The sequence below is a fragment of the Cervus canadensis genome, chromosome 12 (assembly GCF_019320065.1).
Source record: "Cervus canadensis isolate Bull #8, Minnesota chromosome 12, ASM1932006v1, whole genome shotgun sequence".
Lineage (NCBI taxonomy): Eukaryota > Metazoa > Chordata > Mammalia > Artiodactyla > Cervidae > Cervus > Cervus canadensis.
This window is the reverse complement of record NC_057397.1, coordinates 12,540,205-12,828,562: the sequence shown is the minus strand read 5'-3', so window position 1 is coordinate 12,828,562 and position 288,358 is coordinate 12,540,205. Positions and strand designations below refer to the sequence as shown.

At 41.5% G+C, this 288,358-nt stretch overlaps 6 protein-coding genes, 1 long non-coding RNA gene and 2 other non-coding genes across 26 annotated transcripts; 6 read left to right on the top strand and 3 right to left on the bottom strand.

Moving 5' to 3' along the window:
• The first annotated feature begins 9,649 nt into the window (after positions 1-9,649).
• On the top strand, positions 9,650-73,689 carry ATAD2 (ATPase family AAA domain containing 2). Its single transcript, XM_043483447.1, has 28 exons — positions 9,650-10,188; positions 18,776-18,924; positions 24,990-25,039; positions 26,528-26,693; positions 27,055-27,136; positions 27,413-27,500; positions 28,279-28,485; positions 29,703-29,820; positions 35,053-35,160; positions 39,419-39,527; positions 39,779-39,894; positions 44,140-44,314; positions 45,283-45,371; positions 47,435-47,594; positions 48,399-48,489; positions 49,175-49,489; positions 49,818-49,950; positions 50,292-50,478; positions 51,157-51,342; positions 57,967-58,102; positions 63,187-63,383; positions 63,907-64,066; positions 66,177-66,299; positions 66,417-66,560; positions 67,876-68,268; positions 70,198-70,331; positions 71,189-71,317; positions 72,319-73,689. The coding sequence occupies exons 1-28, from the start codon at positions 10,021-10,023 to the stop codon at positions 72,361-72,363; spliced, it is 4,158 nt and encodes a 1,385-aa protein (XP_043339382.1). The 5' UTR covers positions 9,650-10,020; the 3' UTR covers positions 72,364-73,689.
• A 15,025-nt stretch (positions 73,690-88,714) lies between these two features.
• On the top strand, positions 88,715-112,207 carry ZHX1 (zinc fingers and homeoboxes 1). 4 transcript variants are annotated; one of them, XM_043483524.1, is made up of 5 exons: positions 88,715-89,123; positions 95,578-95,694; positions 99,565-99,614; positions 104,684-107,535; positions 110,316-112,207. In XM_043483524.1, the coding sequence occupies exon 4, from the start codon at positions 104,911-104,913 to the stop codon at positions 107,530-107,532; it is 2,622 nt and encodes an 873-aa protein (XP_043339459.1). In that variant the 5' UTR covers positions 88,715-89,123; positions 95,578-95,694; positions 99,565-99,614; positions 104,684-104,910; the 3' UTR covers positions 107,533-107,535; positions 110,316-112,207. The 4 variants fall into 4 exon arrangements, with proteins under 4 accessions (XP_043339459.1, XP_043339460.1, XP_043339458.1 ...); XM_043483525.1 differs by lacking the exon at positions 99,565-99,614 and having other exon boundaries at positions 88,715-89,036; XM_043483523.1 differs by lacking the exon at positions 99,565-99,614.
• LOC122451542 lies at positions 109,913-110,044 on the bottom strand. Its single transcript, XR_006272440.1, has one exon. It is a non-coding gene; the product is annotated as a small nucleolar RNA SNORA31 (small nucleolar RNA).
• A 9,188-nt stretch (positions 112,208-121,395) lies between the features above and the next one.
• Positions 121,396-136,206, top strand: LOC122451379 (uncharacterized protein C8orf76-like). The gene is made up of 6 exons (XM_043484168.1): positions 121,396-121,918; positions 124,692-124,787; positions 125,507-125,650; positions 129,634-130,082; positions 131,976-132,108; positions 135,888-136,206. The coding sequence occupies exons 1-6, from the start codon at positions 121,676-121,678 to the stop codon at positions 136,083-136,085; spliced, it is 1,263 nt and encodes a 420-aa protein (XP_043340103.1). The 5' UTR covers positions 121,396-121,675; the 3' UTR covers positions 136,086-136,206.
• Positions 136,207-144,119: 7,913 nt separating this feature from the next.
• Positions 144,120-162,419, bottom strand: FAM83A (family with sequence similarity 83 member A). Its single transcript, XM_043484167.1, has 4 exons — positions 161,499-162,419; positions 152,322-152,489; positions 151,276-151,400; positions 144,120-145,882 (listed from the first exon to the last, which is right to left on the bottom strand). Exons 1-4 carry the CDS (start codon positions 161,976-161,978, stop codon positions 145,348-145,350), a joined length of 1,308 nt encoding a protein of 435 aa, XP_043340102.1. The 5' UTR covers positions 161,979-162,419; the 3' UTR covers positions 144,120-145,347.
• An 11,801-nt stretch (positions 162,420-174,220) lies between these two features.
• Positions 174,221-174,293, top strand: TRNAM-CAU. The gene has a single exon. It is a non-coding gene; the product is annotated as a tRNA-Met (tRNA).
• Positions 174,294-175,427: 1,134 nt separating this feature from the next.
• LOC122451381 lies at positions 175,428-187,485 on the top strand. Of its 2 annotated transcripts, XR_006272394.1 has the most exons (4): positions 175,428-175,720; positions 178,585-178,829; positions 183,242-183,350; positions 187,353-187,485. It is a non-coding gene; the product is annotated as an uncharacterized LOC122451381 (long non-coding RNA). The 2 variants fall into 2 exon arrangements; XR_006272395.1 differs by lacking the exon at positions 178,585-178,829.
• Positions 183,592-262,580, bottom strand: TBC1D31 (TBC1 domain family member 31). 12 transcript variants are annotated; one of them, XM_043484160.1, is made up of 25 exons: positions 247,492-247,917; positions 244,797-244,893; positions 242,698-242,844; positions 240,518-240,615; positions 239,127-239,200; positions 238,830-238,945; positions 235,229-235,407; positions 227,023-227,174; positions 223,621-223,780; positions 221,040-221,240; positions 216,941-217,117; positions 211,986-212,065; positions 211,761-211,907; positions 211,286-211,419; positions 206,881-207,014; positions 206,381-206,560; positions 205,141-205,373; positions 204,741-204,893; positions 203,403-203,538; positions 199,387-199,479; positions 196,702-196,842; positions 195,412-195,606; positions 194,105-194,231; positions 185,891-185,986; positions 183,592-183,940 (listed from the first exon to the last, which is right to left on the bottom strand). In XM_043484160.1, the coding sequence occupies exons 7-25, from the start codon at positions 235,382-235,384 to the stop codon at positions 183,807-183,809; spliced, it is 2,829 nt and encodes a 942-aa protein (XP_043340095.1). In that variant the 5' UTR covers positions 235,385-235,407; positions 238,830-238,945; positions 239,127-239,200; positions 240,518-240,615; positions 242,698-242,844; positions 244,797-244,893; positions 247,492-247,917; the 3' UTR covers positions 183,592-183,806. The 12 variants fall into 12 exon arrangements, with proteins under 12 accessions (XP_043340095.1, XP_043340097.1, XP_043340096.1 ...); XM_043484162.1 differs by lacking the exon at positions 239,127-239,200; XM_043484161.1 differs by lacking the exon at positions 240,518-240,615.
• Positions 262,581-262,721: 141 nt separating this feature from the next.
• DERL1 (derlin 1) lies at positions 262,722-287,596 on the top strand. Of its 3 annotated transcripts, none has more exons than XM_043484169.1 (8): positions 262,722-262,874; positions 272,515-272,626; positions 276,416-276,480; positions 277,520-277,546; positions 278,142-278,237; positions 279,724-279,776; positions 281,208-281,318; positions 285,270-287,596. In XM_043484169.1, exons 1-8 carry the CDS (start codon positions 262,722-262,724, stop codon positions 285,406-285,408), a joined length of 756 nt encoding a protein of 251 aa, XP_043340104.1. In that variant the 3' UTR covers positions 285,409-287,596. The 3 variants fall into 3 exon arrangements, with proteins under 3 accessions (XP_043340104.1, XP_043340105.1, XP_043340106.1); XM_043484171.1 differs by lacking the exon at positions 262,722-262,874 and adding an exon at positions 263,045-263,195; XM_043484170.1 differs by lacking the exon at positions 272,515-272,626 and having other exon boundaries at positions 262,785-262,874.
• The last annotated feature ends 762 nt before the right edge of the window (positions 287,597-288,358 follow it).

The following is a 288,358-nucleotide window of genomic DNA, read 5'->3' as shown; positions in this document are numbered from 1 at the left end:
CTCAGATGAGTTACATTCCAGTATACTTAAAGTGCTTTAGTTTATGACCCCAAAGCCTTTCTTATGGATCTTTGAGAAAATATGTTGGAAAAGATGACATAAGACTAAATATGAATAGTTGCTGTCTTCAGATTCATAAAAGGAAAAAATATATATATGTATTCCAGACACTACACCCTGATGAACTTGATGTCTATTCCCGGGATGATTTGTGACCATGAAAAAAAAAAAAAAAACGGTTATTATTTAGAGGCCTCTACTGATTTGCCAAGCCCACTTCATGCCAAATGGAGCTCATTTCATGTTGTTGGAAGAATTAATTGATCATTAGAAGAGGATTATAGCACAAACAGAATATAATTTGATTCCAGCGCAGCAGCTGTCCCTATTGTATTAGTCATGACTCAGTCAGTTAAAAGTCAAGGCAGGGAGGCTGTTTATTAGTCTGTTGAACAGGAAGGACACTGAAGTGGCTCTCACAGTTGAAAGATGAGCTGCAGAAACCAGGGTCTCAAAGGACGAGAAGTGGCACTCACTTCCCCCAGGCCTTCTTGCTCCCCATCTCTGTCTGCTCAGTGCTTGGCTTCATCCTGACGTGACTTCACTTCTTGCTGTAGGAGGATGGCCACTGGCAACCCCCTATTCATATTTTCCAAGCTTGGCAACCCTTGTGGAAAGAGAAAACTTCTTTTTCCTCATGGCAATCACACAGAGTGACTTGTACCTTTATTTTTCACATTTCTGTACTGAATGAATTTTTCAGATGGCATACTTTTTTAATAAATTTTTTAATACGTTTCTAAAATATCAAAGTTATCAACATCAATATAAAAAGCTACATGGACAGACTATTGTTTACTTAGCTCTTCCCCTTGTTGTTGAGTTGCTCAGTCGTGTCTGACTCTGTGACCCCACCGACTGTGACCCATGAGGCACCTCTGTCCATGGGATTTCCCAGGCAAGAATACTGGAGGGGGTTGCCATTTCCTTCTCCAGGGGATCTTCCCGACCCTGGGATTGAACCTGCATTCCTGCAGAGGCAGGCAGATTCTTTACCACTGAGCCACCTGTGCAGCTTCAACTTTCCCCCTATTGTTGTACCTTTAGTTTGTTTTCAGGTCTTACTATTATAAATAAAGCTGCACTCAACATCTTTGCACATAAACCTTCATCCTCACCTCTGAGCCTCTGATTATTTATGTTTGGAAGGAGTCCTAGAAGTAGAATTCCTGGATTAACAGCTTTAAATATTTTCCAGGTCCCTTAATATATGTGGCTATGTTACTTTTAAGAAACAAACCTCTACCTCAATATCACATTGAGTATGTTTATTAAAAAAATAAAAATATAGGTAAAATATGGCATTCCTATTGTCATTTCTTTTGCCTTTATCTGATTACGACTTTTCCATGTTATGGAGAAGGAAATGGCAACCCACTCCAGTATTCTTGCCTGGAAAATCCCATGGACAGAGGAGCCTGGCATGCTACAGTCCATGGGGTCTCGAAGAGTCGGACACGACTGAGCTACTTCACTTTCAGTTTTCCCATGTTAAAGGATAATTTTAACATAAAGCGATAAATGCTAAGGCAGCCATGTGCTATGTGAGCTCTGGGCAGGGGTGTAGCACCTCATCATTGAGGGTGGGGAGTTGGGCTGGGTTGGAATGCAATACTATTATTACCAATCTTACTTAGAATGGGGTGGAAAGGAAACAATAGTACCAGGACCCGTGCTTCTGCCTCAGGGCTGTGTACCACACCTTACATGGGCAAACTGAGAAACTGAAGTATATTCAGAGGAGGCTGATAAAGACAGAATGTCTGAAAACCACATCCTAGAATTATGACATGTCTTTCTGGCTCACTTCACATCCTCTCTCCTGGCCCTCCCTCCTCCACATCTGATAGGGGTGTCTGTCTCATGCTGTGCCCCTTATAGGAAACCACTGGTAAAAGTCCCTGTTCTGACCTGAAGCGTCTGTACCAGAGTTCTTTTTTTTAAAAAAAATTTTGGCCATGCTACAAGGCATGTGAGATTTTAGTTCCCTGACCAGGGATTGAACCTGTACCCCTGGCATTGGAAGCACGAGGTCTTAACCACTGGACTACCAGGAAAGTCCCCACAAACCATCTCTGGCTGACTTAAACAGGAAATCAAATTTACTAGAAGAATGGGGAGGAGAGTGGGGTGGGCTTGGGGAAGCACAGCCAGATCACACTGATAAAATGCTCCAAGGATCCAAGAATGGTGGTGGTGAATAATCTCTGTCCCTGAATCTTTGGGTCACTTCTTCAAGATGTGATGAATGTCTCAGGCAGGAGAGGCTTAGTAATTGAGATGAGATAACATGCCTGAGCCCTGGAGGGCAGGGCAACAGGGAAATGAAGTATCAATCCCTGTGGGGTTCCCATCGAAGGAGGTGGGCCCTCCTCACCCAAACCCACCCAAAGAGAAAATCTCTCATGTAGGAGAGATGTTTAAATTTGGAGTAGCTGAAAAATGGACAATGTCAACTGCAGCCGCCACCCCACATGATTAATGATTTTCTCCTCTTTTGTGGGAAATCACTGAAATTAGCTATCAAATTTAAGTAAGGTCAGATTTATAACACTGAGAGAAATCCCTCTTCAAACTGATATTTGCTTTCTAATTGTTACTGAAGAACAGAAAGGGTCCCACCTCTGACCTCATCTCAAGTGAAGTAATGGAATTATGATTAACTCTGACTTCAGCCCTCTTTTCTGTCTCATGTGAGCTAAGAACACTGACCCTGTTTAGGAAGTGCCGGGGGGGAGGAAAGAACCTGAGTTTCTGCTCCCCCTCCTCTTTTCCTAAAGACATTCCTATTAACCATAGCTAAGACTTCAGCAAAAGAAAGAAATATGACTTGATAAATACCAGTTCCAGGCAATCCACCTGTAACACAGGAGATTTGGTTAGATCCTTGGGTGGGGAAGATCCCTTGGAGTAGGAAATGGCAACCCACTGCAGTGTTCTTAGCTGGGAAAATTCCATGGACATGAGTCTGGCAGGCTACAGTCCATGGGGTCGCAAGAGTTGGACTAGATAGCCACTCAGCAAGAATAAAGACCAATTCCAGACCAATTCTGTTTCCTAAGGCTGCTGTAACAAATTACCACAAATCATGTGCCTTAAACACACACACACACACACGGAGACATTTATTCTCACAGTTCAGGAGGCCAGAAGCCTAAAATCAAGGTGTCAGTACCACTGGTTCTGTCCGCAGGCTCTTAGAGAGAATGCCCTGTACTTCTCTCTGAGCTTCTGGTGGTTGCTGGCAGTCCTTGGTGTTCCTGGGCTTACAGAGGCACCACTCCAATTTCTGCCTCCATCTTCACATCACCTTCTTCCCTACGTGTGTCTCTGTGTCAAAGCTTCCTTTCCTTTCTGTTAGGACACCAGACTTGGATTTAGGGTCCACCATATATCCTCCTCCTCCTCCTGACCAGGTTCAAGGTCAGGAGGGGCGGCCGTGAGGAGATACCCCTCATCCAAGGTAAGGAGCAGCGGCTGCACTTTGCTGGAGCAGCCGTAAAGAGAGATACCCCACGTCCGAAGTAAGAGAAACCCAAGTAAGACGGTAGGTGTTGCGAGAGGGCATCAGAGGGCAGACACACTGAAACCATAATCACAGAAAACTAGCCAATCTGATCACATGGATCACAGCCTTGTCTAACTCAGTGAAACTAAGCCATGCCATGTGGGGCCACCCAAGACGGTCAGGTCATGGTGGAGAGGTCTGACAGAATGTGGTCCCCTGGAGAAGGGAATGGAAAACCACTTCAGTATTCTTGCCTTGAGAACCCCATGAACAGTATGAAAAGGCAAAAAGATAGGATACTGAGAGGAACTCCCCAGGTTGGTAGGTGCCCAATATGCTACTGGAGATCAGTGGAGAAATAACTCCAGAAAGAATAAAGGGATGGAGCCAAAGCAAAAACAATACCCAGTTATGGATGTGACTGGTGATAGAAGCAAGGTCTGATGCTGTAAAGAGCAATATTGCATAGGCACCTAGAATGTTAGGTCCATGAATCAAGGCAAATTGGAAGTAGTCAAACAAGAGATGGCAAGAGTGAACGTCGACATTCTAGGAATCAGTGAACTAAAATGGACTGGAATGGGTGAATTTAACTCAGATGACCATTATATCTACTACTGTGGGCAGGAATCCCTTAGAAGAAATGGAGTAGCCATCATGGTCAACAAAAGAGTCCAAAATGCAGTACTTAGATGCAGTCTCAAAAATGACAGAATGATCGCTGTTCATTTCCAAGGCAAACCATTCACTATCATGGTAATCCAAGCCTATGCCCCGACCAGTAACACTGAAGAAGCTGAAGTCGAACGGTTCTATGAAGACCTACAAGACCTTTTAGAACTAACACCCAATAAAGATGTCCTTTTCATTATAGGGGACTGGAATGCAAAAGTAGGAAGTCAAGAAACACCTGGAATAACAGGCAAATTTGGCCTTGGAGTACAGAATGAAGCAGGGCAAAGGCTAATAGAGTTCTGCCAAGAGAATGCACTGGTCATAGCAAACACCCTCTTCCAACAACACAAGAGAAGACTCTACACGTGGACATCACCAGATGGTCAACACCGAAATCAGATTGATTATATTCTTTGCAGCCAAAGATGGAGAAGCTCTATACAGTCAGCAAAAACAAGACCGGGGAGCTGACTGTGGCTCAGATCATGAACTCCTTATTGCCAAATTCAGACTTAAATTGAAGAAAGTAGGGAAAACCACTAGACCACTCAGGTATGACCTAAATCAAGTCCCTTATGATTATACAATGGAAATGAGAAATAGACTTAAGGGACTAGATCTGATAGACAGAGTGCCTGATGAACTATGGACAGAGTTTTGTGACATTGTACAGGAGACAGGGATTAAGACCATCAGCATGGAAAAGAAATGCAAAAAAGCAAAATGGTTGTCTGAGGAGGCCTTACAAATAGCTGTGAAAAGAAGAGAAGCGAAAAGCAAAGGAGAAAAGGAAAGATATTCCCATTTGAATGCAGAGTTCCAAAGAATAGCCAGGAGAGATAAGAAAGCCTTCCTCAGTGATCAGTGCAAAGAAATAGAGGAAAACAACAGAATGGGAAAGACTAGAGATCTCTTCAAGAAAATTAGACATAGCAAGGGAACATTTCATGTAAAGATGGGTTTGATAAAGGACAGAAATGGTATGGACCTAACAGAAACAGAAGATATTAAGAAGAGGTGGCAAGAAAACACAGAGGAACTGTACAAAAAAGATCTTCACGACACAGATAATCACGATGGTGTGATCACTCACCTAGAGCCAGACATCCTGGAATGTGAAGTCAAGTGGGCCTTAGAAAGCATCACTACGAACAAAGGTAGTGGATGTGATGGAATTCCAGTTGAGCTATTTCAAATCCTGAAAGATGATGCTGAGAAAGTGCTGCAGAGCAAATTTGGAAAACTCAGCAGTGGCCACAGGACTGGAAAAGGTCAGTTTTCATTCCAATCCCAAAGAAAGGCAATGCCAAAGAATGCTCCAACTACCACACAATTGCACTCATCTCACACACTAGTAAAGTAAAGCTCAAAATTCTCCAAGCCAGGCTTCAGCAATATGTGAACCGTGAACTTCCAGATGTTCAATCTGGTTTTAGAAAAGGCAGAGGAACCAGAGATCAAATTGCCAACATCTTCTGGATCATCAAAAAAGCAAGAGAGTTCCAGAAAAACATCTATTTCTGCTTTATTGACTATGCCAAAGCCATTGTCTGTGTGGATCACAATAAACTGTGGAAAATTCTGAAAGAGATGGAACTACCAGACCACCTGATCTGCCTCTTGAGAAATCTGTGTGCAGGTCAGGAAGCAACAGTTAGAATTGGACATGGAACAACAGACTGGTTCCAAATAGGAAAAGGAGTAAGTCAAGGCTGTGTATTGTCACCCTGCTTATTTAACTTATATGCAGAGTACATCATGAGAAATGCTGGGCTGGAAGAAGCACAAGCTGGAATCAAGATTGCTGGGAGAAATATCAATAACCTCAGATATGCAGATGACACCACCCTTATGGCAGGAAGTGAAGAAGAACTAAAAAGCCTCTTGATGAAAGTGAAAGAGGAGAGTGAAAAAGTTGGCTTAAAGCTCAACATTCAGAAAACTAAGATCATGGCATCTGGTCCCATGACTTCATTGGAAATAGATGGGGAAACAGTGAAAATAGTGTCAGACTTTATTTTGGGGGGGCTCCAAAATCACTACAGATGGTGATTGCAGCCATGAAATTAAAAGATGCTTACTCCTTGGAAGGAAAGTTATGACCAATCTAGATAGCATATTAAAAAGCAGAGACATTACTTTGCTAACAAAGGTCCATCTAGTCAAGGCCACGGTTTTTCCAGTGGTCATGTATGGATGTGAGAGTTGGACTGTGAAGAAAGCTGAGCGCCAAAGAATTGATGCTTTTGAACTGTGGTGTTGGAGAAGACTCTTGAGAGTCCCTTGGATTGCAAGGAGATCCAACCAGTCCATCCTAAAGGAGATCAGTCCTGGGTGTTCATTGGAAGGACTGATGCTGAAGCTGAAACTCCAATACTTTGGCCACATCATGTGAAGAGTTGACTCATTGGAAAAGACCCTGATGCTGGGAGGGATTAGGGGCAGGAGGAGAAGGGGACGACAGAGGATGAGATGGCTGGATGGCATCACTGACTCAATGGACATAAGTTTGAGTAAACTCTGGGAGTTGGTGATGGACAGGGAGGCCTGGCATGCTGCGATTCATGGGATCGCAAAGAGTCGGATTGAGTGACTGAACTGAACTGATATATCCAGGATGACCTCATTTCAAGATCCTAATTACAGCTGCAAAAGCCCTATTTCAAATTAGGTCATGTTTTCAGATGCCAGAGTTTAGGACTTGGATGTATCCTGTGGGGTACACATATCACCCACTACATCAACTAAAGGCTAAAGCAAGTGTGATATTTCTTAATGTTGAACAGAGAAAACCATTTGGCTGCCTCTGTCTCTTGGTGTTCTGAAATTTTTATTCATTGCTTATTTAAAACAAAACTAAAACCTAAAATGACAACTTCTGTGGAGGTCAATTTGGTAGTATCAAACAAAATCATAAATGCGCATGTTTTGGGGGTGGAAGTTCTTTTTATAAATGCTTATCGAGGTATAAGGGCTTCCCTGGTGACTCAGTGGTAAAGAACCTATCTGCCAATGCAGGAGACACAGTTTAGATCCCTGGTCCAGGAAGATCCCCTGAAGAAGGAAATGGCAACTTATTCCAGTATTCTTTCCTGGGAAATCCCTAGGACAAAGGAGCCTGGCAGGCTACAGTCCTTGGGGTTGGAAAAGAGTCAGACAGGACTTAGGGGCTCTTAACAACAATCAAGGTACAGCAATGCATAAAGAAAAGGGAACAGACTAGGCTGATTTAAATATTTTTCTTTTTTGCTTTCATTTATATTGGGTAAACAATCATCTGAAAGCTTTTTTTTTTTTTCTGTTGTAAAAGTAATACATATTTAGTGCAAAAAAAATCAGAAAAATTGATAAAAGTACAAAGAAACTACACAACCACCATAATATTGCCATCCAGAAACTAACCATTAATATTTTGTTGTAGTTTCTTTTGGACTTTTTCCAATGCAAATATATGAATATACACATATCCTTTTTTTAAACAAAGATGGAATTGTATGATACATAAGTCTTTGTACTTTCTTAACAAGTTACAATGCATTATGCACAACTTTCCATGTAATTAAAACAGCTGGTCATAATTTTTAAAAATGTTTATTTATGTGGCTGTACCAAGTCTTAGTTATGGCATACAGGATCTTTAGTCGTGGCATGTGGGATCTATAGCCCTAACAAAGGATCGAACCTGGGCCCCCTGCATTGAGGACACAGTCTTAGCCATTGGACCACCAGGGAAGTCCTGCATTGTAATTCTACTGTATCGCAGTCTTCTCAAGGATCCTCTGAGGGCCATTCAAGTTGTTCTTTGCTTTTTGACATTATAAATAATGCCGTGGTAGGTAAATATCACGGTGCATACATTTCTAAAATCTCTTAAAAGGTCAAATTTTAAGTGCTGAATATTTAATAACCTCTGTATCTTAGGTGTGAATGGAAAGGAATTTCAGATATTCCCTCCAAACTTGGTTTAGCCATAGCTTTCTCTAAGTTAAGTACAGCTTCATCTTGCCATTAGCTGAAGCAAACAAGCAACCAGATACTGGGGTAATCTTCTTCGACTCCTCTCTTTCCCTCATGCCTAAATCCAATTAATGAGCAAATTCAGTTGGCTCTTTCTTCCAAACATGCCTAGTATTTGACCATGTCTCATTACCTCCACGGCTCTCATTCTGGTCTGTGTCACTTCATCTGTTGCCTGGATAATCCTGGTGCCCTCCTAGGTATAATTGCCAGATTTACCAAAAAAAATACAGGAGACCCAGTTAAAACTGAGTTTCATTTTTTTTTTTTTTTAAAAACCATAAGTTTGTCCCCAGTATTGCATTCTCAAGGCAGCAGCGAAAGGGATTCTTTCCAAAAGTCCGAATAGGTCACTCCTCTGTTCAAACCCTGTGATGTCTTTTCATCTCACTTATAATAAAAAGCAAAAAAACCTTTGAGGCCTTGCAGGATCTGCTTCTAGCAGCATTTTCCTCTTTGATCTCACTGGCCCGCTGTACCCACCCCCCCCCCCTTCTGCTTACATCTCTCTTCTCCCAGATATACATAACCTCCCTTAGATCTCTGCTTAAACTTCATGAAACTCTCTCTAATCGCTATTTAAAATCTCAGCTTCCGTTCACCTTCCCTACTTCACATTTCTGTGTTAACACTTACTACCTTGTAACAAACATATCATGTATTTAGTCTTCCTTTCACCAGAATTTAAGTTCCACGAGGGCATTTTTGCTTTTTGTTAACACCTGCATTCCGACTGCTTAGAATACTGCCTGGCACGTAATAGGTGCTCAATAAATATTTAATACACCTCGAGTTAACGAAACGCAGACGTCCAAATCAATAAATAGTTTTTGTTTCTGTTTTGCTAGGGCTCCACTCACATTCTGATCATTCAGCGTGCTATTATCAAAGTAGTCGTGTAACTGCTTTATTTTCAGATAAGTTATTGTCTTCGGGAATAGTAGCCAACATTTATATATAAGGCATAATAATATCTTAGAACCTTAGGTGTTAAAAATTAGAGTTAATTTACAGATTAGGAGATTTAAGACCAGGCGGGGCGAATCGTTTGCTCAAGATCGCGGGAACCGGTGGCGCTGGGTTACAGAACTTGCTTTTAACTATAATACTCTACCCGCTCGCTTCTAACTCTGTCTCTTAAACTCGTCTGGGTCATCAGTAAGAGTCCTTAAGAAGCAAAGTCAAAACCTGCCAAAGTCAAGTGCATTCTCCCGCCCCAGTCAAGGACTCCGCATTTTTCCATTTGAATCCCGCGTGGCGGGAAGCGGAGGGCGGGTGTCGGAAGGGGCGGGGAGGGGCCGGGAGGGGCCACCAGGCCCCGCCAGCCAATCAGAAAGGCCGGGATCCTCCCTTTCCCTCCCCCCCCCCCCGCCGGCGTCCACGCGCCAAAATTCCAAACAGAATGTCGCTTCGCTACCCGCAGTGTCCCTCCGCAGAGCTCAGCGAGCCGAAATTATCTAAGAAAAAGGAGTGAACAGTCTCCTGTCACCATCGCCTCGGGCCCCTGATACCGTCGGTGTGGGTCCTGCTCAAATTCGGCCCAAAGCCCTCCGCGCTACGGAAAGGAAAGTTTCGAGCCGGCCGTAGCAGGGGTGGCGGCGTGGGCGGGACTGGTGGCGGAGGGATTCCGGGCGCGCGCGCTGCGGCGGCGGCGCGGCGCGAGTGGCGCCAGAATTCGGAGCGCGGAAGCGCGTGAGCGGCTGTTGCCCGAAATCTGGTCCGTCTCCCGCCGCGGACGGCTGGGCGAGAAGGGAGAGAAGATGGTGGTCCTTCGCAGCAGCCTAGAACTGCAGAGCCACCCCGCCGCCTCGGCCACGGACTCTCTGGACCTGTCCAGCGAATTTCTCAGTTTGGAGCAGATCGGCCGGAGGCGGCTCCGCTCGGCCGGCGCCGCTGAGCAGTCTGCCGTCACCGCGGCCGCCGCGGGCGTGAGTACGGGCCTGGGGCGGGCCCCTGGGGCCGGGCCTGGGGGACTGCCCGCTGCCCGCTACCCGGCAGGGCCTTGGGAGATGGGGGTGGGCGGTGGGATCCGAGTGACAGTTGGCTGGCGGTGGGGCGGGGCGGGGGGGGGGGTAGGTTGGGAGAAGTATTTGTCAAGGACGCGTAAAATGGAAGGCTTCTCAGGATCGGAGCCCGAAGGGGTGTGTGGGTCGGGTGGAGAGAAGAGCTGACTGTTGAGAGGGCGTGTTAACCTGATTTGACTCAAGAGGAAACCGGAGGTCTCAGCAGCCGAAGTGCAGATCGGGGCCCCACCTTGGTTAGCGGCTTGCCCCGCCCCCCACCTCGCACACCTCAGGGACCGATGGCCCAGGCTGCCGCCCTAGGTTCGCAGCGATCGCGAGCCACGCGCGTTAACCGAGCGCTTACTTGTGTGCATAACGAGTGTCTTAGGAGCTGCGAGGGCATAGAAAGATTGTGACTCAGGTTCCCTGACCTGCGTTTACGATCCAGAGAAGTTCGTTACTCCGAACGCCGTGAATAACACCAGGTTGCATAACGTGGAGGGTTGGAGAGCGACGTTTCATTTACGTCTTCTTCACTTAAGCCTCATAACAGCACCATGAGAATGGATACTTACGTATCTTACCGATGGAAAAAACGGACTCGAGAAGTGGTAGATCGAAAGTTGGAACTTGGATCTTCCGCTTCCACAACCGGTTCCCTTTCCCTTATTTTCATGTTAAACAGCTATAAACAAGGTCTGTAGGTTTCCATGGAGCTGGAGCAGCATAGTCTTGAAAGAAGTTCTTCTCCTAGGTCTGATGTACAGGTGGGATGTTTGATTGGTAGATTTAATTAAGTCCGAGGGAGAGAGTCCCTCCACCTTCCCTCCGCCACCCCCAGCTGCTGAAAGAGACACAGATGGAGGAGACCGCGTTCACAAAATGTTAAGAGTAATTGAGGAAGCAACAGTACATAGCAAAGTTAAGGCAGCAGGAAGTAATCTAGTTCTGCTGAAGCGAAGGGTAGTCATGGGGGTAGGAAAAACAGGACGGGAAATAGGGTTAGAACTGGTAAATCAGACTGAAGCTGAGGCGAAGTGTGTACGGTGGGAGAGAGTGAAAAACACAGGTAAGGGAGAGATCGCGATATGAAATTGTCAGAATCTCTTGTAGAGGCCTCATCAGAGTTATTTCTTAACCGAGGGGAATGAAAGAGCCCATTCAGTCTCTGACATTGTGATTCTGAATTGAAAAACCAAACAGTTTCCTGACCTTCAGGATCTGTTTCCCAGTCACAGGCTGAAGTTGTTAGAGATCTAGGGATGCTGGACACTTCTTCAATGAACTTGGTCACTTGACTTACTAACCTTTGTTCAGAAGAACTAATTAATTTCAGTAAATATTGAGTGTTTATTATCTTCAGGACAGTGCCAGTTCCTGTGACCATAATGATGTATTGAGTAGTGGTTAAGTAATATAGGCGCTTAAAACAACTGTTAGTTCTTCCTGTGATAAACCATAATGGAAAATAATATGAAGAAGAATGTGTATGTTTATGTATAACTGAGTCACTTTGCAGCAGTAATTAACACAACGCTGTAAATCAACTATACTTAAGCAATTAAGAAGTTAATTTTTTAAAAATGTTCTTTGTTTACCAATCAGCTTACCATCAGCTTACCAATATCAGCAGGTTTCTGTACTTTTTGAAAGGGAGTGAAACCCACCACATGGATAATGAGAATTAAATGTGATCATGTATGTAAGGTGATTACCTGAACACTTGGCTGATACATAGGGCTCAGTTATTGTCAGCTGTTAAGATCTCAGTCAACTTTAATGGGCACTTTTTTTTCCTTTGAAGTTTCTCAGGCTGAAAACCTTAGAGTCATCCTTTACTCTTCTCTCAGTTCATATTAGCAAATTCTGTTGGCTTCACTTTCAGAATATATTCAGAATCTGACGACTTCTCAACTGCTCTAGTGTTGCCTTGCTGATTCAAGCTGTTATCTTTTGCCTGGATTATTAAAATAGATTTTTTTTTTTTGGTCACATTGGGTGGCTTGTGGCATCTTAGAACCAGGGATTGAAACTAGGCCCTGGCACAGAGTCCTAACCACTGCACCACCAGTGAATTCCCGTGGGTTATTAACATAGATTCTTGACTAGCCTCCCTATTTGCCATCCTTACATATAATGCCCTCCTCCCTTGAAAGTCTGAGTTCTCAGTATAGTTTACAGAGGGATCTTTTTAAAAGTCGTAACAGTTTATCACTCTGCTCAAAAATCCCTATCTAAATAGAATAAAAGTTGAGAAGCAGCCCTATATACATCCTTGCCCCTTCCCTTTATGATGACATCCTCTTCCATTCTTTTGAAAAACGCAGTCTATTCCAGCCACTTTGGCCTAGCTGCTCATTGAATCCCAGAGCCTTTGCACTTGCTCTACCTTGGGTTGGGAATACTCTTTCCCTGGATATCTGTATCAGATGTTCCTTTACCTTTTACATTTTTTAAAATTAAAAGCAACAACAACAACTCAGAACTCAGTGCTTAACGTGTTCCAAGAATCTTGCAAATATTAACTCACTCCTCATAACTTTATAAGATAGGCATCCTTGTTTAACAGGGAAGAGGACTGCGGCACAGACTTTAAATAACTTGCTCAGTTCACCTTTATATGAAGAAGTAGAGCTTCGAGTCCCACGTAGAACCTGGATGAAGTAGCCTGTTGGAAGTGTTTGCTAACTACCTTGTCCTAACAACCCTACTGAAAATTGCAAACTGCTCATTGGCAGGCCGCTCTGCTCTGTTGTATGTTCCCTAGCTCTTACCACCTTCTAAATATTGTATAATTTCCTACTTTTAAAATATTCTTTTCTCTCCCCAGATCAGAATGGAACTCCATAGGGATTTGGATTTTGAACTTTTGCTCAGCAGTATATACTCCTAGAACCTAGAGCATATTAGGTGCACAATAAATATTTTGTTGTTGATTATCTTTCAGTATCAGTGGTATGTGGTGTTCGAGCAGTTAGCAGTTAGGCTGGTTATCATAGGGTAGAAAAGATCTGTTCTCCAGGCTAGAATTTCCAGTAGGGATTATTACACCTTTTTGAAACATAGTATTCCTCGGTAGGATAGATTGTAACCAGAGGGTTATTTAGTGAGCATGGGATTGGGTCTTGAGGAAGTTCATGCTGAGGAAGTTCACCAGTACAAAAAAATGAAACATACCCTTGTGATTGAAATATTTTCTATTTATAGGACTTTACATTCAATGGATTTGATTTGATTTGATTATAGCTTGCTTTTTACATCAGTCATGCAATTCAGAAACTTCCTTGATCCACTCTCATTGTACTTGAGTATTTCTTAGTCTCATTCATGCTTTTATTGACAGAGCATTTCTTGGAGGAGATTTCTTTTTGAAGATAGTTGGATTTTTTTTTCTTCTTTTTTTTCATGAAGATAGTTGGATTTATTCATGTTCATTAACTTATATTTTTCTTCATCTGAGCTTGGAGGTTGACATTCAGGTTCTAAAGATAAAGTTACCTATTAACCACGTTTTGCTTTTATGATCTCACTCAACTGGGCTTAAGGATTTTTTTCCCCCTGACCTGTATGGGTTCCTGGAAAATATTTTGTTGTTGTTTTAAATCTGTTTTTTTTTATTTTATTTTCTTAAACTATAAGTTTGGATGCCCCTTTCTTTTGGAGTCAGGCTAGCCATTGTCCTTCTGGGCTTTCACAGATCTGAGTCTCTTCAGTTCGTTAAAGTTAGGATTATTTCTCATGCTGAAGAAACATTTAAGGATGGGCAGTAGGGTTAGGTTGTGTACATTTTATTCTGTATGTTATTAGGTAAAATAAACACACTATGGTATGTAGAAGGTACTTGGTTGTTGTTGTTTTTTTAATTGTACATTTATTTAGAAGTCTGGAAAGATAACCCAAACTTGACACTGATATATATATACAACCCATGGGAGATTTTTTAAAACTTGAAGCATGTCACAACATAATGGAAAATGCACAACTCAGTGAAGTATCTCGAAGCATGGATAGATTTTGACATGTAGTGAATGTTACTCCCTGGCATTGACTACTCTGCATTTGAGAGAGTATACTTGTTTTGTGACAATAATAGATAGTCCATTTTTATCAGTTTTGGGCTGGCTCTTGATTTTAGGCTTAGAAGTTGCAACTTTTAGATCAGGGATCTGATAAGATAGTGTTTAAGATGAGGTATAGACAACAAATCTGGGAGTTTGGAAGACCAGTTAAAAGATTATAATACTGATAGCTACAAGGTATATAGCACTTGCTGTGTGCCAGATTTCCCCTGTAAAGTAACTACTATGCATTTTGTTAAATAGATTCATATAATGGCTGGATTACTATTCATTCATCTAAAAAGATTTTTAGAATAATACTTCATGACTTGGGAAAATGATCGTATCACTAGAAAAAAGTTACAAAGCATAAATAATATTAGCTCAATTTTAAAATTGTGTGAATGTGTATGCATAGGAAAAGAATGGTTTTTGTATCCAAAGGTTAACCCATTTCTATCTGTGGATAACTGAAATTGAGGGTGATAGTTTTATTGTTGTATATTTCTTAATTTTCCCATTTGTAATGGGCACATATTACTTTTATTTTTATATTGCTTTTATAAAGAACATTTTTGAAAGTTATACTTTTAAATTCCCCAGTGTATGCCCAGGTACAGATGATTCTCAAAACACTTGTTTTGTTTTTTTCTCCATGCTGTTAAGGAGAGCCTTTCTTGATGCTTAGTACTTAGGGACGATGAACTAAGCCAATTTCTGCAAATCACAGATTCACTTAGACCGCTTAAAGGTTAAGTCTTCTGAGTTTCTCAGGAAATCTTTTTTTCCCAGTATTTAGCACTCCCCTGCTTTTTTTCTGTAGAAACAAACCTTTTTTTTTTTTATTCCCAGGAATATGGTGACATTTACTTTTTTTTATTGTAATAAAATATAAATAACAAAATTTATCATTTTAGCCATTTTAAGTATATGGTTTTGTAACATTAAGTACAGTAACATTATTCAGTAACCCATCACCACTCTCTTATCTTCAGAATTTTTCATCTTCCAAAACAAACTCTGTACTTAGTACTAACCCTCCCTGGAATTCCCTGGTGGTCCAGTGGTTTGAACTCAGCGCTTTCACTGCAGTGGCCCAGGTTGAATTCCTGGTCAGAGAACTGAGATCCCGCCCAAGTGGACAGAAAATACACACACACACTCTAACTCTCCATTTTCCCTCTTCTGAGCCCCTGGCAAGGAGCCGCGTAAGAAGAAACCTACAGTATTTGTTCTTTTGTGACTCACTTATTTCACTTAGCATAGAGTATTCATTTGTGTTATTTCAATATGTTAAAATTTCCTTTGTTTTTGACTGTATAATATTTCATTGTGTGTACTAGCTATTGTTTTTTGGTTTTTTTTTTTCCCTATCGTTTTAATCCATTCACGTGTTGATGAGCTCTGCTTTCACCGTTTGGCTATTGTGAATATGCTGCTATGGACAGGAGCATTCAGATATCTCTTCAGGCCCCTGCTTTCACTTTTTTTGAGTATTATGCCCAAAAGCAACATTGCTGGATGATGTGGTAATTCTGTGTTTAATTTTTTTTGAAGAATTGCCATATGAGTTTCCACAGTATACACACGGGTTCCAGTTTCTTCACTTTCTTGCCAATGCTTACTTTGTCTCTCTCTTTTTTTTTTTTTTCCTGGTAATAGCCTTCCTAATTAGTGTGATCCCTCATTGAGTTTGATTTCCATTTCCTTATGACTAGTTATGTTGAGCATCTTTTCATGTGTACATGGGCTGTTTGTGTATATTCTTTGAAGAAATGTCCATTCAAGTCCTTTGCCTGTTTTTAACTTTTTGTTGTTGTGACAGTACAGAATTTCTTTATATATTGTGGGTATCAGTCCTTTCTCATTGTCATGATTTGCAGATACGTTCTCCAGTTCCAGGGGTTTCCATTTTACTTTTTGATAATGTCCTTCGTAAAAAAGCTTTTTAATTTTGATGAAGTCCAACTTACCTTTTTCTTTCGTTGTCTGTGCTTTTGGTGTCCTAAGAAATCGTTGCCAAATCCAATATCATGAAAGTTTTCCGTATGTTTTCTTCTGAGTTTTTAAATTTTTTTTAGCTTTATAATCTCTTACATTTTTAAGCTGCCATCTAAGGTCCTCCCCATCCCCCACACCAGTTTAAATAGTTAAAAGGAGATAATTTCTGTCATTTTTTTTAAAGTTGACATTAAAAAATAAAACTATTACATCACACTTTTATAAGTAACCCCTGGAATCTAAAAATCATAGTTATTTGATACCTGTCTTGAAACATTAAAAGTTAACACATAAATAAGCTCTTTTAACAGCCAGAAATTTTACCTTGATTCTTTTCTTTTTTAATGTTTATTTCCCATCCACTTAACCAACAGCATTTTATCTTGATATGTTTTCATGCTTGAAAGTCATTTGTTAATTATCCTTTCACACTTGTAAAAACAAAATTTGGATTTTTTCCACTTTTCCATGACAGAGCTCCAAGAAATAAAATTTTTGTGTATTGAATTATCATAATTATTAATACTCAACTGATCAAAACAACAAAAAATATTTTGATTAAAATGATTGAACATAGGAAGTAATTTTTTATTAGGATTTCATGTGGTTGAAGTCTCCCTACCCACCCAGTTAGCTTATGTATCTGTGGCTAGATCTTATTTATTGTTGAGGACAGTGTTTTGGCATCTTGTTTAATTGTTTTTGTAAAGGTAAGTGCTGAGAAACATTGTTCATATAAATAAATAGATAGTAATGAAAGGAGTTTTGTTAGCAGTGCCACTCAGTGTTTCTGGCTTATGTGCAGAAAATCACTTGCCAAACATTTTTAATGGTCTCTTAGCTTGATTAGGTCTCCTTTCAATTTTGTTAAAAGCGAAGAATTGGGAATCATCTAACAAAGGAAAGGATTTGTTGCCTAGCATAGTCATTCATTTTCTTAACACCTACATTAGTGTTTTTCTTTGTTTGGCTCTTCAAAGATTTTTAATGCCTTGAAGCAGCCCATAACAGAAAGATTCAGAATGAGTGAGAGATACGATTTTCTTTTGTAAAATGGGAGAAAGGTAAATTTAAGAGGATGCCTTGTGTTAGGATGTCTTCTTAGATCCATTTTAAGAAAAAGTACATGTGGAAGTTGAGAAACTGAAAATAGATACCCTTAAACAATTTTTTTGGAGTCTTATGTTACACCACATCCATATAAGGTGTAGGTATTCATTTTAAAAATAATGCACTTATCTAAATGTATAGGTGTTCTTTTTTCAAACATCTTGAAATACGGGCACATTGATAAAAGTGTGTAACTCAGGCATATCATTTAATATCTTATGAAGAACTTAATTTTTTTTAACTTGTCCTCTCATGCCTTTAAGAGCATGTCAGTTTCTTACACAGGTCCTTATGATATAAATATTCTTACTTGTGAGCCAGTCATATTCTTCCTGAAACAAAATTAAATGACAAAATAGCCTAATAAAACATAATGAAATGACCAGGTAAAGCCAGCCTAAGCAGCATCGGGGGAATGATGTTTCATTTAAAAAAAGAAATGCCTGTTTTTCTAAAATTATAAATTTTTAGAGTAGTAAAGTTTAGGATTATAGAGTTAGGATTATAGACTGTAGCCACCACATGTTCTTAGAGGGAAGTTAGCTTCTCTTCTAATGTGAAAACACCTGTATGTGATTTCTAAGAGGCGTGTATGAAATCTTGAACACTTTATGACAGAACCTCTGTAGCTTATAAAGCCAACCCACTAACTTAGAGAGTATTGAGCAAAAACAAAGTTACGTGGAGCTCTATGGTTTTTACAAGAAATTAGTGTATTTAATGGAGAAGGAAATGGCAGCCCACTCCAGTATTCTTGTCTGGAGAACCTCACGGATAGAGGAACCTGGAGGGTCCATGGGGTCATAAAGAGTCAGACACGACTTAATAACTGAACAACCAACATATGTAAACAGTCTTTAATTCATTTTTACATTATCTGACTGAAACTGTGTGAGATAGTAATGACTCCTTTTTGTCATTGAAGCCAAAATTGCAGTTCTGATTGTCTAGTTATTTTAAAGTTGCCGCCAGTGGTTCCATGGTTTGTGAGTGTATCTTTCTAATTTCTGTAGCCCTAAAAAAGAGGAGTACTTACTGTTGTGAACTATTACAACTTTTTATCAGTGGTAGAAAATTTCACTCTAGACTACTTGTTATGAAATAGAACTATAAACCATTAATAAATCTTATATTAGCCACCATATAGACATTACTCATATTTGTTTATCATAAAATGGTTATTCTAGATATTAACTATTTTAGTTTTCTTGCAGAGATGCAAAAATAATACTGTACCAAAAGCAGTTGTTACAAACTTTTTAATCAAAGAGAAGTCTTAGGAGTTTAACTGGGATATTTGACTGAAGAAAAACTTAAATGGCTTTTTAAATTTTTTTTTGAAGGATGGGTCTACAGTTAAGGAAGTTGAAACCTACCACCAAACACGTACTTTAAGGTCCTTGAGAAAAAATGCACAGAATTCTTCAGATTCTAGTTTTGATAAGAATACGGTGATAACGGAGAAACATGCTAATGGCAGACATTTTACAAGGTAATATAAGATGCTTGAATGTTAATTCAAAATAGTTTCAAAGTATTAATTTAGGATTTGCATTTAATTTTTAAGTGTGTTCTTAACTGATCAAGAGTTCAAGTTATAAAATGTTTATTTGAAATGAAATTGTACTAAATGAATATTATTGAATTAAAAATTTAATATGTACTAGGTTTGTTATTTTCTTATTCAAAGGCAGTATCTATTATGTGTGTGAGTGCAGCTGACAAGGTTGGTTGATACAGGATCAGTTCTGGGTACTTGAGTAATCTAAAGAGACTTTATGACTGTCACTTGCTTATGACATATGCTTCTGCTTCAGAGCCTATGCTTTGCATGCTAAGTTGCTTCAGTCACATCCGACTCTTTATGACCCTTTGGACTGTAGCCCACCAGGCTCTTCTGTCCATGGGATTCTCCAAACAAGAATATTGGGGTGGGTTGCCATGCCCTCCTCCAAGGGATCTTCCCAACCCAGGGATTACACCTGATCTCTTTCAACTCCTGCATTGGCAGGCAGGTTCTTTACCACTAGCGCCACCTGGGAAGCATATATAAAAAGCTTTTATTCAAGATAGTATTTGTATTTCTGATTGCTATCAAGTTTTTCATCAATTGAAAGTCATTTATGAATATCTCTGTTGGTATGCTTCTAAAACTGTCTTCACAAAGGAGGCAGAACATGTTTTTTCTTTGTTTTTGGTTTTTGATTTGTTCTGTGGGACTAGGTGGCTTTATACATATTTAAATTTCATTTCTCAAGAACCCTGAGGTAGACAGCATGAATCCCATTTATTTATTTATTTTTCCATTTATTTTTATTAGTTGGAGGCTAATTATTTTTACAATGAATCCCATTTTAATAGTCAAGGAATTAGTTTCAATGAATTAGGAAGTATGTATTTCATGGAGCTTGGGTTTACTTGGCCCAGGGAAAATTTAAATCTAACTTTAATTAGCTCAGAACCTTCACTTTTCTCCCCATTTTGGTGGGCTTAATACAAATGGGGGGGTGCCAATTAGAATAAAATTTGTTTTGATGAAATAATTATTTTTACATTAATTCTTGTCCTAAAGAATGTAAGCCCGCTTACTCTCAAGTAGAATTTTTTTATTCTTATATTGTGTAACAGATTCTCCAGATAAGTGAGGTTGTGCCCTTTTAAGTTTGTTTCTTTGTTACTGTTATTTTTTTTAATTATTTACTTGGTCTATTATTATATATGTTTAAATCTGCCTCTTATTTCATCTACTGTTCATGGAATTGAAGAAAGAAATGGTAACCCACTCCAGTATTCTTGCCTGGAAAATTCCATGGACAGAAGAGCCTGGTGGCCTACAGTCTATGGGGTCACAAAGAGTTGGACATGACTGAGCACATTCATGCAACACCTACTACTATATTTCATGGAATCCAAGGTAGCAACAATTGAAACATGCAACATTATTTTATGAGACAGTAAGAAAGGAAAAAACACTGAAAATTAAAACTATGACGTGCCATCAGTTATAATATACATCCCAGTTTTGGGGATGTTAAATTGGGGGGAGTTTTACAATTTTTAGAATCAGTGAAACACAATTTAAGTTATCCCATTATTTCTAAAACTTGTCTTCTTAGAGTAAAGTTGGGAGGGGAGGGTCCATAAATTCCCAATGAGAATTTAAAGATTTCTTTCATGATCTGAAGGGGAAAAAAAGTTCTAAATCATCCAACTTGCTGCCTTTTAGATAATAGCCATAAAATTTCAGGCTCTACATTTATGTTTACAATTGGCACCAAGTAGTACTGCTTTAGTTATCTCAGGGTCATGAGATAAGAACCCAGTCTGATCTTGATTCATAAACGATGCATCTGCTTCCAAGAGAAAGCTATGTGATGTGATATCGTAACATGCTGTTCAGATGAAGGTTTGGAGCCCTTTGGATAATAGAAGGTGATGAATCGAGTCATCCAGATACACAACAAGCATGATAGGTAACGTGCTCAACTCAAGAGAAACCCATAGCAATCTGAATTACATTCACACAGCAAATAGAATTTGTGTCAGGAAACCTCCAGTGTATTCTGTTAATATTTTTGTCCATGGTTGCTTTTATAGTTTTATTTGTATAAAACTTAAATGAATTTATATCTAGTTTGGCTTGTACATAATCATAAAAAATTTAATATAGGAAATCCTCAAAATCGTTATAAGGCTCTGTATGTTACTCAGGTTTGTGAAACATTGTGCTCGGTTTTAAAGGAATGTATTAAAATAAATGCTGTTTTAATTTTGATTTAAAGATGAGTGGCTTGGTGTTTTTAAATTAGAATCTTCCTCAAATATATTGAATTCCTGTCTTTTTATTATTTTAAAATGACCATTAAAATATAATTTACATACCATAAAATTCATGATTTTTACGTGTAATGCAGTGGTTTTAGAATATTTAGTGGTATTGTGCAAGTGTTGCTGCTATCTAATTTCAAGTCATTTTCTTCACCCTAAAAAGAAACCCAGTGCCCGTTATCTCTCCATCCCCAGCTCCTTGGGAACTGCAGATCTGCTTTTTAATCTCTATTTAGATTTCTAAATCTACTTTGTATTTGCCTATTTTGGACATTTTGTACAAGCAGAATCATACAATGACCTTTTGTGTCTGGCTTCTTATACTTGATACAGTGTTTTGAAGGTTTATATTGTAGTGTCTATCAGCACTTCATTTTATTGTCAAATAAGATTTCGTTATATGAAATTTTGTTTGTCGACTCATTGGTTGATGCACATCTGAATTATTTACCCTTTTGGGTTATTTTGAATGATATGAACACTGGTGTACAGATATTTGTGTGGACATAGAGTTTTGGTTTTTGGGTATATGCCTTGAAGTGAATTGTTGGCTTGAATGGTCTCGGTTTTAATGTTGAACTGCCAAACTGTTGTCCATAGCAGATGTACCATTTTATATTCTCACCAGCACTGTATGAGGATCTCACTCTCTCTACATCCTCACTAACTCTTGTCACAGTTTGTCTCTTTGATTTTAGCCATTTTAGTGGGTATGAAGTATCTCGTGGTTCTGATTTGCATGTCCTTGATGGTTAATAATGTTGAATAATTTTTCTTGTGCTTGTTGGCTGGCTGTTTATGTGTCTCCTGTGGAGGATAATTCCTATTTTTAAAAGAATTCCCTGTATTCTGATCATTATTACAAAGGCTATAATTTATATAGATAACATCAGGATCTGTTTGTACAAGACTTACATAACGTGGCCTATAGTATTTTTGAATTCTGCTTTATCTAGTTTTCCTATTTCTTACCAGGATGACTGTTTGCTATTGCCAGTTGGCCTGATTATAGTAATTTTTTTACTTTCTGTGTGTTTTTACCCACTACCCCTTTGTTTTCAGTCTATTTGGGACTCAAAGACCAGGGAACCAAGGTTAGAATAATACAGAAAGATTTGAGTAACTATGGCTTGAGGGAAGACTATATATTTGTTTGGTCCTAAACTTCTTAACTAGGGTCCACTAATAGTGTTTTTTCAGGCGGCATATGAAAACTCTGAAATAATGTTTAAACTTACATGTCTGTATGCAGTTTTCTAGGGAGAAAAGACCCATAGCTTTCATCGTATTCTCAGGAGTTGCCAAAAGTCCAGACACCTGTTTTTGTAAATAGTTTCATTGGAACACAGCCATGCCCATTCATTCTGTCTAGGGCTGCATTCCTACTTCAGTTTTAGATTTGTATGAGTAGTTATGACAGAAACTGTACAGCTAACAAGCCAAAAATATTTATTATCTAACTGTGTAAAAAAAGCTATAGCAACCCCTGCAAGTAGGAAATTACTTCCCTTCCCCTACAGACAAAGAAAGAAAAAAGACACTGCTTTAGTCTTTGTATCCCTAGCATCTAGTAGGGGGCCTTGTTTGTAGACGTGTAGACCTACATGATATGGAGAGAGAGGCTCTTCTATGAGGAAACTACATGAACCTGTCAACAAACAAGCCCTTGGTCTGTAAATGGATTGCTGAAAAGTGTTTCTTTTTGTTCTTCATTCTTAACAAGTGTTCCAAAAGAGTTAAGGAAGTGTAATGATGACTTACATTGTTATGAAGATATGCACGAGTTAGCGGGATAGATGGTTTAGAATAAGATGGTTTAGGTTTAAAGTGTCACATTTGAAATTCCACGGGTATAACCAGCCCACTTGCAAATAGCTTGATTTATAGGTTGATTAATGAAAGGGAAAGTCGCACTGTCCCATCTGACTCTTTGCAACCCCTGGACTATACAGTCCATAGAATTCTCCAGGCCAGAATACTAGAGTGGGTAGCCTTTCCCTTCTCCAGGGGATCTTCCTGACCCAGGAAATGAACCGGGGTCTCCTGCCTTACAGGCGGATTCTTTACCAACTGATCTGTCAGGGAATATATAGCCTATCAGGTATGGAAAATTGAATCCCTAAAAGTAAGTGAATGAGACATACTGCTTTGTTTGCTTCAGTGGGTTTAGGGGAAAATGAGAGGAAGATACTTTTTTAAAAAGCCTTTGGAAGATGTTCTTTTCAATCCAGCAGATTCTGTATGTCAGTTTGTAGATGGGATATCTGATTCACAAATGTTACTGTTTCTACCTGTGAATGATAATGCATGTCGTGTGATGACTGTAGCCACCACATGTTCTTAGAGGGAAATTAACATGTCACTAATTTCTGTGATGTGTTCATAGGTCCTCAAGGATGTGGGACTGCTATATTCTTGTATAAAACACCTTGTCTTCTCTTTGCCCACTACTCAGTTCAGTTATACCTAAATACCTAGGATAAGGAACTCTCTTGTTTTTTCTATGAGCCAGTGGGTGTTGGCAGTTTGATCTTTGGTTCCTCTGCCGTTTCTAAATCCGGCTTGAACATCTGGAAGTTCTCGGTTCACAAACTGTTGAAGCCTCGCTTGGAGAATTTTGAGCATTACTTTGCTGGTGTGTGAGATGATTTCAGTTGTGCAATAGTTTGAACATTCTTTGGCATTGGCTTTCTTTGGGATTTGAATGAAAACTAACATTTTCCAGTCCTGTGGCCACTGCTGAGTTTTCCAAATTTGCTGGCATATTGAGTGCAACACTTTCACAGCATCATCTTTCAGGATTTGAAATAGCTCAACTGGAATTACATTACCTCCACTAGCTTTGTTCGTAGTGATGCTTCCTAAGGCCCACTTGACTTTGCATTCTAGGATGTCTGGCTCTAGGTGAGTGATCACACTATCATGGTTATCTGGGTCATTGGAATCTTTTGTATAGTTCCTCTGTATTGTTGCCACCTCTTCTTAACATTTTCTGCTTCTGTTAGGTCCATACCATTTGTGTCCTTTATTGTGCCCATCTTTGCATGAAATGTTCCCTTGATCTCTCTAGTCCTTTGGACTGCAAGGAGATCAAACCAGTCAATCCTAAAGGAAATCAGTCCTGAATATTCATTGGAAGGACTGATGCTGAAGCTCCAATACTTTGGCTACCTGATGGGAAGAACTGACTACTTGGAAAAAACCCTGATGCTGGGAAAGATTGAAGGCGGGAGGAGAAGGGGATGACAGAGGATGAGATGGTTGGATGGCATCACTGACTCAACGGACATGAGTTTGAGCAGGCTCCAGGAGTTGGTGATAGACAGGGAAGCCGCCTGGTGTGCTGCAGTCCATGGGGTCGCAAAGAGTTGGACATGACTGAGCGACTGAACTGAACAACTGTTTATGTAGCATTTACATTGTATTAGGTATTACAAGTAATTTAGAGATGACAGAGTATACAAGAGGATAGACATGGGTTATATGGAAATTATAAGAGATTTAAGCATCATTGGATTTTGGTATCCACGGGGGACCCTAGAACCAATCCCTTCCTTACACTGAGGGACAACTGTATATCATTGAATTTCACAACAGGGTTCTTAGCCTTTGTTTAGCCATAACTTATATTAACATGTTTTTCCATTGTCCTAGTTCATAATATTATGAAATACAGGATTTAAAATTATGTCAATTATCTTGAGTTATTTAATATATTTTTTAATATAGGCAGTTGGCCAGACAGCAGGCTGATAAAAAAAAAGAAGAGTGCAAAGAAGGTAAGTAATGTTAAAGGCATTTAAAGTTTCTTAAACATTCAGTTTTTGTTTACAGGCATACTGAGGTACATACAATAAACTGTCCATATTTAAAGTATACAGTTTGTTTGGTTTTGATGCAAGTGTGTGCTGTCAAACCATCACCATGAAAAGGTAGTAAAGATAACCACTTCCCAGAATTTCCTCAAGCCCCTTTATAATCACTGCTGGCTTCCCCAGCTCCTCTCCATGCCCTCTATGCTCCAGGGTTCCTAAGTGGCCACCAATCTGCTTTCTGCCACTGTAGAGTAGTTTATATTTTCTAGAGTTTTATATCAGTGGGATTATACAATATGTGTTCTTTTTGTCTGGCTTCTTTTACTCAGCATAATTTCTTTGAGAATCATCCACAGAGTTGCTTTCTGTTGCTCAGTAGTATTTCATATGGATATACCACAGTTTTTTCCTTAGCTTTATTTTAATATAATTGATATATATATAACAGTGTGTTAATTTAAGGAGTACAAGAAATGTTGGTTCGATCCTTATATATTACAAAATGATTATTATCATGGTTTTAGCTAACACCTGCATCATGTCACATAATTACCATTTCTCTTATTGCTGAGAATTTCAAGCTGCACTCTCTTAGCAACTTTAAGTATCCACTACAGTATTATCAACTATAATCAGCCTGCTGTACGTTAGAGCTCCAGAACTTCCTCATTTTTGGCTGAAAATTTGTATTCTTTGACCAACAATCTTCCCCTTTCTCTTAATCCCCACCCAGTCCTTTGTAACCATTATTCTAGTCTCTGTTCCTAGATCACACATATAAGTGATGCCATTTAGTATTTGTCTTTCTCTGACTTACTTCATTTAGCATAATGCCCTCAAGGTCCATCCGTGTTACTGCCGATGCCAGGATGTCCTGTTTCTTATGACTGAACACTGTTCTGTTGTGTGTATATTCCACATATTCTGTGGAGGATTTTTGTTTGTTTTTTGGGTTTGTTTTTGTGGGGATAGTGACATGCCACACAGCTTGTGAAATCTTAGCTCCCCAGCCAAGGCCCGGGGATTGAAACCAGACCCTCGCCATAGAAGTGTGGAGTAATAACCACTGGACCACCAGGAGATTGCCAGCTCCACATATTCTTTATCCACTCACCTCCTGGTGGACACTTAGGTTGTTGCTCACAATTGGTTTGTCTGTCATTTGATAGATGTTTGTTTTGGGTTGTTTCCATTTGGGGGGTTGTCACAAAACTGCTTTGAACACTGTATACAAGTTTTTGTATTATTTATATATGTATGTTTTCTCTTGAGAGTGGTATGATTGGACTTATGGTAGGTGTATGTTGTTTATTTTTACATAAGATGGTAAATTCAAGAAACTAAAACTTTGTTACATGAAAGTGTAGCTCTTCAGTTGTTGACTTTAGAATTGTTTTATAAATGCTGTTATTTCAAATCTTTCTGTTTACTTTTATGTACACATCTGTGAAGACAAAGCAATTGCAGTTACTCGGTCATTGAGAACTAGAAACATAATTCAAAAAACAGAACACTTGCATGAAGAGAATGGTGATGTTGAAGTTCGCCGGAGTTGTAGGATCAGAAGCCGCTATGGTAGTGTGAACCAGTCTGTACTGTTTGACAAACTTATAACAAAGTAAGTAAAAATCACTTAGATCAAGATGATTTAGCTGACAAAAATTTTTGAGTTGGGGACTAAATTTTGACTAGCATGAATATTAAATGCATTCCGTTTATGTAAAGTAGAAAGTGATCATTAGAGGACTTTGTAATAATTCTGTATGTGCATTTAACTATATTCGTATTTAAATTCTTATAAAGAATAGCTAAAATTTTTATAGTAGTAAATCAGTGCTGCTTGTAAAGATATTTAAAATTCCAGCAGTTGAAGAATACAATGGAAGAAAAATTAAGTTTTTAAAAATATACTACTCTTTAAAATATATATATACTACTCTTTTACAATTTTAGCTTATGTTTGTATCATTTTTTTTAAGCACTGCTGAAGCTGTGCTTCAAAAAATGGATGATATGAAGAAGCAGCGTAGACGGCGAATGAGAGAATTTGAAGACTTGGAGGTATTTAATGAAACAGAAGAAGTAAATATATTCTTCCATTAAGGGGATGATTTCATAATCTCCAGTTTAACCTTTTTTCTGTAGCCCCTATCCTTTTTTTTTTTGGTTAAATTATTCATTTTGAATTATAATCAGCAATTATTTTATCAGTCACTAGAGTTATTACTGGAGTTGTAAGAGTTATAACTGGAACTATGTTCATTATGATTGAAAGGTCCTACTGTATTTACTTTAAATAAACATACTAAACAATAATGGATTTTTAAACATTTTTAGGGGAATCTTAACATGTACACGAGAGGTAAACAAAAAGATATTCAAAGAACTGATGAAGAAACAACTGACAATCAAGAAGGCAGTGGCGGTTAGTCTTTTCTCTTGTTCTGTCTTCTGGGTTTGAATTTCAATGCTTTTTATTTAGTAGGATATAGTCTTTTTATTCAGAAGCTATAACATGCATGGTAATTTGTGATAAATTAGGGAGTTGGTCATAGTGTCAGAGAAAAAAGTGAAAGGGAGATAAAAGGATAATGTGTATTGTTGGGAATATATTTGAAATAAACAACTCTAAAACAGATGAAACTGGTTTGCTTGTATAATAATATATCTACAGATAACGTATGTCTACCTGTTTTAGTTAAAAACTGATTAAAGTTACGTTTTACTGTTCTGCCATTAAATGCTCTATCGCTGATCTATACCCTCATGCCAGGTTTTACTGTTCTCTTTAGGACTTATTGCTGCAATTTCTTAGAAATTTTCTTGAATGAAAATTTGTTTTCTGAAATGTTTTAAATGTTTGCTGAGGTTATTTTACATTATCTTTAAGTAGACTACATGTCATGTAACTCAGTGACAGAAGTTCATTATATTAATGAATTAGCAGTAATACTTTAAACCTTAGTTTGGTACTTAGTGACAGTGGCCTTTAAACTACTTTTTTCTTTCCTCTAGTTATTTTTAATTCTATAGTTTTTTACTTCATTTTTCAAAATCTTCAATCTTTAATGTTGCAGAATTAAAGATTCTTTGGACAATCTAGAAGTAAATGAGTTTTAAAAGGAGGATCTTTTCTATTCCCCTGTGTTAAAAACTTAACATTTGGATGAGAAACCTGAAAGTAAATGTTTCTTACTTTGTAGAGTCATCTGAAGAGGGTGAAGACCAAGAAGATGAAGATGATGATGGTGAAGATGAAGATGATGAAGAAGAAGAGGAAGATGATGATGAGGAAGATGATGACGAGGAAGATGACGAGGAAGATGAAGAGGATGTTGAAGAAGATAATCAGAAGCGATACTATCTTAGACAAAGAAAGGCTACTGTTTACTATCAGGCTCCATTGGAAAGTAAGACATATCTATTAATGTTTTTTCCAGGAGAAGATATAATTAGGTTACCTTGATTTTTACTGCCTTTCCATTGTCATTCTTATTTTTCAGGTTTTCATTTTACAGAATACTCAGGGCTGTTGTCTTTCATAACTTACCCAAGATGTGTAGGAAGTTATTTCTTTTTCTTTTCCTCCTTGGGGGGGGTGTGTGTGTGTGTGTATATATATATATATTTTTTTTTAATTTTATTGGAATATAGTTGCTTTACAATGTTATGTTTCTTGTGTGTAGCAGAGTGAAGCAGTGGTACATGTACCCCTTCTTTTTTAGACCTCCTTCCCGTGTAGGTCACTACGGAGCCTTGGGTACAGAGTCCCCGTGCTCAGCGTAGTGTCTCATTAGTCATCTATTTTGTGCATAGTCGTGTGCCTGTGCCAATCCCAACCTCCCAGTACACCCCACCATCACCTGCTTACTCCCTCAGTATCCATGAGTTCACTCTCTGCATCTGTTTCTGCTTTGCAAATAAGTTCATCTGTACCATTTTTCTAGATAAACAATAAGCAATTTTACATGGTATTTCTTTTTCTCTTTCCGACTTAAGAAGTTGCATTTAAAAATTAAATGTTAGCCTTGACCAAAGCAAATAAATGGGTGATTTTGAAATTTCATGTCTGTCTTTAGTTATTTTAGCTTTCACAGTTTTGTACTTAATTTATTTTATAAGTTTGTATAAATAGGACCACTTTTGATTTATGTTAAAGTTGTACCTCAACCCTTAAAAGTATATATATATATGTTTATATATGTGTGTGTGTGTGTATGTAGGGCTGATAATCAGCCATTATGCATCAGGATAATCACAGTGGTTGTTGATGGTCAGTGTGTGTTTTCGTTGGTTGTTGTCTGTCCTGCACACATACTTTCAGTAGCAGCCTTGCAGGCATAAATGATTTAAACCACAAACAGTAAAATATACTCTAGTAGATACGTGCTATTAATAGTATTTTCATGGAAGGAAGGGCATGGCAACCCACTCCACTATTCTTGCCTGGAGAATCCCACAGACAGAGGAACCTGGTGGGTTACAGTCCATAGGGTTGCAAAGAGTGGGACATGACTGACGCCACTTGGCATTCGTGCACACACAGCACCTTTGTAAGTATTTAGATGAAGAGCAAAATTGTGTTTATACATATTTACTTGTCATGTACATGTAATTTTTTTCTTAGAACCTCGTCATCAGAGAAAGCCCAAAATATTTTATACTGGCCCAGCTTCTCCTGCGAGACCAAGATATCGATTATCTTCTGCGGGACCAAGAAGTCCTTATTGTAAACGAATGAACAGGTTTGGTTCTGAAATAGTGATTGATTTATGACATGATTGTGGTTGTATTAGAGTAGAATTCTAGAGTCTTAAGATTGGGTTTATCAGGATGGAATTCTAGAATTGTGTATTTTGGAGAGTTAGCTCTGTGTCTTCAGGGCTTTACTGCTTCAGGCTCCCCACAACTACTGACTAGTTTTTGGTTTTGCTTTCACTGATAGGAATTATTAATAACTGCCATGGTAAGGTAGGTAGTTTATTCAACTGTTCTACAGTAATAATAGAGAGCTACTTTTGCTTCAGTGTTTATTGTATTCCTGGCTTGGTATAAGCATTTTACATAGACTGTCTCATTTAATTTTCACATTAAGTTAGAGTATAGGTTTAGTCTTGTGACAGTCTTCACATACTATCCCAGACATACTTTCTTTCTTTTTTTTTCCCAGACATACTTTCTTAACCATGACAAATTCTAAGTTATATAGCTTTTAGACTTCTTACGACTCTGCCTGTCTTTTTTTGGATCTATTTTTCAAATTTGTTTTTCTTACATAGTAGGAAACATTAATTTTCTTTGACTATTAAGATTATTTGTGGGTTTCTTTTCCTTCTGCATCCTAACACTTGTCTGTCTGTCATATTTAAGTCTGAGGAGATAATTCTTATTAATTCTTCATTATTCCGAGTAATAAAAGATTTTCTGATGCATTAGAATTTTCTGGGTGATAGTAGCATTACAGTAGTTCATGAATGAGGAAGCTTATAGGGGAAGCCTAAAAAGGCAGGACACAAGTAGAATTTCATATTCTTCATAATTTCATTTTTAGAGTTTCAAAATCATAAGTGTACATTCTGGATTTCTTGTTTCTTCATCCCTTCTCATACCACCACAGCCCGGAGGATAGAGGATGAGAAAGACAACCTGTCGGGGCTGCCTGAGATAAAGTGCCCATACTGTCGGTACTTTTCATGGGCCCTGTAGGATATTGTTAAAGACCAGTATTTTGATAGTGAAATTTAATGATCCTCAGAAAAGGAGAGTAAAGTGTAGTGTGTACTGGAGTCCTCATTAGCATAGTGCCCAGGGCGGCTGCCTGACTCACGGTACAGGCCTCTGTTTGAGCCAACAGAAGTGAGAGGCTAGCAGTTCCTTTGAAATTTAATTTCTTCTCCCATATTTAATGGGTTTATATTTCTGGGAGTAACATAATTGTTGACTGACAGCCTCTGTAGTCACCAGCTTGCAATGGATAGCAGGTGGGTTTTTCTCTTTTTTTTTTTTGCCACTTTGGTGCTGGAGTTCCCTTATTTGGTTCACAGGGTACACTCTCTCTATGGAGAGTGTCTTGTGTTACTGTGTAACTCCTCAGGTACAGGATTTCCCCTCCTCCTATTACTTAACAAATACTGGAGTACTACTATGTGCCACATACTATGGATATAAAAATGGCTCAGCCAGAAATCCTGCCCTTGGATCTCAGACTAGTGGTGGATTCTGACACATTCGAGGTATGAAGCAAGAGAATTTAACTGTTCCCTGAGTTATATTAGTGACCTTTGTATTGGTTTTGATAACTCCCTTTATACTTTTTCATTTTGATAACAACTTTATTGTGATATAATTCACACACCATATACCTTACCCATTTAAAATGTACAGTTCTTGCCTTAAAAAATAACCCCATAGTCTTTAGTTATCACTCCAATCCCTCCAGCCCTAAGCTACCACTAACCTACTGTCTGTCTGTATAGATTCTGGGTATTTCATATAAGTGGAATTTTTTGTGACTGGCTCTTTTGCTTGTTAAAACATTTTCAGGGTTTATCTACATTGTAAGATATATCAGTACTTCATTCCTTTTTTTAATAAAATTTTTTCCTTTAATTTTTAATTAAAAAAATTTTTTTTTTTTTAAATTTTTGGCCTCACTGGATCTTCGTTACTGCCCGTGGGCTTTCTCTAGTTGTGGCACATGGACTTCTCTTGTTGTGGAGCACAGACTCTGGGCTTACGGGCTTCAGTAGTTGCAGCATGAGGACTCACTAGTTGTGGAGCATGGGCTTTGTTGCTCTGCAGCATGTGGAATCTTCCCAGACCAGGGATCGAACCCATGTCCCCTGAATTGGCAGGTGAATTTTTTTTTTTTAATTGATCTTGTTTATCTCACAAGACCTCGGAAAATTGAAGCAACGCTTATGCTTATCCCCACCTAGGCGAATCTTTGGTCAAAGGCAAAATTCATTTTTAAGAGAAATAGGAATGGCAGGCAAATTCTTAACTACTGGACCATCAGGGAAGTCCCACTTCATCCCTTTTTATTGGCAAATAAGATTCCTTTGTATAAATGTACCATATTTTGTTTATCCCTTTATTAGTTGATGTACATTTGGGTTGCTTCTACTTTTTCGGCTATTATGAGTAATTCTGTTAGGAACATTCATGTGTTAACTTTTTGTGTGGACATGTTTTGGTTTCTCCTGGGTATATACCTGGAAATGAAATTGCTGGATCAGATACTAACTATATTTAATGTTTTGAGGAATTGCCAGATTATTTTTCCAAGATAGTTGCTGCACTTTACATTCCCACAGTGTACTAGAATTTCAGTTTCTCTACACCTTTACCAGATCTTTTGAATGTAGCCCTTTATAAACCTTTTTTTTCCTCTCAATTTTCTTTGCCAGGATGGAGTTAACATCTCATTTCTTCTGACAGCTTTAATGGTAGTCATTTTGCTTAGCCTTTTTACTTCTTCTTGAAGAGATCAGCCTCTGTTTATAGTTCACATCCTGCTTAGGCAGGGAAACAAAACACAAATCCAAAGAATCGTTGGAACTTTGCTCTTAATGAAACTTACAGCCACCATGCAGGATCTTCCAAGGGTCTCTTGGCACACTTACACAGCAGAGCTTCAGAAATGCTGCCTTAAAGTAGGATTTTCTTTCTTCCTTGTGATTGCTAACCTCTCATCATCTAAGGTTTATTCTCTAGCCTCAGTTTGCAGTTTCTGAAACAAACCTAGCACCTTTAAACAAGAAGGTAACATAAATAGCACAATTGCTTCACCAGTGTTTCAAAGTATACCTTACTGGTTGTCAAGGAGCTAGAACTGACCTCTCTACAAGCTCTAGTTGGGTTCATAGTGCAGGCCCAGTGCTGTCTGTGTCAGATTTTCAAAACTTCTTAGTAAAATGGGAAGAAAGAAAAAGTGAACGTGGGTTATATGTATTTAGAATTTTTTTCAACTGAAGTAATAGACTTTCTGTAGTGTAGTTAATTTTGAAGAGCTAGGACTGCCTAGAGTGTGAATTCAGCTCTACCACTTATTAGTGACCTTTTTCAAGTTACTTAACCTATCCATGCTTAACTTTTTGATCTGTAGAATGGAGATAATAGCAACTATTTCATAGTACTGCAGATTAGATGAGTTAATACATGTAAATCACTTAAAATAGTGCCTGGTGTATGTTAAGTACTGGCTGCATTTGTTAATGCACTTTAATGGTTAAAGGTAATCCCTACTTTGCAAATCAGACATTGGAACCTGTCAGTACACAAGATTTTGTGGTTTGCTTATAACTTTTTTGATTTATGAAATAAACAACTGGAGATCATCAGTGTGGTAGTGTATAGAGTGTGAATCATTTTTTTTAAATAGACAAAGGTTTTGAATTCTGACACTGTCATTGACTAATTCTGGTATTTTAAGCAGATTAGTTGAACTGTGAGCCATATTGGCCCTGATTATACAATGAGCCTACTAATATGAACTTGTCAAGAGTTTTAATTGTTTAAATGAGATATGTCAACTGCTGGGTACAAGAAACAGTAAATACTAGTCCTTTTTATTAATTGTTAGTCTTAATTATGTGCATACCTACTGAATTCACAGACAGTTATGTGTACTATGTAGTTGTGAGGGTCTCTTTATAATATTAATTAATGGTAGTATTAAAAAAGTTTTTCATATAAAATTGTAGAATTGTACTAGATATTTTTAGTTTCAGTCAGATGCAAAATTGGTCTTGGGCGTGTTTGAGTGGGTGGATGGTGGAGGAGTATCAAAACCCTGGGGCTGTTTATGTTTCAGAATTCAGATTTGTGGCCAGGGGTAGAGTTACAAAGGTAATAAATATACAACAATCGTAATATGCAACATTAACATTTGTAAGTGTGTCTGGGCCCCCAGTGTATAGTCAAATGTATTAATTTTATAGCAAAACATATGAATAATCATAGTAAGTGGGCAAATAGAGATTGTGAATTGTATTTGTGACATTTCAGGTCATGTTTTGCTGCTAAGTGAATAATGGAAAAACTTGTTTTCAGGGTTTTTCTAGGTACAAGATTCTGGACTTCAATTTTCAGATAATAGATTGTGAACGTCTGTATTTTTGGACATATCTACTTAACCATGATTGTATTCTGACTCAGGAAATGCTGTCCACCCTGAGCCAACAGAATGATTAAAAGTTTTCCCAGCCAGATTTCTTTGCTTTTATTCTGTGAGTCGTTTGCAACTGTCCAAAGGTAGAAGTGATTTAAAAACTTTTTTGAGTTTGTAACACTCAACACTTCATCTGATACTACCAAGCAGGCTAAGATTTTGATTATTTTTATCTTTTTTTTTTTTGTAAGTAGGAAAATACAGGCTTATATGGGTTGAGTAATTCATCCACATTTACACAAGCATTAAATGGCAGTTGTGAATTTAGAGTTGAGGATACACTATAAATAAAGTACCATCTGTTTTCTCACTGTGTCTTACCTTTTTTTGATCCCTCTTGATCCCCTTTGGTTTACATTAAAAATTCTAAAGAAAAAAAGATTATCTTGTTCTCCTTTTAATATTGTTTGACATTTCAAAATAGGTGATTCCCTTCCAAATGTAAATTATATATAGTATAATCTTGAAAATACTTTCTAAAATTACAGTCCCAAAGATTCTAAAACCCTCTTTATCTTACCTTCTCTTTGAGTATACCTGAATTATATTAAGACAAGAAGTCACTCTTCCTGGACCATGTTTTGTCTTAATGATGCCTATAGCCTCCTATCTTTTCCATTCTCAGTTATCCAAGTCTTTTATTTCCTTCAAAAGATTGAACCAACAAAGCTCACTTCATTGATTCAGCAAATGTATTAATTTTGTGATAAACACTTTTGGATCACTAGGTATTTAGGTATTTCTGATATTTGTATTGTATGTTTCTCCTGCCTTCTTCCATTATGATTTCAGTTTCCCTCTTTAGGCGAAGGCATGCAATTCACAGTAGTGACTCTACTTCATCCTCCTCTTCAGAAGATGAACAGCAGTTTGAGAGGAGAAGAAAAAGGAGCCGTAATAGAGCTATCAACAGGTAAGTGCTTGTTGATTCCTTTAAAACTGCCAGCTTTTTTAAGTAGAAAGAAAAATGAATAATTTGGGGATATGTACAGCTTGGCACATATTAAAATATTAGTTAAAAAACTATATACCAGTTTAATATATAAGTCTTAATATATAATACCTCTTGTTTGAAATATCTGCAGTTGAAACTAACTGTGGTTAGAACATACTTTTGTTAATTTATATATTTTTGGCTGCACTGGATCTTTGTTACTGTATGTGGGCTTTCTCTAGCTGTGGTGAGCAGGGTCTTCTCTTCCTTGCAGTACTTCTTACTGCAGTGGCTTCTTTTGTGGAGCACGGGCTGTAGGCACACAGGCTTCAGTGGTTACAGCACATGGGCTTGGTAGGCCCAGCTGCCCCGTGGCATGTGAGATCATCCCAGACTAGGGACTGAACCCATGTCCTCTGCATTGGCAGACAGATTTCTAACCATTGGACCTCCAGCAAAGCCCAGAGCATATGTTTTCTTATAAAACCAAAATGCTGCTTGGTAAACACTGACTTGAGGAAATAACTATTTTTTCACTGAAATTTTTTTTTCTGTTTATAATGATTAAAAAATTCTTACTGTAGAACTCTTCAGGAAAATTGAAAGGTTAATTTATTTCCTTTTTTAAAAATTAATTAATTTATTTATTTTTTGAAAGGTTAACTTATTTCATTAATCATAGAAACAGGGCAAAAATTAATCCCATTTTACGGATATGGGGAGTAAATGAAAAATTCAGTGCTTGGATTCTAACAATACAATATTCGTAGGGTAGAAAACAATGTTTGATAAAGCAACTAGAACATACTGAAGGGCCATCAAACCAATCATTTTTTATATCCTAAGCTCTGTTTTTTAAATCATGTTAGCTCTGTTCTATTCAGTATGCTGGGCTTCCCCTGGTGGCTCAACGGCTAAGAATCTGCCTGTGATGCGCGAGCTGTGCGTTTGATCCCTGGGTCAGGAAGTTCCCCTGGAGGAGGAAATGGCAGTCCTCTCTGGTATTCTTGCCTGGAGAATCCTTGAACAGAGGAGCCTGGTAGGCTACGGTCCACAGGGTCGCAAAGAGTCAGACCTGACTAAAGCAGCTTAGCACAGCATTCAATATGCTGGCTACTAGCCAGCCACATATGACACTTAAAATATATCCATAGCTCATCTGAATTGAGATTTACCATCTGGTTTTGTAAAAAATACACTCTTGGATTTCAAAGACTTAGTACAAAAAAAGAGGATGTAAAATATGTCAGTTTTTAAATATTGATTTTGTGGGATGAAATATTTGGGATATATTGAGACATATTGTTGTCTGAGGAGGCCTTACAAATAGCTATGACTAGAAGAGAAGCGAAAGGCAAAGGAGAAAAGGAAAGATATTTGAATTTAGAGTTCCAAAGAATAGAAAGGAGAGATAAGAAAGCCTTCCTCAGTGATCAGTGCAAAGAAATAGAGAAAACAATAGAATGGGAAAGTCTAGAGATCTCTTCAATAAAATTAGGGATGCCAAGGGAACATTTCATGCCAAGATGAGCATAGTAAAGGACAGAAACGGTATGGACCTAACAGAACCAGAAGATACTAAGAAGAGGTGGCAAGAATACACAGAGGAACTGTACAAAAAAAGATCACAATTACCCAGATAACCACGATGGTGTGATTACTCACCTAAAGCCAGACATCCTGGAATGCAAAGTCAAGTGGGCCTTAGGAAGCATCACTATGAACAAAACTAATGGAGGTGATGGAATTGCAGTTGAGCTATTTCAAATCCTGAAAGATGATGCTGTGGAAATGCTGTACTCAGTATGCCAGCAAATTGGAAAACTCAGCAGTGGCCACAGGACTGGAAAAGGTCAGTTTTTATTCTAGTCCCAAAGAAAGCTAGTGCCAAAGAATGCTCAAACTACCACACAATTGTACTCATCTCACACACTAGTAAAGTAATGCTCAAAATTCTCCAAGCCAGGCTTCAACAGTACATGAACCGTGAACTTCCAGATGTTCAAGCTGGATTTAGAAAAGGCACAAGAACCAGAGATCAAATAGCCAACGTCTGTTGGATCATCGAAAAAGCAAGAGAGTTCCAGAAAAACATCTACTTCTGCCTTTTGGCTATGCCAGAGCCTTTGTGTGGACCACAACAAACTGGAAAGTTCTTAAAAAGATGGGAATATAAGACCACCTGACCTGCCTCTTGAGAAATCTGTATGCAGGTCAGAAAGCAACAGTTAGAACTGGACATGGAACAACAGACTGGTTCCAAATAGGGAAAGGAGTACATCAAGGCTGCATATTGTCAGTCTGCTTATTTAACTGATATGCAGAGTACATCATGAAAAATGCTGGGCTGGATGAAGCACAAGCTGGAATCAAGATTGCTGGGAGAAATATCAATAACCTCAGATATGCAGATATTCTACCCTTATGGCAGAAAGTGAAGAACTCAAGAGCCTCTTGATGAAAGTGAAAGAGGAGAGTGAAAAAGTTGGCTTAAAGCTCAGCATTCAGAAAACTAAGATCATGGCATCCAGTCCCATCACTTCATGGCAAATAGATGGGGAAACAGTGACAGGCTTTATTTTGGGGGGCTCCAAAATGACTGCAGATGGTAACTGCAGCCATGAAATTAAAACACTTGCTCCTTGGAAGAAAAGCTAGGACCAACCTAGACAGCATATTAAAAAGCAGAGACATTCCTTTGCCAACAAAGGTCCGTCTAGTTAAACCTATGGTTTTTCCAGTGGTCATTTATGGATGTGAGAGTTGGATTATAAAGAAAGCCGAGTGTCAAAGAATTGATTCTTTTGAACTGTGGTGTTGGGAGAAGACTCTTGAGCGTCCCTTGGACTGCAAGGAGATCCAACCAGTCCATCCTAAAGGAAATCAGTGCTGAATATTCATTGGAAAGACTGATGCTGAAGCTGAAACTCCAAAACTTTGGCCACCTGGTGCAAAGAACTGACTCATTGGAAAAGACCCTGATGCTGGGAAAGATTGAAGGCAGGAGGAGAAGGGGACAACAGAGGATGAGATGGCTGGATGGCATCACCGACTCAATGGATATGAGTTTGAGTAAACTCTGGGAGTTGGCGATGGACAGGGAGGCCTGGCGTGCTGCAGTCCATGGGGTCGCAGAGAGTTGGACACAACTGAGTGACTGAACTGAGACATATAAAATACATTATTAAAATTAATTGTATACTCTTTAGTGTGGTTAATACATTTTGGTGTGCATTTCATTTCTATTGGACAGCAATGAGTTAGATCATTCCAAAGTTACGTACTTGCCTGCATTTTACAGAAATGTGCATTCAACCCTATGACTTTTATATTATGCAGTTCTATTAAGAATTATTTAAGAAATATCTTTTTAAAAGCCACAATTGAAAACTTTTCCATCTTAGGCTTGGCAGTATAAATTTCTCATGGAATTTGAAACTAGCAAGAATTGTTACTTGGGGAGAAGATGGTGTGCTTTTACTTGTATTTAGTAGTAGCAGGCATTCTTGTACAAGTATCTTAACTTTTAACATGAGCATTTTCATTGTTCCATCTGTAAAACGAGAGCTTTTTCTAGGTATATTTCTTTTGTAACCTACCCTAAATGTTTTTGGAAGTAATTAGGAAAGTAGTGATTCACTCTTGCTTGAAAAGGTTGACATGGATCCAGGTGCTGGTGGGCTCTGCATATTTTGCCGAGAGGTATAATAGCAGGGTACTGGCGGATCTGGAGTCAGGCTGCTTGGGTTTGATTCCTAGATCTGCCACTTACTATCTGTGTGATCCTGGGTAAGAGAGTTAACCTTTTCTGTGCCTTGGCTTTATTTTAAAATGGGAAAAATAATACTTATGTCGTAAGAGTATTGTGAGGATTTAATGACCTTATACTTGTTTAGCACCTAAACTAAAACCGTGTCCAGCAAATGGTAAAGTGTCTGTAGGTCAGAGACTATCATTATAATGTATGTTGATACTTCCTGAATTCTCAACCATGAATTACTTTATGTAGCTGTGGTATCTTGTGGTATTTTCACTAGATTGTATATCTTTAATAATAAGCCTTCAGATGTAAATATTTCTTACACTGAAGTTCTCAACCTGTAAAGAAAAGGAGGAACTCAAAACACATAATCTCATTTGGAATTTTTTTAATTCTTAAGAAAAATGTCTATATTCTAACATGGAATTTGGGGGAGGAAAGTGGTGTTTGATGAATGTTTGGGGTTTGTAATCTTAGGTGCCTCCCACTAAATTTTCGCAAAGATGAATTAAAAGGAATTTATAAAGATCGAATGAAAATCGGAGCAAGCCTTGCCGATGTTGATCCAATGCAACTAGATTCTTCAGTGAGTACAGTCTGAGATGTATTATTTTATTTTAAAATTTAAAAAGAAAACAGTGTTTTATAAGAAATTTTTATCTTTGTAGAACCTTTTATTTTTTTTAATCTTTAGGCCACAACTGTTGCTCAGTTCTTCCTGTTAAGTTACTATTACTCAGTTGACTATGTGTGGCTTGGATATAATTTAAGAATGGAATAAGATTTTAGCTTTGACTCCCAAATCTCAGAATGTCAATGTTTCCCTTCTACTAACAGGTACGATTTGATAGTGTTGGTGGCTTGTCTAATCATATTGCAGCTCTAAAAGAGATGGTAGTATTTCCATTACTTTATCCAGAAGTCTTTGAAAAATTCAAAATTCAACCTCCAAGGTAATTTAATTATACATTTTATTTTCGCTAAAATCTTTCCTGTGCTGTGTCCAGAAACCACCTCTCTCTTGAAAATTTCCGGGTCTAGAGTCATTTGTTATACTTGCCCTTGCAAGGTCCTGGGTGATTTGAGTATTTTTACTTTCTTAATGTTTAAGGTGAAAAATGGCTTCAAAATTGATTCTCCGTTAAAAAATCATTTCCCATGGCTTTTCATACATTTAGTGAAATTCCTGTCTTACATACTCTTTTTTCCTTTCAGCTTTGTGATTTAGTTTTAAATTTATATCAAAGTAATATATGTACATAGTTTTTTAATAGATGTTTTTTTTTTCACAGTAGTAAAAGATGTTTTTCAGTTTTCACAATCAATAGCCAGATAAAAAATAAAAGATAGTTACAATTGCAAGCCATAATGGGAACATTATTAACTTAACAATATAAATTACTATTTTATAATGGCATAAAATAATTACATACAATTGGGAGGTCAAGCAGAGGGATGTAGTAAGTGGAAGTGCATACATGCACATAATTCTTTAATACATGTATTTTTATTTTGAACTGAAGTATATCCATGGACAGAGGAGCCTGGAGGGCTACAGTCTGTGGGGTGGCAAAGATTCAGACACAACTGAGCTCCCATGTGCACAAAGTTGATTGTATATGTATACATACCTTTAAAAGTCAAGTAGCACTCTTAAGTTTCACAAAGAAAAATTTACAAAAGTAGGGTAGGCCCTCTTCAACCCTTCTTCATTTTAATTTTTCTGTTTTTTAGATTTGTTTTCTGTCTTTTGGCCACACGATGCACCACTGGGGAAGTCCCTCATTTTTCTATTTTAGACACAATTTATAGACTTCTAAGGATGAACCACTGGGGAAGTCCCTCATTTTTCTATTTTAGACACAATTTATAGACTTCTAAGGATGAACGGTGGCTATTTGGCTCCTTTACTTTCCCTGCCCTCCATACATAAATATTTATTCCCCTTCCTTAATACTTTCAGTAGTTTATTTGTACACATATAAACTTATTGAATCAATTTCCCATGTTTGCTTTATGTCTGTATATATTTGTTTTTGCAGTCAAGCCATATATAATTGTATTTTCTCTTTTATATCTCTCCTCTCCTCACCAACTTTATTATTTGCTGTTTTGGTGACAGGAGGGTAGGGGTTTTTTGTATCACCATCCTTTTTTTAATTTTAATCACTATCCTTTTTTATCTTCTTTCTTCTAGTTTTTATACCTTACTTATCAACCAGTTTTTAAACCCTAGTTCCTGATTTTCTTTTCCTTTTATAATTTTTCTCCCTGAATCACCCTCTATGGAAATATTGATTTAAGTAAACTTTTAAAAGTTTGTAGGCTTTTTAAAGCATAAATCATTTTAGTTAAATTGAAGCATAAATTAATTATAGTAAACATTGGTGAATTAAAAATATTTTAATAAAAAAATATAGAATATTAAATAATAAGGATTTAATGATGACAGGACATGTTGGAAGTACCTAGTTAAAGTGATTTAGTGAATTTTAGGGAATTCTTGGCAATCCAGTGGTTAGGACTTCACGCTCTCACTGCCAGGGGGTCCATGTTCAATACCTGGTCAGAGAGCTAAGATCCCACAAACCACGGGTTGTAGCAAGGGAAAAAAAAAGTGGTTTAGTGAATTAAAGGAACAATGACAAATTAGAACATTCTCTAACATCATATACAAAAATAAACTCAAAATAGACTAACTTTAAGACCAAAAACCATAAAACTCCTAGTGGAAAACAGGAAAAATAGAACTTTTAATGTAAATCATAGCAATATTTTTTGGATTCATCTCCTAAAATGAAACCAAAATAAACAAATGGGACCTAATTATATTTTACGCTTTTTCACAGCAAAGGAAACCACTGACAAAAGAGAAGGGCAACATAGAGAAGAAAATATTTGCAAATGATATAACTGATAAGGGATAAATATCCAACAAGTATAAAAAGTTCATACAACTCAAGATCAGTGAAACAAACAACCTGATTAAAAAATCGCCAGAAGAATTGAATAGATGTTTGTCCAAGGGGACATGCAGATGGCCTACAGGCACAGGAAGAGATACTCAGCATCACTAATCATCAGGGAAATGAAAATCAGAACCACAATGAGGTGTTACCTCATACCTGTCAGAATGGCTATCATCAAAAAGACAAATGTTAGCGAGGATGTGGAGAAAAGGGAACCCTTATACGTTGTTGGTGGGAATGTAAATTGGTGCTGCCATTGTGAGAAACAGTATGAAGGTTTCTCAAAAAATTATAGAACTACCATCATATACCAGTAATTCCACTGTTGGGTATATGTCCAAAAAAAAGCATTAATTCAGAAAACACACATGCACCCCAGTGTTCATAGCAGTATTATTTATAATTGCCAAAATACAGATGCAGCCTAAGTGTCCACATCAACAAATGAATGGATAAAGAAGATGTAGTATATATTATTAATATATACACAGTGGAGTACTACTGAGCCATAAAAAAGAATGAAATATTGCCATTTGCAGCGACATGGACGGGATTGGAGGCCATTTTGCTGAATGAAATAAGTCAGAGAAAGGCAAATACATATTATATTGCTTTCATGTGAAATCTAAAAATGCAGCAAACTAGTGAATATGAGAAAAAAGCAGCTTCACAGATACAGAGAACAAACTACTGCTTACCAGTGGGGAGGGAACTGAGAAGGGGCAGTGTGTGGGTAGGGGGTTAGAGGTATATAAACTGTTTGGTGTAAAATAATCTACCAGGATGTGTTACACAAAATGGGGACTCGAGCAAGTATTTTATAAAAACTGAATGGAATGTAACCTTTAAAAATTGTAAATCACTGTATTTTACACCTCTAACTTAGTTAATACTGTATATCAGCTACACTCTATTTAAAAAACTAGACCAGTTCCTTCCACTTTTTCTCTTCATTTCCACTTACTTACATTTCTCCTTTCTTACATTTCTGCTCATAAAAATCAACACATGATTGTGTTAAACTGTCTTTATATGGTGTGTTCTCTTTCCACTTTAATGCCTGAATGATACTCCATTTTGTGGATGTATCACATTTTATTGATTCTGCTATTGCTATTTTGTTTTCTCCTTAGTTTTTGTTATTGCAGACATCAATACCATGAACATCTCCATTGCTTCCTCTTTATGGGAATACTTTTTTCTTTAAAATACAATCTCACAAATAAAAACTATTGGCCCAATAAATATATTTTTAAGAATCTATTTCTGTCTTGGCTTTTGTGCATTGAAATCACTGATTTATTCCATTTAAATTCTGATTGTTTTCTAAACAGTTGCTTTTTTTCCCCTGTCTGCATTGACTATGTCCGTTTCCTATTATTTTTGTTTTGACAGTGCCACAGGGTTTGCAGGATCCTAGTTCCTCAGCCAGGGATTGAACCCAGACCCTGGCAGTGAAAACGCTGAATTATACCCACTAGACCGCCAGGGAATTCTCTTAATTTTTCTTTTATATTTTATCCTTGACTTTGAATAGATTTATTTCACCCATCACTTTTTTGTTTGTTTGGCCATTCTTATTTTGTCATTTCTCTTTTTCTGAGATCTTCCTTAACTTTTCAATTAAATAACTGTTAGATAAGGAGCAGTTACTTGATCATTTCTACGAAGAGTATGAGTATAACTCATTTTCTCAGAATTATGCCATTTGGAAATAGTTGAAAAAACTGCGTGACATGTGCAGTGATATCACCAAAAATTATTGTGAATTGTTTATGTTGTCCTGGTCCCTATCACCCAGCCACTACTTCAGTTTCTCTCTTTTATCCTACTTTATCTCATGGTCATTCCCACCATTTTTTTGCGAAACTTTTGGTGTTATATGTTACTGGTACTCAGACCAAGGATGGTACTTGAAATCTGCTATTCTTCCCACTGATGTTATAAAAGTAAACTGTCAATCCTACCTTTTTTGCAAGATAAGGTAATATGATGAACAAATTTGAATGAATAAAAGAAAATGTTCCAAATAAAGGGTTTATTTAGTTTCAATATTCATTTTGTAGTATGAATATTAATCCCCAGGTTTTAAGTTGTGCTTTGTGTATTGAAATGTTTCAGTTGTCTGGTTTACTTTCTTATTCACTAGTTATATTCATGAAATTGATCTCTAATTTTGCTTAGCCAATTTTTTAATGTAGTGCAAAAATAATACTTACTCTTTTACAGAGGTTGTTTGTTTTATGGTCCACCTGGAACTGGAAAAACTCTGGTTGCTAGAGCGCTTGCCAATGAGTGCAGTCAAGGGGATAAAAGAGTAGCATTTTTCATGAGGAAAGGTGCCGATTGTCTGAGTAAGTGGGTAGGAGAATCTGAGAGACAGCTGCGATTGCTATTTGATCAGGTATGATATTAAAATTTGCCTATATAGAGCTGTAATCAGTGTAGATTAAGTATGTAAGGATTGGATAAACCTTGCGTTTAATCACTTTTCATAGAAATAGTCTCAAAATAATTATGTCAAATATATAATGTTTCTAGATTATTTTCCTTTGTATGTCTTGATTACACCAACTTATGGATAAACCTTGCGTTTAATCACTTTTCATAGAAATAGTCTCAAAATAATTATGTCAAATATATAATGTTTCTAGATGATTTTCCTTTGTATGTCTTGATTATACCAACTTATGACGAACAGCTTTAGAGAGAAAAGAATAACTGGGTCTAAATTCTTTGGAGTCTTTGGTCTCGTATCTAGAGAAAGAGGGATATTTTCATAAAGAGATAACACTAGTGAGTTTATGTTTCAGTGTGCAAGCAGAAGATTAGCTCTGCCCGAGTGGCTTTCGGTTTCATATCCCAGATGTGTTAACAGTTAGCTATGAGATAATACATTCTGATCTACTGAGGCATATTGCTGCAAATACTCTAATATGTCTTTGTAAAATTCACTGAGGCTTTTTTAATTTTAATTTTACTGAAATTGATTTCAAACTATAGCATCTTGTTAAATGTTTTCTCATCCTGACATGGAGGAAGGCTCTGTCACTGTCTTCTGTTCTTTGTTTTGCTTTGACAGTTGGTCTTCTCTAAATGTTTTTTGTGTCCCGATAATTATAGCTATATGAAATCTAAGGGATATAACCAGTGGAGTATGAATTTTGAATATTTCCAGCTGAATATACAAATAAACTTAAATCATACACTGTTATAATTTAGTCTGAATCCTTAAAACACAATTCTTGAATTTACAGTTATATTTTTAAAAATGTATTAAACGCAAGTAGGAATGAATTTAAAGTGGTTTATATTGAGTCTACATATTTGAAGTCTTTCATGATAGCATGCAATCACTGGACTACTTTCTAGGCCTATCAGATGCGCCCATCAATTATTTTCTTTGATGAAATTGATGGTCTGGCCCCAGTACGATCAAGCCGGCAAGATCAAATTCACAGGTAAAACTTACTTGATGGTACTTCTGCCTTTCTCCCTATATTCTGAGCTGTATTACTGTTGCAAGAAGGACAGAATGTTAAATGGTTAGAAACTTTATAACCTGGTTGTTGTTTGGTAGTAGAAACCAATGTATAGTACAAAAAGGAAAAGTGAACCAGTTCTAAATGGTAGGATGTCCTCAAACACAGTATTGGTTATAGATTTAACTTGTGATACAGACTTAAATGCCCACTGGCCCAGTGAGGTAAATCAGTTCAGTCTCTCAGTCGTGTCCAACTCTTTGCAACCCCATGAATCGCAGCATGCCAGGCCTCCCTGTCCATCACAAACTCCCGGAGTTTACTCAAACTCATGCCCATCGAGTCAGTGATAAAGGCAGATAAAATGAGTGAGGCAGGCCAGTGAGTGGGTCAGGGAAGTGTGTCTGAATGTCCAATTGTCAGAGCATAGCCAGTTGCTTTTAGCTCCAGCCTGTTGAAGTGTAAAAGCTGACTCAGATTTGAAAAATAAGTTTTCTCTTTCTTAAATTTTATGTCTGTTAACTATCTTTTAGATGTTGCCAACTAGTTTGGATGCTTTAAAGGCACTACCTGAGCCAAGCAAAATATATCTTAGTATATGGCCACTAGTTGAAGTTTCTAGTACTCGCTCAACTTCCTCATTTTCAGAATGAGAAAATTGCATCTCCCCTGTGATAACTGAGTACCCAAGGGAGCACTTTTCATTAGAGCCACTGCCTCAACTTGAGTCTCAGTTACTTTAGTCCTAGTTCATCTTCAGTTCTGCAGACCTTCTTCTTAAATGTAACTACTTAATTAATTTGGGATACCCAAAAGTGAATGTTTGCATGCCTTTATAATGCCAGTATTATTTTTACTGTAGATGTTGTAAAAGAGGGACAAGATGTAAAAATATGAGTGATATGTAGGTTTTGGCTTTTATAATGCCTAACAACATTTACTATATTGTTATACCCTTCTTTGGCTTGATGCTATAGAATTTTATTTGTTGCTCTGAGTAAATTAAAATGTTTACTCCTATATGATAAAAATAGTTGTGTGTGCTCATACCTACCAATAATGATACACACTTTTTAGATATGACTCATTTCAAAAGCAGCTATATTGTATTCATTGTGTTAGTAGGAATAACACTAGCACCATCACTTTTCAGTCAAGCAGTTGAGTAACTACTGTAGTTTGGAGTAACTCTAAAAGGGATTGGAGAAATTTCAGCAACAAATACAGAATAATTTTAGCAAGCACGTGCCATTTCAAATATGTGTTTTTAAGAGAAATTTTATTGTACAAGTTTTTTTGTTTTTTTCCAAAGACTTTAAAAATTTTAGAGAAAAATGTTTTTGCTAAATTAAGCTTTTTTAAAAGTTAGCACATTGGCCATGATTAAACTGTATTCTGTATCTTACTGTTTCTGATAATATTGTAGGATAGTGCAAATAAGTAATTATGTGAACACATTAGAAAATAAGATTTTTAGCCTAAGAGAAAAGGGATGCAAATATAAAATAAGTTAAATTAAAACCCTTGCATCTTTATTTGAATTGGAATATCAGTATGAACTCATGATGAAATTTATTTTTAAAGAAAAAATAATTCCTGTCTCTGGGCACTAAAAAGCCCTAGAAGCAATCATAGTCCAGTATATTCTGTCTTACTTTGGCATCCTTTGATAATGTGTACACAATGAAACTTTTGAAACTTTTTTTTTTAAGTTTCTTTTTATCTGCCTAATACTTGTATTTTTTTTTCTTTTGATGTTGCATCCTTGTTTGAGAACTCCAAAGTTCTATGTGAAATTGTATTTTATGAAGTGGCTTCCAGGATCCATTTGTAGCATATTAAGTGTGTTTCCCATTGATTTTAAATGTCTGTGTGCCATGTAGCATGCTATTTTACAGATTTTCTTTTTAAAAAGTCTTGAAAATAGTGGGATGCTCTGAGAAGATTTATTCACACATTTAATGTATTAAATCTTCACAAAAAAGAAATGATGTATTTGGCTTCTATATAGTTAATCTCGTCTCTCTTATTTTTAAATTTAGTTCAATTGTTTCCACCTTACTAGCTCTGATGGATGGATTGGACAGCAGAGGAGAAATTGTGGTCATTGGTGCTACCAACAGACTGGATTCTATTGATCCTGCTTTACGAAGGCCTGGTCGTTTTGACAGAGAATTCCTTTTTAGCCTACCTGATAAAGATGTAAGAATTTAACATCACTCGACTGTGCTTATCTTGAACAAGTCTTAGTACAGTACAAATTTGAAGGTTGAGTTTTGTATGTTCTGAAGCAAAGTTGTATAATTAACATTCAAATAGGTATGTATGTATTTTTAGAGAGGCATTATTTAAAGAAAAGAACTCAGATAATTTTTTATTTATTTATTTATTATTTTGGGAATGCATACCTTGTGGCATCTCAGTTCTCCACCCAGGATTTTAACCCAGGCTCATGACAGTGAAAGTGCTGAGTGCCAAACACTGGACCAGGGAATCCCTAGACATACACCTCCGCGCCCTCCCCGCCACCCCAAGCAGAGCCTTTGCTTGTTAATCATATAACTTTATTTTGATTCAGAACATGTGGCCTAACAGTCAGTCCTTAGCCAGTTCGTTAGACTTGACTTTTTCATGGATACAACCATGTAATTCTACCCAGTTACTTTAAAGCTGCTGAATATTTTGAAAACCAAGTATGAAAGTATGGGTAGAGCTGTCAGTACTCAACAGTTTTTAACATGTACCAGAATAAACAATAATCCAGTAGGTCGTTAATTTTTCTCATTCGCATTTGTAATGACTAGAACTTGAGCACTAAAAATGCAGTCTTATTTAATATAAATTTCTTAAGCTCATACAAATATATCATTTTTTTCCATTTTTACTGTTTCATATTTCTGTTTATATTAGGTATTGACAGCTTTACATTTTTAGATAACCCAATTAACTTAAAGTTAATCTGAATAGCACTGTATTATAGAAAAATTAAATTGTTTTTGTTTGTAGGCTCGAAAAGAAATTCTAAAAATTCACACAAGGGATTGGAATCCTAAACCACTGGACATATTTCTGGAAGAACTCGCAGAAAACTGTGTTGGTAAACATTGTTTTAAGCATTAAAAGAAATATTACATGCCTTTCAAAGATGGAACAAGTTGTAGTTTTGTCAAGGTTTAAAGAAACCTTGTTTCTTGTTTAAAGAAATACAAAGTTAGATTTGTTTCTTATTTATAATTTGTGACATGTTTTCTTATAAAGTCCTAGATACCATATAGAGGTACTTAACATCTTGACTGTCAAAGAATTTGAGAATGAAGTTAGATCTGTTTACATTTTTCTAATTATTCTGTTACGCATTCTACATATGCTATTTCAGGTAACTCTTACATCAATCCTGTAAAGTAGGTAGCTTTATCCCTATTTTACAGATAGAGAAATGGCTGAGAAAGCACAGATGATTCTCTGAAAAGATCGCACATCCAGTAAATGACAAACTGGAATTTGATCCTGATGATCTGATTTCAAAACTCATGCTCTTGACCCCTGCGCTCTGCTTTTAGTGCCTGCGCATTTCACTCTCAAAAGTTGATTGATTTGTTAGGGGTTATTGTCAACCATGTGAGTTCACTGAGGGGATGAGAGACATTTTAGCCTTATTACTCCTAAATATTTTGCTACTACATTGCTAGGCTGATCTTTAAATTTTCTTTTAACCATCATCTTGCTTAATACAGTGGTGATTTACTTTAATTTTTTTTTTCTTTTTTGGTTGCCTTGGATAGGATACTGTGGTGCAGATATTAAGTCAATATGCTCTGAAGCTGCTTTATGTGCTCTGCGTCGACGCTACCCACAGATCTATACCACTAGTGAGAAACTGCAATTGGATCTCTCTTCAATTAATATCTCAGCTAAGGACTTTGAGGTAGCTATGCAAAAGATGATCCCAGCCTCCCAGAGAGCTGTGACGTCACCTGGGCAGGCGCTGTCCACCATTGTGAAACCACTACTGCAGAGCACTGTCCACAGGATCCTGGGCGCCCTGCGGAGAGTGTTTCCACATGTGGAAACCAGGACCAGTAAAGCGCTAGACTCTGGTAGGAGACTCAACTCATTGTTTCGCTTTCATAGCCAGTAAAACTAAGTATTTTGTACATCTCAGTAATGTTTCTTTATGAAAGAGCCTCTTGAAGGGAATCTGGTCTTGCTTTTCCTAGATATATGAAGGAAGTTTACTTCACAGATTGCCCTAGAGTTCCTCTATTTTAGGTTCGAAGTGCGTTTTAAAAATTTACTTGTTATTTATATGTACACAAACTTTTTTGAAAAAAAATCTCATTGGAGTTGCTAACTGAAGCATTATGTGAAGATCCACTTTATAATTGAGAAAAGCTACTAATGTCCACTTTTTTGCTTGCTTCACAGATATTTCTTGTCCTCTCTTAGAAAGTGACTTGGTATACAGTGATGATGATGTTCCATCAGTATACGAAAATGGACTTTCTCAAAAATCCTTTAATAAGGCAAAAGAAAATTTTAATTTTCTTCATTTGAATAGGTACGTTTCCCTTGAAAATTTATATATATTCATTCTTGTGTGAATTCCCTAAAATTAAATGAAATTATGCTTGAGAAGATAAAGGATGCCAGCTAATTTCCTTTTTTTTTAATTAAGATATTAGAAAATATTTTGTTACAGTTGTCATGATGTTAGAAACTATAAAGTATTCCTAAAAATCTGTAAAGTTCGATTGTTTCCCAAAACCACATGAACCATGCTGCTATGATTGACTGGCCATATTGTCAAAACTTTTGGCTTATAAAAGTTCATAATTGATAATTGGGAGAGAAATTTGAACTTTTTTTCCTAAAACATAGGTTATTACTCATTTCTTTTAGAAATGCTTGTTATCAACCTATGTCTTTTCGACCAAGAATGCTGATAGTGGGCGAACCAGGATTTGGGCAAGGTTCTCATTTAGCACCAGCTGTCATCCATGCTTTGGAAAAATTTGCAGTATACACTTTAGACATTCCTGTTCTTTTTGGAGTCAGTGCTACATCTCCTGAAGAAACATGTGCCCAGGTAATTCATTGTTGCCCAGACAAATAAGCTGTAAGGTGAAGTAGTCTTCCAGAGACAAAGTCTAGAATTGCTTCATTCTTTTTGTATTGTGTTTTTTGGTCTTTCTGATTTCTGACATCAGGTTTTCAAATTAGAACCATGCCTAACTGCTTAGTTATTAAAAAGTATGACTTTAAATCCTTTTCCACCTCTTAATTGCTATATGACTTGGGAAAGTTTACTAAATCTCTCTGCCTTGTTTTCCCCATTTGCAAAATGGAAAAATCAATACTTTACTTACATGACTGTTGTGAGAATTAAATGAGTGAAGTACTTAAAACAGTGATGGCTATGCAAAAAGTATGCAAATATTCTGCTGCTTCTGTTTTTGCTATAGTTATATTAAAAGTTTGTAAAAGTGTTTTATGTATTTTTATATTTAACCGTGGTTGCCATAACAGAAAAGTCTTTTAGATTTCTTGAGCTGTTTTCTAATTCCTTGAAGCAATTATGTTTTTCTAAAAATGAAACTTTTATGAAAACATTTAAAAACAAGTTGGTGGGGTTGGGGGGAAGCATTTTTTAAACTTAAGGGTTTTATATGACAGTTCTTGGAAGTTAAATTGTTCCAGATTTAAAAAGCACACTGCTAATGTGCTGACTCTATAAGTGTATGTACTTGTTTTCTCTCTCTACTAGGTGATTCGTGAAGCTAAGAGAACAGCACCAAGTATAGTGTATGTTCCTCACATTCACTTGTGGTGGGAAATAGTTGGACCAACACTCAAAGCCACGTTTACCACATTATTACAGAATATTCCTTCTTTTGCTCCAGTTTTACTACTTGCCACTTCTGACAAACCCCATTCCACTCTACCAGAAGAGGTAATTTGTGGGAGAAATCATTATGCTTTAGAATGGGATATTCATAATCATTATGTTTTTAAAAGAGATATTCAGAAACTAATAAGAATTTATGGGAAAAAAATTCAAGTGCTGAAGAGGTGAGTAAAATTATAAGGAAAAGTTTTCCTGTTAAAGATACCATTGCTAGCTATTTGATTACATGTGTGTGTTGGGCAGCACATGTGTCAGCACTTGTTGTGGATATGTGTATATGTATAGTGAGACCAGGTGGCGCTAGTGGTAAGGAACCTGCCTGCCAGTGCAGGAGACGTGAGGATGTAGGTTCGATTCCTGGGTCAGGAAAATCCCCTGGAGGAGAGCATGGCAACCCTCTCCACTGTTTTTGCCTGGAGAATCCCACGGACAGAGGAGCCTGCCGGGCTATAGTCCATAGGGTCGCACAGAGTAGGACGTGACTGCAGTGACTTAGCACACATAGTGAGACCACTTTATAAATTTTTTTTCTCTAAATGGAATATGATACATTACTATTCCATAACTTGCTTTATGTATCTTATGTGTTTTTTTAATACATAAGTCTTATTTAAGAGCACCATAGCCTTTGCTGTTGTATTGGTATACCATAATTTTATTTATCCAAATCCTCATTGATAAGATTTCAGCTATTTTCTAATTTTTTTTTGTTGAACTGCTACAGTGAGCATTTTGGGGTTTTAAATCATATAAACATTACCATGTGGATTTTTTAACATGCATTCCTAAAAGTGGAATAATTGTAGCTTATTTGAAGGGTATGCACACTTGACATTTTTAATAGTACCAAATTACTGTTGTTCAAATTTGTACCAATTTCGACAACTACCAGTGACCAGGTTTGTTCTGTTTCTGCTTAGAATACTGTTCTCCTATGGCAGGAACACCTCTGCCCATCACTGTCTTTTCCCTTACTCTTCTTTTTTTTTTCAATTAGTTTGTTTATTTTTCAATTGGAGTATAATTGCTTTTCAGTGTTGTGTTAGTTTCTGCTACACAACAACATGAATCAGCTATATGTATACATATATCCCTTCCCTTTTAAGCCTCCCACCCACCCTCATCCCACCGCTCTGGTTTGTCTTTGTCACTACTTGGCATAACATATTAATTTGTTTGACTCTGTCTCTCCTAGCAGAATGTTAAATATGTGAAGTCAGGGGCTTTTTTTCCACTTTTCTATCCCCAGAGTACATAATAAGCATATTGTAGGCTTCTTTGTGTGAGTGTGTGTGTGTGGTTTTCCCATACCTTTAACAGAATTGATGTACAGTTTTTAGAACACTAGTAGGAAGATAAATTCAAATGTTTAACCTAAAAATACTTTTGAGCACTTATTCTACAACAGACATGGTTATAGGCATTGGAAATATAGCACTGAGCAATTTAGACAAAAATCTATATCCTCCTAGGGCTTACATTTTAGTTGGGAAAAAGACAAACAAAAATAAAATACAATACTAACCTATTGCTATGGAGGAAAATGTAGCTAAGCAGTGCCAAAAGAGTGTGGTATGGTCACAGTGTTAAATTTGCTGGGTTGGCCTCACTAAGAAGATGGCATTTGAGAAAATACCAGGAAAAGGTGAAGTAGTGGCCCATTTGGGTATCTGAGGGACAAAGGTTTCTAGCCTTTGCAAGTGTAAAAGCCCCAAAGCAAAAGGGAGTCTGATGTGTTAGAAAAATCACAGAAAGTCTAGAGTGACTAGGGCAGAGGGAGTGAAGGGCTGAGAAGGGATTGCTGCCAGGGAGCTATCAAAGGGCCAGGTTATGTTCCCAGCTTTAGTAGTTGTGAATTATTCAACTAAAAACTGAATAAATTGGGAAATGAATATTAAGTGTATGTTAAGTCTAGATTCTTAGGGTGGTGAAAGTGAAGTCACTTAGTTGTGTCCGACTCTTTGTGACCCCATGGACTGTAGCCCACCAGGCTCCTCCATCCATGGGATTCTCCAGGCACAAGTACTGGAGTGGGTTGTCATTTCTTTCTCCAGGGGATCTTCCCCACCCAGGGATTGAACCCAGGTCTCCCTCATTGTAGGCAGATGCTTTAGCCACCAAGGAAGTCCTCTTAGGGTGGTAAAGAGTCCTTAAAAGTTTCTAATTTAATCACCTAGTTCTGGACCCTAAATTCTATCTTTTGTGTAATAACACCTTTACAATTCATTTTGTTAGTTCTGACTCCTAAAAAAATCAGCTTATTTTGAGAGGCTTCCATTTCTTAATCTCCATTTGTTTCCCAGGTACAATAGAGAATTTGTCTAATCTGTCTTCATCATGGCAAGCTCTTTGTATGTTTGAACATGCTTTTGTATTCATTTCTATTTCCTCACTTTAACCCAGGCTTCTTCACACTAAACAGTTCTTCTATGATAAGATATACTTCTTAGGATTCTTAAATACAATGGAAGTTTATTTCTTGCTCACTTACAATATCAGGTAAATGACTGGAATGACAGGTGTACCCTCCCCCATGCAGTCATTCCAGACATTCAGACTGGGAGAGCATGCTCATTTTCATCACGTGGCTCTCCAGATTGTTTTCATTCCACCCAGCTGAAAGGATTGGCGCTTTCTTGTGCCTGGTCTGAAAGTGATACACATCATTTCCTTTCATGTTCCATTGGCTGAACCTCACATAGCCATACCTAACTGCAAGGGAGACCAGGGAATATGACATAGCACTGGGCCCAAAAGGAAGAGAACATGAACTGTGACAATAGCAAGCTCTGCTGCACATCACACATATTTTTAGTTTCTTCAAAATTCTAGTCACTCGCCTGAATGTCTTTCTCTTTATATTCCTTTTGAAAGGCTGTACCCAGAATGAATTAAGTACTCTAGCAGTGTTCTGATTAACAGAGTAAAGGAGACTTGCTATTTAGTAGCCACATTAACCATTTATGTATTGTACTCACTGTCAATTAAAACATTATTTCAAGGTTTAAAACAAATTAAGTTTATACTCTTCGTAATAGGGGAGACTAGCTGAACTTTATAGGGATGGAGGGAGGTTGAACGGAGAAGGAAATGGCAACCCACTCCAGTTCTCTTGCCTGGAGAATCCCAGGGACGGAGGAGCCTGGTGGGCTGCAGTCCATGGGGTTGCTACGAGTCGGACACAACTGAGTGACTTCATTTTCACTTTTCACTTTCACACATTGGAGAAGGAAATGGCAACCCACTCCAGTGTTCTTACCTGGAGAATCCCAGGGATGGGGGAGCCTGGTGGGCTGCCATCTATGGCATCGCAGAGTCGGACACGACTGAAGTGACTTAGCAGCAGCAGGGAGGTTGAAAAGCCATAATCAGTTTAATCTGGCATAACTTTATCAAGAATGTGGAAACTCTACTTAAAATGTTTCGGCTTTTTTTTTTTTTTTTGGGCTGTAGTTTCTTCTTTTTTATGATAATATTTCCTAAGTATGTCATTGTAAACTGGGTCGAGTAGCCCAGCATCACCCTGTCCGGAAGGATGGAAAGGGGACTGGACCAGAATTGCTGGTTTCATAAAATGAATAGTCTTTATGGATACAAATAAGCAAGTCTGCTTTGAGCCTTATGTAGTCTCTGTTGTCCTTGGTGAGCTAGTGATATTGTATATGTAGCATTGGACTGTAGTATGTATGAGAAGTACTATGTATTACAATTTGTCCATCTTGAAATTGCAGTCAGAGTACCTGTATGCACCTGTATGTATGTAGACCCTAACAACTCATGAAAAAATGAGAAAGAATGTCAGTAATAGATTAGAAACTAGGGTGAATTGTGAAACACAAGCAGTGAGGATTAGATGGATGTGGGTAACCACATTTCAGAGTATGTGCATCAAAGGGCTGCTTTGAAAAATGGGAGTGATTTCTAGCCCTAGATCAGTGCCTGGAGGGAATTAAGAGAGTCCTTGAACAACTTTGTGGTTTTTGGCTTTCTTCACTTCTGGCCATTCCAGATAGTAGTTGGCAGAGTTTGTCATCAGCTAGATCAGTGAAGGTGGACCACGGACTAGTGTGGCAGGGCAGTGACTTACCTTTAGGCACTGAATGGGAGGAGTGGGAAGACCCTGTGTCCAGGAAACAAATTACGGGCACATTCTGTTTCTAATTTAGCCTACCTTCTTTAATAATCACTGAAAATAGAAACTAGAATAAACAGGAAAAGCATCTATGAATAGTCATATTTGAAAGGCAGAGATAATTTATGAATAAGCATTTGAGGAAAGACAGTGCGATAGAAAATTATATCCATGCATCAGCAACAGATTGTTATGGAAAAGAACCATTTTGAAGACATTACAAATGAAGTAGCTCCTCCCAAATACAAAACCCTGCAGGGCTAGAAAGACACAGATAAAGAGTGAATTAGCAAGATGAGGGATCATGATATCAGGAATTCTTACATAATACAATAGGACAGAGATTTTAAAAGTGAGGAAAAAATTAAAGGAAATAGAGGAGATGATAGATTCAAGTCTAACATCTAATGGGATTTATGGGCAGAGAAAAGAAATGTAGAAGAAAAAAATAGTCAAATAATACAACATTTCATAGAATTAAAGAACACCATAATCTTCAGATTTAAAAGGTCCCCTGTTCTAACTGATGGATATAGAAAGAACCATAGCTAGATAAAATTTTAGAACATCAAAAATACAGAGAAAAATCTAAAAATCTTCCCAGAGAATAAAACATTACTAGAAAGGACTGAAAATCAAATTGCTTCTACATTTTCACTGGTAACACCAGCTACTATGGAGGCAACTGAGCAATATTTTCAGAGTTAAAAGGAAAGTAATTTTGAATCTGTAATTTTCTTCCCAACAAAGTTAGCATTTGAGTGAAAGAGCAAAATATATTTTTGACCATATGGTGCCTAAGAAACTATTACCCACAAACCTCTGACTGAAAGAATTATTAAAAGACAATTTCTCCTGTTGGATTTTTTTTTTTTTTTGCATAAGTGGCATATAAGAAGCAGTGCACAAAGAAAACAGTAAAACTTGTCACAAAATTGTGCTTGTTAACTTTTTTTTGAGGAAGAGGAAAAATACTGCCTCAGGTTTCTCGAACAGAATACTCTTTAAGCCTGATGCAATCAATATGATAGACACTAAATACACAAAAACGTATTTAAGTTACCTTTAAGATCTTGGGTCACTCAGATATCCAAGAAAGGAAGTTGCCAACAAGTAACATTTTTTTAAGTTATGTGAGACTACGTTGACCTTGCTTCTGAACTCAGAATGGCAGGCAAGAAGGACATCGTGAAGGAGAATCAGGAAGTAAAAGCACCTTCAGATCTGGTATGTAGATGTTGATTAACTTTACAGTTTGGTAGAAAAAAAAAAAAAGCTTAAAGATATGTCTGTTAAAACTTGTAACAGTGAAAGAACAGAGATACAGCATAGAAATAATACATAAAATATCTTTCCTTTTGTGACTGGCTTATTTCCCTTAGCATAGTGTTTTCAGTGTTCATCTGTGTTGTAGGCTGTGTTCAAATTTCATTCCTTTTTAGGCTGAATAATATTCTGTTATATGTCTGTACCACATTTTGTTTATCTGCTCATCTGATGATGAACATTTGAGTTGTCTTTACCTCGTGCCTAACTCCTGAATAATCCTGCTATGGTTATTGCTATGCAAGTACCTCTTGAGTCTTTTATTTTTTTTCTTCCATTTTTTTGGATATGTATACTGGGTTACATGGTAATTCTGTGTTTAACTTTTTTGAAGGACCAGCGTACTGTTTTCCACCGTGGCTGCACCCTTTTAATTCCTACTGGCTCAGGAGATCTAATTTCTCCATATTTTTACCAGTTCTTACTATTTTCCAGCCTTTATTCTTACTGAACAACCACTCATTCTCATATCTCACTTTGGGTTGTGAAAGTGAATTAATTGATCTCAGTTCAGTTGAGTCACTCTCGGACTCTTTGCAACACCATGGACTGCAGCATTCCAGGCCTCACTGTCCATCACCAACTCCCAGAGTTTACTCAACTCATGTCCATTGAGTTGGTGATGCCATCCAACCATCTCATCATCCTCTGTCGTCCCCGTCTCCTTCCACCTTCAACCTTTTCCAGCTTCAGGGTTTTTTCCGGGTCAGTTCTTCACACCAGATGGCCAAAGTATTGGAGTTTCAGCTTCAACATCAGTCCTTCCAATGAATATTCAGGACTGATTTCCTTTAGGATGGACGGGTTTGATCTCCTTGCTGTCCAAGGGACTCTGAAGAGTCTTCTCCAACACCACAATTCAAAAGCATCAATTCTTCAGCACTCAGCTTTCTTTATAGTCCAACTCTCCCATCCATACATGACTACAAAACCCTTTAAGTAAAATATCACCGTATCAGTTACTGTATGAATTATGGTTTGGAGTCTTGAGTTCTAAAGAAGACCCCATGGGTTTAGTTCCTTATCCACTGCATATGTGATGTATACGTAAGTTCAGTATAAGTAAAAGATTTAAGAAATTACTCATTACACAACTTAGATTACAATAATCTACTGTTGCATTGAATGATTGATACATTGTATGTGTATACAAACATATATATATACACACACACATATATATATAACGTTTGTGTTTTTTTTTTTTTAAGGTACAAGAATTATTTATCCGTGACTATGGAGAAATTTTTAATGTCCAGTTACCTAGTAAAGAAGAACGGACACAGTTTTTTGAAGATTTAATTCTGAAGCAAGCTGCTAAGCCTCCTATATCCAAAAAGAAAGCAGGTTAGTTTCTGTATCAAAGTTAATATATAATCATTTTGAGAAAGTGGAAATGAAATATCAGTTAATGACATTGCCATCTTCTAATAGTCACTCAGTTGTGTCCAACTCTGTGACCCCATGAACTGTAGCCCGCTAAGCTCCTTTGTCCATGGAATTCTGTAGACAAGAATTCTGGAGTGGATAGACATTCCTTTCTGCAGGGGATCTTTCTGACCCAGGAATCAAACCCGGGTCTTCTGCTTTGCAGGAAGATTTTTTACTACCTGAGCCACCAGGGAAGCTTCTAAGGTTGATACCTCTTACCTATATTTCCTTGTATTTCCCATTAAAATAGACTAAAGTTCTTAGAGCATACAAGGCCTTTCAAAGTATAACCCTAATCATTGTGGAATTTGGGCTGGAATTCATAGCATAGCCCCAGTCTGTCTTTCCAAGCCCGTCTTTGATACTTTGCTTTCTTCCGTCTTTTTCCTTACAAAGCACTCTGTCTTTAAACCATTCAGTGCATATTTGTGTCTTTTCATAATTTAATTCATGCTTGTTCTCTGTCAGTAATGCGTCTGTCCTCAACCTTGTCTCTGTCTATGGAACTACTTTTCCTTCTAGTATAATTTATGTTTTCCTTCCTTAACATCAGACAGAATTAATTGACTACCTTTATGATGTTCTGTACTTTTTTCATACTACTGATATGACATTGTGGTGATGTTATAATTATCTCTTACTACCTTAATAAATTGCCAACTTACGGGGGCAGCGCTCATATTCCTTTTTTTATCCTGAGTAATTATTAGTGCGTTTCTGTTTAAACAAACTCAAACTTTTGTCATATTTGAAACATACCACAATTTTTCATTAGCTGAAAAATTGACTAGTCGAAATGACTTCCTCCCACGCACACAGGGAAATTAAATTTTTTTTATTTTAATTTTTTTAAATTTTGGAAGTATGATACATTTACAGGAAACTTGGAAAATACAGAACAAGGTTATGAATAGTTACATAGAGTTCCATTATATATACAATTTTTTTTTTTGAGTAGGTAAATTAAGATTTTTAATTGGAGTTTCAATATCAAACTCTCAAAAGCTAATAGAATGAATATACAGAGAAGTAGGATATAGTAGACCTGAAAAGTGCTGTCAGCATAATGAAGATTTATACAGTTTTCACACAATGATAAGATACAAATTCTGTTCAGGTTCCCATAGACTGTAAACTATGAGACATTGGAACATATGCAGGGACATAAAACAAGGTGCAAAAATGTCATGGTCTAAAGGTATTGAAATCATACAGAGTCTGTTTTCTTAACACTGTGGAATTATGTTAGACATCAGTATCAAAAGATATTTGAAAATACTTTTAAGTGTGATGTGACATGTACCAAGAGAGATCTTCAACTTAGCCATCAAAATCCTCAATAAAGTTAGGCTGAAAAAAACACAGAGGGTGATTGCAGAGAAGAAAGCATTTTAATGAGAAATTAGTATTAAAGATACTTTAAACAAAATCACATGTATTTGGAAATTAAATGTCTACTTTTAAATGATGGGTATATCTAAGAAGCCATAACAAGGAAAATTACAAAATATTTGTAATAGAATAAAGACAAAAAGAGAATTTACCAGAATTTGTTGCATGCAGCTGAAGCTACTCAATGCAGTTAAATACAATGTGGAGTCTTAAAATAAGATATGAAAACAAATAATGGACACTAGCATGAAATTTTGTGAAATTTGAACAAAATCTGTAGTTAGTAATACTGTATCACATGTTAATTTCCTGGCTTTTGTTTTTTTTACAACATAGTATTTCTTTATATTCTCAGAATTGGATTAGATGTTTCAAGCCTCATTCAATTTTTTTTTTTTTAAATCACTAAGATAATTAATTTTCTAGGCTTTTAGCAGTAATACTAGATACTAAACTGCATGGGACTGTATCAAAGTTTTGAGTGAATATAAATTAGAAATCTGGCATTCTGTTCATACTAAGTCAAACAAGTGGAGTCAAATTGTCGTAAACTTTTTTATCTAGGCAAAAATTCATAAATTCTCTAAAATATATACTATATATGTGTGTATACAAAAGCTTTTCTACTACACTTGATAAAGGCTTGAGAAAGAATGAAGTGAAGTGAAGTTGCTCAGTTGTGTCCAACTCTTTGCGACCCCAGGGACTGTAGCCCACCAGGCTCCTCTGTCTATAGGCTTTTCCAGGCAAGAATACTGGAGTGGGTTCCTTCTCCAGGGGATCTTCCTGACCCAGGGATCGAACCCAGGTCTTCCGCATTACGAGCAGACACTTTAACCTCTGAGCCACCAGGGAAGCTCTGAGAAAGAATAACAACAACAAAAAGAGAGATGGAGAAATTGGAGAACATAACTAAATGAAATGGGAACACTGAATATGAAATAGAAGAAGTAAAATTAGATAAATAAAATCATCATATAGTCCAGTTGTTTTTAAACGTGGCTGCTCATTAGAAGCACATCTATAGCTTCAGAGAAGAATAGCAATAACTGGGCATTTGTATTTTTCAAAAAATTCTAAGGTAATTCTGTTACGCATCTGGATATTAAAAAGTAGTTACAGGTTTTTCTATTAAAGTGGTCAATTTAGTGATATAGAATTCTATTATTTTCTGTTGACCAATCTTGATACAATAGTATTAAGGGTATAATAGTACAGAACCATAATAGTAAAAGATGTTTATCAGTTTTCACAGTCAAGAGCCAGACAAAAAATAAAAGATAATTACAGTTGCAAGCCATAAAGGATTAACCTAACACTTTAAAATAATTTTGTACAATTTAGGGATTAAGTAGAGTGATAAGTGGTAAGTGAAAGTGCATGTATACACATGTTCTGATCTGCCCAGCCACTCTGTGTCTTTTGGTTGGTGCATTTAATCCATTTACAGTTAAGGTAATCATCAATATGTGTGATCCTGTTACCATTTTCTTAGTTGTTTGGGGTTTATTTTGTGTAGGTCTTTTCCTTCTCTTGTTTCCTGCCTAGAAAAGTTCCTTTAGTTTTTGTTGCAAAGCTGGTTTGGTGGCGCTGAGTTCTCTTAACTTTTGCATGTCTGGAAAGCATTGATTTCTCCATCAAATCTGAATGAGAGTCTTGCTGTGTAGAGTATCCTTGGTTGTAGGTTCTTCCCTTTCATCACTTTAAATATATCACGCCATTCCCTTCTGGCTCGTAGAATTTCTGTTGAGAAATCAGCTGGTAAGCTGTAGGAGTTCCCTTGTATGTTATTTGTCGTTTTTCCCTTGTTGCTTTTAATATTTTATCTTTGTCTTTAATTTTCATCATTTTGATTACTATGTGTCTTGGTGTGTTCCTCCTTGGGTTTATCCTGCCTGGGACTCTCTGCTTCCTGGACTTAGTTGACTATTTCCTTTCCCATGTTAGAGAATTTTTCAGCTGTTATTTCTTCAGATATTTTCTTGGGTCCTTTCTCTCTCTTCTCCTAGGACCTGTATAATGTGAATGTTGGTGTGTTCAGTGCTGTCCCAGAGGTCTCTAAGGCTGCCTTCATTTTTTTTGTTGTTCTTTTTTCTATTCTGTTCTGTGGCAGTGATTTCCATCATCTGTCCTCCATTCTTAGGTCCTCCAGGTCTTAGCCATTCTTTTGTCTCAGTTATTCTGCTGTTGATTCCTTCTGTAGCAGTAGGAATTGTTCTTCTGTTTCTTCTTTAGTTCTTCTAGGTCTTTCTTGCATCTTCTCAATCTTTCTCCCCATTCTTTTTCCGAAATTCTGGATCATCATCACTATACTTATTCTGAATTCTTTTTCTGGAAGGTTGCCAATTTCCACTTTATTTGGATGTTTTTCTGCGGTCTTATTGTGTCCCTTCATCTGGCACAAAACTCTCTGCTTTTTCATCCTGGTTAACTTTCTGTAGTATGGTTCTGGTTCCAGCTACTATGGGATTGTGGTTCTTCTTGCTTCTTCTGGCTGCCCTCTGGTGGAGGAGGCTAAGAGGCTTGTATAAGATTCCTGATGGGAGGGAGTGGTGGTGGGGAAAACTGAGTCTTGCCCTGGTGGGCAGGACTGTGCTCAGTAAAACTAATCCAGTTATCCACTGATGAGTGGTATTGTGCTCCCTCCTTGTTAGTTGTTTGACCTGAGGTGACCTAGCCCTGGGGTCTATGCGCTCTCTGGTAGGGTTAATGGCGACCTCCAGTAGGACTTAGGCCAAGGGGCCCCTTCCAGGACTGCTACTGCCAGGGACCCCAAGCCGTGGCCCACCCATACCTCCACAGGAGACACTCCTAACACTAGCAGGTAGGTCTGGTTCAATCTCCTGTGGAGTTACTGCTCCTTTCTCCTGGATCTTGGCATTCACAAGATTTTGTTCATGCCCTCCAAGAATGGAGTCTGTTTTTCCCAGTCCTGTGAAAGTCTTGTAATCAAATCCCGCTGGCCATCAAAGTCAGATTCCCTTGGGATCCCCCATCCTTTTGCTGGATTCTCAAGTTGGGAGGCCTGACATGAGACTCAGAACCTTCACAACAGTAGGAGAACTTCTTTGGTATTGTTGTTCTCCAGATTGTGGGTTGCCCACCTGGAAGGTACGGAATTTGATTTTATTTGTGTTTGTGCCCCCTCCTACCATCTTGTTTCAACTTCTTTGTGTTTGAACATGTGGTATCTTTTTTTGGTGGTTCCAGAATCCTCCTGTCAGTGGTTGTTCAACAGCTAGTTGTGATTTTGGTGCTCTTGCAGGAGGAGATGAGTATACGTGCTTCTGCTCTGCCTTCTTGAGGATGACATTTTTAGTAATTAGGATATTCTTGTCCTGGAAATAGGCATTTTCAAGATTTTAATAGCCTCTTAAATGATTTTAAAATGATAATGACTCAGCAATTCACATTCCCAGCTACAAACTGCCAGTTACTGCTGGAGGAGATGTAGAGGGTGAGATTATGGTAGCACTTAGTATTCCAAATCCCCTGGTTCCTGACAGATAGAAGGAGGATAATTCCTGAAAGCTTGTCTGCTTGGTGTACTGAATTTTGTCGCCCTTGATCTGGTGGGAGAGCAGTAACTAACTTCCATTCACGTAAAGTTTTGCAGGCCCTGGAGGTACTCCCTGTGGCACCACCACCTGAGCCAAGACCACTGACAGCAGAAGAACTGAAACGACTAGAAGAGCAAGAGGAAGATACATTTAGAGAACTGAGGATTTTTTTAAGAAATGTTACACATAGGCTTGCTATTGACAAGCGATTCAGAATATTTACTAAACCTGTTGACCCTGATGAGGTATTAATTTAGTCTTTGGATCAGAATGCTTCAGACTTAGAGAATATTTGAATAGTTTTATGTGCATCCCTCTGTACACTCTGAACTTGCTTTCTTATTTGGAAGCATCAAGTAGTGTTCTCAGCACATAGAGGCTTCAAGAGTTATGTAAGGCGTTTTCCTTTCCTGCAGAGCATAGACAATTAACTTTGCCCAACTCAAATGTTCTAGAAGTAACTTGAGAATGTCTTAATGCTACGTGACATTCCTGTGACCTTCACAGTAAAGAAGGCGGTCCTAAGTTGGCATTGAAGGGTGGGTGGCATTTGGATGAGCAAAGAGGCTTAAGGTGTTACTGGAGATATAGGTGCCCAAGAATGAGAATGAATACAAAACAAAAGCCACCTTAAATACAGAGTTTCACATTAATATATTTTCATTATCTCTTACGTATATATTTTCTCCTGTTTTGCCTGGCAGAAAAACTTGACTCAAATTTTTCAGTGTTCAGTGTTTGTGATTTGGTCATTTGTTTGAATTTTAGGTTCCCGATTATGTCACCGTAATAAAGCAACCAATGGACCTTTCATCTGTAATCAGTAAAATTGATCTCCACAAGTATCTAACTGTGAAAGACTATTTGAGTGATATTGATCTGATCTGTAGTAATGCTTTAGAATACAATCCAGATAGAGATCCTGGAGGTGAGCATCTAGTGGGTTTGGTTTGGTTTGGTTTTTTTAACCTCAAGGAGTGGAATGAGGGCTGCTAACACTTAGTGAAGGGTGATTTCATACTCGGTGCTGTATTAGAAGCATTTTACATTCACAGTGCCGTTCAGTCCTCAACAAGGTCATACTCCCAGGAAATGGCAAGGGTAGAATTTGGGTGCAAGTTTCTTTCACTCCCAAACAATTATATGATACAACCTCTAATGAAACACAAAATTGCCTAACAATTTAGCTTGTTTTTTTTGGTTTGTCAATGTTCTTTCTCAAAAATAGGAAAATAAAAACTCTTTGTAATAAGTTTGAAAGGATTTTTTTAGTTAAGACCGTTACAGTTTTTATTACAACAAAGTAATGTTATACTTGCTAACAGACTAAGTCCCCCATTTCCTTTCTCCTAAGGTAAGTGTAAGTAAATGTTAGTTGCTCAGTCATGCCCGACTCTTTGCAACCCCATGGACTGCAGCCCACTAGGCTCCTGTGTCCATGAGGTTTACCAGGCAGATACTGGAGTGGGTTGCCATTTCCTTCTCCAGGAGATCTTCCCAACCCAGGAATCAAACCGAGGTCTCCTGCACTGCAGGCAGATTCTTTACCGACTGAGCTACAAGGGAAGCCCTATCTCCAAAGGTGGATGCTGTTAAGTTTAAGGCTATCTTTCCAGACCTTTTCTATGCATAGAATGCATCCACAATGTACCTCACCTACGCAGGCTATTAAATAAAATGTATAAAGTAAGAGATTTTTAGGTGATAGATTTGTTTATATGTATAATGATATATTCAAATATCTATATATTTGTTATAAACTTACTGATTTCCAAAAAATACTCTTTCAGGTTTTTTTCTTAGCTTCTTTATTAATGCCCTATCCTCAACTGTCTTGGTGGATAATTTATTTTAATATTTCTGTTTTCTGTGTTGACTCTGTAACACTGGCATTCTGTTTTTAAATTTGTCGTGCTTAAAAATTAGATTGATTTTTATCACTGAGACTTTACCCAACGATTTAAAAGCCCACTGTTCTTCCCTCACCAGTCTTCTATCCTACCTTCCCTAGGCTCTGTCCCACAGTTCAGAGTTCTGGAGGAAGCAGTGGGCAACAGGCTGCCAAGGTGGGAAAACCCCTTAATTGTAGAAAGAAGGAAGCTTCTCCTGGAGGAAGTGGGCTTATTCTGTTTCCTTGCAGTCATACTGCTGCTGTTTCCCGTTCTGACCACTCTGACAAATGTAAAATTACTTCTGGGCAGTGGTGTTCACACTTGAGGTAGCACCAACATCTCCTTCAGGACATGCTAAGGTGCAGCTGGCCGGGCCTCACCTCTGCAGGTTTTGACTCTTTAGATTCAGGACTGGAGAATGTGCATCCTGACAAGTTCCCACCTGGCGCCAAGGCTGCTGCCCTGAATGAACTTGGCCCGGCCTTTCTTCAGGTCATGTTAGAAGCCCCTGGCAGCGTCCCTTCTGCTGTAACAGCCCTTCCTGTCTACTGTGAACTGAATGTTGTGTGAATGCTGCAGCAGCCTCCTGCCCTGCGAGGGGGTACTGATCAGCTGTTCAAGCAAATTTACCTTCACTTCTGATCCGCCTTTACCTTGAGACGTATTCCCGTTCATGGCACTTAGACTCACTTTAGGAGTTTTTCCAGTGCTTCCTGTGTAGTGTTGCTGTTTCATTGTCTTTGTTTAGTTTCTAAAGTCAGTGTCATAACATCCTCTATATCTCTTCCAAAATTGTTTTACATCCCCGGTTCACTCATGACACTGATAGCCTTCCTTGCTGTTTTTGTGTCATCGTATTGTTGTTTAGTTTTGCTGTTGACTGAGTCTTACATTTTCCCTGGTGTCTCAAAGGGATTTAGTAGGACAGGACAATGAAATTGGGTTTAGTCTGCTGTGTGGAATCAAATGTCCAGAACATTGGATGAGCATCAAAACCAGAAATAACACAGTTCCAGTAACTTTTACTATTCATGGTGGAAGTAAAAAACAAATTGTAATGGCTGTAATCTTAGCCCAACATGTAAAATTAATTTTTGTTAAATTATTAAAAGGAAACTGGTTTAAAATTCTTTCTTTATTCTATAGATCGTCTTATTAGGCATAGAGCCTGTGCTTTAAGAGATACTGCTTATGCAATAATTAAAGAAGAACTTGATGAAGACTTTGAGCAGCTTTGTGAAGAAATTCAGAAATCTAGAAAGAAAAGAGGTAGAAAAATGATTTGACATCAGAAAAAGATGCTTTAAATATATTGAGTACTCATAATTCTCCATGTAATTTTTATATCAAAAATTTTATTTGATATTCTGCATATCTATTTATAAGGTTGTAGCTCTTCCAGATATGCCCCATCTTACTACCATGTAATGCCAAAGCAAAATTCCACTCCTGCTGGTGATAAAAAATCAGATCCAGAGCAGAGTGAAAAGCCAAAGACGCCCAGTGCTCCTATGGCTTGCAGCACTCCTGGTAAGTGCCCTTGGGTGATTTTTACTTAGGAAACTCTAGCCTTTATTCTTTTCTGATGCTGTTTACTTTTCTCCCTCAGTTTCCTTTGTCCATATTGATGCCACGCATTACATTGATTTCATTTATATTAAGGCAACTTTGCATTCTTTAAATAAATCCATGCTTGCAGTGAGGTACCATTTGCCATCCCAGTTCACCTTTCAGTTTACAGTCTAATTGTGGGTTGACTTGATGTGAAACTGATTTTTGCTTCCTATAATCCTAGTCTATTTCCTGTTCCCTCTTTATTCTTAGGGTATAACTCCACAGAGTACCCACCCAGATTCTGTGGGTTTCCTAAGGCCTCTTCCTTGGCAGGCTCCTACTTCCAGTTTTTGCTTTTATAACTCTGTGAATATCAGACTGTCCTCAGCTTCTTAGCCTCCCAGCTATTCATCTGTTTTCCCAGATTTGGGTGCCATAATTCCTCAGTGCTTTTAAACAGAATGTTTATAGAGACTATTCATACTAGCCCAACTAATGCCGATCAACAGTAGAATGGAAAAATATGGATTATTATACAGAAGTGAGAATTATTAAACTTCAAGTAAATACAACACTATGGATGACGTTCCCAAACATGAGATTGCGGAGTGGTTATACTGTGTCTAGGCAGAATTTTTAATATCTGTGTACCATAGTTTCTTCATCTGTAAAATGATGTTGAGGACTGGTAGCACACCTGATCAGGTTAAAGTAGAATTTCAATGAGTCAGCACATATGAAGGCCTGGGAAGAGTTCCTACTTCATGGTAAGCACTCGATACGTGTAGGCTGTTTTTAGTCTTGCCCTTTCTTCGGTTCATTCCTCATATTACTGCCGAAATTACTTTTTCAATATGTGCATTAAAAAATTCATACCGTTGCTTGAGTTTCCTGAGATGGAAGGGAGGTTCAAGAGGATGGGGATATATGTATACCTATGGCTGATTTCATGTTTGACAGAAAACAACAAAATTCTGTAAAGCAATTATCCTTCAATTAAAAAATAAATTAATTAAAGAAAAAAAACTCATGCCTTTGCTCTCCTTAAAATTACTGAACTTTTTAAAAAAATTATTCAGGATAAAATCCAGATTCCTTAGACTGACAGGTCATTGCCCACTTTCTGCCTTCTCACAGTACTACTTTTGTTAATCTATTCCAACCATACCATACTGTGGTGATATCTCAGATTTTCCTCTTAATATCTCAGGAGGTATTTTTTCCTCCACTTAACTTAGACTTTAAAAAGTTGTTGAGTGTTCTCTTACTCTCTTTCTTAAATTCTTTGAAGCTCAGTTGAAGAGAAAAATCCGCAAAAAATCAAAGTGGTACTTGGGCACCATAACAAAACGAAGGAAGATCTCACAGGCAAAAGATGACAGCCAAAATGTCACAGGTGACAGAATTGAGAGTGATACAGAGGAAAATCAAGATACAAGTGTAGACCACAATGAGACTGGAAACACAGGGGAGTCTTCAATGGAGGAAAATGAAAAGCAGCAAAATGCCTCTGAAAGCAAAATAGAATTGGGAAATAAGAATTCACGTACTTGTATTGAGAATGAACCTGAAGAATCTGGAAAGACTACAGCATGTACAGAATTGAGGAAAGATAAGATTACTTGTAATGGAGATGCTTCTAGCTCTCGGATAATAGACATTTCTGATGAAAATGAAGCAAAAGGTAAGTCTCAGTGAGGCAACTTACTAATTTTAAAAGATGTTTCATTCAAGGTTCTTTAACAGTTAATTTGCATCTCAGTTTACTCTTTTTCCTTGTCTTTCAGAGTACAAGAGTTAATTAGGGAAGGTGGCATTATTTTATTAAATAATAATAAGATTAAATTATTAGTATTAAATAGTAATAAGATATCATTATTTTATTAAATAACAGTAAATGACTGTGGTTAAAAGCACACTATAGTGGGACTTCCCTGGTGGTCCAGTGGCTGAAACTGTGTTCCCAACACAGGCAACCCCGGTTTGATCCCAGGACAGGAAACTGATCCCATATGCCACAACTGAAAGATCCCACATGCCACAACTAAGACCTGGCGCAGCCAAATAACTAAAACATTTTTTTAAAAAGCACAAGATAGCATCAAACAGACCTGGATTTGAGCCTCTAGTCCACTGCGTAGTAGCTTGTGACCTTGGTTAAGATTCTTGCCCATCAACCTCAGTTTTCTCATTTGTGCGATTGGGGGTAGATAGTGCTGGGTAATAAGATATTCTGAGGATTGAATAAAGTAATCCATCTAAAGCATGTAGCAAAGTGCTTGGCTATACAATTTTTAAAACCTGGCAGGATACCCTCTCATTTTAAGCAGGATAAGCAGTTTCCTGTGATTTCTTGCTGAGTGATGTGAAACAACTGTTACTCACCCCCATCATTCCTCTATCCCTATTGTAGGTGAAATCCCAGATCATTTATACTGTATTTATTCTAATGGTCCTGCTCCCAAAGATTTTCATTTAGAATTGTCTTCTGTTGACATCTTCTTGAACCTTTGGCCTTAGATTTGTTTGGTTTTTGGAAAAGCCAAACATTTAGTCTTACAAAGCAAAAAGAAGGGTAACGAGGTCAAAAATTTGTTTTGGTCAAAAACAAGTATTGACTAAGTTAATGAGACTGGTTTCCTTCAGTGGCTTATATGCTGGAGGTTAATCTTTTTCGAGGACTTCCTTGAAATGAGTTCTAGTGTGTTTGAGTAATCTTAGAATGGTTTAGGATATATCCTTTGAGTGTGAATATTTAAAATGTTAATCCTCTGACTGTAAAATTTTGTATGTTCTATTTAAGTTCAGCATTTATTTTTCATTTATCATTATCTTTTCTAAAAGAACACTATTTAGTGAGACCAGGCACCTATTTATACTTGTCAGGAGATTTGGGTTCTTGTCCTGGCTCTTAGAACAGTTAGGTATGTTGACCTTAGAAAAACCTCTTCACCTTTCTTTGGCCTTGTTTTTTGGCCTCTTAGTTAAGTAGATTGTTCTAGATCAGGGATGAAGGGCCAGATAGTCACAGCTACTCAATCCTGCTGGAAAAGCCATATTGACACACTTACTGTGAAGTGGGTGCGGTGGTGTTCTGATAAAACTTGAATTGTGGCGGTAGGCCAGGTTAGCTTATGTGTAGTAGTCCGTCCTGAAGCCCCTTCCAGCTCTTAAATATCCTTCATTTTTTTTTTTAACGTGCTACACAGCATGTAGGAATCTTAGTTCAATCCCAGTGACTAGGGACTGAACCTCTGCCCCCTGCAGGGGAAGCTCAGAGTCCTAAGCATTGGCTTACATACATGCATGCTCAGTCTTTGTGACCCTATGGACTATAGCCTGCTAGGCTCCTCTGTCCATGGGTTTCTTCAGGCAAGAATATTGGAGTAAGTTGAATTTCCTTCTCCACCTTACCACTGCACTGCCAGGCAATTCCCCGTCCTTCATTTTTGAGTGTGTAAATGGTAGCATCTTAATCTTACAGTAGAGTTAATAAATGAGAACAGGGATTTGTGTTTAAGTAAATATGCCCTGCTACTTAATCAGCCTAATGTTTATTTTAGGCATTATAAAATGTCTGTGAAACAAACAAATAGTTATTTTTTCATTCTAGAAATGTGTGTTCTGCGAATGACTCGAGCTAGACGTTCCCAAGTAGAGCAACAGCAGCTCATCAGTGTTGAAAAGGCTTTGGCAATTCTTTCTCAGCCTACACCCTCACTTATTGTGGACCATAAGCGACTGAAAGTATGTAAATTAAAATCACAGTGCTTCCATTGTTGAATTAGAAACAACTCACCAAAAGCGGGATTGTAATAGTACATTATTTCAATTTGGCTTGCAATAAATATATTTTATAGAAAGATAAACTTGGTATAGCTTGACGTTATCAATGAAACTTGGTAACTTTCATTAAGGCAGTGATTGAAGATGACTAGTGTATTAGCGTTACTGTTTTCAACATATCAATACTTGTCTGTACCACTTATCCCATACATCGTTTGTATGACCATACCTATGACCATTTTAGTTGGTTTTTACTTAACCATGATTGCATGTTTTTGTTGACTACAAGGCAGTGGAATATCATGATAGGACCAGACTTGAGGAATCACAGAAATTCAGTAGGTCCGTTTCAGTCATGAGAAAAAACCCGGATCAGATGGAAAACCTTTTTTGAAGAAAAGAGCCCTGAAGTGGTGCAGTAGTTCATCATTTATGTCCTGTCTATTTTTGTTTCACATAACAATTAATTCTAGCATATATTAATCATAGTGACATAAAATATTCTACAAAAGTGCCTTTTTTCTTGTTAGTCTAGTTTGAGATTATTTTTTAACTTGTCTGAAGAGATTGATGGCTGTAATTGAAATTGGCAACCTCCTCAGCTGTAGTTTTAGGATGAGAGGCCAGAGTCATAGAATGTTGATAAAGGTAATTTGCAGTTGCATATCAGAATCACTGTTAGAGACCGCAGTGTCTTATCAGATGACTTGATCTGCCTTCTCTGTAGCTTATATGCTAAAAAATGTCCCTAAATCTTCAAAATTAAAATGTCTCTGGGAATTTCTCTCATATATGTAAACACTTATATTTTCTTTTAGAATCTTTTGAAGATTGTTGTTAAAAAAAGTCAAGAATACAATATTTTTCAGTTGGAAAATTTATATGCTGTAATCAGCCAGTGTATTTATCAGCATCGCAGGGATTATGACAAAACAGCACTTATTCAGGTAAACTCATCTATATGAGAAATTAACTGATTATAAAAATTTCTAAATGCCATTTTTTAATGTGTGGGATTATGAATTATTTCTAGGTACAACCATGTTTTGTACTTTTTAAAATCTAGCACCTAAATTAGCTTGTGTTTCTTTAATAAGGAGTGGAACACCGTAGTATCTATAAACTATGAAAAATCTGTTTTGTGTGTGTATGAATGAAGATATATAGCTCATTTTTAAGATAGACTGAAGTTAGGCCTATTTGTCTTTATTTAATATGCTTTATAGTGGATGTGTGTGCTTAGTCACTCAGTGGTGTCCGACTCTTGGTGACCCCATGGACTGTAGCCTGCCAGGCTCCTCATCCATGAGATTCTCCAGGCAAGAATACTGGAGTGGGTTGCCATGCTCTCCTCCAGGGGATCTTCCCAGCCCAGGGATCGAACCCAGGTCTCCCGCTCTGCTAGGTGGATTCTTTACCGTCTGAGCTACTAGGGAAGCCCTTATAGTAGATATTCGAGTACTGATGTTTAAAAAATAGATATTGACTGATACCTATATAGTATTTCATATATATATATACACACACACGTAACTCATAACTCGTACCTACTATATACCTACTAGTATGTAATATATATAGTATTTAGTATATCTAGTAAAGTATACTGTGGTGTCTATATAGCATAAATATATGTAACAGTAGTACTATAAACTGTTAATATCTGTAAGTACACCAGTGCCTTGGTTAATAACTATATAATTTAATGTAAGATGGAAGCATCTCAGACTTTAATTCAAAAGGGATTTAAATAATGAAGTCCCATCAGTGTTAACAGTCTATGTGATAGCCATAAATACTGAGCAAAATTTGTTTCTCTCTCAGTTATATACATGGGTAATGATGTCCTTAAGGTTGTTCGCTTTGAAAGAAAACCAGCAGTGGAGTGATGTTCTTTAGTGTTTTCTGCATTGAAACTTACTGTTTTTCCCTCCTATCCTTTATCTAGAAAATGGAGCAAGAAGTAGAAAACTTCAGTTGTTCCAGATCATGATGTCATGGTACCAAGTATTTTTTATTTTTTCAAGATGAAATCCTGAATCTCTAAGGAAAGGAGTAAAATAGTAATTAAAAATATTTAAACTTTTCTAGTATTTATATACATGTGTAAGATAAATTACAGAGATAACTGATAAATTTTTGATTGAACAAGTCATTGTAGTAATACTATTGCTATTATTATCAGTAAAGTGTGGCCAACTCCTAATAAAGTTTATTTTGATAATTAATGTTTATGGAAATTTAGGAGTAATTAGTGACACTGATAGTTTTTATTTTAAGCACTTTTAATTTTATCCTTCCTAAAAATAGTTTATTGTGTCAGACTAGATAGAAACTAGTTAACCATTGTGTCTTTGCCATCGTTTCTGCCTTTAGCATCCTCTGCAGATTCACTTAAAAGCTCATGCTTGAGTCATGATTTGCAGGAGGTCCCCTGAATAACTTCTAGGTAAACCACAGTTCTGTACTTGACTATCAAAATTAATGCTTTTTAGATAAACATTTTTTATCATTTAATTTGGATTAATAAAAAATTTTAAATTTTTTGTTTTACTTTTATGGGTTATACATACAACAAATGTATTAACGACTACTTTGTTAAATATCTTTTTAACAATGCAAAATTTTTATATATGAAAGCTATTTATACCCTTCTTAGGTTGTATTCTATAGATGCCTTTTGTATACAATTATATAAGTGTAAATATTATGAATTTTGTATTAATGATACCAAAAATGCATTTCTTAAAGCAATAAAAGCATTCACCATCATGCATTTCTCCCCCTCCCCCATTTTCTTTTTCTTTGAGACATTCTAGTATTACTTTGCAAAACTTCTTTTGAGGGTAATAGGGGATAATGATCTCGTGAGAGATTCTGGATTCTAATACAGTTTCTGAGCTAAACTGCTTTTTGTTGTTGTTTTATCTGGATATTTTATTTAAAGCCTTCTAAAACTCAGTATTTCAGATACCTTAATTAGTAGATACTATCTATTGTAATGCATAATGGAATACTAGTCACTGAAAATATTTAAGTGTATGTATATTCCTGGATTCTCACACACACACACACACGTCTTCATTTTTAGTGAAATTTATTGTAACTTATTCTAGATTCATCTTTTGTAACTAGGATTTTATTTTGTATGTATAGCTTCTGTAATAAATTGTAAAGGTAAAAATTGCTTCTCAGTTCTATTTCTTAATTATTTTATAATATCCTAAAAATAATTCAGTGTGAAGCAAGTGCAAAAATCTGTTTTATTACTGTGCATAATTTAAAATGCTGTTGACACTGGAATGTATATATTCTTTAGTTACAAAGACTAATCTGCTCCTGTCCTTTGCATGACATACTGTGTATACACTTGGCCAATAATGTATCTACATTGCTATGTAGGCTTTCAAAATCATGCTGAAATTGCAAACCTAGAATGTCTTTCTCTCTCTTTTTTTTTTGCTTAAAAGTATAATCAGGCTATTATATATATAAATTTATATATATTATATATATTTATATTTATATATAATTTTTATATTATATAATACATTTTGTTTTATGACATATAAAATATATATTTTATATTTTATAATATATGTTATAAATATAACTGTTATAATATTATGTTTATGTATTATATTTTATATTATATACTTATATTTTATATATTATATGTAAATTTATATGTATTTTATAGATTTATATATAATCAGGCTATTATATATAAATATATATATACACTTATATATAAAAGTATAATCAGTAATTTGGACAGGAAAAAGAAACAGAAGGCATCCAAATTTAAAAGGAAGAAGTAAAACTGTATTCACAGGTTATCTTACATATGTAAAACCCTAAAGTATCCACAAAATATTGGTTAGAGCTAATAAATTTGGCAAAGTTGCAGGATAGAAGATCAATATAGAAATCTGTTGTATTTCTGTATACTAGCAACAAATGATGCAAAAAAGGAAACTAAGAAATAAATTCCATTTACAATAGCATCTAAGTCAGTAAGACACCTAGGAATAAATTTAACCAAGGAGGTGCAAACTTGTACACTGGTAACTACAAAATGTTGCTGAAAGAAATTAAATAAGACCTAAGTAAATGGAAAGAGATCCTGTACTCCTGTATTGGAAGACTTAATGTTAAAATGATGGTATTTCCCAAAACAGTCTGCAGATTCCGTGCAATACCTTTCAAAATCCCAATGGCCTTTTTGCAGAAATGGGAAAGTCAATCCAAAATTCATAATGAAACTGCAGGGGACCCTGAACAGCCAAAACAATCTTGAAAAAAGAAGAGGAAGTTGGAAGACTCGTACTTTTTTATTCTAAACTTTACAGGAAGTTACATTAATAAGACAGTGTGGTATTGGCGTAAAGGATCGACGTACAGATCAACGGAGTAGAGTTGAGAGTTCAGAAAGAAGCGTATATCTGTGGTCAGTTGATTCTAACAATGGTGCACCAGGCCATTCAATGGGAAGAGAATAGTGTCTTCAACAGATGGTGCTGGGAAAGCAATATTCACATGCCAAGGGATGAGGTTGGACATCTACCCCACACCATATATAAAACAACACAAAATGGATAGAAGACCTAAATTAAGAGCTAAAACTGTAAAATTCTTAAGATGAAAACATGACCTCAAATTTGATGATGATTTCTTAAATGTGGCTCAAAAAATACTCTAGCAACTGAAGGAAAATCGAATTCATCAAAATTAAAAATGTTCATGGTTCTACATATAGTATCTATGTTACAATTATTACATAATTATGTAATTTAATATAATACTGTCTTAAAACTCAACAAGAAAAAGACCATCCAGTAATGGCTTGTTTATTATGACTTAACAGCTTTGAGGAGTACTGGTCAGATATTTTGGAAGATCCCCCTCTTTGGGATCTTGGGGCTATCTTGGGGCTGTGAGGTGACCTTAATGATGGGAAGATTCAGGGACAATAATGTTTTTAATGCTTAGGGTCTTCTCTAGGACTTGTTGCTTGTTGCTTATAGGAAGTAAAAGCTGAAAAAGGAAGGAACCACTGAGTCCTTGAACACACAGGTGGCGTGGCCAAATGGACTTAAAATCTTTTCTTAGATGATCTAGAGAAATGACCGGCTAGAGACAGAAGAGTCAAAAGAACAACCTAGGAGGCATTTTTGTAAAGACTTAGTATGACCTTGCTTAGTAATACAGTGCATATTAAATAAGATAATTCCATTGTGGCTTCCCCGGTGGCGCTAGTGGTAAAGAACCTGCCAGCCATGCAGGAGACATTAAGAGATGCAGATTCAATCCCTAGGTTGGGGAGATCCTCTGGAGGAGGAATGCAGCAAGAGCTCCTGACTGGTTCGTTTTTTGCTGTTTGCCCTCTGCCATCCATTCTCCACTCAGTAGCCAAAATATTCTTTGAAGGAACTCAGGTGTGATAGCACCATTTTCTCATACTCACTGTTTCCCGTTACAGATCCTTGTTACAGCTCCCACATATCTCTCAGCTTCCTCTCCCTACTCTTCTGGTTCATGACACTCTAGCCACACTTAGACTTTTTTCAGTTCTTTTTTTCTACCTCTGGACTTTTTCATGTTATTGTTCCTTGTCTAGAATGCCCTTCCTCTCCCCAGTGCCTATCGAACTCCTACTCCTATCCTTTATTTTCAGCATAAAAGTAACGAATTAAGAGAAGTTATTCCCTCTCAATCTAAATCCAGTTCCTTACATTCATCTCATTTAATCCCTAATAGTCTTACATGACACTGATCATAATATTTTACTATGTATTCTCTAATGTTTATTTAATATTTACCTCACCACAAGATCATAGGCTTTTTAAAGTTAGGAGCTAAGTTTGTTTCATTTTTATCATTATAGATCTAGCACTTACACAATAGGTTCATAGTTGACACTAAATATCACTTGACTTAATGATTACATAGTGGATGAAGGGAGCAGAGCAGAGTAAGGAGCAGGACAGGAAGAGATGAAGTTATTAGAAATAGAGACCTCTGGGGGTTATTGTGAGTGAAAGCTTGTAGTTCAGAAAAGCAGAGTGGAATCTAGCTAATAGCATCTAATTTAAAAAAAATACAAAGTCATAGTTTTAGAAGCTGCTTCTGTTAGATTTATCCCATTTCAAGGTTATAAAAAGAACAGTTTTTTACTGCAGTTTGCTAATAGTTGTCCACATATTGGGCATCCTCATGAAACTGAAACCCATCCAGTTAATGATTGTACAGTCTTAGCTTTGCATAGTCAGAAAAAGAAATTGAGGCTGAGATTAGCTAATTTACTCAGCTTCACAGATAAGTGGCAGAAGCAGGACTCTACTAGGTCTCTGTGATTGAAATCCATGTTCTTAATCGCCTCCCCTGAGCACACTGTAGGTGCCCTCCTTGTAGGCTCTTGGCATTCAACATTCTGGTTTGTGCCATTGTTGGCAGTCTGCAAATGCCTGTAGCCCCACCTGAGGATGTTCTCATGATCCTTGCTGGATGTGGACTGAAAACAATAGGACATTAGCATCCCTGGGAATAGCTGCCACCCAGACAAAGGCAGGGGCTTCCCTGGTGGTTCAGATGGTAGAGTCTGCCGGCAATGCAGGAGACCCGGGTTCAATCCCTGGGTCTGGAAGATCCCCTGGAGAAGGAAATGGCAACCCCTCCAGTATTCTTGCCTGGAAAAGTCCATGGACAGAGGAGCCTGACAGACTGCAGTCCATGGCGGTTGCAAAGAGTGCACTGAGCAACTAACATTTTCAGACAAAGATAGGCAGGAGTCAATGAATAATATTCCAGCACCCTCACGTATGGGACAACTCTGAGGTGTGTTCTACCATTTAGGTTCTCCATGAGGGTTGAGCCCTAGGTCTCAGAGCAGTAATGGGCTTGAAACTGACTATGAACTCCCTTTCCTTCTCTGTTTCACTTTGCTACCTTGCCTGTACTTCTTGGCAGTACCTCCCAAATAATCACTTCCTCACATCCTTTATTCCATGTCTGCTTTAGGAAGAACGCAACCTAAGACACTTGCTCCCTTTACAAAATAAAAGTAGAAAAATGCGAAATGCCCCAACAATAGTTATAAAATTTTTTTAGTTTTCCCAACAATTATCAAACTCACAAGCCAACATTAATTTCCTCAATATTTTTGTGAAAGCCTAACCATTTCCTTTTCAGTTTCTTTCCCATTTTAAAGATTGTCTTAATTATCTTGTAGCGATGTTAAATTATGTTTTTACTCTGTTTTTAAGAGAAAAAATCTGGAAGCTTTGTGTTTAGGCTATGTAATTTTAGTATGCAAAGGTTGGAATTGAAATCACTATATTTGAGCAGTCAGCCCTGCCAACATCCGAGCTCTGGCTGGGAGTCAGAGAATAGCACTTAACATGCAGTGAGAGGGCTCTTGGAATACTACTACCTTCAGAGCACACGCCAAATCAAAATGATTTAAACATCCAAAAGATACGGGACTAAAACATTTAATGGATCAAAGAGTGCCAAACATGGGTACCCTGGACATGCAGACATTGTGAGCTACAAGCATTGGTTTAAAGGCCTATTGTGAAACTTCAGCTGGCTTAAAGATTGACTTGAGGAGAAGGGGAGGGGGTGTGCTCATTGCAATAGATAATGTATTCATGAAATAATTTGGAAACTGATTACGTGTGATGAATCCTAATTATAGCTATTTACTGTGGTGAATATTTAGGAAAATCAAGGTCTCAAAAAAGACTCTAGTTCCTGCTTTAATTATTTAGGAAGAAAAATAAGTTACCCCAATCTTATATACTGTAATTATTTCTTTCATTCAGTTTACGTATTTTATATTTAGGACCACAGCATATGTCTCTTTTCTGTTTCTTCCTTAAATTTTTCTTAAGAGTCCTTGCCCACCCCACCAAGGAGAAAATGTAAATTACCACCATCACTCAGATGAATTCCGTAGTTTCTTCTGAACCTTCACCTCACAGCTGTTGCATGAAATACAATCACTAGAGTATTAGCTAAATGAAAATGTCTATCTAAAATGACAGTTTTCTAATATTCTTATAACAAATAACTTTGCAGGAGAATAAACAGAGATAATTAAACACATTTTTTTTCCATCTGAAAATAGCTCATCTGGAATTACACCAGATGCTAATAGTGGTTAGGAAGGCAGAAACATGAATGAATTCTTACCTCTATTTTTTTTTTTAAGTTTCTGTAAAATGATTATATTTCTTTGGCAGCAAAAATATTTATAAAAATGTAAAAGTTGCTTTTAAGCTATAATTCTTACTCTAGGTGTGAAAGTTAATATCTAATGAAAGGCAAGAAAGATCAGAAAACAAAACCTATGTGTCTTAAACTGAAAAATCACATATTTTATATATTGTTATATTGTCCCACTACTGTCTTTGGGCAAATATTTCTCAAAAAAGTTGTTAAAAGTCTGCAAATCCCATCTGTGCAATCAGAAAAAAAAATACTTAACCTATTTTAACCTTTGGGTACATGCATTATATAAGCCTCGCAGTTTATCACTTTGCTGGCTGCAAACTGTATACCTCATCCAGCTATGAAACAGGAGGCAAAGAAATATGTAAGCAGGAAGTAAGTTACAAAATACCTGAGCTAGCTACAAAATAACTGAAAAATTGACAATGTGAAGTCCAAGCTAATTGATCACATTTTCAATTTATATCATTCATTGTTAAAATGAGATGGTGATAGTTAAACTACATTGCAAATGTAGTTGCACACAACTTGAAGATGTTATTATTAAGATTTTTAACATTTTAGTTATTTTTGGCTGCACTGGGTCTTTGTTGCTGCGTGTGGGCTTGCTCTAGTTGCAGCGAGCAGAGGCTTCTCATTGTGGTGGCTTCTCTACTTGCAGGGCACAGGCTCTAGGACGTGAGGGCTTCAGTAGTTGTGGCACGTGGGCTCAGGGGTTGTGGTGCAAGGGCTTAGTTGCTCTGTGACGTGGGATCTTCCAGGATCAGGAATTGACCCATGTCCCCTGCATTGGCAGGTGGATTCTTAACCACCTGACCACCAGGGAAGTCCTTATTAGGCTATTTTAATCGTAGTCATGAGGGCAGGGACTGTATGTCTTGTCCAGTTAATATTTGCCGAATTTATATACTTATGTGTCCTAAAACCTATAAGGCACTAGGATAGATTAAAAATAAACAAACAAAAAGAATGAGATATGTCCTGCTCCCTACAGAATGGGCAAAGTGGTAAAGTTACAAGTTAACACACCTTGGTTGCCTTATACCTCATTAAAGAATATGTGTTTGCCTTTATCATTCATGGTATAGAAGGACTGACTATAGGCTTCACTGTGCAGTGGAGAAGCAGAGCCTGTGGAGTCAAACGTCCTCTTGAACATGTTCTCCAAACATGATGCCTTTTGTTACAGTAACATGGCAGGGAGTTTGCTGCTCTCCAAAGTGTCCTTGTGCTCCCCCACATTTCCTGTGCTAGGGCTGATCAAAGAACCATAAACAGAAGTGCCATGTGTCGCTTCTAAACCAAAGCTTTTAATAACTGGTGGGTATCTCTCTTCCCTCTTCCTCAGCCCCTTCAATTCAGTTCAGTTCAGTTCAGTTCATTCGCTCAGTCATGTCCAACTCTGCGACCCCATGAATCACAGCACACCAGGCCTCCCTGTCCATCACCAACTCCCGGAGTTTACTCAAACTCATGTCCATCGAGTCGGTGATGCCATCCAGCCATCTCATACTCTGTCATCCCCTTCTCCTCCTGCCCCCAATCCCTCCCAGCATCAGGGTCTTTTCCAATGAATCAACTCTTCGCACGAGGTGGCCAAAGTGTACTGGAGTTTCAGCTTCAGTGTCAGTCCTTCCAATGAACACCCAGGACTGATCTCCTTTAGGATGGACTGGTTGGATCTCCTTGCAGTCCAAGGGACTCTCAAGAGTCTTCTCCAACACCACAGTTCAAAAGCATCAATTTTTCGGCACTCAGCTTTCTTCACAGTCCAACTCTCACATCCATACATGACCACTGGAAAAACCATAGCCTTGACCAGACGACCTTTGTTGTCCTCAGCCCCTTACAAGATGTATATTCCAAGTGATACACGAGCCAAAGAGAGGAAGCAGGCTGGATCCCTGAGTCACCATTTGGTGGGAGTTGCCCGAGAGAGTCACAAAAAACTACAAGAAACCTTGAAAAATAATCAATGTCATTATATATTCTTTAAAGTATTTGTTTATTTAGTTATTTGGCTGCGCCGGGTCTTAGATGTGGCATGCAGAATCTAGTTGTGGTACGTGGGATCTAGTTCCCCAACCGGGGATTGAACCCTGGCCCCCTGCTTCAACTCTCGGTCCCGATCCTTCAACTCTGAGCATTGGGAGCTCAGCGTCTTAGCCACTGGACCACCAGAGATGTCCTAGTCATTATATATTAAACAGAAGGTATTTGTTACAGCAGCAAAACCTAGTCTGTTATGACAAATAGAGGTAATAGATTCAGTTGATGGGTTCTTAAGCCCATGATGGAAGAATCAGTTTGAAGGCAAGACTATGACATATGCTTTTAAAAGTAGCCCAAAATTGGGACTTCCCTGGCCATCTAGTGGTTAAGACTCCTTCCTTCCAATTTGAGGAGCACAGGTTCGATTCCTGGTCAGGGAACTAGGATCCTGCATGCCTCAGCGTGGCCAAAAGAAAGCCAAAATGGATGTGTCTTTCTGAAGTCTTTGACTTTACTAACAGTGGGAAAGACCTGCCCAACCTCCAGACCTAGCCTCGCCAGTCCCAGCTACCCAGAATTTATGTATTTATTTTTGGCTGTGCTGGCTCTTCATTACTGCACGTGGGGTTTCTCTAGTTACAGCAAGAGGCTGCTATTTATTGCAGTGCACAGGCTTCTCATTGCAGTGGATTTTCATGTTTCGGAGCACAGGTTCTAGAGCACAGGCTTTACTAGCAGCTGCAGCTGGCAGGCTCTGTTGTGGCAAGTGGAATCTTCCTGGATCAGGGATCAAACCTGCGTCCCCTGCACTGGCAGGCAGATTCCAGACCACTGGAACATCAGATAAGTCTTATCCAATATTTACGCCAGAGTAAACTTTTGTCTCCGCAACTTGTAGGACTTGATCAAAATAATCTTGAGCCTCAGTCTCCTTGTCTATAAAATGGGTCATATCATACTATACTCATAAGATTGTTCTGAAAGTAAATTGAACTGCAAAGCACTTAGCTCAGGGCCTGGCAGGTAGAGGTGCTACACAAGAGTTGTTTCCCTCCCCTGTCCTTTATCTGAGGCCAGTACTTCTCCACACTGACTGCATTTTAAAATCATTTGGGAAGCTTTAAGAAAAAAACCAACCTGTATCCCACCCTAAACCAAATAATCAGAATCTGTAGAGGTGAGGCTGGGGCATAGACATTTTTAGAAAGCACCAGGTGAGGGATTTCCCCGGTGGTCCAGTGGCAAAGACAATACTCCCAATGCAGGAGGCCTGAGTTCAATCCCTGGTCAGGGAGCTAGATCTCACATGCCAAAACTAAAGATCCCGCATGCCACAACTAAGACGCAGTGCAGCCAAATAAATATTTAAAAGAGAAACCCCAGGTGATTCTGTTGTTGAGCCAGAGTTGAGAACGATTGCCTTAGGCAATGTGTAAACAAACTATTTGGTTACACATAATTTAAAATAAAGCCTTAATAATTTAAAAAAAAAAAAAACCTTCAAACAACACCAGGATGACTACTTCTTCATAGACTTGGAGCTTTAAAAAAGGCTTATTTATAAATGACAGACACAAAGGGTCAGTAAGTAGTTGCTAGATGCTCTCAGGGGCTGAAGGGCATTCCGATAAGCACAGTGATGTTGCAGTGGAAAGAATGGGCTCAGATACCATTTCTGTTGTTTATGGTGATGATTTTTTCTGTTGTTACGGGCTGAACTGTGTGTCTCTCTGAATTCACATGTTGAGGTCCTAACCCCAGTACCTCTGAATTTTTATCTGGAGATAGAGTCTTTGAAGAGGGAATTAAATTAAAATGAAGTTTTTAGAGTGGGCCCTAATCCTATATGATTGATATCCATATTAGAGAGGGTTTGTTTTGTTTTTACTTTGGCTACACGGCACGGCATTCCAGATCTTAGCTCCCCGACCAGGGATCGAATCTGTGCCCCCCTCAATGGAAGCACAGAGTCTTAACCCAGTGCCCAGCAAGTCCTGTAAGAGAGGAATCTGAACACAGATATGTACAGATGGAAGATGACATGAATTCACTGGGACAAGGCACCCGTGATCTTGATCTTGAACTTATACAGCCTCTGGAACTGTGAGAAAAAGAAATTTCTGGTGTTTAAGCCACCTAGTCTGTCCTACTTTATTACAACAGCCCTACCAAACTAATGTACCTGTGTTACAGCTAAAATGTGTGGTAGGTTTTTGGTGAGTGGGTGGGAGAAATAGCCATGCTGCCTCTGTTTTAATAAGAGATGTTCAGAGAGAAGATGGGTTTTTGTAATCCCTTAAACTTGAGTACTTTGACTATTTGATGTTATGTTTATGTTAGTCGCGCTCAGTCATGTCTGACTCTTTGAGACCCCATGGACTGTAGCTTGTCAGGCTCCTCTGTCCATGAAATTCTCCAGGCAAGAAAACTGGAGTGGGTTGCCATTTCCTTCTCCAGGGGATCTTCCTGACCCAGGGATCAAACCCCCGTCTCCTGTGTCTCCTGCATCGCAGGTGTATTCTTTACTTAGTCTGAGCCACCAGGGAAGCTAGGTAATTTAAAATAATAGAGAAGGCTGTCTGTATCCAGGAAATGTAAGTCATTGTGTCCTCTGGCTCACGGCCGTCTTCTGAAGGGACCACTTCTGCCTACAGCCTCTGTTGTCCACATACGGTTGCCTTTTCTCCCCATAGACTGCCCACCCCTTCTGCCATGGTAGACTGGGCTAAGCTGACCTTTAGGAAAAGATGTGCTGGACCAATCAGATTCTCTCTTGAGATTTTGGAATTGGGACACTGAGAACCAGACCATTTAGCTCTAATGAACAGAGCTGAACGGTCACATTGGACTCCTTGGCTCAGGCCACTGGCTGGACCATGATCTAGAGGAGTCTTAAAAAGTGAGTTGAAGGAGGAGAGGAAAAAGTAGACCCGCAGGGACTAACAGTACGTTTGACTTCTTCACTGGAGCCAGCTTGAATGAGTTTCTGTACCACAACCAGAAGGGTATAAACTAGAACATCATGAAATAAAAAGAGTGAGGACCTTGAGGCCAAAGTTCTGCCCTGAGAGGCCACCAAAAAAATCAGTCTAACCTGTCTTCCATGAAGACCCAGAAGACTTTCAGGCTGGAAAACCCTAGAGGACAACCTCAGCAGCAGCATGGCTAAAATTTTCTGAGAAATTAAGATAAGCCAGGGGACTTTGCTGGTGGTCCAGTGGCTAAGACTCTATGCTCCCAATGCAGGGGACTAAATCCCACACTCAGCAACTAAAGATCCCATGTGCTGCAAAGAAGACCTAGTGTAACCAAATAAATAAATGTTTTTTAAAAGAGAAAAGCCAGGCCCTTTGCATGAACTATCAAGCTTTTGAGATAAGGCACAACAACAGATGAGTGAAAAGAGATGTTAAGAAACCTGCCCTCAGTCATATTGTGGTAAATTGATTACAAATATGCCACAATTATTTGCCCTTCTTGTATCCTCCTCCTCTGCATTGTGACTTTATAGCTGCTCCCAACAAGAGGTGGAATCTGAGCTGGCTCTGCAACTTCTTTTGGCATTAATGTGGTGTAAATGACATTGTCAGTTCTGATGCTAGGCTTTAGAGGTCTTCAGTGCTGCTTCTTGATTTCTTAGACCTCTGAGCATGTGAAGGAGTCCAGGCTACTGTAATGAAAGCTGAGACACATGTGCTCCAGTAACCCCTGTGATCAACAGCCAACCACTGTGGTGTGACTGAGGCCATCCTAGATGTTCCTCTGACAATCAGCCAACTGCCAGATGTATGAATGAGTCTATCCTGGACTAGGCAGCACCCAGACAACCTACCTGCTGACTACAGATGCATGAGTGAGTCCAGCCAAGATCAGCCAAACCACCCAGCCAACGCACAGAGTTATGAACAAAATAATTACTTCGGCTTTTAAGCCTTTGTGTTTCAGTGGGTTTGTTATGCAGCAACAACACTCCACTGGTGCGGAGGGTCTGGGACCTGAACAGAAGAGCATCTGACTTCCACCCCAGTGAATTCTGTCATATCCTGAGCACACTGTAGCCTGGCCAATGCAATACCTTCCTGCTGAGAATCCCCATATGTAGCATCTTCATTAGATTGTGGGATTGGTCTCCGTTCAAAACCCACTTTTCCTTCACAGGTTACTGGGCATTTTGTTAACTGCAAACAATACCAACTGCCTCACAGAGACACCAGGAAGGTAAAATGAAACAGTACATCTAAAGTGTCCACAGTTGGACTTCCCTGGTGGTCCAGTTGTTGAGAATCCGCCTGGCAGTGCAGGGCACTCGGATTCAATCCCTGGTCCGGTAAGATTCTGCATGCTACAAGGCAGTTAAGCCTATGCGCCACAACTACTGAGCCTGAGTCTAGAGCCCTCAAGCCACAATTACTGAGCCCACGTGCTGCAACTACTAAAGCCCGTGAGCCTAGAGCCCAGGCTCCACAATAAGAGAAGCCACCACAATAAGAAGCCCTTGCATCCCAACTACAGAGTAGTACTCGCTACAACTAGAGAACGCCTAGTGACCCTACAACTATAGCAATGAAGACCTAGTGCAACCAAAATTAAATACATAAATAGAAAAAGAAAAAAAAGAGGAAAAATAAAACAGTGTCTAGAGTTTAGCAGGTCTTAAAGTTTCCTGGAAGATGGAAGTTTGCAATGGGTCCAAAATTTCTTGATAGTTCAAATAGAGTTTTACTTTCAGTGTTGTTCAACCAACTGACATTTTTAGGAATGGTTATCTCTTCTTAGAGATAGTGACTTTTTACATGCTTGTAACTCTTAGTTCTACAAGAATGCAGTTAAGTTTTTTCCCAATTATAAGCTTTTTTCTAGATCAGTATTTCTCGAAGTAAAGTCTACAGGTCATTCACATAAGAGTCACCAGCTGCCTGTCAAATGAAGATTCATGGCCTCATTCCAGACCTACAGAATGAGACATTACTGGGAGCAGGGTCTAGAATCTACATTTTAACCAAAGTTCCCCAATAATTTCAATACATATTAAAATTCCTCTGCTATGACTTTAAAAACAGTGTGCATTGCATTTTCTCTCTCTAGTATTGGTTTCTGGGTGTTCCCCTAGGGTTATCTGTGTCCTAAGATTTTAGGTCAAAAAAGATACACTAGCACATTTTTCAGTAGTGTTGACATAAACATTCACTTTTTGGTGGAAATAGAGTACACACCAATGAATGAACCAACCCAGATGACACCATGATTTTTTTTTTTTTTTCATGATTTTTTTAACTGTATCAACATTCAGCCCTTTGAAAAAATACTGGGAAATCAGTTTTTCCTGTTTTTTTGTTTTGTTTTTTGTTTTGCATTTATAATCTTTATATAAGGACTTCCACCAGATACAGAAATAGGGGAGCAGAATAGTGGAGAGGGCATTTGCAAATATACTAACTTGTTTTGACTGTTGTTATCAATAATATTATTTTCACAAAACACTCTCTAATAGGAATAGGACTTGACCCTAAATGGACTTTGAAAGTTTGTTCAGTCTGAACTACCTTCAAGTAGAAATGTTTTTGTTCACCTTCTGAAGTAGCCCTTAGAGGGAATAGTGGGAGTATTTTACTAGGGCTAAATTCTCAGGTTCACCTGGCTCTAGTTAAAAGTTTGAAGTGTCTTGGTTTGATGTCTTTTTGGCCGATCCGTTTCATGGTATCATGTTTTTTTAGAAGACTTTCTCGCCAAAAGTAGAAAAAGGAAAAATAATAACAGAAGGAAACTACTTCAAAAAGTAGTGTTGGAAGTCTGTTCCTCTTCAGATGACACCAGTGCTTAGAACTTTTGACTCAAAGCTCTTCATTTCCTACAAATACTTTTTTTCCACTGTTCCAAAGGTGGAAGAAGCTCTGAATAGCAAAAATTCTGTGCTTTTTAAAACCTGCTGGATAACTTCTCATCTCTAAGAGTACTGAAGTTTTGTCATACCAGACTGTGTATAACAAATCACAAAACATATGCATAAAGAAATCTAGACTGTTCTAATTGTGCCAATCCATGGGTAAAAAACTTACTTCTGGAGCCACACAGCTGTTGAAATCAGTCATATTTACAATTTTTACAAATGAGTTTATTTTAATAAAAACAAGTTACTCTGTGAACATGATCTCTAAACAGATTTATGTGGGTTGGCACAATCTGCTATGCTAAACATATATTCATATTGCTTAGGTCTGCAACCAGTTTTTTCTTTTTTGAGTGATGATAACAGTCTTGCTTTGTACAAGGATACCAAATAATTGGCAGCAATTCAGCTAAGGACACTGTTCTCAGCACTGAGCTATTGAAATTGTTTTCCTGGACAGAACTGCCCTCTGGGCATGGCCCTAAATTGGGAGAACTCTGGGCTGCTGGCACTGGGCAGTGAACCAGGCAGACAGCTTATAGAGAGAAGAAGGCCACACTATAAAATGATGCTAAAGAAGAGGGGGAGGGGAAGGAGGAGTGGGAGAAAAGAGAGAAGGGGGGAAGGGAGGGAGAGAGAGAGGGAAAGAGGAAGGTAAGATTTATATTCATTAATCATACCCTTAAAGGGGTCTCTTGATACATTTCTCCTTGATCTTTCTGACTGCTCACCTTGCTTGATGTTTTTATGCTCAACGTTTTTTGCTTGGTTACTAAACTGTAATCTACTTGAAGACAGAAACGTTGCCTGACTCAACTTTTCAGCTTCACAGTGCCTGGCATACACTGGTACTCAAAAACCTAGTTGTTCAATGCTCCAACAAAAGATGAATTTCCCTTTCTGAAGCATTTCCTTTCCTCAGATAAATCCTAAGCAGGTCTCGGGGGGCACAGTACTGCCCCCTAGGGGGCTTGTTGAAATTTTGTGGGGGCATGTTTTGTATTGTAGTTCTCATACTGGTGCCCGGTTTCCCCACAGTGAAAAATATTTTCTGATTTTTATTGAAACTAGTATAATATTTTATAATACATTACTTTTGCTTATCTCACCTTTATATTATTAGACTATTACAGTGGTTTCTTGTACATAGTTTACATGTCAATAAATTGAATTCCAGGAGAGTAATGTTAAATTTTTGTTTTGTTGCATACAGGGTGTGGACTATGGCAGGATTGAATGCCTGCGTTTACAAGATTAAGCTTTGCTTGCTTCTGCTTCCACAAGTTCTGGGGTTCTAAGACGAACCATATAAGTAAAAAAAAGCTGGTGTACATTGATTTCAACCATCAAGCTTTCACTTTAAGCAACTGCATGTTTGGGGATTAATGTGGCTCAGCGGAGCGCTGCTGTCAAAGCACAGAGGGTCCAAGACAGGGGTGGCGGCGGGGAAGGAACACTAATCCACCAGAGTTCTCACACGTCCTGGTCCGTGAATCTGAGCCGACTAGCTTGAGGGTGAGCCGTTTCTCTTTGCTTTGGTCTGACTTTTCTCCATTTTAAAAATGATGTGGGGGCGGAGGGAAGGAGAGGGGTGGGGAGGGGCCATTTTCCCCAAAGCCTGGGTCCCTCGCTGCGGGGCTGGTTCCCATTGAAGCTATCGGGATTTGACGACCACAGCTTGAAAAGAAAGCCCTTCAGAAGAGTGACTCGTGAGAAGGCAAAGGAGGGCTTTCGGGAGCAGAGGGTGGCTTGGTCTTGAACGGCGGTTCCAAGTGAGGTTGAACGGAACTTTCGGTGTCAGACGGTGGAGGGGAGGCTTTTGGCCGAATAGGAGGCAAGGGGAGGCGGGGCGGCAATTGACAGGAGGTGGGGCTTCGGGCTAGAATCAAGAAGGGTCTCAGGAAGGCGGGGCTTCTATTGACAGTAGGTGGGGCTCCCGCCGAAAGGGGCGTGGCTTGGGGTAGTATTGCCACCAAATGGAGCTCATGATGACAAGGGGCGTTTCTCGCGATTCAGCGGTGACACTAGGAAGGTGGAGCGCCCAGGGGGCGGGGCCACAACTGGCAGAAGGCGACGTGCCTTCTGGATTGACCTGAGTGGAGATCAGGCTTCTGCCAATAGCGGGAGGAGCTATCACCGGCAAGGGGGCGGGGCTTCTCCGAGACCTGGAGAAGGCGGGGCTTCTGTTGACAGAGGGTGGAGCTTCCGTAGACGGGGGCGGGGCTTCTGTTGACAGAGGGGCGGGGCGGCTCCCTACCTCCCGCCGTGCGCCAATCCCGGGGGCAGAGACCCGGGTCGAACCCCAGGGGAGCAGCAGGGTCCCAGGGTGGAGAGCCAGGCGTGGAGCGGGGTGGGGGCGCGCGGAGGGCGCGCGCGCGGGAGGGCCCCGCCTTGGCCGGCTCTTCCCCTCCCCCCTCCCGCCCCCGGTCGGCTCCTGGGGCGCGCGCCTCGCCTCGCACCCCCACCCCCGACTCTCTGCGCTCCGCCGGGTCCGCCGCGCTGCCGAAGCCGTGAGCCGGCCCACCGAGCGGTTCCGGGTATAGGGTTCACAGGTCAGAGTTGACTCCCTGAAAAGTGCAGCCGGTTTGAAATGCAAGATGGCGGCGGCGGGGCTCTGAGAGGCGCGGCGGCCCCTGCAGGTAGCGGCCCGAGCGGGCTCCGCGACGAGCGGCCCAGGGAGTCCGGGGCTACGGGTGGGAACCGGCAGCGCAGAGCTCGCGGCCGGCGCGGCGGGCCGGGAAGGCGAGCGGCGCGCGGGCGGGACGGAGGAGGGCGGCCCCGGGGCAGAGCCCCCGGGGGGCTGAGCGCGCTCAACGAGGCGGGTGGCAGGACGGACCGGCGCGGGGCGTCCGAGGGGCAAGGACCGGGCCTGCCTGGGCCGGGATCGCCGTCGGGGGACAGACCCCCGAGCCTCCTTTGCGCTCTCGGGTCTCTGCGGCCGTGGAAGGAGCTGGGGGTGGGCTCTGTAAGGAAAAAATCTCAGCCCGCCTGCGTACGAGAGGACTGAGCAACTTGGGATTGTTGACGGGAGTGAGAACGGGGTCTCCTTAGAAGGGGGGCAGGCGCCGCGGGGATGGACCACCCTAGGATGTTGAGGGTCCTAGGGGAGGGAGATCGGGTGTCCTGACCTGCGGGGGCATGTGGCCTCGTGGGGACTCAGTCTCCCCGAGAGGAGAGGTTCTCTTGCTGGAGCTAAGCGCACTGGCATTGGGGTTGGAGCCCCCAGAAACCCTTCGGGGAGAGGCTGTACCCCACTTCAGGGAAGACTGGGCACCCATTTCAGGACAAGACTCAGAGTTGAGTCCTTAACTATGTTATGTTTTGAAGAAGCCCTGGGACTTAAGGAGAAGTTGATGAAAGGGAATGGAAATGTTATCCGTCCCTTTCGGGAGGGAGACTGGGAAACTGACCAGGAACTGCTGCGAGCCTTAGGGCCTGAAGGGAACATGCTCCTGACCTCTGCGGGGAATGAGGGGCTAGGAAGCAGCTCTGAGAGGAAGGGGGTCAAGTGGCAGGAAAGAAGAGCCCTGGGGGATGCCCTTTCCCTGTGTATTTACACCAAAGTTCTAGAGAAAGGGACTTGAAATTCTTTGTTCCAGTATACCCCTCCCCATCTCTCTGTGGGTAATAGTAAGGGGAAAGCAGAACCCCAAGAAGAAAAAGGTTCCGTTGCGTATCCTTAGTTTAGGTTAGGGAAGGATCAAACTCTCTGGAAGGGCTTCAGTGAGCGATTCGGGATAGGAGGATTAAGAAGCGGGAAAGCGGATGGATAGAAGAGGGATGTGGGGAAGAGATTGGGCAGAGCGGGAATGCCACCGCGCTTTTCTGTCATCTCACCCCAGCTCTAAAGAAAAACATGAGAAGGGGCTCATTTTTTGCTGGGAGAAAACATGCCTGGAACACTACTGATAGAGAATTTGTATGTAACATGTTTAAGTTGGGGTTCCATGTAACTTGAAAGGAAGAAGCAGTTCTCTTGGAGAGTGAGAGTTTATCTGAAAAGGGAAAATCACAGGATTGAGAAATAAGAGTGGTTCCCAGTGAGGGAGGGAGAAGCAGCTTTATCCCAGGAACAGTGGCTGTTTGTTGGGTTGGAGTGTTTGTGTGTGCCTAACCTACAGGCACGCACCTTAAGATTTGTTGGTATTGGTCATTGTTTCTCAGTCTTTGTCTGAAAGCTTTAACTTGTGTTATATGGTGCTGTGTGAATTATCCTTGCTTCTGAAAAATTATCCTGAAAAAGTCGTTTGTTTTTATGCCAGTTGGTGAGGGTGATGGAATTTGGTTCTCACAGCGATATTGACCCTAGCACATTCTTAGATTTTTTTTTTTTTTTAATGTCTTGAGTAGCAATTCTGACTCTTGATCTTAAGCAAAAGAAATGTAAGTGCTGCCAGAAACAGTAATGCCGTAACAGGATGTAAGAGAAAAAAGGGCTTTCATGAGTATTTTTTTCTCTTAGTTTTCCCCTCCTTCCTCTGAGCATTTTAAGGCTAAGCAGACTAATTTTGTGCAAAGTAAGTTGCAAAAAACCTTGGGTCCTTTCATTATAGAATTGATAGTGTTTCATTTATCAGTAACTCTTTGTAGAGGAATCTCTTCAAATGGTTTATTTAGTGATCAGGATTAAAATCAGAAAAAAGAATTTAAGACTTGGGTAACTGATGACAGCAATGATTCATACAGATTTCTTGAACCATCCTAGTATTTTTAAAAGAGCTTTAACATCTTCAATAGAAATGTTTTTAAAAACACCTTTCAAGTATAAACTAGTTTAGAGCTGCACATTTAGAACATTATTATTCATGTGTGCTGTTCTTTGGTTTCCCCAAAGTGCACGTAGGTCTAGTTTTTTTGGTTTTTTTTTAGGTCTAGTTTTATATTCAGTTCTGAACAGATTAGGCTGGGTGAACCAGAAAGGCATTGCTGCCAGATGGTTTCAAAATATGGTAAGGCTGAAAACATAAATGTCCCTGTGCTGGTGAGCTCTCCTTAGTAGACGTCACTCCAATCAAGTGAGTTGATTATTTCACTGGACTGGAGGACAGTTCATGAATGATGTCGAACTATTTCACCTTTAAGGATACTTCTGAGTTCTTTTTTTTTTCAATAAATGTAAATTAAGTTTTACAATTCTTTATGTTGTTTTGTTGTTATTGTTTTTTGGGGGGTTTACAATTCTTTTGTTAGTAGGTGAGGTGGCTCACTTTGGAGGTTTTTTTCCCCTATTAGTATATTTCACATTGAGACTGAAAGGTGATATTATGACATACTATACATTTTCTTTCTTGTAATGTTAAATAGGCACAAAAATGTGATATTTGGGAACTAGTTTGCTTTCAGTTATTGCTTTATACTCAAATGGAAGTGCTCCTAAAATTACTAAAATTATTTCAAGTGTAGCTTAGGAAATAACCTCTTTATGTATATTACAGCATTGTGAATTTGGACTCAAAAGACTTCTTATTTGAATATTAACAGTGTAGAAATTTCAGTGCCTAAGCTAGTTTTTAATCTAATCATATTCGATCAATTCAGGGAAATGTCCAGAAATATCTGTTATACTGTTTGTAGTAATAGTCAGTATGGCACATTCATTTGTATGTTTAAATTTTTTCTGACTTAAAATCCTCTTAAATCATTCTGTGTAATTTCAAAAGTAACTCGAATTACATTTATTTGAAGGAAAAAAACTATGGTACTAGCCTTTAGTTCTTAATATTATTGTATCCTGTTGCTCTAATATAGTCATAGTGGTAAGTAACAAGATTTGTATGACTGAAGCTGCTGATTTAGATTACCAATCAGGATATACACATTTGCATTTATATTTTGGAGATTTGTATTTTATACAGTTAATTTATTTTTAAAGCAAATACTTAGGTAAGTTTTTATGTAGGTTGCCAGGTTTTGGTCTTAAAGGGTACTTGATCTTTGCAATTTATATAGTCAGTATCCTGTAATGTATTTAAAAGTTATAAACATGGTCTTATGTACCTTTGGTCTAAACAAATAAGATGATATACTTTGGAAAAAGAAGTATGTGTGAGCAAATTAAGAATGACATTTATTCAAGGGAGTCAAAATTGAATAAATAATTTTTTATGCAGGATTTTTGTTTTCAGCTTTGAAATTTAGATTTAAAAATCATATTAACAAAGCTTATCTAAAAAATTAAAACATTAAAGTTGATATATCATATACATATTTATCATTTAAAATAAAATAACTTTGTCATTAAATTTTAGTGATTTAATATTTCTCTTAGTATTTCTGGCTCCGTTTTTCCCCTTTCTAAAGGTCTTTCCCTTTTTTGTTGTGAAGAATGAAAAGACATAGGAGTATTCTGATATTTCTAAGCACTTCACTAATAATTATGTTTTTCTTCTTTACTAAGTTTATTCCCTTTACCTTCGAACATTGTAAAAAAAAAAAAAAGAAGCTTGTTAAAACTTGGCTGGACTTAGACTATACTTGGGAGTGGGGGTTGGTGAAAAAAGAAAAAATTCTCTTTATTACTATGACAAGATTATTTATATCAAAAGCTTGTTCGTTCTATGAAACACCCCTGAAATGTGTCATATATTAATGATTCATCTTGAGGCTTAGATCACAGAAAATATGTGTATGTTGGAGTTAGGGGCATAAATTATGATTGATCAATGTCTAACTGTTAAAGCCAGCTTATTCTAACACTGCTTAATATGCTCAAAGCTATGAAATGGAAAATAAAATTGTTTTGTGGACTTTGAAAGAGTTTATACTGTTTCAGCATTTAGCAAATTGTGTGTATTTGTGATGAGAACTCTTAGGATTCAGTCTTTTGACAACTTTCATATACGTACAACAGTGTTAGTATCTATCATGTTGTCAGTATATCCTTAGTACTTACTTAATGGCTCAGCGGGTAAAGAATATGCCTGTAATGCAGGAGCACAGAACATGGGTTTGATCTCTGAGTCAGGAAGATCCCCTGGAGAAGGAAATGGCAACCCACTCCAGTATTCTTGGCTGGAGAATTCCATGGACAGAGGAGCAGCCTACAGTCCATGGAGTCACAAAGAGTAAGACACGACTGAGCACATGGCACATTTTAAAACTGCAGGATTGTAGATTTTGACCACCTTCATCCAATTCCCCTCCCTGAGTTCCCTACCCTGCCTCAACAACCACAAATCTGACCTTTTTTCCTATGGGTTTGTTTGTTTTTTGAAGTATAACTGACCCAGAACACTATGCCAATCTCAAAATTTAGCAAAATTTAAACAAAGACTTTCTTTGTTGTATAATTTAAAGGTTATTACCCTAAATAAGAGTCAGAAAAAGTCTAATTTGTAGGTATACCATGTGCCAGCAAATATTCCAAGCCCTTTACATGTATGATTCCTTTCAATGCCTATAGCAACCCTATTAAGTAGATAATATCATTAGTCCCATTTTACAGATAAGGGCGCTATGCCACAGAGAGGTTAAGTGGCTTATCCAAGACCACACAGCTAGTAAGTGACAGAACTGGGATTTGAACCCATTCACTCTGATTCCAAAGCCCAAATCCTTCATCTTTATTTCCTGTCCATCCTTTCGTGCCAAAGTAACCAGTCTGTTTTATTACATAATGTATATGGTCAAGATGACTTCTTTAATTTTTGAAGTTTAATCCCAAATTTTAAAAAGATACTTTGAATTAGAGAGGTGCCATAAAGTAATCCAAGTATCAGAAACTGAAATAACGTCAGGTAAGTATGCTTTTCATCCAGAAACACTGAGGAACTCGTTTGTTGATTCTCTGCTTGCTGTGTGCATGTCTTGGCAGCTCTTCTCAGGAGACTCTCGTTTGGTAAAACATCTTGCTATTACTGTGTGATTTAAGAATGGATTCAAATAGGTTATCAATTTCCTATAATATTATCAATAACTCATTTTGGACAATAACCTCCCTACTTTTGGCAGCTGTTTCCTATCCTTTCTTCTACTCCACATCCTGTGGATGGCTGGCTAAGGAGTGTCCGAACAAGGAGACACCAGGAAATGAAATTGTAGAATCCTAGGCTACCAACAGAACAGGATTGCTCCACTGGGCCCACCAAGAGAATGCTCTTTTGCTTTCATGAAAGCAGTGTTTCAGCCGAAGCTTTAACTCACCGTACAAGTATTTTACTGAAGGACTGGTGTGTTTACATGATTTCTTATCTTAAAAGGGCTCTTCATAAAGGTGTGTGTCATAATGGCAGGAATCAAAAAGAATAGGTACTGAGGGAGATCACCCTACTTCATATTCATTCACTGTGGTTTACAGAGCTTCAGGGCTTCAAGAACAATAACAGAAATCCTTCAACTCTTCAAAAGCATGATTTACTGTTATTTAATATGACAAACAATAATAGTTTTTATTTAATTCTCCTGATTGGTTTACCTCCTCTGAGTAATATACCACAGCATTTTTACACACAAATCTGAGTTTTCAGAGAATGATTTTCAGTTTGTACCATCTAATGTTTCACAATGCACTGATTAAAAACTCATTTAGTAGTAACTTTCTTGCTAAAACAAATACCAATCATTGTATCAGATATACCATATGTTTAGGAGTGGGGTACCACTAGTTTATTTAAGTAGTATTGGCTTGTCCCCAGCATTAATGATCCATTCCACTTAATACATAGTAAATTAGGATATAAATATAAGCCTAGTGAGGCTTATATATAAACATATAAACCCACCTTCTTCCCACCTCTTAGTTTAACTAAGTTTTCTTTCATAACTTGTGTGGTACTAATTTTTTACAATTCTCAATTTCTTCATCTCAGCTTTAATATTATACCCTGCATATAGTCACATTTTGAAATTTTTTTCACATTTTGAAAATCTGTATTGAAGACAGGATAATAGTGACTTTATTATTTTATAAAATATAAAGTTTTCAGTTTTGCATATCTTACTGAGTTTGGCATTTCGATGATTCTTTTAAAATATCTAAGAGGAGAATAATTTTTTTAAGTTACTTGCTTTTAAAAACCCAAGGCATAGGCTTTAAGTTTCCTAATAAGACTGAATCATATCTAGAATAGTAAAGCAATATTGCTTTTTTTGTAGGTGATGGCAGATAGGTACTTTGGACCTGTTGGTAATGATGGCCTGAGCTAAACACCTCCTAATTTGAAGGGACACCCTTCCGTGTCAAAGAACAGAATGGGGAGGAGACTGTGGCAGGTATGTGTTCCATCCTTCTGTTGTGGTAAAACTTGGAGACGGAATTGCTCAGTTAATATAGTGATAACTATATTTGGCTAAAGTCTTAAAAGGTTTCCTTTAAAAAGCAGCAGATACATTCTTAACTCTTTTTTAAGAAATGTACTTTCAAACTTTAAAAATGTAGAAGTATTGGCTGCTTTAATTTGAAAGGAAACAGCATCACACTTCTTAATAAATCTATGTGGTATATTTAGAAGTGATTTTTCAATTAACATTTGCTGAAATCCATTGTGTATCAGGCACTGGACCTGTGGTAATTACAGTGGTAAACCAGACAAATGAAGGGTAGAGACCTTTTGTGTGGGGGAATTTTACTGTTCTTTTCCTATATCCAGAAAAATGCTTCCAGACGTCAAGAACAATTCCTGAAAACACATTTTTAGTATACAGATCTCTAATAATAGTTAATTACAATGATAAAATTTAAGATATTAATAATTAAATACTTTGATTTAGGTTAAGCATACCACTATTTAAATGTATTTGTACATAATTACTTTTATATTTTACTTACTTGATATAAATTGGCTTTTTGAGAAGCATTAGATTACATATTATGCTGTTTGAAATACTTATACTTTAGTCCATTTGTTATTGCAGATGATTCCAGAAAGTACTAGGAAAGATTCCATAACTATTAATGTGGTGGTTCACTTTCATTTTTGTGTTTTTTTTACGAGTTGACATTACCAGTACTAATTACTATTATCCTTCAAATTGAATTATTGTATCCTGAGTAAAATAGGTAGCAGTTACTTTATTTTATAAATGGGGAAGATAATGGACAGATGAGTGACTTTTCAGCCTTTCAGTGATAATGTCACTTGGAATCAAGAATAGCATTCTTGTGTTAGACTTCTCTGAAAGATTTAATACACTACCTTGAGAAAAGTAGGGGGAAGTTACTTTCAGCCAAAAATTACTTTTGAATCATATCCACAAACTTTAATGATAAAGATAAGATATTTCATTATATGACTAGTTTGTGTTTCACCGTCAAATTATGTTACATAGTTACCTATATGCCAGCAGAAGGTGCACCACCAGGATGTTAGTGGCCTAAAGATCTTTCAAAAAAAACATTTCACTCCTCAAATCTGGGGTCAGAGCTTCCCTGGAGAAATCTGTCCAACTTAGAGGCTTTTAATCTTTAGCAGCATTAAAGTCCGTTTTCTCAGGTAGAAAAAACAGGTAGAGAGGATAGAGTTTCTAAGCCTCTAAGCCTCAATTAGCATTAGCAAAGGGATCTTCTGAAATTAGATTATCTTTGGCCACAGTTTCTTAGATGTTGTTACTTGGATCACATTCACTCCTGTCTGTATTCACCTCGATACTTGAATCTGTATTATCTTGAGACCATTTTGGCAATTTTATTGAAACTTGTCTCTCAGGTAATGATTCCAGCTTACAGTAATTTTTACAAACTCTTGTTTTGGATACAAATTTGGGTTGTCAGATTTCTCAGTTAATTTTTTTTAAGAACTTGACTATTGTTTCTAAATATTTTAACATTAACGCTTTGAAAAATGCCTCTACTATGTAAAGACCAAAAAAAATTTGTAATTAAGAAAAGTATCCTCTTGGATACCTTTTTTTAAAAAAGTGGTAGCTATCCTTGTCTTCATTTGGATTCATTATTCTTTGTTGCTACTATTATTTCAGGCATTCTGTGATTTTGGTAGATTTGTAACTTTTAGTTTGAATACAAACATGTAAAAGTAAGTATTTTCAGCTGGCTAAACAGAACTCTGACTCACAGAGGGAGAAGTGAAACTAAATTGAATACAGAGTCCTAAGAGTTCTCAGTATATGTGTGAATACAGATTTCAAAGGATTCTCAGTTTGTGTATTTTAGCGGCCTTAAGAACGGTTTATTTAGTTGGTACTAAGTCAAAACTAACATGATACTTAAAAATTATAGTTATCTTCTAAAATCTTCTAAATGTTCTTATTTGACCCAGAATTGGCATAAAAAACAAAGTCTGTTTTTCTAAACATAAAATCTTACCAAAATAACATGCTTTTGTGGCTAACTAGGCCAATAAACTGTTAATCATTTAATTTAAAGTACAAGACAGCCAAAAAATAGAGGCTTAGAAATTCAGTGTAGCTATGACCCTGTATAATTATAAAATTTTTTAGACTTTTTTTTCTGTGCCAAGCATACAGTTTGAAACAATCCATTAACTTTATAGAGTGTATTACACTGAGAACCTGTTTTTAAGTCTCTTTTAAAATATAGAACATCATTAAAATATAGTTTTCTCTTATAGAGAAATAATGGTTCTAAGTTCAGATTTGCACTTGTCTATCTTTATAAGAAGTATGTCATTTTCTCCTGAATTCCACCACAGAACTAATTCTTTGAAATGAATTTGTCACCTATATAGACTACAAATTTGTTTTGTTTATATATAGTCTACAAATTTAGGTGTACCCTATTCAGACATAAAACTGATTTGTTACAATAGAATTACAGATAAATTGGTAAATATTTGTTGAACATCCATCGCTCTATTTTAATAAACAGAATGTTTTATATGAGACTGTTTTTGAGCATGTTTTAATGTTTTAATGACTAAAGTACTTTGTTAGTAAGAATTTTACCAGTGAAAACGAACTCACTTGTTTTGTGTAGCTCCTCAGTAAATGAGTGCTTAATGAAGGAAAATGTATGCTCTAATACAAAATACAGATATAGTTTAAAGCTTTCTCCCCCCAACAAATATTAATAGGCACTGTGTCTGGCCCTGGGGATATAGTAAAGAGCTAAATAGACATTCTTACTGATCATGTAAGAAGAACTACTTTTAGAACTGCCCCAAAGTTTTATACTGTGATGAAATAAATTTTGTTTCCATTAAATGCTTTTATGCAGAGAAAATATGATGTAATTCTTTTGATGAATTAAGAATCGTGAATTGATTAAGGAGCATCTGACCTTCAGGACAAGAGCCAATACACAGAACCATGAAAATTGGCTTGGCCTAAATCTATTCTCTGGAGACTAGGGGTGCTCTTGCGGGCTGTTAGAACCAGTCTGATTTCTCTACCATGGGACAGCAGCCCTCCAGAATGTGGGGAATACACCTGAATGCTATACATACTCAGAGATTCCTCCTCCCCCTGAAAAAACGTTTAGGTAGCACGTGTTTTTGCTTTAAAAACAGAAAGTAAATTTTGTTTCCAGCTTGAGACAAATGACCACAAAAATAGTTTAGCCTATTTGCAATTTTAAGACCTTGAAACTATTGTGTTTTTTTTTTTTAGAATATTTACTGATTTATTTGGCTGCTTCCAGTCTTGCAGGATCTTTAGTTGTGGCATGTGGGATCTATTTCCCTGACCAGGGATCGAACCCGGGCCCCTTGTGTTGGGAACATGGAGTCTTAGCCACTGTACCACCAGGGAAGTCCCTATTTGTTGTATTTTGTAATCAAGCAATGTCATAACGCTATTAAAGAAAATGTAAATACCACACACACCATAAAAATTTCACCCATAATCTCAAGTGAAAATTTCATTTTTTAATGTTTTCATCTAATCTTTGTCCACCATGCATACATATTCTCCCATAGGTATTTTATAGTTAGTATGAACATTTTGTTCTGATTATTAAAATTTAACAGTAAATGGATACTTTGCCGTATCCTTTACTTTTTTGAATGTCATTTTTAATGGCAGTATAATGGATTTGATTATTTTTTAACATCTTTCTCTACTGAAAATGGCATTCAAACATAATTATATTTATAGTGCTATATGCATAAAGTGTATAGTTTTTTCCTTTTATGGGCAGATTTCACTTTAATTATGCTTTAACTGCAGAGCCACCTAGCTCCTCAGTTGTGCAACTGGACTCTAACCCTCTTTTACAGGTAAATAGTGCAAGGTTTCCCAAATTGATTTTAAGCTGTTTTGACTTGACCTTCAAAGAGAGGATGAGTTGCCTATCAGCTAATAGTGATTTCTGTGTGGCAGTTTTCCTGTCTCAGCCCCATTACACTCACTGTAATGAGATGTATTGAAAGCACATCATGGCAGTTCTTACTCTGCATTTTTACCCCTTTTGCTTTTACATTCAATTTGTGTGCCTTGTCATCTGATTAAGCTGCATGAAAGATAGAAAGAAAGAGAATAATAGTAAATAAATGGTATTTATTCATTCCCCAATTAATTTTTCAGGGACTGGAACGTAGCATTAATTAGGCACCTACTGTATACTAGTGTGTATGAAGCGTTTTTATTTGATCAGTATCTGAGGTGGGATACCTTTATGTTTATTTTCTCCAGAGCAGCCTTCTCTGCTTCTTTTCTAGAAGCCTCCTGTAATGTGCTTACATAGTTCCCAGTACCTCCTCTCATTGCGTTGATCATAGTCATTCTAAGTAATCGCTTAAGCCTGTTTTCCTTGTTAACAGCTAGAACCTGGCAGACCAGAGACTCTCTGTCCTGGTGACTGCTATACCCGAGTCCCCAACACAGTGCCTGGCACATGGTTGACCTCCAACAAATAGTTGTTCAGTGGATTTGTTGAACTGAAGAATCTTGGTTTTATAGATGAGAAAGCTGAGGTTGATATTGAGCAACTTTTCCAGACACCTAACTACTGAGTACAGAGGAGACTCTCAAACCTGTGGTTTTAGCCTTTACCCCAAAGCCTCTGTGAATTTATTCCCTTGGGTGGGTTTCTTCTTCCATGAAGAATGGGAAGATTGTACTGAGATCCCTGCTTCCCCTCAAATTATGACTATAAAATAAGGACCACGAGGCTGCCTTTATTTGTGCTTTGACTTATTTTTAGGTTGTATACATAATAATAGAATTGAGTCATTGGGCCAAATCTTGAGGCACTTTTGGAAGTTCTCAGTCTCCCTTTAGAAATATGTTAAATAATGTACTGATTATGGTTTTGTTAGCAAAAGATGGGCAGTTTTAGGAATAAAGAGGAAAGAGTATTTCCCAGGTCTACGTAGTTGGGTATAGAACTAACCCAGGTTGAGACAACCTAGGATACCCAAGATAATCAGATTTTAGTCTTTTGCATTACTGAGGAATTTTTTTTAAAGCCTTTCTTTTAAGTAACTTATTTATAGCTTTAAAATTATACATTTAATGTAAAATTTTAATTTAAATAAATTTAATTTATAATTTAAAATTTTCAAATTCCTCAAAAACCAATACTTTCAAAGGGAAAAAGCACAACTGTATGTATATATCATTAGGTTATAATATATGCATATTTTATTATTTTCATGACTTTAGCAAAGATACTCTGAAAATTGTATATCTGTTTCAGTTCTTACAACTTGACCATTCTGAGCTAGTGAGCTATAAGGAAAAGAAATAAAAGTAACAACTTGGTAGCATATTCCCATATTTATACTGGATATGATGAAAAGTAAGTTTAACCCAAGAGCTACAGAACCAGAATAATAAAATATCTTAGCTCCTCAAGTTTCTCTTCTGTATCTCTTGTTAGTAGGGGCTACTCTGTTCTATCTCAGGGTGCTCCAAGCCTGTCTTTTACAGTAAAAAAGCCTAAAAGGACACATTATATTCACTTTAGTTATCACATTTCATGACTTAGCACTGGCAAGCTGAGGATTTTTGATGAAACTATTTATGTTTTTAAGGCAAAGACTTCAAACACATCTCAGAACCCATCAGAGGTGAAAGCAGGGATTGTGGGGTCCATGGGATGGGGTCAGCAGGTAGTTTAGCTTCTCTACTCTCCAATCAGATAGCTATTTTCTTTAATCAGTTATATACTTGGGTTCCTCATAGAATTTTGTTTGAAGAAAGGGCTTTCTTGCTTATAACAATAAGTTTCAAAACCACCACTTCAAGAAATACAGTTTCAAGAAAAACTCCTCCATTAAGACTTTTAGCTCTTAATATACCCCATCTAAATATCATCTAAGGTTCTAGGAGAATAAGTCAGAAAATAGCTTACCCCCTGCCTCTCATAGTTCTCCTGCACTGTCAGAAATGTGAGTGATGCTCATTTGTTACTCTTCCACTTACTTAAAGCTATTTGAGGAAATCCTTGTTTCTAATGAGGAAAAAATGGTCAAAAATAGTAGTGTTCCCTATTAAATTGAATAGGAAAGATGGAATTATCTTAGTTTATAGCAGTTAAGAAATCATTTTAAATCTCATTATTTAAGAAATCATTTTAAATCTCAGTGATAGATTTATGTTCCCTTAGAAATCAAAGGTTTTTTTATAGAAAAAACAATGACACTTTTAAAAATTAATTCTTTTTTGGAATCTAAGGCTTCTCTGGTGGCTCAGTGGTGAAGAATTCACCTGCAGTGCAGGAGACAGGGGTTCAGTCCCTGGGCTGGGAAGATCCCCTGGAGGAGGATATGGCAATCCACTCCAGTATTCTTGCCTGGGAGCTCCCATGGACAGAGGAGCCTGGTGGGCTACAGTCCGTAGGGCTGCAGAAGAGTCGGACACCACTTAGCAACTGAACAATAGTTTCTTCACAATGTCGTGTTAGTTTGTACTGTATAGCAAAGTGTATCAGCCATACATATACATATATCCCCTCTTTTTTGGATTTCTTTCACATTTAGGTCACCACAGAGTACTGAGTGGAGTTCCCTGTGCTGTTTGATATGCTCTCATTAGCTATATATTTTATACATAATATCAATAGTATATATATATGTCAATCTCAAACTCCCAATCCACCCCACCCCTGCCAGCATTGACAGCTTTGAGAGTGGGTTTTGGACTGTTGATATTACTATTATTACTAAAGTGATGCTCTTTATTTTGTAATACGGGAAATCGGAGAACAAGTGACAATTAGTCCAACTTTCCGACTGTTGCTTGGATGCATCAAATGGAAATGTAGTATGATTTGAATAATCCTAGTAAGAAGGATCTTAGCACCTTCAAAGGTGCAGGACATTGTCTCTTTGGACAGCTCTGTTTCCTAAAAATATTCCTCCTTTTACTGAGTCATGGAGACTTAGTTTTGCTTTATAATCTTTGAAATAAACTTTTTGTCCTCAGTTCAGCTAGGACAAGGACTATGTTAGTAAATGAAAATAGTTCCTTTGTGGTAGAAAATAAGTGATACCATTTATTGTATTCATTTTCATTTGTTTTAGACTTTAGAAGCACACCAACTTTAACCGATTTAGCATCAAAATTATATTTTAACTCTTTTGGGTGCAAAAGTATTAAAATGTATTTGTATGAAAATATTTTACTTTTTCTTGATGATTCAAGGTTTTTCTTGTGAATTTCAGCTTTGTTCGCTATAGTGATGCTTTTAAGGCATTTTGAGTTTTATAGGACTCTTTTTCTGTTCATTCTAATTCAGGTTGGAGGTAACATTTTTGGGGGGGTTGGGAGGGGGCCATGCCACTCGGCTTGTGGGATCTTAGTTCCCCAACAAGGGGTTGAACCTAAGCCACGACAGTGCAAGCGCTGAATCCTAACCATAGACCACTAGAGAATCCTGTTTCAGGTTAATAAGCTTTTAGTGAGTCCCTACTTCCAGGCTTCTTTTTTTTTTAATCAAAGATTTATTATTTCTTAATGGCTGCACTGGGTCTTTGTTGCTGCGTGCAGGCTTTATCCAGTTGCAATGTATGGGCTTTTCATTGCAGTAGCTTCTCCTGTTGTGGAGCATGGGCTCTAGGCACAGGGGCTTCAGTAGTTGTGGGTCCTGGGCTCTAGAGCACAGGCTCAGTAGTTGTGGTTCTCAGGCTTAGTTGTCCTGTGGTGTGTGGGATCTTCCAGGACCAGGGATTGAACCTGTGTCCCCTGCATTGGTAGGCAGATTCTTTACCACTGAACCACCAGGGAAACCCCCTTCCAGGCTTCAGTATACCAGAGGGGATACAGAAATGAATGAGCAGTCAGTCAAGAGAACTCAGCTGAGAGAGCTAGATTGATGGTATAAAGGAAGCTGGCTCCATTCAGAGTTTCTGGAGCTTTGTTGTGTCTCAGTAAAGCTATCCCTTTAAAAAAGAAGAAAAAAATAAGGAGATTGGAGGTTTCAGGACAGAAATGCAACATTCCCCTGGTACAATACAGTAAGTGATAGTAAATAAACCGGAAAAGAGGTTGGCCGAAGCTAAGGGTGATCTATAGGACAGATCTGAGAGATCGTCACACCCAATGTGTGCACAAACAAGTGTCCATACACAAGGAATGGCCTGCATGGGAGTCCCTGGGACAGTGATCATTTCTGCTCTGTGCCTAAAACATAAGGGAATAGGAGTCAGGGGAGAGATGATAGAAAATTGAGGTTGCAGCCGGGACGTGGAGGGAGCTACATGGCGAAGTTTGAACTTCATTCTTTCAGCATTAGGGACCCATTAGAAGCTTTGAGTCAGGAAACTGATATGATTAGACATGTTTTACAAATTCTGATAGTGTTGTGGAGAATGATGAAGATAATATTTCTGAAACCTTGATCATTTAATATTCTACCTTTGCTGCTTTTGCCATACTTGGGCATGCTTTTGGGGTGGTAAGACAGACCAGGAAGAAGAACAGGGCATAACTGATGGACTGAATTCCTTATACACTTAGTGGTCATAGTTCTGAGTATCTGTGGCTGCTTTTTATAGTTTTAAAGTTCCTCCCCTGTTAACAGATTATCATTTCACATTGAGAGTGCCTGCCAAAGGAGACACTTTCTTCCCTTTCCCTTCCGATATATAGCCAGCTGGCTGAAAAATCCAAATACACACCAGCCTGCGGGCTGACCCATCAGATACAGTACATGACCTTCAGTGAGTTGGCTTGGAGACATCTATTCTGATCCTCAGAGAAATTTTTTTCTGGTTCTAGTTTTATTCTACATCTTTACAACTGAGCTCTCCAACAACTTCACGTAAGTGAAATAGAGCTGTAATTTGTTGAAAAGATCATAACCACTCATTTTAAAATGTTTTTTTAATTTATCTTAATATAGGTGATTGGAGTTGTGCTTCAAAAATTTCAGCAGTTCTGCAGTATTTTATTTGCCAACCATAAGCTCTTTACTTGATTGCACCATGAAAAAGCTGCTAATGAGACTTGTTGAGCACAAAGACAGACTTGAAGAACCAAAAGCCATTGTTTTCAAATGAAGGATACTGAACAGTTTTAAGCCCCAATGCTTTATAATCACCACTGAGATTTTCCCCCCATAACATCAGAATGGCAAGCAGGCGAAAATCTACAACACCCTGCATGGTCCTTGCCAGTGAACAGGATCCAGACCTCGAGTTGGTATCAGATTTGGACGAAGGTCCGCCTGTACTTACACCTATAGAAAACACCAGAACAGAGAGTGTCTCAAGTGATGAAGAAGTTCATGAGTCCATGGATTCTGACAATCAGCAAAATAAAAAAGTTGAAGGTGGCTATGAATGTAAATACTGTACTTTCCAAACTCCAGATCTAAATATGTTTACTTTCCATGTGGATTCAGAACATCCCAATGTTGTGCTAAATTCATCCTATGTTTGTGTTGAATGCAATTTTCTTACCAAAAGGTATGATGCACTTTCTGAGCATAATCTGAAATATCACCCAGGAGAAGAGAATTTTAAGTTGACTATGGTGAAACGAAATAACCAGACAATCTTTGAACAAACAATAAATGATCTGACTTTTGATGGTAGTTTTGTTAAGGAGGAGAATTCAGAGCAAGCTGAATCTACAGAAGTTTCTTCTTCAGGAATATCTATCAGTAAAACTCCTATCATGAAAATGATGAAAAATAAAGTGGAGAACAAACGGATTACAGTTCATCGTAATTCAGCTGAGGACGTTCCAGAAGAGAAGGAGAATGAAATCAAACCAGACCGTGAAGAAACTGTGGAAAATCCAAGCTCTTCAGCTTCTGAATCGAATGCAAGTACTTCTGTTGTAAACAGAATCCACCCACATGCCGCCAGCACAGTTGTGGCCCCGGCAGCAGTTCTTCCTGGGTTAGCACAGGTGATCACGGCAGTATCAGCTCAGCAGAATTCCAGTTTGATTCCCAAAGTCCTAATCCCTGTTAATAGCATTCCTACCTACAATGCTGCCTTGGATAACAACCCCCTTTTGCTTAACACCTACAACAAATTCCCTTATCCAACAATGTCAGAGATAACTGTTCTTTCTGCTCAAGCAAAATATACAGAGGAACAGATCAAGATATGGTTTTCAGCCCAACGTCTAAAACATGGTGTTAGCTGGACTCCCGAGGAAGTAGAGGAGGCAAGAAGGAAACAATTCAACGGAACAGTACACACTGTACCTCAGACCATAACTGTCATTCCTACCCACATCTCCGCGGGGAGTAACGGTTTACCATCCATCTTACAGACGTGCCAAATAGTTGGCCAGCCAGGTCTGGTCCTCACACAAGTAGGTGGCACGAACACGTTGCCAGTAACGGCACCTATAGCCTTGACAGTGGCAGGGGTTCCAAATCAAACGAATGTTCAGAAAAGTCAGGTCCCCGCTACTCAGCCGACCACAGAGACCAAGCCAGCAACAGCAGCAGTCCCATCCTCTCAGCTGGTCAAACATGAAGCCACGTTGGCAAACCCTGATTCTTTTGGCATTCGGGCTAAAAAGACTAAAGAGCAGCTGGCAGAATTAAAAGTCAGCTACCTGAAGAATCAGTTTCCCCATGATGCTGAAATTATCAGACTGATGAAAATCACAGGACTGACCAAAGGAGAGATTAAAAAATGGTTTAGTGACACAAGGTACAACCAGAGAAATTCAAAGAGTAATCAGTGCTTACATCTCAACAATGACTCCTCTGCCACTATCATCATAGACTCGAGCGATGAAACCACAGAATCCCCAGCTGTTGTGACTTCACCGCAGAAACAGTCCTGGAATCCTCTTCCCGACTTTACTCCCCAGAAGTTTAAAGAGAAGACGGCAGAGCAGCTTCGTGCCCTTCAGGCAAGTTTTCTCAACAGCTCCGTACTTACAGAAGAAGAACTAAATAGGTTAAGAGCGCAAACCAAACTCACCAGAAGGGAAATTGATGCTTGGTTTACAGAGAAGAAGAAATCAAAAGCTTTAAAGGAAGAGAAAGTGGAAGTAGAGGAAAGCAATGCAGGTAGTTCCAAAGAAGAAGCTGGAGAAACTTCTCCTGGAGATGAATCTAGTGCACCTAAGTCAGGGAGTACTGGCAAGATATGTAAAAAAACACCCGAGCAGCTGCACATGCTTAAAAGTGCATTTGTCCGAACACAGTGGCCGTCACCAGAAGAGTATGACAAGTTGGCTGAAGAAAGCGGGCTTGCTAGAACAGACATAGTTAGTTGGTTTGGGGACACCCGTTATGCTTGGAAAAATGGAAACTTAAAATGGTACTACTACTATCAAAGCGCCAATTCCAGTAGTATGAATGGTCTGTCTTCTCTTAGGAAAAGGGGGAGGGGGAGACCAAAAAGCAGGGGGAGAGGAAGACCTCGCGGGCGGCCCAGAGGAGGCAAGAGAATGAACAACTGGGACAGGGGGCCGTCCCTCATCAAATTTAAAACTGGAACTGCAATACTTAAGGATTATTACCTGAAGCACAAATTTCTTAATGAGCAAGACCTCGATGAACTTGTTAACAGATCACATATGGGTTATGAGCAGGTCCGAGAATGGTTTGCTGAAAGACAGAGAAGATCGGAGTTAGGTATAGAATTATTTGAGGAAAACGAGGAGGAGGATGAAGTTATTGATGATCAGGAAGAGGAGGAAGAAGAAACAGATGACAGTGACACTTGGGAACCCCCACGACACATGAAGCGGAAGCTTTCTAAGTCAGATGACTGAAATGTAAGTTTTTAACCTGAGTGTATATTCACCGACCACATACATTTAGATCAGCCACCTTGTATCTGTCATCTTCACCTTTGACAGTGTTTTTTCTAAAATAGTTTCTCTGATGCCCAATTAGAGGACTAGGTGCCATGAGTGTAGCCCAAGAGATACATGATTATCATGTGTAGCCTGATTTTTATGTTGATTATGTTTATTATATAGAGTTTAATGTTGCCTGAATTATTTATTTTTTATGTGAAATGTTTTTTTGCTTTAAGGGAAAGTTACCCATTCTCCAAGAAGGAAGACTGGTGGCGGGTTGGAGATTAACACGTACTAAAGATAACTAAAATGTACATATATCTTGCAACGCTCCTTCACTAAAGCTTCACTTTTTGCTTATTTAAGGAAAGAATTTAAAAATGAAAACTAAAAAGAGGGAAGAAAGTATACTGAAGGAAAGACTTACCACAGGGGTGAGAATTGCTCAGCTTTAGGGAACTAGGTGAAAATGGGTATCTTTTTTAATGTTTTATTGCCCCCAAACTATCAGATTTTTAACTAGAGTTTAAAATGCTTTATGTGTTAAAATTACTCAATATTTTTCTATTAAAGGCCAAAGGTCTGTTTTAAGCAATATATAATTTCATATTCACTTGGGTGGCATCTGTCTTTGAAAACTGTGATATAAATTAGTTCTGTTTTAGAGATCAGTGGTGAATAACAGATTTGATATTAACTCAGTTGCCTAAAATGTCTTTTCATTACTTAATATAAAACAAACCTGCCACCAGCAAAAACATATCAGTAAGTTAAAAGTATCTCTCTGTGGGCATAAAAGTGCAAGTAAATGTGCTTTAAATTTGAAAGGTTTGGCATGTTCCTTGAGTCTTAATTCTGTTACAGATTGGAATAATTAAAATTTCACTGTAGTTGCAAATCGGATACCTGATTTGGAATTAGAACTTCAATTCTGAATACTTTCAGAATTCAGTAGCACAGATTGTTTCTTTTCTGCTCTCTGATTTGGTGTGTTCTAGGATAAGTCTGTACTTCTTAAAAAATAGTGCAGTTATCATGAAGTGTTTGTATCTGTCCATCAGTTGTTCAAAAGCATCTTGTTGACAGAAATCATTGCAGTATTTTCAAATATCAGGGGAGGGAAAAAAGACTTAGACCCCCCTCATATGAGCATATTTACTTATTTCCATAGCTTTTTGCATCTCTACCCCATCCTCTACTTTTATGCTCTTATTCTGCACAGAATTTCCTTAATTTCCCCACACCTTCCTCCATGATTTTATTTATTTTAACAGTTATTTATAGAGAGCTTATAAGTACCAGGCACTATTCTTATTGCTTAGCAATCTTTCTCCAGCTTTTCTTTCATTAATAGTTTTTTTTTTCAGACAGAAAAATGCACATATTTTAGAATGAATCTTATTCCAGGTTTTAGAGCATAAATATATCCTTATGAGTCACAAGAAGTTAAGCAGTCTTGTATGGCTATATCCTGAAACACCGACCTTCATTTCCTTACGTCAGAAACCTTCAGGACAGGCTTGCTTCTAACACAGATGCAGAAAATATTTTTAAGAGGCTCTTTTTATTGCTAAACATAAGAATGTGCACTCAGCCAAGATTACATCAACAGGTTTGTTGCTGCAGTGAATTGTTGTTGTTGTTGTGCTGTAGTAACCTCTGCGGTGATTTTGGAGGGAGGTAGAATCTTATTCTAAAAATAATGTGAACTTTTTTCTACAGCTTAGTTTGACCTTTTAAGTTTGTGGATGGTTCTTAAGTTATATATGAATATGCTAATAGACACTACGATCAGAAGATTCACACAAAGCCATGGTTTTCAAAAAAGTTGTATAATGTATATTTACCTGACTTTTGTGGTACATATATTGGCATGCTCTGCTTTTAAAATATGCAGAAGTTAAAACTATAAAAGCCATTAATCAGCAAGTTATCATTGGCTTAACAAAATAATTTTTCATCTTATGAAATGATACACCATAAATTTCATTTAAATACTTCTTCATTTAAGTATGGTTTATTTAGAAATAAAGGTAACCAAAAAAAAAAAAAAAGAAATAAAGGTAACCAAAACCTTACCAAAATAGTTACAGGAAAGAGTGATAAATATATGTCTCTTTTGTACAAGCTAGCCCTGTATATAAATAGAAAAGAATGTAAGAGTCTTTAGATTTCATAGTCTGTTTATTATAAATATAGTACTTATTTTACTAACTCTATAGTAAATAGGATTTACTACATATTATATCACATATATTACAATCCTATGAATATTTTTTTTTTTTTTTTTTTTTTTAGAGCCCATTAACACCCCTTTCTGGCATGAAAGTAGCTCACATTTCTAGGCTTCAGATGTACTCCCCTATTCAATCCGAGCTGTCACACACACAGACAGACAGAAAGCGCGGGGATGTTGCTTTTGCATCCTAGTGCAAACCAAAGGAACAACTGCCGACTGTTCAAGGTCTATCAGTGGATGCACTGAATATTTTTTTATAAATTATTACATGTAGGTGAAAAATGTCTATAAGCAAATCTGGTACATGCAAAACATATACACTGGAGTTACACAGAAAATCTACTGCATTATATGTTAATAAGATACATGTGGCAAGTGATCTCAGGATTAATAAGCGAATACAGAGGATGCATTTTAATGGCTAATTTATATCACTTTTGTTCCTAAAAGTGGAAAATGTTAAAATATGGTTATCTTAAAAAGTTTAGTTTTTTATTATGTTTTTCTTTTATAGCTGCCTAAAACGTTGGAGGAGAATCAATTCTTCAACTCCAGATGTCTGATTTACTGTGAATGGCCCAATCTTTGATGACATTGAAAACATTTGGGGGCATATACAATCTCAAAAAATAGGATCCAATACCCAAAAGAAATGGAATTCAGTGTTGTGCCAAAGTAAACTACTGCAAATGGCAGAAGTCCTGCGATGTACATAGAACACTAATTAAAAAACAACTTGTAAAAATTCAGATTTTAATACAGTACATTTTTATTCTGATATGATGGAGACATTCTGATTCTTATACTTTCTGAGGGAGTTTAATGACCACTAGAGCTTGTCCTCATATTTTTTTCAGCTTAATAGTGTATGTCTCGTAAGATGGGCCTTATTGCCTGTATTCTTTGATACGTGATTAAGCCTATAGCTTTCAGTGACCAAACATTTTACAGAGTAAAAATTGTTAGAAGCAGGAAAAAGAAAAATCTGATTTATTTCTATGTCTCATTTATCTGGCCCTGCACTAAGATTAAGAGTTGTGCATGGGTTTATATAATTTCAATGTAAGTAAAAAACTATTGACACATGTTGGAGCAAAGAGGTTTTGTGGTATCATTGGCACTTAATGATTGGACCTTTCATTGAAACATTCATGGATACCACGATTACTATTTGTAATACTCCGTTACTATCTTTCGTTAGAAACTGAGTTAGCTTTTTTTTTAAACCGAACATAATCAGTACTGAAGAAGGGAAAGAAACTGGCATAGGAATTTCAAGAGGGTGAAACTCTGAAATAAACATTGTACCAGAAATGTGAAAAGGAATCATGTAGTAAGTGTTAACTTACTCTTTTCTTACAATCATAGAGAAATCAGAAATGTTTGTACAGGTGTCAGATCACAGCTTTCAAAAATTATCTTTTGGTGAAATTCTACTTTGTGTAACAATTTCAGTGAATAAAGAAAAAAAATTCTGAACTGATCAGAATAAGTTAAAACTTAGCTCTTCACTTATGAATTATGGGAGTGTTAACTGTTAACTCTTGCCATTTCAGGAGACTGAAAGTTCCTCCTAACTCATAAACTTTGTAAAGACCGGTGCTGTTCATTCGTGTTGAGAAGGATCCTTTTCTTTGTGACTATAGGACCATTTTTCAAAATGTGCTTTCTTCATAGAAGAAATGTTCAGTTTCATTAGCTTTGGATTTTAAGATGTTTTTCTGAATGACCAGATGTAGTGGGCTTGGCCAGTTTATTTTGTCTAATTTAATGAATAATAAATATTAAGCTCTTGTTTTTACCTTAATGTTTTGTCAGCTAATGAAAATGTTATGAAAAAGCCTTGACTATGCATGCTGCTTTCATTTTTATAAACTTTTCATTTTTAACTATAGCTTTATTAGTAATTCCAAAATGCTGCAATTTAGCTGATTTCTTCACTCAGACAGCTGGCTTTGTGGGTGGCTTTTTCATACTACTGTTAACTTTTTAAAGAGAAGCAATGTAAAGACTGTAACAATTTAATGCACTAAACTGTTCTTTCTTTTACACGTTTAAAAACTTCTTAAAGCACTCTGTATTATAAAGATTAAATTGCTCCCTTTTTTAAACCATTGCCAATGTGGTCTGAGTTTTGTTTGACAATAATTTTAATGTTTTCAAAATTTGAAATGTCAAGTATTGGAAATGAAACCTTTGAATATATTTATATTATGTTTCCCTTGCAATATGTTAATTTTGTATAGCTGTAAATAACTATTAGTAGTTTTCCCCCTGTCTCTTTTATAGATTTGGCACTTTGCTCTGATGTTTGCTAGCTTTTAAATATATTTATTTGACAGAGCAAAGAACTTTTCTCTCCTGGTTGACTGTGTCCTTCAATACAAAATAAAAAATTAGCAGTGATTAGTAGTTTTCAGTGATTTTTTTCATTTTATTAACTGAATTTTTTAATGTGGTAAAACATAATAAAATTTGCCATTATATCCATTTATAAGTGTACAGTTCAGTGACATTAATTATCTACACAATGTTGGGCAACCGTTGCTACTATTTCCAGAACTTTTCATCATCCCAAACAGAACTCTGTAACCATTAAGCAATAACTTTCCATTGCCCCCCTCCCCATAAACCCTGGTAACCTTTAATCTACTTTCTAGATTATCTATGAATTTGCCTATTCTTGATATTTCAAATAAGTGGAGTCATACAATGCTTGTCCTTTTGTGTCTGAATTATTTCATTTAGCATAATGTTTTCAAAGTTCATTTGTATTTAGCATATATCAGAATTTCATTCCTTTTTAATGGTTGAATATGCACGCACATGTATGTGTGTGTGTGTGTGTGTGTGTGTGTGTGTATTCAGCTTGGGTTGTTTCCATTTTTGACTAGAAAATTGCTTCAGTAACCATCAGCATACAACTCAGAAGACGAGTCCCTCTTTTTAGTTCTTTTGGGTATGTATCTAGGAGTGGAATTGCTGAATCTTATAGTAGTTCATGTTTAACTTTTTGAGAAGCCATCAGAATATTTTGTACAGTTGTTTGTAGCCATTTTACATTCCACCAGCAGTGTACAAGGGTTCTGATTTCTCACTATTCTCACCAACACCTTTTATTTTCAGTGTTGAAGATTATCATTAGCACCATCTTAGTAGGTGTGAAGTGATACCTCACCTGTGGTTTTGATCTGCATCTCTCTAATGACTAATGATACCAAGCATCTTTTATGTGGTCGTTGATCATTTGTATATCTTCTTTGGAAAAATGTCTATTTGAGTCCTTGGCTAAGTTTTTAATTGGGCTGCCTTTTTGTTGTCGAGTTTTAGGAGTTTTTCATATATTCTGGATGTTACACTCTTATCAGATACACAATTCATAAATACAGCCAATTCTCATTCACAGGTTCTGTATGTGCAAATTTGACTACTCATTAAAATGTAATTGTAACCCCTGAATCTATTCATGGCAGTTTTGTGCTCATTCATGTGCTTGTCCATAGTAGCAAAAAATTTGAGTTGTCCCATGTGTATGTTTCCAGCTGAGGTCAAAAAAGGTAATGCTTTGCCTCTTATTTTAGCTGTCAGGATGTAAAGAACCATCCTTTTTGAAATCTGTTTAGTGCCACTTTTAAAATAGTTTGTGTTTCTTTGTTGGTAATTTTGCTGTTTAAAATGACTCCCAAGTATAGTGCCAAAGTGTCTTCCAGCATTACCGAATGCAAGGAAAGTGTGACACGCCTTGTGGAGAAAAACGTGTGTTAGATAAGCCTCATCCAGACACAAGGAATATGCTGTTGAACGTTAATGAATAACCTATATGTATATCATATATATATAATATATATAATAACCTATTTTATATATATATATATATAAAATAAGGTGTCTAACATTAATGAATAACCAATATATATCAATATGTATTAAATAAGGTGTCTTTAAGCAAAAACAGGTTTCTCAGGTGGCACAAGTAGTAAAGGATCCACTTGCCAATGCAAGAGACAGAAGAGGAGTGAATTCAATCCCTGGGTTGGGAAGCTCCCCTAGAGTAGGAAATGGCAGCCTACTCCAATATTCTTGCCTGGAAAATTCCCTGGGCAGAGGAGCCTGGCGGCCTACAGTTCATGGGGCCACAGAGAGATGACACAACTGAACGTGCACACACACATACACACACACACACAAGCAAAAACACATGAACCAAGGTGTATGTATTGATTGATTGATGAAACTTATGACCGGAAGCTCTCAGGATCTTAACCCTACAAGCATTTGTTCAGTGTCTGTGGTGACTTTATAGAATACAACTGCTGTGAGTAATGAGAATTGACTGTATTCACTTCTGTGGGTTGTCTTTTCACTTTATTTATAATGCACACAAAAAAGAGGCACACACAATTTTAATTTTGGTGAAGTCCAATTTATTTTTCTTTTTTTTGCTCATTCTGAGCAAATGTTTTGTAGTTTTTATTGTATAAAAGAGTAAAATGCCTATAAATAAATGCAACCAAGTCTTGCTTTCATCTCCGTGGTTGCATTTATTTATAGGTATTTTATTCTTTTAAGATGTTACTGATACTGGAATTGCTTTCTTAATTTCTTTTTCAGATTGTTCATTGCTGCTGTATAGAAGCACACAAAATTTTTGTTTGTTGATCTTTTAACCTGCAACTTTGCTGAATTTGTTTACCAGCCCTAGTTAACTTTCATGTGGATTCTTTAGAATTTTCTATTTGTAGCATCATGTTATCCATAAATAGATATAGTTCTACTCCTTTCCAATGTGAAGGCTCTTTTTCTTGTCTAATGGTTCTGTTTAGAACTTCTAGTACTGGGTTGACCAGCAGTGGTGATAGAGGCTTGTCTTGTTCTTGATCATAAGAGAAAACTTTCAGTCTCACATCAAATATGATGTTGCTGTGGGCTTTCATTAAATGCCTTTTATCATGTTAAGGAAGTTCTATTCCAAGTTTTCTAAGAGGTTTTATCATGAAAGGGCATCAGTTGAAATGATCTTATTTTTACCCTTCATTCTATTAACATGATGTATTACATTGTTTAATTTTCTTTTGTTGATCCACTCTTATATTCCTAGGATAAATCCCACTTGGTTATGGTGTGTCATACTTTGAAATATTCTGTTGTCTCCCATTTGCTAGTATTTTGTTGAGGGTTTTTACACTTACATTCATAAAAGATATTGGTCTTGATGTATCTCTTCTTGTGATTTCTTTATGTCATATGATAAAAGTATGTTTAGTTTTGGAAGATATTGCCAAATTATCCTCCAAAGTAGTTATACCATTTTATATTCCTACCAGCAGTGAATGAGATTTCCAGTTGCTCCATATTCTCACAAGCATTTGGTATTGTCAGTATTCTAGATTTGGGCCATTCTAATAATGAAGAAAGCTGAGCACCGAAAAATTGATGCTTTTGAACTGTGGTGTTGGAGAAGACTCTTGACAGTCCCTTGGACTGCAAGGAGACCCAACCAGTCCATCCTAAATGAGATCAGTCCTGGGTGTTCATTGGAAGGACTGGTGCTGAAGCTGAAACTCCAGTACCTTGGCCATCTCATGCAAAGAGTTGACTCATTGGAAAAGACCCTGATGCTGGGAGGGATTGGGGGCAGGAGGAGAAGGGGACAACAGAGGATGAGATGGCTGGATGGCATCACCAACTCGATGGGCATGAGTTTGAGTAAACTCCGGGAGTTGGTGATGGACAGGGGGGCCTGGCGTGCTGCGATTCATGGGGTCGCAAAGAGTCGGACACGACTGAGCTACTGAACTGAACTGAATAGTGTGTAGTGGGATCTCACTGTTGTTTTAACTTACATTTCCTTGACTACATACTAATGTTGAACATCTTTTCATATGCTTTTTTGCCATCTGTATATCTTTTCTGGTGAAGTTTCTGTTAACGTCTTTGACCTATTTTTTTAATTTATTTATTTTTAATTGAAGGATAATTGCTTTACAGTATTGCGTTGGTTTCTACCAAAGAGCCACAGGTGAATCAGCCACAGATATACCCATGTCCCCGCCCACTTGAACATCCCTCCCACCTCCCTCCCTATTCCACCCCTTTAGGTTGTTACCAAGGGTCTTTGACCTATTTTTAAAATCAGGTTGTTTGTTTTCTTACTGAGTTTTAAGGGTTCTTTCTATATGTTAGATAACAGTCCTTTATCAGATTTGCCTTTTATAAATATTTTCAGCTGAGCTATAGCTTGTCTTCTCATCCTTTTGAAACTGTCTTTTGTAGAGCAGAAGTTTTTAAATTTAATGAAGTCTAGTTTATCCATTATTTCTTTCATGGATAGTGCCTTTGGTGTTTTATCTAAAAAGTCATTGTCATCCTGAAGATCATCTCAGTTTTCCCGAGGTTATTTTCTAGGAGTTTTATAAAATGCATTTTACATTTTGCATTTATGGTCCACTTTGAGTTACTTTTTGTGAAGGGTGTAAGGTCTGTGTCTAGATTCTTTTTTTTTTTTTTTTTAAAACATGTGGATGTCCAGTTAATCCAGCACCATGAAAAGATGATCTTTAAATATAAAGTACCTTAATGGAATTAAGTTCTCTTTCTTTTAGACTTCCTTTGCACTTTATATTTCTCTTAAGGGGTTCATTACTTTCTATCTTGTATTATATTCAGTCTTTTGTTCATTAATTGCATTTTTTTACACAGTAGGTACACAGCTGCTTTGACTGAAATAATGTTGTTATTTAGTCACTAAGTCGTGTACAACTCTTTGCGAGCCCATGGACTGTAGCCCACCAGGCTCTTCCGTCCATAGGATTTCCCAGGCAAGAATACTGGAGTGGATTGCTGTTTCCTTCTCCAGGGTATCTTCCTAACCCAGGGATTGAACTTGTATTCCTGCATTGGCAGGCTTATATGAATGTTATTCCTTCTCTCTGACTTGTCCTTCTGATGTCACCACCATAGTTGTTGCCTTGCCTCAAGGGCCTCCCTCATTCCTTTCCTGCTGTAGTCAGTACTAACTGCCTCCCCTATGTCCACCCAACAGGTCTTGGTTGACTCTGTATGTACATCTATTTCATTAGCTTACAGCACTTTGAAGGCAGAAAACATTTTAAAAATTCTTTTTAAAGCTAACATTTGCTGAATACTATGTCAAGCACTAGAATGATAGAGTTAAATGATCTATCTGAATCCCCATGCATGATGCATGAAGTTGCTCAGCTGCTAATTCCTGTCTGACTCTTTGTGACCCCATGGACTGCAGCACACCAGGATTCCCTGTCCTTTACTATCTCCTGGAGATTGCTCACACTCATGTCCATTGAGTCGGTGATGCCATCCTACCGTCTCATCTTCTGATGCATGAAGTCGATACTATTATTACCCCCACAGTACAGATAAGGAAAGTGAGCCTCAGTTCAGTTCAGTTCAGTCGCTCAGTTGTGTCCAACTCTTTGCGACCCCATGAACTGCAGCATGCCAGGCCTCCCTGTCCATTACCAACTCCTGGAGTTCACCCAAACCCATATCCATCGAGTCGATGATGCCATCCAACCATCTCATCCTCTGTCGTCCCCTTTTCCTCCTGCCTTCAATCTTTCCCAGCATCAGTGTCTTTTCCAATGAGTCAGCTCTTCGCATCAGGTGGCCAAAGTATTAGAGTTCCAACTTCAACATCAGTCCTTCCAATGAACACCCAGGACTGACCTCCTTTAGGATGGACTGGTTGGATCTCCTTGCAGTCCGAGGGACTCTCAAGAGTCTTCTCCAATACCATAGTTCAAAAGCATCAATTCTTCAGCACTCGGCTTTCTTTATAGTCCAACTCTTGCATCCATACATGACCACTGGAAAAACCATAGCCTTGACTAGACAGACATTTGTTGGCAAAGTAATGTCTCTGCTTTTTAATATCCCATCTAGTGCCTCACACAGGTTCAAATTCACACACCTAGTAAGTGTTAGAGATGTCAAACTGTCTCCAGAGCTCTCACCCTTAACCACTGCCTCTAGTGCCTAGCCAGTGTCCTCACAAAGTTGTTCAGTAAATGTTCATCAAATTGAACTGAAGATTACGAGTCCAGGAGCCAGGAGAGAAAAAAGCAATGCCGGCTAGTTGTGCCCATAGCTGGTGTTGGCAGGCAGTGTTTGTCTTTGGGACAACAGCCTGTGACACTGGAATGAAATAATCTCAGCAAGAGACAGTACACTCCACAAGCCCTGAGAAAATTTCATTTGGCTCAAGAGTTGCTGACCTGAATAAAAGGGCATGAAATTGAGTTTTGTAGCGGAAAAGAGCAAAGAGGCCAAAATTCAGCTACTAAGTCAGATCATATGACAACCACGGGGGTGATGGGAAAATCCTGTGACATCATGGGCACCAGACACAGCAAATACAAGAGATACAGCCAAGAAGCTAGTAAGATACAGTACTTGAAATCTGGGGTCATTAGATCATTTGTTCATTCAGTAAATGTGTAAGGAGCACACGATTTGCTACTACCTGCTTCACTCTCCTGTCTCAGGCCACACACCAAGCTCTCCTGCGAGCTCACTTGGCCTCAGGACTGAGGCTCACTTCCCACTCCTCATTCTTGCCTTTCAGTTTTTCAGATGCTCTTGTTACAGATGTTCTCTTGGCCAGCTCCTTCTCTTCACTCCTGACTCAGCTCTTCAGAGGTACCTTCTCTGACTACCCAGTTACCTGAAGGAGTCCCTTATACATCATCCCCCAAATTTTCTTTGCAGAACTTACCATGGTCTAAAGCTACCTCTTTCATTTACTTGTTCATTATCTATCTACTCACTAGAACCGAAGTTCCATGACAGCAAGAATTTCATCTGTCTTATTTATCACTGTATCCTCCACTCAAAACAGTCCTTGCTTATAGTAGGTACTCAATAAGTTTTAGTTGAATCAGTGACTGTACCTCCTATAAAAATTTACAGAGACTTTCCTGACTGTCCAGTGGGTAAAACTCTGTGCTTCCACTGCAAGGGGACATGGGTTCTATCCCTGGTTGGGAAACTAAGATCCTGCATGCCTCTCGGCATTGCCGATAAAAGAAAAAAGAATGCTAACTTTGGCAAAGGCTGTTACAAATATTGTTTCCTGGGTGCTAGATAAGTGCAAACTAAAGTCGCTTTGTCTCCTTTCCTGCCGTCCGAGTGTCTGTCATAGGCACTCCCTACCACCTGGCATTTCCTAGGTGTCTGAGGTGTGTTTAACAGTTCCAGAGCACTCTTATACTGGTTTGCACGCCTCTCTCTCTTTTTAAAGAGATTTATTTTAAAATTTATTTTTGACTGCACTGGGTCTTCGCTGCTGCACTGAGCCTTTCTCTAGTTGTGGTGAGCAGAGGCTACTCTTTGTTGCAGTGCATGGGCTTCTCATTGCGGCTTCTCTTGTGGAGCATGCGCTCTAGAACATGGGCTTCAGTAATTGTGATGCACGGGCTTAGTTGTTCTGTGGCATGTGGGATCTTCCCAGACCAGGGATCGAACCTGTGTCCCCTGTATTGGCAGGCAGATTCTTAACCACTTGACCACCAGGAAAGCCTTACTCTCCTCTTTTAAAATATTATTCCAGGGTCTATCAATTGAGGTAGTGGTTTACAACTTGGGTTACCAGACCCTGGGTCCTTGATAACAATCTTTGAGCTGTTTTCATTATTGTCAATGACCTAACATCAATCATGTTTAATCTTTCCTCAAGCTTCCCAGGGTCCTTGGCAGTTACTTCTTTGCTTTCATAGAATCCTAACACGTAGTGGGGCAATGCTAAAGGAAAATGAAGCAATCGTTAGTTAGCATATGCAAATCCTCCATATGCAGTTTTACTGCATATGCAAATCCTCCATACTTTGGAGGAAAATAACTAAGAGGGTTCTTAGCGGTAAAAAGGCTGGAAACCCCTTAGCTCAGGGAGCCTGAGTTCAAAGGGCAAAGAACTCTCCTTTACCCATAAACTCTCCTTCCATGACCTGATCATTTCAGCAAAATATCTACCTCAGTTAGTTGTAGGGCCAGGAAGAGGCTAGACTGGAGGCATCTCAGAACAGGGGAGAGCAGAAGTTCCAAAAACCAAGCAGCCCTAAAAAAGGGAAAGGTGGGGGTGGGGGGGCGGGGCGGGAAACCCTGCCTGCTTTGCTCTTTGCACCTGGGACAGGAATTTTGAATGAACATGCATTACTCAGTTGCTATCCAACCGGCACCTTACCTGCACTCTTTTAATCAATGCCTACTTCACAGATCAGGTACACAGCCAGTGAATAGCTGAACCAGGACCATGAATCTAGACAAATCTGGCGCTTGAGGCCCTTTGACAACATGCTGTACTGTCTTTGTTAGGACAGAGCATTTTAGAATTAAGGCAACTAGCTCTTCCTTCTTTTGACTCCATTGCTTCTGGGTGATAATATTATGGATACCTCTTTTCCTTCACTTTTCTATAATTTCTAAATTTTTCCTAACTAGGACATTTCCCTAAGGGTCCTTATATGAATGAATTCATCAGTGGTTAATGTCTGTAGGCTGTTCTGGTGGAGATTTCCACCAAGGATACAGGAGCTGGTTCTAGATTTGGGGAATCATCAATAGAGAGGTGGATTTTGAAAAACTGAGGAGTGGATTCGGTTCTCCTAGAGTTAATGTGTGGAGTAGAAATTTGGGTTGAGAAAAGAACCCTGGAAGAGAAAACCTCCATGTCTATGACCTGCTGTGTAATATGGTGCCATAATACTATGCTTAATACACCACAACTATTTTGTCAACAATTTGTACTTTTTTGTCTCAAGGAACAACTTGAAAGGGTAAGAATTCTAGTAAATGTTGTGTTTAGAGTTCTAGGATCTAGTGTTTTTCTGGGCAGAATTAATGCTCCCTGATTGAGTCCCCAGAAGAAATCTCTATGTCCCCTGTTTTACACGCCCTTGAATTACTGTGTTGTTGTTGTTCAGTCACTCAGTCAGGTCCGACTCTTGGTGACCCCATGGACTGCAGCACACCAGGCCTCCCTGTCCATCACCAACTCACGAAGCTTGCCCAAACTCACGTCCATTTGAGTAGGTAATGCCATCTAACCATCTCATCCTCTGTTGTCCCCATCTCCTCCTGCCTTCAATTTTACCCAGCATCAGGGTCTTTTCTAATGAGTCAGCTCTTTACATCAGGTGACCAAAGTATTGGAGTTTCAGTTTCAGCATCAGTCCTTCCAGTGAATACTCAGGATTGATTTTTAGGATTGACTGGCTTGATCTCCTTGCAGTCCAAGGGACTCTCAAGAGTCTTCTCCAACACCACAATTCAAAAACATCAATTCTTCGACACTCACCATTCTTTATGGTCCAACTCTCACATTCATACACGACTACTGGAAAAAAATCATAGCTTTGACTATATAGACCTTTCTTGGCAAAGTAATGTCTCTGCTTTTTAATACACTGTCTAGGTTTGTCATAGCTTTTCTGAATTACTGTACCCCAATCTTTATTATTGGTGTGGCTCTTCCATGAAGACACACAGAGATTATTGACTCAATTCTTTATTTCCCAACTCTTAGCGACATAATAGTTCATCCTGAGCAAATTACTTAACCTTTCTAAGGCCCCAATTTTTCATTTGAAAAATGAGAATCATTGTGTCTTTCAAAAGTTTTTTAAAAAGGTACAATAAAATGAAAAAAAAAAAAAAGCTTAGCACAGTTCCAAGAATACTGTCAACAGTGAAAAACTGGTTTTGAACAGCTACCCTGAGGCCAGTGCTTTTTAATGCGTTCACATAAGGATCGCTCTGTCCATCTCCAGAAACGGAGAAGTCAAGTTCTGTCTGCACCTTGTGAATTAGATAAAATCTCAGCTCAACAACTTGAAACTAGCCATGGGCCAAGTCGCGGTCTGGCCTCTGCCCCAAGACTACAAGTCCCAGCATGCCGCGCGCCGGATCTTGCCCGCCCCTTCCGCTCCAGGCACCACCTCCTCTTCATGCGCCGGTGTGGGGCGCGCAATGGAAACGGGATGCTGGCTGCTCGGGGGGGAGTTCGAGGACTCGGTGTTCGAGGAGAGGCGGGAGCGGCGGCCTGGACCACCCGAGTCGTACCGCGCCAAACGCTGCGAGCCGCAGGTGAGAGAGCCTGTCTGCCTCACCGCCGCCACCGGGCCTGGTGGTCCCGGCCCGACAGCGCTTCAGACGCCCTACGCCCGCGTAGCCTGTCCCCCGAACCCAGACCCTCTTGCCGCTCTGCGCTCACCTGGGCCTCCCTGCCATCCCTCACCCAACAGCCACACCGGCTGAGCCCGACATCCTCTGCACCCGAGGGAATCCCCGCGCAGTCGGCCATCACGTCACATCTGGCGTTCGGCCGGTCTCACCGCGCCTCGCTGGCTTGACTCCCCTACTCTGACTTCCGCTGCTTCTGCAGCCGTACAGTCAGGGCCCCTGGAAATTCAGCCACCGTCCACTTTTCAGACCTCAGTGTTGTCTGCTCTCCGAACCGGGCCTGTCGTTGTTCACTGAGTTCCCCTTGCCCACGTTAACCCCGCTCAGGTGGTCAAAAACGTTCAATTATATCCCTTTCTCAAGGTGCACCTTAAATTCCGCCTCCTCCAGAAAGTCTTTTCTAACTCCCCCTTCCGACCGCATTATTTTTGTCTTTGACTCCTTTCCCCTCTTTTACCTATTAACGCAGTTGTCAGTATCTCATAAAGCTCTTAAACCCAGAATGCTGAATGATCACAGGATCGTGCGTGCTTAACCTTACGTCCTCCACAGTGCCTACCAGTTCTTGTTCATAGTAGGAACTCTGAATATTTTGCGTAAGTAGAGTATTACCTTGGATTTTTTCTAGTCTGTAAACCTCATCTCACCAATAATAGTTCCTTTTTATTAAATAGTATTCCAGGCACTGGGCATATATTGTCTCATTTTTCCTTAAAATCCCTATACATACAGATGTCAGGAACTCTGAAATAACTGGATTGGATTGCATTTTTGTTTTATTTCACTTACATTTCCTCCTTGCCACGTGTAGTCTTTCAGAGTGGCCTACTTGATCCTGTAGACTAAAACCAGGAAACGGACTTTTGAAGTCCTGTGGTACCACGTTAAAAAGCCACAGTTGTGAGATAGGACGCTTGGATTCTAGCATTGACTTTACGGGTCAGTAAACTGACTTTCAGAGAAATTGACTTTCAGAGTGTCAGTTCCTTATTCGTCACTTGAGAAAAAAATAAAATAATGTTTGTTGGCTTACAGAGTGGAATGTTGGCTTGTGAGAGTGGAATGATATAATACTTTGCCAGGTGTGATGTGCTGTTTACTTATAAAGTAAAATCCCCGAAATCACTTGTCTTTAGAATTTATTTATTTGGCAAATGGTAACTCTCATAAATTCAGAGAGTTACCATTCACACCTCATTCAAGAAATGAATTCAGGCTTCATTCAAGTCCTGTTGGTTTTCCCAAGTGTAAAACTAGGAGTTTGAGCTAGATTGGTTTTCCCTTAAGGCTCGGTGTGGAATCAGGTGTTTGTCTTACCAGCACTTCACGTCCTAGTTTTCACCCTTGTTCACAGCTTTTCCCTCCTTTTCTTATCAGAATAGAGTATCAGGGTAGTTGTGATACCTGGGCATCTCTCTTAGAAATAGAACCGAGAAAGTTTGACACCATGGTGGAACCATCACAAATGCAGTTACTTTTGAATTAATAATAACATTTAACTGGGGACAGACCTCATTCAACTTCAGTGTGTTTTACTGTGAGTAAAAGAGAGGACGAGATACTTCTTTGGAGCTGGAAAACTGGCACACGGAGCACTTTTTGTCATCCCTGTTTTCTCATCTTAGCATTGTTTATGCAATAATTTAAAAAAAAATCTCAGTCTCACTTTTCTTTCTATCCCTAGGGCTTAAAGCAGTAGAAAAGTGAATAAAATATTCCAGATGGACTTTTCCTGAAACTTTTCTCCTACAGTACGTTGGCATTTGATTGCATGGAAGCCTCCTTTCAGCCTTAATTTCTTTTCTTTGCTTGGATTCTGCTTTTGGCTTTCACACTTTCATAATAGCACTATAATAGCAGTTCTTTCCTATGTCATCTCTGTAAAGAGTTGTCAGTCCCAGTTCCATCCTCTCTTAAGAATTTCTCTGCAGGAAAACATATCTCAGTCTAAAGAACCACTGTGAACTGTGCTAGTTAAATGTAGATTCCCAGGCCCAAATTGGAAATGCTATGGAAACGAAATACTTTCATGCTTGTTTAGTTGAGGTATCTTATTATTGATATAACTGGTGATAATTTTCATCAAAACTGAATCACCATAAAAATTGTCATTCTTGGGACTTCCCTGGTGGTTCAGTGGTTAAGAATCTGCATTGCAATGCAAAACACGTGAGTTCAACCCCTGGTCTGGAAACTAAGATCCCACATGCTGCAGGATAACCAAGCCTGATGGCTGCAACTGCTGAGTCCACTTGCTGCAATGAAGACCCAGCGCAGCAAAAACAAAACAAAAAACTACTTGTCATTCTTCTTTGTCAGATATTTTCCTGAGTCTTATCCTGGAAAAGTATGTCTTTTTTGAGGTTTAATCAGTTATATATGGGAAATTGCCCCTGAGTCTGGGATGGAAAGGGCTTCTTAGGTGGCACTTGTGGTAAAGAACCCAACTTCCAATTCAGGAGACAAAAGAGATGTGGGTTCAATCCTTGGTTCGGGACGATCCCCTGGAGGAGGACATGGCAACCCACTCCCATATTCTTGCCTGGAGAATCCCACGGACAGAGGAGCCTGGAGGACTGTAGTCCACGGGGTCGTACGGAGTTACTTAGCACGCCTGCACATGGGGTGGAAAAACATAATCTCCTTCTCTGTAATATGCTGTTTTCACAATTTCTAGTGGTTTTATGAAGAAACAGGGAGCAGCGATGATGTTGAAGCTCTGACTGTCCAGAAATTCAAAGGGGACCTGGCCTACAGACGGCAAGAGTATCAGGTAGAATTTAACACATAGAAGATTGTGCCACTTGAAATGTTCTCTTGTCCGCCGCCGCATATTTAAGTAACAGTGTACTATAATAAGTTATGAGTGTGTTGCTTTTGAAGATGAATTTAATCTTTTGTGAGATGTGTTTGTACTCTGAGAATCCCAAGCTTCTGGCCTTCTCCACACAGCTCTGTATGATTTGTTTTGTTTCCTGTCACTCCAGTATAGAGAGCTTGTTTGGATCCTTGTAGATTCTTTATCTCCTCAGTATGCAGAAGCCTCTAGCTTGGATACCTTGTGGGGCCACAGGAGCAAGGCACCCCAAAATATGTTTTAAAAAAGAAGTGGGGGAAACAACTAACAACTAGCTATCAGCTTGCTTTTTATATCGACTTCATGTCATCTTCACAAGGATCCTATTGTTGTTTTGCTCATGTGAAAAGGGTCTCCAGCAAGTTAGTGACAAAACCAGGAGTCACATCCTGGTCTTTTGGGCTCCAGAATGTTTTAATTATATTCTGCAGCCATTTCTTCTCTACCTCTTAGAAAACTAGTACTGACTGAAATGCTCAAGTCTTCCTTTAGTTCTTTGTAGAATCAGTTATAACATTACCTACTGCCTAGGAAACACATCACCCCCATGACTGAATTCTCTTTTCCTATTGTGTTTTCTGCCTTTCTCTTCATCCCTTTGCTTCATTTGCCTGTATTTAACAATTATTTGCCAGAAAGCACTGCAAGAGTATTCCAGTATCTCAGAAAAACTGCCGTCTACAAATTTTGCCATGAAAAGGGATGTCCAGGAAGGCCAGGCTCGATGCCTTGTTCACCTGGGAAGGCACAAGGAAGCCCTGGAGATTGCCACAAACTTGGTGAGTGGTTTCTGTGCCCATGCTTTCTTAAGATGACTGAATAGTTTATTTTCTTTTAAAAAAAAAAAAAAAAGGACAAAACAAAAAACAACTTTTTGCTGGCAGCAAAATCTGTGGGTTTGGATAAGCAGAAGGAAATTGTCAGTGGTGGAAGAGCTTTATTATGAGGAACAGTTTGGAGCTCCAGACATAATCATTTCCTTGTAATATTTTTTCCTATGTTATGCTCAAAATTCTTCATTGCCTGAAAACCTCACTTGCAAAGGTTTTACTCTTGTTAGGAGTAAATAAATACTCAGTAAATTACCAGTGATCTTTTTTCTTCTTTAGGTGTTTTGTTGTTGTTTAGATTTTTGTTTTCCGAAGTTTCCACAATGAATATATATTACTTTTATAAACAGGAAAAAAAAGGCTGCCAAAAATTGAATAAATATCATACTAAGCCAGGCTTAATCCTTTTTATTGCTGATGGAGTCTGCAGGATTTTTTTTAAGCAATAAAAAAGAGCACTGCTAGATTCTGCTTATTTTTGTTTTCAGATTAAAGCACCTGTAGGTTTTTTGTGAATATTTTATATGGGAGTGAGTTTGAGTCAACCAATCCCAGTTTATAGATGACCAGTTTTCTTCCCTAGAGGGACTTAATGAGGCACCAAGGCACTGACCTTGAATCCTTCGAATCTTGTTGGCCAGAGGTGAGCCTAAAGTATGCACGCAATTGAATTGTCCTCCTCTATCTTGTTAACTCAGAGAAATCCTTAAATTTACTTGCCTGGGCTTCGTTGCATAGGACCTCAGCCTCTTGCCATGAGAGGAAACCTTGGTGGTAATGTCCTTCGGAACATGGAAAACAGCTGTGTTTTGTTCTTTCCTTTTCTCCCCTCTACTAATTATGGGTTAATTCTGAAAACCGGAAGATAAGATTACCCTGTTAAGGAAGCACATGGCGTGAACACAGTGAACTTCGTGGGTTTTAACAGTGTTCAGCCTCCCTGGTCTGCAAATTAACAGCAACTTGGGTTCCTCCGGTTGCTTTTTGTAGACATCAGTCAGCCGTCCTGCCTTGCGACTTGGCTCTGCCCTTGCCTCCCTCTCCCTCTCATCTCCTGGTGTCACTGTTGTGCTTTGCCTTCCCCTGAGGGCCCCTGGAGGCAGCAAGAGTGATGTCAAGGCTGGGCTGTCTGGTTCCTTCTAGCTTAGTGAGTCTGTTTCTGTGTCTCAGAGAATACTGTGTTGCCAGTCAGCAGACGCCACCTGGAGCCCGAGAGCCAGGCAGGAGGAGGAGCCAGCTGAAGCCCTTCAGCTCCTCTCTCAGGCCCTGGAGGACTGCCCGTTGGCCTCCGGGGCACCCTGACAGGCAGGGGTATTAGGGAGGAAACGGCACCAGAGGCTCGTGGGTCTCACCCCTTGCTTTGGGGTGCAATCGCTTCACATGATCTCAGTGAACCCTGCCTATTTGCATGCTTTTCTCATTTCCTGATACCCTGTGTTTTGTTTTCATTTTAAAAGTTTCTCCCTTCTTATAGACCCTCTTTTTTTTGTTTGCTCTGGCTCATTTCTGGGTTTTGTTTCAGCGGTTACTGTCCCCTCACACTCTGTAGGGAACAGGTCAGCATTGAACAAAACAGACAGCAAGTCCTAGAGTGCCCAGCATGACATGAACATTACTACTGAAGTTTATTCGTCTTTCTTCTTAATGATTTTAAATAAAATTTGTAATAGAACTTATTTCTTAATTTAAATACCTTGTAGTCTCTGGGAGGCTCATGTGATAAACTGTGGTAAGGAAACTGCTTTTTGACGGTTAATGACTTTTTTTTTCTCATCTGTCACTTCACAAACATTTCAGTCCTACCGTGTGCCCAGTTCTGGGTTCAACGCCAAGGAGAAAGAACCCTGTCCATACCCTGCGTTTACATCAACTCACCTAGTAACTAATGGGAGACTCCTAAGCCCACTAACACGCATCGGCTCTTCTGAAGTACCTTTATTCTGTGACTTCTAGCAGGAACTGTTGTAGCTCTGCTACTTACTAGCTGTGTAACGGCAGGCAGCTTATCTAACTTCTCTGTTGTGACTCGGTTGCCTCATCTCTAAAATGGGAATAGCGATAATCTATTTTAAAGGATTGTCATGAGGATTCCATGAGTAAAGCAGTTAGAGTAGTGTCTGGCGTATGGTGAGCATTCTGTAAATGTTAGCAATCATCATCGTCATTGCATTACAGGACTTGCCATATTCTGGGAAGAATCACACAAACTCATAAATGGAATTTAATTTCCAGAGAGTGCTTTACCAGTTGTGCTCAGTCATGCCGACTCTTTGTGACCCTGTGGATTGTAGCATGTCAGGCTCCTCTGTTCATGGGATTTTCCAGGCAAAAAGACTGGAGTGGATTGCCATTTCCTTCTCTTCGGTAGTTAGGCCACCCAGAATCGGTGCATCGGAATCATGGTTTGTATGCTACAGACCCCAACACACACTTGCTTTCTCAATGTGAACATGTTTTTATTTGTATTTATTTATTTAAAAATCTTCATTGAATTTGTTACAGTAATTCTTCTGTTTTATGTTTTGGTTTTTTTGGCCACAAGGGATGTAGGATCTTAGCTTCCTGACCAGGGATTGAACCTCTCCCTCCTGCATTGGAAGGTGAAGTCTCATCCACTAGACCACCAGAGAAATCCCTGGAAATGTTTTTAAACAGTATAGAGCAGTATGGACTGGTTGTAGAGGAAAGGTTGCGTTTCCTGTAGACAATCTATACATGTTGCTTTTCTTACTATAAATAAGAAACATGAAGATGTATTTCCCAACAGTTATTAGATATCTGCTATGTCTGAGGTGCTGTGCTCGGTACTGGGAATTCAGCATTGAACAAAAGCTCTTTTGGAACTTAATGGTCTATGGGGAAAGACAGAATACTGAATGACAGTGATAGTGGACCAGAGCAGTTCTGTCTTGGGAAGGTATAGTATGACCTGACAGGTGACATGGGGCTTGAGCTGCTTTCTTTTCCCTCGACGTATGGATATTCAGAGTCCTCCCCAAGCTTTCACTCACTGCTGTGCCAGTTCCTCCCGGCTGCATGCTGGGTAGTGTTACTCTTATTTCTTGCTCAGTTCTGTGCAGGAGCTTGATCCAGATACTAGTAGGCCAGATTTTCCTTAGACTTAAAGTCAACTGAATCCCTGCAGACTTTGACTTTGAAAAAGAAGCCCTCACCCACAGGGCTTTTGCCATATGGCAAGTTAGGCAAGAGGCGGTGCCTCAGGTTAAGTAGACTTGAAAAGGATTTTCTGATCAGAAGGAAACCAAGCAACCCCCTCTGGCCAAGAATAACTGGTCTTGATAATGGTTACCAGAGAAGGCATTTGGATTCAATTACGATGCATCATGAAACACTGAGGGCTTCAGGGCCATCCTGTTTAAGATGTCTAAGCCAAGTAGAATTTGGAAACAGAGTCCATTTGAATCCTCAAGGAAATTGCCATTTGGATTTTTAGAAAGCCTGGAATATTAAAATGGAACCATTAGCCCAGGGTATAAAAAAGTTGGCTTGGTTCTTTCAGATGTCTGGCTGAAGACAATTAAGATTATAATGCACAATTGAAAATAAACTGACGCAGAGGTTTTTGGTACTGAGCTTTGCCAAGCCACTATCACCTGGATTATGTTACTGCTGTGACATTAGGATGTTTGGGAAGGACTGGTGATGTTTTCTCGGCTGGTGTATATTGAGGAGCCTGACGGGATCAGGGAGTCACAGAGAGTTGGAGGCGACTGAACACACACATATATTTCTCTAGGTTTATGGTTTCAAATGAGATCTAGTGAGAAACACTTAGTTTGCTCTACTTGTGTGGCTAATGAAAGATACTTGTGATTTAGGACATGCACAACTTAGATTTTTTAGGCATCTTCATTTTTATATGGGAAACATCTTGTAGTTTAAATGTTGTAACCTTTGTTTTTTCTCCTTAGGAAAATAAAGCAACTAACACAGACCACTTAACCACTGTACTCTACCTCCAGTTTACTATTTGTTCCAGTTTGCAGAACTTGGAGAAAACCATTTTCTGCCTACAGAAACTGATTTCTTTGCATCCCTTTAATCCTTGGAACTGGGGCAAATTGGGAGAGGCTTACCTGAACTTGGAGCCAGCACTCTCAGCATCGCTTGCGTCATCTCAGAAAGAGAACAGTTTCACCTCAAGTGACACGGCTATCAAATCCTCCTTTCCCCACTCAGGAAAAGACTATCTTTTGTGTTTCTCTGAAACTTTGCCTGAGAGCTCTGTGGAAGTAGGCAGTGGTAATAAGCAAAAGAATGAGAAAGCTCTTAAAGATATTAAAAACCGTATGACAGAAGAGAGAGCAGCAGTGTTGCTGGAAACTCGGATGAAAGCTTGTGCCTCTTTTATACGAACCAGGTAAGCTAAGAGTGGATGAGACACACATGGTACTAAGGTCAAAATAAGGATTTTATTTTTTCTGATTTTAAGCTTCTAAAAATTCTAGGCTAGACACCTGATATATGTTTTTGAGATTCTTCTCATGGTCTTGATGGGATCCTTTGAATGTGCCCTTTTAGTATGTAAGATTTAAAAAAAGAACTATGCTTGCTCAGGAATATAGCTCATATCACCACTCAAGAGATTAAGGTTGGCAGATGTTAAAATTGGGGGGGGAAATTAAATGTATAAAATATTGACGAAGGAGGAAGTGATATTTTAAGCAAGAGATTTTCCACAGAAAGCTACCAAAGAAGAAAATCAGATGACCCTGAAGAATCTACCTTGTGGGTGAGGGCGGATGGTGGTGCCTCCCCTGAGACAGGACAGCAGTGGGCGAGCAGAACCGATCGAGGGTGGAAGTCCAGCTGGAGTCTTCCGTGAGGAGGTGGGGGGTAGAGCTAGAGGAGCTCCAGGAAGGATTAGTGATCAGAGGGAGTGTGAAAAGGCTTTGAAGGCAAGAGCTCTTGTGTGGCCTCTGAGAAGGCAGTTTCAGTCGCGGTGGTGACAAGCAGACGGCAGAGGATGGAGGGGTAAATGGACGTGAAATGGAGGGAGCCAAGTGTAAGCAGTATTGTCCAGTAATTTCAAGAGCACAAGAGAGAAAGCGAGGACATAAAGGGATCATGTGTGTGAATGTCTCCAGAGGCCAGTAGATGATCTGAACAGTCAGAGTGAAGGCCAGTCAGGTCGCGTGTTCTTTTGTAAAACTCCAGCAGCTTCCCGTTGCACTGACCTAATGTGAGGTGGCCCTGCCTGTCTCTCTCACTCCAGTTTGTTTTCTTCCTGGCTGTATTTCGGTCACAGAGATCTTCGTGATTTTCGAACATTTGAAGCTAGTTTTTGTGGCCGGGCTGCCTTCCCCTGGCTAAGCCCCTTCTCCCAGATGTTCCTATGGCTGCTTCCTCACTGTCTGAGCCTTGGCATGAATGGTGGCTCAGAAAATCCTTCCGGCATGGCCCTGTCAGAGGTAGACGCCTCGTCCATCCTGTCTTGAATGTTTGCTTCATGCCCTTCATCACTGCCTGAGGTTAGCTTATTTACCTGTGATCTTTCTCCTTCCGCTCCTTGAGGCAGAAACCTATCTCTTTTGCTCACCAGTATCCCTCAGTGCCTGGAGTAGTATGTGCATTTCTGGAGGCAGGAAATGAGTTGAACAGGACAGCTCTGCTTCCGGGTGTAACAGTGAGGCTGGAGGGAAATTGGAACAATCTGCACACTCAGTGTTTTAGAAAACAGCAAAGAGAAAGAGCTGTGGGAGGAGAGCAGGAGGAAGAAGAGAGGGGACCAGGGCACGACCATGATGGGGAGGTCAGGGGTTAGCCGACTGCAAAGTGGTCATCAGAGGGTCACTGAAGGTTTGGCTCTGCTTCAAGTAATTGAAGCGTGCTGGAGAACCTCATTAGTCCTTGAGGTCGGGCTGCTGTGGCTTCAGGGAGACCGAAGGGTCACAGAGCGCCGACTTCAAAGGGACTGCTCCTGGCACTTCTGGGGAGGAGCTTCTGATGGGGAGGCTTGTTCTCTTCACTCGAAATCGTTTGTGCTTTCAGTCACCCGACTTCTACAGGAAGCCCTTGCAAGGTCTTTGCTCTCTAAAGGTTCCTTTGGAAGCTTGGTCTATGAATTGTAGAAAAGATGGTTCTCCAGTGTAAAGTTGTGCAATTCGTTGAGGGTAAAGAGCTTTAGGGATTCAGATGAAGGTGAGGACCTTCTTTGCCTAGAAGACTTGCTTCCAGCCCAGTGCCCATGCTGTGTGTGAACGTGTCCTCATCCTTCTTGGGTGCCTCCAGACTAGGACCTGCTGTTTTTCAGGCTTTTGCTTCAGCTTGCCCAATCTCAGCAAACATCGTTTGCTTTGGAGAGGAACTTAAGGACTCAGCAGGAAATTGAAGATAAAATGAAAAGGTTCAGCTTCAAAGAAGACACTTTGCTGTTGATAGCAGAGGTGAGTGTGTCCCCCAGGGTTTATGTGAAATGAAGCATCACAGATATTTTTCCTGGCTCCGAGACCATTTAAAGAAAAAAACAAAAAAACACAGGGCTAAATCGCATCTTCTAGAGGACTTCTGTCTCCCTTCTTCCCGTGCCTTTTGATCACTTAACTGCCGAAAGTGGCCTCTTCCTCCTCTGTCCTGCAGCAAGCTCATTTACTTGTCAGTGCTTGTTAGCACCTGCCTGCTTGAACATCAGAAAGGCCCCGTAATTGTTTCGTGAGTGCTGAATGAATGAATGTTGACATCTGGGCAGCTCTTTTGTCTGTCTTTCCCCCCATTTGTCCTCATAACAGCCTGTGGGAGAGGCTCACAGAGGCTGTGACTTGCCTAAGGTCAGATTTTAAGTGGCAGAACTAAATGGGAACCCCTCCAGCTTCAAGTCCATTTTCTTTCTGCTCCACCCTGTTATTACTTTGACAGTTGTAGAGAAACTCAAATGTCAATTTTGTTTAACTGGTATTAGCTTTTTTAAAAATATGCTAATTGATAAGGATTTCTCTGGTGGTCCAGTGGTTAAGACTCCGAGCTTCCACACTGCAGGGGACCCGGATTTAATCCCTGCTGGGGAAACTAAGATACTGTATGTTTTGCTTTGTGGTCAAAAGTTAAAAAAAAAAAAATGCTCTTTAAATTTCTAAACATGGCATTTGGAGATTTTATGTTATTCATGCTAATTCCTTTTAATATGTAATTGAAACTTGACAGCTCAAGCACTTTCCCAGGAGAATAGCTCTTTATCCATATACCTCCTAACATCATTCTTTCAAGAACTGCTGATGTCCTGTCTTCCTTCCCCAGGCTAAGCTCTCAGCTGGACCCCTTTTCCCTCTTCTGGGGTCATCTCCCCCGTCTGTTCTCTCTGAGCCTTTTTTCTGCCTTCCCCTTCCATGGGCTCATTCCCTTGGACCCTTAGACACGTACAGATAGACCATCTCTCCTGAGTTTACTGAGGTTGCTTTTCCTTCCTCTCTGCTTCCCATCTTTCTTAGCATTCAGCGCCATTGACCACTCACGTTTTGTTCCCTCTTCCTTTTGCTTCGGAGCAGCAAAACTGCTAAAAATACTCATCTATTTTTCTCCTTTATTTCTTACCATTCCTCTGCTGTCTGGGACTCTGCTAGTTTCCCCTGTGTCTTAAGTAGTGACATTCTGTGAGCTTTCACTCAGGTTCTCTGTTCTGTCTCTTTTTCCCACACAAATCATAACCATGCTTGTAGTACCTGTTGTCACCTCTAGGTTGATGACCCTCCAGTCGTATCTCTGATCCCATCTTTGGAACACTTGTCTCCCATCTCAGATCAGTGATTTATGGAGTCATTAATCCAAGGTGATTATTGATCTGCTGTCACTTCGAGTACAAATGTAAAACGAGGCTACTTGGCAAAACCACCTTTAGTCAGTCTCTGGTCAGCGCCCAGCATGGACTTGGCCATCAGTAAGTACCCGCTGAGAGGAAGCAGAGGGGAGCTAGAGAGAGCCGTGCCTTTGTTCTAGACTTAGTTTCTTTCATCGATCCTACCTGTCTTTCTTATTTCACCCAGACCTGGACCGTCCCTCACCGTGGGCCTCTCCTCTCCAGTCTCACTCCTGCGGGGCCCACCGCCAACACCCTAGTCCCATCGCCTCACGTCTGCTCTCATGGTGACCTCCCGCCTTGGCTTCTTGCTCTCCCTGCAAATCTGTCTTCAGCTGTGCTGCTGGGCTCATCTTAAAACATGGCTTTGATCATGTTACCTGCTTACATTAAAAACTAAAATTCAATGTGTCATCATTACCTTAGAGACTGGGTCCAGTTCTGGTGCCTTGATATGATGTCTGAGGCCTTCCTGAGAGTAATCCCAGACTTAGGGCCTGGTTATTCCTTCCACAAACCTTTTGCTTCCACTGGACTAGTCTACCGTGTGTCACACACCTGTCACGGGTTTTCTCATCTCCAGCTACTTACTCTTCTCACCCTCAGAGGCCCAGCCTGTGCCGCACATCCTCCAGGAACCTTCTCCTGAACATCCTGGTCTGTGGCAGTCTCTCCCTCTGAGCTCGATAGAGTGATTGCTGAAAAAGGTAGCTCTTTGGGCCGCTGAAAATAGAAGAGTGTCTTATCTTTGCAGCTAGATTTTAAGTTCCTTTTAAGACATCCTTTGTTGTTGTTATCCAACTCTTGCGATCCCGTGGACTGTGTAGCCCGCCAGGCTCTTCGGTCTATGGGATTTCCCAGGCAAGAATACTGGAGTGGGTTGCTATTTCCTTCTCCAGGGGATCTTCCCAACCCAGGAATCAAAACCATGTCTCCTCCGTGGCAGGCAGATTCTTTACCACTGAGCTACCCAGGAAGCCCTGTTAGGCCTCCTTAGGAGATGTCTTAAACATCTTCGTGTTCTTCACCATGTGTGACAGATTGGTATAATAGTTCTCTGTCTGTGAATTATGCACCTGCTGAGCCCTTTTTTTGGAATATTGCATTGCTTGAATATTGCTATTATTCCATTCTCTCTCTCTCTTTATTTTTTAATAAAAAAATACACTTTTGGTGTTATATCTCAGATTTTAAAATACTACATTTTATTGAGTCCAAGCAGTCATCAGTTGTAAGACACATCATTAGTTGATGTGCCACTAAAAGAAAAATAAGGTGCTTTTTACACTGTGACACAGCAGTGGTTATAAGATACAACTTGGTTTTTAGAAATGTCAAGATAGAAAAATAGAAATTGTCTTCGAATTGATGAAATTACCATGCTTTAATAAATCCTGACAGTTGCTGCTCATCCTGTCAGCCTTTGCCTCAAACAGTAAGTAGTCTTTGAAGATTTAAAGCCAGTGGAACCCATTGTTTCAGTGGGTTTCTAATCCATTATGATTTGAGTATTCACGAACACAGAAGACCTCAGGGTTTGTAGGAAACCTAGAGATCATCTAGTCCAAATCCAAGTGACTAGTTCCCTTTACCACATCCCTGCCAAGTGGCTCCCTGACTTTTCATGATGATTGGTGGGAAATGTGGGGGTGGGAAATGTTCACTCTCCTTACCAAATGTGGTCCGATGGCATAGTGGGTTCAGATGCGAGCTTCCTGCAGACGTAGCTTTGTGGGTGCCTTGTCGAAGAGAAGCTCACACAGAATCTGGACCTGGTTCTCACCAGTAGGGGGCAGTGTTGCGCCTTCAGGGAGCTGGCGTGCTCGAAGGTCTCGGGTTGCTGTGGTGACCATCCTGGAGGGTTGGAGTCTCTCTGGGTCAGGAAAGGGCGGACTCAGCTACTCGCTGCTCAGCTGTTGGCTGCCTTTGACGTCCCTGGAGAATGTCATAAGAAGAGGTCTGTGCTCTGCACAGTAGCAGTTATGTTCCGCCCAAGCCTACTCTTCTGTCGCTTGTAAGGAGGAGGAACCCCTCACGGTTGCGTTCTTGCCCCCCGAAGATGCTCTGTGATGTACGAAGGTCTGCGCAGCACTCGCTGTGGCCTGAGTGGTACTCCTGCCACATTTGTGCCTCCCTGATGTGTTCACTCAGGGAAATATGCGACTAGCAGTAGGGTATTTACACATGTGGTCTTGGATCACTACCTCATAAACATCTTTTCATATGTTGAATTGTCAGAATTGTCCCCTGACTGCTGAGGAAGGTCTGCTTTTGTGAGAAATCCTTTGCACTTGATGACCAGCATGGTCTTCTATTCTTTGTCTGCTGCACCTATTGGGAAAGAGTTTTATCTTTCTTCCCCCCATCCTGTTGCAGGTTATGGGCGAAGATATCGTCCCAGAAAAACTCAGAGACGAGGTTCACACGGAGGTCAAGTGTGTTGGCCCCGCGGCCCTGACTACCTTGGTGATCGGGTCTTCGAAAGAGTTTGAAGACAAGTGGTTCAGAAAGATCAAAGACCACGTCCATCCCTTTGAAAATCAGTTCCACTCAGAGATACAGATCTTGCCTTAGTGGTCCCTATAAAAACAAAAAACATCTTGTACTCTATTAAGTGTTCTGGTTTACTTCAGACAGAATCCTCTGCTAATCATGGAATATACTGAATTAAAAACAATCATCTGTTTTATAAAAATGGCTTCTCTCCCAGATAATTTCTACTGTGTTCAATTTCTTGATTTTTTGTTTTCTTTTTAGATTTCTGTCATTCACTTGTGTGAGGCCTACTGCCCCTTTAGAAGATACCTGTTGGAAAAGTGTTTAAAGGGACTTTTAGGAACTTGCCTGGCAGTCTGGTGGTTAAGACTCTGCCTTCCAGTGCAGGGGATGCAGTTTCAGTCCCTGATGGGGCAGCTAGGGTCCCACATGTTGTAGGTGCAGCCAAAAATTAAAAATAAATACAACATTATAAATTAGCTATGCTTCAATTTAAATGAATTTTTTAAAATAAAAGAGACTTTAAGATTTTATAATCTTCTAAAAACAGTTACTGTATTAGCAGTGTAAGTATCCATGTTGTTTTGGTAAATTCATCCTGAGTGTCCAGGAATACTGAAATGTGATAGGAAACCATTTCTAGGAAGGGTGCGTTGAAGGCTGAGATTTACCACACCTCTAAGCCTGCACATTAACCTGCCAGTGTCAGGGAGGCTGCAGAAGACTTGATTACTCGGGGCCCAGGGAACAGGATTTATTATTGTTGTTCCTTGCTCAGTCATGTCCGACTCTTTGCGACCCCATGGATTGTAGCATGCTAGGCTTCCCCGTCCATCACCATCTTCCAGAGTTTGTTCAGACTCATGTCCATTGAGTCCGTGATATCATCCACCCATCTCCTCCTCTGTCGTCCCCTTCTCCTGCCTTCATTCTTTCCCAGCATCAGGGTCTTTTCCAATGAGTTGGTTCTTTGCATCAGGTGGCCAAAGTATTGGAGCTTCAGCATCAGTCCTTCCAGTGAATATCCAGGGTTGATATCCTTGCAGTCCAAGGGACTCAGGATAAGCTTCAGCCTATTTGGTTCCATTCCTTTGCCTCCAAGTCCCAAGGCAGGTGACACATACGGGCCCAGACGAATGAGTGTATGTGCAGTGAGGTGTGTTAGCGGAACCCTGCGCTTAGGAGAGTCGGCTCCTTTGTAACGAGCAGTAAGCAGGCCTGCCTTGTGCTCCAGGGTAGGACAGTCTTTTCTAAGGTTGTTTGCTTCACGGGCGTCTCTGAGAAGATAGTCTGGAATGAAGGGCCGTAAGTGCCTTGCTCACAAGCTGTATAGAAACGAGACCCGTGGAGCTCTGTCCCAGGTGATTATCCTCTCTCTTCAGCCACACAAACTATACTTGGTCCATAACATCATCTTCAAATAGAAAAGGCTTGCTTGAATTATCAGGGATGGAAGAGCTCCCTTATGAGAAACAAATTTTAATAATAGACCAAAACATCAGATATTGTCCCCCACAGCTTTTGATTTTATTTTTCTCAGCAGAACGAAGAGAATTCCAGCCCTGGGCAGAAAGGTGGAGTCATCAGTATCTCCCATCCACTTCACTGTTCATTTCTCCCTTTCCCAGGCCCCTTCCCAAAAGAGACAAAGGTCTGGTTTTGTTTATAGTTTGAAACTTTTAGTATGAGTGACTGAGAACATGACTAGCAACTGCAGGTTTAGTCATTTATCTCTAATGTGAAACAAGAGACTTTGTATAATTAACAGACATTTCAATTTTTAGAAACCATTAGGAATGAACCCCCCCCCCCACACACACACACACAAATCCTCCCTATTGCCCCTCTACCCTCTACTTGAGTCATCAACAACCACTTACTGAGGTCCTGTATAGGACAGGCACTGTGTAGTTGCCCTGGAGACACTGGTTACTGTGGAGTTTACGGTCTAGTTGTGGGTGGCCTACAGGATAGAACCCAAAGGGAAAGTAGTTGCCAAGCCCTTCCTGACACAGCCTTGGGCTCCCAGGGGCTTCTCATGTGTCCCCTCTCTCCAACTCTGAATGTGCCCTGTTTGTCGCTGTTAGTCTTGCAAGTGGGCAACTCAGCCCGGAACCCCCGGCCCCTTCATGTGGCTAGTTTGTATTGGGCTCACAGGTCTCCACCTGGTTTCAGCTTCCAGAAGTCTTGAATCCCAGGTGGTCAGTTTCACACTGTGCTCCTTCTCTGCTCTTTTGCCCCCATGTTGGCCCTTATGATGCTATCTTGTCATCGCCTGTTTTCCATGAGACAAAGCGTAAGCTTTGTAAAATTGTGGACTCGGACTGTCTTGTTCATATTTGTATCCCCAGGGCAGAACATCTGGTCTCTTGCCAAATGTTTGTGGAAAACAATCACTGAATTAATTGGCCAGCATCTTGCTTTGTTTGCACAAAAGGTTAATACCCCAAAGGTCTGACAGTGCTGAGGCAATCTGCCTGGAAATGCAATCCATTTCTGTCTCTGCAGCTACAACTCCTTCCTCCTGCTCATCTGGGGCCTCCTGGAAGTGGCCTTTTCTCCCCTCACTTCTCTGGGCTTCCTGTCTCATCCTGGTCCCCTTCTAACTTGGCCCAGACTTTTAGCTTGCAGCCCTCTGGCTGTTCTCCCAGGCCCACTGTTGACGCAGTCCTGGACAGCTGAGTGGTCTGCCCACACCCTCACTCCCGCCCCACCTCCCTTTCCTGGCAGCGGCGTGTCCACACATGTGAGAATCCAGTCTCCTGTACCCCGATGCCCCGGCTGTAACGCAGGGCAGGAAAGGGCACCCAGGAAGACTGGGTGTCATCACACACAAGTCAGCTTGGTTATTTCCAGCACAGATGGTGAAGGTAATTAATTGAGCAATGATTATGCTAAAGAAAAATCTCAGGCCTGTGCTGTAACCCCACCCTCTTGTTAATGAATGAATCACTCAGAAGGGGAGCAGATGTGAAGCACTGGGGTGTCTGTCTGCACCCCATGGGTGGGTTGGGAACCAAGGGCAGTTCTTCCTCTCATGACTCTCAAAAGGCCTGTCTTCAGTGTTTTCTCCCAAGGTGGGTGGGGGGACACTTGCCCAAAACTTGAGCTGGTGAGAGTCCTTTGTCTTTATACTCCTACACCCCTGCAATTTTATACTGTAGCCAAAGGGATCTAACAAAAATACTGCTCTCAGAATCCTTCAGTCATTTCCCAAAACATGAGGCCTGGGAGGCCCTATGTGGTCTGGCCCTGGCCCACATCACTCCAGCTCACTCTGATTTTTTCTCATTTCTTTGAAATCCGCAAGTGGCCTCCCACCCAAGCCCTATGCCCATCCAGTTACCTCTAGTTGGAACACTCTTATCGGCAAGCCTCCAACCCTGCCATACACTTGCCATTCCTACAGATCCCAGCTCAAAGGTCACTCTCAGACAAGGTGGTTCTGAGTCCAGACTTGCTCAGGTTCCCCCTTTAAATGTCAGAGCGACTGCTTTTTTTTATTCCCCAAAGGTACTTGTTGTTCAGTCACTAAGTCATGTCCAACTCTTTGCGACCCCATGGACGACAGCATGCCAGGCTTCCCTGTCCTTCACTATCTCCCAGAGTTTGCTCAAGTTCATGTCCATTGAGTTGGCAATGCTGTCTAACCATCTAATGGAATTGACATTGAATCCTTCTTGCAGAGCATAGGCTCCAGGACTGTCTCTGGTTTGCCGCTTCATGGTGGAGCTCAGCTTCCTGGACACGCCTTGGCTTTCTGCCCAGTGCTGCCTTTCTGCACCCCAGGCCCTGGCAGAGACAGCCTGAAGCCTGAGGAGTCAACAGCCCATTCCCCCGGAGCCCCACTGTCGGGGTTGCAGGTGCCCCGCCTACCTGTGGGGGACCACATTCCCACAGAGACGTCCTTCATTTTAGGAAAACCTGGGGTAGAAATCTATGAAACAGATCCAAGGCCGCTATTTACAAAAGCAATCATTTTAAATAGCAGCTCTCTAGTGCTTTTGAAATTTCATCTATAAAAGTAGTTTCTACACTACTTCCAAGGTCTTCATATAAAAACAAACAAGCAAACAAAAACCAGAGAAGATTACACGAAAGAATCCAAGGCTCCAGAAACAAGGGTTCTGAAGAGGGACAGCCTGGGGCTGCTCCAGACCTGTTGTCCCGATTAAAGCGCGTCTACCAGGCGACTTTGCTAATGAGGTCAGACAAGCAAGACAGGCCTTTATCTGCTTGGGGCTCGCTGTTCTTTGTGTCCTTTCTCCCTCCTCGGCACAGGGTGACTTGGTCACTGAAAGCTTTGATGAGATATGAGTTCGATCCCTGGGTTGGTAAGATCCCCTGGAGAAGGAAATGGCAACCCGCTCCAGTTTTCATGCTGAAGAATCCCATAGACAGAGGACCCGGGTGGGCCCAAGTCCATGGGGGTCACTGAGAGTCTGACACGACTGAGCACGCAGGCAACCAACAAATCCTGGTATGGACCACTTGGGTCCTTTCAATCTTGGTTTTAGAATAAGGCGTTGTTTCTCAGAACGCCACTCCTTTGTAAAACCTTGACAGAGCATCATTGTAAGAGATACCAAAGATAAGATGCTTCCATCACTTTCAAAGAGCTTCCATTTCTAGTAGACGTAATAGGACATCCACGTAAGTTACAAATAAGGGTCTGGAAGGAGCATGGACAGTGCAGAGGGAGGGGTATCGAAGAAGTTTCATGAAGGAGGTCATATCTGAGTTGGGCCTGGTGAGGGGGTGGTTTGTACCAGGCCCGCATGGTTTCTCAGTTGAGGGATGAGAGAACGTGAAGCCTGGTCATCCAGGTTAGGGGTGCGTTGGGATGTGAGAGAGACGAGGCTGGGCAGGTTAATTGGCGTCTGATGATGGACAATCATGAGCTCCTTGTAGGAAGCTTGACTTGTTGTGGGGATTACTGAGCTATGGAAGGTCCCTGAGCAGGAGAATGGCTGGTTTAGGGTTGTGCTTTAAACCCATAGATCTGGCCTTACTCTCCACATGTTAAACAATCTTTGTGATTCCTGCAGTATGTGTTTTCTGGGTCTAGGAGATACGAGCACTAACATGGAGGGTGGAGGTGGGCTCAAGACACTGAGATGTCCCAGCGCCCTGGGGAATCCACACTGTTGCAGAGTCGGTTACCCTGAAGGGCTTCCTTCATGTAGAAAAAGCCAAGTGCTCGCACCAGCCCACCAGCCTAGAAAGTGTCTGTGTGAATTTGCCTGGCACGGGGAGCGGACCGTGGAAGAAAGCGGGCTTGGCAAACACGCTGAGAGCACTGGCTTCCAGGCTGCGCTCGCCCTCGGCCTTGTGCGTACACTGAACCTCGCACTGCAGCCGCCCCCTCTGGGGCTTCTCCGTGCACTCGGCTTGGAGCACTCTTGGGAGGACCCCCTTGCTCACCACACCCTGCAGAGGCGTGAAGGATGGCACGTCTGGGTGTGATCTAGCTGTGCCTGAGAAGGCAGCTTGTGTGTCTCAGTGGAAAGACAGTGAACAACCAGGAAAAGGATGCCGTTTATACTTGTGCATATGCCTGCAATATTTACATTCTCCGATAACAGTTTTTCTGACACACATACGCTCTTCAGGAGGAAGCTGAGAAAGTGAGTGACAGTCTCTCATGTCCAACAGCTTCTTGGACTTAGTCCAGAAAATACAGCACGGGAAGATGTGACTGTGGCACTTCTGGGCCAGGCCAGCAGGGCCAGCAGAGTGGACGCAGGGAGCCAGGGTCAAGGTAAGGGGCAGTGACAGTCGTCCTAGGGTGTCTGAACGTTCAACCCTCTCAGGACCACCGACTTTCCTTGACTAATCAGCATCCGTTGCATCCAGGACCATCCCAGGGAGGCTTGTAAAGATACCTTGACCTCTAACAGGACGAATAGGAAGATAAAAGATCAGTATATAGTGAGGACCAAATGAACACCACAGATCATTTCCAGAAGGAGGAGGCCTGGGGGGGCAGAGGTGATCATTCCAATCGACACCCCGATCAGTCCTGGCTGACAACCTTACAGGTGGGTAATACGATCCCTGGTTTGGGGACCACATTTCCACTCTGTCCCCCAACATGAACATGACCATCATACAATTTCTTTCATCCCTCGTGTTCTTTCCTAAATTTATTTTTGGCTGCACTTGGTCTTCGTTGCTGTGCACAGGTTTCTCACTGCAGTGGTTTCTCTTGTTGCGGAGCCCGGCTCTAGGGCATACAGGCTCAGTAGTTGTTGCCTTGTGGCATATGGAATCTTCCTGGACCAGGGATCAAACCTGTGTCCTGTGCATTGCATTGGCAGGCAGCTTCTTAACCCCTGGACCACCAAGGAAGGCTGCATGTTCTTTTTTTTAATTTTATTTTATTTTTATTGGTTTATTTTTCTGGTTGTGTCATACAGCTTGTGGGATTTTAGTTCCTCAACCAGAGATCACACCCAGGCCCTCGGCAGTGAGAATGCCGAGTCCTAACCACTGGACCACCAGGGAATTCCCATCCTCTCAGGTTCTTCACCAGGGTGGTTCACGCGGGTGCTGCCCTCAGCTGACTCTGGCGCGCTCCAGGATGGACGTGAGCCTGTTGCGGTAAGGTGTCTGACACTTGGTGGGTGTGCCACTGCTGTGGCTGAATCCCACACAGTAGGAGAGACTCTGCATGCCTCAGGATGGCCCCCAGCAAGATGGCCTGCCAAGGCAGGTGTAGGTGTGAGTCCTGCCTGGAGCAGAATTAAAGCTGGGGCAAGCCTGAGTTTAGGAGGGTTGGAAACTTAGATAAGGACTTGCTTTGGCTTTCAGCCACTCCCTTGCCAGGTGTGTAAAGCCTACCTAGTTCCCTGGTGGAAATGGCATCTTGGAACAAGAATCCAAGGCTGGGGGCCCTGGGTGGTCCAGTCGCACAAAAAGGAATGGCCCAGCCTCACATCAGCAGGTCCCGAGATTGTATCAGTCAGGCTAGGCTGGATCATGGTGCAGTTAGAAACTGCCCCAAGTCTCAGAGGCCTAAATAGCAAAGGTTTATTTCTTGCTCGTAACTGCTTATCCATTGCAGGTCTGTGGGGAAAGCATATCTTTCTCTTCATAGACACTTAGGGAGCTGCGTTGGTAGAAGGGGGCTCCATCTTGAGGTAAGAAAATCTGCACCTAGGAGCTTAGAAACCTGGAAGTGATCCTCAACACTTCCCCCCACATCCCAACGGCCAAAGGAAACCACACCTGATTTCCCAGAGGCGGGGATCACGGTGAAATGACAAGGTGCCCAGAGGGAGGAAAACAATACTCAAGAACCCCTAAGATAACCACAGGGGAAACTGGCTGGTGGAAAGGAATTGGGAGGAGGAGGGCTTGTTCCGACTGCAGGCCCCCTCTCCACCCAGACTGAGCCAGATGCAGGGACAGAGCCCACCTCTGGACCTCTTGGCACCCCGGCAAGCTTTCCCTTCCTGAAGCTTCCTCATCAGGCTCTGAGATTCAGCTTAGCCCTGGTCATTCTAACCTCATCACGGTGGTCAGCAGGATAAAGGCAGCATCAGGACCAGGGCTTAAAAAACCTTCAGGAACCAAAGGGCTTTGTTGTTGTTGAGTTTTCAGGAACTAGGGAGGAAAACGTGAAGTGAGGACAGAAACACTTTTAAGACAAAGCAGAGATGCCTCTGCCTCTGTCAGGAGTGTTGTGTTGCTTTTGTTGTTTAGTCGCTCAGGGGTGTCTGACTCTTTTGCAACCCCATGGACTATCGTCCACCTGGCTCCTCTGTCCATGGGATTTCCCAGGCAAGAATACTGGAGTGGGTTGCCATTTCCTCCTCCGGGGATGCTTCCTGAACCATGAACTGAACCTACGTCTCCTGCATAAGCAGGCAGATTCTTTACCGTCTGAGCCACCAGGGAAGCCTGTCAAGAGTGTTGGACAAATATAAACAGGGCTGGGCTGCAGCGAGATGCCCCCTGCAGAACGCGACTCAGGAGGCCACCAGGAGGAAGGACTGTGCCCCCCTCCCCATGCCACACGTTTCCCGCCCCATCCCGGCCTCTGAGCCAGAGAAGGGCAGCAGGAAGGCATTTGCTGAGATGAACTGGTGGTAGTGGGGGCATGGAAACTGGAAGATGCTTGCGGGGCTTCTACATCTGCTTCTCCTGGACCAAAACAGCTCATCACACCCCTCCTCTCAGCCATAACAGCCTTGTTCCTTAAGTCTTAGGTTAACTGTCATGTGTCTGGGAAGTGTCCCCTGACCCCCAACCCCCCAAACCGGGCTGGCTGGGCCTCCTCTGTGCTCCCTAAACATCCTGTGTTCTTGTTTCTACCCAAGCAGGCCTGTGCCCTCAGGATCTATTACCACCCCAGAAACAAACCGGATGTGCTATGACTCTCAGAATGAAAGAGAGATGGGGCTGGTGAGGGTGCGGCATTCCTGCTTCAGGATGTCAGCAAGCCAGGTGGAGGTGCTGGAACTGGAGGTAGCTGATGCACCTGGTGGCTGCAAGGTCAATGTGGAGTCCTCCCTGCTTGCTCAAGGCTGCCTGAACCACGGCTGCAGGGTCTTCCTCAGATCTGACAACTCAAGCCCCTCGGGATCCAGCGCAGACTCCAGGAACCTCCAGATCAGCCCAAGGCTCTTCAAAGCAAAGAGCTGAGCTGCCACAGGGCCTTGTCCAGCTCCATCCCCTAGATGCCTCGGTTTGCCCCACCCCAGGTGGCCACACTTTGAACCAACCTCACATAATTTCCAGTGGCAGGTTCTGGGCCCCGTCCCTAACTCACCGCCCCAGGGACTCTCTAGTATTAGGTTCTTCCAGGGAGGAGACATTCCCATCCCCTCCCAAAAACATCCAGTATGTCCCCAGACTGTCTCCTGAATCTCTCCCTCCTGAATCCCTGGGGAGTGGGCCACTCCTGGGCACTGGGACACAGGAGGACCTTGGTCACACCCACCCTCTGCCTCAGTGCCTCAGTTTACCCATATGTAAAACTTGGGTTGCCCCAGCCCCTTGTCTCTTTACAGGTTTGGGAAATGTCGATATTAAAGCCCTAGCGGCTCTTTGGAAGAAAGATGCTCTATTTTCATGATTTTGTCCTCTAGCTTTCTGCCCACCACCTCCCTGGAACCTTCTGGAATTGCTGCCTGGGCCATACCAGGGGTTCAGGAAGCAAATCATTTCAGGCCTGGGAACATTCAAACACGGGCAATCGTTTTGTCCAAGTTCCTTTAGTTCAAAGGGAAGCATGTTCAAAGCCACTCAGTATTGAAGTGGGGTCCTTGAGGCCAGAAATATCCAGGAATGCCCAGCCTTGTCGCCAGGGAAGTCAGCTGGCAGAAGGGACTCTTCAGAAATGTGGGGAGGCCTGTAGAAAGGGCCTCCAGGTGTGGGCCACCCTGGGCACCAGGCCCAGGACCTCAAGCTGCAGCCGCGTGGGCCTGTAGGCGTTGAGGTTGCTGTAGAGGGCGGGCGGGCTGTCATGGGGCCTCGGGGAGAAGTGGGCCTGTGGGGTCAGGGCCCCCCAAGGGCTGTGGTGGGGCTGGAACCTGGAGGCAAGCAGTGGGTTTGGGGCCAGGGGGATGCCGGGCCCCGAGGACGTGGACAGACTCCGGGTCTGAGGGTTGCTGCCGGCCGACGGGCTGTTGAAGGGGTTGGAGGACGTGCAGTCACTGGCGGAGCTGCTGCTGTCACTGAGGCGGCCGGACGGGGGCCCGGGGGCTGCTCCGGGCTGCGGGGGTGTGGCCAGCCTGGGCGACCTGAGGCCCATGACGGGCTTGGAGGAGGCGTAGAGGTGGCGGAACTCCTCATCGAACAGCTCCACTGGCTGGCCCGTGAACTTGGAGAGGATGTTCCGGTGCACGTGCCCACAGAGCCAGGTGAAGCTGGAGGGAAAGGAGGGAGAGTGAGGGGGCGACGGGGAGGCCGCGGGCACCCTGCTCCGGAGGAGGACCAGGAGGACGGCAGGTGTGCCCATCACGCCTCCACACTGGCTCCTCCCACCCTGACTGAACCCCCAGTGACCCTTCCCATGTATACCCAAGCTGAAGCTCAGAGACAGCGAGTGTGTGTGTGTGTGTGTGTGTGTGTGTGTGCCTGCGCGCATGTGTGTGAAGTCATTTCAGTCGTGTCTGACTCTTCGCAACCCTATGGGCTGTAGCCTGCCAGGTTCCTCTGTCCATGGAATTCTCCAGGTAAGAACACTGGAGTGGGTTCCCATGCTCTCCTCCAGGGGATCTTCCCGACCCAGCGATCAAACCTGAGTCTCCCACATTGGCAGGTGGATTCTTTACCAGTAGTGCCACCTGGGAAGCCTCAGTGAATGTTTGCACGGAAGTAATTAAGATGCAGAGGGAATCCTAGCCTTGGGTCTCCTGGTGCTCAGATGAGAGTCCCTCAGAAGTCCCCACGGAGGCACAGAGGGGCCGCGTGCTGGCCGAACGCCAGTGTCCCCCCACTGTGCTGCTGGGGGTCACCAGCCTCTGGGGCCGCAGCAGCCCCACCTGTGACATGCACGACATCTACCTCTCCCAAACAAATGGGGGTCTGGACTGCTCCTTGGATGGCAGGGCTGTGGGCTCATGAAACTCGAAAGGGTGTAGCCAGGTTTTCAGGCAAATGGACTGGAAGGGGTGGGAGGGGGAGGGAGAGTCCTATGCTTCTGGGGGATGGGAAGGAGAATACTGTGGGGGTTGGGGTGAGGACAGGACAGGAGAGATGCTACATGGAAGGTTTGCCTGGACCCTGCCGGAGGACACCCTCAAGCAGAGGCCCTGAACTTCCCCCTCATTTACACATTTTATTGAAAACAAAACGCTTAAGGCATTTATGTGTTACTTTTATGATTCCCTAATTTAAACAAATTTATTTCTATCTCTGATTGAAAACTCTCTTCATCACCCCACTCACCCCTAAAGAGACAAGTGATAGCACAAAAGACTGTCAGGTTAGTCTTGACAGTCTAACTATCAAGAGAATCAATAATGCGGACCCAGGTCTGGAGCAGTGGATACAGAATGGTCAGAGGGAGACAGGGTCACTGTGCGGGACAGAAGGGTCTCAGGCTGGGACCAAGGGTCTCAGCCTCCAGGCCCCAACTTGTCTTTCCGCCAAAAGGCAGGTCCAGCTTCTGGAGTCCCCTGCTCTGTGAGGCAGGCGGGGCCCATGCAAGGCTGGGGAAATCCTGGGAAGAACAATAAGGCTTTGTCCAAACCTCACCTCCCGCCCAGGAGCCACCCACACAACCCAGAGAGGCGGGAAGCTAATGCTGGCTCTGGCAGCCAGCTGACAGGGAGGCAGCACACTTGGACAACAGCACTCTTGGCTACACTAGGAAGTCAATTGTGGAGCTTCCCTGGAGGTCCAGTGGTTAAGACTGCGCTTCTACTGCGGGGTTCAATTCCTGGTCTGGGAATTAGGATCCTGCAAGCTGCACAGAGCGGCCAAAAAAAAAAAAGAAAAGAAATCGCCCTGTGTTTTTTGGAATCAGGCTAGATTAGACCAAGCAACTGCGTGCTTTCTCTAACAAAGAAGGTCCAAAGGTGCCCAGGCAACTTTTCAGGCCCCACACACCCTGTGTGCCCTATGCCCCCACCCAGCGCCCATGTCCTTACAGCACCTGAGTGCTGCCTCCTCTCCACACGCACTGTGTGAGGGTGCTCCGCCCTTACACCCCGAAAGTCCATTCACCCTGTGCTCTAGCTTTCACACTTTTTATCACCACCCATGGTAAGAATTTTATTTTTATTGGGTTTTTCTTTTCTGACCCTTAAGTACATAGGGGCTTTCCTGATAGCTCAGTTGGTAAAAAATTTGCCTGCAATGCAGGAGACCTCAGTTCAATTCCTGGGTCGGGAAGATCTCCTGGAGAAGGGATAGGCCACCCACTCCAGTATTCTTGGGCTTCCCTGGTGGCTCAGCTGGTAAAGAATCCACCTGCAATCTGGGAGACCTGGGTTCAATCCCTGGGTTGGGAAGATCCCCTGGAGAAGGGAAAGGCTACTCATTCCAGTATTCTGGCCTGGAGAATTCCATGGACTATATAGCCCATGGACTTGCAACGAGTTGGACACGACTGAGTGACTTTCACTTTCACAAGTGCATAGAATTGATTTGATCATAATCTTTGGCTCAAGACTCATGCCAAAGATCTATTAATGGCATGTTTACACTTACATAGCTTTACTTGGTTATTTTAAATAACCTAAGCACCTATGAACAGGGGAACATGGAAGCCTATGAACAGGGAAGCCTGCTGCAGTCCACAGGGTCACAAAGAGCCAGACACAACTTAGCAACTGAACAACAAGCATCTATGAACCTACCACCCAAAATAAAAAGCTAGCATCTTGACAATGACCTGCATTTAACCACATGGTCCCTTCCAGGAACACGTTTTTCCAGTTTCCCCAAAATAGAAGAAATCATCACCCAGAATCCTGTGTCATAGTTCCCATACTTTCCTTTTGCTATAATAAGAAAAAGTATTATATATTCTCAGAAGTACTGTCAGCCTTCCATATACTCAAGGATGAAAAATATTCAGAAAAAAAAGTCTTCCAGAAAGTTTCAGAAACCAAGACTTGAATTTGCCAGTTGGCAACTATTTACATACAGTTTACACTGTATTGGGTATTTTAAGTAATCAAGACATGAAGTATGCAGGAGAATGTGTGTAAGTTATATGCAAATCGGATACCATCTGATATGAGACACTTGGGTATCCTAGAATTTTGGTATCTGTGGGGATGTTAGAACCAGTCCTCTACAGATGATGAGGAACAATGGTAAATATTTTTATTTTACTTGTTTTTAACATATATGTCATCTTTGGGGGTTTTTTTTCTCTTAAATATTGCTGGTTATTCATGTTATTTCTTATTGCTGTACTTCACTTGTCTTTGTTGTGTGATATTCCACTGGGGGCGCTATCATCCATTCTCTCACTGATAGGCATCTGAGCTGCTTCGATGGTTTTCCTGTTGATCAAGGGAGGAGCACCCTCTCGCACCAGTACTTAAACTTGTCTTCTGATGTCTCACAGATTTTCTATCTAGGAGTGGAATTGCTGGGTAAAACCAGGTGAATATTCAGCTTTAGAGGAAATGCCTCTTTGCAAAGTCTCTGTGCTGATTTGAAAACCCATCGGCGATGTAGAAATTTGTAAGTCCACTATTTGTATGGTCAGTCTTTTTTTTTTTTTTTTTTTTGATTAATAGGTATAAAATGGTAACTCATTCTAGCCTTGATTTGCATTTTCCTGATCACTGATGATGCTGAACATCTTTTCAGGCGTTTCCTCCTGCATGAAACGCCTGCTCTCACCTCTCGCCCACACTTCCATTGTGCTCTTTTTCACGTGTGGTTTGTGGGAGTTCACTGTGATTCTCAACGCTAATCTTGTCAGGGCGTCATGAAAACCTGTTCCCAGTTTGTAATCTGACATTTCGCTTACTTTAAGCTGTCTTTCAGTGAACCAAAGTTCTTAACTGTAGCATAGTCAGATTTAGCAATCTTTTTTAGTCAGTGCTTTTTTGTGTTCTGTTTAACACAGAGGAGTGTCTATGTTAAGACACCTAATGCTTATCCTAAGGTCTAAAAGACATCCATCTCTATATTTTACTAAAAGTATTAAAGTTGTTTTTGACATTTAACTTCTTTTAATCTATTGGGAGGTGATTGTGTGTGTGAGCACGCATGTGTGTGTATGTGTGAAGTAGAATCCAATTTTTCACATGGAGAATTTTTCTCCCGGTTTCACTGGGAGCTGGGTTCCCTACAGTTCTCAGGAATGAATGGCCTGGTGTGTCCTTAAGCCCACTGCCACCCTCCTCCTGAAAGTGAAAGTTGCTCAGTCATGTCCCACTCTTTGAAGCTCCAAGGACTGTAGCTCTCCAGACTCCTCTGTCCATGGAACTCTCCAGGCAAGAATGCCAGAGTGGGTAGCCATTCCCTTCTCCAGCAGATCTTCCTGACCCAGGAATTGAACCGGGATCTCCTGGTTCACATTGCAGGTGGATTCTTTACCAGCTGAGCTACCTGGGAAGCCCTGGTGCCCCCCATATCAAGCCCAGCCTGAGATCCTGGTCAAGGAAGCTGGTGACCCTGGCCCAATCACCCAACCTCTATGTGCCTTAGTCCCCCCATCTGTCAGTCAGAAGAATGATGCCTCCCTCTACGTGTGACAAAGATTAAATCCCTACTAAAGGTCTGATGGAACCTGGCCCAGGACCTGGCTCAATAAAGTGGTTCTGCTTCCTTCTGCCTTTTCCAAGGTCAAAGCCGCCCTTGAATGGTGAGCTCTAAGGGCAGATACACATGAACACAGAGAGGCCTGATTGTCCTTGTGGAAAATAAGAGAAGGCCTCCCCTCTCCTTCATCTTCTCTTTCAGAATTTCTTTCTCTGTCCTTTTCAAACATAAGGGAATCTTTTTAATAGCTAAATAAGGGCTTCCCTGGTGGTTCAGGTGGTAAACAATCAGCCTGCAATGCGGAAGACCTGGGTTAGGAAGATCGTCTGGAGAAGGGAACGGCAACCCATTCCAGTATTCTGGCCTGGAGAATTCCATGGACAGAGAAGCCTGGCAGGCTACAGTCCATGGGGCTGCAAAGAGTTGGACACAACGAGTGACTTTTACTTTCACTTTCAAGGCACTTGCCAGTTGTACTACCAGTTCCTCCGAGATGGGGACAGGGGAGGTAACTGCTTAGTGGTGGAGGGGGCCGTGGATATGCCCTCGCCACATCTACGGATGCCACTGTGACAGAAGATGGACATACTTTAGGCCAAAGGAATTTGGGAAGCAGGTGCAGGAAGGACTTTCTGACCTCCCCCTTGTCCCTGAAGCTGGTCACACTTTAAGTGGATGCGTTATCTGGCATATGAATTAATATCTCTATACACTGTCTATATTAAAATAATGAAACATTTTGAAAGTAAAATAGGGCCGGCCCCCAAAAGCAACAAAGCAAATTGCACGGCTTTAGAATCACACCTGAGAACTCTGAGAAAGGAAATGAGGAAACGTCCTATTGCAATGTAAAGGGAAACCAAGGCACTTGGAAGTGTCTCCCTACCCGGAATTCCTCCCAGGAAGGACCCAGATTTCCCTGTTTCTCCCAGGCAGGTTCTGTCTCCAGCCTCATGTAGGTGATGAGTCCCCAGTTCCCCCGGGAGCTGCTGGTGGGGGCGTGGGCCTGAGCAGTTGGGGCTGCTTTGCACCAAGCTCAGCCTTGGCCTCCTCGAAGCCCCAACAGGAGGTGGAACCCAGCGCTCACCTGTACGATCCGCACAGGACGTATCTCCAGTCCGAGATGATGAACTTCTCCCGGATTTGGCCGGAGAACTTCCTGCCTGACTTGGCACAGTACACCTCTCCTTCCACGCTCCGGATGGAGATGTTCTGTTGGAAGGGAAGTCGAGGTGTCCTTACTGTGTATTTATGGACACACACCTGTCTAGAAAATGTCTGGAAGGTTGCTCAGCAAGAGCAAATGGGTTATCGCTAGTTGGTGGGATTATGGGCCATTTTTATGCTCTCCTTGGCTGAATCTTCTAAATTTTCTTCCATATCCTGACATTATTTGAGTAATGAAGAAGAAAAGAAAGGGGAGATGGTAGAATTCAAACAAAGCAGAAAACAGGGGTGACAGGATGCTCTTCCAGTTCAGGCCCTAAGCACAGCCCTCGGAATCCTCCCGCCCTCTCTCCCCCATCACTGTGTCTCAGGGGCTGTGTGTCCCTTATGGCGCAGCTGCACAGCTTTTGGGCAGGACAGGGTTGAGGTCCTCTGAATCCAAGTCCAGGGGTGTGAGTTCAGCTGCTTCTGATGGGGAAAGCGATCCCATCATGGGTTTATGGTACCCTTCATTAGTAGGGCTTCCCTGATAGCTCAGTTGGTAAAGAATCTGCCTGCAAAGCAAGAGACCCCAGTTCAACTCCTGGGTCAGGAAGATCCACTGGAGAAGGGATAGGCTATCCACTCTAGTATTCCTGGGCTTCCTTTGTGATTCAGGTGGTAAAGAATATGCCCGCAAGGCAGGAGACCTGGGTTTGAACCCTGGGTTGGGAAGATCCCCTGGAGAAGGAAAAGGCTACCCACTCCAGTATTCTGGCCTGGAGAATTCCATGGACTGTATAGTCCATGGGGTCACAGAGTAGGACACGTCTGGGCCCCACTTTCACACTGCGAGGAAGGGCCATCTGACCTGGACTTTGAGCAAGAAGTAAATGTTTACTATAGTGAGATGGGGGCATGTGTTACCACAGCATAACTTATCCTATCCTCACACAAAGTACCTTTCACACCATCACGGGGCCCTACCTTGAGGTGAGTGTCAGAGATCTGGGCTTTGTCACACATCTCCTGGAAGAGCTTCACGCCTCCCTGGTCCAGGAGCACACAGACGAACACCCCGCGCTTGTTGGCCGCCTCTAGGATGTCACAGAAGATCTCCACGTCCGTGAACACGTCCATCAGGATGGCCAGGACCTGGGCCAGGGCAGAGGGGTCGGACACCAGAAGGTCAGGGCCAGGTGCTAGCTGGTTTCAGCCTAACTCCTCAGTCCCCGCGGGCCTGGGAGAGCTGGTCCCGTGAGTGCTGCGCTGGAGGTGGTGGGGGATGACAGGGCAGGACTATGGACTCACGCAGAGCTGCGGCGGGGCCCTACCCCTCATCTCCAGCCCCTCCTCATATCCTCTGGCCTCTCTTCCCACTGCTGGAGTGGAAAGTGCAGAGGAGAAAGGAGAGAAAATCAAAAAGAGGAGGCAGAGAGGCGGAGATGAGACCAGGCGAGGTGCTGTGGCAGAATCACAGGAGAGGGACAGATTTACAATTACGGGTTCTCAGCTGTTTGGAGCTCGAAGGCACTGTATGGCCACTGGCTTTCAAATGATTTTAAGTCTCAAACCAGACCCTTGTGGAGACCCCAGGAAGTATAAACTAGACTGGATACTGAGCTGCCCCAGTGGATGGAGAAGGGAGTCGTGCTCGACCAGCAGGTACTGCGTCCGGCAGAGCAGAAACTCGGGGGGTGAGGGGTCTAGATATCCAGTCACAGGGAGAGAAGTACGTGTTCCTGCCAGGCACCCATTCATCCACCTTGTGCCAACAGCACCCCAAGCTCATTTTATCTTATTTTTGACCACGCCGCAAGGCTTATGAGATCTTAGTTCCCCAGCCAAGCATTGACAAGTAGATTATTCAGCAGCCATTAAAATGATCATTTATAATGGTTACATAGAGACCATAAGGAATAGTGAAATGTTTAAGCAAAACTTGCTGTTTAGTATAATGCTCACCAAATATGTATTAACAATTAACTAAGTGAAAAAGGAAAACAAAGGACAGAATGCTAGCATGTCTACTACGGTTGCCAGGGAGGGAAGGCGGTGTATACGTAGACAAGTGCAAAACCAAAATGGCAGTCGTATTTGGCTGGGGGACTATGGTGATTTTTTTCTTCAATGTCCCCTGTAATAATAATGTTCTGCCACTTTTCTAATAATTACAATACATTTTTTTCGGACCATAAACACCTGGAAGTAGCAAGAACAAGAAGAGTGTCACAGAGAGAGGTGAAGGAGTTGGCTGGCACCTACATGGAGCTGACTTGCTGCTCAGTTGCTCTGGGTGTCTGGACAGTGGAGGGGACCGCTGAGAAATTGTTCACCCTGGGTTATAGGTCACTAGAGATGTTTAGAACTATGGCTCTATTAACACACAGTTAAGTACATGTGTGTGTGTTAGTAGCTCAGTCATATCCGACTCTTTGTGACCCCATGGATGGTAGCCCACCAGGTTCCTCTGTCCATGGGATTCTCCAGGCAAGAATACTGGAGTGGGTTGCCATGCCATCCTCCAGGGGATCCTCCCAAGCCAGGGATCGAACCGGGGTGTCCCTGGGCAGATTCTCTACCGTCTGAGCCGCCAGAGAAGCAAACAGTTAAGTACATGTACACATTAAAGCTTATGGCACCAATAACTCTGAGGACCTCTCTCCTGAAAAACAAATGCCTCCTCCTCCAAAGTATTGGCAAAAGAGACAATTCTCTCCCCTTAGGAGGTCAGTAAATCCTCCCAGCTGTGTCCCAGTGAGTCCCTGTTTCCCAGAGCCAGGCTGGTAAGTGGGTGACTAATGGACAGAGGAGTGTTTTTTGTTGGGTTTACAAAAAGCCCAGCATCCTAATGTAAGGGATGCTTGAAAGGACAGGCTTATGAGTATCCAGGTTCATTTTGTTTGCCTCCTGTTGGCACTGTCACCCAGCTGGATTAATTCAAGGTCAATAACCTCTTCCAGGGGCTCCCCAGGTGACATTAGTTAAAGAACCTGCCTGCCAGTGCAGGAGACACGAGACTCAGGTTCAATCCCTGGGTCAGTAAGATCTCCCGGAGGAGGGCATGGCAACCCACTCTAGTATTCTTGCCTGGAGAATCCCCATGGACAGAGGAGCCTGGCGGGCTACAGGCGATGGCCTGGCAAAGAGGTGACCAGCACACAGGCATGCAGCTTCTTCCATCCCCTGTGTGAGAGTCCCCCCTCACAGGGCCTGGTGAGCCGAATGATGAAATCCCAAAAGGTGCGTCTACATTTTAACTGCCAAAACCATGGCTGGGACCTCATTTGGAAAAAAAAGTCTTTGCAGATGCAATTAAGACTCTCAAGCTGAGATCATCCTGGACGTTCTGTGCATGTGTGCTAAGTTGCTTCAGTCATGTCTGACTCTTTGAGACCCTGTGGACTGTGGCCCACCAGGCTCTTCTGTCCATGGGATTCTCCAGGCAAGAATATTGGAATGGTTTCCAATTCCTTCTCCAGGGGATCTTACTGACCCAGGGGTCGAACCTGCATCTCTTACATCTTTTGCATTGGCAGGTGGGTTCTTCACCACTATACCACCTGGGAATCTTCTGAGGGCCAATCAGATGGACCAGCATGGAGGCATGGGGCTGGCTGAGAAGGAGAAGGAGGTACTTCCCGTGCTAAGGAAGGAAGTCGGCCTGGGAGCACAGCCTGGCAGGACAGCTCTGGAAATCTGGAGCCTCAGAGAGATGGAGGGACCCAGTCAGGGGCTGCGGGTCTGCTGGGGCAGTGCCTACAAGCAGCATTCATCCTGCGTAGACCTCGAATCGTGGCTGAGGACCCTCCACTACCAGCCAGGCAGATGTGAGTTTCTCATGGGCTGGAAATCCCGCTGCTGTGGGGAAGGCAGGAGGCGGGAGGGGAGAGGCGATCTGGGTCCCGGTGGGCCCAGTTGCTGGAGGCACTCACCACCCCACGCCCCACTTTGTCATTTGATCGCTACTCTTCCCTCTTTCTCTCATAGGTGCTGATGCTCCCTTAAAAAACAAAACATAATTTTCACTCTTTATTTATTTATGCCTCGCGGCAGGCGGGATCTTAGTTCCCTGACCAGGGATTGGACCCGTGCCCCCTGCAGTGGAAGCGTGGAGTCCTGGAGTCCCTGATGCTCCCTTTTTGTGTTTGCTTTTGGTTGATGTGTAATAACCGCAGCAACGATTTCCTGAGCACCTACTCTCAGCCGTACGTTTGTTTCCCGTGACCTTCACAACACCATGACCCTGGCTTCCCTGGTGAAGAACAGGGGTGCAGAGATGTTAAGTAACTTGCCAAAAGCCTCAGGGCTGCAAGGCTGGAGATGCCCTAGATCCCAACCCAGAGCCACCCTCCCAGCCAGTCTACTGTGGGCTAAGAGAAGGACTCATCTCTGTTTACATCAGGTGCAGTCTGTCCCTTCCCTGCTTGTGGGTTAGGGATGGGTAGGGAAGGAGAGTCAAGCCTGGGAGGGTTGGGGGACCCCAGAGAGCAGAGCTCAAAGAGAATGTGGGCAGACAGGGCCCAGGTGGACCCTCACCATCCCCCATCTGCTGACCACAGGGTGAGGGGCCAAGACCCCTTAGAAAGGCAGCTGCGAGAGGCCCATCCGCTCCAATCACGTGCCCCCCGCTGGTGTCACCTCTGCTGTGCCTCGTGCTTCTTGCCCTCCACGCCCTTCTGCAGCAGTGACAATACACCAGCGCTGAGCCCCAGCACCCAGAGCGGAAGAGGGACTTACTCTAGGGAACCCCCGTGCGAAGGGAGACCGGCCAATCGCAGATCCCAGGAGGATGGTGGGGGCGAGGGGTGGGCAAGAAGCACTTCCACTGGCCTTTGGAGGCCACCCCACCCCATCCTGGTGAGACTGGGCTCTGATGCCAGTGGAGGCGCCCTGTTGCCCGTGACCTCCGCAGGCCTGGGGGGCTGGACCCCTCTCTCCCAGGTCTGCCCCTCCCTCAGTGGCCCCTGTCAGAGGAACAACCAGAGAGCTCGCCATGGGGACCCTGGTGGTGCTCAAGGCCCTGGAGTCCTGGTTACTAGGTGTGGGGCGGGGGGCACGCTCAGCTTCCTGGGTGCGTGGTGGGGTGGGGGCAGGTTTCCTGCTGGGTCCCATCCCTGGTCCTTGTTCTCTGTTCAGCTGCTCTCAGGGCAGGGGCTCGGCCTGGAAAGGTGGTCCTTGACACCTAGGGGTGGGGCATGGAGCTTCTTTGGAACCGGCTTATAGCTGCCCCTTGCTTCTCTGCATTGCCCCTCTCCCCCACCACCTCCCCAGGGAACTGGGTGGAGTTTTCTTTCTGCAAGGAAAGGGAGAGGAAGAGGAATCCGGCAGGGCTGGGGGGCTTGTCTGTTCAGGGTCTCCAACACTTTGGCCTCAGGACCCCTTTACACTCTTAAAAATTACTAAGGCTTCCAAACAGCTTTGTTTATGTGGATTATAACTATTGATATTTGTCATATTAAAAACAAACTGAGAAAATGTTTAATGTTTATTAAACATTATTTTAAAACAACTAATATTTGTTACTTAAAGCAAGATTAAACTCATCACATGCTAACATGAATAACAATTTTAAGGCAAAAATAACTATACTTTCAAAGCAACAGCAGCACAATGGAGTGAACAGAATGGCATTATTTTTCAGTTTTGCAAATCGCCGTGGTGTCTGGCTTAACAGGAGACAGCTGGTTCTCATATGGCTCCTGTACAATCTGCTGTGATGTGTTGTTTGCGGGGAAACGTATAAAGATAGTCCAACCTCACACAAATGAGTGGTTAGAAAGGGCAGTACCTCACAGACCCACTGGAGGGGTCTTGGAACCTTTGGGGATCCTGGACCACACTTGGAGGATGGCTTATTCATGTTTTTTGTTTTCTGTATTTTGTGGTACTTTGACATCCCAGGGTTAGTTTATTATTAGAGATGGCAAACACCTTGCCTAGGAGCAGCCTCTGAGACACTAAAAGCAATCCAGACCCATGTCCCAAGCCTTCGTTATCTAACTCTCCAGCATCCTGACAATATTTCCCTTCCCACCCTAAATCACCCCAGTGCCAAATACAGGACAACCAGGGACCGTCTGTGGAATTATTCAAACGAACCAATTCTCAACAATTTACCTCGCCCGCCCTGCCTTCCCTGCAAAACCACAGTAAAGACTTATGCCCATGCATTCCCTGGCTCCTCCGCCGCTGCCCCCCTGCCCAGACCCTGGTGCTCCCCACGTGGCCCTGAGTGGTGTGCGGTGCCTCCTTCTTCTGCTGCTAAGTCACTTCAGTCGTGTCCGACCCTGTGCGACCCCATAGACGGCAGCCCACCAGGCTCCCCCGTCCCTGGGATTCTCAAGGCAAGAACACTGGAGTGGGTTGCCATTTCCTTCTCCAATGTGTAAAAGTGAAAGTGAAGTCGCTCAGTCGTGTCCGACTCCTAGCGACCCCATGGACTGCAGCCTACCAGGCTCCTCCGTCCATGGGATTTTCCAGGCAAGAGTACTGGAGTGGGGTGCCATCGCCTTCTCCTGCTTCTAGGGAACTACAAGTAAAGCCCTCTTCCTTCCTGATAGTCCTTTCCAGGTCTCCCTGCCTCCAGGGCATCCAGCCCTCTCCCTCCTCTTGACCTCTGCCCTCGACCCGCCCTAGGCCTGGAGTTCCTTTCCCTCCCTTCTCTGCTCAGCAAACTCTTACTCAGCCTCTGAGACTCAACTCACAGGTCACCTCTTCCCTGCCTTAGTCATGCTCCCCTCTGCTCCCAGGCACAGAGGGTTGTTCAAGCCCAGTGTCCCCTCCACTGCCCTAAGGGCAGGTGGCTGGGAGGAGGGATGCCTCTTGTTGGGTGCAGGGCCTGGCCCATGTAGACTTCATGGAATAGAGGGATGAAAGCAGAACAGGAAACAGGGAGAACTCCTGCTCCATAGGGAATGTAAACTGCTCTGGGAAACACCCCGCAGGCTGGCTCTGTTCATCCCTCTCTGTTCTCTTCTGGGGGGGCTGAAGCCGTAGGACAGGGGGAACACAAACCTGTCCCCACCCTCCTCCTCTGTGTGGGCGCTGCTTCCCATGGACCGCTTGTGACTGGGGATCCAGCCTCCCTGGCATCCCTGTGGGAACAGGTCAGTGGTCACTCCAGAGCCGTGTGTGTGTGTGTGTGTGTGTGTGTGTGTGGTGTGTGGGAATGATGTCACAAACTGCCTGCCGGAGCCTGACAGCTAACAAAATGGGTGAAGGTCATCAGGGCCTTCCTTGACTTTGTTGTAGTTTAGTTGCTAAGTTGTGTCTGACTCTCTTGCAACCCCCTGGTCTGTATGGCCTGTCAGGCTCCTCTGTCCATGGGACATGCTTTTGAGCAAAGTCTGGGAGATCGTGGAGGACAGAGGAGCCTGGTGTGCTGCAGTCCGTGGGGTCACAAAGAGTCAGACACGACTGAGCAACTAAACAACAACGAGAACAACGTCAGGGCCTGGGACGAGAGGGACTGGTGAAGAGGGCGGTGAAGGTGACCCACCCAAGGGGTGGCCTCAACTCAGCACCCACAGAGCCAGTCTTCTGACTTGCTAAGAGGAGCTGGGAATTCTTACTGTTGAGTGGAATCTTCTGATTTTTAAATGTTGTCCTAAATTTGTAACATGCTGTGTGGACAGAGCAAAGGACAGCTGCAAGCCTCCAGTTCACAGAGGTGAAGAGAGAGAAGCCTCCCTGGGTGGGGCTGGGGGAGGAGAAGGATTTGGCAGGGTGGGGGGGCGGTGGGGGAACAGCGTTTCACAAGCCCTCACCTGGCTGCTTTCCAGGAGCCTCACTCCCCCTTTAAGCTGCAGCTGTGGTTGAGAATTTCGCCACCACCCCTGGTCCCTGCCCCTCGGGAGAGCTCTGAACTTCAGCACAGAGAGGCCAGAGGTCTTCTTAGGAACAGGCCCTGGGAGCTGGAAAGGACCCTAGTCCAGTGTGGAATCTGGGGCCTGGGGAGGCCCAGGGACTTGCCCTGGGTCGTGCGGCCCACCCCAGGCAGTGCGGGCGCTCCTGACTGCCTGCCTGAGCCCATCGGCAAAACATCAGCAAAACGTGAAATATTGCTCTGAAGTAGCCCAGCAACGTCAAAGTTGATGCTCCACAACTTGTTACCTTCTATTTTGTTCTTCAGAATTCTACTCCCTCTCTTCTTTTAAGCACAGCTTCCCCAATGCTGGTGGCTTCTTCTGGAGCCATAAGGTTTCACACAGGGACCTTGGTCCAGTGGCTAAGGCTCTGCACTCCCAGAGCAGAGGCCTCAGTTTCGTTCGCTGGTTGGGGAACTAGATCCCACATGCTGCAACTACGATCAAAGATCCCATGTGCTGCAACTAAGATCAAAGATCCCATGTGCTACAACTAAGACATGGTGCAGCCAAATACATAAAGATTTAAAAAAAAAAAAAAGGATTTCACACAGTATTGGACTTGGGAGGGGAGTCCATCATGAGAGTAGGATCTTAGCAGAAAAGGAGCTTAAATATCAATTTGTTCTTTTTCGAGTTCTTTTAAATATAACAGAATTAATGCTTTGGTGGCTCAGATGGTAAAGAATCCGCCTGTGATGCAGGAGACCCAGGGTTGATCCCCAGGTTGGGAAGATCCCCTGGAGAAGGAAATGGCTACCCATTCCAGTATTCTTGCCTGGAGAATCCCCATGGACAGAGGAGCCTGGTGGGTTATAGTCCATGGGGTCACAAAGAACTGGACACGACTGAGGGACTAACACGCACACACATACATGTAAAATAAATAATTTGAGTGGTGAGACAGGGAGACCCTTTACAGATAACAATGTCTTCTCCTGGGAGGCCATTCTCACCCCTGCCCCTCTGCAGTTTTGGGAGGAGAGGGGGCACCCATACCCCTCTGCTGAGTAGTCACTTTGTGCACATGGGTAGAACGACCCCCTCCCTCATTCCTGGGCCAACAGGGGGCAGCCCCTGTGGATCCACAGCTCCAGGAGCAACAGGGGAACTCCTGACCAAGTGCCAGTCTCCGTGCCTTAAATTCTGCCAGCTAAGCTCTGGTCTTGAAGGATTTTTCTTCCTCTAAAGTCACCTATAGGGACTTCCCTGGTGGTTCAGTGGTTAAGACTCTGCACTTTCATTGCAAGGGATGTAGGTTTGATCCCTGGTCAGGGAACTAAGATCCCACATGCCATGTGGTCAAAAAATAAAAAAAAATAAAAAAATAAAAAACTTAAAGTCACGTATAAAAAGGTAAACGCTCTGGAGAGGGAGAAATCTTTTCTGCTGCTTCCTCTGTCCTCTGCCGACCACCGGCTGGATTCAAGCACTGTGCTGAATTTGTGGACTGACAGGTCCAGACGAGTCCCAGAGGAAACAGGACAGGTTTGCGTCCCAGTGGAGCAGCCCCTTCATTCAGAAGCACAGACGCGAGGCTCCTCGCCTAGCCTGGGGAACTCAGGAAAGTCTGCCTGAGAAGGGGGCTTCAGTCCCCTTTGGTCTTGAGAAGGAGTAGGTGTTAGAGGAGATGCCAGGAAGGTGAGGGGGCTCCAGGCAGAAGGAACAGTATGTGCAGAGGCCTCAAGACAGAGCCTGGTGGGTTTGAAAATCTCCAGGTCACCCAGGATTGAGTGGCAGAACGGGGAGAGGAACTGGAGGGGTTGTGAGCTGCGTTGCGGAGTCAGCTCTTCCCAGTGGGGGAAGTGGGAGCCTCTAAAGGCTCCAAGCAGTAAAGGGGACAAGTTCAGTTTGAAGTATAGAAAAATTGTCTACAGGGACTTCCCTGGCTGTCCAATGGTTAAGACTGTGCTTCCACCACAGGCAGCACAGGTTCAAGCCCTGGTCGGGGAACTAAGATTCCACAGGTCATGTGGCATGGCCAAAATGTAAAAAGTGTTTAGAGCAGCTTGGAGACTAGGTGGTCGGGGATCGAGATGGGAGAGGAGGGTCAGAAGGGAAGCTATTGTAGGAGTTCCAGTGATGCGTGGCCAGGAAACCCAGATGGTGACAAGGGGGAATTTGGAAGTCAGTGATCTAGGGCCAGGCAGAGAGAAACATCCCTGGTTCCACCCTACGCTCCAGTCATCTGGACTGCATGTCTTAGAGCAGGAGGCACCCCTTTCTCCTTTCCTCCAACCCCCCACTCCCACTCCCACCCCTGTGGCCAAGGAGGCGCGGGCTCCGCCATCGCTACCTGGCTGGTCCGGGTGATACAGCGGCGGATGAGGTCCCTGATGTTGCTGTGCTTGTCTGTCTGGAAGTACACGGTGGCGCTGGACTTCTCCTTCAGGTAGGGCTTCTCGGCGGAGGCCCAGGTGTGCAGCAGGGCCGACTCGCTGCCCTCTGAGGCCACGGGGAAGTAGGTACCTGATTGCAGGGAGCAGGAGTCGAGCCCCTTGGAGCCTGCCTCGGCCGCCCCTGGGGGCTCCGGGGCACAGGGGGGCTCCTTGGCCTGGGCCTGGATGTACTGGGCCTCCACGGAGGACAGGAAGTCCACCTCGCCTTCCTGGCTGAGCGCCTGCCAGTAAGCCTCGGGACCCCCATCCAAGAGGGCGTCTGTGGCCAGCCGGGCGCTCTCGTTGTCGCTGAAGTCAGCCCTGGCTGGCCGGACCCACTGGCTCTTGACATCTTCCAGGCGTTTCTGGATCTTGCCCACATGTCTTGCCCGGCTCATGCTGCCCTGATCCTGAGTTGTGGTGGGGGGCGGGGAGGTGGGGAGCGGCTGGCTCCTGAACCCTTCCTGATGTCAGGGCCACCCTGCCCAAGAGGAGCGGGACTCCTGGCACCTCTGGAAAGCACCCGTTCCTGGCACTGCTGTGCAGCCTGCTGCCAGGTAGCTGCTCCGAGGAGGTGGTTTACTGCTGTCCGGAGCAATGCCTCACAGGGCTCATCACCCACCGCCAGGGGTTGGCTTATCTCTGAGCAACGCCCGCCCTGCCCGCCGGCCAGGAGGGCCGGCTCCTTCATGCCTGGGCACACTCAGCCCTGGGAGACTTCCTCTCCTCCCAGCAGTCACGGTGAGCCAGCTTTCCAGCTTGTTGTGCAATTCTCCCCGAGCTCCTCAGGCCCCACTTACAAAGCCAGCAGGCTCTCCCAGCTCCGGCGTCACCCTGGTGCCTTGGGAACCCTCCTGAGCTCTTCAGTACAGATGTCGATTAGTTCAAAGACAACAGTTTTCCTGCCAAGTTCCTGTGATCCTGCGTCCATCCGGTCCCTGTGTGAGAAGGGAAACTGGATGCTTGCCAGGCAGAACTGTCTGCCTGGTGTTCCTCCTTTCTCTCGGTGACTCCCCAAGTTCCCAGACCTCCCCATCCCCTGGAAAAGCCTTCTCTCCCATCTCTCTTTCCTTCTTGTGTTTGCCATGGTGGTGCTTGAGCAGAACTGCCTGAGAGGTACCAGTCCTGGGGCCAGCAGTAGGCTGTTGGAAGTGTCTGCTTGGAATACTGTCTTGAGAATCTTCAGTCATGTCAGAGCCACGGACCGATGGGATTGGTTGTTCTCAGTGCTGGAGGGGCAGGTGGCCACAGGTGTGTTTTAAGTAGATGAACCCCTAAGGGGGAAGCCACATTTTCTTTCCAGATCAGGGAATCATCAATTCCATGTCAATGGATTGCAAAACCTAGAGTCCTGGTGTTACCAAATCAGGTCTCGCTGCTCGACACTCAAAAATCAGTTCTCCAGATAGAGACAAACGTTGGTAAAAAGGAAAAGCTGCCTTTAATCAGAATTCTGGTAATTTGGGGAGATGGTGGATGCAGGGTCCCTGTAAAACCACCTCCTGAGATTCTGCTCAGCCATGAGATTTTTAAGGAGAAAAAGGGATGTAGTCTCAGTTACTGTCTGAGATAAGGACTCAGGTTCATCACTGTCCCCCACTGCATGCAGGCTTGTTGACCTCTTGTGATCGTTCTTAAGATGCAATCTTGTTCACACAGCTTGTTCATGAGATGACTGAAGGGGAAGTTAGGGAAGAAATCTGATCATCTGTTAATTACTTATTCTTATTTAATTTCTACTTCTTTGATCTATGGAAAGACCCAACAGATTAGGCAAGGTATTCTGTGATCAAAAGATCTGAAAGGTGTGCTAGGGCCAGAAGATGAGTAGAGCGTGGGGGTGTCTCTTTAAGGTTAGTGACAAGACAAAGGGGTACCTCCTGCAGGGAGCTCTTTCCTGCCAAAAAATCTGTTTACATGACTGTCTTTGAATGGGGTCTTTCAGAAACAGACTCTGAGGCTAGGATTCCAGTACAAGTGATCCCAAGGGACACTTATGGGGGGCAGAGGAGTGAGACAGAAAGGGGAGGGGAGCTGCTGCAGGTGTGTTAAGGAGCAGGTCACCGTCGTGGACATCTGGGGTTTATGAACATCTGTGGGAACACCTGAGCTTCGCAGGTGGTGCTACTGACAAAGAACCCTCCTGCCAGTGCTAGGAACGTAGGAGACGAGGTTTGATCCCCAGGTTGGGAAGATGCCCTGGAGGAGGGCATGGAAACCTGCTGCAGTATTCTTGCCTGGAGAATCCTCATGGACAAAGGAGCCTGGCGGGCTACTGTCCATGGGGTCACAGAGTCAGACACGACTGAATTGATTTATCACACACATGAGAGCAGCTGGCCTCCACACCCTCTCCCTTCCCCCAGACCCTGCTCGTGCAGGTGGATTTCACCTCTCGCCCACGTTCTCCTCGAGCCTCCCCTCTCTGTCTCCTCTGGTCCTCAGCCTGTTCTCCAGTCTGTGTCACTGCGTCTGGTCCCCAGTCCGGTGAGGGGATGATAATCCGCGGGATTTGAACTGATTCCCTGCGAGGCTCAGAAGCTCTCAGTTACCTGGCCCCTTGAGTACTGAGCCCCGCACCTAGCATGGGAGGCCCTGCAGGTCTGAGATGTGTGTGGACATCCTTCACTTGGCTGTCATCGAGTCCTCCCCGCACCCTGGCCCTCTGTGCTGAGGGACACTCAGAGGATCAGGCCTCCCTTCACAAACGTGAAAGGCACAGTTCAGAGGAGTGGAGTAACCTGCCCAGCTGGTGAGTGTCTGGCACGGTCCCTCCAAAGCCCATGTGCTTTCTGCCAAGCTTCACCCTCCCTCCCCTTCCCATGCCCTTTTCCACTCAGAACCATCCAAACCTTCTTTTCAGTTCCAGAAAGTGTGTAAGGGAAAAGGGCAGGGACTTCCCTGCCGGTCCTGTGATTAAGACTTTGCCTTCCAATGCAGGGGGCATGGGTTCGATCCCTGGTCTGGGCGCTAAGATCCTACCTGCCTCATGGCCAGAAAAACAAAACATAAAACCGAAGCAGTACTGTAACAAATTCAATAAAGACTTTAAAAATGATCCACCTGAAAAAAAGTCTTAAAAAAAAAATAGTGCTAAGGCTAAGGAACCCTGGTCTAGGGCCCTCACCCATGTGGGAGATCCAGTCCCCTGTCTTTGCTCAGCCCACCCCCTCAGCGGGAAGTCCTTGCTTCCACCATCATGGTTGATGTAAATCCTTCTCAGCGTTCAAGGTCTTCCTGAGTCCCATCCATGGGAGGGAGCCTTTGCTGACAGTTCTTAACTGCTTCTCTGAGCTGACAGGGTGCTTCTAGAACTTGCCTCAGTCAGGCTTGTACTAATGATAGGTACACTGCTTCATCTTCCCATGACGCTTAATTCCTTGAGTGGTGCAAAGGCAAAAAGCTTCCATGCCTTTGGAATCAGGCCCAGCTGGGTTCAGACTGTGCCTAAGATCATATGCGACCTGGGGAGGTAACTTAGAGGGGCCCCTGGACTTGACTTTTCTGTCCATATAATCACAGAACACTCAGGGAACATATTCTAAGTACTAGGTGCTATTCTACGTGCTCTGCATGTGTTAACTCATTCAGTTGTCACAGCAGTCCTGTGAGTAAGTGCTGTGACCATTTCTGTTTCATGGATGAAGGAAACTGAAGCACAGAAGTTACCTGACTAACAAGGTCATCTGACTGGGAGGTGGCAGAGCCAGGAGCCACAGGCGGGTTGTCTGGTCCCCGTGGTGACCACAGCGCCTTCTGCCTCTTTCACGGGATGAACCTCAAAGGGTGTGAGATCTAAGAGAGAAGGCATGTGTGATAAGTGGTCCAGCCTTGCCCAGTTTCTGCTCCATTCTTCAGCCTAAGACAGCGCCAGTCTATTCTCTAGGATGTTGTTGATATTATATGACATACTGCATCCTGCCACAGCCCTGCAATGTGTTTGTAAAATGAGACGTTGGGTCGTTGTTAGTCACTCAGTCGTGTCTGACTCTTTGCAACTCTGTGGACAGTAGCCTGCCAGGCTCCTCTGTCCATGGGATTCTCCAGGCAAGGATACTGGAGGGGGTTGCCATTTCCTCTTAGGAAGGGTAAGAAAATTCCTCAAGGGCCCAACGGCAGAGCCCGGATTGGGTTTGTCTCCGGAGACCTTATTTCTATCGGCACCCGAATTCTGGTAACTGCGGGTGTAAATGAAAATCTCCTCCTTCCTACTGTGAGCAATTTGAGGAGGGGCGTGGGGGACTGGCAAGACATGACTTAGCTTCCTGGCACCTCAGCACCTCTCCCACTTTGGGGCTGTCACAGAACAGGCATTTAACCAATGCTTGTTGGGTGAATAAACGGCTCAGGGCTCCTGGGGCAAAGGCCAGCTTACACAGGCAGAAGCTACTCAAGTAGGAATCCAGAGCTTTCTGTGGGGCGGCCCAGGAACCTGGAGGGACAGGGTATCTGTTTGACTTGAGGGGCAGCTGCCACCCTCCCCCTGCCACCTCCCCATCAAGGCCTGCACCAGCATGAAATTTGTACAGTCTCATTACCCAGTGACCCAAGAAGTGCAATTAAGTTGAAAATTAGTTGGCATAATTAATTAGACGGGTAAATAGCTCCCTGTCAACACCAATCAATCCATGCTGCATATAATCAGCTCAGCCCAGGCAGGCAAGGAGCTCGAGCAGCTGCTGCTTCTGTGGCCTGGGGTGGGAGCTGAAATGGGACAGGGTGTCCAGACAGTTCCCCTAAACCCCACGCCTTTCTAGGTCCTTCCACCACTGCCTTTCACGGGATCAGCCTCCCTACAACCTCCTATCAGTCTCCCATCCTTGGTACCCAGCAAAGCCACGACTTAATTCCTAAGGGCCCACAGTCCATGGGGTCACAAAGAGTTGGACACACAAGTTAGAGGCTGAACAACAACACAGCTACAAAGCTCTTTGTCCCCTCACATTTCCTACTTTTGAGTTCCTGATCCCTTGCCTGAGAACTCTGACATGCATAAGAACCACAAGAGCTCCCATTGTTTTTTGGCTAATAAATTTGCAGAAGCTTTTTAAAAAATTAAGGTATACCTTAGATGCAGTAAAAAGCACCCTTGTTACTATACAGCTTTATGAGTTTTGAGGAATGGGTACAGTGGTTTGGACTTTCCTGGTGGCTCAGTGGTAAAGAATCTGCCTGCCAACGCAGGAGACCTGGGTTCGATCCCTGGTCAAAGGAAATGGGAAGATCCCCTGAAGAAGAAAACGGCAACCTACTCCAGTATTCTTGCTGAGAGAATCTCATGGACAGAGAAGCCTGGTGGACTACAGTCCTTGGGGTTGCAGAAGAGTGAGACACAACTTGGCGACTAAACAACATATAGTTGTGTAACTGTAACCAAGCAGGACCCTGTGTGGCCTCCCTGAAACAGACTTCCCCATGTCCCCCACCCTCCTCTTGTTTACAGAAAATCTGTAGCTTCCTAGGCCTTCCTCAAGTTCCAAAGAATAAATGTAACCTGAAAAGTGATAAAGGGCAAGGCAAAGGAAAACAGTGAAGCAAGACAAAATCATAGTTTAGCCATTGAATAAAGTCAAGGAAATCTAGTGCCTCCTCAAGGGCTACAGATAATACTATGAGCCATGTCCTTGGAGCCGTTTAGCAGATACTGAAATCCCCATCAGGTAGAAGAGTTAACTCTATGATACCCACATGCGCGTAGACCCCAGACCAGCTAGAATCAGAAAGTTGGTGATGTTGACTCCAGATTACCTTACCACCAACCAATCAGAAAAATGTCCACGAGCTGATCACACACCCTGCAACCCCTCTCCCCTATTCTGTCTTTTAAAACCTTTTCCTGAAAGTCACCGGGGAGTTTGGGTCTTACAACCACTAGCTGCCTGGGCTCCTTGCTTGGGGTCCTGCAATAAAAGCTGCACTCTCAGAAAATGCCCCCTTGTAATCAGACTTTCACCCTTTGGCCATCAGATTGTCAGCTAAGTTAGTCGAAGTCTCTAAGCTTTAAGTTATGAGCCAGATACTGCAATTTTGCCTCAATGTGGTTGTGCAATTTCAGGCACAAACACTACGTTTGAAATACAGGTGCAGGAAGAGATGTTAGAGATATGATTTGAAAAGATTAAAGTGTAAGAAGCCTAGGCCCTGGATGCCTGACTACTTCGGGTCAGACTCATGATACCCATTTGCACTGTGATGAAGGTGGCCCCGTGACTCTGCACCCCAACACAGCTGGGGGTGCCAGGACACTCACCATGACCTCTGCCATTGCCATGACCCCTGTTGGAACTGTGGGCAAAACCACTACCCTGTTCCGGGGCTGAACCTGGAAGGGGTAGGCTTAGGTCCTTGTGGCCCCAGGGCTGCTGGCACCACACCTACAACCACACCTCACCTGTCAGAATGCTGGAGTGGAGGGCCCTGAGAGGTGAATGCTGTAACCCTCTCCTCTGGCTAGGGGACCTTGCTGTCCTCCCCACCCTGCATGTGCAGCATGGGAGATGGCTCTGAATGCGTTTCCAGCCAGGTCATAGGAAGGCCTGCTCGGTTACTGAAATCAGAACCTGCACATCTTTGGAACTAGGAACTAGGTCTTTGATCAGACTAAAATTTGGAGATCGAGAAATGAACCCACTGCAGCGTCTGACCTCAAGGAAAGAGAAGCCAGTACAGTAGAATGTGAGAAGCCTTTTATGTCATCATCAAATGCTCAAGGGCCCATTCTGGGCTCAGCACAGCTTAGAGTGTGACCTCGGCTATGGCCTTGCCTACAGTCCAGTGGGAAAGACAGCAAAGGAGAGTCATGACATTGAACTGGGATGAATGTTAAGGTCACGGGAACAAGCGAATACAGAGGAGGGAGGCTGACCTAGCCTGGGGTCAGGAAACCTTTCTGAGGTCACGACAGGTGGGTGGAATTATCTGGGGGAGGTGGGAGGGAATGGGTGCCCTGGGAGTACAGACACGGAGTGTGTGCTGGGGGTCAGAGGCAGGAGGAGGGGCGGGAAGACTTGAGCTCCAGCAGCCAGACCTGCGCGGGGTGGGGTGGGAGGGATGGGGGAAGGGACAAGAGGACGTCCGTCTTTATCTCTTGGACAGTGGGATCTGCAGAAGCTGTTAAGCAGGACACAGAGAAAACTGCTGCCACTGGCCTCAGCGTGGAGAGAACAGAGGCCCTCAGGGAACACCCAGCGGTCAGGGGTGAGGCCTTCCTCCTCCTGGCTGCTGTGTCAGCGTGGCTTGGAGCAACGACTCTCAGACGCTTCCAGCAACCCGCTGACTCACACAGAGCTGTCCACTCGTCCAGTCAAAGCCAGAGCTGGAAGGGCCATGGCCCTCTGCTGCCCGGACCAGATGACAGAGATAGCTGGCTGCTCCCTGCAGGGCGTGTCTGAGGAAAACTTCCTCCTCCCGCCCTGCACTCAGCCTCTCTCAGCCTCCCTGGACTTGCCCAGCTAGCTGCACCCTGGCTTCTGGCTTGTCACAGCCAGAAGAAGCAGATGAGACCTGTGGGCCCGCAGCCAAGTCCTGCCACTTCGCGGAGCCCTACCTGGGGAGGGGCCAGGCCTGGGAAACCTCTGCCTCCTCCCAGAGCACCTCCACCCCAAACCGGTCCCTTCTCTCCGCCTCCTTCCTTCCCCAGTAACCCTTCTCCTCACTCAGCCTCTTGTTCTTGTGCAGTCATTCAGTTGAGTCCGACTCTTTGCCACCCTTTGGACTGTAACCCACCAGGCTCCTCTGTCCATGGAATTCTCCAGGCAAGAATACTGGAGTGGGCTGCCATTTCCTCCTCCAGGGGATTTTCCTCACCTAGGGATCAAACCCATGTCTCTTATGTCTCCCGCATTGGCAGGTGGGTTCTTTACAACTAGCCCCACGTGGGAAGTCCCAAATTATATGGTAGGTGAATTAGATTTCATTAAAGCTATTTATAAAGAAAACCACATAGTGTAAGTCATTAAGTTTTGGGTAGTTTGTCAAGCAGCACTACTGCAGCAATAGCTGACTGATACACTATGTGTGTGATTTATAATGAGCATGGGGTATTTATGTAATAAAAATAATGCAAAAATCAGAATTTATTGGGTTTCCCACAAACAGGCCCCTCTTTCCTGTTTTCCTGCCTGGTGGTGGCACCAGGACATTTCCGGGCATGGCTCCTCTGAATCTGGAGTGAACTTCGCTTCTCTGTTCTTGGCAGTAAACCACAGACAAGTCCTGGATGATCCTGTGGGCTGTGTCTCCACTCGGCTCCCTCCCTGAGCTCTCTGCAGCCTCTCCAGGACATGTTTTTATTTCCCCAGGCCTGGATGGTCTCCTGGCTTTCCAGGTGGTTTCCCTGCCAGGGTCTATCCAGGTCGTAGGGAAGGAATAATCTGCAACATGTTTCCAGTCAGTTATTCTGCTTAGCCAGCCCTGAGCCTGCCTTTCAACACACACACACACACACACACACACACACACACACTCATCTGTAAAATAGGCTTAAACTGTCAGATCAAATTAAACTTGCTGCCTGTCAGATCAAATCTAAGCCTCATCAGATGTCACCTGGACACGTACCCCAGGAGTACGATGTGACGATGTTCAAAAATTGATCAGCTGGGGAAAGAGCTGCCGTCATTGGTCAGGCTAAGGCTTCCTTCCTGTCTCTCCTCCACATCTAGTCTTCCTCCACCTTAAGGATTTTATTGAAGGTGAGAAAACTCCAGGACTGCAAATAAAGGGAATGTTCGATTCAAAACATGAGTTTAGAAGTAGAATACATGGACTCTAATGACTAATTATTTCGGCTTCTAAATCAAAACTTGAGAGGACATACATAACCAAGACGATAGATGGAGGAGGGGTGATTGCTCAGAATATGACTTGAAACTGTTGAAGGAATGGAATTTTGGTGTCAACACAAAACTCTTCCCATCGCTTTTCATGTCTTCATGTTAGCAGTGTGTCAACATTTAGACCCGTAAATATAAAAAATAGGAATGGAATTAATGCTCATTTTCTCATTCTAGAAAAAGGGAACGGCCCTCCACACAGACACGAATTAAATGGGAATAAAAAACTGCATCCATCTCATGGATATTTGTTTCAGATTTTCCATGTTTCCATTTAATACTTATTCTTCAAGTCCATAAGTATATTTATGATTTTTGATTGTGTAGTAACAATAATGATGTCAATTAAGAAAAAAAAAGACACAGAGACTTATAGCCACAAAGGAAATTTTCAATGTAGGTACCTATTTTTGTTGTTAAGAGGCATTTTAGGGTTCTCAATAACAGACATTCTAACATAAACTATGTATTATGTGAAAATACCATTCCAGGGGTAGGAGTAGAATGGAAATATTAGTTCTGCGGTGAAAATAAATTTAAGTTCAGTTCAGTCATGTCCGACTCTTTGTGACCCCATGGACTGCAGCATGCCAGGCTTCCCTGTCTGTCACCAACTCCCAGAGCTTGCTCAAACTCATGTCCATCAAGTTGGAGATGCCATTCAACATCTCATCCTGTGTCATCCCCTTCTCCTCCTGCCTTCAATCTTTCCCAGCATCAGGGGCTTTTCCAGTGAGTCACTTCCTTGCATAGGTGGCCAAAGTATTGGAGCTTTAGCTTTAGCATCAGTCCTTCCAATGAATATTCAGGATTATCTCTTTTAGGGTTGACTGGTTTGATCTTGAAGTCCAAGGGATTCTCAAGAATCTTCTCCAACACAACAGTTCAAAAGCATCAATTCTCTGGTGCTCAGCTTTCTTTATGGTCCAACTCTTGCATCCACATAAGATTACTGGAAAAACCATAGTTTTGACTACTGGAATAAATATAAACAACAAATATTAAAGAAGAGCTTATCCACGTGTATTTAAAATAGATTAAGGCTTGCATGGGATCCCTAAGGCATTTCAATTTCACTGGACACCTGTTTTTTTGTTTTTTTTTTTAATCTCACACGCAGTTATATTTTTAGAAAATCAGCATATACCATCTAGTGGAAGTTACATCCTTTGTAACTGAATTTACAACGACAACGTTTAGATATCAATTTAGCATTAATAGAGGAAGTATGTAGATGCCTTTCAAGATTATTTTAGGAGGTGCACGTGAGGAAACACTTCTGGAAACTGCTGCTGTGGCGGGGGAAGCGCTGGTGAGAGCTGTGAGATAGAATTCTGCCTCCCTTAGCTAGAAGCGGCAGGTCCGAGTGACCTCTTTGTGACTTTGCGCATCAGTACGCGTAGGGCAACAACGATACTGACCCCTCCAGGTTGTTCCCAGAAGGGAAGAGCCGCCCCCGGAAAGTTTCTAGCCGAGAGGAAGGAACTTCGACTCCGCCGAGTGAGTGCAGGGAGGTAGGGGAGAAAGAAGCGATCCTGGGAGAAAATGGGGATCAGGTTGCTCAGAGTAGGTGACCATTGACCCGGCTGAAGAAGGGCGAGGAGATGTCCGCCCAGAAAAAGGGGACATCCGAGGGGAAAGCCGTGTCAGGAGGAGGGAACAGTCCTAGTAAAGGCCTCGAGGTGGGAAGGGCTCGCTCCGAGAGCCCCGGACCCCACCCCCGGGTCCCTGCCTCTCTTCCTCCGAGATGCCCCGCCCCCCCATCCTCCTCCATGGTCACCCATCATTAGGCGAGCCTGGGGGTCGCCGCCTGCTGGCGACCCTGAAGGGCATGTTAATACCGAACTTTGAGTCCTTTCTGTCCGACTCAGTCAGGGCGCAGAGAGCCGTCGGGTTCCCCCACCGCCTGCAGGAGGTGCCCAGAAGATTGGGCAGATAGCAAGCGTCCTTGAGGCAGTAAGGGAGTCAGTCCGCGCTCTTCGGGTCCGGAGATCTGGGTGGAACCGCCGTGACACCCTCAGTGTGCAGTTTCTCGGGACGTCCCTGGATTTCTAGGTGTGTGTGTGTGTGTGTGTGTGTGTGTGTGTGTGTGTGTGTGTGTGTGTGTGTGTGTGTGTGTGTGTGTGTGTGTGTGTGTGTGTGTGTGTGTGTGTGTGTGTGTTGGGGGCGGGGTCTCTCTTTTGGCCCTCTGCCTGGCCCTCTGTTCTCCTCCAACCCCAGGGCGAGCACCTTCCCCTCTGTCGGGTTCTCGCGTGGGGGAAGAGCTTCTCCCAGGATTGGGAGGTTGTGGAGTTCCCACTGGGGACCGTGATGGTGGGGAGAGCACCCACAGGACTGGGTATCCAAGTTACAAGTTATCCAAGTTACATCCTGTCCACGAGGTCTGGGATCCAGGCAACCTACTCCATGCGCGACTCCCCCTGTGGAGACAAGATAAGGCTCTAAGAAGCCCACCCTTCGTGGCGCTGACCACGCTCCCAGGGGTCGCTTCTTCAAACGTAGCGAGATCCATCCCCCGCCTCACCCTCTCCTCCCCCCCCGCTGTGTTCTCTCCCGCAGCTCCCAGGAATTCTGATGCCTACTCGTAATACTATTTTTTGCCACTTCCTTACACTCATGTTACCAGTTTCCCCCTTAACATCCCCCAGTTCTGGGTGATTTAAAAATTCCTCTCCAACACTTCATAATGAAAAAATTTCAGATAAACAGAAACATTGAAAGAATTTTTATCCAGTGAATATTCATATCCCCATCATCCAGATCTACATTAACAGCTTACGACTCTTGCAGCCTCTCGCATTTCTCCACATCTGTCCTTAGGTTCTTCGGTCCATCAAATGGTCTTATCTTTTGAAACACTTCAAACTTGGAATCTTCAGTAATCACTCCTGCAAAGCCCTTCTGTTAGCCTGTCGTTGGCTGGAGTTCAGTCTTAGAATACATTTTTAAGGGTAAAATTTACACGCAGCGAAATATACAGATCTGAAGTGTGCTTTCCTCTGGATGATTTTGGATACTACATGGAAGAGTTTTTTATTTTAATATTTATTTTAATGTGTATTAGGAGAAAAATAAGCCCCCGTTTTCCATTTGTAACTGTGACATAAAGCGGCCTTTAACAATGAATGTATTTAAATGAGCTGATAATTAACATAAAGGGCCCGGGGTAAAAGAGGGGAGAGGACTTCCAAGATGCCGAGGCTGCGGCTCGAGGTGTCGTTTCCAGTGCTGTGGGCGCTCCTAAGAGTGATTTCAACTGCCGAACTCCGAGCAGCGGTGGAAACTTGGGGCGTCAGAAGGGGCTGGGCACCATGCTAGATCGGGGGCTTGTGGTGAGGCCGGAATAGCGTACATGCGTTGTATGTTTTCAAATCATTATGCTTGTGGGCCCCCACTCCAGCTGATTGAGGCTGGGAATATCTCTGTGCTCAGAGCACCCAGCACCGGGCCAGGGACACGTAGGTACCCAAGAAGCGTTTTACGAGATCACTACTGTGCAAACGCTTTGAAGCACTCTACAAATATAAGAGTTTACAAGAGTAGGAAGAATCTCGCGGCCCAGGGTCACCCCTACTCAGCGCCGGGGGTCCAACAAGCCGCAGTGTTTGTTGATTGATAACTAGACCATCAGGAGGAAAAAGACCAGAGAGGCGTGGGTGGTTCAAATAAGACAGGCGCCGGGGCGGGAACTTCGGTGTCCTGGGTCCGAAACTCTGCGGAGAAAAACGAAGCCGTGATTTTCTGAGCATGCGCACTGGGCCGCCGCAAGAGCCTCATTATCCTACTCCCGGAAGTTGCTTGTAGGTGCCTCGTTAGCGCAGTAGGTAGCGCGTCAGTCTCATAATCTGAAGGTCGTGAGTTCGATCCTCACACGGGGCATGGTACTTTTGCTCGCTTTTTTCACTCCCTCTAGAAAGATGGGTCTTACTTGCTAGAGTAGACCCTCAATGCGAGGACGTCCGCGCCACCAGCGTGCTGGTCTAGCCTCCCCGAAGTAGCGAGTGCTGCCCTGCGGGCTCCAGCGTGCTGGGCCCGGGCGGAGGACTGGAAGGGAGGCCAGGGCATGAAGATAAACCGTTGGGGGCGGGTGTCCACGTGAGGCAGCCTAGCGCGCCGTGGGCTGGGTACCGGATGAGCCCCTGGGGAAGATACTCACTCTACCTCTAGCGCTTCGGGTCCGGGTACCCAGGAGGTGCGCTCACCCCGCCATCCCGCCCTCCACCAGGGATCCTGCCCTGGCCCCTGAGCCCTCTTTGTGGCGGGGATGTGTACAGCCCAGGGTGAGGGAGCCCTGGGGTGCTCGCTGTCCCGGAGGGCGCTGCGGACGCCGCTGGGTGCAAAGCCCCCTAATGGAGGCTTCTGGGGGAGTAGCTGGAACGCAAGGTTTCCCGGGGAGGGTCCTGATTGTTGACACTTGGCCGCGAGGAAGGGTGGGTCTAGGCGACTGTGGAGAAGTGGGTGCACTGTGTTGAGAGGCCAGACCGCGCACGGGCGCTGAGCACCATGTGAGCAGGTCGGGCTGCAGAGCTGGGAAGTGGCCGGCTGTGATGGGGTCTGGGGGAGGGCGGTGTTAGGGAGGTTGTTCACGCAGCAGCCCGGGCATAACCTGACAGGGACTATGCTGACGCTGCGTTTCCAACTGCTGCTGCGTCCTAATGTTCATCCATGAAGTCTCTGATAATTCAGTCATTCTAAACAGGTCAAATAGCAAATTAAGATCTGATGTAATAGGGCAGAACCCGTGTACCCTATTGCAAGTTAATCACCTCAAGGATGTTGCCTATAAGCTTAAATTATACACACTGGCCCATCTCTGGGAACCCTGCCTCCAAGGTAATGAGCATTAAGCTGAAATACCTTTGTTTAGCTCACAAGAAGTCTCCTGACCAGGCCCACCTGTGCAGGAGAGTAGGCAGAAGAAATGAGCACAGCCTCTTCTGAAGGCTAACCTGAACCGGAAATGTTTGGCTTCACGCCCTCCCCTTTTAGTATAAAAGAAGCCTGAATTCTAGCTCAGGTAAGGTGGATCTTTGGAGTCCACCATCTTCTTGGTTTGGTGGCTTTCTGAATAAAGCCGCTATTCCTTGTCCTAGCAACTCCTCTCTCCATTTATTGGCCTGCCTTGCCTTGCCACTCATGGCGAGCTGGCAGTTGGGGATTTTGCGGGTAAGGCCCTAGCAGCTGGCAAGACCACTTGCCCTGAGGCTCTTCCTTCAAAACTCCCCAAAGCCGCACTGGTTGTTCCAGCGCTGGGTAGTTGGAGCAAGGAATCAATATTTGGGAGCAGACAGGCTCCAAATAGTAAGGTAAGTCTCTCTGAGGGTGTGTACAGTTGGGAACTTTATTTCTTCTCCTTTGGGGGCTTTTTCTCTGGAATAAGCCAATTTGTCTTGTCTTTGAGTGGGATACCCTGTTGGAGAGAGGAAAGAATTGGACTTCTGCCTAATTTGTGAACCAGTTCATTTGTTTCTTTGGATGCTAGCCTTTATGTATGCAGTTTGTGTTTTGCTTGTCTTTAATTCCTTTTTTTTTTTTTTAATTTTGCTAAGTGGGGTCTCAGTTGGGGCACTCAGGATCTGTAGTTGCTGACCAGGGATCGAACCCCAGCCCTCTGCATTAGGAGCTCAGAGTCTTAGCCATTGGATAACCAGGGGAAGTACCTGTCTTGGATTCTTTAATGTGTTTGTTTGGCTGGTCCCGGTCTTACAGCACGCAGGATCTTTGATCTTCTTGCTGCACGTGGGATCCTTAGTTGTAGCATTCAAACTCTTAGTTGCAACAAGCGGGCTCTAGTTCCCTGACCAGGGATTGAATCCAGGCCCCATGCATTGGGAGCATGGAATGTTTTTGATATTTGGACAGACTTTCCAAAGATCAAAATCTAAATGAAGTTCATTCAGCCACTATCTAACTTTGAGGTTTTCCGAAGTATCCCTGGAACTCCTAAAATTATGTGTCTCCATCTCGGAGAGAGGATTATTAAACTTATTAGGCTTATTTGGTGTGTTAAATCACTCGGGAAGCATTGTCAGATAAGTGGTGGTAAAACTTCTTACTTTGTATTGTATGGGTAAACAATTATTATTTAATAACATACACATCTTAGAAATTATATGGAACTCCTACAGTTCTGGTGTGTGCTAGTAAATGATATCAGACATAATTTTAGTAATTATCTTATACTGTATGTCACAGCAGTAACCATGTTTCTTTTCAATTGCATTGTAATTTGACTGATGCCAAAGCAAAAAGGCATCCCTTAGGTAAGCAATTGCTATTTATGGTTCTATGGTGGCTTTTGAAGGACTCTATAGCTATTTTGTGAAGAAGCAGGGAAGAATGATGAAATCTTTTATGTGCAAGCATTTGTGCTATTACATTAGGGGAAGTAAGAAAAGGAAGGGAATGAAAAAGAGAGTGAGGATATGTTGCTTCAGACTTTAACTCCTCCAGGTGAGCTAGCTGTCCTAGACACTCTGGCCTTTATGCCAATATATCTACCCCTGCTGGTGGCTCAGTGGTAAATAACCCACCTGACAATGCAGGAGCCATGGGTTCGGTCCTTGAGTCAGGAAGATCCCCTGGAGAAGGAAATGGCAACCCACTCCAGTATTCTTGCCTGGAAAATCCCATGGACAGAGGAGCCTGGTGGGCTATAGTCCCTGGGATTGCAAAGAGTCAGATATGACTTAATGACTAAATAACAGCAATCCAACCCTTCCGTCACCTTCCATGCCTGTCTAGACTCAATTCCTGACCCTAGGGCTCTGGGGCTCAGGACTTCCCCTTCTTCTAGGACTCAATTAGAAAAGCCTGTGTTAGTGTCTGGGGCACAGGAACTTGGCTTGGTGTCATCATCTAAGACCCAACAGGGCATCCAATTTGGGCCAAGAGCCGTTCCCTGGGCAGGGCAATTTTCATTGCCATTATCTCATATAGGGAGCTAAATGCAGATGACTTACCAGCTGCGTTTGTCAGATTTGTTTAGTTGGAAAGATCACAATCCTTCTTTATAGAGAGGATTCTCTATGCTTGAAGCTACAGTATGCCTGAAACTAGCATGATATTGTAAATCAACTATTCTTCACTTTAAAAAACAGAAAAACAAGAGATTTTGAATCTGGGGATGAGTCTGTGTATGTTAGTCACTCAGTCATATTTGACTTTGTGTGACCCCTTGGACTGTGTAGCCCACCAGGCTCCTCTGTCTATGGAATTCTCCAGGCAAGAATACTGGAGTGGGTTGTCATTCCCTTCTCCAGGGGATCTTCCCAACCTAGGTATTGAACTTGCATTGCAGGCAGATTCTTTATCATCTGAGCCACTAGGGAAGTCCAGCGATGAGTTCAGGTTTGGAAAATGGGGGACAGGCAAGACTCTCCATTGTGGTGATGTAATCTAGCAGGACTCCATGGCGCCTTCCTGAGATGGACTTTCCATGTCCTCTGCTTGCTTCTTCTTCCTTTTTTTTTTTTTTTGTCATTTTAAAAGAATCATTTTCAGCAACCTAGATGCCCATCAGCAGATGAATGGATAAGGAAGCTGTGGTACATATACACCATGGAATATTACTCAGCCGTTAAAAAAAGAATTCATTTGAATCAGTTCTAATGAGATGGATGAAACTGGAGTCCATTATACAGAGTGAGTAAGAAAGATAAAGAGTATACAGAGTAAGCCAGAAAGATAAAGAACATTACAGCATACTAACACATATATATGGAATTTAGAAAGATGGTAATGATAACCCTATATGCAAAAAAGAGACACAGAAGTACAGAACAGACTTCTGAACTCTGTGGGAGAAGGTGAGGGTGGGATGTTTCGAAAGAACAGCATGTATATTATCTATGGTGAAACAGATCACCAGCCCAGGTGGGATGCATGAGACAAGTGCTCTGGCCTGGTGCACTGGGAAGACCCAGAGGAATCAGGTGGAGAGGGAGGTGGGAGGGGGGATCGGGATGGGGAATACGTGTAAATCTATGGCTGATTCATATCAATGTATGACAAAACCCACTGAAATGTTGTGAAGTAATTAGCCTCCAACTAAACCCACCCCCCCAAAAAAAAACCAAGTAAAAAACTTGTGTTTATAAGACAAGTAAAAAAAAAAAATAATAATAAATAAATAAAAGAATCATTTTCTCTGCTTTCTTCTTATTTGTAGAAAAACTTTACCTCCCCCAGTTCAAAGAGTGAATTTAATTGGAGAAGTGAGAAAACACAGAATTAAAGGAAAACAGTCAAGCAAGACAAATCGTGGGTCCATTAGACAAATGCAACGACCTTTAGCTCCCCATCAGAGGCCATAGATAACAATGAGTCAAAGTTTTTGAGCTGTTCAGCAGATGCTGAAAGCCCCAGCAGGTGGAAGAGTTAACTGTATGCTGCCCACAAGCACAAAAAACCCAGGTAGGTTGGAACCAGAAGGTTGAGGTTACTCCTGATTACCTCACCACCAACCAATCAGAAGAATGTCCTGATTGGTAACAGGGTTGTGGGGTAAGCTGATCATATATCCCACAACCCTCTCCCTCACCCCGTATTTAAAACCGTTCCCTGAAAGCTACGGGGGGAGTTCAGGCCTTTAGAACATTAGCTGCCTAGACTCCTTGCCTGGTGCCTTGCAATAAGCACTGTGCTTTCCTTCACCACAGCCTTGTGTGGATAGATTGACTTTACTGCATGCAGGTGAGTGGTGGACCCGATTTTGGTTCAGTAACAATGACTCAAATCTGGTTTGGGGCCACCAGATCTTAAGATTTCCTGTTAGATATATCAAGCAATATTTAGTAGGCTTCTTATCTGTTTCATTCTTGGGGAAAACATAATCTCTGATAGCCAAGAATCACTTAATACTTCTTCTCTGCTGCCTGCAGCTATAAATGGTGATCTTGGTGGCTCAGACAGCAAAGAATCTGTTGCAGTGTGGGAGACCCCGGTTTGATCCCTGGGTTGGGAAGATCCCCTGGAAAAGGGAATGGCTACCCACTCCAGTATTCTGGCCTGGAGAATTCTATAGACAGAGGAGCCTGGTGGGCTATAGTCCATGGGGTCCCAAAGAGTTAGACACAATTGAGCGATTAGCACTTGGCAGTTAAGCTGCTATCACTTGGCCTCTGCTTCATGAATCCATCCCATCATCCCCACTGAAATTAGGAAGCATATTAGTAGGCATCTTTTTAAAAAAATTAATGTTATTTTTGGCTCACTGGGTCTTCGTTGCTGTGCATGGGCATTTTCTAGTTGCAGCTAGTGGGGGCTACTCTTCATTGCCGTGGGCTCTGGCTTCTTATTGTGGTGGCTTCAGTAGTTGTGGTATGGGGCTTAGTTGCCCTGAGGCATGTGGGGCCTTCCTGGACCAGGGATCAAACCTGTGTCCCATGCATTGGCAGGTGGATTCTTAACCACGGGACTACTAGGAAGGTCCAACAGGCATCTCTTGTCACAGAGTTTTCCAAATTTTCAGGTACTCCCTTCACTCAGTGTCTTAAGAAGGAAGTGTCTTTAGGGCTGAGCAGGAAGCTGGGAGGAAAGTGAAGTTGGTGTGTGATAGATCCACTCCTCTGTTGGTGCCTTTCTGTAGCTTCATCTACATCACACTAGGGAAATTCTGGCATCTCCGAGTGGTTAAGGAGGCCAACACTGAAGCCATTATTCTGTCAAGCAACCAGGTAAGCTGTTAGAGATGCTTTCAGTTGCACGAGAGTGCCCGTGATCCATTCATGGTCTGTGAGCTCCAAATGCCCTCTTCAGTGCGGGCCCTGCAACCGTGGATGGGACCCTTTCTGCGCGTCTCCTGTGTGCACCGTGGTAGGCTGCCAGTAGAGGGCGCTGGAGGACACTGCGGAAGGAATGGGGCTTCTCTTTCTGGCTCAAGAGGTGCTGCTTGCTTTATTCTGGTTTTCTGCTTTGTGGTCCTGCGCAGGTGCAGTGTGTGGGGACACCCAGTGCTGCCCTGTCCAGCCGTGTGCCCGGAGCCCACAGTCTCTTAGGGACTTCACAGCCCAGCCTGATGACTGCTTTGCTGTAGTCTTCCTTGGCATGTTCCGTTCTGGTGCCAGAAGCAGCACCCTGGCCTGCCCTTAGCACCTGGTCTCCAGCCTTGGTTTGTGGGTTCCCCAGCGGGTGGTTCCCCATTGTCCCCAGCAGGGGCCCTTGGCCTTCCTTTGTCAATAGAAATTGATGAGGACAGACAAGAACTTCCGGCCAGGCTTTACTGGGGCCCCTGCTGCAGCAGGAGGGGGTAAAAACAGGGTCCCTCGCGTGCTCCCTGAGATGGGTGGTGAGCTTATTCCTTTCACGGGGTGAGGGTAGGGGTGGGTCCAGGGGTCAGGCCACAAGGGTGGCTGAGGTGGTTTGCCTGCCCGTCTGGCAGTGCTGTGCTTAGGGGACACGTGCCGTACCCTGCTTTGTCTCCTGACACCCAATTTTTGCTCTCAGCTCTCAGAAGGGGCAGTTGGGTTTTGCTGGTCTTTTTGTATCTTGTCCATAATTTGTCCCAGCTGTGCATGTGTGCTAAGTCGCTTCAGTCATGTCCAGCTCTTTGCTTTCCTTCCTATACAGTCTGAAAATCCTGAATAAATGTCAAAAAGAATTCACTGAGTCAACAGTATTAAAACTCTTAAGCGTGCACCATTTCCTACATTGCCAGAAGCGTAAAGGGATGTTGTGCTGTCACTGCAGTTGTCTGACTCTGTACGACCCTATGGACTGTAGCCACCGCCCCCTCCCACCCCCCAGGCTCCTCTGTCCATGGGATTCTCCAGGCAAGAACACTGGAGTGGGTTGCCATGCCCTCCTCCAGGGGATCTTCCCAACTTAGGGATCGAACCCACATCTCTTACGTCTCCTGCATTGGCAGGTGGGTTCTTTACCACTAGCGCCACCTGGGGAGCCCCCAAATGTGCTTGCACACAGTTATTTTGAGTCCCTTACAGCTTCTTTCTATTTTGTTGATGGAGACGTTTGTCCAGGGGCAAGCACTGCAGCACAGGGTCTGGGTCCCAGCCTGTCTTACTGGACCCTCCCCTTCCCAACATGGCCATTGCTGGCCAGGCCACACACCGCTGACAGCACTCAGGGTCCTGACTCCCCATGAGCGTTCACTCCGCAGCCTTGGAGCACCTGCACCCCAGAGACTTACTCTGTTGCCTGGGTGGGCACATGGGCCAGCTCTGGGCTGGGCGGCCCACCAACCCTTCTGCTGTCGTGTGTCTGAACCTGAGCCTTGGGGAGAGAGGGGTCTCTTTCTGAGCTTGCCCTTCTTTGGGCACTTTCTCAGCCCTAGGTACCCTTGAGTATTTAAAAAAATATATTTGGCTGCGCTGGCTCTTATTAATAGTTGCCATACTCAGGATCTTCGTTACCACGTGTGCTATCTTTCAGTTGGGGCATGCAAACTCTTAGTTGTGGCACATGGAATCTAATTCCCCAACCAGGAATCAAACCGGGGCCCCTTGCATTAGATGCTCAGAGTCTTAGCTGCTGGACTACCAGGGAAGTCCTTCCTTTGGCATTTATATAGTATCAGTTTAGACTTCTGTTCAAATGATCTGGTTTATCTCCTGATTGGACTTAACGCTGATCTGAGATGAATCATTAAGAATGTTAAGCGCACCCACATTATTAAGTTAAGCCTTTGCCAGTCTTCATAGTTATTACTACTGTTAATGGTCAAAGTGGAGTCACTGTGGAAAGGCCTTGGCAAATGTTCAAATCTTGCTCAACATCAGAGAATTCATACCAGAGAGAAGCCATGTGAATGCAATAGATGTGAAAAGGTATTTAACCAAGTCAATAACGTATTCGTCACCGTTGAACCCATGCTGGACTCTTTAAGTGGAGTCGACATGGAGAGGAATTTAGCTGAAGGCCTGCATTTCTCCAACCAGAAAGAAACCCTGTGAATGTGATATGAAAAGGTCTTTAGGAACTGCTTTTCTCCAGCTAACTCAGAGGAGTACTGGAGAAAAGCTTTGTGAATGTAGCCAGTGTGGAAGAATTTTAGCCAAGCTCAGTCTTCATTCAATTCCCAGAGAATTTATATTATGAAGGAACTAGGGTCAGGTTGAGGATAGACTGTCAAGAGACAGGAAGAGATAATAAAAAATTTACTTCATTAAATGTGATAACCTTTGAAATGACAACCAAACCCACACGACTGAAGAGACTCAGCCAAGTATCTGAACTCTGCTAAGCCAGTGACTTTATCAAGATTATTATTGGGAGAATCGTAGGCTTAGAGAAAACCGGAAGCAGGAATGTATTAACTTTATGTGATTGAATGTATAACTCACCTTCACTGGATGAACAGAAACTTCTTGAAGAAGTTTAAAATATTATAAAAGAGGACTATGTGTAGTTTGCAAAATCAGTGAGTGGATGTAAATTCTAGTAAAAGAGGACTTGAAGTAGAGGTCAGAAACGCAATAACCAGCTAATTCTAGTTGGCAGAATCACAGTATTTAGAAGTCGAATGCTGTTGGCGAGGTAGAGAGTCCTCACCTAAAGTTCCCATCACACCCAAAATATTTTATGTCCTGTGATTTTGTTGTCACACACACCAGCCTGGACCATGAGGGCACGTTTGCACCTACTTGAAAACAGACAGAAAGATAATGAGGCTGACAAGGTGCTCCTGGGAATCCAGTGCCTTGCACAGTGATGGGATATTATCTGAGGACTTTGGACAAAAGAGAGCATTTGGTTTATCATAAGGTTATACTTTGTGCAAAAAAAAAAAAAACTCTTCTGTACAGTGCGCTGTATGTTAAGCACTATACCAGGAACCTGACCGTGTGCTATTTCTATGCTCCTTTCAGAAATGGGTTCAGGGAACTAATCTGCCAGCCAAGATGATGAAGCCGGGAGCAGCCGTGCTGCGGAGCTGAGTCGGTGCCCTGCGGAGCGCAGAGACAGCGGCCGGGGGCGGTGAGTGCGGTGGGGTCACCGGTGAGGGGCGCCCAGCTTCTGGGGACGGAGGGGCCGCGGGGCGGGCCTTCCTCACTGCTCGTGCTCTGGAGCTGCTGCTGAGTTCAGGTCCTGGGTGCACAGCTGTTGAGATGCTGTCCTGTTCTGTATTTCTCCATTTATCCTTAAAATAAAACCTCATCAACTTAAGCCCCTGAGGTTCATGCTGGTCCCTGCAACCTGAAAGGGCCTCATACAAAGCTTTAAAAGCTTCAAATATTTTTTTATTGTGAAAAGTATAATAAGCCATTTACAAGTCCCAAAGCACCAGAATTAAGAACACATAATTTTTATACACACATTTTTCATACAAAAGGTTGATCTTTATAGGCATTTAAAATAAATAATCTGAAAATCAGCAGCACTGATTGCAAAATAAGTATCTTGCTCTCTGACTGTCTCAAGGTGACCAGCCTCCTATGTGGCCAAAAGGTGAGGCGTTTGACACCTGTTCTGAGCCTGGGTGGCGAGTCTCTGGCGGAGGTTCCTCACTCTCTCCATGAGATCCTGTTCCATGGCGTCCCAATGCATTTTTCTCTGGTTTAATGAAACTTGAAAACAAAATTTAAAATTAACAATAGTTTGAGCAATGGTATAGCGTTTAAAGATAAATATGTTGCAAAGACCAATAATGAAATGAATATTCTAAACCAAATTTCTTACATGGAAAAGCCTAAGGTATTACCCGGTTCTATGAAGTTCCATTTACAAGTCAAATATTTGGTGGATTGAATGAATGCTATTAGAGAAGTTATTTGCTTTTGGTTATCTTTTTTTTTTTTTTTTCATTTGGGAATATAGATTAACTTTTATATCAGGAGGAAAGCTTGTCTAAGAGAGAATCTGAGTTTTTTACAATAGTAAGTTTCTTCACCATGGTGTTTATTGTAATGAGAAAATTCCAGGGTGCCAAAATTAATAGTGAAATATACACCATGACCACTTTCTAATGATTCAATATATAAATCAAGTACTTTTTACAATGACCAACACAAGGCAAGTCCAGAATCAAGCTTAGAACATTACAATGTGTCTAAGTGTAACAGCCCTTTCATGTTGATTTAGAGGGGTAGTAAATCCTGGAATTCAATAAAGAAGCAACTTAAAAACATACTTCTCTGAAACTTAGTTACATACCCAAAGAGCTTCAATTTCTGAAAACTGTTTTCCCCCAAGGAATAAAACATTTATGCTTTTTCATTTTGTTGCCAAGTAAGAAACTTGCCGAATGTCAACTCGATTTTGAAGTTTAGAATATCTAGTTAAAAATTCTGATGTGTTGGAGTAGAGAACAGTTGAGAATCTTCTATACTTTCATCTGCCTTATGCATGACTTTTGGTTAATTTCATATCCTGACACAGTGTTTAGAGATGCACATGAGTATGTATGTTAGTGAATGTATTTTATACCCTACTGGAACTCATGACTTGTTGTTAGGTATATTTTTTATAAAGCTGGTCTTTTGGGGACATCCTATAAAAATCTGTTCTCCTAAAAGAACTCAAAGGACCTTGTGAAGTTCTGCTTCATTTATATGACAGTTTTATTGAAGAAGTTGGTTGAAGAGTCTGAGTTTCCTGTCCTCTCCCCTCCTTTTAAAAACAAATCAAGTCCTTTACTGGGGAAACTGTTAGCTGCTTTATGGGCTAACGCTTTGACTGCATTTCTGTAAGATGTTTGTTTCCATTCCATCCCATCCCTTCCAGAAATAAACAAAAAGCTCCAGTGAATCAAGTCAAGGGATCAAAGGCAACTCATCAGCACAGAGCCCTTTGCCCTGAGCGGTTCTGAGCAAGCTGGCCCCGCAGTGCATCTTGGAGTGCATAGCAGACTCTTGTTTCCAATGGTTGCTGGAGGCACCTCCGCCCAGAAGAGTCGAGAAAATTCAAACATGGAACAGCTTTGAGAACTAATCCTGAGATTTTCTTTTCACAAGGATGTAAAAAAATAGTTATGAATACCATTAATTTAGTCAGTGAGAGACTTCTATCAGCGCCTCCAGCTATGTTTTGGGCAGCAGTGCTGGTGCTGAAGAAACAGAGTTGCATTAATGATATCTGGCAAACTTTCCTTCCTTGGGGTTTGGTCTGACCCAGTTTTTCCCCAGCTGGAAACTTGAGAATCTTGCTGCTTCCACTTTAGGATTTCCATGGTCAGTACCCTGGGAAACTGGTCTCAATGTGCTGTAAAGATAATCTAAGCCACAATCTTGCCTTGTTATTGTTTAGTCGCTGAGTCGTGTCTGACTCTTTGCGACCCCAATGGACTGTAACCTGCCAGGCTCCTCTGTCCATGGGATTCTCCAGGCAGGAATACTGGAGTGGGTTGCTATTTCCTTCTCCAGGGGATCTACCTGACCCAGGGATTGAACCCATGTCTCCTGGGTTGGCAGCAGGATTCTTTACCACTGAGCCACCTGGGAACCCCCAAACCCCCACTATTGCTTAAACATTGCTAAATCTAACATGATAGGAGACATCTTTCTTGTTCATTGACTTACTCTGTGTCAAGGACTCCATTTCAGAAATGTCATTTAATTGTGAGGTTCTAGGCAGACAGCCTGAGGCGACCTGTTCATCTCGGCACTTGGGTACTACTGTTATAAAAGTGGGAAAAAAATGAAAGAGTGGAGTGTATAGAAAGCCTTGATTAATTCCAAATGGTCCCTAGTAAATTAAAGTTGCCAAGGATAAAAAGTCCCTTACTTTTCTGCTTTGGGAAGAATGCTGTCACCATTCAAAAGGCAAGCAAAGTGCAGTTACTGAGAGTTAAAAGCTGAACTGAAAGTAAAGTACTTAAAAAAAAAACCACCTTTTGCCGGGCCTGCCGGCTAGATGAACAGGTCGAGGACGCAATCACCAGAGCACCTGAGAAATAAAAGACTAGGAAAGATGGGGTTGAGAGGGACGGAGTCAGCTTGTGACTGATTCCGACGACTTTATTGAGGGGTAACATACATATATATACTAACAGGATTCACCAAATTTTAGATCAAAGACTTGCATACGTGCAGAACTGCAGATACTAGTTTTAGCTCAGGAGTCTTATCTTAACTCCAGCAGAGCATGGCACCAGCGTCTTACAATCAGGTAAAGACTACCTAGACATAAGCCATTCACAGGAGCCCGATAATCTTATCAGAGTCAGGAAAATGGGCAAATGGTGGCTGCAGCGATTTCCTTGAGGGAGGTGAGAAAGGCCAATTTGCACTTTAACAAATCAGGGGTGGCGGGACAGAGAGGGACCTTTTGATCTCTCTCAGGGCCAAGAAGGGGCCTGAGCAGTCAGGCCGGCTCCCCGCAACCTTTAGCGAAAACAAAAAACCAACAGACAACTGAAAAATACAGGTGCTAGGTCAGAGATCCCAAACAACTGCTGGGAGAGACTATGAAACGTGGTTAGCAAGCCTTTCTTGAGGACAACTGGGAGCTGATCACTGTCGGCTTTACCCAAGGGGACCTGATCACAGGCCACAGCAGACCAGACGCAGCGACGGGCAAGTTTCACCCGGGCTTCTTAGGACTGGGAAGCATGGCAGCATCCCACATCTAACCAGCGCCTCCTGTTTTTTTTATCCTCATCCTTTAGTTTTGTTTTTGCTGTCTCCTAACTCCTACAGCTTTACATCCAATAAGATATCAGGGTCTTTATTTTTTTCATCCTAACGTCGCTTAGGACACCCCTTCCTTTCTATTCCCGTCACTAGGGTCCAAGCCTCCACAAGTCGGACCCAGAATGCTCGGGTCACACAGACTCAGCAAGATGATGCTGCCTTTACCTGGGCTCAAGAACTTCAGCTAATGGTTTCAACTCATAGTTTTAGCTCAATGAGTCTTTACGATCATGTGTGTGCATGCTAAGTCGTGTCGACTCTTTGCAACCCCAACTGGAGCAGGTTGCCATTTCCTTCTCTAGGGGATCTTCCCAACCCAGGGATCTAACTCCTGTCTTCTGCATTGCAGGCGAATTCTTCACCACTGAGCCACCTGGGACATGTGGAAGCCCAAGACAATGGATTACCAAATGACTAATTTGAACTGGTGTCAGGGAATAGAATATGAGTTATCTTCAAGTAATTGAAGGGCTATCATGTAGCAGAAGTAGTAAGTGCATTCTCCAGAAGAGTTTAACTGTAGTTGATTTACACTGTATTAGTCTCAAGTGTACAGCAGAGTGATTCAGTTGTGTATTCTTTTTCATAGTCGTCTATATTCTGGGTTATTACAAGATACTGAATACAGTCCCCTGTGTCATATGGTAGGTCCTTATTTCATGTACAATATTGTGTGTATCTGTTAATCCCACACTAATTTATCCTTCTCCCCCTGCTTCCCCCTTTGCTAACTGTAAGTTTGTTTTCTGTGAGTCTGTTTGTAAATAAGTTCATTTGTATCATTTTTTTAGATTCCACATGTGACTGATATATTTGACTTTCTCTGGCATATTTCACATGGCATGATAATCTCTGTGTCCATCCATATTGCAGCAAATGGTGTCATCCTTTTTCAAGGCTGAGTAGTATTCCATTGTATACATGTATCACATCTTCTTTACCCATTATCTGTCAATGGACATTTAAGTTTGCTTCTGTGTCTTGGCTATCGTGAATAGTGCTGCAATGAACAATGGGGTGCATGTGTCTTTGAATTTGAATTTCTGTCTTTTCTGGATATGTGCCCAGGACTGGAACTGCTAGACCATATGGTAATTCTATTTTCAGTTTTTTAAAGGTACCTCCACACTGTTCTCCATAGTGGTTGCACCAATTTACCTTTCCATCAGTTATGTAAGAAGGTTCCCTTTTCTCCACACCCTCTCCAGTATTTTTTAAGAGACTTTTTTTGATGGCCATTCTGACCAGAGAATGGGCTTCCCTTGTGGCTCAGCTGGTAAAGAATCCGCCTGCAATGCAGGAGACCTGGGTTTGATCCCTGGGTTGCGAAGATCCCCTGGAGAAGGGAAAGGCTACCCACTCCAGTATTCTGGCCTGGAGAATTCCACTGACTCTATAGTCTGTGGGGTCGAAAAGAGTCGGACACGACTGAGTGACTTTCACTTCAATGACCAGAGAACAGTTTTTAATCAGAAGATTTACAAAAAGAAGAGCAGATTCAACTATATATATAAGGAAGGAACAACTTTTAAATAAAATAATGGTAGAAAATGGAATAGGGTAATGAGCTCACAGCTGTTAGTCTCCTGGCAGAGGCTGGGCAGCTACTACTGCAGAGATGACTCACGTATCAGATCCTGCCAAGTCTGAGTTCGCACAGCTCCTTGTCCCTCATCTGTCCTCCCCAGCTCATCCTGCCCACAGCTGCTTAATTCATCCTTCCAAAGGGCTGGGTTATAAACACGGAGGGGCCAATGGTTCCCTCCTTTGCTTATAGCAATATTTCAAACAATGCTGAGCAGATTCACCTGTAAAACTTTAAAACAAAAATCTAGCTTTCCAGTTTCTACCTTAGATCTATGAAATTAAATCACCATTGGTGAGGCCCTGAACATGTATTTTTTTTTGAATATGTATTAAAAAAAAAATTGTTTTGGCTGGCTGGGTTTTAGCTGCTGCGTGGGCCCTTCTCTAGTTGCGGTGCCTGGCGCACGGCCTCTCGTTGCGGAGCGCGGGCTCCAGGGCGTGTGGGCTCAGGGGCTGGGTTCCCGGGCTCTAAAGCGCAGCCTCAGTAGTAATGGCACACGGGCTTAGCTGCTCCACGGCACGTGGGATCTTTCTGGTCCAGGGATCAAACCTGCATCTCCTGTGTTGGCAGGGGGATTCTTTACCACTGAGTCACCAGGGAAGTCTGTGAATATGTATTTTTTAAAAAAACAATTTGAAAATAAATAAATAAAAAAACAATTTGTAATGCACCTAAAAAATTGCTGGTCACTTGCTAATTATAACAGAAAGGTAAAAGGTGAAAGTTCTTTTTTCTATACTTCTTGTACTGTAGCTTGCTTATTTCCTTCACTTAAGGTATTTATTTTAAAGCCCCAAAGGTGATTCTTATTATTTAAAATGATCTTGTTCTGAGGTGGTACTGCATGTACCACGCAAAATTCAAAAGGAACAAAAAGGAACAAACTAAATTTCCTTCCTTTCCATAACTGCATTCCTTGCCTGGGAGGGAAGCCCTGTTCTCGGTATTCCACAGGTCACTCTGCTGTCTGCCAGGCTGGTAAACAGGATGAAGCCCAACTGCTCAGCCTGACATTGAAAGTCCCTGTCACTCTCTCGAACCATCCTTGTACTGAAGCCCTCTGCTCCAGTTAGCCGAACCTGAATCACCTTGACAGGCAAGTTTCTGCCACTGATTAATTACGTTTAACAAGTTCTCTCTCAGACAAGGTGGTACTAGTGGTAAAGAATCTGTCTACCAATGTAGGAGACACAGGAGATGCGGGTTCGATCCCTGGATTGGGAAGATCCCCTGGAGGAGGGCGTGGCGACCCTCTCCAGTATTCTTGCCTGGAGAATCCCACGGACAAAGGAGCCTGGTGGGCTACCATCCATGGGGTCGCAAAGAATCGGACATGACTGAAGCAACTTTTATACAAGGATAGTTCATGGAGGCTTTAATTGGTGAATCCACAAAAACGGTAAGGGAAAATGGTGTGTGTCCATGTGTGTGTTCCTGAGAGAGATCCTTGGGGAAGCCTACAAACCATGAGGAGTTAGAAAATGGTATAATACAATGTTAGAACTGTAACAAAATTACAGATCACCTAGTCTATAATCTTCTCATTTTACAAATGAGGAAACACAAGGAAACACTTCCTACTAAACACAGATTAAACAGGAGTAAATAAACTAACCAGAAGGACCCAGCTTAGTGACTCTGGCTAAGTTTATTTAAGCCTTGTCTTCCTTTACCGTGAAGCTGGGACTAGGTGTTCATGTCACCTCACCATGAGATCCTCCCTCCCTGAAAGGTCCTCCCACTGCTCCAGGCTCCTCCCTTTTTCCAAGGCCCAGTCATTTTTAAAACCTGGTCCAATGGCTTTGCCTAGCCACCAGCATTTACTAATGTCATTAAAACAATAAATTTTGTTAAGATAATTCACTTACCACAAAATTCACCCCTTTAAAGGGTACGATGCAGTGTTTTTAGTACACTGAGGGTTGTGTAATCATCACCACTAATTCTAGAACACTTTCACCATCCCCAGAATAAACCCCGTATGCACTGGTAGCCCACTCCCCTACCCCTCCCACCTGCAAACCACTAACCCCCTTTTGCCTCTACAGATTTGCCTATTCTGGACTTCATGAAGAGAATCATATAACATGTGGCCTTCGTCTAGCTTCTTTAACTTAGTATAAGATTCTAAAGGTCCGTCCATTTTATAGCATGAATCAGTTAATTCCTTTTTATCACAAAATAAAATTCCATTGTATGGGCATACCAATTTATTTTATCCATTCCTCATTTGATGGGTATTTGGATTGTTTTTCCTTTTTTTGGCTATCATGAATATTGATGCTGTGGGCAATTCAGTATACAAGCTTTTGCAGGGATATATTTTTAGTTCTCTGGGTATGTATCTGGGAGTAGAACTGCTGGATCATATACAGTCTCTGTGTGTTTAACCTTTTGAGGAACTGCCAGACTGTTTCCCGAAGTGGCTGTGCACGTCACATTCCCACCAGCACTGCTCTGGTTTGGCTGGACCTTGCCCACAGCTGTTAATGGATTCAGTTCAGTTCAGTTCAGTCACTCAGTCATGTCCGACTCTTTGCGACCCCATGAATCGCAGCACACCAGGCCTCCCTGTCTATCACTAACTCCTGGAGTTTACCCAAACTCATGTCCATCGAGTCGGTGATGCCATCCAGCCATCTCATCCTCTGTCATCCCCTTCACCTTCTGCCCCCAATCCCTCCCAGCATCAGGGTCTTTTCCAATGAGTCAACTCTTCGCACGACGTGGCCAAAGTATTGGAGTTTCAGCTTCAGCATCAGTCCTTCCAATGAACACCCAGGACTGATCTCCTTTAGGATGGACTGGTTGGATCTCCTTGCAGCCCAAGGGACTCTCAAGAGTCTTCTCCAACACCACAGTTCAAAAGCATCAATTCTTCTGTGCTCAGCTTTCTTCACAGTCCAACTCTCACATGTTAATGGATTACATCAATGCTAACTGATCGTGAAGCTGCATCTCATTTTTAATTTTTTTCCCATTTAGTTTTGATTTGTATTTCCCTTGGGCTTCCCTGGTGGCTCAGAGGTTAAAGCGTCTGCCTGCAGTGCGGGAGACCTGGGTTTGATCCCTGGGTCGGGAGGATCCCCTGGAGAAGGAAATGGCAACCCACTCCAGTATTCTTGCCTGGAAAAATCCCATGGACGGAGGAACCTGGTAGGTCCACGGGGTCGCAGAGTCGGACACGACTGAGCGACTTCACTCACTCACAATGGCTAATTTAGGAAGATCCCCTGGAAGAGAGCATGGCAACCCACTCTAGTATTCTTGCCTGGAGAATCCCCGTGGACGGAGGAGCCTGGCGGGCTACAGTCCATGGTGTTGCAAAGAGTTGGATATGAGTGAAGCAACTTAGCATGCAAGTACAATGACTAATTTAAGCTGAACAGCTCTTCATATGTGTGTGGGCCATTTGAGTATCTTCTTTGGAGAACTGTTCAAATCTTTTGCTCATTACAAATCTGGATAATTTTATAAGACATTGCTATTCAGCTTCAATTTAAGTTTACGGGCCTGGGATTTTAGGGGCAGTGAGGGCCACTCATATTGTCCAGAAGGTTCTGTTTTCTGAGAAACAGTAAGAATTTCCTCCCCATTGCTAAGAGAGATTGGCACTAGGCAATATTTAAATAACCAGTCTGTTGTCGGCACACTTGCCTGTTTCCACTTCCCGTGCCTCCCTTCTAGCTCTGAGTGACAAACCAAAGCAAGCACCTGTGATCAAAATGCCATTTTCCTAATTACAGCCGATTATCCCCTGGTTTTAGGATTAAATGACATGGATTTAATTTCTACACCCTGATTAAGGCAATGATCAAATCCTTATACATAAGCCTTTTGAAGATGGATGATTATCAACCAAACTCTCTCTGATTGGTGAAACTTAAGGAGGCTGACAAAATGTAGGTGACAGAACAGGAAGACACCATGGAGGTGGAAGAGCCAAATGTAGGAGACTATGGATGCAGGCAGTAGTTCGCAGTTTCTTCCCTTTTACTGTCTCTAAATTCAGAGGTTCTTGAAAAGGCTCAATTGTTTTCTTCTAACGTAGGGGTCAGTGTGACGGGGTTAGGGAGTAAGGCAGCCCCAGAGGCTGGTATCTTCTACAAGCAGGTTTTAAACATAGCATGCCTAAGGGCTCTGAGTACTGTTTGAGACTAAACTCAAAAGCATGAGAGGTAATGAGGGGTTTCAAAAGCAGCCTAGTTAAATGAGCATGATAGCATCTAATCTCTATTTTTACTTTTCAAATTTGTGCACTACAAAAGTAATTAAGGTAATACACAGTTGCATTAGTCATAAGAGCCCTGAACTGGACACAACCCAATGTCCAGCAGTTAATGAATGGATAAATAAAACATGGAATACCCATACAGTGGACCATTACTCAGCATTAAAAAGGAACAAATTACTGATACCTGCTACAACATGGTTGAACCTCAAAACATTATCTAGGTGAAAGAAGTCAGATACAAAGGACCACATATTATATGATTCTATTTACATGAAATTTCCTCAACAGGTAAGTCTACAGAGACAGGTGTAGATTAGTGGTTGCCAGGGGCTGGGAGGAGTGACAGGAAATGGGTTATGACTGCAAATGGGTATGGGGTTATTGGGGGTGTTGAAAATGTTCTAGAGTTGATTGTGGTGATGGCTGCACCACTCTGAATATATTTAATATATGGTAATACAATACCATTGAATTGTATACTTTGTATAGGTGAATGGTATGGCATGTGAATTATATAGCAATAAGGCTGTTCTTTTAAAAAGTAATACATATACTTTTTATAAAAGACTGAAACAATATAAGGTATAGTAAAATAAATGTTCCCTGTATCTGTAGTTTTAGAATTTTAAGTTACAATTTTGATTTTTCATTGAATGCCACTAGTTGAAAAGTGAAAGTCGCTTAGTTGTGTCCGACTCTTTGTAACCCCATAGGCCCCATACAGTTCATGGAATTCCCCAGGCCAGAATACTGGAGTGGGTAGCCTTTCCCTTCTCCAGGGGATCCCCCAACCCAGGGATCAAATCCAGGTCTCCCGCATTGCAGGTAGATTCTTGACCAGCTGAGCCTCAAAGGAAGCCTTGCACCAAAACCTAACATTTGATTAGATCCTATAATGAGTTTCCTGGTGCTACTTTCATATACTGCTGTTCTGAGGACCAGTTATTGGCAAAGCACACTTTTTTTTAAACTAAAATTAACTAGATATAGCACTTTGGGAACAAATTATATTCTTGTATATTAAGGGGATGCCCAGGACCATGAAATCATGGAATAAGACAGAATTCTATAGGATGGTTGAGAAATTTTTCTTGGAGCTTTTTTTTTAAACAGCCTCATCTCCTCAGCCCAGTCTTCCTGACCAAAAAATAGTAACTAGTGATTATCTTTCAGCTGAGCAATAGTTTGACTAGAAGTGCCAAAACACATGTAAGGATTTATCCATGATAAGAGACCATATGAAATGAACGGACATATAATACTGGGAAGGAATGCTCACCTTTATCACACGGATGCTGAGCATCATGTATCTCTTTCTCTAGGAACCATCTTCTAGATGCATCTGAAAGAGCAGCAGTTTTCTTTTCTGATTTCAAATGAAAGTCTTTTTCTTCAGCTTCCTCCCACTAGATACAAATTAATGGGGAAAAAAAAAAAAGACATAAAGATTGTGCTAAATGCAAGTTCCTACAGTGAAATAAGCCTGTTTGTTTCCCTCTACTTGGTATTAGGTAATTTGGGTTCCTATCCTGACTCATTGGAAAAGACCCTGATGCTGGGATGGATTGGGGACAGGAGGAGAAGGAGACGACAGAGGATGAGATGGCTGGATGGCATCACTGACTCGATGGACATGGGTTTGGGTAAACTCCGGGAGTTGGTGATGGATAGGGAGGCCTGGCGTGCTGCAATTCATGGGGTTGCAAACAGTCGGACACGACTGAGCGACTGAACTGATCCTGGCTCAAGGCTGTTGAAGAACCTTGAGAGCAGAGGCACTTCTGACGTCCCTACCACTCAAAGCCTCAGTGCCACGTAAACATGTGGTCCCAGCTGTCACTGAAGTAATTCATTTCAGTACATTTCAGATCCCAGATATTCAGGGACTGAGGTGTTTTGGGTTTTGTTTTGTTTTTTTGAGTTTTTAAAATTAATGGGTGGAAAGGTGTCCTTGCGAATGAAAGACATACTCCAGAAAGTTGTGCAGAAAAATTGAAGGACGCAGTTTTCCTGATGATCTTGGAGACAGGATACGAACCCTGGACTGCCTACTCCAGACTTCTTCATGTGAAAAAGAAAAATATTTCTATCTTGCTTGTAGTTACAGTTATTTTGGGTTTTGTTACTAGTAGCTCTCTATGTATTTCCTAACTTTTCAAAGTCTTTTATGTTATTAGTATAAAAAATTCAGTGAATTAAAGTGCTAATATACAATGAGCCAGAACCAATACAGGAAGCTAGAAAGTTGAGACACTAATGTAACTTAGAAAGACACTCATTCTTGTCATGTCATTCTTCCATGTGTGCACGCCAAGCTGCTCAGTCCTGTCTGATTCTTTGCGATCCTGTGAACTGCAGCCTTCCAGGCTCCTCTGTCCATGGGATTCTCTAAGCAAGAATACTGGAGTGGGTTAGTCATTCTTAGGTGGCATCAATATTGGACTTTTCTGAGCAATACCTATTAAAATTAGATCATCTTTAAGATCTTTTCAAACAAAAATTATTTGGTTTGATGCTTTTGCCACTTGATTACATACTATCTCAAGATTTAAATAATTAACAAGAAGTTGATAACATCATTCTTACCTTTTTAGCTTCCCCTTCCATCATGGCGTTTAATACTTCCATTTCTTTCTTCCTGTTTTTCCGAAGGAGTTTAGCTATTTCTTGGTAACATTCATTTCGGTGTAGATCACTGCACCTTTGTTTATGTAAAGCTTGAATTCGCCAGTCAGTATTTAGACATGCTTGTTCCGCTTTCGCCAAATTTTCTTCAATTAACTAAGAATTCGTAAATTTCAGAAAGAAGATCAGACTTGACTACATAAAATACGGTACGTCCATTCAGTGTCTCCAAGTGTCCAGTACAGATGTTCACAATCCTGGCTGCATATTAGCATCACCTCAGTGTTTGTTTATTTATTTATTTTTCACCTCAGTGTTTAAAACAAACCAATGTCCAAGCTCCAGCACAAACCAACTAAATTGATCTCTGGAGCAGTTGGATACTGGTACTTCCAGAGCATTCTCCAGGGGGTTCTAACATACAGCCAAGGTTGAGAACTTCTAGGCTAAGGGGCAGGGAGAATTAAACAATTTCCATGTTTTAATCTTTTGAAAAGGAGTCAGAAGAACTTATCTAACAGACTGGACAAAAGCCTGTAAGGAAAAAAGGTAGGGGGGGTTATTATTGGGGAAATAGTCAAGGGACAGAACAGAGGTTGGGAAATCTTACACTTATTCCTGGCTTTTGGGACAAGGCCCAGCCCTGCCATAGACCCGTTTAACAGTTTGTTAAAGGGATAACAAAGTTCCTCCCTGAAGGCCTCAAATTCCATTTCAATTCATTTAAGTCAGCATTTCTGAAAGGATACTTGCCCAGAAATTCTGTAAGTTTAGGAAAATTTCTCAAAGATTCACAATGTACCATGTATCTTCAAATCTGGCATGAAAAAGCCTAACTTTTAAGACAGCTTTTTCAATACTTGTCATCCCCATTTTATTTAACACTAAGTTACTGATATTCTACGGAATACACTTGGAAAACGCTGGCTTACATACCAGGCAGAGACCTGATGTTTTGCAACTAATCTACTCAGGTATAATTTCTAAGACTTAACAATGTAGGACGGTATCATTCACAAAGTTATTTTCCTTGTATTTTCTTGCAAGTCTTGAAATTCTCAAGGAGTATAAAAGACACATGGGTATGCTGTCAGTAAAGAAACCTGCAAATAAAATAATGTTGAGTTTCTAGGAATTGTGATGACTGAAGCAAAGAAACTATTTATAGGGTTCAATATTGAATTCCTTCTTTAAAAAGAACAGTAGATGGAAATTCTCCCTCTATAGAGACACTAAATTTACCATATTTACCTTATGAATTTTTTGGTTCTGAGTTTGATCGGTTCCTATCAGTCTATGAAACATGTGTTCTTCAAGATCCGCTTTCTGTCTATAGGCATCTGCATTTTCCCTCATTTCTTTTGCAACAGCTTCTTGATTTCTAGAGAGATTCTGTTAAAAAAAAAAAAATCACTAATCGATATAGTAATAATGCTAGAACACAAAAATGATTTTTCTGTTTTTTAGAATACCTAAACTATAATCATCTAGTTTTCAAAGTAAAGAGCCAACAGCGGTGAGTGACATCAGTGGAAATAAGAATAAAGACTTCTTGAAAATTCTCTCATTTCTAAAAGCACTGAGATCACTGGCAAAACAAGCTTCTCCAGAACTCTGGAAACTAACTGAAGGCTTGCAGCAATCTTGGGAGCATTTATTCATAGAAAATGGCTGAATCTCAGATGCACTTTATGGCATTTTACACTTGTGTTATTCCTATTCCATGCCACACCTAAGTTCTGCCATTGGCCTTGAAAACTGTAGGCTGGCAGTCAATGGAGGGGACAAAATGGAGGTCCTTCAAACTCCCATTCCCAGACAACTGTCATCACTTGACCTGGAAGACCCTCCTCCCAAAGCTGTTTTTATTTGACCTGACTCAGAACTCATGTACAGCCTTTCCCTGGGGATGTTTGCTGAAAACAAACAGGGGAAACTGTTGAACATCGTGGCTGTCTGAGGCAGTGGATCACAGAGCAAACAACAGGCTAATCAAAAAGCTTGGTAGGAAAAGCTGGGGAATTAGATGTCTACACGGGGCTCTGAAATGCTCCAGTGGATTCCTGGGGCTTTAGAAGGCTAGGTGCATGTGTAAAAATGTGCACATGCCAAGGGCTGTGTGAATGCTCAGACCTGAGAAGGTCCTAAGCTTTCAACTCTGGTGAATTGAGGTTTTGTAAAATCAGGAAATGAAAAGAGCTGTCAACTGCCTAGCTGAGTGTGGAAGGTGTGTCACACGTGATGCACACACAGTCCCTTGGCAAAGGCTGGAGGCTTACTGGTTCAAGGGACCTAAGGAAATCTTTGTCCAGTCACCAGGTTACCTGGGTAGAGATTTCAGTGACTGTGCATGACAAAATACTTTATAGAATTTAGAAAAGTCACTAAGCAAAAAAACCAACAAGAAACCCCAGGGAAAGAAGAGAATCTGATTTCCAGATTTGTCCTATTATTTAAAATATCTTGTTTTCAACAAAAAATTACATGATATAATAAAAACTGAGAAGGTATGGTCCTATATACCCTGAATAGACATTAATCACATGACCTCCAGGGAAGACAGAAAAACGGACAATTAACACATGAGAAGATGCTTGACATCATTAGTCATCCGGTAAACAACAAATCTAACTGAGGAACATCCTACAATATATCTGGCCTGTACGCTTCAAAAATATAAATGTCATAAAATATAAAGACTCAAGAATAGTTCCAACTTAGAGTAAAGAGACATACAACTGCAAAAATAGATTATCTTAGATTTCGTTTTGCTCTAAAGGACATTTTTAGGACAACTGATAAAATGTGAATAAGGTTTTTACAATAAATAATGTTAATTTCCTGATTTTGATCATTGTACTATCATTATGTAACAATCCTTGGTTTTAGAAAATATAAACTGAATTTTTTAGGGCAAAAAAGCACCAAGTCTGCAACTTACTTTTAAACAGTTCAGAAAAAAAAATGTGTGTATATGGAGATTGAAAGAGAAGGATAATGCAAATTTAGCAAAATGTTAATATCTGAGAATCTAAGAGAAAAATTTTTGAAATTCTTTGTATTTTTCTTGCAAATGTTCTGTTAATTCTGAAATCATGCTTCTGGTGCCAGCACCCCACCTCTCCCAAACGATAGTTAAAAAAAATAAGCTTAGTTCAAGTGAATTAATTCTAATTCAAAATCATAAGAAACTCAGTGACAGTGTCTCTGGGGCTCAGATTTAGAAAAAGTTCAGTGTAGAAACTTAAGAAGAGATTTAGTTAAGAATGGATGCTATGTTTTAAATCTTATTTAATGTGAGCAACAAATAATCACATGCATGTTTGCATATCATATGCAAATACCTGTTACATATTTGTAGTTATCGCTGATTTTAAACTCAGTCTGGCTTTAAGAGGGTTGAGAGGAGTGAAAACTTATGGTTTCAACATCAAATAAGTGAGTAACATAATGCTTTTCCTCAATAATAAATATTTATATCAGTACCAAAGTTCCCTTTTCCAGTCTCATGGAAACTGAATTATATGTGCTAAGGTAGGTACCTGATGGTTTGATTCCAGAAGGTTCAAATTTAAAGTGTGCTTTACAGCTCTTGTCTGATTTACCCCCATGGGATCCGTGTGAAGTACTGGGTTAATTTTGCAGTCACTATCACACAGATACAAGAAAACATAGCAAGTCAGTAAAAGATCCTGAGGCAAAATCTGGGGCTTACATCTGGTGCTTCAGACACTAGAGTAAGTTGTTAACAGAAATATGAATTAAAGAATTACAACAAACTCTGTGCATTCTGGCTACCTTACAATCCTGGATGACACTATACTCTTCTTGAAAAAACACAAACAAAATGAACATTAAAAAACCTTGAATAAATGCAGCCTAGAAAGAGTATGCACAAACTCTGCTCTTCTTACACTGGAAGTGGTTGATTTATACCTTCTCATAGAGTCTTTTTTGTGATTCGAGCTCCAGATGCCTCATTTCCAGGTCTTTGGCTGTGGCAGCAATTTCTCCATCTCTCATGCGTACCTATGGCCAAATCACAAACTGTGAATATCAAAAATAAATAACAGAAATAATTTTTGTTTAATTTAGTAATCTTATAATATGAACAAACCACTAAAAGCATTTTAAAATAATAGATATTGGGTTTTTGAAGCCAGAGTAATTCACAATATATTCACATTCACTGTGGAATCCAGAAATAATCTCTTGAGTTAAAGTTAAGTGTAATTTTCTAAAAAAGAAAGCACAATTACCATATGCTCATTTGCCCAGGCTGGGAGAACAGATGGCAGTTCTTTCCATATTACATTAGCCATATTATGAGTTAGAAAAACTTGAGTAATTTAAATTCACAGTGGATGAAAATATAAAATGTTTAATCTTATTTGATATAACATTTATTTAATGTTCTTTTTGATTAAACTTCTGTACTTTTCTAAATTCAGTTTGGCAATGAGTAACTCCAAGCCATAGTGTACTGTGGTCTATTCCACCTGTGTGTGCCCTGCTTGGATTCAGCCAATTTAAAGTTCACCTTTCTCCAAAATTTGACTATTTGGAAGCATTTCACGCCTATACACTAGAGGGTTTAGATAAAGGACTCTTTACATAGAGAATCTTGGGAAGTGCCTTAAATACTTGGCTGCCTAAAGTCCTCATTTTTGGGAGGGTGAGAATAACACAATATGTGTTTCAGAACAAAAAGTAAAACCCATTAGCATCTAATCTAAACATATCATCTAACCAATAAACAGTTAATGACTGCATTACTACTTCTGTGCACAAGGCAAGTGTTAGATATTGTAGGCACACTATCAAATACAATCAGAGACACAGTAAAAATGAGGATGTAGTGGGATGTGCAAGGACATACATCCAAAGAGTAAAAAAAAACCACAGACTGAAAACCAGTTCAACTTAGAGGTTCTTGAGATAGCAACTAGCTCAAAGGTAGGGATACTTGAGTTGATGGAGCAAGAGTAGTTACAATGCTAAGAGGCAGAGGAGAAGTTTGGCAAAGCAAAGAATGCTTTTTAGGAATTTCAATTACAGAAACTCTTTAGCTTATGAATTTTCAGAGATACAAAGAGCTATGTACCACAGCAGAACAGATCAGCTTTGCTTGTTACTAACAGACGTGTCACTTGCATGTGTCACTTTGGACCCAAGCAGTCTCTCCTGCTGGTCCCTGAATTGTGAGTGGAGAAGCTCCTGTAGTCCAGCAGGCTCAGAGCTCACTGTCAGGACCGGAAGCTGAAGGGCAAGAGGCTGGAAGGGGAGGCAGAGGCTGATCACGCCCTGAAAGGACTCGACAGGATGCTCTCACCAGAAAACTGCCTTCACCATCTCAAAGGAATAAAGAGATCACAGAGTTCTAAGCCCGAAATTACTTCTGGGGAAGAACAGACTTTTCTAGAATAATGAATTATCAACCTCATTTACTAGATAATTAAAAGCAGTCATTAGATTTTAAAGACAATTTAAAATTAGTTGGCTTTAAACAAAGCATTATCTCATGCTATAAAAAGAAAGAAGATTATTAATATAAAAATATTTCATATGTGATCAAAAGCAAGTTTGAAACTCTAAGTTAGTTTATAAATTCAATGCAATCCTAATAAAAATTCCAATAGGATGGGAGGATTCAGAGAGAGAAGGAGGGAGAGAGAAAATTTTCAGTCTGTTTAAAATGATAAACATTTGAGAATACTGAGGAAAACTGAAAAGGCAGACTAATTGTGGTAATGAGGCCTACTAATTAGTAAAACATTACCCAGGTGTTATTCCAACAGTGTGGTACTGGCCTAGGAGGAGATCAAATTTATAAGGGAATGGAACATTTAATAACTATCAGCTGACAAATGACTTTTGCTAATATTCAACAAATGCTGTTGGGAAAATTGACATGCCTTTGGAAAGAAGTAAGCTTGGTCCCTAACTCATTTCTTACATTTATCAATAATTTTCAGACATAAGGGGCTGGCAAATTTCTTCTGGAAAGGGTAACAGAGTTAAATACTTGAGGTTTTGTGGGATGTAGTTTGTTTCAGCTGTTCACCTCTGCCACTGTAGCACAAAAGAAGCTAAAGGAATATGTAAACAAGTGTGACTGTCGTCCAATAAAACTGTGTTTATGGTCACTGATACTTGAATTTCATATGTTTTAAAAAATCTAATATGATCTTCATGCCATGAAATATTCTTTGATTTTCTTAACAACCGAAAAATGTTAAAACAATTCTAATTTATGAGCCTTACAAAACAGGTGGTCTTGTAAGAGTCAGATATGCTGGTGCACAATAATCTACTGATCCTTAAGACAGAGATTTAAAAAAACAACAGAAAAACACAGAACTAGAAAAAAAACTGCATAGGTGGTAATAGGAATGTGCTAAGTCGCTTCAGGTGGGCCCAACTCTTTGTAACACTATGGATTGTAGCCCACCAGGCTCCTTTGTCCAAGGACCTTCCCAGACAAAAATACTGGAGTGGGTTGCAGTTTCCTTCTCCAGGGGATCTTCCTGATCCAGGGATTGAACCTGCGTCTCTTATGTCTCCTGCACTGTCAGACAGGCTCTTTACCACTAGAGCCGTGGTAACACAACCTTAAATGGGAAGGTTAATAAACATGACACGAAACCTAGGCATCATAAAACACTAATGAAGTTGGTTATCCAAAAATTAACATATTTTACATGATGAAGACAAGACACTGTAAACATCCTTAGAGACGTGCAACAGAGGAGAACGAAACACAAGGAGAACATTCACAACAGACGGAAGGGTGAGTGCCCCGACCTGCTGCTGGGTGGCTGCTGAGCGCTTAAAATGTGGCCAGTCCTGACTGAGGTGTGTGGCAAGTGTGAACTGACTACTATGTTGCAAAGACTTGGTACAAACAAAAGGTAAAATACCTCAAAGATGTCTGTATAGCAATTACATATTGCAATGATAATTTCAAATATATTGAGCTAAATGTTATTAAAATTAATTTCACCTATTTCTTACTTTTTAATGTGGCCATTAGAAAACTTAAAATTACCCACATGGCCCACGTATTTCTGTTGGACACTGCTGCCCCAAATGATAAAAGAGCCTGTGTAAACTGACAGGAAAAGGAGTGACTTGGTAGAAAGATGGACAAATGATTTAGTTATGCAATTTATAGATCTACAAATGGCAAATGAAAAGATAGTTAACATCACTAGCAAAAAAGAAAACCAACCCCAAAACCAAAAACCATTTTTCACCTATCAGATTGGCAGACAGTAAGACTGATACACTCCAAATTGACTAGGGCATGAGTAGTCTTATACTCTTAAAACAGCTTAAGTGGTTTCATTTTTGGAGGACGATTTGACATTCCTTGGAATTTACTCAACAAAAATGTGTGGAAGTCCTCAGAGATTTGTGCTGAGAATGCAGTCTGGCACTGTTGTGTACAGCAAAATACTGCAAACCTATATATCCAGCAGCAGAGGATTAAATAACCAATGACATGGCCATCAAATGGAATACTATACAACCATAAAAATAATGTCTCTGGGGATGAAATGAGAGAAGAGTGGAGAAGGTCCATTTTTAACTCTATATATTTTATAATCAAAATCTTTTTAGACTGGCTATGTGTAAATTTTTATATTAAAAAAATATTTCTCTTACTTCACAATTAACTTCATGGTTAATTGATATTTCCATTTTCAGAGAACCAGTCATCAAAGACCCTTATCAACTTGACTCATTTTCTTGAAATTTCTAAAATATTTAACCATTAATAAAATACAAAAGAAAGTAAGAATGGCTGGGGGATGGAAGAAATTATATAAAACTAAAGGGGCTGTTTGGTATACATTTTGAATTCTAGGAACCATATTTAACCTGAAGGTGTTTGTTACATTTAAATGAGAGTAAATAGAGATAATACATGAGAGTTAAGAATAACAAACCTTTCTCTCAATTTCATCATCCAGTCTTCTTAGCTCCATTTCACGCTGATCTTGTTGAAGCTGCAGGAGACGTCTTCTTGCAGCATCTTGTAAGTGCATTTCCTTTACTTTCAACTCTCTTCTCACAGCAGCTAGTCTTAAACACACAATACATCAAGAGGAATCAATAAAATCATTTCCGAATGTGTATTTAAATGGAAAAATACTATGTTCCACAACAATGAAAGGCCTGAAACCTATTTTAGCCTGCTTTCCCAATTTAACTGGTGCCATCGTAACATGACTATTTTTATAATACAATGAAAAGTGCTCAGTTAGAAAACAAGCCTGCATTCATGAAAATAACAAGTGTACATGACTACAGCCAAATTATAGCTAAACTGGCTACTTCTTCATACTTAAATGTTCTCTTTAATAGGTCTACTACTCAGATCACTTCAATACAACTGATATATTTTATCTGAGAAAAGAATGCCAAAAAAAAAAAATACTCCTATGTTACCAAAGATTATGTATGATTATTCTTTTAGAATTTTGCAGAAGGCTAATGGCTCAGTTCAGTAATTTTTTTAACCCACACCATAAATCTGTTTCATAAAGTCCTATCCAAAAATAATCAATAAACACTTACAAAAGTGATTTTCCCAATAATTAGGGTTAGTGTTAATGCTTATCCCATAATCTTAATCAACTTAAACATTTTGCCTTATGTTTAAGGCAATACTTACTTTTGAATAGCATACTTTTGAATAAGCATTTAGTACTTCTTTCCCCATCCTCCAAAGTATGAAATGCACGATGAGAATAGCAGTCTATATTTCAATTTTTAAGTCTCACAGGTATGTTTAAAACACAATTTTTAAAAATTACGGAAAAAAATCACACTCCTAATTTTAAAATTTTCCGTAATTTTTATAAATTGTGTTTTAAACATACCTGTGAGACTTAAAAATTGTCTCTTAATCTGTGTGACTTAAAACTTGAAACATATTTACCCAGCACTGTGGTACAAGGCATTTGTGTCCACTGTAAAATAACATTTCTAAATAGCAATATCCTTCAAGGTACGTTAGATCATGTATTACTTCTGAATAATCAGAGCAAGTTATATCATACTCAGTATAGTTTTAGAATTCCATTTTACTATAGGCCAATTTTTTGAAAAGTGTATTACAGTTTCTTTTTATTAACTTAAATATATGCTTAATGGAAATAGCAGAATTGGGTAATGACATATATAGTGAAGCTATATATAATTTCACAATAGTGAAAAATGAAAGAAATACAAATTATTAAAATAACTCAGAGGTCCAGCTTCTTCCAAAGTGCTAAACATACCTCTGTCTTTGCTGTATCATCTTTTCCTCCTCTTGTAAGAGTATTTCTCTCCTTGTTTCCTCAGCTCTACGAAGCAGTTCCTGTTTTTGGTACCAAGCTTCATCTTCAACTCTTTGCTGGTCGACTTCAGCTTGCATGTCTTCAACTGCCTGCCTAAGTTGATAATGTTTATTATTGTAACAAAAAGCAAACAAGGAAACAGTAATTTAAGTCCAAGAACAACCACAACACAAAATGCACACCTGATTAACACGTAATTGTTTTGCTTCTAGATGCAAAAATATCTTTAAAGATATTTCCTTCAAACTCTGATTTTATGCAACTACTTAATAATTTACATGTATTTTTCATAAAACCTTTATAACAGATTTTGATTTCATCAAAGAACAACCAGTATTACCTCTCTCTTAAGTAATCCAATTCATCATTCCGTATTCTTTCTCGTTCTTGTGTCTGATAGTCCACAATGAACTTGGGATATTGATTAAACACTGGATATTGCCCTTTGGTCAGCGCAACAAAAGCATCAAGCATGTTGTCTGGATGGATATCAGTGGGTGTGGTATCCAGGAGACGATACACCTCTCTAATTACAGCACTTATATCCAGGTTATTCCGATGGTGAAAAAAATACTGGAAGAAAACTTTGTGATTAAACTGAGATTTACAGAGTAATGCAACTACAGTCATGCGTTATATAAAAAATTATATAACAAATTTTGTTCATTGAATAAAACAAATTTAAAGATGTAAATGTGAATTTAGCTTTAAGAGTTTTTTTTTTTTGCGAATTAACTGAAGCTTTTCTTAACCCAAGTTTCAAAATGAAGGTCCAGTTTCATATTCTCAAAAATGTAATAAAATTACACAACCATATTATGAAATTGTGAAATAACACTTTTAAAATTTTAACTCAAAAATGAAGGCTTCCTTTATAGTAACAGAGTGTTTCAACAACAAAACAAATTCTACTAGAATTTATTTATCTTCAAAATCCAAAATAAAGAAATTCAAACCTAAATTAGCCTTTGAAAACAAGTTTGATTTTCAAAAAAAATCTGACAATTTCCACATTATCTCATTCCACTGGCAGATCCAAGTTCTAATATACATACACACATACATGCATATATGTATGCATCCTGTGCTTATGAAGTGAAAATAAAATTTGATAGAAACCACAAAATAAGTAACAAACAAGCAAAACCAACTTACTTCATCCTGTCTACCTAAAGAACCTCTCCATTTAAAAACTTCCTCCAATGCTTTCTGTCAACCATTGTCCTGCTAAGCCTCAAAATTCTCATAGTTACCATCCTGCACATGTAGTAAGCAACCAGATTATCGCAGACCAGTCAAATGCACAGAATGAATGACTACTCAATTGTTAAACATCCTCTAAATAGGCAAAAAGCATGCAACTCCAATATTGTCATGAAGCTATGACTTTAGGTAAGCAGCCAAGCTATAACTGACTCTAACTATGAAAAGGCAAGGATGCGATGGTGTAACTTGTTCTCCGCTATATTCCTACCATCTGGCACCAGGACTTGACATACAGTAGGCACTCAATAAATAAAATGGGTTTTTTAGTTGAAACAAATGAAATTTGAGAACTATGACTTAACAAGGATATGTACCTCAAAATCATCTTTACGCTTACAGTTGAGCAAAGGTGCTCGAGAACATACGTTGTAGGCCACAACAGTCATCAGGAGGAACGAAGGATGGTTGGAAAAGACATTATCAAATAATTTGAGCCATTCCTCTCTTGTCAGTACTTCTGAGAACACAGTTTCAAGAAGAGGCCATGCATACAGCTAAAATAAATAAGAAAAAAAAATGTAATAGTTCTTGAGGGAAAAGTCATAACAGTCATTGCTAATGTGCTCATGTTTGGTTTAGATACTAAAATCAGTACATTAAGAACATAATTATGAGAAGAACTACCCTAATTTGGGTTCTTCTCTATAGACGTTCAGGAAAGCAGTTTAATGAAGAAAAATAATGGAATATTGTTAAAAATATAACAGTAGTATTTTTTTATTATAGACTTTCAAGAAAATAGTTTTATTTATACCAGAACCAATGTTAACTTCCGGAGTAAGCTATGTTATTCTAAAAACCTTACACTTCTTACCTGGGAAGTTACATCATGATTTATGAAGTGTTGCAGGAGTTCCTTGTCATGAAATGCCAAAACATTTTCTATCATACTAAGAATATTGATAGGAGGATTAGGAAAATATTCAAACCAGTGTTGACACCAATTGACTATGAAGAAAAAAATTGAAAATTTATCTTTACCTTTCTTTATCATTACAGGGTTTTGCAGTTCTTAAATGTATCCACTTTTATGTCCTCAATATGCCCATTAATAAAGAAAACATGACTTTTTAAGTTCTAGAACAATAGATTTTACACCTACATCACGTTAACATGGTATTTTAAGTTTATAGAAGTTTTCCAGTTTCTTCAGAGCCAGTCAATGAGAAAGTGTCAATTAAATAAACAAATCTTCCCGAAATATTCCTGATGGTAGCTACAACGCTCTGGTTCCTGCTGACTTGCGTGTGACCTGTATTTAGATTTCTCCTGGTTAACAAAATGACCCTTCTAAAAGAGGTCCCTATTTAAGTCTTCGATATACGTGATCAATGTTAAATGGCAATCTCAAATTAAGAGTCCCATTTCTAGAAGACTGTTCTGTAGCCATGGTAACAGGTAACCACCAGGTCTGGTTTTAAATCTAATTGATCAACAACTCATTTCAGTAAACTTGACTTTGAAAACCAACCCGTCAGTGACAGCAGTAGCAGTATCCTCTGAAACTCAGCCAAGAGAAAGCAGAATTGATTCTGCTGAAGAGGCTTCCAAGGCTGACTTTTTAACTCACTCTCACTTAATAACTAGCACAACCCCCAGAACAGTCTTTTCCAAAAGAACCTCAGTAAGATGATCATTTTTGCTCAGTGAACCTACGTCTAACCACCTCAGCTCTATGTGAGTATTTAAATTCTGATTTTCTATTTTAAATACTGAGCTGTGGCTACATGTTTTGCTAAGATCTTTCTCAAATTAGCAAGTGAAGGGTCTGATCAGAATACCAGATTAATAGTTGATAAGGTCCTTCCAATTCTAGAATTACATTATTTCATTTATTAGTTAAGGACTTAGATTTGAGTTAATAATTTAGTCATAAATAAAATCTTGCAAAGACTAAGCTTTTAAAGAAACATTTCAGCTTCTTTAACTGCTGCTTTTTTTTTGGGGGGGGGGGCGGTATTTTTCTTGTATTTTAACTGCTGCTCATTATAAGTTAACTTTAAAAGAAAAACCCAGTTCAGCAACATCTCCTTAGGTAAATACCTACAGTATCCCAGACACTGCTTGTTCTGGGAATTTTTATTATATATTTTTTTGTTCTGGGAATTTTAAAACACCATGCACATACCCAAAGCCCTCTTGTATCTGCTGCTGCCGCTGCTGCTAAGTCGCTTCAGTCGTGTCCGACTCTGTGCGACCCCAGACGGCAGCCCACCAGGCTCTGCCGTCCCTGGGATTCTCCAGGCAAGAACACTGGAGTGGCCTCTTGTATCTAATCTTCATCAATAGAATAGCTGTCTTCAATTAAGCAAGAGGGCACTCCTGTTTTATATAGTAACTGTCTCTTCTATTCTGCTGGGCGCCACCACACAGAAATAGACCCAGAGACAGCAATGACCAAGAGCAGGATGGAGACATGATCACTGCATGGAGGTCTCCTTCACTAAACCTGAAGCATCTCCTCCTGGAACCCTAAAGAGTGATTAAAACTGACCTTGATCAACATACTGCAAATTATACACAGAAGTAACTATATTTCTTCACAAGTTCTTCTTGGCCCCAACTAGACCATAACCTGAAAGCCAAAGCAATGGCTTATCCCCAAACCAGGCTAACATTTAGTTGAAGCTCAGTTTACTGAATAAAACTAGTTTGAGACCCTTGATGAAAATCCCTAGCTACTCATGCTGTCATGGATCTCCTAGATTTAGATTTCATGTTTAGAAGAGGAAAATCAATTTCCTTAGTATATAGTCATGTGTTAGCTACGTAACAAGATTTTACCAGAAGTAAAAAAATACATAGTTGTGCGTGCCTACCTAAAGTAGATATAATCTGTCTTTCTTATGGTAAAATATAATTTGCCGTTTTAACTATTTTAAGTGCACTGTTCAGTGATGCTAATTTTATTCACAATGTTGTACAACCATCACTATTTCCAAAATCCTTTCCCAAGAGCAATTCTGTACCTACTCAGTACTAACTTCTCACTTCCACTCCCCCCCGCCCCCCAGCCCCTGGTAAACTTCTATTTTCTGTGCCTTTTAGAGAAATTCCACATAAATCTATCCTGTGTCTAGCTTATTTCACTAAGCATGTTTTCAAGTTTCATCCATGTTGTATAGCATGTGTCAGAATGTCACTGTTTTTGAATAATACCCCGCTGTCCTTGCGACCCCATGGACTATACAGTCTATTGAATTCTCCTGGCCAGAATACTGGAGTGGGTTGCCCTTCCCTTCTCCAGGGTAATTTTCCCAACCCAGGGATCAAACCCAGGCCTCCTACATTGCAGGTGGATTCTTTACCAGCTAAGTTACCAGGGAAGCTCGCATATATACACATATGGTTCATCCATTAATAGACACTTGGGTTATACCTATCTTTTGGCTATTTAAGACTAATGCTGCCAAACATTCATACACAAGCATATACTTGAGTCTCTGTTTTCCGTTCTTGGGGGGATATCCCTAGGAGTACTATTGCAGGGTTATACAGAAATTCTATATGTAACTTTCTGAGGAACCACCAAACTGTTTTCCAGTGACTGCACCATTTTACATTTCTATCAGCAAAGTATGAAGGGTTACAATTTTTCCACATCCATGCCAACACTCGTTATTTTCTTTTTCAAGATTACAGCCATCCTAGTAGGTGTGAAGTGGTGTCTTGCGTGGTTTTGATTTGCATATTTCTAATGACTAATGATCCTGAGCATCTTTTCATGGGCTCACTAGCCATTGTACATCTTCTATGCAGAAATGTCTGTTCAGGTCCTTGTCCAATTTCAAACTGGATTGTCTGTCTTTTGTTTTCCTTTTAAAACTCTCAGTGTTATTGGCAGGGCAAACTAGTACAACCTCTTTGCAGAATCAATTAGAATATTCATATTTTATAATACCATCCTGGGGCTCAACCCAAAAGAAATTATTATAAATTTATGAGCTTGAAGCTAGTCACAAAATTTTTATTTTTAATACATAAAAATTAGAAACAACCTAAATGTCCAACAGTAAAAGATTAAACTAGAACATGTACATTATGGAATATTACAATACAGGATAAAATGTCTAGAAAGTTTACACAAATAAGAGAAATATATATAATGCATTAAATAGAAGTAGTATAATTATAAAAATAACCCCCTAAAAGTCTAACAGTTGGGGGATACACTTTATGGTATACCTATAAGAGGAAATACTATATATAGGCAAGAAATTATATTTTAGAAGACATTTAGTGATTTGGGGAAAATGCTCTTATATTCACGAATATATTATCAAGACTCTCTAAGGAAGAGGAATATTCATAACTTTTCTTTTGTAAATTTTCCTTTATTTTCTCCAATGATGGGTAAAAATTTATTAAAGCAAATACAACATAATAAAATAAACGAAAAACTGTCAAGAGAAATATACTAAAAACTCACAAGATGTATGCTGGGAACTTTTAATTTCTACTTTTCAGAATTTTATTGTTATAGCTGAGTGCTTATCTCCTTTGTACAACAAAAATACATATAAAATTGGTTATTTTTGTTAAACCAGACTTGGTTTAACTTGGATCCAGTTTATTAACCATTTAGTTGACCTGATCTTACTTATATAAAAAAAATGACTCACTTTTTTAGTGTATTACTAGATAATGATGAAGCAGTAAACATATGGGAATACAAGCTATAGGTTCTGACTGCCTGGGTTCAAATTCCTATTCTACCATTAACCTCATCATGGAGCTCAAGCCCTCTTCATCTCCAAAGAGGAGATAATAATGAGTAATACCTACCTCACAGGAGTCCTGTAAGAGTTAAGTGAGTTAATAAAGGCAAAACACTGAGAATGGTACCCGATACACAGAGTTGTCAGTAGAGGTAATAACCAAAGGACGATGAGAATGGGGTAACGGTCAACACCGGCCACGTCAGGCATCGTGTGCGGAATGCTTCACACACTTACTGCACTCTTCTGAACAATAACTGACTTTCAATTAGTGAAGCACCTGCTTCCTTCTTACTAACAAAATCTAGCCTGTAACAGTATCATCTAAAATGCAACCATCTACATTTTATTTAAGTAAAAAGGTTTATTTATGTGTTAATGTCCAAACTGTCCATTTTATGCTCTAGGTCTGTCTCATACTAGAATTGTTAAACATTGCAAAGATGAAAAGATATCAGGAAATGGTACAAGTATCTACTCTTGGTTTCATTTTTTACTTACTTATAAGCGTAGCAACAACTTCAAAACAGATGAGCTGGTTGTTCTGGAATAATTTTACAAATGGAAATGCCAGAAGTGGAAGATATGGTGTGTCACTAAAAATGGTGGACCAGTGAGCTAATGCAGAGAGGGTTCTGTGAATAAAATAAGGAAATAAAGACCAGAAAAGCTTGTTAAAATTTGACTAAATAATATATTCAGATTACAAAAGACAATACAGAAGGTAAATTTGGTGAAACTTGGATTTGCCTGTTTTCCCACAATGAGACTGAGGATATAAACTCTTGGCAAGAATACCACAAAAGTGATGTGCAATAATACATAGGTAAGATTTTTATTACTGGTAATTTTAAATTTGATTACTTGGTTAAGAAGGTGTCTGCTAAGTTTCTCTACTATAAATCACTATTTTCTCCATTTGTAATTAATAAGTACCTTGGGGGAGATACACATTGCTGCAAAATACTGAACATACCTCTGTAATACCCTGAGTAGCTTCCTGCTTCTGATGGGGTATTTCTTCTGAAGGTTGAGAAATGCCACATGAATGCCTTTATCTATAAGGTTACTAAATGCTGTATGATTTTCAGGCAGCTGTAGCAGTGAGCGCCAAATGAACATTCTGAAATTAAAACATAGTTTTAACCAAGAAAAACTGGGGGGATAAGACTGATTTAACATGTAAGGATTTAAATTTTACCTGTATTTCGTTGGAAATTCACCATAGCCTTTTAATAAGATTTGTAAACGCTTTTTGTTTAATCCATCTGACAACTCATTCTATAAAGAGAGAAAAAATAGTATCAATAAGTCCACTGTGGCTTTCTAACTTTAGAACACAATACACAGTAAAAAATATTTTATATCATGGGACTCTCTCCACACACACAAAATCTTTCTCTCTCCTGAGTGTGTATATACACAGCACATAAAGTTTATGACATATTATTTACCCTATTATAGGGTCTGACCAACTTTTTCTGTCAACAGAGAGTAAATATTTTAGGTTTCAGGTCAAAAGGCAAAACCAAGGATATTATATAGACACTTATATAGATGCTTATATAATCATTTAAAATGCAACCATTTAATAATGTAAAAATCATTCTTAGCTGCGCTTCCCTGTTAGCTCAGTTGGTAAAGAATCCGCCTGCAATGCAGGAGACTCTGGTTCGATTCCTAGGTCGAGAAGATCCACTGGAGAAGGGATAGGCTACCCACTCCAGTATTCTTGGGCTTCCCTTGTGGCTCAGCTGGTAAAGAATCTGCCTGCAATGCGGGAGACCTGGGTTCGATCCCTGGGTTGGAAAGATCTCCTGGAGAAGGGAAAGGCTACTCACTCCAGTATTCTAGCCTAGAGAATTTCATGGACTGTGTAGTCCATAGCGTTTCAAAGAGTCAGACACGACTGAGCAACTTCCACTTCATCCTTAGCTTGAGCAGCCAGGGGTCCCAGCACCCAAGCTAAGCTTGGGTCCATGGGCTGCCATTTGTTAATCCCTGTAGCAAGAACAGTGCATTCTAATATCTTCCTCCTTCTCCTGCTCTCTTTTCACTTTTATTTTTAATTCAATTTTTATCTTAATGGGAAAATATTTTGTAGATTTAAGAATTATAAACCCATATGTATAGAGTATCTCGTTTAAGCCTAACTATACAAAGCACAAGAAACCTTCTGGCTTCCTTTCTTTGAGGAAATGGAAAGGTCAGTAGAAGCTCCCCAACTTGCTCAAGGTCACAGATCTGTTAAGTGTTAGTTCAAGACTCAAAGCCAGATTTTCTGACTTAGTTCAGTGCACTTTTTACCACAAGAAACAGGTAATCCAGTGTAAGAGGGAGGTGAGGGACAGCCTGAGATGACAGTGAATGAAGATTCCCCATTTGGGAGCCACGGACCAGACGTCGAGGGCAAGCAGCCCAGACTGGAGCAACACGATCCATGAAAGAGACACGTTCACTGCTGTCATCGCCAAGACACCTGCTGCCATCGAAGCCTCTTTAAACAAAGGACAGACGCCCAGATGAACTGGCCTGAGTTTCATCCACTCTTGTCTCAACCATGAGCTGATGAAGTCCCTAATTCCTTTCTGTGTCCTGAAGCCGTGATTAGCTGAGCACATGCATTTCACCCACAGAAGGGACCTACTCTGACCCACCATTTAGAGCTGGCTAAGGGTTTCCAAGGTGGTGCTAGTGGTAAAGAGCCTGCCTGCTAATGCAGGAGACGCAAGAGACTCGGGTTTGGTCTCTGGGTCAGGAAGATCCCCTGGAGGAGGTCATAGCTACTCACTCCAGTATTCTTGTCTGGAGAATCCCGAGGACAGAGGAGCCTGGCAGGCTACAGTCCAGAGTCGGGCACGACTGAAGTGCCTTAGCACACACACGCGGGCTTTTAGAAGCCGCCTGCTCTCTGACACATTTCTGTGGGCCTTCCACCTGTAATCCAGGCCAAGTGCGGCCAGATGCCCTCCCTGTGGTGTCACTTCTACTTCCCAGAAGTCAGTCACGACCCTGCCCGCTAGTTTTCCCAGGAAAGGCTCCTGTAAACTCTCAGGAAAGCTCAAGCCAGACTTTGTCTCAGATATACCATTCAGCTCCTTTTCTCACCAGGGCATCCAACTCAGGGTTAATATCCCCCATTCTTTACACAGCTAGCTTTGTGCCTGCTACTTAAGTTTTTTAAAACTAGGCAATATTTTGTTTAGGGCTACAGTGTAGAAGTGATAAAACTACAAAGAAAACCAAGGACGTAATTAATGCAGAAGTGGGGACAATGGGTACGTCTGTGGGACAGGGAGAAACGTGATTGGGGAGAAGCACAGAGGGGACTCCAAAGCTACTGATAACACTCTATTTCCTAACGTGGATATGAGTACGTCCAGAAGAGATTTCATGTGGCAGGTCTGAGACTGCTACCCTTACAAAGGCCTACAGGTTGGCCCTGGTCTGTGTCCATATACCTGGGTTTTCAGGACGTTTCCACCCTCCTCAGAACCAGTGGGAGCAGCTCACTGTGCCTAACCCGTACAGTATGGTTTAAGCCGACCACTGCTTTCCGTGTGGAGTTTTGCAATGAACTACACAGGGCATGCCTGTAACCAGCCTCCAGTGAAAGCCCTGAGCACTGAGTTTCTACTGAATTTCCCTGGTAGACAACACTTTACACACTCCTCTTTTGATGCAAGCTTCACTTTTTAAAACTGCTTATAGAAGAAAAGCTGTCAAAATTAATGTGAAAAACACCAACAGTTGGTAAGAACGTGAAGCGACTAGAACACTTAAATACCTCATGGTGAGAATATGGATTGTTTAGATCAACCACCTGGGAAACTCTGACAGTATTTACTAAAGCTGAACATATGCACAGCCCATAAGCCCGTAATTCCATTCCTAGGTTTATACCCAACAAGAGACACATCCTTATGTTCACCAAAGATGCACTAGAATGTTCACAGTAACACTGTTTCTAACAGCAAAAAAACCTAGAAAACTACTCAGATGCCAACCAATAGCAGAATGGATAAAAGCATGGCTTATTCATACCAGGGAATTCTATACAGATATAGAATTGTGACCACATGGATCTCTCAGATATGACGCATGAAAGAAGCCAGACACAAAAGAGTACCAACTAAATGATCCAATGAACATAAGCACAAAAGGGGCAGAACTAATCTAAGGTGTTAAAAAACAGGAGACAGCTATCCTTGGGGTAAGGGGCGAAGTGCCTGGAAGGGAGCAGCAGAGGGCCTTTGAGGGTGTTGGGAAAGGCTCCATTTTTTGATCTGGGTGCTGACAGGGCAGGTGTATTCAGTCTGTAAAAATGTACTGAGCTCCCCATTTATATGTATGTGACTGATTTACTGTCAATAAAAAGTTTTAAAAGGTCCTGAAAATGCTAGCAGTTTCTCTATTGTTGATATTTTCCTTCAATTCCAGAGAATAAGGAAAATACAAAAATAAAACCTATAAAGAAGATAATAAAACTGACTGAAATAGATAATTCTATTAGTAACTCAGTCTTTCCTATAGAGTTTTTAAAATAATACATAAGTACCCCTATCTTTTTAAAAGTGGCTCAGATGGTAAAGAATTGGCCTGCAATGTGGGAGACCTGGGTTCAGTCTCTGTGTTGGGAAGATCCCCTGGAGGAGGGCATGGCAACCCAGTCCAGTATTCTGGCCTCGAGAATCCCCATGGACAGAGGAGCCTGGCGGGACACAGTCCATGGGGTCACAGAGTCGGACACGACTGAGCGACTAAGCACACAGATAACCAAACATATAGTTCTTGTAGCTTGCTTTTTATATTTAACATACTACAATCATTTCCCTTTCCTCTTACATATTCCTAGATTTCTATTATAAAGCTCTACCATAATTTATATTGATTAGTTACCTAATGGTGGACATTTTGGTTGCTTCTAATTTTTTCTTGAATAAATCACACACACACACAAATTCTGAAGAACAATTGGGCTACTATGAAAATTTTTATGCTCATGCTCTTACTTAAAAATTCTTCTACAGACATGTTTGTGCAAATGTTCAAAGAATAGCCACTGCATCACAGAATGTATTAACAGAAGACTAATATTACAACCTAAATGCCAGTGAGCAGAGTTCTAGTGAGATAAACTAATGTACATCCGTAAATGCAATACTATGCAAATATGTTTAACTGCTGTAGCACTACCTGCACTAATATAAATAGTCAATCTATTAAATGATAAGAGCAAGTTATAAGACAGTAATATAGTATGACTCCATTTATTTAAAGAAATTTAAAGGTAACAGATACAGGTATATATGCATATATTTATACACAGAAAACTTCTGAAAGATGAACAGTTATTAATGATGATTACCTCTGGGGAGTGCAATGAAGAGTGGGCTAGGGCACAGAGAGAAAGAGAAGTATACTTTTGGGTTTTGTCCCTTTACAGCCTTCTCTGCCAGATAACTGTTAATCCAGGAGGCAAATGTGATTTTAAGTTTTCTAGGAGCCATGTTAAAAAAGTCACAAGCAGAATGTAAAAATCAAATTTAATAATTTAACCCAATGCAATAAAAATGTTATCATTTGCAAACACAATCAGCATAGTATTATTAATTAATATGATGCTTTTCCTTCTTTAGGGGTAGGAAATTAAGTACAAACTACTATATATAATAAGCTTGTTATATATATAATAGTATAGATATATAACAAGATATACAGCACAGAGAATATAGCTAATATTTTACAATAGCTTTAAATGGAGTATAATCTATAAAAATACTGAATCACTATTTTGTACTAAAACTGTAAATGAGCTATACTTCAATTTTTAAAATATTTTACTTTCTTTTGCTCATAATAAAATTTCAGTATCTGATGTGTACTTCACACATACACATTTCAAATCAGACCAGCCACTTGGACAATGAAATTCTATACTGTTTGACTTAAAAAAAAAAGTATGCATTAATTTTATATTAAAAAGGCTTTTAAATTTTATATTAAAGTTTTAAAAAGCATGTTATAATTTCAGTTACAACTGGCTGCTTTTCTAAAATTTTCCTTTTAATTCTTAAGGAAGAATGATGATGGACTAGGAATCATGAGACCTGTTTACAGCAGTCATGACAAATGAAAAGTTTAATATACTCTTACCTCTTTCTTTTCAAAACTACCAGTCAGGTCTTGTTTCAATATTCTGGTCTGTATTTTGCTTTCCCTTGATTTCGCCGGCCGCTGTACTCTTCCTGATGTCACTGTCACCTTAAGATCACCAGAATTCCCTTTCTTCTTAGGCAAATCCTCAATCACTTTCACTAAAGGAGGAGGTGGCTAAAAAGGAGGGAAAGAAATCCAGTGGCTATCTTTAGAAAACAGACCTGCAAACACAGTATTTAAAAATTTTATTTTGGTCAATTTAATACTGTGCCTTGATACAAAAAGTATAAATAAAGTGTCCAAGAATGTTTCCTTGTTGACTAATGAGTCAAAGCAAATTTCTGCCAAATTCCTTTGAGGAACATAATAAAAGATCTTGGTTAACAAAGATAAATAGAATTGAATGATTGCTTGAAAGCTGGCCTTAAGTCACACAGTATCAATCCATCTTTTATACCTGCACAATAAAAGCTCAGAGAACAGTAGTAATCTGTAGCCCATGGCCCTCTAGAAGGCTGACAGAAGCACCCTAGTATTCTTTGGGCTCCAGTGAAATTTCTTTGCGGGGAAACTGTCACGTGACTTTCCTCTGCAAGCACAGCACCCCTGCCTCTGTCCTTGGTTCCATTCTCTAACTTACTTGGAGATGGCTGTCAGTCCCTCGGTGCATCAACAGCTTCAGAGGACGTGCAGACGGCACAACTCAGACGCCAAACCCTCATTGTGATGGGGCTTATCAAATAGGAAGATAAGCCTCTAACAACTTCAACTTACTTGACTAAGACATTTCCTTTATGAATAACACTTTGAAATAAAACGATCATCCTTGTTCAAAGGAAATAAGCAGGTAAAGTACCCCTGGTTTTCTCAGTTCTAAACATGATTAAAGTACAATGACCTTCACAGGGTGTTTAAATTTTTGAGACCATTATGGCTGAGTGTTTCCTAAGTAATTAGCCCAGACCCAGAGCAATGACAGATGGATTGTGTTTTTTAAATAATTTTTTCTTGAAGTCAAAGTGGCAATGCCTCTTATATGAGGACACAAGGAAAATCCCAGAAGTCCAAACAAACATATTAGATTTCCAAAAAACACAAATCATATGCATCACCTTGAATCAAGCTGTCATGAAAGCCAGAACAGTGTGCTTCCATGATGATGTACAATGGAAATGAATCATCACTCTTTGGGAAAGCTCTTTGACACAGAAACCAAACTTTTTTGACCTCCTCCTCTCTCACCCCCAAAAGAAATAAGTAGAACAAGGCAAACATTCTGACTCTTTTTAAATAACAGACTATAAAAAGACTACTTTGAGGTTTCAAACAAAACTTTTTCCCATGTTGCCTTCAAAGGTTCAGGACTTCTGCTTTTGAAGGAGCAGCAGTTGCTCACTTAGTTGCTAAGTTGTGTTTGACTCTTTTTATGAGCCCATGGACTGTAGCCCACCAGGCGCCTCTGTCCATGGGATTTTTCCTGGCAATAATCCTGGAGTGGGTTGCCATTTCTTTCTCCAGGAGATCTTCCCGAACCAGGAATCAAACCCGTGTCTCCTGCACTGGGAGGCAGGTTCTTTACCACTGAGCCACCTGGGAAGCCCCTTGCTTTTGAAATTTGCACCTATGACAGGAGACCAGGAAAACATTCCCTATTGTCAACTGCAGTATGTAACATATGTGAAGTGTATAAGAGTAGGTAATGAAAATAATATATATGGCATTGCTATTGTACTTTCATTTTAAAATTATTAGGAGAAGTATTTAAAGTTTTAACTGTATCAGTAGGGTTTTTTTTTAAATAGTGGTTTTCTGGGATGCATTATTATTTATTCACATTTGAAAGAATATAAGAATAATGCAAAATATAGTAGCAATAGCTCTGACCAAAGAAAAAGTACAGTGACTACTTACTCAATGATTCAATTCTTTGTCTATGAAATGTAATTAATAAGTGGTCTGACTTCTGAATACTACCCATCTTTAATATCCTTGAACTATCTTCTAACCTCAGTCCATTCTTCTAAATCATTATCAAAATACTAATTCTAGTGCCACATTTTTCATAGTCCTTGCATAAAAGAATCTCCCAAAAGTTGAAGCCTGAGATATGACCTGAATTGCCACACCTCAGGAGTGTTGAAACTTCAGCATAGAAATAGGAATTAGCTTACTTATTATCAGCAGACTACCAGAAATTCTTCAATGGCAAGAAAATAGGGCTTGAAGGAATGGGACATGGTTAATAAATTTTGTATAAACCTGGGCATTTTGTAAGCCTGGAATAGCCACAGAGACACTGGTGGTGTCGGTAATGTGTCAAAAAAAATTATCCTACTTCTGTTATGAGCTAGCTTTTCATCAATCTGATCTCAATTTGCTTAACAAATAACAGAGAGGAAGCCAATAACATGCTTATCTTGGTTTTTCTCGGATCTCCCTCTATTTCTGTTAATAACATTTATCTAGCTCTTATATATTCAGCTAGGCTAATAACTCTCATTAAGTGCAAATAATGTTATTAAAATTTTTTAAGTCTGCAAGAACAGTAGAGTATAATTCCGTATGTTTAAAGAAAACGTATTCACATGTGTACACGACACACACACACAATTCTCATTATTCGCAGTAGTTATGTTTTACAGAGTTGCCACAACACTGAGTTAGTGAATACTGAATTTCACCAGCAGACACATTCACAAATGGAATCTGTGAATATACAGGTTGACTGTATACATTTACATGCATAGAAAAAAAATACTTGGTAGGCATACATTTCAAAATCATCTGAGAATGGTTAGACTTATTGAATTATTTGCTTATCTGTATCTTTTGGCTTTTCTCTGTAATAAGAACTTCTTACTGATGAATTCATTTGTAGGGCAGCAATAGAGACGCAGACATAGAGAAGGACTTGTGGACACAATGGGGAAAGGAGAGGGTGGGACAAATTGAGAGAATAGCATTGAAACATATGCATTACCATAGGTAAAGTAGCCAGTGGGGATTTACTATATGACACGGGGAGCTCAACCCAGAGCACTGTGCCATCCTAGATGGGTGGGATGGGGTGGGAGGTGGGAGGGAGGGGACATAGGCATATCTATGGCTGATTCATGTTGATGTGTGGCAGAAACCAAAACAACATTGTAAAGCAATTATCCTCCAATTAAAAATGAATCATTTCTTTTTAAAAAGAACCCCCGACCCCCACAACAACCACTCCAGAAAAGAGAAGGAAACAATCTAAGGTAAAACTTGCTTTGTTATTTGATGCAACAAGCCGGAGAAATTCTAGATTACCGTAAGAGAAGTAGGAAATACATTTCAGATGAAATGTGTAGTGTAACAACAGATGCAGAAATGTGCACAGTGTCTACAAGGGACAGTAAGAGAAGCTGAAAGCATGGGGAAATAGTAGATAGAGACAAGAATAGAGAAGACCTTGAGAGGCAGGCAGAAGAGTCTGGACTTAATGCAACAGGCAAAGGGAAGGAGGCCACGAGAACAGCATTGTTTTAGATGATGAAAGTCTTATTTTAGAAAAATGGCAGGTGGAAGATGATTGATGAGGAGGAGCAGGCACCGAGGGCTCTGAGTTTAGGTATATTTATTGAGATTACTATTATTGGAGAGCAGTCAGTGAGCACCAATACAAGGATGGCCGAGATGGCCAACAGGTGGGCCACGTACAGATATTTCAGATTCAAGGAGTACATGACTTAGTATTGACTCGATGCGGGAAACAGGAATAGACACAGTCACAGGTGCTCCAAGGTGTCCAGCTTGCAAGATGGGAAGAAAGAGAAAAAAATGAACAGACCGGGATTGCAGACCTTTTTCGGGAAGCAGATCAGAAGGGTACCTCAAATCGGACGAGGACAACAAAACAGAGGCCTTTGACAAAGGCAGCAGTTTAAGAATGGAGCATAGGTTGCAAAGTCTGGAGATGTGGCTTTGGGAGTAAGAGCGAAAAAAACATATCCAGAAAAAGGGATAATGGTGCAAAGAAGTTAAAAAATTGTAACAGAGCTTTTATTTTTTATGATAAAACTTTTAAATCTTAACAGAAAGAAGGGAAGCTTACTTGATAACATACCTTATTTATTTCTTTCGTTAAAGTCTGAACTGAGTATATGTTCAGACTGCCATTTTCCATAATAGATGCAATGTACCGTCCATGTGGGCTAATTACTGATGAGCTAATTCCGTCATCAAGGCTTCCAATTTCAAAGAGAAGTTTACAAGTCTGTATATTAATAAATCTCATAATACCATCCTGACTTAGCACTCCAAGAACCTAAGAGTAGAGAGAAACATGTGAGTTCCTAAAACACATTTAAAATTCAAAAGTCTCAGATGTTAACTTGACTTATTATGGTGATCATTTTACAGTATAACATACAAATACTAAGTCATCATGTTATACACCTGAAACTGACATGAAAATGAAAGTGAAGGTCGCTCAGTCCTGTCTGACTCTTTGTGACCCCATGGACTATACAGTCCATGGAATTCTCCAGGCCAGAATACTGGAGAGGGTAACCTTTCCCTTCTCCAGGGGAATCTTCCCGACCCAGGGATGGAACCCAGGTCTCCCACATTGCAGGCAGATTCTTTACCAGCTGAGCCACAAGGGAAGCCCACGAATATTGGAGTGGGTAGCCTATCCCTTCTCCAGTGGATCTTCCCAACCCAGGAATTGAACCAGGGTCTTCCTGAGCTATGAGGGAAGCCCCAAAACTAACATGTTCTATGTCAATTACACCTCAATTTTAAAAAGTCAAACTACACACATACACATGTGTGTATTTACATATGTTCTCTCTTGGGGGAGGGGCATGCAGTGGTGGGCTGGAGGAAAATCGGAGGAGACCATACTCGCAGAGAGCCATGATGTTTATTTAAAATCCCTAATCATGGCTCACGCAGATTTGCCCAGTTCAGGTCCAGATAAGCCTGGCCCTAACCAGAACCAGTAAGGAGCCTATCCTGGGAGACTACAGCAAGGTCCACTGAGACTCTTCCCTTCCCACAGGCAGGCCTGTCTCTACCGATCCCTCCAGGGGAAGCAGAGAGGACTACAGTTCTTCACTGTGACCCCACGCTGGCTGGCAGAGTGGGGAGGGGGGAGGGCTTGTTTCCCTTCTCCATCCTCAGCTTGAGCAGAGCTGACAGCTGTCCTGTCAAAACCCACACAAACCTGTGACCTCGCTGTTGTAACCAGTATTTGGGTTGTGGAGGGAGAAAGTCTGTGAGCTGCAAAAAAGGACTGTGTTGGGGCGGGGGGAAGTCCGAAGGAAGCTAGTCTTAAGGGGGAAAAAAATAGCTGTAACCCATACAACTTGAAAAATTAAAAACACATACTAAAAAAGCTTAAACGCACAAAACAATAAACCCCTCCACTGCTTCGTCTACAGGTTCTTTCCCTGGGCCAGGGGCTGGTAGGCAGTGTCACCAGGTGATTTTGTGAAACACTGACATCCCTTGTTATGTGAAAGACTACAGTTTGAAGGTGGTTGGAGGCAATTTGAAGGTGACAATCTAAAAAGCAAGCTTTCTGTTGATCAGATGGTAGGAATCTCGTCATTCAGTTGATGCAACTTCTCTGGAAGGCAATTTGGCGAGATCTATCAAAACTACAGATGCACATAATGCTGGTACCAGTTTTAACTCTGGGATTTTATTTTACCCTTCAGACAGGATGTGTGAAGTGACGTGTGCAAAAGTGATGCAGTGCAGTATTATTTGTGCTAGAAAAGAACTAAAACCAGGTTGAGTGCCCAATAATAAAGGACTGGTTAAAAAAATTTATACAGCTGTACAAAAGAATGAAGTTTTGTACTGATATAGGATAATCTTCAAGGTAAACTAAGTAAAGAAAAAAAATGCAAAATGGGAAAAACATAAGATTATATAACAGCAGTGGTTTTTGGAGAGTGAGTAACTGGGCAAATGAGAGAGAAAAGTAAGAGTTCACTTTATGCCTTTTTTTTTTTTCTTACATTTTCAACCGTGTGAAAGCATTATCTACTCAAAAAACTTAAAACAGATATGATAAATATACACACACATACATCATACATATATACATAAAACACACACATATAAAATTTGTTAATGGCAAGACCCAAGATAATTTAAAATAAAGAAGTTAAGGTTCAATTGCCCAACTATTAAAAAGAAAAAGGGTGTGTGGAAGGGGAGCACTTTGTAAACTAAGGCTAAATAGAATGAAAACACGTTTCATAGGCTTGAGGCAACCTGTTACGGTAGATAAAACACAGCACAACAAAAAAGCAAGAAAATTTCCATTCTGGTCCTACTTTTAATCCTTGTAACTAACAGCAGTGTTGACAAGTCACCTAGTTTGATGTCACAGTCTGTGAAACATTCCCTGCCTATGCTCAAAGAATTCTTTAAGGATCAAATAAAAAATAGCACACTTTATCACCCTGTAAACCAGAGTATGACATAAAGTATACCGATTTTAGGGAAAAGGGTAAATTATCATTAATATATAGAACCTAAGATGTTTCCATTTTTTCAGTTTTACACTCTTAACAAGTTTTTGGCAATTTTAAATCCTTGAAACAATCAGGCTGCCACAAGTTAGATAAGAGAACTAATATACTGCAGAAATTGATACGATTTTTCCAAAAAAGTACTACGTTACTAACCTGATTAGAACCAGCATCAAAACTATCAGGAAGAAATTCCAGATGGCGGATGGCACGAACTTTGGTGGGCATCTGGATAATTCTAAATAGCTGTTTAGCTTCCAAGCACCACAAATGAATATGATTTGATTTGCCCCCTGCAGCCAGGATTCGGCCATCCCTGCAGAACAAACAGGTTTGTAAGACTGGATGAATTATTTACAGCAGCACTGTCCAACCTGATCCAGTATCATGATGGAAATGTTCTCATCTATGCTGTCCAAAAAAGTCACTACTGGACGTCCCTGGTGGTACGGGGGATAAGAATCTGATGCAGAGGCCACAGGTTCCATCCCTGATGGGGGAAGATTCCACATGCTGTGGGCCACCAAGCCCATGTGCTACAACTATTGAGCCCTCGCTCTAGAGCCTGACAGCCACAACTGCTGGGCCCACATGTCACAACAGGAGAACCCACCACAATGAGAAGCTTGCACACTGCCAGGAAGAGTAGCCCCGACTCACCACAACGAGGGAAAGCCTGAGCCCAGCAGAAAAGACCAAGTGCGGCCAAAAATAAATAAACAAAAACCCAAACAGTAAGAACCAAAATAGTCACTATTAGCCACATGTGATTCAAAGTGAAAGTGAAATCACTCAGTCGTGTCCGACTCTTTACGACCCCGTGGGCTGTAGCCTACCAGACTCCTCCATCCACGGGATTCTCCAGGCAAGAGTACTGGAGTGGGTTGCCATTTCCTTCTCCAGGGGATCTTCTCGACCCAGGGATAGAACCGAGGTCTCTCGTCTTGCAGGCAAACGCTTTACCCTCTGAGCCACCAAGGAACTAAAATGTGGCTAGCACCTCTGAGGAAATTAATTCTTAATGTTTATTCATTTAAACAGGTGATGTTACAGAGCTGGGGAAGGAGGAAGATCTACTGCAAGAATGATGTGAATGGGTCACAGGGTGACCTGGAGGAAGAATGCTTGTCAGTACTGCTGACTGGCTAATACAAAAATGTTGAGATAAGAATAAGGTTAGTATATAAGGGGGGGGGGGGTAAAAAAAAAAAAAAAAAAGAAAAAAAAAGAATAAGGTTAGTATATAAGGAAGAATGAGAAGCAATATTTGAGTGTGGCCGAACACTTAAATTAGATGGGGAAGGAAATAAGATGAGAAAAGGGAGGGAAGCCAAGACCAGAGGACAAAAGACCTCAGGGGATATGGCGGGGAGTTGGATTTTCCTAAGAGCAATGGAAAGCCTTTCAAGGGAGTTCAATAGGGAAATGACTTGATGATTTAAGAAGCACCCTAGCTGCTTTGCAGAGACTGACTTTAGGAAATGAGATTAAAAATGGACCACGATAACCCTATATGCAAGACACGATAACCCTATATGCAAGACAGAAAAAGAGACACAGATGTATAGAATAGACTTTTGGACTCTATGGGAGAAGGTGAGGGTGGGATGATCTGAGAGAACAGCATCGAAACATGTATATTATCAAGTGTGAAACAGATCACCAGCCCAGGCTGGATTCATAAGACAAGTGCTTGGGGCTGGTGCACTGGGATGACCCAGAGGGATGGGATGGGGAGGGAGGTGGGAGGGGGGTTCAGGATGGGGAACACATGTAAATCCATGGCTGATTCATGTCAATGTATGGCAAAAACCACTACAATATTGTAAAGTAATCAGCTTCCAACTAATCAAAATAAATGGGAAAAAAAAAAATGATACAGAGGAAAAAAATAAAAAATAAAAATAGACCAACTAAGAAACCTATTATAATGCAGCAGCCTGGAAAAGGGCTTCCCCGGTCATTCAGTGATCAAGAATCTGCCTGCAAAGACACAGGAGACATGGGATCCCTGGGTCAGGAAGATCCCCTGGAGAAGGGAATGCCAACCCACTACAATATTCTTGCCTGGAGAATTCCATGGATAGAGGAGCCTGGTGGGCTCCAGACCACGGCGTTGCAAAGAGTCGGACATGACTGAGTGACTAACACACACACATCATAGACAAGGGGTTGTATCAGGAGGGTTCAGAGCCGACCTGAAGATAATCTCACTGGTCAAAGATGAGAGAACCAGAGCATCACTAAGAATAATAATTTTAATAAGTAAAACCATGTCAACTATGCTTAAATCCATGAGTTTACAAAGATTAAAGACAAAAGACCTTCAATGGCCACCTCTGAATATGCCAATAAACCAATCCATTATTTTGGGAAAAAAGGTTTTCTTTTTTAAAGAGGAAGAAATCAAGCATTTTATCCTGCTTTTCCTTTACTAACTGTACAGCAAAGTAACCAAAGAATTGATGAGAGGAAGTTTCTTTCTCGAGGAGGTTCTGGTTAATAAGGGAGAAGGAAAGACAGGATAGTTCCCTTTTGCTAACCTCCAATGCAACACAGGATATCTAGGTGATGATCACCAATGACCATTAACATCACAAGGAAGAGTTCTGTGTTCCTCCAGATGAAAGGACACCAACCACCTACAATGTCTTCTTGCTCCCAAATCAAACCAGATCAGATCAAGCCTCCAACTCACAGGAAATATGACATAACCAGTTTATAGTAAATATAGATGAGAGAAGATCACATTAAATAGCATCACAGGGATGCAAAGAGCAGAATCTAGAATATAGAAAACTATAGGACAAATGACCAGTTCTTTAACAAATTAACCGCAAAGAAAATATAAAGAGAAATATATCAACCAAGGCCACATGTGAACCTTATTTTGTTCCTAACTTGAACAACCAACCACAAAAACGATCATTAGACCAATCGTGAACTATGAATAATAATTAGACATAGTATTACGAATTTTTAAAGGTGTAATGATAGTACCACAGTTGTGTTTCAAAAAGGGTCCCATCCTTTAGGGATACACACTGAAATATTTACGCATGAAATGATACACTTGGGCTTTGTTTTACGACGACAGAGTACAGAAGTAGTAGACGGTTGCTGGTGGTAAAGAGTCTGCCTGCTAAGGCAGGAGACACAGGTTTGATCCCTGGGTTGGGAAGACCCCCTGGAGGGGGAAATGGCAATCCACTCCAGTATTCTTGCCAGGAAAACCCCAGGGACAGAGGAGACTGGCGGGCAGTTTACGGGATCTCAAAGGGTTGTACATGACTGAGCACAGGCAGAATTACAGACAAGACAGGAGTGGCTGTTAGTTGATGCTTATTATAGCTAATGAGTGTACCAGCCTTAGGATTTCATATGCTTTTTATATTTTTGTGTACAATAAGTAAAAAACTTAATACCATATCTGAGATCATATCTTAGTTTAAAGGAAACTTTTGCTCATATGACAATAAAATACTGAATGAAAATTTATAAAATTTCACTGGAAGTTAAATTTCATAAAAATCCTCAGTGTCTCAAAGTGAACATTACCTGGTCACGGCAAACACTTTGTATAATATATTAGAGCTTTCAGGTGGAGCTGGCAATTGATATTTGCAAACAAGAGTATCACATTCCCAGGCGAAGATGGAATTATCTTTAAAACAGCTGAGGATGGTATTACTGAATGGTAGAAAGAAAACCTAAAAAGGAAGGAAAAATAGTTATTCTCTATATAAGGATCATTTAACCCTCTTTAAGTTTAAAATTTACAAGTAGTTAATTCTTTCTTAAAATTATTTTTTCTTAAACTGGAGAAAATACATTTACAATACATGCCAGGGGATAAAACTGATATTTTATATACTATTATAAAGTAAAAGAAAAGGTAAACTCCTTTAAACAAAAAATAGGTGACTATAATGACAAGTTTATCCATAAAATACTAACAATTCTTAAATATTTAACCTTATAAAAGATTCAAATGAAAATAAGATACCATTTTATGTGTATCAAATTTACTTTAAAATAATGCACAAACTACACAAAACACAAACCAAACATATACACAAAATATACATAGTGTATTTATAAGTTATATACTAATATACACTATTAAATACTAACAACCAAGTGTTAAAAATATTACATGTTGGTGACACTACAGAAAAAGGAACTGTGATACACTCCTGCTGGTAGTAGAAACTGACTAAAGATACTGTATATGTCTCAACAGTCTTATATTCCTTCTGAATAATCAATCTGCTTCTAAGGGTTAATTCTTTGAGGAAAAAAACAGCAAAATGCTTTAAGATAAATGTGTATAAATGTTTGCGAAGCATTAATTGCAAAAGTAAAAACTTGAAAACAAATACATGATGTTAGAGATTTTATATTTTAGCAGGGATTCTCATATTTTATTAGAGATTCAATTTATTTAATGTACAATTGAGACTGAAATTGGTGGAAAAGCTGAAAATGTCATTTTATTCACATAATTTCTATTTCTCTATTACATAAGCAGTAAGCAATGCTTACTTCGATAATATAACATTTTTATTAAAATTGACCAATATTTTCTCATAAGTTTCAATGGCTTCAAATATAACTTTGTGTGCCGTCTGTGTAAAACACACAGAGGGAGGTAAGAAAGGAAGCAAAGGACATGAAAAAAATTCAGTACCCTAAGGACAAGCATTCCTAGCTATCCCCTCAAAATAAATTCCTGCAAACAGCTAATAGTTAGTTACAGCTCTAGCTATTTATTCTTTTTTTCCTTTATTTTCCCCTCAATACAGCTTTGTCTTCTATTTTATTCCTCTGAACCACAGAAGAATTATGATTTCTTTATATACTCGCCTGCCCACAGGAAATCTACCGAGACCCCATGCATGGAACCCCAAGAGACGCAACATCCTTCCCAGCGGAAGACACTTGGCTGGTTCTGAACAACGGCGGGCAGAAGTCTTGTCTATCTTGCTTATTCTTGTGGGGTCAGTGGCAAGCACAATGACTAGAACTTGGTAAAGGTGTGCAACAGTTTTTTGTTGAATAAATGAATGAATAAACCTTTTTCTTACTAAGTTGTATAGTATATGCATTTTCACCTTTAACAGTTTATGTTGAGTTCTAGGTATCTGTTCTTTGGTTCTATCCAGATCAGCCTTCTTAACTGCATCAGAACTAACTATAACACTTCATATTTGAACACATCTTCTTGTGTCTACTACTGTGTCTTTACAAGCTTTATTATTTTTAAAACATATGACTGTTTTTGTGTTGGAAACAGAGAGGGGCAGGGACTCAGAGGAGGCAGAACACCTTTAAGGATTTGTTACCTTTTATTCTGACATCTTCACAATTTCACTGGTGTCAGAGGGAATGCTATTAATACATTCTTTGGGGATGAAGTGTTCAGTGTCTCTAACACTGGACTAGAGTGTCTCTGAGTATTCAGAATCTAGATGTAACCATCATCACAATAGTGAGAGAGATGTCCAGAAAAAAAGCAGGATCAACACTGCATCTACCATGGCTTTCCCCAGTGTTACAAAAATAATGGGTCAATAAAGCATCCACATGCAATATGGCAGCCTTGTGACTAATTTGTATTATTGTCATCCAGTTATTATATACATATAGTTTTAATGCATTAAATGCATTAAAACATTACTATGAAAATTTTAGGGAATTGTAAAAATATATATTTACATATTATTATATATAATACATTATCTCTTTTTTGATAATAATGCTAAAAACATACATGCATGCATACAAAATGTACTATGGAACATACTGGTTAATTAGAACAATCTACTAAGGACTAAAGCTATAAGACTCTAAAAGATGCTAGCTCAACTACATCAGATGCCGAGGCCCTTGCCTGATCTAGCTCCTCCTCATTTTTGTCCTAGGCTTACTTTATCAAAGACAATCTGGTAGGCCTTTTGCCAACAGTTCCATTATATTAAGAAGATTTGTAATATGAAGGTCTTACAGAAAGAACTCAGTGAATACATTACGATCTATAATGAATGCATTAAAACAGTTTCCAATCTGATGTCAAAAAAAGTGTCTTGAAATTTTTATTATAATTAGCAGTATTTTTCTAGAAAAGTAATAAAGTTTATTCCTACTGGGAGAAGCAAAAGCTTAAAAGTTAATGAGCATCAGCTGCTATTTTGAGGAATAGCTGTGATAGATTATTGCCTACATGATTATTCATTACTAGATTTGTAATTTTAATTGCCAGATTTTAATGATTATAAAATTGTTCCTAATGAATCACGTCATTATTTAGATAGTGTCATCTCCCGACAAACACAAAATGCTTAGAAAAAGCTTCACGAGTACTAACAAAATATACTTTTTGAAGGTTGGCTGCACCTTTTCCTTACAAAATATGAAAATCCTAGGCTTCTCAATTCACTTTTGAGAGGTAAGTGAATTCTTTTCAAAGTTGAAAGAGTTCAAGATAGTAGTTAGAGAAAGTTAACAGTGAAATGTACACTTCGGCAAAAATTTAGTGCGTGCCCATTCGCATACAGAGACTAAGCTTAGTGACACACGATTGAGTGTTCTCTGATGCCATCATCAGAAAGCCTTGTCTGATACATACTGACCCACAGTAATCAGAAATCTCAGGATTTATTCCAAAATCTCTAGCTAAAAGAGCTAAATGTCCTACCTCCTAGCATCAACAAAAGAATGAAAATTTCCTAATTCGAAGAAATGTAATTGGTTTACCCGAGAGCATAATGGAGCCACTTCAGAGTAAACCAAGCTTCAGCTCAGAACTGCACCTCTTTCACAAGCTACGTGACACTGGGCAAGTTACTTAATATTTCTGAAGTGCAGTTTCCCCAACTGTAAAATGTGGATAATTATATCTACCTTTCAGGATTATTTAAGCTTAAAAATAACAAAACCAAGTGTTAAGTACATAGTAAGGACTCAACGATTGGTATCTATTACTGCTGCTGTTTAGTTGTTAAGTTGTGTTGGACTCTTTGCGACCCTATGGACCGTAGCCTGCCAGGCTCCTCTGTCCAAGGGATTCTCCAGGCAAGAATACTGGAGTGGATTGCCATTTCCTCCTCCAGGGGATCTTCCCGACCCAGGGACTGAATCCAAGGCTCCTTGCGTCTCCGGCACTGCAGGTGGATTCTTCACCAGTGAGCCACCTGTGGTATTGCTATCTATTACTACCATTTACCACTACTGCTAGGTACAAAAATCAATGGAAAGCGGATGGAGCGGTAAATTCTTTAAAAACATTTTGAAGCCAAAATCAACTATCCACTGATAGTTTCTAATCTGAAACCTTTAGGGAAGATAGTGTTCCAGAATTCAGAACTACTTATGATCTGAGAAAGGGATCAAACCTGGGTCTCCCGCATTGTGAGCAGATTCTTTACCATCTGAGCCACCAGGGAAGCCCAGTACAATGCATATTCTATAATATTATGTGGAACTCTCAGTGACTTGGAGCGACACCCCATACTCAAATATATTAATATTTCAGCCTCATGTCAGCTTAGTTCAGATTCTGCTGCCAGATGAATTCCAATCAGATTCTGCCACCAAATGAGTTATTAAAAAACATCTGGGTTTTTGAGTTGCTAATAAGGGATTACGCATCTATTTAATATAGTTCAAAAGAAAAAGAATACAGTTACCTTACAGCTTTTTAGAAGATGCCTAGTTGCACTGAGGTAATTCTATAAAGCTGGATAATAGATAACAGAAACAACAGCAATACAGAAACTGCAGCAGCTGCGCTAACTTGTACTAAGCACTTACTGTGCACAAGCTTCCTGCTAAGCGCTTTGCACAGATTATTCTATTCAATCCTGAAACCAACCCTGAGGTAAGCACTGTTACTACTTCCATCTTATACACAAGGTGAATAGCTTGTCAAAAATGTTTAATGTGAATCTACTCAAGACTTTAGACTTAAATTCACTTTACAAGATCAGTAGCATCAGCTGCTACTTTGCAACAAAGGTTCATTAGTCAAAGCTACGGTTTTTCCAGTAGTCATCTATGGATGTGAGAGCTGGACTGTTAAGAAATCTAAGCACCAAAGAATTGATGCTTTTGAATCACGGTGTTGGAGAAGACTCTCAAGAATCCCTTGGACTGCAAGGAGATCAAACCAGTCCATCCTAAAGGAAATCAGTCCTGAATATTCATTGGAAGGACTGATGCTGAAGCTGAAACTCCAATACTTTGGCCACCTGATGTGAAGAACTGACTCACTGGAAAAGATCCTGATGCTGGGAAAGATTGAAGGCAGGAGAAGAAGGGGCCAACAGAGGACGAGATGGTTGGATGGCATCACCAACTTGATGGACATGAGTGTGAGCAGGCTCCAGAAGGAGCTGGTGATGGACAGGGAAGCCTGGTGTCCTGCAGTCCATGGGGTCGCAAAGGGTCGGACACAATTGAGTGACTGAACTGAACGTACAAGGTATCAGCTGAGAAAACAAGTTAAATGATGCAATGAGGAGATAGTAACACAAATCCACAATGTGTGGCATTTTCCAACACAACTAACTGGCCTGGCTTCTTAAAAAAAAAAAAAATTAATGTTATGGGAATAAAAGAGAAAAGGTGGGAGACCATTTTAGATTAAAAGAGCCATCATAAATGAAACCCATATCATCATGTGTTACCATGTGTCATCAACGGAAAAAAAAAATCACAAAATTTGTATTTAAAATATAAAAGCAGACTCAGCTGTAAAAAAGAACAAAATAATGCCATCTGCAGCAAATGGACAGACCTAAAGATTGTCTTACTGAGTGAAGTCAGACACAGAAAGACAAATATCATCACTTAAATGTGGAATCTAAAAAAAAATGGTACAAATGAACTTAGTTATAAAACAGAAGTAGAGTCACAGATGTAGAAAACAAACTATGGTTCAGTTCAGTTTGGTTCAGTCGCTTAGCTGTGTCTGACTCTTTGCGACCCCATGGACTGCAGAATATCAGGCTTCCCTGTCCATCACCAACTCCCAGAGTTTACTCAAACTCATGTCCATTGAGTCGGTGATGCCATCCAACCATCTCATCCTCTGTTGTCCCCTTCTCCTCCCGCCTTCAATCTTTCCCAGCATCAGGGTCTTTTCCAGTGAGTCAGTTCTTCACATCAGGTGGCCAAAGTATTGGAGTTTCAGCTTCAGCATCAGTCCTTCCAATGAACACCCAGGACTGATCTCCTTTAGGATGGACTGGTTGGATCTCCTTGCAGCCCAAGGGACTCTCAAGAGTCTTCTCCAACACCACAGTTCAAAAAGCATCAATTCTCCGGTGCTCAGCTTTCTTTACAGTTATGGTGACCAGGGGATAAAAGGGGGGAGGGATAGACTGAGAGACTGACATATACACACTACTGTCGGTAAAACTGATATCTAAAAAGAATCTACTGTATAGCACAGGGAACTCTACTCAATACTCTGTAATGGCTTATATGGGAAAATAATCTGAAAAGGCATTTCTGTGGTGTTCCAGCGGTTAAGAATCTGCCTTGCAACACAGGGGACGAAGGTTCGATCCCCAGTCAAGGAACTAAAACCCCACGTGCCTCGGGGAAACTAAGCCCACGCACAATTACGGAGCCCGTGCACAACCTCTGAGCCCACGTGCCACAAGCTCGGGTCCATGTGCCACAACGAGGATCCCGTGTGCCTCAGCGAAGACCTGAGGCAGACAAACAAACAAACAAATGTTTTTTAAAAAAAAGAATCTGAAGAGTGGACATGTGGGTATGTGTAACTAATTGGCTCTACTGTACATCTGAAAGTGACACAACATTGTAAATCAAATATACCCCAATAAAAATTTAAAAATAAAAAACCACAGTAAAATATAAGTTTAACAAAAACTTGATAAGAACTAAAGTTTTGCTTTTAGTTTACAATTACTTCCTGTTTTCAACAGAATAAGCCAGGAGTGACAACCATCTGACTCAACTCCACTTCTTGTATGGCCAGGAGAATGAGTTTTATGTTTTAAAATTATGTCATTTCAGGTGGTTATGTAAGTACACACATATCCTCAATTTTGCTCTTTGCCAGCAAAGTCAAAGAAGTTTACTATCTAGTCTTTTGAGGAAAAGCTTGCTGGTAACTTATAGACTATGATATTCCATTATTTTAGAACAACATACTTACATATATATTGCATATTGTATTTACATTTACTACATTTAATTTTATTTTATCACTAAGATTTGGAATCGTATTTTTTAAACTAAAATGTCTGAACGACCAAGTCAAGGTTAATATCGGCAGCTATTCAGTGTATACTATTCTAGTTTCATAGTAAAAATAACAGATGGTTTTTGTGTCATTGTTTCATGACTGTTTCCACTGTGGGTTCAACTCTTAGCATTCTCTTTCTTAACCTTTAAAACAATTTAAGTATTAAAGCAATTGAAGAAAAAACCTACTAAGGCATTTGGCCTAAATACCTGATGACTAAGCTGGCTATAACTTACATCTTTTTTAAATGATTAAAAACCCTGGGATTTTTGTGGAGACTACAAAATAAGATTTTGGTTGAGATGAACTGCCAGTTGTTCACGCTAATAACCAAGAAATTAAAAGCAATACTGCATATATAATATAACCTGAAGCAAAATAATTAAATGGGAGATGCAATCCTGAAAACAGCATTTAGCTAATCAAATAGCAAACAAAAACAAGCCTTAAAAACAAAAGAAATGGCTTTTTAAAAAGTGATACATGTGTACAACGGAATACTGATGAGCAATACAAAGGTACAAACTACTGATACTTCAAACAGCAAGGATGAGTCTCAAAAGCATGATGTTGAATGAAAAAAGGCTTTACACACACCATTACTGAAAAGCTCTACTTCTGTGAAGTTTTAGAACAGATAAAACTAACCAACAGTAGAAAAACAGCAGGGGAGTGCTTATCTGGGAAGGGATATGATGGAACTTTCTGGGATGGTGCTAACTATAGGTTTGCACATTACAAATGTATATGCATTTATCAAAATTTAACAAATGAATGCTTAAGACATGCATTAAAAACAAAGTTTACATCAACAAATACTAAACCCGATTAAATGCAGTTAATTAAATGCAGACTGAAGCACTGATGGACAAGTATACTAATGCCTGCAATTTACTTTAAAAAAAAAAGTGAGTTAATAAAACTAAGGGACAGACAGACCCATAATATAGTTTACTAATATGTAAGGATGGTACAGGCTTCCCAGGTGGCTTAGCAGTAAAGATTCGCCCTCCAATTCAGGAGACACAGGTTAGATCCCAGACACAGGAAGATCCCCTGAAGAAGGAAATGGCAACCCACTCCAGTATTCTTGCCAGGAGAATCCCATGGACAGAGGAGCCTGACAGGCTACAATCCATACAGTCACAAAGAGTGGGACACAATTTAGCAACTAAACAGCAACAAAGTACCCTATGGTACAGCAGGATCTAGGTGGTGGATGTCCATGTGTTCACTGTGAAATTCTTACAAATCTATACATTTAGACTTTTTCATAATTGGGTTAAGAAATAAAACAAAATCAACCAGCTAAGTAAAAACTATCATGTAATTAAAGTTGAAGTTACAGACTATAAATAATAAAAGTTTTGCTTGTTGCTGACATAACCGAGACAAAGTAAAACATTACTTATAACATCTGTACCCTGCTGATCCAGAAACTAGCCTAAGCAGCACCACAGACCAAGACGCGCTCCGTCCACTGACCTTCTGTATTCCCACAGACTGGAGAATATTCAGCTTTCTTTTTCTCTGGAAGGTATCCAAGTCCCAGAGCTGTGCTGTATCAGAGGAGGTGGTAATGGCGTATCTCCCTGATCCGTGCACAGAGATGGAAAACACGGATGATTCATGCCCTCTCATCCAGCTAACCAGCTCCTTGGTGACTGAGGGAAAAAGGCAAACAGACATACAGGTCAAACCCGGCATTTCATCCAAGAACAGATTCAACTGATGGCCGGGGATCACATGAGGTCCCTTCATCTCCATTAACGTCTAAAAACAATGGAAGCCTGTGACTGGCTGATGAAGTGCGCTGGGGGACACGGTAGTTACGTGGATTATCAGGGAGGCAGGAGGAGATGAGGCTGAAAGGGGTTTAAGAACAGTTTTGAACGTGACATGACAGAAGTCTGGGCTTTCTCTTGAAATGGTTTTATATGTAAGAATACCGTATCTGGGCTGTTTCAGAAAGAGCACTTTGAAGACATGGTGAATATACTGGAGAGGAGGAAGAGATTACAAAATGACTAGTTAAGCTGTTCTGTACTAATCCAGGCAGCAGATGAGGAGGGTCTGTACTAAGCACGTGGCAGTGGGGAAAGGGACAAACTGAAGAGCTACAAAGGGAAAAAATCAAAGGACTCAGTGATTCAGTGGCTCCAGTTTAGTTACATAAACAGGCAGTGATTCTACTATGTGACATAAATACACGAGGTTGATCAGACTTAGCAGTGTGAGAAGAGGTAACAGATTTGATTTTTAAAAACTGATTCTGTGTGTGTGTGTGTGTGTGTCTGCATGTGTGACACACAGGCAGAGAAAAAAAGTCTGAAAACATCAAAAAATCCCCATGATAATTATCAGTGGGTAGTAAAACTGCAGTGATTTTTATTTTCTCTTTACATTTTTCTGTGTTTCCAAGTTTCCTATGACAGGCATGTTACAGTTTTATGGTCAGATTTGGTTTGTCCCTCCAGAAAGATGCACCTGGGGAGAAGAGCCAGAAAGCCAGATGTAAATCTGGGAAAACATTAAGATACAAAGTAGGTCAAACTGAAGGCAGAGGAACAGATAAACTCTTGGGAAGGGAGGATCTGCTTCCAAACACCAGTCTGAAGTCTGGCATCACTTAATGGGCAATTTTTCATTGGCCTTCAGTGAGAAGAGAAAAATAAGGATAACAAGATGAGTTTTCCCCAAAACTAAATGTAAAATACTACCTTTAAATTTATTATATCCTTCTAAGTCTGTTAAAAAACTCCATTTCATGAAGTGATGTGGTTTTTTCCAACGTCAATGAGCAAAATTAAAAGATGACAACCTATGTGGGCTCCTCTACTTTTTCTTTTTAATTGGGTGAAATACCCAACTGGAGTGGGTTGCCATTTCCTTCTCCAGGGGAACTTCTCAACCCAGGGATTGAACGTGGGTCTTCTGCCTTCCAGGCAGACTTCTTACCATCTGAGCCACCAGGGAAGCCCCATCCAAAAGTCTAGGAATCACAAAAGAACCCAGAAAAGAAGTCAGAAAAGTAGACCCAAGAGAGGTTAACAGTAGGAAACTAAGACTTCTGAAGTAAGCTAAAATGTTAAAAGCTATGAAGAAACAAAATGAAAAGTATAAAGAGGATTTATAAGATCAGAGGTTACTAAAGACCTTGGAGATAGAAGTCTCAGAAGCCTGGAGTGGGGGCTGTGAAGGAAGAGGCAGGAGTCAGAATCCATGCACGGACGCGGTGAAGAAGCGGGATTTGGCAGTGAAGAAAGGGAGGTAGTTGGGGAGGTGGGGACAACACCTAAGGAAACGGCTTTGTTAAGAGGGGTTTCCATAAGACAGGAGAGGGTATAAAAGATACAACTAAGATGAGGGGAGAAGAGACTGCTGGAATCCAAGGAAAGCAGTCACAGATCAGTTTGAAGACTGAGTGTATCAGAACTTCTGCGTCAGCAGTGTCTGTAATACCAAAGACTGAAAACAGTTTCAAATCCACCAAAAGGTAAGAGGTTAAACATGAATAATCATGGTATAAGGACTTCCCTGGTGGCCCAGCGGTTAAGACTCCATGCTTCCACTGCAGGGGGCAAGGGTTCAATTTCCTGACTGGGGAAGTAAGATCCCACAAGCCTGCAGGGTGAGGCCACACAATAATAGTAATTGTGGTATTGCAAACATTTCTAGAGCAGAATTATTAAGTATTGATCTTAAATACATAAATTTTTCACAAGGGAAGGAAGTGAGTCTACCAAATGATATAGATAGGATGATCATAGATTTGTTAAAATATAAAAAAGGCATATGCAGAGAAGGCCCTGATGTAAACGCACTGACTGTCTCCGGGCATGACTGCCTTTTCTTCCTGCAGGTGCTGTGAGAGGGTGGTGGGACTGGGAGCAGGGGCCTGCAGCAAGACTCCCAGATTAGAAATCCTGGCTCCGCTGCTTACCAAGCTGTGGAAACCTGGTTAATTTATTTCTGTGCCTCAGTTTCCTCATCTGAAAACTGGGCATAACAACAGTAACCATCTCTGTGGGTTACTATGATCATTAAAATTAATAATATTCACAGAACAGTACCTGGCAAGGAGTAAACACTATTTAAGTGTTAGCCAACACTATTATTACTATTCTTATAGTTTACAATCTTTCTAAATGTTGTATCTGATACATTAATAACAAGAAAAAACAACGCAGTTGAGATTTTTCTTAATAATAAGTTCAATTTATAGAACTCTTTAGTTCTCTATTAAAAAGTGTAATGTGGCAAAAAATATCAATACACACGTAAAATTTAAAAAATATTTATTCTTGTACATGTGCAGTAAGGAATTTGGCCTTCAAAGAGAGGTATGCATGGCCTTTGTCCAGCAAGCTCTAAACCCTTGGAATTTCCCCAGTGGTGGGAGTGTCTCTGTTATCTGTGGTAGGTCCCTAGACAAAACAGATGGTTTGTGCTATTGACAGAACCTCAGAGTGGGGACTGACCACACCATAACGGCCAACCATGTGAGTGATTAGAAGGCTCAGGCTTTGGGTCTCATACTATCAGCCCAACCTCCAGAGAGGAGGAGGCTGGAAATGGAGTTCAACCAAGCTGGCAACCCAGCACCGATGCAATGGAGCCCCAATAAAAACTCAAGAGCCTGGGTCAATTTCCCGGTGCGGCAATGCTCGGCGCAGATGGCCACATGCGGGTGCTGGGCGGGTAACGTGTCCCTGGGGATGACGGAAGCATCCCTTTTGGGAGCCTCCCAGGATCCACCCTAGGCGGCTCTTCCTTTGGCTGGTTTTAATTTGTATCCTTTTGCTATACATTATTTCTAAAAAACTATAATCATAAGCATAGTGAATTCTGTGAGTCATTCTACTGAATTCTCAAACCTGGGGGTAGCTGTGGGGAACCCTGAATGTGCAGCCTATTGATCTGATGTGAGGATGGCCCTGGGACCCCTGAACTTGTGGCCAGTGTCTGAAGTGAGGGCTGTCCTGTGGGGTCTGCTCCCTCCCCTCAGACTGTACAGACTGGCCAACTCCCTGCAGGATTTCCATCTACATTCACTCTGCTTCAAAAAATAAACAGACCTTCTTACCTGTATCGAAACATTTAATAGAATAATCAGCTAACGCCACAAGGAATTCAGACTTCCGATGAAGATTAAAGGCCAGAGCTGTGCAAGCTTGTGTTGTTCGCTGAACGAGATTAAACCTAGTAAGAGATTACTGTGTTAGTATCAGAATTTCTTCCAATAACCGTAAAACTCCACATCAGCGGAGTCCTTAGAGAAGAAGAAAATGAAACCCAGGAAAATGAACTCCCATTTTGGAGGAAGAAAAGCAGATGACAAAGAGTGCTACCTGCCACGGAAAGGAGTTTGGATCTTACTTACAATGGATGGGAAGCCGTCGAGAACTTTTGAGCAGACCAGAATCACGGCCAGGCATGACTTTTAGGAAGAGGATTCTGGGTATAAAATGGAAAGGAAGAATAGAAGAGGTGTCAGAAGTCAAGGGGAGAAAGGTCCGGTGATGCATCAAACGGGGTGAAGAGGGAGGAATCAGGAATCCCTCACATGTAAAGTGGAGATAAAAAGATGTCTCATAAGGCTGTCGTGAAGGTTAAATGAATACATGACGATTAAGTGAAATAATGTATGTTTAAGTGCTTAGCAGAGTACTTGGCACCTAGCTAGAGTTTCATTAACCAAAAAAATGAAGTTTTCAGGCTTAGGCATAAGAGGAAGAAGTGTGGCGGTAGGAAATAGTAATTCTAGTTTTTAAACAGGTAGCATTAAGGACAGGGAGACCTAGCATGCTGCAGTCCCTCGGGTTGCAAAGAGCTGGAACGACTGAGCGACTGGACTGAACTGAACTGATTAAGGCCTTTGAAAAGCATTTACAGCTGTGCTGTCCAAAAGAAATGGAATACAGGCCATGTGTGTTACTAAAAACTTTCTAGAAGCCACATTAAAAGTTAAAAATATATAAAATTAATCTTAACATATTAAACTTAATTTACTGTGTATCTAAAATATTATTTCAACATTTAATAGAAAATTATCAGAGATATTGTACATTCTTTTTTCTCACAGTGAGTGTTCAAAACCCAGTGTATTTTATATCATCAATGCATCTCAACTTGGCCAAGCCACCTCTCAAGGGCTGAGGGCGGTTAGTGGCTACCAAATTAGACAGTGCTATCTAGAAGCTCCCCCGTGGGCGGGAGAAGCAGGTCTGAGTTAACAATGTTCCATGGCAGCTGAAGCCTGAGGCTTGGTGGTAACGAGAGCTGATTAAAAAGAAAACCGAGAATATGGAAAGAAGCATGCTGGGGACAAATGCCCCAGTAGCAGGACAATAAGGGCAAAGACAGTGGAAAAAGTCAGCAAAGCAAGGGGAAAACCGATCTCAGAGGTGGAAAAGTCAGGAAAGAGTTGTACCTTGAAACAAAAGAAAAATTTCATAAAGGATGGAAGACAAGAGTATTTAGTAAGATGAGAACTGAAAAGAGACCACCGGATTAAGCGATCAGGAAGACTGTGAGTGAGCCCACTGTAGTGGCCTTAGGATTAGACAGGCCTGATCTCATGTCACAGCTATGCCACATGTACCTTTACTCGGATGTGAATATTTACAGAGAGAACAGGAACAGTGGACAGAATAAAAGAGGAACATTCAGGGTGCAAAGTCCCATGGGCAGCCACAGAAGCTAGAGATTAGCAGTGTTAGAAATAAGGATCATCTAGTTTTACAAACTAGTTTTGCAAATGGTTGGACTTACAGATATATTTGAGTTGTTGTGGGAAGAAGGAAAGGAAGCTTGAGGGTGTCTATTTTCCCATGAATCAGGAGACTAGGCAGTCAGAATAAAAGTAGAGTCTGAACAAAAGGAACCACAGAAATTGGTTAAGGTTGGGAAAACTCAGAGAAGAATGGAATGACTAAATGACAACAGGTATAAGCAAATGAAGTACTAGCATCATTGATGCTGAAGTTCATTGCTCTATAATGGAGTCAATCAACAATTATTTTTATTTTGTTTAGTTTGGGATTTTTATTTTATTTTGTTTAGTGGGAGCAAAGACACAGGTATATTGATTTAAAATTGGGAACTGGCTGCGTAGTTAGGCAAGAGTAATGGGTGGGAGAATTGTGACCACTAGGTAAGGAGTGGAAACAATGATTAACACATTGCTACCCAGAATATCACAGACAGGTAAATCATTTATGAGCTCTTCTTTCCCTGAACTATTTGAGAATAGGTTACCAAAATCACGTTTCCTATGAGCAAGGAAATTTTCCTATATAATCACAATAAAATCATCGAAATCCAAAAATTACATCATATATTACTACTATCCAATCTCCAGACCTCAGTTTTGTCCATTGTCCTAAAAATGTCCTTTACAGCAAAGGGATCAGTCCAGATCCAAGCCTTGACTTGTCATGTGTCTAGGCTCCCTCTGTCTGCAACAGTCTTCAGGCTTTCTGCATCTTTCATGTCCTTGACCCTTGTGAAGGTCACAAGCCAGTCTTGCTATCCAATGCCCTTAATTTAGCTCTGCCAACTGGTTCTGCTGATTAGACTCAGGTCATCTGTCTTTGGCAGGAATATGACAGAAGTGACATTATGTTCTTACCACTGCACCCTATCAGGTGGCACACAAACTTTGATTTGCCCCACTATTGGTTATTTTAACTTTAATTCTGTGATAAGGTGGTATTTGCCAGGCTTCTTCACTGTAAAATTACTGCTTTTTTTCCTCTTTAATAAGTATTTTCCGGGGAGGTACTCTGTGACTGCAAACATCCAATCTCATTAAATTGTTGACTACAGCATGAATTCACGGATTTCCATTCTATCCAGTGGGTTACAAGCCACCACTATCATTTATTTTGAAACTCACGGTCTCCAATCTGCCTAGAGAGAGCTCCTTCAAGGTGACATTTCTGTACTTCGGACACATCCCCATCCTTCTTTGACCGAGATCTTCTTTCTGGCTACAGTGTTGCAGGCTCATCTTGTACCTCCCCTGCCTCCATCCTAAAACTGGCTGTTTCTCCAAGGAGCCCCAATTCCTTGAAGCAGACTGATATTTAGAAAAGAACTGGGCACTGGGTATATTCATTACTACTGGGGTGTTACTGTTTCCAGGCCCTATGAGTGAACAAAGCTAGGAAATTTATGTCCATATAATTCATTCACTTTCTCATACACACACCTCTATTTATATTTATGTCTGTCTATATATATTCAAAACCAAGGATTCATACAGATAGAACCAAATCCAATCCAGGTCCACAGGGTTTAGTCTAGTTTTCTCCTTTTCCATATCCATAACTACGCTTTCCGATAGTCAGGAACCTGGCCCCCATTAGCCTCGGTACACTCACTTGACCAAAGCCTCCGTCTTTCCCATGACTGCCCCCAACCCCACACAGACACTTTCTGACTCTCTGGCTGGGCCAGCACAGTTTTCCCTTTCCACCTACCCCCACTCCAGCGATGACTACCTCGATCAATTCCCACCTAATTGCATTCTCACTCAATTGTTTGGTAAAGGAAAAGAAGAGGAGGAAGAGTGATGATCAAGTCTGTAAAGATTCCAAGATCTAGTTCACTCTGACAACAATGTACTATATAAAGGCCACTGTGCTTTTTCTAAACAGGTACTAGACATTAACTGATAAACTAGCAATAATGAAGCTTGAAATTTAAGGAAAAACAAGCTACTAGAGAAACTGTTAAAACGAGAACTTTAATTTTCTTAAAAAGAAAACCAACCATTTTTTTCTTTCTATTCTTTCTTACTTTATTGCACCAGCACTAATGGCAGAATTTTACAAAGTGTCTGAAATGCAGTAAATATTTAATAAATCTTTCTAAATGAATAATCAATAGTAGGTACTAAAATAGTCCAGAAAGTAATTACTTGGTAAATATCCAAAGTATTTGCTCACCTGTTTCCACACAAGTCAAAAACATAGATATTTCCGTGATGGTCCCCAGCAATTAAACAATCACCTGAGCTATCAAAAGCCACGTTCAAAAATCTTAAAACTTTGGGAAGGTAATCCGAAGTGTTGTGAATGATGTTTACTATAATTCTGCCAAAAAACAAAGAAAACAAAGAACCATTAAACTCTTTGTCAAGCTTTACTTGTTATTATGAAGACTATGCATTGTGTAGTACACCTCACTAATTTTGAAGTTTTTTGCCTACCCCTTCTTCCCTCTTCTACTGCTCCTCCTCCTTTCCTAGAAGCAACCATACAGTGACTTCTGAAAACCGTACAGGATGTTATTATCAGAGTTGCTACTGTTGGTTTATTCATCAAACACCTAAAAACTCACAAAGCATCAGACACAGCATAAGCCAGGAGATAAGGGTAGTTGATAGACAGAGGCCCTGCCCTTATCAAGCTTTCAGTATAGGAGTAGAGACAGACACTAAAAAAATAGTTTCCCTGGTGGCTCAGTGGTAAAGAATCTGTCTGCCAATACAGGGAACACTGGTTCCACCCCTGGTCCCGAACGATTCCACAGAACATGCTGCAGAACGACGAAGCTTGTGCACCAGAGCTATTGAGCCTGTGCCCTAGAGCCCAGGAACTGCAACTGCTGAGTCTTTCCACCGCAACCACTGAAGGCTGTGTCCTAGAGCCCGTGCTCTGCAACAGAAACCTGCCCACCACATCTGGAGAGCAGCCCCTGCTCGCCACAACTAGAGGAAAGCCCGTGTGGCAACCAAGACCCAGCGCAGCCAATAAATTACTTTTAAAAAATTATTAAAAGAATAAACACACACGAGCAGATTTATAAGCTGTGATTAAGTGATAGACAACACGATATGATAAGAAAATGTATTTCTGACCGAGTAGTTGGATTGTTACATCAAGCAACAGACATAAACAATGAAGTACTTAACGAAAAGTAGTTTTATATAAATCACAAACTACCATATGTAAGAAAAATTTCAATTCAATATCCTAATTTTAAGATACCCTGATGAGATTTTGTTTTTGTGACTCAGGGTGTTCCAAAATGTACATGAATTTTATTTTCAAGTATATCTGTAGTTGTTGTTGTTCAGTCACTCAGTCATGTCCGACTCTTTGCAACCCTATGAACTGTAGCACACCAGGCTTCCCTGTCCTTCATTACCTCTGGGAATTTGCTCAAACTCATGTCCGTTGAGTCAGTGATGCCATCCAACCATCTCATTCTCTGTCGCCCCCTTCTCCTCCTGCCCTCAATCTTTCCCAGTATCAGGGTCTTTTCCAAGGAGTCGGCTCTTTGCATCAGGTGGCCAAAGTATTGGAGCTTTAGCTTCAATCTAAAAATATGATTATATCTGTCTAAAGGTATTATTTTTTGAGAAGATCAAGTACCTATATCTGCTGAAAAGAAAACTTATAAAACTTGCAGAACCAATTAACTCCTTAAAATAATACATGTGTGTATATCTGGGTCATGAAGACCAGAGTAACCCCACTCTCTCCTGCATGCATGCATGTTAAGTCGCTCCAGTCATGTCCAACTTTGCAAGACCCCATGGACTATAGCCTGCCAGGCTCCTCTGACCATGGGGTTCTCCACACGAGAATACTGAAGTGTGCTGCTGTGCCCTCCTCCAGGGGATCTTCCCAACCCAGGGATTGAACTCGTGTCTCTTATGTTTCCTGCATTGGCAGGTAGGTTCTTTACCAGTAGTACCACTTGGGAAGCCCACTCTCTCCTGCACCAAATTTTCAAATTATGAAATTTCTTAATTGACTTTTTATGAATTTGAATTTTAATATTAGAAACAATTGCCTCATTACTTCATTAAAAAACCACTAAATTAAGTACATCAAACATTTTCTTTATTTAAAAATAAGGCTTTTGAGACTCACTGGATGAAACAGTAAAATTATTTCTATCTAGTTCCTAACAAAGATTCTTGGCTTGACCAAACTTTCGTCAGTCTTCCGAACCTTCTCCTAGGCCCATCGGTGCATTCCCTTGAAAAATCTGATTTTAGCAAGTCTGCTCAGTCAGTTTAATCAGAGCCCCCTACCTTCAATACCATCATTCTTGACACCTGATGGGGTTCCTCATGCTCCATCATCTCCCAACTGCTGTCTGATCACTCTGGCCCATCTTCAGCAAGAATCCTGTGAGGTAGATTTACCCCAGATGTTTTCTCTTGGTAATTTTCCATCCTCTGACCCCTACCTTGCTCTCTGTCTATAACTTCCCTCTTGCCCAGGCTGTATTTCGAACCGAGCCCAGAACACATCAACTCCAGTTCTACACTGAGACCTTGCTTCCTCTCTTGCAATAATAGTCTTGAATAAAGTCTCTTTTCACCACTTTAACTACTGTCCAGCTCTGGTTTTTCTCTGACATTCCCCAAGTGGAGTTGGGAGGATAAATGTATTGAGACAATAAGTAACAACATCAAGATGTTCCCTGGCAATTAAACTTAGACCAAGCAAGGACTTTTCCTTCCAGTCTTTTTTCTATGATGTTTACTATGTGTGTGTGGATTACAAAATTACATGGTCATTGTTCAAAATATGGAAAATACAGAAAGACACTAATAATTTTATTATAACCGTACCATCATGACATAATCACATTTAATAGCAAAATTCTGTCCTTCTGACCTTTCATATAAATCACACATGCAAGTATTTATTTTAGAACTGTTTTTCAACAACTCATAATTTGCCTGATGGTGTTCCTCAGTCCTTAAACATAACAAACACATCAAATATTTACTGAATACCAAGATACATCAGACACTAATTCCCTAAGACAATCTTGCTGTTAAGCACGATTATCTTCACTTACTGCCCAAGATTAACTTGCCCAAGGTCACAGAGCTGGTTGGTGGACATTTACTTCAACTGCAGTCCATGTGACTCCACATTCAGCGCTCCCCACCCCCCTGCCCTTCTCAACATCATAACAATGGGTGTTAATGAACAAAAAGAAACTATGTTTTAGTGGAAGGAACAGATAAGGACATTTTCACACAAACGTGAATCATTTTCTGAATCTTGTATGTGTTTCTAGATATTAACAGTAAAAAAAAAAAATTATTGTGGGCAGGCATAATTTTTAGAACATTTAGAGAATCTCAGAAGCAGAGGCGGTGTTGGGACTTCCCTGGCGGTCCAGTGGCTGAGAATCCACTTTCTAATGCAGGAGACGTGGGTTCAACCCCTGGAGGGTGAACTGATTCCACGTGCCATAACTAGTACCCAGCACAGCCGAAACAAACAAACAAAAATTTTTTTTTAAAGATGTAGAGGTGGTATTTACATAAACTCCAAATTTGGGAGTGAAAATCTACATGGAAGAATTCCTGTTCCAGACAAAATGTTGATTCAATGGAGATGATGGGATGGCAACATTGCTGGGGGACTGAGAACAACCAGATACCAAGTAAGCTAATGGTATCATGTGTAGCACTGAGCTTTTGCAGTTGGCACTTAAAGTCTACTGATTTTTTGAGGAGCAACCAAAGAATCAACAGAAAAATTACTAGAACGTGAAACACATGAAATATGAACACAAGTGAGGCAGTAAAGTCAATGGCATCCTAAGGGATTAAAAGCAGTAAGATTAACAAGGCACCAATATGGCACCACTTTGGGACAAAGGCTCCCATCAAAGTCACACAGGAGCATCACACAGGACAGAGACCAGGGGAAAGAAAGAAAGGAAGAGCTGGGAAGGAAGGGATGAATGGGCAGAGCAAGGAGGATTCTTAGAGCAGTGAAAATATTTTGTATGAGACCATAATGGTGGATGGGCCATTATACATTTGTCCAAACCTACAGAATGTAGAACACAAAGACTGAATCTTAATGTAAACAGTGGGATTCGGTTGGTAACCATGTGTCAACACAGGCTGAGCAACTGCAACAAGTGTACTGCTCTGGTGGGGGACGTTAATAAAGGTGTGACTAGGCGTGTGTAGAGGCAGGAGATGCATGGGAAATCTCTCTACCTTTCTCTCAGTTTTGCTGCGAACCTAAACCTGTCCTAAAGAAACAAAGTCTATTTTTAAAAAAAGCAGCAGCAACGCTGACCTTACTAAGAGGCTGACCTATGTTGGATACACATTAATGCATAAACTCCGAGAGAACCAGAAGTTTGTTCCGTTCCACAACTGTCCCCCAGCTAAAGCTTAGAAGCTTGGCAAGGAGTAGGTGCTCATCAAATAGTTGATGATTAGAATGCTTGCATGCCTGACTTCTAACAATGATTCAAGGATGGATAAAAGATTCAAGGATGGCATTTGGAAAAGGAAGTGCATTCTTCTCCGGCATCCGTTCCTCCTCCTGAGTTCTTTCCCAGATGTTATAATTAACAAATAAGTTACTGAGCATCTACCGCGTGCCAGGAATACCACGGGGATTCTGGGCTAATTAAGGCAGGCAGTCCTGGGTCCCATTAGAAGCGCAAATTTCCCAGCATAAATCAGGCCCTCCACGCTGATCCTAATTGAGACCCCTGTCCCCAGGACTGGGAAAGGAGGTCTCGAAGGATCATCAAACTCAAGCTACCTGCGTTTATCAGAGGTCATCCAACCCCGGAATCACGAGCAGGGTAAGAACCAGAACCCCCGTGCGGTTCCCCGCACCCCCTCCCGAAACCCTCCCCAACAGACCCGCAAACGCCTCTCCGAAGCCGCGGACCCGCCCCTCGCCAGCCTCCATCCCCCTCCAGCGCGCGCCTCCTCCCGCCGCGGCCTGTACCCGTCCCGAGTGGCCGGGGATGGCTTGCGGTGCCATATCTTGCCGCTCTCCTTGCTGCCCAGGTCTGTGCTCTGCATGTCGCAGCTCCCGCGCGGCCGCCGCCGGGCCGGACAACGGTCCCGGCGCCTTCCCAGCAGGCGCCGCGCTCCCGGCCCGGGAAACTTGAAGCGCCGGCCGAAGCAGCAGGGATCCTCGCGTGGATCGTACCAACCGCGCGCAGGACGCCGATATTTCTATTTACAACTAATCGGGCCTTCCCTCCCAAACTCCGCCCAGCCGACCCTTCCCGCTCCGGACGATGGAATCGGCCAACGACCTTCTCCCTTAGGCTCCGCCCCCTTACGCGGTCCGCCTCCCAAAGCCTTCTGGGAGTCGTAGTTTTCTGCAGATGTAACATGGGCGCGTGGTATCGCCTTGGGAATTCCTATCTCTGGGCTCCTCGGTGGGTTTTAGACTCCCAAGGGAAGCAAAGAAAATAATTTTCCCCGGTGGCCCCGGATTGTGTTTCACATTGCGTTTAGGGATTAAGAAGTTGTACAGACAACTAATAGAGAAGAAAGGGCCCAAATGCATGGAGAGTTGAAGGGTTCCTTTTATAGAGTATTCGGGTTCAAAAAGAATCTTGATAGTCAGCTCTTGTTGACCTTTCCACCGTCGTCATGAGTGTTGTTTCAATTCCATAGTCTAGTTCAGTTCAGTGGCTCAGTCGTGTCCGACTCTTTGCCACCCCATGGACTGCAGCACGCCAAGCCTCCCTGTCCATCACCAACTCCCGGAGCCTCTCAAACTCATCTCCATTGAGTGGATGATGCCATCCAACCATCTCATCCTCTGTCGTCCCCTTCTCCTCTTGCCCCCAATCCCTCCAGCATCAGGGTCTTTTCAAATGAGTCAGCTCTTTGCACCAGGTGGCCAAAGTATTGGAGTTTCAGCTTCAGCATCAGTCCTTCCAACAAACATCCAAGACTGATCTCCTTTAGGATGGACTGGTTGGATCTCCTTGCAGTCCAAGGGACTCTCAAGAGTCTTCTCCAACACCACAGTTCAAAAGCATCAATTCTTCGGCACTCAGCCCTCTTTCTAGCCCAACTCTCACATCCATACGTGACTACTGGAAAAACCATAGCCTTGACCAGAGGGAGGCTCACTATTATGGGGTCCAATTCACCAGACATGCACCAATAAAGCAGTGTGATCAACAGCAGATTGTGTTGACACCAGAGAAATTCTTTCTGAAGACTGTTTACTTAGAACTTTCATAGCGCTTTGTTGTTGGTGTTTTGTCACTAAGTTGTGTCAGGCTGTTTGTGACCCTATGTGCTGGTAGCCCGGCAGGCTCCTCTGTCCATCGAATTCTGCAGGCAAGAATATTGGAGTGGGTTGCCATTCCCTTCTCCAGGGGATCTTCCTGACCCAGGAATTGAACCAGAGTTTCTTGTGTCTCCTGCATTGGCAGGGGAGTTATTTACCACTAGTGCCACCTGGGAACTAGGTATCAAACATGCTTCCCTGGTGGCTCAGATGGTAAAGAATAGGCCTGCAAGACGGGAGCCCTGGGTTCAGCCCCTGGCTTAGGAAGATCCCCTGGAGGAGGGCATGGCAACCCACTCCAGTATTCTTGCCTGGAGAATCCTCATGGACAGACGAACCTGGCGGGCTACTGTCCATGGGGTCACAAAGAGTCGGACTTGACTGGGCAACTAAGCTCAACAGGTATCACTCTTCTAGTGCTTGAGGAATATTAACTCATTTAATTCATTTAATCCTCATAGCAAACCTACAATACTGATAGTACCTTTGTCCCTATCTTTAGTGCTCTGTGAGGTAGTGTTGGTTTCCTGAGGCTGTGGCTAAGACAATAGAAATTTATTCTCTCACCATTCTGTAAGCCAGAGTCTGAATCAAGTGTTGGCTGGCTGCTCCCTCCAGGGGTTCTAGGGCAGACTCTGCGCCGCCCACCCCCCCCACCTTTTTTTCTCTTTCAGCTTCTGGTGGCTGCTGGCTTCCTTGGTTTGAGATCACATCTTTTCATTCTCTGCCTTCATTTTCACCACACCTTCTCTTTTCCTCTACTCTCCATCTCAAATCTCCCTTTACTTTTCTCTTATAAGAACACCTGTCGTTGGACTTAGGGCCCACCTGGATAATACAGGATAATCTCAAGACCCTTAATTTACTTACACCTGCAAAGACCTTATTTCCAAATCAGGTATCATCCACACATTCTGGGGATTAGACTGTGGGTATGTATTTTGGGAGCCTACTGTTCAACCCACTGCAGGGAGAAAAATCACTTTTTCAAAATTACATGTGTCTCACACAGCAAACCATACATTTCATCAGTATCAGAGACAAATCTGCTGAATAGTTTGCCTAATGACTCTGCTGTAACCTGCCGGCAGCTCAGCTTGTATGGGTTGTCACGGCCCATGTGACCATTCAAGTCAATTTCAGATACGAATACAGAGGTTTCTATGTTACAGATGTTCTGGACACCCACTTTGCACTCACCTTTGGATTTAGTTGGGCCTGGCCTGAAGGTCAGCCTGGTAATTGAAGAGATGTGCACCTTTCCAGTCATTATAGTCTCCCAATTTTAATAACCCAAGTTGGCAGACCAACTTGAAAGTGAAAGACGCTCAGGTGTGTCCAACTCTTTGCAACCCCATGGACTATATGGTGCATGGGATGCTACAGGCCAGAGTGCTGGAGTGGGTAGCCATTCACTTTTCCAGGGGATCTTCCCAATCCAGGGATCAAACCCAGGTCTCCCACATTGCAGGCAGATTCTTTACCAGCTGAGCCACAAGGAAAGCCCAGGAATACTGGAGTGGGTAGCCTATCCCTTGGGTTATTAAAATAAATAATAAAAATATTTATTAATAAATGTCTAAAATTTTAATATTTATTTTAAAATAAATATTTAAAATTTTTTTATTTAAAAAAATATTTATTTATTTGTCTCCGCTGGGTCTTAGTTGCAGCACAGGGGTTCTTCATTGTGGCATGTGGGATCTAGTTCCCTGACCTGAGCCCCCAGTCTAAGCCACTGAAGCACCAGAGAAGTCCTTCTAGTTTCATCTTGAATCATTACTTAGTCAATAACTGATGCATCCTATACATATATACATATATATTTTTTCAGCTTTACTGATGTGTAATTGACATTGAATAAACTGCACATATTTAAAGTGTGTAATTTTATAAATTTTGACATAAATATATTCCTGTGAAACCATCACCATAATCAAGATAATGAATACATCCATCACCTCCAAAATCTTCTTCCTGACTCTTTGCAATCTCTCTTTATTCCTACCCCACCCTATCCACAGACAACCACTGATTTGCTTTCTGTCTCTTAGATTAGTTAATCTAGAAATTTACACAAAGGAGTGTTAACTAGGTAATTTTTTTTTGAGGGGGGTGGTCTGGCTTCTTTCATTCAGCAGAATTATTTTGAGAGTCAACTATGTTGTTGGGTATATCAGTGGTTCATATTTTGTTATCACTGAGTAGAATTCGATGGTATTTATATACCACAATTAGTGGGTATATTCACCTATTGAGGAAGAAAGCTGTTACCAAGAAAGCTGTTATGAACATTCTTGTGCAAGTCTTTGTATAAATATGTTTCCATCTCTGGCGAGTAAATTCCTAGATGTGGAGTGGCTTGGCCACATAGTAAGTGTAGGTTTAACTTTTTAGGACAGCATCAAGCATTTTCAAAGTAGCTGTCATTTTACATCCCCACCGATACTGAGTAGTGTAGGATATTTTCAGGTGCTCTGCATCTATGAGAAGTCTGTGTAATTATAGCCATTTTAGGGTATTATGGTACCGCGTGGTGATTTTAATTTCTGTTTCTAGAATGACAAATGACGTTCAGTATCTTCCTGTGATTATTTGCTTCTGCATATATCTGCTCAGATCTTTTGCCTGATTTATAATTGGGCTGTTTATTTTCTTGAGTTTTGAGGATTCTGTATATGTTCTGGATATAGGCCTTTTATCATAGTTAAGTTTCGCAAATATTTTCTCCTGTGTCTTGTGTTTTCATTCCCTTGACAGTGTCTCTGAATGAATAGAAAATATTAATGTGGATGAAGGGTTGACCAGGTCAGTCACTGTGGAAGGGATCCAAACAGCCAACAGTTGGGATGACACCGGTGCGTTGACACATTGTGTAGGAAAGCTGACATTGCACAGGAAAAGAGCTGTTTCATCAGTGAAACAGAAATGTGTGTCATGCTGCTCACTGACACAAAGCCAGGCAATGTTTTCCATTTCCGAGATGACTATTTGGCCCTGTAAGCAAAGGGGTTAGGAGGCCAAAGCCATTACAGGTGAACTGTGACATTGTGCACCTCCCCCCACCATTTAAACATGAGTCAGGACAGAAAAAAAACTCAAAGGGATATGCTCCGAGTTGCTTAAATAAATATTCATGCCTGGGGTACTCATAAAACATACATGAAAGCAATCCAGGGTAGTATTTCATGTGGAATCAAAAGGATTTGGCACCTACAGCTGAAATGGTACAGTATCAAAGCAGAGGAGAAAGTGTGATGTTGATCTTGACAGGCAGCAAGATCATTCCCACATCCAGTGAGAAACTACTCACATAGACTAGGGTTTCTAAAAGGCCTTCTCTTGACTAAAGGCAGGAGGGGACCAGAGGGTGAAGCTCTCGTTTCCACGGCAGAATGGGCAGTGGTTGCAAATTTCCTACCTTTTTTTTTTTTTTAAGATTTATTTATTTAATGTTTTGGTTGTGGTGAGTCTTTGTTGCTGCACTTGGGTTTTTTCTAGTTGCGGCAAGCAGGGGCTACTCTCTAGTTGCTGTATGTGGGTTTCTCACTGCAGTGATTCTCTTGTTGCAGAAGAGAAGCTCTAGCCCCCTGGCTTTAGTAGTTGTGTTGCACGGGCTTAGATGCAAATAATCTCAAGAGGAGGACTTCCCTGGCAGTCCACTGGTTAAGTCTTCGCCTTCCAATGCAGAGGGTATGGACTTGATCCCTGGTCAGGGAGCTAACATCCCATATGCCTCACGGCCAAAAAACCAAAACATAAGAAGTAGAAGCAAGTTTGTAACAAATTCAATAAATTACTTTAAAAATGGTCCACATCAAAAAAATCTTAAAAAAATAACCTCAAGACCATAGATAATAGTAAAAAGGAGTATAATAATTAAGAAATGATAAAATAAATAACTAATAAGGACCTACTGTATAGCACAGGGAACCTTAATCAATACTCTGTAATGACCCATATGGGAAAAGAATCTAGAAGAGTGGATATATGTATATATATGTATAACTGATTCACATTGCTGGATAACAGTAACTAACACAACTGTGTCAATCAACTATATTACAATAAAAATTAATTTTAAAAAAGAAATGATATGTTTTGATTATGTATTATCTTTTTTAAAATGTAATTTATTTCAACCTTAGTATAATTTAACATTTAATAATTGATTCAGAAAATTCCACAGTTTGCTCTTGTAAGCTAACATGAGCCTGCTCCAACCCGCAGTGTTTCTTATTTTCAACTTGTTATTGTTGTTGTTGTTTAGTCGCTAAGTCGTGTCCAAGTCTCCATGAACTGCAGCACACCAGGCTTCCCTGTCCTTCACCATCTCTGAGTTTGCTCAAACTCATGTCCATTGAGTCAGTGATACGATCCAGCCATCTCATCCTCTGTCGCCCCCTTTTCCTCTTGCCCTCAATCTTTCCCAGCATCGTTTTCAGTTGACTACTGCTGTGTAATACCCTACCTCAAAACTTACTGGCTTAAAACAAAACTGATTTCCTGTTTTTCACAATCCTGTGAGTTGACTGGGCTCAGCTGAACAGTTCTTCTGCTTCATATGACGTAGCCAAGGTCACTCACGTTTGCATTCAGTTGAAGTTGATCTTGACCTGGAACATCCAGGATGACTTCTCTATCCGTGCTTCTCTCCATGTGGCCTCTGGTCCTTCAGGAATCTAGCCTGAGCTTTGTTCTGGCTCCCAACAGAGGAATGTTCCAATAGGACACGCTCAAACGTGTCAGTGTTTAACAAGCTTCTGTTTGGATCACCATGCCTGCCAATGTCCCATTGGCTTAAGTAGGCCACGTGGTCATGTCTGGACTCAGTGTAGATGGGAACTACGCTCGGGCAGGAATTCAGAGAGATTTGTTTTGTGGGAAGCTACTAATAAAATGGTTGACCACAGATGACCTCAGAAAGTATCAGGGCACATTTGGAGGGAGTCCACACAGGAATAAATCATCTTTAAGGGGTGTTGAGGGGGTTGTCCTACTATGTGTGTGCGTGCGTGCGTGTGTGTGTGTGTGTGTGTGTGTGTGTGTGTGTGCGTGCGCTGAGGGTGTGTCGAGTTGCAAATGAAGGAGGGAGAGTGGACCAGCACCACACGTAACTCAATGGTTCTCAGCTGGGGTGAGTTTGCTCCCAGAACCCCAGAGGATGTTTGGCCATGTCTACAGACATTCTTGGTTATCACAACTGGTGAGCTTGTCATTTGCTGCCAGTCATCCTTTGCACAGGGAAGGCTCTCACCAACCAACAACTGTAAACAGCGCCAGAGCGTCAATAGCGTCAAGGCTGAGAACCCCTGTGTGTGATCTCACAGCACCAATGTGGCTTGTTTAGTATGTGCTCTGTCTTCCCAACACATTTCCCCTCCTGCTGCTGACAGCACGTACAAGATATAACATTCTCTCAGAGCTCTCCAAATGCACGTTAGCCTGCTTGGATTGGCTTCAAACGAATGTGACAGATGTAGCCTTTCTGGCTCCAGTGCCTTGCCAGGCAAGCATATGCACGTTTTGCACATCACATCTGCAACTAAAATTCCATGACTAAAAGAGGACACACCTCCAACTCCCAGCAAAATATCTCACATGACTTTTCCTCCAGGTTTTCCGGCTCTCAGAACCTCTTGATATCTCTCTTTGCTCTCTTCTCCAGGGAAGCTAGTCTGTTCTTTTCCTCGCTGTGTTAAAGTTACATTTACCCTCTCTCTGCAAAGGGGTACTCACTCATTGGTTCAGTAAATGTCAATGAAGCGCCTACTGCTGGCCAGGGCTGTCCTGGGTGGTGGCATGCAACAGGGAACAAGAGAAAGTCAGTCACCTTTGCATGGCGCTGGCATGCTAGCTGGGGAGACAGACAACTAAAGAAAGAAATGATATCACGTTAGGCAGTGAAAAGTAAAGAAAATTGTAAGCAGGGCAAGGGGTGAAAGCAATGGGGTGGGGTGATACTTTGATTAAGGGGTTTAGGGAAGACACCGCCTGAGGGGTGCTGTCAGAGCAGGGGACTGGACCCTAAGCAGGAGGGAGACACAAAGTCAGGTTTCCTGTAACGTGTTCAGCACCGTGTGAGAGCTTTTACTTATTTATTTATGGCTGTGCTGGGCCTTCATTGTTGCGCAAGGACTTTCTCTAGTTGTGGTGCAAGGGTTTCTCTTTGTGGCGGCTTCACTGTTGCAGAGCACAGGCCCTAGGTGCTCAGGCTTTAGAGTTGCTGCTCCGCAGTTTGCGGAATCTTCCTGGACCAGGGATTGAACCTATGTCCCCTGCATTGGAAGGCAGATTCTTATCCACTGTGCCACCAGGGAAGTCCCATGTGGGAGTATTTGGTTTCCAGGGCTGTCACCAACAATCACAGACTCGGTGACTTTGGGTGCTTGCATGCTTAGTTGCTCAATTGTGTCTGACTCTTTGCGACCCCATGGACTGTAGCCCGCGAGGCTTCTCTGTCCATGGAATTTTCCAGGCACGAATACTGGAGTGGGTTGCCATTTCCTTCTCCAGGGGAATCTTCCCGACCCAGGGATTGAAACTGTGTCTCCTGTGTCTCCGGATTCGTTGCCCACTGAGCCATCTTAAAACAACCCAAAATGTATCTTCTCAAATCACCAGGAGGCAGAGGTCTAAAATTGAGGTACTGGCAGGGTTGGTTCTTCCGGAGGCTCTAAGGAGAGTCTGTTCCCTGCCCCTCTCATAGCTCCAGGTGGCGGCCAGCAAGCCCTGATGTCCCTTGTCTTGCTGATGCATCACTCGAATCTCTGCCCTTGTCGTCACATGACCTTCTCCCCTGTGTGTGTTGGTGTCTGTTTTCTCTTTTTAGAAGGACACCAAATCATTGCTAATCCAGTGGTTTATCTCACCCTAATCCAGCCTAGTTTCATTTTAACTTGATTACATCTGCAAAGACTCTATTTTCAAATAAGGTCACGTTCACAGGGTACTGGGGGGTTAGGGCATTACTATATCTTTTGGGGGAGTATAATTCAACCCATATGATGATTGTTTGGAGATTATCACAATGACTGGGAGCACCACCAGCGTTTAGGTCGGGGGCAAGGATGCTTGGCTGACATCCTGCAGTGTATAAACTGGTCCCACACCCTTTGGAACGTTACCGAGCTCTTCCTATAAATGAAAACTGGGTTTGGGATAGTTAAACTAGAACTGAACTCTGTTTTACGTATAAACATAAAGGATATTTACAGAGATTTTACATACTAAGTTTTCCTAGAGTGCAACTACCATTCTCATTCAGGCAAGATTGTACTTATTTCTTTCTCCTTTTTTTTAAATTGAAATATATTTCACATATAAAATTGTAAATTTAAGGTGTACATACTTGTTCTTTCTAATGTATGTGTGGGTGTATTCTTACTTCCTCTCCTACATTACATGAAAAATTGCATTTTATATATATATATATGTATGTGTGTGTGTGTGTGTGTGTGTGTGTGTGTGTGTGTGTTAGTTGCTTAGTCGTGTCTGACTCCTTGCTACCCCATGGACTGTAGCTGGCCAGGCTCCTCTGTCCATGGAATTCTCTAGGCAAGAATACTGGAGTGGGTAGCCATTCCCTTCTCTAGTATATGTGTATACATATATATACTATTCTGCACTTTCTCTTTTTCACTCATCAAAGTATCCTGGATGTCACTCCATGTGTATTTGTAGAGATCTTCCTCATTCTTTGTTTACAGCCGCATGTTATTCTAACGTGTGAATGTACTATAGTTTACTCAATCTGTTTTCTATGTATAGAAATTTAAGTCCTTTCCAATATGTTCCAGTCACAAATAACACAATAAATAACCTTGCATGTAACTTTTTAAAAAAATATATTTTTGGTACTGTTGCAGGTTTATCTTCAGGTTGAATTACCAAAATTGACATTGTTAGATTAACGAGTAAATGTATATGTTGTTTCTATTGTAATAAATTCCCTCCCTAGGAGTACTAATTTTTGCCAATCTAATAGGTCAGAAATAGTATCTGAGTATGGCTTTAAGTTTCATTTTTCTTATTATGAGAAAAGTTGAATATCTTTCAATATATTCTAGGGTAATATAATTCTTGGTGAAGTATCTGTGTACTTTGTCCACGTTTCTGTTGAGTTTTTGGTCTTTTTTCCCCTCAGGTTTTACAAGTTCTTTATTTCTGTGGGGAATTAGTCTTTTATCTGTGGTATACCCTGAAACTATTTTCTTTCCGCTTTACCTGCTTTTGCTTTGGCCGCGCCGGGCTTTGGTTCCCCTGCTGTGTCCGGGCTTTCCCCAGCGGAGGCAGGAGGGGCTGCTCTGAGTTCTGGAACACGGACGGGCTCTAGGGCTCCCGCTCAGCAGCTGTGGCACATGGGCTTAGGTGCCCTGAGGTGTGTGGAATCTTCCTGGACCAGGATCAAACCCACATGCTCTGCATTGGCAGGTGGATTCGTAACTACTGTATCACCAGAGAAGTGCTATAATATTTGGAGCCATGTCTTTTGAGTTGTTTTGCAAACACTGAAACCCCCACCAGATGGAAGAAGTTAAGTGTACGGTGCCCACAAGCACATAGACCCCAGACCTGTTGGAACCAGAAGCCTGAGGATGGTAACTCCTGATTACTTCACCACCAACCAGTCCACGAGCTGACTATGCCCTGCTCCTTGAACACTATAAAACTCCTCACTACCCCCTCCGGGGTGGGACACACAGTTCTGAGGGCAATCGCCCACTGTGGCCCCCTTTGCCTGGCAAAGCAATAAAGCTATATTTTTTTTAAAATTTCACCCGAAACTCTGTCTCTGAGCTTCTACTCAGCACCAGTGAACAGAGCCTGCGTTTTGGCAACAATAGTGTGAACAGTAATGGAGCCGATGCCCACAAAACACAACCACAGAGCTTGGTAAACAGCAGGCTCTCAACAAACAAACAACAACCTTGATGTAGGTGGCAGGTAATACTGTTTCCCCATTTGAAAGAGTCAGCTAAGAAGTTAGTGACTTGCCTGTGGTCACACAATCAGCAGAGGACAGAGACAGGACTGGAATCCAGGTTGATTCTTCTACACTGTGTAGAAGGCTGTTTATTTAGTATACACACACACACAAATCAGAATAACAAATAGGACATGCTTTATACGCTATTTAGTAATCCCCTTGTCTCCCAGTCCAGTGTGCCAAATTTTAAAAAATTTCCCAATACAGGACCAGTTCTGCCAGGTATATCAGAGGTGAATTATTATTCTTGCCATAGCTTCTTCATCTACAAGACAGGGCTAACAAAACCCCCTTCCTACTAGTTAACATAACGATTAATTACATCTTTGCAGTGTACTTTGGATTTCTTGAATCTAGAAGGCAATTATATGGCAGGCGTTCCACTGGGATGGTGTTCCTATATAACTGTTGTGACAGAAAGGTATTTAAGTCATCAGTTCCCTGTCTGTCAGCGTCACTCAACAGCGCAGTGCTGAGTTTCAGCACTAGGCAGGGTTGTGTTCTCCATTGTTGGTCTCCCTCCTCCAATTAAAGAAAAGTACTTATTTGTTTGGCAGTGCCGGGTAGCACACGAGACCTTCCGGCTGCGGCATGAGAACTCATAGTGGCAGCATGTGGGATCTAGTTTCCTGATCAGGGATCGAACCCAGGCCCCCTGCATTGGGAGTGAAGAGCCTTAGCCACTGGACCACCAGGGAAGTCTCTCCCTCCAATTTTTAAAGTTCTTTTCTCTTTGTTTAAAGAAAAACAAAGTTTTTTTTTTTCTTTCTTTGGATATAGCAGGAGAGACATAGTTCCGGTTATCCTAACCACTAGGCCACCAGGGAACTTCATAAATTTGTGTTTCTAAAGTCTGAAGTTGAATTTCAGACTGAACACTCTGAATCCTAGAACATGACCCAGCAATAAATCCTGACAAACACTGGGTGTATGTTGTTTTGTTCTTGTTTTTATTTTCCCCCTCATGCACCTCACTTACAGTTTCATCAGAGAAACCTTACTTAGCCCTGCACTTAAGCTAGATAACCCACTTTCTCTCACTGTACCTTCAATATGATGGGTGCACGTGTTCTAAGTCGCTCCAGCCATGTCCAACTCTTTTGAGACCATATGGACTGTAGCCCACCAGGCTCCTTTGTCCATGGGATTCTCCAAGCGGGAATACTGGAGTGGATTGTCATGCCCTTCTCCAGGGATCTTTCAGACCCAGGGATTGAACTCTAGTCTCTTATGTCTCCTGCATTGGCAGGCAGATTCTTTATCACTAGCGCCACCTGGGTTATGATGGGTAGTGGCTAAAAGAAAACGGGGAGAGATTTGGGAAGGAACCACAGGCAAATTTTTCAAATGTTGTTATGTATACAACATTCTTACTTTTATTTTATATCAAAAGTATCTTGTAAAGTTTGTACCTATGTACATTCCCACCAGCTTTGTACAGGTAAGCAGTGCGTCACATGTTAGGTTGGTCAAAAAGTTCGTTCAGGTTTTTCTGTAAGATGTTCTAGAAAGACCCAAATGACTTTTTGGCCAACCCAATATTTACTGCATTTGATATCCATTAGGCCCCCAAATATTGTATATGCTTCTTAGACTATGGAATATTTTGTACCTTTTTGTTCTGTAAAAACTGCTTTTGTTAATTAACATCAAGGACGTGGTGCTGAGGAATGTTCTCAAAGATAATAGATTGATTAAAACTTTGCAGTCTGAAGTTATATCCTGGTGGATGGAACACCCCATTCTTGCTGAAGGACCTGAAGAATATGGGTCATTCTGACACAGGCTGTTAAGTCCAAGTGCAAAGCTTTAGATAAGGAGTTTTCAGGCCCAACATCCTACGTTTATCTTAATTTTGAGATTTCCAAGGAAAGAGGACCTGGGATCAGCTTCTCAGCTTAGGCTTACGACTGATGTTAACACTTTTACACACAGCCCCTCTCTGTTCTATCAAAACGCTGCTTCATTGAAATTATACCAGAACTCTGCCCTTCCTTAGAATCCAATAATGACCTTAGTCTCTTTTGTTTGGCAAGATGCCCAGCTTCCTCGGGAGTGCATTCTGCCCCACCAGCAAATGAAGAAATCTAACCCTCTGGACTACAAGTGTGTTCCTACTGGTTTCTCTATTGGCTGACTGCATCCGTCTTAAACTGCATGTCCTGATATGATCCGGCCAACCAACATGGCTGTTCTCTTGCTCGCTGTACATCCCCTGATGGACAGTGCCTGCTTCACCTACACCTGACTCCCATGGCTGGCCGTCCTACCCCTGGCCCAGCTTCTAATCTTTAGATCCGAGTATCTTCCCCAGGATAGCTTTTCAAAGGGGCAGTGAGGGACATACTCCTCCGCTAGTTTCCCTGGTAACCGATGACCCAACCTGATGCCAATTTCCCCATAACTGGTAACTTCTCCCTTTCCCAAGTAGCGAAAATTGCTACCATGTCTTGACCACCGCCTGCCACATATGGTGAGGTGTTGCTCCAGGACCTTGCTTCAGATGTGTAAACTACCTCTATCCATTAAACAACTGATGTCTCCATGATTGAGTCTGGGCTCTTCCTTTGGTCTTTTTTTAAAAATTTTTTTCTTAATATATATATTATTGAATAGTTGACTTAGAGTGTTTAAGGTGCACAGCAAGGTGATTCAGTTATACATATAGACATATATTATTTTTCAGATTGTTTTCCATTATAGGTGATTACAAGATATTGACTATAGTTCCCTGTGCTATACAGTAAACCTTTGTTGCTTGTTGCATATCTTTTTTTTTTTAATTAGAAGCCTAGAATTCTATTCATACTAAGTTAAACAAGTGGAATCAAAATATCATACTTTTTTTTAGTTAGACAAAAATTCACAAGTTTTCTAAAAGATATATTATACATACTATTTATATAAATGTATACAAAAGCTTTTCTACTGTGCTTGATAAAGTCTTGAGAAAGAGTAACAACAAAAAGAGATGGAAAATTGGAAAACAAACTAAGTGAAATGGAAGCACTAAATATGAAATAGAAAAAGTGAAATGAACTGATAAAAGTAAAAGATCATCATTTCTTTGGTCTTGAAGCTGGGCATGTAAGGGACTTGTAGGGTCTGCAGGGTGCAGCCCAGCAATCCTACATCTGAAAACAACCAGAAAATATCTACTCTGCATCCTTTGATATATTCCTTTAAAAGCATGATGGATTTTCATCTACTTGTAATTTAAGTCCTACCCAGCAAACTAGATTGAGTCTTGATCATTTCTGCTTTCAGTTCCTTCAACAATCCAAGCCAGTCGGAGCTGTTGACTGAAGAAAAACTGCATAACCTAAAAGTCACAAGTTAGGTTTTATTCGAGGAATTTACTTCCCAGGTAATGTGAGTGGTAAAGAACCTGCTTGCCACTGCGGAAGACACAAGAGACACAGGTTCAATCCCTGGATCAAGAAGATCTCCTGCCAAAGGAAATGGCAACCCACTCCAGTATTCTGGCCTGAGAAACCCAATGCACAGAGGAGCCTGGCGGGGCTACAGTCCATGGGGGTCACAAAAGAGCTGGACACAACTTAGTGACTAAACAACAACACAGCTCTGAAGAACTGCTCTGAAGAGCTAAGGGAGAAGTCAGAATGTACAGGAGGTTTGGCTGAAACAACGCACACAGTCAAATATAAAAAGATTACTACTAATCACAAAAAACAGACATCTCATGTTAACGGTTTAGTGCTTTTCGATTTACGGGAAGAGGCAAGAATCTGGCTCAACTATTTAGAGCCAGTATCCTGTTTTTCTCCTGGGCACCCACCATCTGGGTGCTGCAGTGGCTGGTGGCTTGATCGCAGGCCATAGTCACTATTTACTGGAATGGAAGTCAACATTCTTTGTTTACTGACATGGCAGGGAATATTTTTGTGTGCGTGCAAAGTGGCTATTTTCTCTGCCTGGAAAACTCCTCACCGTTTTGCTTGGGGGGGGCTCAGCTCAAGGGTCACCTCCTGCAAGTTCTCTTTGACCATTTTCATCTAGGGTGGCCATCTCTCAGGTACTTCTCCAGCTGTCCAGTGGTAAAGACTCAGTCTTTCCTTGCAGGGGGTGCAGGTTCAATCCTTGGTTGGTAAACTAAGATCCCATATGCTGCAGGGTGCGGCTAAAAATAAAACCTGAAAAAAATATTTTAAAAGTGGCCATCTCTTCCCACACTTCTGCACTCCCACCCTGCCACTCTACCCCCACTATCCTAATTTATCTTCCTTATTTTTCTTATCACGAGTTTGTAATTATCTTATTCGATTATTTGCTCATTACCTCCCTATCTTGGTTAGTAAGTAAGCTCCAGGGGAGACGGTACAACAGCTCTGATGACTGCATCACCTCCAGGGTCTAGAACCCTATCTGGCACTTACCAAGCCCTCAACAAACTTTGGTCCGAAACAATGAACAAATGAGCAGCTACGTGGTACTTTAATTTCCTCCTTCTCCTTTAAATACCCTCCAAGTAGACCCACCTGGATTATAAATCTGCACGACTAGGTAGAGGGCGTTCAGCCTCGCCATTGGCTGGAATATTTGTCGTTGCTGCAGGCAACCACTGTTCCCCACCAGTCGTGTTGTCGGCCCGGCCCGGCCCCGCCCCTCTCCGTCCCGCCTCCGAGACGCCGAGCACCTACCCAGTAGTGAAAAACTACGCTTGCCCTTTAAGCGGCGGGGCTTCTGGTCAAATTCGTCGGCGGCCGCCGGAAGGGGAAGTTTCGCCGCCGAACTCTCCCTTGCTGGTCCGAATTCGGTGGCGCCACGTCCGCCGGTCCCCGCCTTCTGCACCGGGGGCTGGGGCGGCTTCCGCCTGGACATTTTCCACTCGCAGAGCAGGCCGCGTCGCGAGGGGGCCGGGACGGGGAGTCGGGCGGCTGTGCGCATCCCGGCCACCACAGAGGCGAAGATGTCGGACATCGGGGACTGGTTTAGGAGCATCCCGACCATCACGCGCTATTGGTTCGCCGCCACCGTCGCGGTGCCCTTAGTCGGCAAACTCGGTCTCATCAGCCCGGCCTATTTCTTCCTCTGGCCCGAAGCCTTCCTCTATCGCTTCCAGGTACTGACCGACGACGGGGCAAGTGGCGCGTACAGACCCCAGGTGGCCCCGCCGCGGCGGAGCGTAGACTGGCCGGTTGCGGACGCGCGGTGCCTGGTGGGACTTGTAGTGCAGAGGCTCCCGCGGTTTAGGGCGGGGTCCTTTGGTCCGGGGGTCGGGTGGACGGACGGGTGGACTGCTGGCCAGGGGTCTGAGCGTGGGCCTGGATTGTTGGAGACGTGGAGGCTCCACTGTTTGGCCCGGTGGGAAGGGACTGATTTCGTCCTTCTGTTAAGATTGTGCTCCCCGCCCTCTGTGCTCCGAGAAGGCGGCAGTGGGAAGGTAAGCCGGATAAGTTGTCTATCTGTGGGACGCCGGTGAGTGGCAGGCTGGGGCCACCTGGAGCACCTGCCCTCCGACCTCCCTCTGCCACTCACGTGGGTGGCATGTGGACGTCGCCTTGCTCAACCACCAGCCGAGTTCTTTTTATGTTAATGGAGTTTCTTTCCAACAGGAGTGACTTGAAAGTCCGAGGTGCAAAGAGTGAGTCTGTTTATTTGTGTGTCTCCCAGGTCCTTAGTATCTGGGAGGTCGTAGTTGAATTTATGAAGGACCGAGTAAAGAATAAATTGCTCCAGAAATGGAATCCTTTTTTTTTTTTTTTAAAGCCTCAAGGGAACAGTTCAGGGTAATATTCCTGGTAAGCGAATATTAGTTTTATGGAGGTTTATCTTTATTCACCGGATTCTGTGATTTAAATCTTTAATCAGTGCAGGTTGGAGCCTAAGATCTGACATTAATTTCAACACATTCTTTGGACCGTGGGTAACACTGTTGTCTTCTCTGTCTTCATTGGCTATTTCTTAGTTTTCTTTGCTGGTTCCTCATCTTCCTGATCTTTAAATACTGTGGTGTACTCCTGGCCCTCTTTCCTGTATTCTCCCTAGCTGCAGGTGATCTTGTTTAGTTCATGGCTTTAAATCATTTCTACAAAATGAAGTTTCTCAAATACAAATATACATACTTTCAGTCCAGATCTGTCTCACTTCCAGACTTGTATGTCCAACCATATACTTGAAATGACCACTTAAATGACTAACAAACATCACATACTTAATGTGTTCGACACTATACCCTTTCCACTATAAATAAATAGCAACTCCATTATTATAGGAGCTCAAGCTAATAGTCATGGAGTCATCTTTGACTTCTCTCACATCCCACAGTCTGTTAGCAAATTCTGTTTACTTTAGACAAACATCCAGAATGCAGTCCCTTTTTATTCTCTGTTGCAAGCCATTATCATACCAGCCTTGTTCCTTTCAGTCTTTACTCTAGACAGTTAAGAGTGATCCTTTTAGAACATAAATCCATGTCCTGTCAGTCTTCTGCCCAGATCCTTTTAATGTCTTCTCAACTGACCGAGTAAAGTTCAAGTCCTTTGGCCTGCAAGGCCCCCTACTGCCTCTCTGAGCTCATCTCCTACTACTGTTCACCTTGTATATTAGGCTCTACAATGGGATCTTTCCTGTTTCTTCAGCACCTAACTCCATCCTTCCTCAGGACCTTTGCACGTGATGTTTCTTGCTTGAGGATGATAAACATAGTTTACCTCCTTACCTCCTTCAAGTCTGCCCAAATACCACCTTATTGGCATTTATGATTGCCCTGCCTAAAATAGTGCCTCTCCTCACTCTGTCTCCCTCACCCATAATTTTAATTGCTGCATATCACCCCATGATGTCCATCAGCCTGCTTCTCTTGAGAGAATAAAACTCCACGAGCACCACTTGTCTTGTGTACCACTGTCTTTGTTACCTGGATCCATGTTTGGCACATAGCAAGTGCTTACTTGTTGGTTGAATGCATGGAACCAGTGCTGGGCACTAGGGTTACAACAGTGAACAGGAAGAAAATAAGAGAGAGGCATGCGACTTTGATAGAGTATTCTAGAAAGGCCTCAGAGTATATTTGAACTGAAATCTGAAAGATGAGCCAGCTTTGGGAAGGTCTGGCTCTGGGGGCAGTCTTGCAAGAAGAAGAAATAATAAGTGGAAGGCTTAGAGGCAGGAATTAGAATTAGGAAGAAGACTGAATGGTTGGTACAGAGTCAGTGGGAGGGATGAGGATTAGTAGGGAGTACAGAGAGATAGCCAGGAGTAAGTACAATAAAGCAAAGATGAAAAAGTGGGCTGGGGCTCAATCCCATACGGCTTTGTGGTTGAACTTTAATTTGAAGGCACTAGAAAGGCAGAGCCTTTTGAGCAAAGGACTGAAATATTCTCTTGGCTACTCTTTGGGGGGTGAGGGGAGCCCTAGTGGCTCAACAGTAAAGAATCTGCCTGCATTGCAGGAGATGCAGGTTCGATCCCTGCATCAGGAAGATTGCCTGGAGAAGGAAGTGGCATCTCGCTCTAGTATTCTTACAAGAAAAATCCCGTGGACAAAGGAGCCTGGCAGGCTACAGTCCCTGGGGTCACAAAGAGAGTTGGACACAACTTAACGACTAAACAACAAGTCTGTAGGATGGATTTGGTGTTGTGAATGGGGGCAAGGGAGGGCTAGGTAATGGGACCAGAGAGATAAGAGGGCAAGAAAGATGGTGATTTGGATCAGGGTGTCTGGGAGAGAGAAATGAATAGGTTTGGGAGTTGGAGTGGGCAAGATCGCAGCCCAATGGATGCGAAGGGTGAATGGGTGAAGAAGCAGGTCTCGAAGAGGTCACTGTTTTCACAGGAGCGGCTGAGTGGCTGGTGGAGCTCTTTTCTGAGATTGGGAATGTTTAGGGAGGCCGAGTTTTGGGGGTGGAGGAGGGTATGATAAAGAGTTATATTTTGGCCACAGTAAGTCTAAAGATCTGTAGGCATCCGGGTGAAGTTGAGTAAGGCAGTTGGGTATTAGAGTACAATCTGAGTGTGCAGCCAGAATTGCATATTCGTTTCTGTTTGTTTTGTTGAAATGTTTGTTGCCTGGCTGAGTGCTGTGCACTTTTTGCCCAGTGGCATGTTAGGTAATGCGCAGTGCTCATAAATGATCGCAAATCGTAAATGGTCCTAAATGAGAAGGGCCTGGTCAAAACTGGCTCTTCGGCTCTCCTTGCAAAACCTTGGTTACTTCTGTAGTCAGCTTGGTAAAAGCAAGTCTTTCTAATAGACTGTGCCAAGTCGCTTCAGTCGTGTCCGACCCTTTGTGACCCCGTGGACTGTAGCCCACCAGGCTCCTCTGCTGCATTGGCAGGTGGGCTGTTTACCACTAGCGCCATCTGGGAAGCCCTCTAATAGATTACAGGTGTATAATGTTAAAAATGGTGAACTGATCAGAAAGGTCATCATTCATGTCACACTTTGCATAGTGTTCCCATCTTCTTTGGGTTACTTCTTGTAGGCTTATTATCCTGAGAAGTGGGGGAAGCTGTTGGCAGGAGGCAGGACCATGCGCTGACTGCACAGGTGTGGAGAGACCAGTATCTGTCCTTTCTTTCTGCTGCTCTGACTCCTGCTCTTTCTGAACAAGTTTAGCTTTCAGACCCACCTGGAGGAGCTCTTTTCAGCTGAAGCAGTTGAAGGAAAAACCGCATTTGAGAGACTGATGGATGGGGGCAAACAGTGTGTGATGTGCTTTCTGCCAGAGGCTCCTTTTTTCTTTAAAAGCTGCATTTTTGAACAACTTGGGAATGGTCGATTTAAAATTGTGAGTTCATGTTGGAAGTGAGAAAGTTACTTTTCCTCCTTATCCGTGGGTTTCCTGTGAGAAGCTTGTTGGTTTGGAAGCCTCCCGTTTGTAATGTTAGTTCCTTCGTTTGGGTAGATGGAAAGGCATAGATAGGCGTGTGTTAAGGCTCCTTGTACTGTTGTCCGCAGTTCTTCATCCCTCCCCTCTCACACCCGTCAATCAGTTAGTCCGCAGGGATGAAATGGCTCCATATTGCTCCCTGATTAACTGGAAGAGAGATGGCAATTTGCTGCTGCCCTTGTGGTTTCTGAAATGTCTTTCAGGGCTCCCTGCATGGGGATGTTTCATTTCTTTGGGCAAAATAACATCACCGCCTTACTTCTTTGTTGGCTTCTTCATAGTTAACCTCATTGAGCCCCCGCTCATTGAGGTCAGCATTACCCCAGTTGATAGCTGCCATTTCAGTTTCTATTTTGGTGGGTTCCAGATAGTTCTCTTAACTCCTTTGCATAATATTTAGCAAAATACACAGTGACGTATTTAACAAAACATTTTGGAGGGTGCTTTCTTTCTAACCAGGCACAGCGAGTTATTGTTCCTTTTCTGTGAGAGTAGAAAAGACCGAGGATTTCAAATAGTTGAGTCAGGGTCCCCAGGCCTGCCTCAGCCCCCTTGCTAGTGGCATGCCCCCAGGAAAGCTGTGCGTCCTTCTTGAGTATCAGTTTCTTCACTGAAAGTGTTAGTCTCCCAGTCATGTCTGACTCTTTGTGACCCCCATGGATTATATAGCCCACCAGGATCCTGGCATCCTGCTGGCAAGGGAATTGCCAGGATATCCTTGCCAGGATTCCCCAGGCAAGAATACTGGAGTGGATTGCCATGTCCTTCTCCAGAGGATCTTCCCGACCCAGGAATCGAACCTGGGTCTCCCACATTGCAGGCAGATTCTTTTCTGTCTGAGCCACCAGGGAAGCCCTCTCTTCACTGAAAGTGGGGATAATTTAATGCCATAAGTTACCTCTGTTGTCACTCCATTGATTATGACATGCTCCTTTAATATTTTTTGGAAGAGTAGGAAAGTACAAATTACACTATGTGAATGTATTGATTATAAGGCACATCCTAATTTTGGAAACAAAAATGATTATCTTCAAATCGAGGAAAAATGTTCTCTACTTCATCCCTCTCTTATATAAAAACATGGAAAAATGTTTGTGAAGTGCCCAGTAAATAGTCTCGTGGGTAATCAATTAAAAAATAGTATCTATTAAAAAAAAATAGTATCTGTTTTATTTATTAGCCAATTCCTGCCATTGTTGCCTTCTCTCCTTGAGCAGTAATATTCTAATTTTAATTTGTAATTGAAATGTAACTATGTAACTGCTGAATTATTTTCCTGTTCTTTTGGTCCTGTTAAAAGCCTCCTGACTGGAAATGAGAAGATACGAACTCTCAATTTTTCTTAATTTGTTTTCAGGAATAATAAGAACTGACACCAGCCAAATCGGTGTTCGGTCCTGGTGCCACATTTGCCAAGCTTTCGCTCACGTTATCGTGTTTAGCCTGATGACAGCAAGCCTAGCAGACTGACACCTGAGTGTGTTGGGGAAGAATTATATAGACACATACCTGGAAGGGGCATGAACTTGGGCTGGGGGCTGAGCATAGAAGTAGCTTCAGGGTTTGGATTTAGAGCTTTAGTGGCAAGTGTTCTGACATGTACAGTTTTTAAATCTTGCCTTTGCAGTGCTGTCCACATTGTACGGTTCTGCTGTGGTCTGTAGCTAAAGTTACCCTTTAGCTCATAGCTTCATTTTTAAACTTTTTGTTGAGTTATAGTATACAAGCAGGATGTATGTATATATGGGCTTCCCTGGTGACTCAGCTGGTAAAGAATCTGCCTGCAATGAGGAAGACCTGGGTTCGATCCCTGGGTTGGGAAGATTTCCTGGAGAAGGGAAAGGCTACCCACTCCAGTGTTCTGGCCTGGAGAATTCCATGGACTATAGTCCATGGGGTTGCAAAGAGTCAGACACAACTGAGTGACTTTCACTTTCATATATATATATATATATATATGTAAAATAATTGCCATATAGTTAGCAACCAGATCAAGACACAGAACATTGCCAGCATCCCCCAAAACCTTCCTACTGTTCCCTTCTGGTCACTCTCATCTCCAGGGGTAACTACCGTCTTGACTTTTAATACTGTAGATGGCTTTTCCCAATTTTCTTAACTTTTCCATAAATGCAATTACACAAATATTTATTTTTGTATGTCTAGCCTCTTTTCAGCAGTTTGAGTCACCCACATTGTTGTGCGTGGTTATAGATTGCTCATTCTTACATTGTTCCCTTGTGTTGAACACACCACCATTTATTTACCCTTTCTTCTGGTAACAGGTTTTTTGGAGGAGTTCTGGCTTTGACTCGGATGAATAGTGAACACTCCTTGGTGAACATAAGCGTACATATATACCTAGGAGTAGAATTGATGACTCCTAATAGCTAGTTTAAAGTTCACAATGGAAATTGAGTGCCTTTCACTTGTTTTTCTTGCCTGTCTAGTGTTCCCTCCCCCTGCCCCTGCCCCCTCCCTCCCAAAAAAGTGAAAAGCTGGAGTTTGCTAATACCAGCATTTGGCACATGGGTGCTCTTCTTTCTTACTTACTTGATGACCCATGTAGAATTTTTTTTTTTTAAACTCCAAATCAACCAGTCCTTACTGTTTCAGAAAATTTTTTGTTTTTGATAGTTTAAAAAATAAAAACAAAACTGCCCTAGACTCTGGATGGCATTTGTAATGATTTCAATAGCACGTTGTCACATTGTTTGGGAGATTTTCATTCAGGGATGGTTGGACTAAACACTCATCAGAAGTTGTTGGACCAGTAGCTGACGCTGATGAGCAGTGTCTGGTGTTTCTTTGAAGGCCTCTATGCTAGGGAGCACATGGCCTTCTTGCCCTCGTTAGGTGAGGAACTCTGGGCATGATACCTTAACTCTACTGAGGGGCCTAGCTTTCCTCATGAAAAGGTGAGTGGTGATGCTTCCTGCCTTGGGGTTTCTGTGGAGTTAAAATAAGATGCTTGCCTGTAAATCCCATGCCCTTTGTACTGCCCCTGGCTGCCTCTTAGGGATCAGGGGATCAGTGCAGGCTTTCTAGGGTCGAAAAAGTACCTTTACCACTCACAGCCCTGAAAATAAAGCCATTTCCATTTCTTGACTGTCTCCATACCCATTAGAGGAGAGGAGGGCATTTAGTTGGGTACCTTGTTCAATGGGGATTTCAGAAATTATTACATTGTGTCCTTCTGAAATGATGAACTATCTCCTGGTATTTTCATATTATAATTTTAAAGTAATACAAAGATAATTCCAAGTCCCTTAGATCAGTGAGAGCAAGTATAACTCAAGGGTAAGCCTAATGAACTGGGAAAAGAAGCGCAGTATTTTGACAGTCGCTGATTTCCAAAGCACAGGTGCACACAGTGGCTAAAAATAGTGTCGTGTCGTCAGTGTTAATGAAAAATGTAGTCAGGAAAACCTGGAGGTTTCTTTTCCAAAATCAGGCCTGGAGTAACTTAGAAGAATGTGGGGGTAGATTAAAATGGGAGTTTGTAAAAACCAGGTCAGCACGTGTCTTCTAAAAGATATTGTAATGATAGTACACCCCACACATTTTTTTTTTTTTTGGTAAAGCACCTTTTTCATCTACTTTCTTAATTGCAAGCTTTGACAAAAATCTGTGAGTCAAGGAAGGAGAGAGTAAAAGACAAATGTCACAGGGTAGATGAAGATGCAAACTCAAAGGTCTAGATGTTTCCAAGGCCCCACGGGTTCCTAAGAGCCAAGGCTACAGCTCACTTGCTTCTGGTCTTTTCCCCCAGTGATTTTCTGAAGCAGAGAGTGAATTTGTGGGCTTGCTGTCAGTTCATTTGAGGATTCTACAAGCAGTATAGTAGTACTGAGAATTTTTACTGATTTTAATTATACCTCATAATAATGATGTCACTTGTGAGAGGCGTTGTTAAAATAGAGGCTTAGTGTCATAAACTCCAGAGTCTGGCTGTCTGGGACAAACTTTTCTTAGCTCTACCAATTATTAGCTATTGCCTAACCTTTTTTCATCCTGTTGCCTCATCTATAAAATCTACCTCTTGAATTAGGGCATGCACATGAACATAAGAGCACATTATTTTTTTTTTTTTTTAAACCATTGACTAAAATGGATAAAACCAAAGAGGATATCATTCCTCTTTTACAGTGGAAACTGTGGCTGAAGAGTGAGAACATGTAAGCCCTGGCTGAAATCTCTTGTCTTTTCAAACCATTTCCAGGGCTCTTTCTGTCTGTCTGTTCTGTTTCTGTGATAAAATTGTGAATAAACCCAAATGAATTTTAACTTGTGTTGTTTTACTGGTTTAAGCACGGGGTTGCTGGAAAGTGACTTTTCACAGTATGAAAAGTGCATTTTCACCCACTGGGAGTGAAGCTCAGAGGGTCACAGTCTGTCCTTGGAGCATGTGACCTGCCAGCCATGCCTGGCCAGGCCCCACAACGAATGCCCTCTGCTCCAGCCACACCCAGGTTATTAGCCGCACCCATTCATTTATTGTGCTCTCACAGTTCTTTGAGAGTTTATACTCACTTTTCTGAGACCAAAGTTCCCTTCGTTGCGCCCACTCTTGCTTCTGCGAACAGACTCCCCACTATTGAGACCTCCTTGATGTAGGGACCCCATCATTCACACTCGTGCAGTAAGACACGTGGCCGTCAAGCCAAAAGCCAGCGTTACGTTGGCTTTTCCAAAAGTCTGGGAAGGCTGCCATCTTCAACCACTACTATTTGATGTTCTCGAGGTGTTAGCCAATAAATTAGACAAGAATAAGATACAAAATGTTATTTACAGGCTTCCCTGATAGCTCAGTTGGTAAAGAATCTGCCTGCAATGCAAGAGACCCCAGTTTGATTCCTGGGTCAGAAAGATCTGCTAAAGAAGGGATAGGCTACCCACTCCAGTATTCCTGGGCTTCCCTTGTGGCTCAGCTGGTAAAGAATCTGCCTGCAGTGCAGGAGAACTGGGTTCAATCCCTGGGTTGAATAGATCCCCTGGAGAAGGGAAAGACTATCTGCTCTAGTATTCTGGCCTGGAGAATTCCATGGACTATATAGTCCATGGGGTCACAAAGAGTCAGACATGACTGAGCGACTTTCACTTTCACTCAGAGTTGAGTACTTGGACTGCATTGGGAGCTTAGGGTCTTAACCACTGGACCACCAGGGAAGTCCTGATACTGTAATTCAGTTTTAAAATTTTTATTTATTTATTTTTGGCCACAGTATTCAGAATCTTGGGCTTCTGGTGGCGCTAGTGGTAAAGAACCCGCCTGCTAATTAATGCAGGAGATGTAAGAGATGCAGGGTTGGGAAGATCCCCTGGAGAACGGCATGGCATCCCACTCCAGTCTTCTTGCCTGGAGAATCCCATGGACAGAAGAGCCTGGAGGGCTGCAGTCCAGGGGTTGCAAGTGTTGGACACGACTGAAGCCCTTAGCACGCAGTGCACGTTTGGGATCTTGGTTTCCCCAACCAGGGATTGGATCCATATCCCCTTCAGTGGAAGCGCAGATTCTTAGTCACTGGACCACCAGGGAAGTGGCCTGTAATTCATTTGTGATAGGCATAGCTGTAAGCCTGATTCTAATAAGTATTGCCCATATACTTCTGTTGTATTGGTTGTTTTCAACTTGTCTAGAAGTATTTATTGTTTGTTAAATGATGCCATCTTAACTCCATGGACTTACAGGTTGATGGGACTGTAGCTGATAAAACTTTTCTTCACTTGTTTTCTTAAATTATATTGGTGATAGCTCTTATCACTGAGGAGAATGTTTTGCAAGGGTTAATTTTGTTTAGTTAAAAGAAAAAAAAACAAATCTCAGCTTAGAGAAACTAACAGCTGTGTTTTGTTTTGATCTGGACAGATTTGGAGGCCAATAACTGCCACCTTTTACTTCCCTGTGGGTCCAGGCACTGGATTTCTTTATTTGGTCAATTTATACTTCTTATATCAGTACTCTACTCGACTCGAAACAGGTATGTCATCCCTGGTTTTTCTAAGTGTTGTTTTTGTCTATTTTGCTAAGCCGTGTATTTACGTACTGGAGGAATTTTGAGGGCAGTTAGCATATGTAACAAAATGACTCAGGGACTTCCCTGGTGGTTCAGTGGTTAGGAGTGAGCACTTTCATTGCCGGGGGCCCAGGTTCAATCCCTGGTCAGGGAACTAAGATCCCACAAGCCATGCAGTATGGCCAAAAAAAAAAAAAAGAGGAAATGGCACAGTGGTGTAAATGTTCAGTAAGTAGTAACTGTGCCAGGACTCTACAAGGCACTTAGACTGTTTGATTTTTAATTCCCACAGGAGCACCGTGGGGTGTCACACAAGGGCAGAAGTTTCCGCATTTTGTTCATATCCTGTGTGGCTGGGCAGGATACCTGTCACTTGTCGCGACATCTCCCTCATTTGTGTCACACGGCAATCCCTGTATTTAAGGCACAGTTGGGCTGAAGTGTATACATCTCCTAAATTGGTGTTGAAAAAGACTACTTTATTGCAAGTAAAAGCCTAGTCCTAGTCTTTGTAAGTGAAACACTCAACTTTTTAAAAAAATATATAGCTAGGATTTATTTTTTTGCCGTACTGTGTGGCATGTGGGATCTTAATCCCCCAAGCAGGGATTGAACTGGGGTCCCCTGCACTGGAAGTGTTCAGTCTTCCACTGGACCGCCTGGGAAGTCCTGAGAGGCATTTTTTAAGACGTATTTATGTATTTTGGCTGTGTTGGGTCTGAGCTGTGGAATGTGGGCTCTGTAGCTGTGGCATGTGGGCTTAGTTGCCCCACAGTAGGTAAGATCTTAGTTCCCTGACCAGGAATCAAACCCGCGTCCCCCGAATTGGAAGGCAGATTCTCAACCACTAGACCACCAGGGCAGTTCCCTGAGAGGGGTTCTTAAAAACGACTTGATTGATCTATAATTTATATATCATACACTTCCATCCACTTAAGGTATATAACTCAATGATGTTCACAGAGCCGTGCAGTCATTGCTATAATCATTTTAGAACATTTCATCACTGTAGCCGTTCCTCATTTCTATTCAGTCTCATTTCCCCTGACCCTGCTGCAGCCCTCAGGCAACCACTAACCCATGTTCTGCATCTTTAGGTTTGCCTCTTACGGAATTTCTTATAAATGGAATCATATAATCTGCAGTTTTTTGTATGACTGGCTTCTGTCACATAACATGGTGTTTTCAAGGTTCTTCCATGTAGTATTTATGATTAGCACTTCATTTTTTTTTTTTAGTTTTTAAAAATTATTTAAAAAAAATTTATCTGGCTATACTGGGTCTTAGTTGCAGCATTTGGGATCTTTAGTTGTGCCATGTGGGATCTAGTTCTCCAACCAGGGATGGAGCCGGAGCTCCCTGCATTGGGAGTCCAGTCTTCCCTGGACCACGAGGGAAGTCCCTCTTCATTTCTTCTTATTGCCAAGTTAAGATGCTGTTGTATGGATTTACCACATTTCGTTGTTGCATTCATCAGTTGATGGACATTTGACTTGTTTTCTCTTCTTTGCTATTATGAATAATGCTATACAAGCATTCATGTAGAAAGGAACTTTTGAGATCTTTCAGTTAACCCTCTTAATTCACAGACAAGAAAACAGTGGTCTGGAGAGGTGGTGATATGCCCCACAGGTCACAAAGCCGTTTGAGAAACACAGCTAGGGCTGGAGCCCAGTTTACTGACCCCCGTCTACCTTCCACCATACAGTTTTAAGATAACATTGCGACAAAATGTTTGCCACCTGCATTTTTCCCTGCTTGGCTATTTTAAGTATCTAGCAGTGTTGGCTGGTTTATAAGGATTCTGATGGTGAAACTAGAAGACTGCAATTTGAGGACCAGTTAATTTGTAAATTTCCAGTTGCAAGCTTGCCAAATAATACAGTACTGTAGTTTGTGTAATTACGGTATTTTAAATATTCAATCTAAAGAATCCTTAGAAATCACAAAGCCAAAACCACAGCAAGAGAAGCACAGCTGTTACTAGAATTTAGAGATTTTGTGAAGAGTTTCAGCTCTGGTACATCATCCTGATTCCCTCCCATTAAGCATCCTTAAAACTGTGGCTAGAGTATGCCTTTGAGGTGGGGTGGGGGCAGATAAGGAAAAGAGAAGAGACTTTTGCCTGAAATCCAGTTTCTTTTAGGTCGATTTTCTTTCTGCCTTTCTGATACTGGTTAGGATTGTTACTGTTACTTTATTTTTGTCTGTTGACTGCGGTGAGTCTTTGTAGCTTCGCTTGGGCTTTCTCTAGGTGCGGCGAGCAGGGGCAAGTTTGTTGTGGTGCGTGGGCTTCTCATCACGGTGGCTTCTCTTGTTGCAGCCCACAGGCTCTAGGGCATGTGGGCTCAGTAGCTGTGGCACAGGCTTAGTTGGCCCATGGCACGTGGGATCTTCCCAGCCAGGGATCTAACCAGTGTCCCCTGCGGTGGCAGGCAGATTCCTTCCTCTTGGATCACCAGGGAAGCCCAAATTTATTTTTTAATTAACAAATTTTAGGTTTTTAAAGGCTGGTTTCCATGTATAGTTATTACAAAATATTGGCTACGTTTCCCATGTTCTACAACACACCCTCAAGCCTGTTTTACACCTAGTAGTTTGTGCCTTCTGCTCCTCAACTCCATATTGTCCCCCCACAACTAGTAACCACGTTTGTCCTCTACATCGGTGAGTCTGCTTCTCCTTTGTTATATTCACTAGTTTCTTGTATTTTTTTAGCTTGTTAGGATTATTTTTAAAAAGTGGGCTCTGTATCATGTCATTGTGATGGGGTGTGGAGGGGAGGGGAAGTGGCTGAGATAGAGGGACCCTGCCCTCGTTCCATTCTTTTCTCTGCCCCTCTCCTGGTCTGCCAGTGGGAGGTGTGAGGACCGTCCTGAGACGGGAAAGCGGGGCTGCTGTCCGTCCTTTGGCCCAGTAATAAGGCAGAGCCCAGTACGTGGTGTAGCAGAAAGAACACGTAACTAGTAGTTAGACTTACTCTGCTTCTAAAACCCAGGTGGCTTTGGTCAGGTAGCTTTATTTCCTCGTCTGTAAAAAGGGGGTATAGGTCTTCTCGTTCTCCCTCACTTGGGGGAGGAGGAGGAAGAATCAAGGCTGCAGAAAGGTGTGGCTTTCCACTACTCTCCCCACCGTCGTCGTCCTTTGCTAGAGTGTGAGCTCCTGGAAGATGGAGACTGAATTGTCTCAGTAAGCCCAGTGCCGGACCGAGAGAGAGCGTGTGTGTGTGTGTTCAGTAATAACAACAACAGTAAGTACAGCCTCGCTGTGGGGAGGAGTCACAACGGTAGGCAGTATGGACGTGATTCCTCCCGACAGAGCTTACGGTCAAATGGGTGAAGAAGGGATGAACCAGGCAATCACAAATGTGTCTCCATCTCGTGATGACAGCTGAGACGGAAAGGCCAGCGAGCAGGCTGTGAGGGGCTTCGGGGCGTGGGGTCTTAGTAGCTGTGACCTGACTCTCCTCCCTCTGGATCTCTCCTGGCTCCTGCTAGCCGAGCAGAGCATGTAGCGGACTGGAATTCAGTCAGGAGGGCAAGATTAGCCTTGATACCTGGGTGACTTTACTTCAGGGCTTTACTGCAGACATGGTTTTAGATAGTAAAAAAATGTTCTTTTGCTTCCGAGGAGTGATTTAAAAATATTCTCATGTTTTTGCTTCCTCTATAGTTTTTTGAAGTATTTCTGAACATTGAAGTTTCTTTGTTCTGAAATTCCGAACCATGACATTTGACTTATTTTTGTTTCCAGGAGCTTTTGATGGGAGGCCAGCAGACTATTTATTCATGCTCCTCTTCAACTGGATTTGCATCGTGGTATCCTTTCGTCTGTTATTTGGGGCCAGAAATAACCAGTTTTGGGTTTTTTTTTTTTCAGGTTTGGGGAAATAGGCAGTAACCTGTAGGACATTTCCAGTGGTAGTTATTTGCATCTTTATTTACTGTAGTTAATAATTAAGAATCATTAAAGTTCTTCTCAATAGCGGTTGTAAATCACAGAGCCCCAGAGTGATGCCTTCCCTTGCTGTTGTCTTTGTGGGGTTTTTCCACATTTGGTTGATGTTTATTACCGTTCCCTCTTCTTGTTCCCAGTTCTCTATGTTCTCGGGTGTGACAGCTTGTTGACTGCAGCACAAAGAGATTCCATGCCATGAGACAGCTTTTGAAAGCTGTGGTCCTTATCAGAAAACTAATTTACAACCAGCATCCTTGCCTCACTTGAGTGCCGTCCGGTAATTCAGTCCCTCTGTGAGGACCCGGCTCTGGGAGAGGCCCCGGCGGGCCTCGCTGCTTGCTGTGTGTCAGCTGCGGTTGTCAGCAGCCTTTCGGCTTGCGGACCTTGCCAGGTGGTGAGTGCGGCAGAAGGGGCTTGTCAGCTCCAGCCCTGTGCAGAGTTGGTGAGCTCAGAGTGGCTCTGGGGCTCAACGTCCGTTGAAACCTGGCCAAGAGCCCAAAAAGTGTGGCACTTTGCACGCCCTTTCCCCTCCTTTAAGGGAAGATCAAAAACTTGTTTTGGACTTCACCTGTGCTGGGGAGCCTTGAATGAGAGGAGAAGCATTAGCTATTTCAGGGGGCGCAGGCCAGTCTGTCTCCTAACTGCAGTGGCAAGGCCCAGAGGACACAGGTGACCAAACTGAGTCATGGGCCAAAGTAGTTAATTTCTACTATTTCTTCATGATTGGAGAGTCTAATAGCGTGCTCAGTGACGGTGACTAGATACCTTTTGTGTTCTGGGGTGTTTTAAGCAACCTGAACTATAGAGAAGTGTTTTTCCTTCCGGAAACTGGAATGAAACGAACTTTTATTAGGTGTGGAATGCTCTATTTGTGTCTGATCTTTAACTTGACAAACCAAGATTACTGGCTTAGCAATGGATATGCAGGTAAGTGTCCCTTGAAACTGTTTGCCAAAAAAAAAACTGTTTGCCCTTTCGTATGTTTCAAATTTACTTTTAATGGCCTTCAACAGAAGTTTAAACTTCAAAAGAAGTTTAAATTGCATTAAATTGCATTAATTATATGGTATTTTGAAGATTCCAACGTGAGTTACCTAAATCATTACTTTCCTTGCTCATTTCTGGCTTCTTTATTATGTGTGAACGTTGAGAATGATGGTTATCCAGTATTTTCTGAGCATGTACATGGATGTGTATTTTTAAAAAAATGAGAATACACCATAAGTAAAGCTTTTTGCATACTTTTTTCAAGTAACAGAACTTGACCCTGGTATTTCTGAATCTATTCCAAATAATGTAATTGTATTTTATTAGAGGATTTTAAAGCATGCATTGCATGTTTAAGTAAAAGGGCCAATTTATAATTGTGGTGAGTTTAATTTCTTTTATGCATTTTCAATGCATTTTGAATAGCCATGTGATAATTTATTTGGAGGGGAGAGGTTAAAAACAAAAAAAGATAGATTCACGCTAAGCCTCTGTTTTTAGCCTTATCTTTACATGTTCGCTTCTTTTGTTGCAGTTGCTGATGATTCCTCTGATCATGTCAGTACTTTATGTCTGGGCCCAGCTGAATCGAGACATGATTGTGTCATTTTGGTTTGGAACACGATTTAAGGTACTCTAACCTAGTTGGAAAAACTGCCTTTTCATCCGTCTCTGCAGAGATCTTGCTCTTCCGCCAGAGGTGTACTTTCTGACATGCCCAGCAGAGGTCACTGCAGAGCAGTGAACCGGCGGCTGGCCCCTGCTCCCCTCCATAGCTCCCCTGGGTTTCTGTAGTCAGCCCCGCCTCCTTTGCTGACCTCACTCGCTCTGGACCTCAGGCCCCTCAGGCGTGTGTCCTGAGTGAGCTCATGGATGTGAGTGTGTTCGAGGGAGGGAAGGAAGGATACTCAGATGGAGCCCTCCCTTTTAAAATCTCTTCTTATCATTTCCATTAGGTATTTTACATTTAAGCTGAAACAGATTGGTTTTTTTGCCCCCCAACACTTCCCTTTGTGTCTCCTCTCACAATTTTCCACCTGTAACATTGTTTTGATTTTCTTTCTCTTGTAAATCCTGCCCATTCTTAATCTGAGTTGGTACTGAACATATTTCTTCCTCTCCTGCCTGGAATTGATCTTGCCTGTGGGCTTCTGAAATATTTTGTGTTCTTCTTACCGTCCTTACCACATTCTGCCTTCAAGTTATTGATATGTAACCCTTTCTTTCCCAGTTTGTGATATTTTTGTAACTCCCTCAGCTCTTAAGTATAATGTCTTTGACTCTGTTAAGGGGTGTTAACCTCAAGTAAACAGGCCGCCAGATATATCTCCAGCCAAGGCGAGTTTACTGGGGAGCTCCCTAGAGCTGCATTTCGGGATCTATAGCCGTGGCAAGCCACATCCTAGTCCTTGCAGCCGGTGGTAGGAGAGTGCGTTTATAGAGAGAGGAAACGGAAGTCAGGCGGGCCGTGATAGACAAAGCTTTTCATTGGCTGAGTCCTTATAAGGAAAGAAGTGTGGCTGCTTCCTGTTGGGCTCAGCTGTTGAAACAGGACTGAGAGCTCCCCCTTCTGGTCTTCCAACCCTACTTAATTGAGGTTTCTGTTTATAAAGGGGCTCAAGTGTTGGATGCATCTCGAGAGCTGTCTTATTTGGGAGAGTATTAGTTCAGGATACTGATGTATAATTCAATAAGGGTTCAAAGTAACTGTGAAATATGTAAAAGGAGAACCTAAAACAATGAGCTGTTTTTTAGTTGATTGGTCACAATTTACTGGCCGGAGCCTTCCTGTGAATCTATTCTGGACCATTTTTTATTAGCATCCACAGGACATTCATCTGCTTTCTAAAGCTATTTGTTATAATTCAGCAGGTCCTGTATTACATCTGAAAACTATGAGCAAAGTACTGTCTCTCCAGTTGCCAACATGTGAATAATTTTAGATGGGAAGTTTCAAGTATACTAGGAGTGATGCTAGACGGAGCTAAGGAATTTTTGCAGGACTTTCCAAAGGATGTTTAAAAACGCTTGTCAGGACAACCTTACCCAGTTCAGCCCCCAGGCAACCGTGTCCTCTGCAGGTGTGGTTACTCATGTTTCTGTATATTCTCTCCTAGGCTTGTTACTTACCTTGGGTTATCCTTGGATTCAACTACATCATTGGAGGCTCGTAAGTGATAGTACATTTAATTTCAAACTAACCCTTGGAAGACTTCCATTCTTCTTTATCTTCCTTCCCTAATCTTTATAACACTTTGAAGATTCTCAGCATTGATGATGCTTTTGAAATAATTTCATTTAGATGTAATTGATTAAAATCCCAGGGCTTTAAGCACATTTAGCACTGAATGGTTTTTTTGTTGCTATTAGTTTGTTGTCATAGGATAGCTTCCCTATATGCATTTTTGAATAAATATTTATTTCTGGATTCACTGTCCAGATTGAGCAAGTATAGACTTAATTTTATCCAAGCCGACTCCTCTGTGCATAAAATTCATGTTTTTATTTTTAAGGCATTTCCAAAATGCCTTGGAAACTGCTCACCAGTCACAGGAATCCACAGATTCTCAGATGGCAAGTTTTGTTAGTGGTTTGATAGTATGAAAGTTTGGGCCAAACAGGGTCAAATTTCTAGTCTGGAATTAGACCTGAGGCTTAGGAAAACCTTGAAAGGATCCATTCATAATTTTGGTAGGAGGATTTCAAGATGCAGTTCTTCTAACAACTCCTGCTCTTCAAAATATTTTTAATGTTTTAAAACAGATTTTGATAGTATTAGTTCTAAACCTGATGGTGTCTTTGCTCTATGGGGTTCTAACTTCTGCTGTGTATCCCTAGGCAGAAGGGAATGAATTGGGTAAACAGACTCAGTTTAGAGCAGAGGAAGTCCTGGGCGTTGGTCTGGGAGCAGTTGTAGACGTTGATCAGGCCCTAACAGGAATGATACTGCAGGCGGAGACAGAGAAGGATATGTAACAGTAAGAGTGGATCTGTAAAACCTTGAAGTGGCCTATATGTCAGCCATGGGAAAACTGAAGAAGGGCCATGTTTATTTTAGGATTACAAGGTGAAGGTCAGCTTTCCAGAGTGATCTCTGTGGTGTCTTACAGTCAAGGATACAAGAGGTGAGGGAGATGTGATCCGTGGCTGCAGGAACAGGGGAGCGGACATTTTTTATCCTTCCTTGCTCCTGTGCCTGTCTCTCGCCAGCCTTCAAACATGCCCCCGTTTTGCAAACACAGTGTTTATGACTGAAAGCGTTCAGAAGCTTGCAACTTCCCACTACCCCCCACCCCTTCCTGAGGCAGGAAAGTGGCAAAAACAATGTTTTGAGAATGGGCTGGGGCTTGAAAGAGATGTCAGAGAGGCAGCTGGCCTTGAAGAGCCCAGACACCATTGGTTCAGGAGGACTGATTTCGCTTCTCATTCGGGATGTGCGCGCCCCTCAGACTGCACGAGGGCTCACTGTTGGGCTGTCAGACTCCCAGGGACCGGAAATGAGCTGCCACGAGGGATCGCTTCCCTCTGCTGTTAGTTAAAACTTGCTGCGGCTCACTTTACTGCTTGATGTCTTCAAACTCATCTGGCTCTCTGTTTGCAGGGTCATCAATGAGCTAATTGGAAATCTTGTCGGACATCTTTATTTCTTCCTCATGTTCAGATACCCGATGGACTTGGGAGGGAGGAATTTTCTGTCCACGCCTCAGTTTTTGTAAGTGCGTCTACCCCCTCTCGTTTGACAGTTTCCATGTCCGTCTGCCTCCCGATAAAAGACTCTGTGAGGGGTAGGAGTTCCCTCTTTGTCTGATGGAGAAAGAGTGAGCCAGCCAGGGACTTGCCCTGGTCACTCCAAGCTGAGGCCCGCTCTTCTCCTGGAGCCTTCTTCTCCCTGTAAAACCCCGAAGTGGCCTGTATGTCAGCCATGGGTAAACTCAAGAAGGGCTGTGTTTATTTTAGGATTACAAGGTGAAGGTCAGCTTTCCAGAGTGACTTCTATGGTGTCTTACAGTCAAGGACACAGAGGTGACCCACGGCTCCCTGTGAGGCCTGAATCCAGGCTCCAGGAGAAGAACAGGGAGCCGTGGGCTCTGTGGCGGGCGGGGCGCTTGTGTGTGTTTCCAGGGTGAGCCTCAGGGGCCCAGGGTGACGGAGGTACCAGTTTTACTCAAGATTTCAGCTGAGGAAGGTGTAAGAGGGTAAGCAGGTTCATCGGTTAGCAGTTTAAAACATTTTTATATTTAGTATCATAGACTAGAACGTTTAAAGGTCTTTTCGAGGTTAAAGTGAGAGACTGGAGGCTTGTGTCCTGCAGCCCGTTCTTTCTGTTTGCGGGGTGCACTCAGTGAGGAGGCTGAGGGCTCAGCTTTGGTTTGGAGGCAGACTTGGGTCAGAGTCCCGTTCCCCTCATCACCCAGTTCGGATATTGGGAAAGTGACTCAGTAAATTCCCCCCAGCTTTCTTTTCGAGTCTGTGAGTTGAGGGGTGGCCCCGTCTCACAGGACGGCCAGAAGTGGGCTTCACCCTCGCCAGCACAGTAGTGGGTGCTCAGTAAATATAAGCGCTCTCAGCCTTGCTCCTGAAGTTGGGGCGGGGAGAGGGGGCGGGATTCTGATGCACCCTCCCACCCCCTCAGAGATGCTGACACACGTAAGTGTGTAAGCAGTGTGACTGTCCTGTCAGGGAAGCAAATGGCTGTTGGAGAAGGGACCAGTAAATTCGCCATCTGGTGTCGCAGCCAGCCTGACAGTCACTCCTAATCTCTGGTTGGGCATATGTGGTGATAGCTTGCACTTAGAAGCTTTAAAAAAAAAAAAAAGTCAAAAAACCGCTTTTCACATCTTGCTCATTTTAATGTTTTGCAGTTTGCCACCCTTCTAAGGGGTTAATGAGGGCAGTAAAACTTGAGTACCTCCCCCTACCCGTCACTTTCATAGGTTGGAGGAAGGTATTTGAAAGTCCTTCATTGTGAAATATACAGAGAAGTACACTGTTGTTGTGTATGTGTGTCTTTTTCTTTGCTTCCCCCCCCCCCCTTTCATTAAGAGCATGAAAAGAAACTTGTTTGTCTTCTGAGTTTTGAGTTGCCTTCAGGCTAAAAAAAAAACAGATGACCAATCTGCTTTCTAATTATCAAAGGACACAATAACAGCAGGCTTGGATTTTTAATCTAGGTTTATCAAGTCTGATGGCAGATGCATCATTAAAAAAAAAAACTTGTTGCTTTGGGGGGCAGCCAAGAGTTATTTTACTTTAAACCGCCATATTCTGATTTAATAGCTTGGAGACATTTCTCAGTTGTGGGCAACAACATGTATGAGATTCTAGTGGCAAAACCAACAGCCCACTGGAGCCTGCCTTCCTCATGAGCTTTCCCTGTTGGTGGAAGCCCTTCTGTGAAATTTTGCATAAAGATCAGATGACAAAATGTAGCTCCTTGCAGAAGCAGTAACTGCTTTGAAATTATCATAAATCTTTGTTGATTATGTATAATTGGGTATCTTTTTATACTAATTACTTGCATTTAATTTCACTATCTGTTTAAGCAGTGGCGATGGCTTCCATATTGTCTCAGAGTCAGAAGCAAAGCAAGACAGCCCTGGCGTTGCCTTTTTTAAGTCTTCCAATTTATTATATACTTTGGAGGAATGTTATTTGTGCCAGAAAGTTATGAATGTTGGGAAACCAGTGCTTGGAAATACATGTTGATTTAATGATCAAGCTGAATTTGTTTAAAAGGGAAGATGTGAATTATAGAATTCTAAGACGTATCACTGTTTTGCATTCTGCTTAGAAAAGTAGACAGGGACTTCCCTAGCAGTCCAGTGGTTAAGAAAACACACTTCCACTGCAGGCGGCAGGGCTTCAATCCCTGGCTGGGGAACTAAGATCCTGCATGCTGAGAAGTATGGCCAAAAAAAAAAAAAAGGTAGATCCTCTTCTGTTATTTTTGTTTTTACAAGGAGTTTAATTGTCTTTTTGGAGAGGGAGTGTGCAGCTCACAGGGTTGGTGTATAAAGACATGAGGACTTTGGTCACTAACTGCTGTCGTCTGAATCAAACACTGTGTGTCCTATGGATGGTGTGAGGTGCAGGCTGTGGGATGGGGTTTGAGCCCCAGAGTCAGGCTGCGTGGGTTTGAATCCTGCCTGTCATTTCAGAAGAGCTTGACTCAGTTCTCCCTCAATTTTCCCATCTATAAAATGGGCTAATAATGGTATCTGTTGAGGGCAGTTGTGAAGATGAGATGCATTTTTAAACAAGCAGTACCCAGTGTGAGGGAAACGCCTTATGATAAAGTTGAGCTCCTCAGGCTTACCTGCTGTGGGCAAGTCACCCCTCGTGGTTTGTTCTTGGTGCCAAGTGAAAGTGAAGTCGCCCAGTTGTATCCGACTCTTTGTGACCCCATGGCCTGTATCCTACCAGTCTCCTCAATCCATGGAATTTTCCAGGCAGGAGTACTGGAGTGGGTTGCCATTTCCTTCTCCAGGGGATCTTCCCGACCCAGGGATTGAACCTGGGTCTCCCTCACTGCAGGCAGACGCTTTACCATCTGAGCCACCAGGGAAGCCCTTGGTGCCATGAGGGGTTTAAAACGGGGTATCAGATCACAGTCTCTGTGCTTCAAGCCAAAAATCAAACCATCAGGATCTGATAAGTGGAACAGGTGAAAATAGATGCTCGGTTGACTAATAATCAAGGGAGGAAAATAGTTTGAAAAACTACTGAGAACATAGAGTCCCGGGTTTACATTTTCTTAGCTGTTCTGTGACTCTAAATTTATTAATTTGTAAAGTTATTAATTTGTAACGGAAATCAGCTAACCGTTTTGGGCCTCAGCTTTCCCACCATCAGTGAGATGGAAAGAATGCAGTTGGAGGAAACACAATGAATGAACTTGAAAACATGCCCAAACTCCAAGACAGAAAGCCACCTTTTCCCCTGTCCCTTGATGGACATGAAGAACCCAGTTGCATCATGGAGATGCTGTGTGCTGTGAGGTGCTCACACACTGGTTGTGGATTTGTCCTTAGAACTGAATTTACTTAGGGTCCTTTGAGCAAGCTAGCTCCATATTTATATAAACCAAAATGCTATATAGGTGGTTTTTTCTGGTTCCTAGGATTGTGGGTGTTAATGTTTTTGTTTCCATACTTACTGTTCCCACATAAATTGCTTTTGTAATCAGGAAAAAAAAAATTTAGAGTGTGAAGTTAGTGTGAAATCTTAGTTCAAAAAAAAAATCATAAAAAGTGAGTGCCTTCTGTGGTCAGGGCATTGAGCTAGGTTCTGAAAGGATGCCACGCATGCGTGCTCGTCCAGTCGTATCCGACTCTTTGTGATCCCATGAACTGTAGCCCACCAGGCTCCTCTGTCCACTGGATTTTCCAGGCAAAAATACTGGAGGGGGTTGCCATTTCCTCCTCCGGGGGATCTTCCCGACCCAGGGATCGAATCTGTGGCTCCTGCGTTGCAGGTGAATTCTTTGCCTGCTGAGCCCTCAGACAGAGTTAAATAAGACATTGTCCTCAGCCTCTCCATGGCCACAGATGAACGTAATTCGATGTGACAGATGTCATGGGAACCCCAGGAAGGGAGATAAGGATGGACAACTACGTGGAAATGACTGGTTTTCTCATTTTGTGTCTCGCCCACTCTGTTCCAGGTACCGTTGGCTACCCAGCAGGAGAGGAGGGGTGTCAGGGTTTGGCGTGCCCCCGGCTAGCATGAGGCGAGCAGCCGATCAGAATGGCGGAGGCGGTCGGCACAACTGGGGCCAGGGCTTTCGGCTCGGGGACCAGTGAAGGAGCGGCCTCCGGCCTGCCCACCAGCCTCTCCACTCAGATGACGTTTCCTCCCAGCGCGGGGTGACCTTCACCACCGAGTTCTAGCTGATGCTGTTGGATCTGACCCACACTGAATGTAGTCTTTCAGAACAAGACAACAGTTTTTTAAATCCTGGAGAAAAAAAAAATGAGTGTTCCTCGAGTTTCATGATTCTCATTCAAGTCCTTACTGCTAAGAAGAACAAATTATCAACTGTGCAAGTTTCAGGACTGGCCATATTACCATTACTATTACTATTTTTTTTTTGATGTCTTTTCTTCCTTTTCCATCTGAGTAATGGGTTTTGGCAGGTCCGGCTCTGCCAACAACAAGCTGGGTGTCTGGCATTGGGTCACCAGACCTGTCCACGGGGCTCTTACCTCTTCCTCGCACACACGTCTCCTTCCTCCTTTTCCCCTCCCTCACATTCCCAGCTAGAGGAGTCTGCCCGTAAAATGGTTCTGCCTCTGACCAGCTCTCTCTATTTATTGACCTTTGCCACAGCTTGGCCACAGAGACCTGTTCATGATGTTTCACAGTGGCAGAACCGTAACCCTCGGGCAGAAGGCAGAGCAGTGGATGAAGCTTCCTCGGCCTTTGGAATTGCCGTGACCTGCTGTCAGTTGTCACCGTTTGCCACCTCATCAGCTATTTTGATTTAAAAAAAAAAAAAAACCCCGGCGTCAGTGAGGACTCCAGATCGGTATTAATGAGGCATGAGAGTCATTGCTAGGCGTTTTTTTATCCTAAGTTAAGTGATCAAAACTCTAGTGGAGTTGCACCTTTCACAGGGGCTGGGTTTAACTCGGTGTAGGCATCTTGTGTAGGGCGCTGTGTGTACCCAGTGTGGTGGATTTGCGTTGTGCTAGAAAATTCTAGCCCACATTGGCCACAGGGAGAAGCTCTCTTGGAAAGGCGCCTGGTCATTGATTCTACTTTGTTCTCATTCTGGGTATATGTTTATTGAGTAGAGTGGAGGGGAGAACTTTAAACCCTGTTTAAGTTGTCTTTTTTTTGGGGGGGTAAACCATCCCCCTGTTTTCACCCCCATGGCCATATGCTTCAGTTAGTTGTGAGGAGTGTGCAGCTCCTTGTATGTAGATCTTATTTCAGGAGATGTTATAAGCACATCTAAGTGAATCACGTAATTCTGGGTTGTAATGGCTTTAGACTCATCTGCGTTTGAAGGGCTTTTTTATTTTGAGTCATGAAGGTACATCAGACCAACTTCAATACCCACAAGTCTTTTTTTACCCCCCCTCCCCAAGGTGGGCTTTTTCCATCAGAGCTAGGCTTGTCACCAAATAGTTTTTTTTTTGAAGGCTATGATGTTTCGCACAGTTTTCTCGTTTTATATTTTTTTTTTTCGTTTTATATTTTTATTCTGAAAGTGAACTGCTAGGAGCAGTGCTGAGTGGCTGCCATACTCTGAGTCAATTAAAAAGGCCCTGAACATTTGCCCAGTGGTTCTGTATAGGAAGCACTGTGCACTAGTAGGATGACTTTTTGCCCCACTCTGAAGCAGTGATGTGTGTTATTCTAGGAAATGGCGATTTGAAAACAGCTCCTCGGTTTTCATGAGGTTTGTTTGCGTGTACCTCTCCATATTTAATTTATATGATAAAATAGGAGACGGGGAGAATATGAACCCCAGCTGTTATGTGTTCTGCTATTGACCTGTGGCCACAATAAAATTTACTTGTGAAATTTTAAAAGCCCTTCTTCCTATTATGTCGCCCTAGCACCCACCAAGCAGGAGTGGAGACTCAGAGTGTGTGTGAGTGTGTGTGTGTGTGTATGTAAGAAGAATCTCATGGTAAGTGAGCTAGTTTCCTGCACGCCTTCTCAGCAGCTCAAATGCCCAAGAGCAAGAGTCTTTGTGAAGGTTCCAAGTATTGTTTAGAATTCTTCAAGGCCAAGTGTTCATTACGTTCTTCCTTTCAAGCAAATTTAAGAAGCTGATAATCTTATTAATTTTTGTCTGGATTACCTCTCTTGGAATAATTTTTGCTACACAAGCTATTTGAGATTTGATTTGGCAAGGCAAGACGTAACAGTGGATTCTCTTTGTGAAAGGAAAAAGAAATCCTAATTTTGTATAGAGATTCCTTTTTTGTAACTAATCTTTTTATTGATAAAAACTATAAATTAAAACATACAACTTGATGGTCGTCTGTCTTAAGTTTCCGTATCGCTGCTCTGCTGCCTCTTTAGATGGGATGAGGTTTGTGTAGCCAGTCATCTCTTGGTGTCCAGTGTGTGTGGCTCTGATAGTGACACAGCAAACATTTTTCTAGCTACTTTCGTTTACGTGCTGGGAAATACCTGTAGAATTCATTCTTGGAAGCAGGGTTTATAGGTTTTCATTATAATGAAGCAGGATGGGGCTTCCTTGGTGGCTCATGGTCTGCCTGCCAATGTAGAAGACAGGTTCAATCCCTGAGCAGGGACGATCCCACATGCCACAGAGCAGCTAAACCCATCCACCACAATTACTGAGCCTGTGCTCCATAGTGCTGTATAGAGCCCAGGAACCACGACTGTTGAACCCATCTGCTGCAACTATGGAAAGCTGTGTGTCCTAGAGCCTGTACACAATAAGAGAAGCCACTGTAACAAGTTGGGTGATGGGAAGGAGCAGGGCTGTGCATCCCCGTCTTCTGGTCCTGGAGAAAGGCTGAAAAAATAGGAACTGCTCTACTTGTCTTGGAGGACAGCACGTTGCCAGTATCCCCATGTGCTAAGCTAGTTAGTCCCTCAGTCAAGTCCCAAGTTTCTGCTTCCCCATGGACTGTAGCCCACCAGGCTCATCAGTCCTTGGAATTCTCCAGACTTGAGTGGGTTGCCATTTCCTTCTCCAGGGGATCTTCCTGACCCAGGGATCGAACCTGGATCTCCCACATTACACGCAGATTATTTACCGTCTGA

Bases quoted from the DNA above. Each gene is read 5' to 3' on its own strand.
- ATAD2 (XM_043483447.1), top strand. From the start codon at position 10,021: ATGGTGGTCCTTCGCAGCAGCCTAGAACTGCAGAGCCACCCCGCCGCC. The intron at 27,137-27,412 runs GTATTTAATGAA...AAACATTTTTAG, and splicing joins GAGAATTTGAAGACTTGGAG to GGGAATCTTAACATGTACAC. The intron at 48,490-49,174 runs GTAAACATTGTT...TGCCTTGGATAG, and splicing joins ACTCGCAGAAAACTGTGTTG to GATACTGTGGTGCAGATATT.
- ZHX1 (XM_043483525.1), top strand. From the start codon at position 104,911: ATGGCAAGCAGGCGAAAATCTACAACACCCTGCATGGTCCTTGCCAGT.
- LOC122451379 (XM_043484168.1), top strand. From the start codon at position 121,676: ATGGGCCAAGTCGCGGTCTGGCCTCTGCCCCAAGACTACAAGTCCCAG. The intron at 125,651-129,633 runs GTGAGTGGTTTC...TTTTCTCCTTAG, and splicing joins TGGAGATTGCCACAAACTTG to GAAAATAAAGCAACTAACAC. The intron at 130,083-131,975 runs GTAAGCTAAGAG...GCTGTTTTTCAG, and splicing joins GCCTCTTTTATACGAACCAG to GCTTTTGCTTCAGCTTGCCC.
- FAM83A (XM_043484167.1), bottom strand. From the start codon at position 161,978: ATGAGCCGGGCAAGACATGTGGGCAAGATCCAGAAACGCCTGGAAGAT. The intron at 152,490-161,498 runs GTAGCGATGGCG...GCCCTGGCCCAG, and splicing joins GTATCACCCGGACCAGCCAG to GTCCTGGCCATCCTGATGGA. The intron at 151,401-152,321 runs GTAGGGCCCCGT...CCCTTCCAACAG, and splicing joins TCTCTGACACTCACCTCAAG to AACATCTCCATCCGGAGCGT.
- TBC1D31 (XM_043484154.1), bottom strand. From the start codon at position 247,568: ATGCAGAGCACAGACCTGGGCAGCAAGGAGAGCGGCAAGATATGGCAC. The intron at 223,781-227,022 runs GTAATGTTCACT...TTTGTTCTGCAG, and splicing joins AAAGTGTTTGCCGTGACCAG to GGATGGCCGAATCCTGGCTG. The intron at 211,420-211,760 runs GTATGTTCAGTA...TTTTATTCACAG, and splicing joins CTACTCAGGGTATTACAGAG to AACCCTCTCTGCATTAGCTC.
- DERL1 (XM_043484169.1), top strand. From the start codon at position 262,722: ATGTCGGACATCGGGGACTGGTTTAGGAGCATCCCGACCATCACGCGC. The intron at 276,481-277,519 runs GTATCCTTTCGT...TGACAAACCAAG, and splicing joins TCAACTGGATTTGCATCGTG to ATTACTGGCTTAGCAATGGA. The intron at 281,319-285,269 runs GTAAGTGCGTCT...ACTCTGTTCCAG, and splicing joins CTGTCCACGCCTCAGTTTTT to GTACCGTTGGCTACCCAGCA.